The sequence below is a fragment of the Podarcis vaucheri genome (assembly GCF_965113315.1).
Source record: "Podarcis vaucheri genome assembly, chromosome: 6".
In the NCBI taxonomy this organism is placed as follows: Eukaryota; Metazoa; Chordata; class Lepidosauria; order Squamata; family Lacertidae; genus Podarcis; species Podarcis vaucheri.
The window spans coordinates 60439446-60675376 of NC_138764.1; the positions used below are offsets into that span (position 1 = coordinate 60439446).

Below are 235931 nucleotides of genomic sequence, written 5' to 3' on the forward strand. Positions count from 1 at the left end.
TAAGGTACTGTTTTGTTCTCTTCTTTTTGTTTATTTTTTTCATAATTCTTACTGGACTGTTCTTTTAACTTCATAATAAAGTATTGAGATAATCATTCACAAATTACACCTTGGTCATATGAACTTTCAGTGACATGTGAAGATGCTCCACTTCAGGGCTGTTGAGCTACAACTCTAAGGTTGCTACCAACCTGTCTGGAGCCAAATCAGGACCTTTAACAAAGGGAACCACGCATCTCCCCCCCCCCATATATCAATATTTAACATGGCAGGGCATTGCTAAGCAACATTGTTAGCCACCTGCTTCAAAAGCCTTAGCTGTCTGCTTAGTAGGTTGCCACCTTTTGGAGCTAGGCCTCTTTACCTTTATCAGCTGTGTAACAGGCAGAAATCTACCAGGCATAGCTTTCCTCGCTGCTACTATGCACTGGTAGAAAAGACACTTGTTGAAAATCTGCATGCCGTGCATCTAAGCCCTCACCTCACTGAGAAAACCCAGTCATGGTTAATTGTATCATTTCCAGAGTGGCCATAAAAGAAAAAAACGGGTTGGGGGGGACAGAGGTTTGCATAAAGTGTATATACTAATTTCTATGAAGAGATGCAATTTTAGAAAGAATTACTGTAATTTAAACAGAAACGCATCTCACCATAGTGTTGACCTGTGTGACTGCTCAGTCTGCTGTCCAGCTGCTAACAAACATCATCGTTGCTGACCCTTATTAACTGCTCTTTATCTTTAAAATAGACTTAGCCAGGCAACCCTTCAAACAGAGGATGCCTTCAAACAGAAGACAGCCTTCTGCAAAGTATGGCACAAGGTCACAGTAAATACTTTTTGTTTAGCAGCCTCTGCGTTATTATTTTTTTTAAAGACAGCATTGGAGTGGGGGCAGAATTTCTAACTGCGTAGGACTCTATTCTCCACTGTGGATTGGGATGAGGTAAGCAGCAGAACTATTATCTAGACTGCTTTTTCCATATCTAATGCAATAGTGGTTCGTGGCTAAAGAACCCCATTATCTTCTATTTCAGAATACGAGGAAAATCAATTAAATCAGCTGGTAGCCAGATTTTGAAAATTGGCTTCCAGGGATAAAAAGTGAGCCTTCATAGTAAAAGTGCCTGGATAAGCAACTTTCAGAGCGAAGTACTCTAACAAGGAACATGTTTGGGCATGTTATACTAAGGAGGCTGCATGCTGATGAAGTGGCCTTCTTCTGAGTTAATAATAGTCCTTGTTTCAAAAGTAGAATATGCTGCTATGATCACAGCATCCAGATAAGATGCTAGACTGGAGTTGCATTGATTGTGGCACCTTTGTGCTCATCAGCTGAAATTAGGGCTGCACATTAAGGGTTCAATTTACCATACCTGAGCCTGTCTGTGCTTATTTGTGGGTTGATGGGACAGCTACTGCTGTTCTCACATTTGTTGGCGGCACAGCCCCTGTGTGTTTAACAGCTTGATGACAGGTAGAAATCCGACAGATGCAGTATCCTCTATCATTGCAATTCCATTAAGATGTGGCATTTCTGCCTGCTGTGCAGTTTTTCTTGAGGCACAAGGGCTTGGCCAGGTGCTAATTCTATTAATGTCCAGGCTGTGCAGATGAAGAGAGACTTGTGGTCAGATTGAAGTTGGCTATTACCATCTTATAACAATTACGGCAGGATGCAGCTAACAAGACCCATCAGTGGAAGTCCTGGGCAAGCACTTCCACTTGGACAGCAATGCTTTCCCCCCTTTCTTCCCCCTTCATGTCTAACCCCCCCCCAAATTGGGATGGATGTGTTAGGTGAATCCCCAGAACAGGATGTGGTGGGTGGGATGTGGGGGTGGAGGGGAGGGGAGGGGGATTTTCCATCTGGCAAGTTGAAATGCTCATGCAGTCAAAACGTTTGTCATAGTACGAGATTGAACCCCGCCCATAGATACTACATGCTGTAAAACCTAGCAGGAACTATTCTCCTTAGAACATTTCATGCCTGTGAAGTGTCCCCATTATTTCTCCCTTGCATTTAAGTTTTTGATTTGACTCAGTTTTTAATGGGCAAGTTAAAATTCCAAACCCAGCATCGTAACATGCATAGATTGCACGGGTACAAAGAAAGAGGCTTTGAGACCAATTAAATCTCTGCATCCTTTGCATTTAATAACTGCTCAAACCCCACTCCGTGACTGGCTCCTTTTTGGTGCTGCTGCTGCTGTAGGACCTCCCCTTGGCACAGGGCCCTGTGGAATAGAGTTCCCTTATTGTGCCCAGTCAGTGCCCTCTCACTCTGCTAAACAGAGCAGAGAAATTACGCCTTAAAATAAATTAGAGTAGAGGGCATGGGAAAGTGTTAATTTCATGCCAGAAACTCTTGCTACTACAAGCTAGCAACAAGGGATATTGTTGGTATTATCATTATTATTTCACACCATTTGAATGCTACCAACAAAGTCAAAACTCTTATGTGTAGAACAATAGCAGCTGCTGTCCTGTTTTAACTTTTAAGAAAATAATATTATCACATGCCTAGGACACATTGTGTACTAGAATGTGGGAGATGTGCTGCTTTGAAAAACTAGGCCATCTGAGCCAGATCTACCTACTGCTCACATATCCTCTTACTCCCAGCTGCTCCATGGTGACTTTATCTCTAGAGCTGTGGTTCTTAAACTGAGAGGCAGCCCCCCACCCCTCTTGTCTGTGAGTCCTGGAAGACCTGCTCCCTGCCCTGCAAGCCTTTCTCCACCCGGCCTTGAAGGACAGGACCCTGACTGACTCCAGCTGCAGAAGCTGAGGTTGCTGAAGACTTTATGACTGGGTCTTTTGTTGTTGCTCTTTTTAAATTTTTCTTCCCCTTTGTTTCTTTATTTTAAATATTGTGATTTATGTGGAAATATTTCAGTCTGCTTGTGTACTTTTAAATGTTTATGACTCATTTTGTTATGTTGCTATTATGTGATGCTTGGTTTTTCAGGTCGTAATCTGCCTTGGCATGGCATACAAATAAAATTATGTGTGCATGTATGGTAACACAAGGCATTTGAAGGCAGGCAAATAATTCAAGAAGGGAGAAGCTCTCACGGTGTGCCCAGCCAGATACCTCTTTCTATCCAGCAACAGAGTTATGCCTGACAGTTACTCAAATAAGGCCGGCCAAAGTACAAGATGTCGTGTGTCTCCCCCCCCCATTCCACATATAGATGCCAACCAGCCTAGCTGTTGAATCTCCACCCAAGGGGAACGACTGCCCTCCAGTGTCTGCTGCCTGAGGCAGTTGCCTTGTGCCACCTGATGGTAGGGCTGGCCCTGCACAGCAATTCATCCCATTTGTGATTCCAGGCAACCAATGTCTAGAGGCATGTTGCCTCCAACACTGGAGGCAGAATGTAGCATTTGTGGCTTGTGGGCCATGGATAGATTTATTATCTTCCATCAATTTGTCTGCTCCTTCTTTAATGCTGTCCAGATTGGTGGCCCTCACTACATCTTGTGGGAGCAAATTCCATCCTTTAATTATGGGCTGTGTGAATAAGTACTTTCTTTTGTCTGTCCTGAATCTTCCAGCATTCAGCTTCCTTGAATGTCTGCAAGCTCTTTTGTTATGGGAGAGGGAGGAAAACTCCTCTCTACCCATTTTCTCCACACCTTGAGCAATCTTAAACACCTCTGGAGGTTCAGCGTTTGAAAGCAGATATATCGCCCTGTGGTGAAAAGAAGCCCTTGTCTGCTGTGTGTATTGTCTACTTGTCCCTGTTAAAGCAATCTTAAAATGTACATTCAGAGGTAGAAAAGGCCGGTTGCTCACAGATAAGGAATCAAGGCATATTTCCTCTAGCTTAGTGCCCAGGGCCATTTCCTAGTCAATTACTTGTTGGGCTATAAATGAGCTGGGGTTTGGGGGGGGGGAGACACTTGTGTATTCCCAGTCACTTTCTCCTCCCTGCTGAGAATTTAATCTGAATACAAAAGAGGCATTGTTACATGCAAGAGGCATGCTAAGCCTATCTACTAGACAGCAAAAAAAGTCACTACAAATTGCAGGATGGGTTTATTGTTATAAGGTGTTGAGAAGTTATCCTTTCCTCATCCTGGAGTTCTTTGCCTATTTAGGGCAGCACCAAGGCCTTCTTTTTGTCTTCGCTTTCACATGTTGTGGGCAGCATGGATTGTTTGTAGCTCTGCCAGGTCACAAGCAGCTGCATAACTAAGTGTCTGGTAGTTTGGGAGCCTTTCATACTATTCAAACAGTTCACTTCCATGTTTTTAGACCCTGTTTGCCATGTCCCTGTCATAAAGGTCTCACTGCGAGCATTTTTGTATTTTTCTTGTTGCACTGTTATGAGTTATCTGGTGACTGATTAATTTGATTGGCTATTAATATGCAGTGTTTCCATTCACCTGCTTTTCTATGACTAGACTATTTAAACTCTGTTATAATTGGTGAATTATAAGAATGAAATTTTGGAAGTTGTAAACTGCTTTGAGCAATGTTGCCATGGAAAAATGGTATACAAATAATCTACCATGATGACAATTCAAAAGAGTGTGTTTATATCTATTTCCCCAAGACAGGGAAGTCCTAGGATAGCATTGCATAAACCTCTGAGCCTCTTGGGTCAGCGGTTCAAATCCCCAGGATGGGGTGAACTCCCATTGCTCTGTCCCAGCTCCTGCCAACATAGCAGTTCAAAAGCACGCCAGTGCAACTAGAGAAATAGTTATGGTAGTGCTGCGGCGGAAAGGTAAACAGTGTTTCCTTGCACTCTGGTTTCCATCACAGGGTCATTAAACTTTTTTTTTTAAAAAAAAAAACCTTCCCTATACAGGACTGCCTTCAGACGGCTCAGGGGTCAGATAACTCCATACCCTCCAACATTTCTCCAATAGGGGCATCCTAAGGAAAAGCGGGGCATTCCGGGATCAAATCAGAAACTGGGACAGCTTCTCTAAATCAAGGATGTCCCTGGAAAATAGGGACACTTGGAGGGTTTGTGGGCAGGGTTGGGTAAGTAGTTGTGGAACTATGCCTTGCAGGTGCCAAAATAAGTTTAACAGTACTATGACTTTACCTCTTAATTTGGCAAGGGAGGACATTTGCTACTCTACCATAGGCAGTAAAATGTCTCAGCTGGTCCCCTGCCTTAGATAACCAAATATTAAACTCCTAATACTGTATTAGTAAGGAGGAAAAGAAAAGAAAAATCCTAAATGTCATATTTTAGTCCTGGCCACCACAGAAGCCAGTAACAGCACTTGTGTGACGACAGTCCATAAAGTTTCAGTCCATAAAGTTTGGTTCTTCTCGACTTCAGATTATTTGTTTGATTGGGCTTGTGTAAATTTACTCACTGGAGAGATTAGCATGGGATTTAAAAGGCAGCCTTCTGCAAGAACAGATCGGATGTGGAGATCTGCAGTCAAGCCCTTATGCAAGGTTAGATTAAACGGACATTCCAACATCTCAGAGGGAACATAGCAATCTCAAAGAGACAGAGGCAGAAAAAGGCTTTGTGGATTCATTCTGCCAGATACTTTGCAAATCTTTTTTAGCGATCGGAAGTAGACCTTACACAACAGCTCTCCACCCTTGCCCAGGTTGTTAAAAAGGCTTGGCCTGCCTCATGCATAGAGCAGGGAAAGGGAAACTGTAGCCTCCAGGTTGCTAGACTACAGCTGCCATTATCTGTGTCTATTGGCCATGCTGGTTGGGGCTGATGGGAGTTGGAGTTCAACAACATCTGGGAGGGTCATGGATTTGCTCTCCCTGGCCTAGAGAGATCTCTGGCTCATGAACTTTCAGGACCACACTGACAGCTCAGTCTTGGGCTTCAGTTTCAGTTCAATCCTATGCTTCGGTTTCAGCTAATGCCAGGAGCCTTGGAGATCTTAAAGATGAAGGACTTCATGCTGGCATACTACAGGGTTACACCAGTGCATTTATTATGGCGGTGTAGCCCTACTTGCTGACGCAATTCTGCTGAGGCTAAAAGCCAAGGGACTTAAGATCTTAAGCTCTCTTTGACCTTCAAGATGATGTCACATTACGCTTTTGGCACTGTAAGTATATATGTCACAAAATGTGTCTACAATATATGATAATACAATGCATACCTGAATGGAAGCAACTGAGCCAAAACTGATTTTGGCTCTGTGTCTTGTTTTCATTTCATTACACTTTGAGTTGTTTAAAATGACCAGACTGTGCCATTGTCAATACTGTGCTCACTCTGAACGCTATCAGTCAAAAAACCATGTAACTGATACCTGACTTAAACAACTGATTTTTCCCCACTCAACTGTGGGTTAGGTTTACTGTCTATCTTTCCATCCTAATGCACGCTCAGAGTAGAGTGGCGATATGGTGATGGGAAAGAAGCCTCAGCAGCTTGCACTGTTGTGTAGAAGAGGCATAGTTTAGCTGCTGAAATTCCCTCTTCTACACAACCATTAAAACTGCAGGAGCCTTGTCCTCCCCCATCAGGGCAGCCTAGCTCAAAGTGGGATGCAAAGTCCAAGAAAAGCAACAACACCACAAAGTGAACCATTTGGAGAAGCCAATAAACCACAATCCAAGGAAACAAGTGAGTAGCAGCAAATGTCAAATGCCTGCCTGAATATGAAGGCCAATTCTGGGTACTAATTGCTCATCTTTCATGCAGACACTCCTCCTGAGATGAAGGTGGAGATCAGCTGGCAAACCAGTCAACCTGGAACCCCACTTGCCATGCCTGTTTTTTTTGTTTTTCATTACAGTGACTGTGTAGAAGATGAGTAATCCTCAGCTCAGCAAGAAGACAGTCCTGGAGGGTGGTTCTGCACCAGAGGAAAAGAAGATTCATTGGGAGAGGAGGATTCAGTCAAACATGTCTGAACATATTCCTTTTGCCCCTTGGATTCTTCTAAAGTTTTGGGTCATTTTTAAAATAAAACAACAAAGCTGCAAGTTTTTAGACCAAACAGGATGTGTTGGGACTGAAGGAAGCTTTGGTGAATTTTTAGTAAGAGTCCTGCTGGATCCACTGAGTCCAGCATCCTGTTTTTCAATCAGCTAGGTGCCTCTGCGAAGCATCAATACTAAGAATTGTTGTCAGTCCAAGGTGAAATCCGGCTGCCCACCGTGTTCTATGTGGCACTTGGTCGTGTGTGATTTCAGTACCTGCACAGCCTTCATAGGCAAGATCCCCTTCAACAAGGCAAGCAAGTACAGTGGTACCTCGGGTTACAGACCCCTCAGGTTGCAGACTCCGCTAACCCAGAAATAGTACCTCAGGTTAAGAACTTTGCTTCAGGATGAGAACAGAAATCACACGGCGGTGCAGCAGCAGCAGTGGGAGACCCCATTACCTAAAGTGGTACCTCAGGTTAAGAATGGACCTCCAGAATGAATTAAGTTATCAACCTGAGGTACCACTGTATTAACAGCCACAGATGGAAGAGACAATATATCAGGATGGTTCAGGGCCCATGAGGTCGGGTGAAGTAGCCACCTCAGGTGGTGAAAGCTCAAGAGGTGGCACCCACATGGGAGGCCCACCTGCTCCACCACTTTCATCACTGGCAGAGAAGCAGCACCAGCAGTGGTTTCAGGCAAGATTTTACAACATTGCTCGAAACCACTGCTGCTGCTGCTGCTGCTGCTGCTGCCTTGCAGGTGCTGCCGCACAACCTAGGTAAAGGAGGTATTGGCAGTAGAGTGGCACGGCTAAACAGGACATTCCACCCCTGGAATGGCTGCGCTTTCCAAAGCTGCCGTGACTTGCAGTGGTGTAGTGGAGCAGAAATTGGAGGTGTGGGAAGTGCAACTTCGGGACTCGCCCTGTTCAGGGCAGGGGTTATGATATTATTTTGCTTTTGTGGTGGCAAAAGTGAATGAGATGATAATGAGGTTTTCAGGTGTGTTTGTGATAGATTAGCATAGATTGTGTGACATAAAGGAATTCAAGAGAATGAAGAAAGCAATCAAGCGGAGACCAAATGCTTCTTTTCTGAAACAGGAGGGGGACCATCTTGTCCTTCATATCAGGCAGCAAAAACTCATGGCCTTGCCCTGCAATATGTGCAGTCAAAACACCTGCCTTCGTGTTTGGATTTCCCTTCGCAGGAGTGGCTGTGGCCTTTCCTTTAAATTCAGAACTTGCCACTAAGCCACTGCTGACTTGCATCTACTTAATAACTATGTGGTAAAGGAAAGACTGGGGGAAAATCTGTACCCACCGCCTTGCAGGACATCTTTGGGAGCAGAAAAGGCTCAGGAGTAAACTCTACACATACGGTATCCAGAGTACAGTTCTTAAGACAGTTGGATGGTGCCTTGTATGCCGCCAGTGTAGTGTAGTGGTTAAGAGCAGTGGACTCGTAATCTGGGGAACCAGGTTCGCGTCTCCGCTCCTCCACATTTGGGCTAGTCACACTTCTTTGAAGTCTCTCAGCCCCACTCACCTCACAGAGTGTTTGTTGTGGGGGAGGAAGGGAAAGGAGAATGTTAGCCACTTTTATCCTTTGGGTAGTGATAAAGCGGGATATCAAATCCAAACTCCTCCTCCTCCTCCTCCTCTTCTTCTTCTTCTTCTTCTTCTTCTTCTTCTGGAAACTCATGCAGCCCAGCTGGTGCCAAATGTATTGCTCTGCTTTCCTTTGGACCAAACTGACAAATCCCAGGACCACCATACACACTGCCCAGGCTTGCGACCCAGAGAGGTCCCTTCGGTGCTGCCAAGACAGTAAAAACAACGCAGGATGCAGCAGTTACGAGTTACCGGTCTCTGCAGCCACAGCAGACACTGTGAGTCTTCATTGGTTTGACTTCACACACACACACACACACACAGAGAGAGAGAGAGAGAGAGAGAGAGAGAGCCCAAAGGCACATTCCATTGTCTCTTGAGACAGATGGATGCCAACAAAAACAAAAAGGAAAAAATCAAGTAGAACTTCCTCAAGTAGAACTTCCTCAGGTTCTTTTATCCCAGGGCAAAAATGTGTGGCGTCAGCCAAGAATCAAAAGCTTAAGTGGATGGTGCTCTACAAGGCCTTCTTCATACGTAAAGCAGTGGTCCCAGCACTACTGTGTGTACAGAGTTTGCAAGCATGTCAGCATTCAGTCCTCCTGGGCTATGGATCACTAGTATTCCAATCCTGCCCATGTAGGCAAAGGAAGCCAGTTTAAACCAGAAATAAGCACCATAAGAAACTGCATGGGTATGTTTTTCTCACAAGTCAAGCATCACATTAAAATCAGACTCCAGTTCTGATTTAACATGTGACTGTGTGTGTGATATATATAAACATAGTTATAGTTAAAAATGCTTCTGTCAACAATTCTGTAACCACAGAGAGTACCGTAACTACAGCTTACTGGGAATCGAGAATGGAGTTACGAGGTCAGAAGGAGTTGCTTGTAAACAGGCAGAAACTTCTCCTTTTCCACATTTACCACTGGGGAATAAGAGTACACTTGATTTTATTCAGTACTGCCTGCATTTAAAGAGCAAACCTAAAAGAAAACCAAGTCATTCCTAGAACCACCTGATGAATGGGGCCAGGCTGTACTGTAGCAACTGATTGAAGAGGCATATAAAATACATTTTTAAAAAAGATTTTGAAACTATAGTTCACAATTCCTACAGGCTGCTATGCAAAGGAACTATAGCCCTGGAAGTGTGTAATTGTGCAATACATTGAAATAATCAGTTCAGTTAGAAAACAGATTATTAACAGAGTGGGGCCTTTTACACTTAGGGTCTATTTTACAGTCCTCTATCTGCAGTTAAGAACCATAAAAAAGGAGAACGGGGGACGTGGAGGTGCCTGCCAATAATTTGATAACACCTTGATAGCTGCGATGATGAAATGGATTGTATTTCTATTTTTAAAATAGTAATTATTTCTAAATTTGTATCAAAGTATACACAGTAGCCTTCACAAAGTATTTGTAAGTCTTTGTCCTCTTATTTTGCAATTCTTTAAGTAGCCACCCTGTTTACATTCAGAAATTGGTGTTCCATGGCGCTCTGTGAGACTTTAAAATCCTATTCTTGAAGAATGACCCATCTACACCCAAGAAGAGGTCATGCACCGACAGGCTTGGGGAAATTCCCAAGGTTTGTAGAAGTATGACCAACGTGTGGGGGTGGGAGTTAAAAACCCACAAATTTGTAGGAAAAAGAATCCTAAGAAAGAGGACATAAAAAAACCACACAGTCCAGTGAGAACTGGGTGTGCTTAGTGGCCACGGAATGCATACAGGTGTGTGTTTGTGTTGAAAACTAGGAGAGAATGGAACGAAGTAGCCTGGGACAGGATATGGCTGGCTGAAACCCTGCACAGGAGCACTTATTCACTCGGATTCTGTGACTCTCAAAAATAAATCCAACTATATGTGAGATGCCTACTGCCTTCCTTCTGTAAAAGATATTGAAAGATGACATTTCCATGTACCCAAGCAAGAAAACAGCATAACAAGGTTCCAGACAGGACTGCCCCTGCCCCCTGCTTTTCCTCAACTTCTGGCAGGGCAAGGATCAGAATGACTTGCTGGGGGAAAATTGTCTGTTTAGCTATGGCAGTACAAACTCCTGTATGCCCCCAACCACTAAAGCACCTCCCCTTTGAAACTCCCTGCATGTTGGTATTAGGCAAGCACCTTCACTGTGTTTTCGGTGTCTACTAAAATCTTTTTTGCTTAAGCAAGCCTATCCAGACATGTAAAATTTGACCTGTGTTTTAATATGTGGTTTTATTTTACAATGTATATATTTCAAAACAGGTGATTTTATCTTTTAGAAAAATAGGCTAACCTGTTTTTTAATTGTCAACCTTTAACGCCTATTTTAATTAAACCACTTAAGAGTTTTTTGAATTCGGTCAAGTAAGATAATGGAATTGTAGAAATGTAGTGTGGGAACTGTCTCCTGAGAAATCTGTATGTGGGACAAGAAGCTAAAGTTAGAACTGGATATGGAACAACTGATTGGTTCAAAATTGAGAAAGGAGTACGGCAAGGCTGTATATTGTCTCCCTGCTTATTTAACTTATATGCAGAATTCATCATGCGAAAGCAGGGGCGCCGACTTATAAAAAATATGGGGGGGGGGCATACCGGGGTCCTGCCCCGGGAAGTTTTCTAAATTTTAGATGAAAGTTAGTGAGTTTTAAAGTATTTCGGCGGAGCCGGAGCGATTGGGGAGGAGGGGGCTTGTTGCCGGATTCTTCAGCTGGGCCGGAGATCCGCTGCTGGGGGGTCCCTGGGCCGAGTTGTGAGCACGGCCTGCTGAAGGGAGATCCAGCCGATTGCGCGACGGGGACGGCCGGGGCTCTCCGGCTAGGGCGCGTGGCTGGCTGGCTGGCTGGCTGGCTGGCGAAGGAGCAGGTGGGGAGGAGGCGGGGGACGGCGGCGGCGCTCTGCTGGAGGGGCACCCTAGATTATTGGGGGGCGGAGCCCCCAAAACGAATTTTTGAGGGGGCTCGGGCCCCCTTAGGCCCCATGGAGTCGGCGCCTATGTGCGAAAGGCTGGGCTGGATGAATCCCTAGCCGGAAATGGAGGCAGTGAGAGATTTTACTTTCTTGGGCTCCATGATCACTGCAGATGGGGACAGCAGCCACGAAATTAAAAGACGCCTGCTCCTTGGGAGAAAGGCGATGACAAACCTAGACAGCATCTTAAAAAGCAGAGACATCACCTTGCCAACAAAGGACCGTATAGTAAAAGCTATGGTTTTCCCAGTAGTGATGTATGGAGTGAATGATGGACCATAAAGAAGGCTAATAATAAATATAATTAGGACAGGGGTGGGGAACCAGCAGCTTTTCAGCTCCTACTCCCCATCAGTCCCAGCCAGCATGGCTGATAGTCAGAGTTGAAAGCAGTTGCTGACCTGGGGGGGGGGCACCTGTCCCCACCCCACTTTAGGACAAAGCTGACAGAATGTGATCCCAGCACATGTATGTGAAGAGACTCACTGAAGTCACCAAGACGCAGAGATGAGATAAATGTGTACTTCCTGCTCGCGAAACTGGTCTCAAGAAAATTACCACTCCTTACGAAACGGTATTGACTTGGGAAAGTAGCAGTAAAACTGTGTCTTTAGACAGGATTTACCAGCTGGTTCCAGATTTGATCTGGATATCATTCAAACAGTTAAAATAATGTGTCAATTGCCAGCAGTGTGATCCATCCACAGGAAGCCAGCAACTATTTTGTGGGTCTTAACCTGCCATATATGAGTTTCACTAGCTGAAAACCCTCTTTATTTTGAAGGTTTCACTACCCCGACCTGAAATGCCCAAGAGAGTATCCTGTATCTTTTTTTCCGAAGAGGGAGAGAAAGGCTTCCTGCTAGCGAATCTAATGTTTCACACCTAGTCTGCCAAATCCATGCATAATGTGATACTGTCAACAGTGGAGCTTGGGCTCTTAAGGCTGCAATCCTAGGCACATTTATCTGTGTTCCAGCCCCATTGTGCTCTGTGGGGCTTACCTCCAAGTAAACACGCAGAGGATTGTGGCACAATTCTCTGGTGGAATTTGTTATCTCTACTGACAAGCATCTTTTCTGAAAGCAAGGAAACGTGAACACCCTTAAGGGAACTCATGCTTCAGCAAGAGCCTAAATGAATCCAGTGTTCGGCTGAATGGTGCTTACATCCGAGGGAAAAATGTTTCCCAGTCAGCCCTTTGAAGTGCCTCTATTAAGTGATTTTATACTAATAGGATTTTCCCATGAAAGAAAGACAAGAATGACAAAGCACTGAATGCTTGATTAACTCTGCCCCTCTAACTAATTTGGATCATGTTAATTGACTCCCTCCCTGCTTGGCCATATTCAGCCATTGTCTGCTCCATTTATGAAGGCAGCTTGATGAGACCCAAAATGCACCAGTGTGTAAACAGAGTTCTGCCAAACACAGGGTGGATGAGACATTCTCCAAAGCAAGTTTTCTTGGCTCCTGGTGACATTGCTGGACCCAGGCAGTCTGCTTTATGCATCCGCTGAATTGCTCATTTCATTCTTACCTCCCCCCCTTCTCCCCATTCATTTTCACCCAAACTTGTTTCTGGGCTCATTCACAGTCATTAACGTAATTGCTCCGGGAACTTTTTCTTCTTCTTCTCCCTGTTTGTGGCTGGCGGAGATTTTTGGCTCGCAGAAAAGAAATGTCATTGTTCCTGCATTCAAAAGACAGCAGGGACTACCTGGGCTTTTCTTTCAACATTTTTTTTTTCTTTTCTGCTGACTCACTCCAATTGCTGAAGTTTAATTACAGCTAAGCATATTGGCTGCACCTGTCCCATTCACAGCTGAATGCTGGGCGCCAGAGGCTGCGGCCACGTGGCTGGGGGTTCCCTTTTGCCCTCCGCATCACCAGCTTGTGAAAACTGAGGGGCTTACGCACCAATAGGTGACCACAAAATTGCAGCCACAGTTGCTGAATGACTCCTAGGCTGCAATCCTATCCTCACCTGGGAGTAAGTCCCCTTGCACTCAGTAGTGCTTACTTCTGATTAGACATGTATGGGCTTGTAGATTGCTGCTTGTTTCAGCTGCCACGTCAAGCCAGAAAATCCCATGAGAACTGCCATAAATCACACAACGAACACTTTTATGGTGCACAAATTACTGTTTTAATATTGTGTATGTAAAAAAAAATGTAGAAACAGGTCCCTGAAAAATTAAAATGAAAGGCAACCTGTCTCATGAAGAATCTGAGAACAAAAAGCACCAAAACCAGCAATTTTAAAATTAATGTAATTGTAATAATAACAAACTATTATTTATAGTTTGTCATATATTCACCAATTCCAGAAGATGTTGCTTCCCAATCAGGGTTACAGTCTTTCAACCATTGCAAATGGAGTTGGACTTTCAGGTTTTCACTTTCACTTAGCCTTAGCCAAGGGGCAGTTTTATATTTGCACATCAGGCTAGATTCAAGTAATGAATCCTGCTAGAAGAAGCCTGTGGAGGACTTCCAGTAGTGCAATGAATCCCGCTTCCCCTGTCCCCGCCCCCGTCCCCTAGATCAGCATTTGGAAGTAGAAGAGGGGGAATTGTTCCTTCTGGGAAGTTTAAAAGCTCACACTGACAAAACTACTACCATAGCAAAGGTAAGGTAAAAGGTAATGGACCCCTGGATGATTAAGTCCAGTCAGAGGTGACCATGGCGTGTGGTACGGTGCTCATCTTGCTTCAGGCCAAGGGAGTCGCCCTTTATCTTCCCACCACAGTGGTACCTATTTATTTACTTGCACTGGTGTGCTTTCAAACTGCTAGGTTGGCAGAAGCTGGGACAGAGCAACGGGAGCTCATCCCATCACATGGATTCGAACCGCCAACCTTCCAATCAGCAAGCTCAAGATGCTCAGTGGTTTAGACCACGGTGCTACCCACGTCCCTACCATAGCACTATGTTGACAGGGTCTCTATGCCTTAATACAGGGATGGCCCTCCAGATGTTGGGTTCCCAACTCCTATAAATCCTAACCAACATGGCCAATAGTTAGGGATGCTGGGAGTTGTAGGAGGGCTATGCTCAGTCATACAGATATTAAAAGGCGCAGAGAAAAAGCTGACCATCCTTGAAGCCCAATTTAAATAAGTGTGTGTGTCCAGCTGGCCAAGTGCATAAGAAAAGTGTGATCCAATGGGCTATGGTACCTTCAGTGGGTGAATAGTTCTACCAGAAAACTGTTGAAGAAGTTTGTTGTAAGATTGTTGAAAGGGCCCTGTCTGATTGAATTCACCATACTGGATAATTTCTGGCCAGTCACCAATTTATCTTGGGGGCAAGCATGCAATGGTGTCTCCCTGCCAAAGGCTTGTGGAGGATGAATATAAATTTCAATCTGATTTCTGGCCTGACTTTGGTACTGAAATGGATTTGGTGGTTCCCAACTCTTTTTTTGCCCTCGAACCACTTGAATATTGCTTGACAGGCTACTTAATGATTATAATGTTGTAGCAATTATAATGTGCTATGCTAGATGCTGTATGATTTTTTAATTTTAATTTTACCAACACTGCGTTGACCACCTGAATGAAGCTCACAGGCCACAGTTCGGTTACTGCTCTAGACAATCTACACTAGGAGCTAGACCCAGGGAGTCTTGTCTCTGGTGGTCTGCTGGACCTGTCAACAGCTTTCAGTACTATCCACCACAATATGGTTCTCATGGACCTGCCTGGGATAGACTCCGCTTGCTAGCAGTTCCAGTCCTTAATGGAAACACACAGTTCTGAAAGATGGTGCTGAGGACGACTGCTCATCTTGTCTCCCATGCTGTTTAACATCTATATGAAACGTATCAAGATCTGAAGATTTGGAGTTCACTGCCATCAGTATGCAGCTGTTGCTCAGCTCTCGTTTCTTCTTTCCATCTTAATCAAGGAAAGCCATGGAGATTCTGAATCACTGCCTGGAATCAGCAATGTTGAGCAAAGGTTAACAAAGCAAACGGGGGTTAACAAACTGAAGATTAATCCAGACAAGTCAGAAGTGTTCCTGTTGATAAAATAACCAATCTTGGATGAAGGAGCACTCTCCTTAAAGTTCGCAGATTCAGCGTGCTCCTAGATGCTTTGGTGGCAGATGTATCCTTGATCAATTTTGCCTAGCTGAATCTGGTGCTCCAGCTACATGGGGCTACCATTGCAAAATGTTCAGAAACTTGTACATAACATTGCTGTGAGACTTCTGACTGGAGCCAGTTATCAGGAGCATGCCGTGCCTTTATTTTTACCTTCATTGTAGTTTGATTCCAGGTCCAGTTCTAAACACTGATCATCTACAGCAGTGTTTTCCAACCGGAGGCCATATTGCCCTCTGCCCCCCCCCCAGATATTTCAAGGGGGGCCGCAGGTGAAAATCACATAAATGGGGGGGGGGGCACAGCACAAGGCTAGGAGACCACAGAAGGAAGTGGGAAGTGATGGGGGGAATATTTTTTTAAAAATAAAAATTCCTGATTGATTGGCTATCCACTTGGCCAATCACAAGCGGGTAAGGGGGTGGCCCTGGCACTCCTTTTTGCCATGTGTGTTTTCCTGGAGCAGTCCTGGTTTCTTTCTGATGGGAGAGGGCAATTGCTGAGGCTCCCGTTTTGACCAGTAGAGCCAGCAATCCAGAACCCCCAGGTCAGGTAAGTGCGGTGGTGGGGTGGTAATGGGTAGGACTGGGAGAGCCACTGCTGCTTGTTGCTGCTGCCAGTGCTGGGCCCAGTGGCAGCCTGGGCCTGACTCTGCAAGGTGCAGGGTGCAATCTACCCAGCGCCTAGCAGAGAGGGTTGTCTGTTGCTGCTGACTTGCGTCTAGTAAATAACTAAGAAAGCTGCACTAAGTTCAGTGGTTCTCACTCCCAGGGCTCCTCCAGATGGCAAGATCTTTTTGCACCAGTTCAGTGAAGACCACTTGCTTTTTAAAATTCTCCCATATATACGGAACTCCCTGTGTACCTTTTGGACTGTATCCATAGGTTTCCCCCTCTGTGTCAAATAACTGGGGTCAAATAAGTGTTCTTTCTTTTTTTATAATACATTGAAGATTGATCTCCCTTGGGAGATTCTGGACTCTCCTTCCTTGGAGGTTTCTGAGCAGAGGTTGGATATTTCATGGATATTTTAGCTGAGTTTCCTACATTGCTGACCCTTGGGGTCCCTTCCAGCTCCATGAATCTATGTTTTTATGCTTATTTCATTATGTTCCTGTCATTTTATGTAATTGTATAAATAATAAATATAAATAAAGCATGCTCTATTTACAAACAAAATATTTACCTAAATAGCTACCTTTCTACCGGTAGGAAGGGGGGTGGGTGGGCGTAGCCAGGATTTTTGTGGGGGGGGGGCAGAACTTCAGATTTGTATTGATGTTTTCTTATGGGGGGATCTGCCCCCCTTGCCTACGTCAATTGGGGGGCACAGGGTTGGAAGGGGGCCACGGTCAGAAAAAGTTTGGGAAACACAGATATACAGAGACCTGCACAGCTTATGATCAGGATATGTGCCGGGCTGCCCCCTGCCATACAAACGTGTTCAACTAACTGAGCTCCATGTTTTGCTGATAGCAATGGGCTCAGCCAAAGAGGACAGAAGAGAGAGGGACATCTATTTGTTGCACAGTCATGTGCATAGTAAGTTGCCAACCTTGCCATCCCTCTGCTTGGCTTCCAAAGTCAGAGAAAAGGAACAGATTAAGGTATGGTTACCAGATTTTTTTCAATGAATCCGGGGGGCACTTTTTTCCTTTTTGAAGCTGAGTAGCAACAGGGAGTCAGTAGTGGGGATGGTGAGTCAAAAGACCCTGGGCCCAAGCACACACGCATATTGTATAAAGCAGTGTTTCCCAACCAGTGTTCCGCGGCACACTAGTGTGCCGCGAGATGTTGCCTGGTGTGCCGCGAGATGTTGCTTGGAGGGAGGCGGGCGAGTCCAAAAAAGGTTGGGAAACACTGCTCTAACACACGCCAGCCGGGGTCTGCCTCCGCGTTGCATCAGCTTCCTCGCTCTCGGCGCTCTGCTTGCCAGCCTGGTGGCCTCTGCCCTGCCCCGAGACTGGAAGGGAGGGGCGGGGCTTCCACTGCGGCTGCGTCTCTGGCTCTTTCGACTCATTCCTCCTCCGAGTGGGCTTGAAAGAGCGGCCGATGGATGAATCGGCCGGCGACCCTGAAGCCTTGTGCAAAGTAGAGGAGGCGGAGAAGCGACGGCAGGGAGCTTAGGCGCCGCATCCGGCTCATTGCGGGAAGTCAAGATGGCGGCGGGTAAGTGTGGGAAGCAGCTTTTTTCCTCCGCCGCCCCCCTCTCACCGGGAATAAAGGGGGCCCCGCTGGGGGGTGACGTTGTAGAACGCAGAGTTCCTATTTTGGGAAGGTTTGAGGGGTCGGACTAAGCGGGTTGGGGGCTGGTCTGGGCTTCCGCTCCCTCCCCTCCCCACGGAGTGTACCTGCGGTGCAAGGAGGCGCTCTGAGCCACTGCTCTGGGAAAGGAAGGAGGGCGAGGCGGCCTGGCCAAGTGCAGGGGAGACCCGTAGTGGGGAGCAGGGGGAGGAGGAGGCACCAAGGAATGGAGGCGGGGGAGACTCCCTCGCTTTGCAGAAACTGCAAAAAACGAGGCAGGAATTGGGTTTGTTTTTGTAGCTCAGGACGTGCTTCGCTTCTGGTGTGCCTAAGGCGGCCGCCCCAATTCTCCCCTAGCCCGTCTTTCCAGGTGCTGCCCCCCCTCCGCAAAGGGCCATAGAACTGTAGAGTTGGCAGGGGTCCCAAGGGTCATCTAGTCTTAAGTTTCTCTTTCAAAAAGGAAACGTGGGTTAAAGCGGCGGCGACGCCCCCCACTCACTTTCCTGCTCTGGCTTCCCTAACAGTTTTCCAAGTTGCGTCACTGGATCCAGCCCCCTTTTCCACAGGTGACACGGGGCTGGAGGGAGGGAAAGAGGGCTTTACGTCGCGCACAAAGGCAGCCTCCTAGAAGCGCTCTGGGCCAGCGCCGTTTCGCCGAAGGCGCCGGAGGACCCCCACCCTCAGCTCCTTCAGAAAGGACTGGAGCGGAATAGCCCTTTCTCTTCTTCCCCAACCCTTGTCGTTGGAGGAGTCCCTCAGTCCCTCGCTTTGCTGCCTCCTCCCCCCCCCCAAAGCTTGGAGGTTCCCCGGCAAGGGGGAGGGGAAAAAATTGAAACTTACACTTTCGTGCGTCCCTCCCGGCGTGACGCTGCGCGCTGACGTCACGGGGCTGTAATGGTGGTGTGCCTCAAGATTTTTTTCATCAAACAAGTGTGCCTTTGCCCAAAAAAGGTTGGGAAACACTGGTATAAAGGTGCAAAGCACTTCTTTCGTACCCTGTGACAGCCACCTGCCCATGACTCCCGAGCCTCCCCTAATCTGTCAAAACAAAGGGGAAAGGAGATCTGTACTGCCAGACACCCCTGGTGGCGGCGGCAGAGAGCAACTCCAGAAGCCAGCCAGAGCCAACTGCACTACCAGGCTGGCTCTGGGCTGCTGAGGAGACGGAATTTGTCTGGGGACAGATTTGCAAATCTGGGGACTGTCCCAGGGAACCAGGGACATCTGGTAATCCTAGATTAAGGCCTTCCAATTTAAAGTTCCAAAAGGATAGACACTAAAATTAGGATAGAAAAATCTCATTCTGCAGTTTGTAGGTCTTAAGTTGGGAGTGCAGGAAGGGTTTTGCAGACTTAATTAAATTGCCCTGGGTACAAAACGTGTTCCTGCAAGGACTAATCTTCCCCATTCTCTCCATTTTCCATCCAAGCTGGAGAACTTGAAAGCCTGCTCAGTGAGGAAAATGACTTAAGGAAAAAGCCACGTCTCTTTCTTTAAAGAAAAAATCCCTGGACCACTGGCCTAGTTTAACCAATCCAGAACAGCTGTTCTGTGATGTTTCAAGCACCTCTCAAATACACAGGACGGAATTTCCCCCTTTGATGGGTGTATCAAATGTAAATAAGAAATCTCTCCTAGTTCACATCTCTTATTTTTGTACCTTCTTGGGTTGTTGTAAAGTATTAATGGCTCAGCTTCCTTGGTGGGGAACCTGTCTCTCTCCAGATGTTGACAGACTCCAGCTTCCACCAGTCCCAGTGAGCATGACGATGGGAGATACAGTTCAACATCTGGAGGGCCCAAGGTTCCCTGCCCATGTGGAACGCCATGCCCCACAGCGTTCAAAGATGGCCCATCATAACTACAATGGGTACATCAAATTAAAAGATACTCTTGCCTCTCCTCTGAGTATTTGGATAAAAATTGAGATGATGTCATCCTTTCTGTCTATTCAGGTATCTGCTATTGAATATCAAAGGTGATCCTTCCCCTTTAAGAGTTTCTGTCTAGAGCCGGCTACTTAGGGAGCAATGTGTTTTGGTTTTTTAAATAACACGGGTGGCGCTGTGGGTTAACCCAGAGCCTTGCTGATCAGAAGGTCGGTGGTTTGAATCCCTGCGACGGGATGAGCTCCCATTGCTCTGTCCCAGCTCCTGCCCACCTAGCAGTTTGAAAGCACGTCAAAGTGCAAGTAGATAAATAGGTACCGCTCCGGCGGGAAAGTAAACGGCGTTTCCATGCGCTGCTCTGGTTTCACCAGAAGCGGCTTAGTCATGCTGGCCACATGACCCGGAAGCTGTACACCGATTCCCTCGGCCAGTAAAGTGAGATAAGTGCCACAACCCCAGAGTCGCCCGCGACTGGACCTAATGGTCAGGGGTCCCTTTACCTTTACCCAAATTCTTCAGTTTGTTTTTTTTAAAACCTAATGTATATTCCAAGGAATTATCCCATGTGTGCTATACCTCTTTGCAGTACATGCTTTAACTAAGTGCAGGAAAACAGGAAAACAGGCTGAATTTGCCCAGTGATAATTGGGGATTTAACAGGTAATTGCACCATCTCTAAAGGAAAAATAACACCTAGTTATTGGGAATTCCTCTCTCACTTAAGAATGAAGAATTTAGAGGTGTTAAAATTAGCAGGCTGGAGTACTGCAGCTGACTATGCCTAGGGGATGCTGGACATTTTCTGTAAACGGACCAACATGACTACCTATCAGAGGTATATTTATTTTATAAATATGTGTCTGCATTGGTTAGTTGCAGTTGTTCCTAGGAGACCAGGTTACATAGATGCGTTTAATCCCAGCTGTTGTTTGCTGATCACCACAAACACGAAGAAACTACCACAGATGTGTCTTACGTGACCAGAACAAGCCTGCAATTTTCCTTCTCTGTTACTCTAACTTCCAGGATCATGTTATGCCTAAGGCTGTGTCAACAGCCAAGCTTATATGTAAGAATGCAGCTGACTGTTTTAAATTGTCTTTAGTCTGAAGTTAATGGAAAAACTATGCTGTCTGCTTTCTATGATGCACCCAGACTCCCCAGGTGGCAGAAAGGAAATTTCGTTTCTAAATTAGGAACTGTGGCACATTAATAGATCTGTAAGCGAGTGAACTGTAACTGCATGGCTGTCCGAGACACGCAACATCCTTCAGCACCTATGAGGGATGCAATAGGGTACACTACTGTATTGATGCCTGGTTGAAGTGGACACTATTCCAGACAGCTGTTTCTGGGAGCCAATCATCATTATAAATCCCCACAGTAATTAAAAAAGCCATCTTCAGTGCCATTTTAATTTGCCACAAAGCCTTGCACCAATGCTATGTGCTAGGTAGAACTGCCATTCAGGTTCATAATCTTGCATCCCACCCCCACCAAATATAAACAGGCATGTCAGCCTCCCTCCCATGATTTCATGCCACGTTAAGGCTTTCAAGGAGCAGGTAGTATGAATAGAGCACACAGACTTGATGCCTTTTGAAGGTGTTTTAATTGTAGTGAATTAAACAAAAAATTACCACTATCCATATCCCATATACCTATTTAAATGAAACAAGGTGCTCACCAAGATTTTGTCTTTTTAAGTCAGCGACTGCAGTTTTAATGCTGCTAGGAGCGCTCCTAGCTGCTTTGAAATAGGTGAAAATCAAGATATGCATTTCTTAAATAACTCAACAGGGAGCTGTGAAGATGTGGGTGGAGTATCACTTCCAATTTGGTCCAGGCACCTGCGATGCTCCTCAGACAGCTTCTCCCATCTCCAGTGACAGCCAGGTGCTCCAGTTCAGTATGCCAAGCACTAGGACTCTATTACTTTCTTTTGCAGTCACAAATATGACCATTACCTTGCTAGAATATGTGCAGGAAGTGTTTAAGCCCAACTGATTTTAGAGTAGCAACACCACCATAGAGTTATTTTGTCAAAATTATGAAGAACGTGTTAATATTTGAGGTTAGTGAAAACTAGCAGCTGTTAGCATTACAACTGGATGCCTCAAGGAACTACTCCTAACAATGGTCTTTTACAGTATCTAAGATGGTGGCAGCTACTATATTATATTGCATTAGAAGAAGAGTTTAGTCCCAACAGCAAAGCTGCAGTAACTAGGCAGCCATGCAATTTCATTTGCCTAGTGCCTCCAGCAGTGCCTGGGTAAGGAGATAAAAATTCTTAAAGGACATCACTAGATGGCCTTAAAAGAGGTTTCTCAACATATTTGACTCACCTCTGATATAGATGAATCATTTTTTCTTGTCACAAGGGGCTTAATCTTGGGAGATTTCTGGTCTGTGACCATAATAAATCCATTCATTCAATCTTGGGAGTATTCCTTCTCTATTCAGCACTAAAACACAGCTAGTTAAAAAAAAAAAAAAGAAGTATCCTGCTAACAACTGTCCACTGCAGACTGAATTCAGCATGGAATCCTCCTGTTTGTAACAGGAGACTGTTTTTCACGCTGTCGGTAAAATCCACTGTGCCACTCCACCCCTACATATGAGCTGACTGGGTTCCACAAATTAACACTTTGGCTTGCTAGCCAAATCTCAATTTTTCCTTGATTCCTACAAAGTATCTATTCTAGAGGAAAAGGAGTTGTTATCTTGTTTCACTAGTGCTGGAGACATGGATAAGCCAGAAGAAATGCCTGTTTTTTCATATTCAAACTACAAGCACATGCAAGCAACTCCTAAATTTCTTGGGATTCTTCTTGGCAGAAGGCAAGGGACACTTACATAGGTTTCCCATATCCAATGCCAAGTGTATCCCACACAACTATAAACAAGCTTATACTGTATCTTTATATTACCAAAATATTAACACTGAAAGCAAATACACTAAGTCATGCTTTTATTTAAGAGATTTTAATATAGCAGGTAGTTCACATGTGCTTATAATGTGTCTTTCCTGGCAATCTGATTAGAGTATGGTATTCAAAGTGTGTACACACATACCCAACAGAAGCTGATCTAATTAAATATCTTAGTGTTATGGTACTGATTTATTGATACTAGAAGACCACAAAGAATTGACTAGTTTCAATTAGCATGTAGCATATAAAAGAATGTAACCCCACTGCAGTTTATCGTAGAAGCCAGAGGAAGCAGAATTGTTCCATGCAAGGTCCAGGAACTTCTTAGGTACTAGTCTTGGAAACTCAAAAGCCTTTTTCTCAAGGCCCATCTATCTGCCCTCTGGGATTTCTTATCTTCAAAGATTTGCAACCCACTAGTATTTCCTTCCAAGTCAGCTTTCCAGCCCTGATTCTTCCTTCCCCCAGGATGACATTTTAATCCCATTCTCACAAAAACTGATATTGTTGACACTTTGTTCTGTGACCATTTGGAATGTTTGCCACCAGAATCTCAACCTCCATTGGAGGCTTCGGCGTTCTAAAGTGCAGTACAGATGAAGTAAAATGCAGATGGTCGTTCGTTCAGTCAATATTCATCCAGTCACATGGTTTATGGGTCTTCTTGCTCTTGATTGTACTGAATCAATGATTATTCAAGCATGAAGGGAACCAAGAAAAACAGCACTGGAAGCTCTGGTGAGTGTCCAGACAGCTTGTCGGTTCCTACTTGTGTACCATGACTCTTACCTGCAACCACATATCCTCCCCAAATCCACACACACACACACCCGGTGTTGGAAGAACCTCAGTACAGACTCATGGGGTACTGGTGGGGGAAGAGTTCCATTGCTCAAGTGTATATCCCTAGTTCTGCACTGGATACAAGCCTCCATATTCACACACCAAGGACATTTCTCTGAATTAGTGAACTCAGATTTTGCCATTTAAACTTGCCTACCTTGTTCCCTCTAACAAAAACAATTAACTGTTCTGGAAAGCTATCTACAAAGAAAATGTAATTTGACCAATGTCAAGAGAAACAGGCAACCTAATTATGCAGATTATGCCTGCATTCTGTCAAGATGACCAGAAATTGGTCCCCTTACTGGTTAAAGGTTTTAGTGCATTTGTGGATGAATTCAATAACCAATTCAACCTGAAGCTAGAACTTCAGAAAGCAATATTAAAGTTGTGCCTACACGTCTGTCAGTTGTTAAAATATGCATACATTACTTTGCAACCACAGCTAAGGTTTTTATATAATAACCTAAAAAGCCATGTCATTAGCTTCCTACTCACAGTATTAATTCAGTATCAAAACTCACCACTTTCAGATGTCCGATATAGCAAGCAATTTAATTTTCAAAAAATTTAATCGCATTAAATGTATTCCACCTCACGTTACACCTAAAAGGAGATTTAAGGTTCCAGCCTATGTACCTAATCACCAGTTAAGAGCTTTTTATAATGGGTTTTGTTTTAAGCACACTGCTTGTAATAAATCACATGGTTATGAAGTTAACATTGTTGTCTCCTCCACATATCTAAGAGTAAGGCAAGCCAGAAAGGTATGGATAGGTTACCACTTCAGGAATTCTTCTGTGGCAACATTCTTTGGGTTATAGCGTCAGGGCATACCTACAGCTATATAGCACAAAGGCTTGTCATTACAATTACTTTGCATGTTCTACAGTGGTACCTCGCAAGACGAATGCCTCGCAAGACAAAAAACTCACTAGACGAAAGGGTTTTTTGTTTTTTGAGCTGCTTCGCAAGACGATTTTCCCTATGGGCTTGCTTCGCAAGACGGAAACGTCTTGCAAGTTTGTTTCCTTTTTCTTAACACCGTTAATACAGTTGCGACTTGACTTCGAGGAGCAACTCATAGAACGTGGTGTGGTAGCCTTTTTTGAAGTTTTTAAAGACTTTGGTGATTTTTGAAGCTTTTCCAAAACTTTCCCGACACCGTGCTTCACAAGACGAAAAAAATTCCAAGATGACAAAACTTGCGGAACGAATTAATTTCGTCTTGCGAGGCACCACTGTACTAGCAAACATTACTGCTGTAGGCTGTCAGTAACCATTTTTCAGCCAGAGAGTATCTCTTAGCTACTCAGTAGGAGCCCACAATAGCAATTTTAGTTTATTACAACTTTATGATGCATATCCAAAGAAACCAACTGCTGCCATGTGCCTAGGGCAAGAGAAAGCAAACATCACTTGATGGTACAATTTCTTCTAAAAGTAGAATAAGCTGTTTGTATACTATTGCCATTTTGTGAAGAACGATGCACTTCTCTGTGGACTTAAATTGCCTTGACAATGAGATGTTGACAGCTACATTGAAGAGTACATGTGCACCTCTCATTATACCCCAAACTCCCTTAAATTTCAATACCAATTTGAGAATGTGACTTCTTCCCCCTTTGTATGCTTACACCAGTTGTTTTGGACACAGTGGGAGTGGGAATGCACAATTCACATCCATCATAGGTACCTGCACATATGAGCATCACCAGACCCAGATGCAAGCTTGCCAGGCAAAGGAAACATTTGTACTGCACGAAGAATAAAAAGGGGATCAGGAAGCCACCAGAGGTAAATCATTTTTTAACCAATAAATTTACCAGGAGGATTTAACGTGCAACTCTTTGGGGCTGATACTCTGCAGTCCCTCATGCTCCTCACACAGGTTTCAGAACCTCTATGGTACAGGGAGCTTACACACTAAAACTACTGAGCTGGATGTTTACTACATGGCATAGTGCAGGCACTTCTAACTCTGCAATTTGACATGCTTTAACTATATCCCTTCCTTCTCATTTTTCAGCAAGGCTTCTGATACCTGGGTTACATGTGATATGACCCATGTGCAAAGGTTCAAGGTAGTACATAAAAGTGACTCATGTGGAGTCTTGAGTGTTGTTTTCATAGGGTTTAGTTCGCAATTGCCCCCTCCAAGCCTGTCTCCCCAAAAAGACACCTACTTCAACAGCTCATTCTGCTGTGAGTTTTTTTGTTTTTTTACAAATGCTTTAGCCACATAGGTTGACAAGGCACAATGGAACTCTGCAAGACAAGTCTTTAATGAAGCATGCATTTCCCCTTTTTGAAGCCGTTTAAGATAGAATATTAAACATTAACAATCTTTGGATGACCATGTAATTTTCCTTAAAAGGCTAGATAATGAAATTAAACCAAATGTTTTCAAGTAGTATGGATTTAATCTAAAATTCACAAGACCAATTATTTTCTGGGCACAAGACCAATGGATAAACGTTGCATGCAACATTTGTTTTAATGCAGAGCATTTAAAGCTTTGTCAGCATTACAAAGCTTAATTTTTATGCTTAACTTGAATCCCTGCATAGCAAGTTCACTTTTGGTATACAAGTTTGAGTGCTTCATTACTAAAATGAATGCTCATTGGAGTGCAGCATGCTAAGCCAATCATTATTGTAACTTGTTGTGAATGTGTTGTAGTAAGTAACCATGTATTACCATAGATGATGACTGAGGCAATTGCCTCTAGGTATTTGAAGAGGTATTTTAAAAGGAACTATGTGTGGTCTGTTACTTACATATGAACGTTCTCTGAATAGCTCTTTATCCAAACATTAACACAGTGAAATTTGATTATGGCTTCAAATTGTTCACAATAACAGATTTGAATTAAACTGTACACAAGTCCATCTGAATGTTATATTTGCACTAAAGTATGTCAAAATACGAAAGTTAAATACTTAGAACGATTTGTAACCAAAATTTTAATCCAAAGATCTCAAAGAGTTTACAGTGACATGACAACTTATGCACAATAAGAAAATTTCGCATCTACAATGTACCCTTATGCACCCAAATCCTTTAAGCTAATCATCTGTTCTTTTGGTCTGCTCTATAATGAACAGATTAGGCAGTTCACATTTCAGCAGTAAGTACTGATCCACACAAAGATACAAAACTTAATCTACACTTTTACATGGTAGAAGGTAGTTCTGACTAAACTGGTATAAATCAGAACTTGTAAAACAGTATCAAAAACATATAGCTCCTACAAGGCTTTCATAACCCCTTTGCTTACTATTGGTTTTATCCTGTCCATTAATCCTGCTCTCACCTTGCATAGATTGCCCATTTGTGATTGTAGCAAATGCTCAGGATTAAAAGGTCATGTGTGTTGTGTACTTCCTTTCAAGTTTAGATCCTGCAGATTCCAGAACACAATATTTATATGAAGAACATTTGCCACTTGCATGGCTTTTGAGGTTTTATTTGGTAAGTCTATGCAAGGTTATTAGCTAAACATTAATACAAATCAAAGTTATGCTTAAGGGTACATTGTAAAGCAACAAGTTATTACACTTCATATGACCTGCTCAGAACCATATACAGATTCACAACTGTTACATTTGTCACCTGTTACAAGAGACAAGAAAAACAAAATTTGACAGCTAAAACATTTTAAAAATGCACCAAGCTTATGAAGTCTTAAAAGAAAACAATGTTCTGTACATACTCCTTTCACATACTCCTTTCTTCAGATCTAATATGACTTCCTGTACACTGCTGTTCCTGAAGTTCTATTTCCTGTCATTTGACCTGGAACGGCTAGAAAGAATATACATTGAGATTCTCAAACAATGGAAGTAGTTCAGTATCATTATTTAAACATACACCTGAAATTTCAACTAGACAAATTGACCTATTATAAGGCTTTTAATTAGTGCACTAATGAAAATGACATTTCTCTAGTAAATATGCTAAAGAATTAAACTCTGTATTCAGACATTAAGGTTATGGAAGTGTTCTTACCTACGAGATCTGGAAAATGAACGGGAAGGCTTATGATTTCTCTCCCTTGACAGTGATCTCTCTCTCCTTCTATCTCTAGAAAGGGACCTATAAAAGGAATAATCAGGATTTCAAGAGAATATATTTTTCACGCAATTCTTGAAAAACAGCATACTCAAATCTCACTCCTTGAATAACCTTTTTCTTGTAGCTTAAATTCATATTTTTAAATATGTTGCAAATTAATGGCTATAACATACTAACGTATGTGCACAGGTTTTACTTTCTATTTGAGCAACACATGGTATCAATGCATTAACTAGTACAGTGCTTGTAAACATGCTTGAAAATCTTAATTTATGAGGCACATTTTAGAAGAATATGTAATTCATCATTGATACTGGATTCAAAACAAAAGGTAGTTTAGTTTATCACAGCATTTGATGGCAGAAAAAAACACTTTTAAATTTTTTAAAGCTGAATTCAGATTAGACTATACTTTAATAAACACATTTGGCATGCATTTTACACAGCATACTGACAACTGTGCTGGCCAAGTACACTTTCAAAGGAGTCAGAGATTTATGGCACTTCAAGTGTAGAATTCAACTATCCTTTGGGCTATGAAATGTCACACCTGTGCCATCTGCACCACAGTGCCATCTGTTTAAGGGGGTGGGGAGTCCCTTATTCTATAAGCACCATCTAGGCCAGGGGTCAGCAAACGCTTTCACCAGGGGGCCAGTCCACTTTCCCTCAGACTTTGGGGGGCGGACGGGTGGACTATATTTTGGGGGGGAAATAAAAAATGAACGAATTCCTATGCCCCACAAATAACCCAGAGGTGCATTTTAAATAAAAGGACACATTCTACTCATGTAATAACATGCGGATTCCCGGACCATCCATGGGCCGGATTTAGAAGGCGATTGGGCCAGATCCGGCCCCTGGGTCTTAGTTTGCCTACACATTATCTAGACAACCCAAATGCTGCACCAATAGTTTACCTGCTGCGGCTACGGGAGAAGCTTCTCCTTCGTGGAGATCTACAATCAAAAATAGAAAAGTGAGTATTTTCATCAATTCAACATTACTGGGGCGAGGCAATTCCCAACTTGTCAAGTCACTGTTGGGCCCAGTGAATGTGCCAAATAACATGGCACTCATCGTCCAGCAAAATGGAAAGATTCAGGCATTAAAAACTCAGTGTGATCAGCACGCTTCCAACCATGAGTTTGCTTTAACTAACACCATGTCATAAGCAAACCTGTCCAATGCAGCACTTCCATCTCAACTAAATCCACTGCCTAGAACACTATACTAATGTCCCACAAGTAGTCCCAAAATTGGTATAAACCAGTATTTTGGAACCCATGCAAGGTAAAGTCCGCAACAGGACACAAGGTACCAAGTGAAAGACTAACGCACACCGTGACAAAGCCATTAAACACCATTAGAACTGCATATTTGTGAATGTAAAAAATTAAAATGTCATAGTGTGTTTAGTCTAAAGAACCTTAGTTTGCCCAGTTTATCCCAAAAGTAATTGTTCCGAAAACTGTTAGTAAAACAGTTTAAAGGTGAAAGGAGTTGGCAGATTTTTGCAAGGAAGAACTAAGTTAGCAATTAAATGTAGTTTGCCATCTCGCATGCAAATATACTGCAGTTTAGTTTCTTATATTAAGTTTCCTTAACACCCTTAAAAGTTTTATTCAAGCAACATATGTATGTTACCACGAAATTATGCACAGCCAGCCTTTGATTGAGAAAAAGTAATTACTTATAAGCCGCTTACTCCTTATTTTTACCAGCAGTAAACTGTATAAGCAGGAAAAACTTACTAGTTTTTGGTTTCAACAAGCTAGAAATGGTGAGGTGAGGCTGCCGGACTGACTGCCAAGAAGAATTTGCTGAAAAGGTTTTGCCAGATGTTGCGTTGTATTTAGTTGGTTGGCGAAGGGGGTGTTGTGGATTTTTCCTGCTTTTTTGTTAGCCGAAGGCTGCTGCTGTAGTTGTTGTGAAGACATTTGGTAAATAAACAGCTGAGCTGATTGGCCGGGAATGTGTGGGCGGTCGAGGTGGCTGCTGCCGATTTGGTTAAGGTTGGAGAGAAGGCTGAGAGAAAACAGCATGCTCGGGAACCAAAGGGCGGTGCAACCTGACGACTGGCCATGCCTGGGTCATGTGAAACGACACCAGCCAAGCTGAATGGGGCGCGCTGGTCACATGACGCTGAAAGGGCTAGTTGACTGGCTAATGCAGACTCAGAGGGTGGTGAGAAGAGACATGATGGTGACTCTGTAACGGGTTCATTTTTATTAATAGATGGACCAAAAAAAGCATAAAAAAATGAAAAACAAGCCATCAGTACAACCATCTATTAGCTAACAAATACTCCTATTGTGTTCTACAGTGAAAGGGAACAGATTTCATTCTCTTATCTTGTATGGACTTCATTTACCTGAAACAGGCTAAAATCAGCCCTTGCAGATATAATGACCTTAAGTACGACTAAAACACCCAACCAATCTGTCAGGGTCAGAGAATGCATTACTTGTAAAAACCTGCTTTATTTTGAAATTTATTCCTGCATAACTCAAAAGTTGGTCATATTTCAACAGATTTACTATTTTCAGATTTAGCTAAGCAACTGTTCATTGCTTCAGCATTTTTAAAACAGTTGCCTGCCTGGCATCATTGTGCTAAAGTGGAAAAATCTCAAGTGGGTGAAAAAGCCAAGCTGTTGTATGCAATGTTTACAACAATGGTGTAAAGAAAAGCAAAAAAAAAAAACAAAAAAAAAAACCCCAAGTTGGAGTACTGGGAAGAAAAAGAAAGTGACTAGAAGATGAACAGACTTCAGAAGGAAAGATGATAATCCATGTTAGAGGGCACTATCAACTGGTATAGACACCTAAGGATAAAAGTCAGTGTTCAACACAATGTATCCCTCTAACACATATTCAATGCTTTAAAATTCTGTGTCTGGGTAGGTATAGACAAGCATATATATTTTAAAAAAAAGTCTATTATGCCAAATGGTAATACTGCCAAACATTACTATACAAGTTCTTTGCTCCTAAATACCTGCGGCGAGGTGGAGGACTTCTCCTGCGATAGTCATCTCGAGGACGTCTACCCCATGAGGGAGGTGGACCACGGTTCCGACTACGTTTTTCACCATTGGAGAGTTCCACCCTGACACGACACCCACAAAGTGTTCTAAGAGAAAAAGGGAAGGGTTGTTAGTTCTAACAGCCTAATAAAACTAAGCCAGACACTTCAACTAGTGCCCCTGTATTTCCCTAGTTATTTAAACTTCAACACAAAACCATACCAAGTCAGTCTAATTTTGTTTTCTTTAACTGAAAATTAGACTGGGGACCAGTATTTCACTAAGAAGCAGCCATCACTTAAGATTGTTTTGATCATATAGAACGCATATTCAGCTTCAGCTATTATAGATGTCAAAGTAAAAATGTTTTTAAATCAACATGAGTGAAATTTAGCTACAGTCTGAGCCATTAAGAGCCTGCAATGTTAAGCATATTTCCATTTTAAAAAAATATTACATGTTTGAAACAGGGCACTCAGAATCACAAGAGCTCACAACCAGTGTTTCCAAAACTTGGTAGCTGTGCAAAATCTAGAAGCTCAGGAATAATATGCAACATGTTTTAACTGTACTCAAAATAAACTCTTCTAACACAAGCAAAAGATTACATTTCACACAAATTTAATAGACTGTTAGTAAGAATTACTTCCCAGCCCCACTAGCCCCACAGAAAATCAGTTCTATTTCTTTTGGATCTCCAAATACAGAAGCCAGGCTATTTGTGACCAATTTTCTTTTCAATCAAAGCAGCATATCACATTAATAGAGTATACACACAAGCTCAACCCAAATGTAAGTGAATTTTTACCTCCCATCTAGTTCTCTGACTGCATCAGCAGCATCACGTGGGTCTTCAAATTCAACGAAAGCAAAACCAGGGGGATTCCTAGCAACCCACACACTACGTAGTGGTCCATAGTAGCCAAAAGCTCGCTCCAATTCAGTTTTGTTGCCATTGTTCCCAAGGTTACCTACATAAACCTTGCAGTCCAGTGGACACGAATCACGATGCATCTCTGGAAGACATGCAAGGAAGAACTGGTTTGCCTTCTGTTCATATTTATTAGTTAGGGAACCTTTTGGGTTATAAGGTATTTGAAACAGGCTCATGATTTTGAAAATACAGTGCAGATGATTTGACTTACAACGCATAACTATTCATACATTTAAGTCCATCTTATAATCTACTTTAGAAATATAATTCATTGTTCCAAGGTACTAATCATCTTATATTGAAGACCCATACTCCGGGCCCTTGAAACACAAAAGCGAAGTCAAAATTAAGAGACCTCGATATAAGTTGTCGATCCTTCCCCCATTTCAGGGCATCCAGGGGTTGACAACTGGTCTTGGAAGGGCGTGTTGTGTTTAGATCCCCAAAGCAGGTCTCCTTCAAGGCAGCCTGTGGTGATTTGAGCTGGGCCTCAGGCTCCTCGCTCACGAGGAGGCGAAAAGGGCTTCTTACGCCTTGGTAACTGGCGCGCCTACTACTGAGAGGTTTCCCGCCCATCGCGGCGGCCTCCGGCCCTCACAATTCTCCGTCGGTTCGACTCGAGCTTGCGCATATAATACCCACCACGCCGCCCTTCACGCTCAAGCAGTCCGCCTCCCCTTTCATCTCCTCCCCGGGACCAACATCCCGGCGGGAGACCTGACGTTACTTCAACCACACAAAATGGCGGCGGCTCTTTGTCCGCTGCCGCAACCGCGAGGCCTTCCATCCCGACCAAGCCCCTCCCTCACCGGCTGCCGGGCCAGGAGTGTGACCGACTCTCACGAGTAACCGCTACACGGTTTTATGATTATTAATTTTCGGTCGGCTCCGCAGTCTCCCTCGCTTCTCGCCCCTCAGCCACCGAGCTCGATCGCTGCGTCGCCCGTTTTCCCGCCAAGACTCGATTCCGCCGCCTCTCCCACTTCGTCGCACTGGACAAAATGGCGGAAGGCGCCTACACACCCCGAGTTTATATACGTCCTGCCCATCTAGCACGTGACCAGGATTCTCACCAATTGCACGTCGCTTCTCCGGTGATCGACGGTTCCTTGCGCCCTACCCCCTTTCTCAGAGAGATGGCTCCGCCTCAAGGAGCGATCCTTCCTGACGCTTCTTGTTCGCTTAGTAGTGCCTGCTCCTATTGCCCAGTAGGCCGGGCCACTGTCACCGTGGCAACCAGAGAATAGGTGGGACGGGGAGGGGGGGAAGAATGGGCGGGGCGGGGCCGACAGTGCCTCACGGAGGCTCAGGGCTTATGGTGGAAACGTGTGGGGCGGGAGGTGTCCCAGTATTTACTAAAGGCCGGTGGGGTTTCGCTCAACTGCTCCATTTCCACTTCGACGCAACCGCTTTTCAAATTTCCCGGATGAGCTCTTTGTATTAAAGGGCGTCCCTATTTTAGAAGCGCGGCAAATCTCGCTTCAGCTTTAACCTGAACCCGCACTGGATTGTGGAGGGAACCCACCTCGCCATTAATCCTTAAACGGGAATTTAAGGGTGCCTCAGTTCCGATTCTTTTCTCCTAACGATTTACAAAGTGGGGCTTGTTTCCGAAGAGCTATGTTTTCCCTTTGCATAGGTGTTGCCCATCCTAGGTGCTGTACGAAAAAGGCTATAATTTCCCCAACTGTGCTGTGACTTTGTTCCTAGAGGGGTTGCTAGATAGGAACCCCGTTCCCACACCTGATCTGGCTTCAGCTGGATTCAGAATAAGAAGGACAAGGAATCGGATGCTGTCGGAGCGAGTGGTACCTCCATTCTGTGTTCGGTTAGGTGGGATGCAGGCCCTAAAGGCAAGTGTGGGGTGGTTATTGCCCCTCCTGTGACAGATGAGGCAGTCCGTTGGCTGGCAAGTTGTGCGGAGAGGTGATGAGGGCAAAGTGTTTTGGGATGCTACCTGCCAACTCCTAGGGGCCGAGGTCCCTTTGCCCCCCCCCCGAGAATATTTCGGGGGGCACCACCCCCGCAGAATGTTGATGGGCATTGCCCTTCAAATAGTGTGGGTGTGTCCCATGTGATTAATTATGTGGGGAAGGGCTTACCTAGGTCTCCAAATATTTCATTCAAGTTGGCACCCCAGTAATCTGACAGTTTTTGGCCAGGTATGCAAAAGATGAGTGAAGCAATTTCCCCTCAGTGGGGCTCAAAATCCCACCTATTTCCCAACCCTGAGTCCTGTGTAGGGCACCACTATGGGATAGTCCTAGCAGTGTGTGATAGTGTGTAGCTGTGGTTCCCCTTTTCGCGTGTCCTCCTAATCTCTCTGGATTGCTTGACAAAAAAATAATAATATTCCCTGAGCGTCTTAAACAGGGTCCTTTCTGCAGGCTTATTGCCATGTGGTGAAAGAAATATCCTATTTCCATGTGAGTGTTCTGTTGTGTGACCTCTTCTTCCTCCTCTTTGGGACTTATACTGTACTTCTAAAAGTACACTTTTGTGAATGCTTACATTTGGAAGATCGCATTGTAGTATGTGTGACCCTGTCGGTCTGCCACCTAGTGGCAAGCAAAGAAACCTGTTTGCTTTTCTGGAGATAAAAGCCTAACTGTCTTAACTATTTCCCCTCACTTTTCTATCCGAATAATCCATAGCTCCTCTGCTATTTTGTCACCCACACAGGAGTGCTTTCTGTTGTAGAGTAGTCTGAAGTTATTCTAGGTTAAAACCCCAGAAGGCCACAAGGCCTATAAAGATATTAGACATATGGAGGCAACTAGTTTTGTGTTTTGCATGAATGCTATGTAAAAAGCTGGACATGTCACATGCTCTTAATATAATTTTACGAGTTAGGTGGGGTAGGTTGTATACCTGAACTTCCTTCTAATTCCTGGATCGAGCATTGTTTCAATTTATGGAATAGCCAGGTTAGGTTCCTGGTGAGGTAATGGCTCTCTAAGTATGGGCCATTAGGTAACAAAGGAAGTGGTTCTGTGCCAGATAACATCCCTTTGTCGGAAAGACAAAAGCGAGAATTGAGAGTTGAGTGATGTAAGCTAGAAGCTGGAAGACAGAGCTATGCCTGATTTCTTTCTCAGGCACAGGTTGTTGCTTTGTTATTGTTTAGTTGTTTAGTCGTGTCCGACTCTTCGTGACCCCATGGACCAGAGCACGCCAGGCACGCCACGTTGTATATATGTAAATAAACCATTGATCCTTAAGACACCATAGTCTCTGCTGTCCCTCATTTCAAGGAAACTGAAACTTGGGTAAGCACCTGGTCATTGAAATGTACATCAAATGCAAAACATTTGGTAGAGAAAGGGAGGCATTTTATTTATTTGAAAGAAAAGCATCAACAATTTAGAGAAATATACATACCATTTCAAAAATAAGAAAACACTGATTACGTAAAAGCTCATATCTAGAAAGCTTATACTTAGTTGGTCTTTAAGGTGCTACTGGAACATCTTTCAATATTTTTTTTTTAATCTTTCATCATTGTTATTTATTACGACAGACCAACATGGCTACATTACCTGAATCATTGATTACGTACGTTATATCAAACCATAATATCTTGCTACAAGTTCCCTTACATTGCCAGAGGCCAAAGCTCATGTTCTTTGGTAACTATTTAATAAAGTCGATGTGCATAGCATAGAAATTGTCTAATTATTTTGATATGCCGACACATAATGGGCCAGTCTCTCGTTCAAAGCCACAGAAGTTCCAGAGCTGCTGCTGCCAGTCCAACTTAAAGTTTGCTTTCAAAAATCCTCTACAGCTTTTCTGTGGTGGATTTAGCCACAGTTCATATAATCACATCTTTATGGAGTCTTCAAAGATAAAAATGGAGGGCAAGTTTAGGATTTAGCATGGATTTTTTTGTCCTGCAATATGCTCCACATCTTTAGACACTTTTATCCAATCCTGGGATACTCTTGAACCCAGTACTGGAAGCCAGCTTGTAACCATCTGGTAACTGTATTATTCAGTGAAGGCCAGCAGTTTGAAGCTTCCATAACTACTACTGCGGGAGTTAAAAATGCTGCTGGATGCAACACCCATTCTCTAAAAGTAGAGCTGCTGAGCTGCTGAGATATTTCCTATAATGCAACTTCCCAAGGGTAGTGGAATTGAGTAGCCATGGCAGCACACTTTGTCTATGATAGAATGCTTTAAGTTGTCATTCAATGAGCATCTTTCAATTTATCTGGCTGACATTCACTTGCTCAGACAAATGGAATCATAGTTCTTATGATAATGGTAGTTGCCCCTCAATTACATAAAGGTGGCTATAAAGATCAGATGTTTTAGACTTGGCTATGGCTAGTGCTTATTAGCCTGGAAACACGTAACTCGAAAGCTCTGCTGTGGCAGACACATCATTTACGTTAACTTTTTGGGTGTCCTGGAAACTAAAAAGAGATCACAAGAGTTTAGCAACCAATTTAGCAACCTCAATTTAAATCTTTAATTGGTTACAAGTTTTGACCTTTTCAATAAATGGCTCTTACGCCAGGAACCGAGTTGTTACAAGGCTAGAAGCCTGTAGTGATTAGCTGATGAACACAATGGCTCAAAATAAACAATTCTAGCCCCAGATGGTACAAGGCAGAACCAGTTAGGTCTGTACATTGGTATTTGGCTACTACTTTTTATGTTATTAACATCATGAAAACAATCCTACATTTAACTGTAGCTGCAATGAGGCACAAACAGCTATACCAATATGACAGCATAGAAAATATATGACATTCAATGGTGTCCATATGCTATCAAACTGGGCTTTCACCCATGCTTTCCTGTCCTCTCACCCTCACCTTTCAGCTCCTGCAAACTCCCAGAATCTGTGTTGAACACTTTGGGAATCATTGAGTAGATGGGCAGTGGGCACGCACAGAGGAAATCCTGTTGTGTCAGCAGAAGTCCAGGTTGTGAGGTACTGGCTCTGTTCAGGCTCGCTTAGCTGCTGGTATTATATTATTTGCTCTGCATTTCTATTGTCTTATTTTATTTGTGCCGTAATTCTTGAAAGGTGCCTTGGAAATCCAAATCTGAGAGGCAATGCTGCAAGTGGCTGCTGGTAGTCCCAAAACATCTGGAGGGCCAAATTTGGGGATGCCTGCACTAGACAAACAACTATAAAGAAGGAAAACTGAGAACGTCAAATAAACAATAGATGAAGGCAGCAGAATTCTTTTTCTGTGCAAGACTGAGAGGCACATATGTAAGATCAGTTCTGATGTTCAGAATAGCAGGTTGCTGCCTTATATCAAAGCTCAAAGAAGAGCAGGCCTGCCAAGATAGCACCGCTGGGAAAGTATTTAGGTGAGCCCTCACAGCCCTGCATCTTCTGACTCTAGCTATGCCCCATCTCCACACATTTCTGCAGCATCTGGGGAAAGTGTTGCATGTATAATAGCAAAGCCCCATCCCGTTACGCCAGAGAGATATTATGGGTCAGTTTGCAAGTTACTGTTGGTGACACTGGGTGGATGCAGGAGACTTCACTGGGATTATCCTGAATATTTGTTTGCCATTGAGGCTGCCATAGTTCAACCAAGACTGATAAACATCAACCCAAAATTTTGGGTGGGCTGTGTGAAGTATGTCTTTAATTTCTACTGAGCAAGAAGTTTTATTTCTGCTTCTCCATTTTTAGTTGAATATATTAATATCCCACTTCATATTTCCAGGCTGAGCCCTGGCACTGAAGGCATATTGTGACCATGAAACCATTGTAAATCCTGGTCCAATTCAAAATCTGACAATAACATGTCAAGAAGAGGAAGATTCCTCCTTGCCTTGTTCATATGCTCAGTTCTCCACTTCTCCAGCTGCCTTCTATAAAAATCAAGCTGATTCTTTCCTCAAAAATGTGGTGCTGATCCAGAAATTATATCAAAAGTTATCCAGCAAGTAATGGCTGGAATAAGTTCCCCAGTGATAAAAAGTCTCCAATTCTTCAGCCTTGCTATTGATCCCAACCTCCATAGCATGATTTTACGATCCTATGAAAATGACAGGATGAGAGATATTTCAAAAACAGGAGGTCCCAGTGTCTTAATCACTAGCCAAATAGTAAACTTTATTGTCCAAGGGTGATTGTCTCTGGGAGAAGCACATCTTTCATTTATACAAGGAGGGAAAGATCTTAGTCATAGAATATGATGCGCAGCTCATCCTATTGTTAAGTGCAGCTACAGAACTATAAAAGAAGCTAGGAAGGCGCACACTGTCATTGCAGGAGGCGGCTCACTAGAGATCTGCTAGCAACAAGTAAGACTCCACAAATCAACTTTACCATACTCCAATACAAGAAGAAATAGTAAGTACTCTACATTACACTGCTATTTTTAACCTGTTGGGCTTAAAACTCTATATACCCTTACCAGGACATAAGCCCCATTGAACTTATTTCTGAGTAGACATGTATAGGGTTGCACTGTTAAATATTTTCTTTCAACTAATATTTAATTAAGATATTGTCGGTTATATGTAGCTATACAAATATATCTCAAATATATTATTGACAAAATCTGTCAATAAGTGATTACAGTACTGGAAAAATTGAACCAATGGCTTGTGCCATTCAGGATGTATTTTGTGTATTCACATATTTCTAGAAAACCAGTTCTGGTTCAGATCAGAATATTTGTTTTGTTCCCTCCAAAAGCAAACAATTTTATATACCTGTACATATTATGCTATTGATTTTCATAGGCTATACTAACCTGAGTGAAGATTGCAGTAATATATTTATGACAGGAATATTTGGAATATATATTTAAAAGATGGTTTTCTACTGTTTCAAATTAAAACCTTTTGTGTCCTAATATACAAATAAAATACACTACGAAATTATTTGGCTTTTGTCGTCACAGTAAATATGAAAAGGCAAATAATAAATTTTTTAAAAAATTATATATTTCAGGCCAATACTTACTATCTGTCACTATGGTTTAATTTTACTATCCATTATTTAAGTGGAATATGTTATAGCTGCAAGTTGCATTTCAATGTCCATCTTATTTCATCTTGTTTAATAGTTTACAAGACAGAAGATGCTTTTGTCCCAAAGATATCTACAGATGGTAACATTTTTGTCCATTTTTTTCCTTGTTTGGTTTGCAACATGTCAAGAAACAAAAACGTAAGAATATTTTTTAGTTAAATTTTTGATAAGCTTTATTTTACTATGATGGGGTTTGGGGTTTTGTTTTTTTACTGTGTTGACTTTTGGATGCAAAATGATAACATTGCAGTAAATCTTTACAATACAATGTATTTTTCTGAAGATCACTGTGCAAACATATGTTTAGCATCGTTTGTAATTTTTAAAATGATTTTTCTTTAAAATGTGATACATTTGGAAGGTGCTTTTAAAAACAAGATTATCCTGTACTGAAAGTCATAAGATAGCAAAGGGAAAGGGCAAAGTCTTCTTGTTGTTAGAGCTTTCCAAGATGGTTCCGAAAACTATAAAGTGATCTTCTGTTCATTCCTAGATAGTGGTGATAAGGGCGAGAGAGCTACCTCTTTTAACACATCAAAGCACAAATCCATAGCTAAATCAGAAACAATGAAGGCAGCTACATGTTTTATTCACATGTCTGTCCTGTTCACATATATTAGCCTGGTTTAGACATAATGGGAAACCAGTTGCTCACCACATGAGTGAGCCCACATGAACCTCAGGCTCACATGGTCTGCTGGTCATAAGGTTAGTACCTCTTGCTACAATCTCTCCAGTCTGGGCATAAAGAGGAACTGCGGCTTATTTAAAAATGGAAGCTTCCAATCTCCTTGTGGCCACGGGAGACAGATGCATAGAAACTTGAGACTCATACAGGCTCTTTCATGGAGTTTCCCATTATGGAATCATGGTTTCCCATGTGGTAGTCGTGACATGAAAATGGGTGCATGGAGCAGGAAATATGACCCCCCCTTTTTTTTACCCCCTGCACTCCATCAGTCCAGTTTATGGAGCAAGGAGTACACCACCACTTTATTACAAAGATGGAGCACACACACAAATACAGTGGTACCTCTGGTTATGAATTTAATGAATTTAATTCGTTCCACAGGTCCATTCTTAACCTGAAACCGTTCTTAAACCGAGCTACCACTTTAGCTAATGGGGCCTCCCGCTGCCACCGGCATGCAATTTCTGTTCTCATCCTGAGGTAAAGTTCTTAACCTGAGGTGCTACTTCTGGGTTAGTCGAGGCTGTAACCTGAAGCGTCTGTAACCTGAAGCGTCTGTAACCCAAGATACCACTGTAATAAAGAAATGTGACTGCCACCATCATGTCTAACAAAGGACACAGGAACATATTTATAATGAATCAGACCATTGGTCCATCCAGCGAAGCCCTAACCACTCTCCAAGGTTTCAGGCAGGAGAGAGGTGAGGCAGTGGGGAGGTCGGCGTGGTTCAAATGCACTGGCAGAGCCAATCCGATGCATTTGGTGGTGTGTTTGCACTGCACTGACCTCTATGCCACTCTACCCCTCAAACACAGATGTTGGGAGGTCAGGCACCATCCCCACCCATGCTGTCCACAACTGGATAGGAGTCTTTCCCAAGTATGGCCCTCAGTGGGCTCTCTTTGATCAATGGTACTATAATGAACAGACAGGTTTTGTGAATAATAGCTAGCTATGCCACCTTCACTTTACACAGCAAAAAAGTCACTGGATAGAAACTATAATGCAAGAACCTGAAAAGGCCATGTGAACAGTGACAATGCTAATATGCTTGTACAGTAATCTGTCTTTTCATATATTAGGCTAAAGTTGGTTGTGCATCTATCAGTAACTAACCTTTACTGAATTTTAGGTTTCCCAGTTTGAAACAAAACTCCAAGTTCAACACTGAACACTCATCTAATATTTGCTAAAGGGTAGCCATGAAAAGGTTTCTTAGCAAGAGATAGGGAAATAAGAAACATCTGTACAAATTCAGACATGAAAAAAATCAATTCCATTGAATTCAGTGGAACATATTCCAAAACAAGCATGCATAGAACTGTAGCCTTACAGTCCAATCCTATACGCCTACTTAGAAGTAAGCCCTACTGAGTTCAATGGAACTTATTCTGAGGTAGTGTTTATAGGATTCCAGCCTTAAAGAATTACAAATAAAGGCAGATGAGGAGCTGTGGGACAATGACTTGCATAGCTTTGGGGACTGTCAACTTTGCATTGATCAGTCCAATTCTACAAAGAAAATAATGAATGCAGATGTCAAACGTCTGAAGTGGTCGGCACTGGTTCAGACCCCAGGAATACCACACACTACTTTTGCAAGCACTTAGATGGCACCAGATAGTTCAACAAGATTGGACACAATCCCTTAGTGATCTTGGTTTCCTCATCTTTAACTAATATACTTGAAATGTTTTCTTGCTTTATTGTGAATGTGTTTCTGCTTCTCAAGCACAGTACTGGCTTTTTCACATTTCAGTAAGAGAGGAGTGGCAGAATTCCAGTTCTTGCATAACAAAGGAAATCTCCGTGAAGAGTTAAACCGACTGATTTGGCTCCACCAAGCTATGGGAGGAGTGCACACAGCCGTGGGCAGGGACATCCCACAGGCACACATTGTGTGGACCTCACCAAAGAACGAAGACCTCTCCGATCTCTCTGATGGAACTGGCAGAGAAGAGTCTCTAGAAATGATGAAGCAACTGCTGCTGGGATTGCTGGAGAAGGAAGAGCCTGTTGCTGTCCTCAGGAAAACAAATGTGTTGCAGTATCTAAAGAATGTAAAGGGTAATCAGGACCGGCAAGACCTTTCTGACATATTTCAAGGTGGAGATCAAGATGGCAAAAGAAATCTCAGCACCCAGACATAGATTTCCTGACCGAACCTATTGCAGTCCATCTGCTACTTGAGATATATACACTGAGGGAGATCAAAAGAAAAGTTGATTAACAAAGAAAATGTGCGTTTGTGCCATTTACTACTCCTTCGCATTGTTGAAAGGCCAGAACATTTCCCCCTTATTCCGATTATTAAACAGGAATGTGCAGGGCTTAAAATTTTCCCTTCTAGATAGCACAAATATTTTATAACTGTTAGCAATATTGCCAGGGGCTATATATTATTATTGCTACTTCACTCCTTTGCATTTGTTGAACAATATTATTGAGGTATTTGTGCATGCAGGTTCTGCTGGGGTACATGGAAAGTATTCACTCTTTGTCCCTTATACTCATTTCCTGCTTCCACCACCTATATAATTACTTGAGGTCTTTTGTGCCTGTTCCCCTTTAGCAATGTGGGTTTAAGTTATAATAAAGCACATGGCTGAGAAAACACCTAGGCTGGAAAGCAAATTCAAATGTTCTATAATACATTTTTTTCATGTAAAAATGCATACTTCTAAATATGCACCCCTGGTTCTTTGAGCATATTAATGTTGTCTCCTTACTGCAGAAAGAATACGTCTTACAGTAAGATTGGAATCTTAGGCAAACAAGAATAAGACCCATTGAACACCATGGGACTTACTTTTGAGTAAACATGCATTGGATCAGGCTGCAACAATTATGACCTACTTAAGGTTTTCATCCAGAATAATGCCTCAGCCTATCACCCACATCTAGCTGATTAGAACACTTAGTAGAAAAGCCCAAATATACATATTTTCAAATGTAAAAACATTCTGCTGCAACTCTGAAGATGTGGAATTGAAGCAACCATTGCAAGTAACTGGTTAGCTGCTTGAACAACATATTTCAGATACTACATACCTCTGGAAGAAGTATGCTGAGGGTTCCCACTTTCCAGAGGGATGAAAAGGTTTTGTTAGAAGAGTTCCAAAGTCTATTGGGCTCAGTCAGGAGGGCATCAGACTCTTAATCTCAGGGTCGTGGGTTCAAGCCCCACATTGGGCAAAATATTCCTGCATTGCAGGGGGTTAGACTAGATGACCCTCATGGTCTCTTTCAACTCTACAATTCAATGATAGATAAGAGGTGCAGATTGCGTACCTTAAACCTAAAACACTGTGATGTGTGAGAACTAAATGTTGATTGTTCTGTTAGGTTCCACACAAGTGTTGGTAATGCAATTGGCATTAAAAGCGGGTTAAATACAGCTTCCCGGGAAGTCTTTTAACAGCCCTGCATCCAGGTTTCTCCTAATCCTGGGAAAGTAGGTAATTATAGGGGTCAACTTTCAGAGACAATGCTGTTAATTTACTCTACCAGAATACAACACAGAAACTATATTACACAGATGGTGAATGTAACAATTTAAAATGGGCTCTTACTGATGCACAACATGAAGTTCTGTTGTACACCACTGACATTCAGTGTATAATCAACGTTTGGCCATGAGCAAATCGCAGACTGGTTAGATTTTGGTTGTCCAGGCACCAGATACTAAACCACCTTGCAGATTTTGTTTTGGGGGACTCTGCCTGAGCGTCTTATTACTTAATGTGGGACAAGTTTGTTTTTTCTTTCTTGCTTGTTTTTTTCTTTTGCAAATACATTTGTATTTTATATCTCAATTTCCCCCTGGAAAATCTCTGAAGGCTATCATAAGTAGAGGATGGATCTGGCCTTCACATACCATTTTTGTCATGAGCAAGGAGACTGGTTTCTTAGTTTCTAATGCCATATTTCAGATCTAAACTAGTTTGGGGAAAACACATACAAAATTCTGAATGCAGAATTCTAAATACAATTATTAGCAAATAAGTCCCATTGAATATTCCCAAGCCAACAAGTGCAGGGCTGAGATGTTATACAAAGCCACCTTTGTGCATTTCAAAGGAGTAATAAATGGCAAGAACACATTTTGTCCTTCATATTTAATAATAATATGTTAAACAATATGTACAAATGCTAAAATACATATGTAGTATTGCTATAGCTTTGTTATTCGGGTCACCGAAAATATTCAAGGTCTCAGTTACTTTAAATATAATGCTTAAGCTGTCTTAAAATAATCTTTTGATAATAATACAATGTTGATAGATCATATTTTACAGTGATCCATTTTAAACAAACTGTCCATCCTCAGTGTTATGGAACGCATTAAGATACATGTTTTTTGCATGAAATTTATCAAAATGTTGCACATCATTATTGCTGGAAATCTAAATAAAATAAAGCAAGATTATATTTTGCTTATAGCTATGCATTTTTGAAGAAAATGGAAAAGATATTAAATGCCATTAAAATGAAAAAAACACTGGATAGCTATGTTGGCAACAACAGGGACTTCCATAGCTATGTACAATTTGCTGTCACTGTTCATCTGAGTTATAATATTATCCTGTAAGTGGATTTAAAAGTAGAATTGGAATTTTCATTTGAGGCTATATACAGATTAGCAGCTTAAAACACAGCAAACGTGTTCTCCCCGCTCCCCTTCAAGTCACTTTTACACATTTACATCCGAGAAGGGGCAGGGGTGTCTTCACTCTATGCATATTACAGTACCTGTTTGGTTTCCCATGCCTGCAGCTTCCCGCAACTCCTATTCATGCAGCTGTCAACTGTGCATGTGCAACAGCAGTCTCAAATATACACACCTCACTTAACCACAAAGTGATGGTTGCTTATTTTAAAATTCAGTCTTTAGGGCATCAGTTCATGGATATTAATGAGTAGGGACCAGAGGTTCTTCATAGGGTTAGTAGACACAGAGTACAGTTTATGGTATTTATCCAGTCTTCTATTAGTTGCATAAATCCTTCCATTGTCTATAGTCCTTACCTCAAGTGTCTGTCTCAGAAGATAGATCATCAGGACAAAGAGAGAGCTGAAGTAAAATACTGCTCTTTGCTTTTTAAAGAACTTCATGTTTTTTAAAAAAATTCAACAGAGGTGGCCAGACTAGCCTCTTGCAGGAAAAACAAGTCCCTTGGCACTTTATGTACAGATTTATTTTGGCATAGGCGTCTGACAAAGTGGGTATGCCGAATAAACCTGGCATATGGTGTTTTTACAGTGCCACAATACAAGCAATAAAAGCAAACGTTTTTGGTGTGATCTGATAAAACTAGTGAGCATCACTATTTCCCTAATTGTGCAGTTCCAATGTCTGGAAAAGCAGGGAAAAGCCAAATGCAAGAACTGTACAATGATCAGGAACAAGGCATGTTCCTGTCTCTTGAAAAGACAGCATAAGAACTCGGATCTTTTGAAATTAATACAATCTTTATGTGGATTTGGGATTGTGGAAAAACACCCTGAGGAACCAACGAACCTTCCTGACCTGCTTTCCACATATGAAAGCGTCGATTCATCCCTAACTGTGAGCTCTGTGGGTGGAGTGTCCTTAAAACAGAGATTTTTTTCCCTTCTGAATAAACGTGCGTAAGCCCAGGCTCGACGGTGACCGTCCAAAACACCCGCGCAGTGCGATCCTAAGCGAGGAAGCCAACATACTTCCCAGCAAAGCCGTTAAAACCCCGCAATCCTCCCCTCCCCCTCCCCTAACTTGGGGAGCAAACGCCCGTCGTGCCGCGTTTACTTCCGCGTAAGCAAGCGGAGGGCGAGGCGGAGGAGGAGGCCGCCGCCGCCGCCGCCGCCGCCCGGGAAACAGTTGCCGACTTCCTCATACGCCGAAGGAGCGGCGCGCAGCAGCCACGAACTTCCCGGCCCGCTCGCCGAGGCGCTAGAGCGGCAGCCGGCGCATGCGCAGCGCCGGAGGCTAGGCAAAAGTGCGGCGGCCCCGCCTCCTGGGGCTGCGGGCGGGGAACGGGCCATCAGGCGAGCCTCGCCCCTTGAAGAGGGCGGCGCCGCGGCTGGGAGAGAGAGAAAGAGCTCTTCTGCGCATGCGGGCTGTGCCAGAGTTTCCAGTCGGCGCTTGTCCGGTCGCGGGCTCCAGCTTTCCTTTGGGGTGGGGGCGGCTGAGCGGGGAGCAAGGGGCGGGGCTCGGCCTCTGGGAACTGCTGCTCCCCGTCTCTCTCCCGTGTTGGTCGGCTGGGAAGGCATTGGACGGCGGGGGCTCCTCGGCGCTGCTCCCAGAAGGGGGTCTGGTAAGCGTCTTTTCCTCCGGTGTTTGCTCTTAACCCCCCCAAAAAAAGTTATTCCTCCCCCCTCAGGCTGAGCTGCCTCCCGGGGCGCCATCCTGTCCCGTCCCCTCTTGCCTGGTAGGTACTTTTGTAGCATCCACAGAGGGGAGGGGAGACGCCTCAAGTTGCCCCGTCCTCTTCTTCCTCCTCTTGAGTCTCCTGCCTCCCCCCTCTTAAAAAAAACAACCCCATTTTCTTCTTCTTGACCACATAGATTCCTGCTAGGTTTTTAGCGTGACGCCTGGCTCTGCCTTTCCTTCCTCTGTTTACACCTGCTGGCCTCTTCCCCCTCGCAAACTTCTTCTGTGGAAAATGGACCTCGTGCTCATTTTCCCTTCTTCACCTTCTCCTTGTCGTTTCTGCTGGCGAGTGAGGCTGACTTGAGGAGAGGGAATTGCTCCCGAGTAAATGTGCCTAGGAGTGGAGCAGCTCCTTTATAGTTGTCTCCTGGGATTCTAAGACATTGTATAAGCCCTACATGTAAAAAGCACAATTCTTGCCCCTTCCCGCCCCCAAAGCTCTGGGAACTGTATTTTGTTAAGGGTGCTGGGAATTTGCAGTTTTGAGAGGGGTAAGTTGCAGTTGCCAGGATTCTTTGGGGGGAAATGTGCTTTGAATGCATAGGGGAAGGCTTTGCTTTGAATTCTAGTAGGCCCCACCTGTGCTATACATTTAAAGCTGTACCATGCCACTTTAAAACATCTGTGGTTTCCCCCCAAAAGCATCCTGGCAATTGTGGTTTGTTAAGCATGGTCAGAGTTGTTAGGATACCCCTATTCCCTGCACAGAGCTACAATTCCCAGAGATCCTGAGACCTGTAGCTCCTTGAGAGAAACAGGGGTCTTCCTAACAACCCTTAATACCTATAACAAACTTTGTGGGACGCCATGGCTGTATCATGCGGCATGATCCTGTAACTGGCATGATAGGCTAGGTACACTGCAGATGAGCCATAGTGACACTCTGGTCCTTGGGGATGATGATAATTTTTTTAATGGGAAATTTCAACTGGCAAAAAGGAGCTGCAGTTGCCTAGTATCACAAAGAGATAATTTATATTTCGTACAGCTTTTCTTGGAAGGGAGTGCACCATAAAACGACTGCATTCAAAGAGCCATGCGAGCAAAATACTTTAATTAGTTCAAAGAATTATTTTATATAACCTTTGTTTGGTTAGAAGTTCTGATGAAATTGGGAAGATTTTAAAAGCAGTTACAATTGTTAACTAAAGCAAACGTGTAAGAGCTAATTGGTTCTAGGTCGGCTAGTTACACTGTGAAGAAAATAGGAACAGAAACTTTTGTTTCTGCTGTCACACAAAGGAAAAATACGGCTTGGGCTGTAGTCTATGAACACTTGCTTGGAGGTAAGCTCCACTGTAGTCACTGGGACTTATCTCCAAGTAAATTTGAACTGAAAATTACTGATTAGAATCTTAGTTGGAAGGATTAAAAACCATCTAGTCCACTTCTACTTAGGTATATTATCTGCTACTCTAGTTATCTGTGATAACTAGGCCATCCATCTTGTGCTTAGAAACCTCCAACAGTTCTTTACCTTGTGTGGTAGCCTGTTCCACTGTCTAGCAGTTCATATGGTCAGGACATTCTTTCTTTCCAAAGTGTAATCAATATTCCCTTTCCCTAGGCTCTAGAGCAACAGAAACAAATTTGCTCAGTCTTTGTTGACAGCCCTGCAGATATTGTCTGTTACTCAATAGAAGCAAGTTCCAATGAAATAAATGTGGCTTGTGCTGTGTTTGTAAATACTTTTACATGGAAATACGTACTATGATTGGTTTAAAACATGTTGGTAGAATTTTAATTGACTGGAGATGAAAGTACTAAGAGACTTATCATTTGTAATGTAACCTGAAAATGTTATTCAGAGACTTAATAGTTATCACATTTCTTTCCTCCTTGTTCATAACTTATGTAGAAAAACAGGAAGTTTTGCAACATTGTGGCCTTTTACACTTGTAGCTTCCAGTTTGGGCATATTGCATTTTGCAAAGCTTTTGTTTATTTTTAAACTGGCTGCTTTATTTAAATTTAAGCCATCATGTAGTGTAGATTTCTTGCTTCAAGGTTTAGGATCACAGATATTTTCTAATTTCTCTCTTCCAGGAACCATGGCGATGACTGGTCCAGCACCTTGTTCATCTATGAGCAACCACACCAAGGAGCGAGTTACAATGACAAAGGTGACATTAGAAAACTTCTACAGTAATCTGATTGCGCAGCATGAGGAACGAGAAATGAGGTAAATATCCCAGCTTCATGAAAATGGAAGTAATGTTATTTTCCTTATATCAAGATTTAAGAAACAATGGATGCCACAAATATGCTGATCATCTTATCCTGCTAAAAGTTTTTATAGCACTTTTAAGTCCTCAAAAAGCCTTTAAATATTTTAGTATGATGATTTTTTCAGTGCCCATGCTATCCTCTTGTTGTGCATTTCAAGAAAGGCATATGTTGCAGATGCTTGATGAAAACTAGTAGCAGCATTTTCCTGGAATGAAAGTTGTTTTTCTCTCTCTAGTGTTATGTTTTATTTTTATTTCAGTGTGTCCAGTATAAACAGTTTTTATTGCGAAATGCACTTGGCTCTACTGTGTACTATAATCAAAAGCAGCCTCTCTAAACACATTTTACTCCTTCCTGGATTTCATTCCCTTCTAAGTATTGTATTTTATATTTATCTGTAAAATATATTAACTACTTCCTGCTACAAATAGTGGTCAAATGTGCTCCATTAAAAAAAATGGATGCATAAAACCGTTGTTCCAGTTTAGCTTTCCCTTATTTGAAATATTTAACAAACACCTCTCTCTTCATTCTGTTGAATGCCAATTGGAACATAGGTCCTTGAAAGTGAAGCCACTGCTGAAAAACACCTCTCTGGTAGTTACACATTTCCCTTCCCTTGGTGGGGAAACTCCACCAACGTCTCTATAGATGTTGTAGTTGAAAGCTTATTAGGCTTATCAATGAGAAGATCAGTTATAGAAATAGCTTGTCACTGCTGCCAGTCTTTTACTATTACATCCAGCCTTGTGAAATCTTTGTTAGGACATGCTGTCAGTTCACATGGAATAACATTCCTGCATTGCAGTGGGTTGTACTAGATGACCTTTGGGGTCCCTTCCAACTCTACAATTCTATGGTTCAAACCGTGAGGTACATTTTATTGTATGTGCTTGACTGGTACCCTAGAACAGTGGTTGCTTTCCCCCACCCCGGATGATATTGGGGGGCCACTTCAGGTTAGCTGATGATCTTGAGGGGGGGCGCTTCATATTTCCCCCCTGTGTGTTGTATAATTTGTAATGTACTGTGCTAGATGCTGTTTTTAATTATTATTTCTTATTTTTTTGTATTACAATTTGCATTTTATGGAATTCAAATTATAATACAGTAAAATATAATAAAAGAAGCAGCAGCAATACAATACAGTTTAAAATCAACATAATAATTTAATGTGGACATTCTGAAGACCACCTCAATGAAGCTCCCAGGAACCCTTGCCTCAGAATTCTATCGTAGGGAGTTTCAGTTCTTTTGAAATACATTGCCTTTGAGCAATTTTCTTGAAAGGCCTTGCTAAAATCCATCAGATCTACTCCCTTCTATATTCTCCCTAAATTTATCCAGCTTTTTGTTTGCATATACAGAATAACTAAAGGTTTATTAAGCTGACAGATTGGTTAGAATTGAAGAGACTGATCATTTTCATAGAAATGGAAGTAGTTTATAGTCTAAGAAGCTCTCTATAGTGTTTCAAAGGTCATGTTGAAATGAAGTCCTTTCCACTTTTTACATTCTACTGTTCCACCCAGTGACAAATGCAGTTGTGTTGTGCATTATGGATTGGGTGTTAGATTGGCTGCGATGATGTGGCCTCTGTTTTTGCCAGCTATCTCCTGTGAGCCCTTTCCCACCACAGTCACACCTTGACCTGGCAGTAAGATATTTGATGGTTGATCTAAATCAGGTCTTGATACCTTCCAGAAGTCGCTCATTCTGCAATCAGTTTGTTTGTACGTCCTTTTTATTATAAATGATTAAACTCTGCTCTTGTTTCGTGCCCCTTTTCTTTACAAAAGACTTAATTTGTATGATGCAGATGCATGATAAGAGCAAATTTCCTGTTCATTTTGCAGAAGTTCAAGCAGAAGCAGGGTGTTTATCTTGATTGCTGTGTGCATTGAGAAATGAAGCCTTGGAATTCAGTGTTCCAATTCCTGGCAGCTCTATTATGTCCTGAAGTTGTATGCATGAACTTGTGGAGACCTTATTCAAAAACCTTATTCTTTTTTCCCCCAGACAGAAGAAGCTAGAAAAAGTTATGGAAGAAGAAGGCTTAAAAGATGAAGAGGTATTGCATATGCTGAAACATGCTTTCTTGGTCTTGTTTCTCATCACCCCTGTATTATTATTATTAATTATTATTATTATTATTATTATTATTATTATTATTATTATTATTATTATCATCGTCGTCGTCGTCAATAATTTAAAGTTATTACCTGCCCTTCACCCTAAGGTCACAGGATGGATTACAACAATTTAAAATACAACACTAAAAATAGTTTTAAAACATACAATTATGGAATGCAGCCACAAAAAGAAGGGAGGGTCCTAAGAATACTCCTGAGGTGTCAAAGACCAGAGTAAAGATAACAAGCTTTTGCTGTGAATGATTCTGGCCTAGCTGTTGATTTGAAAAAATAATAATAGAAAATGACATTAACCTTTCCCCCCCTTTTTTTGAACAACAACTAGAAAAGAATGAGGAGATCAGCACATGCCCGAAAGGAAACAGAGTTTCTGCGCCTAAAAAGAACAAGGCTTGGGTTGGAAGACTTTGAATCTTTAAAAGTAATAGGCCGAGGAGCATTTGGAGAGGTAAGAGTTCAAAATGAAAAAGACTTCTAAAAAGTATAGACAGCCAACTTCTGACCCTCCAACACCATCAAAAGCCTCTTATCACCTTGTTATTAAATGCAAATACATAGAGTTTGCTTTCAGGGCAAGTATCCCATCAATAAAGGTAGTTTCTACACTTTTGAAAAATATATTAGTAATTTGAAAATCCTCTTAAAGTAATGGACAATTGGTTGATTTGTTAACACAGTTGGCTAAATGTAGTTTTATGCTGAGCTCCACACCTGTTTCCTACATGTAGTTATTTACAGAATTCAGGTAATGCTCTAAGCAGCAGCAGTATCTTACTGGCTTTTCTGAAAATTGTCTAATGGATAACGGTATAATGTTGTTTTCCAAACTTAACTATCTTAATATACTGTGTCTACACCTTTTCTAAGTTGCTCTGTTCCATTGTAGTGCTATAGTAATAATATTCTGCTTTATTTATACCCATTATCCAAATATTTTGGGTGTACCCTAGGCCTGTCTCAGTTATATGTGTTCACCATATCTCTTATTGTAATTTATTATGAAGGGTAGCATTGTCATGAATGTTAGCCAGGAAGGAAAAATAATAATTGACTCAATGCCAGATAGTGTTATGCTCCATAGCAGCTGAAAACTAGATATACTACACTAGTAGGTACAGCAGGCTCTATATATTGTTCAATCATCTCCAAAACAGATCACTTTCCTCCCCTAATTCTCCTTTCTGTAACTGTTTGTCTTAAACAAAATGGCTAAAGGGGTTTTAATATGTGCATTGTTTTTGCACAACTTCTAGGTGCGGCTTGTTCAGAAGAAAGATACAGGGCATGTGTATGCAATGAAAATACTACGGAAAGCAGATATGCTTGAAAAAGAGCAGGTAAATACTGATTCCTAATGAGAGTATGCACATGTCAAAAGTAAGAATGTGCAAGCAATGCGGAGTTATTCTTTTCTGCTAGAATCATTACACTCATGATGAGATATCTTAAATTATCATTGTGGGGAACTTTGGAATGCATGGAAGGCAGAAGAGAACCTTCTAGGAAAAAGAAACTCTGTAATCACCAAATGGAATGTGGTAACTTTCATTTTAAGTTTTTCCAGCTTGTTGATGAGATGTTTTTGAACCTGCATCTCCAACTCACCATCTTTATCTAAATTTAATTGAACATTTAGTATTTATTATGCAAAAACTGCAGTTGTATGCATAGTTATTAAAGAGTAAGTCTTAATGGGACTTGTTCATAGAAAGCCTTCATGGGATCATGCTGTGAGTCTTGTCTAAAGAGTTTTGAGCATCAAAAGTTGAATACGTGTGTGCTGATCAATTTTCATGCGTCTTCAGGTATGAATATGATGCTATAGAGGAAAAAATGAAATTCAGAATTCTTCCCTTAACCGTTTAAGCCTTTGACTTAAATTCCACTTGCATGTGTCTCGGTGACTAAGTGCACTTTTGTATTCCATGCCTGATTTAATTTTGATGCAGGCAACATGGAGCTTGTCAGAAGGCACTTACCTATTTAGAGACTTCAGCTGCAAATTAAGAAACCCTTGGCTCGCGCTGGTGGATACAGTGTTTTCACACTAGCAATATTTAATTATTTTAGGATTTATAATCATTTTCTCCTTCTAAAATGGAGATATGAGGACAATTTATAAAATATAAAAACCAATGACTCATCAATCCATGGCTAAGCATGAACAAGAAAGTAGGTGGGAACTTGGATGAAAAATCGTAGCCGCTCTGCTCTTCCCTTGTCCTGCTGCCGCCACATAATTTGAATTAGCATTGCTCAGGGTTTGTCTCTCTCCACAAACCACGAGTGGTAAGCCAAGAACAAACATGGGCTGCAGCTCATTTGTCTGGAAACTGTGGGCCTGGGTTTGGACATAGCCCTAAGCCAAACTATGGCTTAGCTCTGAATAGCACAGCATCAGGACCAGGAGAGGAGCAAAGGGGTCATGATCTTTCCTCTAAATACTCACACACTCCCTCATTCACACTTAGCCATAATTTTACATACTGTAACTTACAAACCAGGCCAATGCCAGTATCAGTAAAATAGCAGCAACAAACGCCAAAAAACACATAAGCTTTAAAAACAAGGGCTTGCTAGAAAGGTTTTCAAACAACAGGAAACCAGCAGAACAGGATATAAATCTAATCTTTCTGGGCAGGGAGTTAATATACCGGGTGCCATGACACAAAAAGCAGTCTTGTATAGTGGGTGGTAACACACTTCTTAAGGCAACAGAATGCATAAAAGGGCTTTGCTAGATATCGGAGGGCAGAGAGACTCAATGGGAAGAAAAAGTGCTTTTAGACAACTTGTCCTAAGCTATTGTGGGCTTTAACCTAGAATTACACTCAGAAACAGACCAACCACCAGTGCAGCTGATAATAGCAAAGGGGTAACATGCTTCTTAAATGTAGTGATGGTCAAATCTTTAGCAGCAGCATCCTGCATTAACTGAAAGTTCTGAACATTTTTCAAGGGCAGCCCCAACTGAGCCCTCTTAACTAAGTGGCTGCTGCTGGTAAGGGGAGAGATTTGCTCATTTTAAAATTTTATTTCCTGTTCACAGTTGGGGGGGTGGGTTTACAGCCCATTGCCTGTACCTTGACTCACTTGACTGGGCAGCACCTGTGCTTCTGGCATGCACCATTCTGCAATTTGAAATGTAGCTAATATTAAAAATAAGTTGCCGTTTGGGGACCTATTGGGTTATGAACAACATTTGCAAATATTGTGTAAATATTTCTTTAATTACAACTTTTTTTTTAATGTATTCATCTCCAGGTTGGCCACATTCGAGCAGAACGTGACATTCTAGTGGAGGCAGACAGTTTGTGGGTTGTAAAAATGTTCTATAGTTTCCAGGATAAGCTGAACCTCTACTTAATTATGGAGTTTCTGCCTGGAGGTAATTATTTTGAACTTCTGTGTCATCTAATATTGCTTGATATAATTGTGAATGCTGACTACATGGCAAGTTATATGCCCCATTTTGAAATGCACTAGTCACTGATTAGCATGTATTGAACAAGTCACAATCTAAAGTGATGTACCCATAGACTATACTCAAACTATAGGAAAGGCAGTTTTGAGCATATCAAATCCACTGATAGTGAAGGAGTCCCACTCCAGGTTGACTTTTGCTCTTTATTGTTTATTGGTCAGGGTGTTCATGTGAGTTTTTGAGGGAGAATATTACTGTTTTGACCAAATGACCTATCCACTTTACTGCTCAATAACTTTTCAGAGCTATCTCCAGACTTTCATTTTTACTTGTTATTGACAGAAATAAGTTGAGGTTGGCTCATGTAGGAATTTGATAAAATTGTATTTATTTATGCTGAAATTAGAAACATGAACTTGTTAGAAGGGAACTTGGTGAAAATGAGGGCATATTCAAAAGGCCATTCTGCTATTTTAGGCTGCTATCTTTATGATGGAATGGGCATCTACTTTTGGCCATTTCAGAATCCTTTACCAGCAGTTGTAAGGAGTAACGCATGCAGATTTTCCGGAACATAATGTAATTCTGTCTATGATGCTATTTTCTTGCCTGTGTAGGAAAGAAAATAGACTAAGTAGCTATTTAAGAAGTAAATGAAATAGCTCTGAGGAAAAAGAGACTTGGAACAGAAGATGGTGTATCTTGGAATTTAGGCCAAGCTAAAAGAACAACCAGATATGGCATTACAAAGAAACTGAATACAACTTATCTTCACTTCCTGTTCTCTGTACATACAGGTGATATGATGACATTATTGATGAAAAAAGATACCCTAACAGAAGAAGAAACTCAGTTTTATATAGCAGAGACTGTGCTGGCTATAGATTCAATTCATCAGCTGGGTTTTATTCATCGTGATATCAAGCCAGATAATCTCCTGTTAGACAGTAAGGTACGAGTATTATTTACTGTAAGCTGTTTCAGGGACTGTTAAAAATATTTATTATTAATTTATGAATCCTCTTTTTCAGACATCACAAGGCGATTTCCAATCATACAATTAAAAATGGGGTTGAACTAGATGATCCTTTGGTTCTCTTCCAACTCTGCAGTTTTATGATTCTGTAATAAAGATAGGTTTGAAAACAATATAAACACACAAGGCACAGATCTAATATTATTTTATTACTACTGTGTTAATTTACTTTGGAAACCCCAGGGATGGAAATGGGAGACTAGTGCTAAATAGCTTAGATGCATAAAAATGACCTGCTCAGAGACCTTGTTGCCACAGTAATGTGTGCTATGTCATGCATGAGCCAGAAGAAGGTACCTCCATCTAATCCAAAACCCAGGAGGCCTCAATAGCATGTGTTTCCCATACCACCACCCAGACTAGGGAGAGAAATTATGGAGTTCTAGTTAGGATTCCTGGCATTCATGCTTTGGGTGCTGAAGAAGGGTCATGACATTTTATTTTGGTTGTGAGTTTTTGTTGTTGTTCTCCTGCTTTCTGTACATGTTCTCAAAATTTCTTAAGTGAATCGTTCCATTCATGCACAGTATGGATCACCAAGCTCTCTCAGCCACAATTACTAAAGGTTCCGAATGAGTTGGTCAGATAGAGTCATTTTATCTTGCTAGAAACCTAAGATCAAGGCCAGTTCAGGCTTTTAAGACCATGGTCAAACATTCAGTACCTGAACTCCTTAGAGGTTTTGATACAATCAAATGTTATATAAAATTTGTTAAATAAAGAAAATTTTAAAATGAGGTTGCCTTGTATCTCTTTATTTTGTGCTTGTTTCTTGACATGTAGGGCCATGTGAAACTATCCGACTTTGGTCTCTGCACTGGACTTAAGAAAGCACACAGAACGGAGTTCTATAGAAATTTGAGCCACAATCTTCCTAGTGACTTCAGTAAGTTGTGCTGTATCTAAAACTTCTTTTGAGCTTGTTGCTTGGCAGAAATATTGATAGGCTTGCAGTCTTAAAGACAGGAATCAAAATGATAAATGGGACGAGGAGGGAGGGGAGAAGAAAACAAGCAACCTTGATAATCAGTTCTTAAAATTACACAGAGTTCTTATAATGACCAGCTTGAATATAAACAGTTGAGGGGGAGCCAAATGGCACTGGCAATCTCAACGGACTTGATGAAGTGACTCTGTAGGCTCATCTCTCCCTCTGCTGCAGCTTGATGGAATGACTGCTGCTAAATGATATCTGAGGGAGGCCTCAAAATACTGCTTTTGCAAAAATGCAAAGCAAGATAGATACCTACTGAAGATTTTAAGTGTAGCCACCAAAGAATAAATTGTAACTAGAAGGAATTCTAGCTCTCTTTCACATACTCACCCTCTCATGTACACATGCACATTTCTGGGTTGTATGGGGTGGGGAGAGGGAGCATACTGGGATTCAGGGGAATATGTTAAAAGTAGGGAACTATTGTACAAAAATGTAAACTTCATTGAAACAAGAGCCATTAAACGCAAAGGTAATAATATACTACCTGTCTTCTATCTTTAGCTTTTCAAAATATGAACTCCAAAAGGAAAGCAGAAACTTGGAAAAGAAACAGGCGGCAGCTGGTAGGTATTGCTCTGTCTAGAGATTCTTCCCTCTGTGTAGCGATCATGTCATACTTTGTGTTTAAGACCTTGAAGATCCAGCTGAGAAATCAGTATGTAATGCATACTTGTTTTGTCTCTGCCACTTGTTCTCATCTAGGGAAATAGAACCATAGAGTTGGAAGGGATCTCAAATGTAATTGAAGGCTTAGATCAGGGGTAGGGAAACTTTTTGGCTCCACAAGCCTGATCTTTATCAGGATTTATTTTGCAGGCCAAATTTAGCAGGTGGGATCGCCCAACTGTCAGTCACATGTCGTCACTATGGCACACGATTGATAGACAAGTTGTGTCTCCCTCCTGTAAAATTACTTGTGCAGGGTTCCCAAATGATGTTGGATGGTTTTTTACGGGAGGCTTAAAAGCCACACGACTGTTTTATACTCCAGGTGTCAGGGGTTAAAAGGGGGAGTATGGGGAGGCTTGCAAAGAGTAGCACTGCTTCCTCCAACCTGAGCAAGGAGCAAGGTGCACTTGGTTGGGAGCACTTCTTGCATCATAAAAAGAACAATTGAGAGCTCACTTTAAGCTCCTTTGAAGGCCCACCCTTACTCGCCTCACAGCTGACATTTTATATAATTTTGACTTTCCCAAAACAGCCTGACAGGCCAAATGGGGAGACCTGGGTGGGGGGAGGGACACGTTTGGCCTGCAGGCTAGAGCATAGCTGTCAACTTTTCCCTTTTCTTGCGAGGAATCCTATTCGGAATAAGGGACTTTCCCTTAAAAAAAGGGAAACATTGACAGCTATGGGTTAGAGGTTCCCCATTCTTGCTTTAGATTGCTCAAATAATAATTTCATGTCAGCAAAACAGGCATAGTAGGACTTTGTTTATGGCCAGAGTATCGCATTGCCCTCCAGCATCCTGAAGTTGAGACACAAACAAATTTGTTTGTAGACTTGTTCATTGACTGCAGAAGTCATTGTTCCACATATTTTTTCTGGATATTCCCTATGCTCATTGATAAGATACAACAGAAAATGTGTAACAGATGATGTTTGATTACAGGCCTTCTCTACAGTGGGAACTCCAGATTATATTGCTCCAGAGGTCTTTATGCAGACAGGCTACAATAAGCTTTGTGACTGGTGGTCACTTGGGGTCATCATGTATGAGATGCTAATTGGTAAGAAACAACCATTCATGTATCTAATAATAAAAAATCTGATATTTTGGATCATTGCCCCTCACCTAGCTTCTAAATAATATGTTATACATAATACTGCTTTTCTTCTGCTTGGCTACTTTTAGCTGGATTTTTATATGCAATTGTGGTTCTTGACCTTAAAATACTGTATTTTTCGCCCTACAGGACGCACTTTTTCCCCTCCAAAAATGAAGGGGAAATGTTTGTGCGTCCTATGGGGCGAATGCAGGCTTTCGTTGAAGCCTGAAGAGTGAGAGGGGTCGGTGCGCACCGACCCCTCTCGCTCTCCAGGCTTCAGGAAGCTATCCGCTAGCCATGGGAGACGCAGCTCTCCCACGGCTAGCGGAGAGCTTGCCGGCACCCAGAAGCTTGGAGTGCACTGAGCTCAGCACGCCCCAAGCTTCGGGCTTCGCACAGCGCTCCGCTAGCTATGGGAGAGCTGCGCGACTTCGCACAGCTCTCCCACGGCTTGCGGATAGCAGCCTGTTCTGGGGGCTGGGGTCGGGGGAAGCTCGGGCTTCCCCAGCCCCGCACCTGGGGGGGGGAAAATAAATTGTTTTTTCTTTATTCCCCCCCCCCAAAAAAAACTAGGTGCGTCCTATGGGCCGGTACGTCCTATGGGGCGAAAAATACGGTAAAACTAAGAAGGTAGAAGATGATAGCTGCACTTGGACTTCATTAATCACTAATCAGAACTTTCATAACTTTCTTAGGTTACCCTCCTTTCTGTTCAGAGACTCCTCAAGAAACTTACAAAAAGGTGATGAATTGGAAAGAGACCCTAATATTCCCTCCAGAAGTTCCAATCTCAGAGAGAGCCAAGGATCTTATTCTAAGGTACCAGATCATTATCTGCTGTCATCAGATACAAGATTTCTCAACATTCAGTCTGCAACTTTGGGCTACCGCTTTGTGATGTGATCTTACAAAAATAAGAGTTAGGCTTCCATATTTTAAAAATTGTGTAGGTAGTTTTAAAAGTTGCTTGGGCAAAGCATCCCTGTTCTCTCCTTATTTCATATTGCTTCTTACTTTATTCCTTTTTGTAAGCACTTGCAACAGTTGTCTGCCCCAGAGAGCACATAACTTGGGCAAATGCTTTAGCCTAGGTACCCACAAGGAACCCCTCATCATCCACAGCACCATTGCTACTTCATGGTGGGTTTTCAGGAATGTGGGAACCTCTCCTGTGCTGCCTCCAGCTTCCTTGGCCAGCTGCATAAAGCAAGAAATTTATTCCCTTATGTACTGTGTATGTTGCATTCTCCCTTATGTTGAACCTCCAGCAAAAGTCAGGATAGAGCGAGAGAGACTTGTGCGGCTTCTAAATTTCCTTGAATCCCAGTTTTAGAGGCAACTTTCCCCTAGCTCCTAATGTTCTGTGCGCTGGAAAATATTCAGTGAGTGTCTGAACTCTTGTGTTGCACAGAAATTCAAAAGAGTATTCTGCTTGATATGCCTGGAAGCAGTAGCACGTTAAACAGAACAGGAAAAAAAAAGAAACAAAGCATTGAAATTCTTGCAATTTATTACATTGCCAGATAATGAAACATTGGGGAAACATATATCATAACAAGTGGTATTAAGCAGTCCATATCTCACTGGAAGAGACACAGAATTGTAGTGGTTTGATTAATATGGCATAAAAATGTTCTGGACCCTCACAACTTCTCAGTAATGCACAGAGGGCTTAGGAAGGGGAACATGATGCCTTATGATCAGATGCCTGGAGGAAAATCAGAGTAATGCAGCTATTGCACTGCTCCCAGTGTTTTGGAGGATGGGGAAATAATGTGAAATGGCTTTAAAAACAACGCTCATTAACCCCACACAGATACTAAGGTATTTTTCTTCCAGCATATAGAGACCTGTTCTAGAGGCTTCCATTGAAAAAAAATTGCATTTACTTTGAATTGTATTTCTTTTACTTTCAGTTGTTCCCTTTCCCACTTAGTAGTTCGTTTCCCCACTTTTTGAATATTCTATGCTGCCTTTTTTGTCTGTGCAGATTTTGCTGTGAATGGGAGCACCGAATTGGTGCCCCAGGTGTTGAAGAAATCAAAACAAACCCCTTTTTTGAAGCCGTTGACTGGGAGCATATCAGGTACAATGTTTTATTTCTTCTAGGACACTGTTCTTTAAGTTTTTCTAATTCAGTTGCTTAGTGTGCAGTAATTCCCTATGAGCAAGGTAAAGTTTGAACTCTAGAAGCACCTCTGACATAGATTTTGATTTTTGGTACTTACTTGCATTATAAACTCTAATTGAGAACAATTCTTAATAGGGAGAGACCAGCGGCAATATCCATAGAAATCAAAAGTATTGACGATACTTCAAACTTCGATGAATTTCCGGAATCTGATATCCTTAAACCAGCAGGTAGATATTTCCACTTTGGATTTTATTTCTTTTTTATGTAGAGTTTTAGCTTTAATCTCTCTCCCAGAAGTAGGTATTTCATATAAAATAGTTCATAGTCTACTACAGGCTCAGTTTTGCAAATCCTCATGCTCTCACTTCCATTATGTTTGAGCTTGACCTGCTGAAAGGGTTTTGTCTAATGTAAGAAGCACAGTCCAAAATCCAATATAGCCAGGTAAGACATCACAGTTAACTGCATGTACTCATGGTTAACTCTGTGTTACATTGTGGCCAAAAATGTCTAGTCACCTAATTTTGGGTTTTTTTCTGCTTCTGGTATTGTTAAATCATTTTTCCTCTCTTTATTGATACTTTTGGAGCATTCTTTGGTAATACAAATCTGGAAAAACTTACAAAAGTGACATGAAAGTGTCACAGGTTTGGTTTAACCCAGAGCAAAATATTTTAATGAATAAAATTTTGAGAGGAAGCTTCTCAAAGTAGGTTTTTCCCTAACTTTCTCAGCCACTTTAGCATATGCTAGACATGATGTTCAGGGCTTTCAGTAGCATGGAGAATGATGGCTTGGCAGAACAGATTTGTAGAGGCTACTCTGAGGTGTCTTTACATTTGGCTGTCTGTAATTCTAACGGAAACATTTGCACTTTTGAAATAAACTGAAGGAGTCCAGGGTTTTCCTAAAATGTTCTTAATGCAAAGTTGTGTTCTGTTAAACTCCTTAGTTATTATTAATAACCTAGTACCTCTATATTCTTTTTTAAAATCAGTGACCACAAGCAACCATCCAGAGACAGACTACAAGAACAAAGACTGGGTCTTTATAAATTATACCTACAAGCGATTTGAAGGCCTGACAGCTCGAGGAGCAATACCTTCATACATGAAAGCAGGAAAGTAGTGACTCACAACAAAACTATTCCTGAACCTTCATTCTTTCCTGTCAGCACAAGTTTTTTCTCCTATGCTTCATAAACTTTATCTGAGGCCTGTGAAATCTTGAGAAGAGTGCAAAATAACATCATTATGCACAGTGTTTACATTTAAATGGATTTATGCATTGAAAACTTCCACAAATGGCACTTATGAGCCTGCCTTTGCAGATTTTATTGCAGAAATAGGTTATTCTGGCTTTAGTTAAAATTCCTAAGACTGTTACTTCAAGAAGGAGAGTGCAAGCTTTTATTTACATTGTAGAGTATAACATAATTGTGGTTTGGTTTTTTTTGTATCTTCTGTTTTACAAGTGCTGTGCAAAGGTACAGCACAATTCTAAGGGCTAAGGTATTGTACAGGAAACAGAGCAATAACTAGTATGAGGTAGACCAAATTCTCAGAAGCTTATCCTATAGGAGGGCAAAACCTGTATTGCCTTAATTGTCACTAGTGTGTTGTATACTTAGTTCAAAAGCCTTTTGGATAGCAATTTTTTCAACCCAACAATGGCCTCAAAAGCTGCTGCACTTTACTGTTGGTACTAAAATAGTAATCCTAAAGTATTGAGCTTTTTCCCCCTTCTAAACTTCAGATTTGGGGAACGTTACGCTTTTTTACAAGCATTGTCAAGAGAGCTAAAGATGATTCCTTGTGAGATTTATGTAACTGCATTCTACTTGGTAGTAAGAGAGAAATCACTGTTAATAGCATTATTAGGATACCATAGTTAATACTGTGAAAGGAGCCCTGCTTTTTCAGATTCTTTCCCTACTTCTCACCCTCAAGACTTTGATTAATGAAAGCTTAGGAAGTTGCTGCAAGCAGAGAATTGTAAAATAAGTGTTTAGCTAGTGGCATAATATACTTTGGAGCTTTATCTTTCTGAAGCTTGGACGCAGAGAGCCCTGAAGTGCCTTTTGGGATAACCTAGGAGTGCTCTACAGGAAGTAATGGGATCATAGTGACTGGTTGTTCAAAGGATCTACATGGTGCAGTTCTACTTCTTGGGCTGTTGCCATTAGGTGGCACTGACCCTCTGAGTGTTCTTCAGATTCTTAAGGTGGACCCCTGCCCTCTCAGGCTCTGCATGATACATGAGACTGCCATCATTTGGTGTATCTCATGTAGTTCACTATATTGTTCAGATAACTATCTTTGAAATCATTTGTTCAAGACAATGTTAAGCTCCAGACTGAGGATGGGGGCAGGTAACAGTACAGGAGGAGCCCTAGTGCATCTGGAGTCAAAATGAAGACAGGAAAGCCAGAGGAGGAGACCTAAACATGATAGCTTGGGATGGTCCTTGTACATCAGGCTATGTTACCGGGCGATTCAGTAAAAACCTTAAGCTTTCCTTTAGTAAGGTGCTCTGATGCCCAAATAGGCTGAAAGAAGTTGAAGTCCTTTGTTCTTGTACAAAGGTCAGGATTCAGTTGTAATTTAGGAGATAGTCGTCAAATATTATTGTTGTCTCTGCCTTTAGGAGATCTGATGAACCCTGCAATATTTCAATAACAGATGTCTTAGTCATTTTCACTGAATGTGCATAATTATGCAGTAGTTCACTTGTCCTCTGATGGTTCATCTGTCCTTATCAGATCGGAGTTTTAGCAAATTAATTGGAGGGATTAATGTGCTAAAACATTAAAAATGGTTTTAATAGTGGTTGTTCTCCAATCTGCACTGTTACACATACCCCTCACTGGTAGGCAGTCTTATGTACTGGTTTGGAAACACCCCCCCAAAAAAAAAAATCATTATACCATGAGTGTTTCCTATCTTTCTTAGTACTCCTATAAATCCAGATAGATCCTGGTCCTTAATTAGTTTTCTAGATGTGGCAATGCACAGAAGCTTCAGTAAGAAGGTCACTAATGAAATATTTTGCATTTAGGCTTTGTCCACAAAATGTATCTAGAGAAGAGGCTATAGGGAGGTAACTCTTATTCCTGCTTTAATATATCCTCTGTGCCTAGTTTGTAATTATTACTGTGCTCCAATGACGTGTCCTACACATGGTGGGGCTAGAGTTTTGCTTACTGGTTAGATAATGATGGGTTTAAAGTTAAATTTCTGGTGCTTGCTGAATGTTGAAAATATGTAGCATACATAACTGGTGCTTTAAAAGCTTTTTTTTAAAAAAAGCTGTAGAAGGTCTCAGGATAACCTGATTGCCTAGAGAGCTGCCCAGCCAATAACTTGCACAAAAGGGAAGAAAACAAGATTCTTGCATGCCTCTTTGATGTTTCCTTTTGCATTATGACCATTTAACAAAGCATCTCTGTGCCACAGTGTGACAGATGAGTGCAAGCATTGTGTGTACGTGAGTAAATTGAATTGCAGTACAAGGTGTAATTTTCTGTCTTCTACTGTTGGGAATTTTTGAAAGATTTACTTTGTGTATTGTAGTGAGAATGAATATAGCATATTGTTGTAACTGAGGTCGAATCCTTGTTCCTGTAGTCTCTGCAGCAGCCAAGAGCATAGTTGAGTTGCCAGAGGTCACCCAGTGTGCTTAATTAACACTGCCAGTGCAGTGAATGAAGGCTCCCCACAAATAAGGACATTATGCATCAACAAGCTTATGGAAATGAGAATTAAGCATTTGGGAACTTAGAACATCAGTCTGTGAACCATTTTCTTTTGGGGGGGTTAAAATCAATGCTGCCCTCTCATAGCAACATTACAACTTGGATTCCTATGGTATTGCTTTTTAAAAAAAAAACCACAACACTAAAACAGGAGTATTAACTGAAAAGATCATATATTGGCTGTTGCAAATAATGCTGGCTTCCTTTTAACAAATTTTTTAGAGAGCTTCCGCATGAACTCTGTCACTGCAGTAAATGTCCTCTTTAATCAGTTAAGTAGTCTGTTGGCACTAATTTAGAGAATTAAGGTTCTCATTTAACCAAGATCTGAAACCTGTATTTAAATCCTGGTTAAACAGGAATCCCAATAAGCCTTAATGACCATTGTAAGTGTCAATGCTTAATGCCAATGCTTAACCACAATTAATGTGGCAGGGAGTGCACAATCCACAGGTGGCTGCCAATCTCATGTTCCTAGCTCTTGTCACCCTGCATCAGCCCATAGTAAATTATAGAGAAACTGTTGCCTTTCCAGGGTGGCACATTTCTTCTTCGAAAGCAGTTGTAGATCTAGAAGCCAAACAATTACACAGCTTACTCATAATGCAAGTTCGTATCATTTTTCTGTTTCCTGTTCTACTGAGGTATTTAGTAGCGCTGATGTCTCTCTGGCACAACAAAAAGCTACAAAATACTACATTTTTGGTGTGTCTGGGTACAGGAGAAAATTCCTGGCTGAGACTTAAGATGAGCAATGCTGCCAGTTGTGTGTGATTATTAGCAAAGTATTGCACTTAGGTACTGCTTAACCAATGTGCCTGGGTTCCGCCTTATGGCCGATTAAAATTGATTTTGTATCTGCATATAGCTGTAACTACTTGCAGTGTAAAATTTCATATACTTTGTACATGATTCTGGGGTTTTGTGTGAAGACCAATTTTTATGGAAGTGTCTTTGCATTCTGAGCTGTTTAAAATACTTCCTCAATAAATGTAGTTTTCCTAATGTTTTGTGAGTTATTTGAATTGAAAAGCTTGTTGTTCGCAACAGATGACACTGAGGTAATCAAAGGGGGTGCCTGGATGTATTTGCTAAGTGTGTTGATTAGGTGCAATAAGAGTGAATAATAAGTAATAGATATGTTCACTTATTCCAGTCGCTGAATTCCTCCCCCCCCCCCCCGACATCTTCATTGAAAGTTGAAAAAGTACATAAAAAGAAAGTGTCTTAAAAACCCTTTTTGTTATGCTTGAGAGCACTTATGAGCATACTCCTTCTCAGGCATGCGTTTTGCAAACTTTTGTTCTAACATGAAATATCTTCAGGGTTGCTTCACATGTGTTAAAGAGTTAGTGGTGGCACCAGGTGTTTCCTGTTACACGGGATGTGGCTATATACATTCTTTATACCATGTGTACACACAGGTGGGGGCTGGGGCCAGTGTGGCTCCCTCTGGAGAGTACAGGTAGGGGCACACTGTTCTTGAGCATCAAGGTAATGCAAAGAAAATGATTTTCCAGACCAATATTCAAGTTGACTAGAAAAACGACAACCAAAGAGACAACACAGGATTAGAAGCATAACACAGCAGATAAAAGGCAAATCTTTGAAAACTAAGACGCAGGACGTAAACAACTACCAGAAAAGTATTTAAAAGTTTTTTATTTAAAGGTATGATAATGTAAACACTGAATATTGAACAAAATAAAAAAGGAGAAACTTGTTTTTGTGCCTTTTTAATTACAGATAACGGAAGAGAAAGTAAATCACCCCAGAATAGAAACATCCCATTAGTCCAATATTCCTAGTTGGACAATGCTATATAATACTTATTTTTTTTATTTTGCATCAGATATAAATACATTGTTTCTTTGGGAAAGCAACCTATTATTTGTGAAAAGCTTTTAGTGGCTTATATTGGCTCTATGAATGTTTAGTTATAATTTGGAGTAAGTGTAATCTTTCAAGTCAGGTCTGACTTCGTTTGCAATGGGCATTCTTCAAGTTCATTGGGGTTGCCTCACTTTTGAATTTCTTTGTTTTTGGAATCCTAAGAGTTACCTCTCATTTTCTGTGGCAGTTGTCTTTGTTTTTGCCTATACTAGTATGTCTGCTGCAGCAAATGTAAAATGTGAAGGGCAGCTATATGTTCCATGAACATGCAGCAGACATGATCATGTTGTTATAGCCATTGTGGGCTCAGCATGCATCCCTGAATGTCTAGAAAGGTGTATCTGACTTTGAGCACTTTCTTTTGGAAACACCAATGTAGCTGCAGCAAGCATGGCTACTGTATGAAATTGTAATCTTCCAAGCAGCTGCTCTGAAAATTCCTAGGTTAGAGATTTTATCAAAAATTCTCACCACCCTCACAGGTAAGTAGTTTCTGCAAAGGACAAGCACATCAAACCAGCTGTTAAAGTGGTTCAATTTTCTAGCAACATTCAGTGCATTCGTGGGAATGGCTCTTACACAGATGTGAGAATGGCAAACTTAGCTTACCCAAATTTTTGAATTTAATACTGGAAGTATTCTCCAATAATTTTCATGCTGGAGCTTCTTTCAATGTTGACACCTGTCTATAAATCACCCTATATTTTTCTAATTAAATATTTCTAAAAAGACCACCTTGCCTTGTGGACAGCACAAGTAGTGCAGCTTTTGAAAAACGTTGCTGTAGGCACTTTCGTGAGAGGTTGAATGGCTGTTTAAATAAAATAACTGCATCAGAAATGATAAAAGCTTCCTTGATGCAGTTCTAAGGCTGCAAAACTATGCACACTTTCCAGAAAGCCCCATTGAATATAATGGGGCTTACTTTTGAGTAAGCATGTGTAAGATTGTGCTACAAGTCTGTTTTAACATCTTCAACAGTGTAACAATAGCATAGTCCATTAATCTTGCTTGGAAATAAAACCAAAAAGTTTTAATTGAAAATTAAAAAGACAATTTGTTACATAAATTAGTGACCTTGGGCGATTCTCCCTTCACTGGAAGTATTAACTCGATTTATTCTGACTCTGGAAAGCTATCTCCACTATCTGGCAATATCTATTCACTTAATTCCTCTAAGCAGATCCCAAGTAGATGACAATCAGCTACACATTTGTTCTTTTGAGGCTCTTAAGATAGAGATATTTGGTGCATTGATTTTTTTTAAAAAAGTATATAATTGCAGGTGCTGATAGTTGCAAAGTCCTCTACATGTTAATTCAGACCAGCATTATACACAACCTGTTCTAAAATCACACTTAGGTTGCTGAAAATTCAGGACTTCAGGTGTGTATTTGCTTTCTTCTGCAGTAAGATTCTTCATTTGAATGTGTCAAAAGTTTTTTCTCTACCTTGCAGAGGATGGGCTAAGCTTTTGAAGCACTTTAATGTAATGGGCAGGTATACTGTAACTACAATGCATAACTCATATAACAGCCAATTCCCATTCAAACTACCAGCATGTTTCCCTGAGCTTAACCCATCAAAATCTCCCGGTACACCAGGGGTCAGCAAACTTTTTCAGCAGGGGGCTGGTCCACTGTCCCTGAGACCTTGTGGGGGGCCAGACTATATTGGGGGGGGATGAACGAATTCCTACGCCCCACAAATAACCCAGAGATGCATTTTAAATAAAAGGACACATTCTACACATGTAAAAACACACTGATTCCCAGATCCTTGCCGAATTTAGAAGGCGACTGGGCCGGATCCGGCCCCCAGGCCTTAGTTTGCCTACCCATCCTGTACACTGAAAGCTAACATACTGGTGAGAAGTGCTAGCTTTCTTCATGTTAGGAACTTTTAATCTTAGGGCATATTCTATTATAAAATCTTAAATCCCACCAAACTTTTAAAAAAACATTGCAAGGTTGGTAATGATCCGAACATCCTAGCACCGAAGAGCAGCATCCCCTCCCATCAACAATCCTAAATCATAATTTCTATTGCAGCCATTAAAGCTAAACATCATCCAGAATCAAGACAGGCATTTCTGCTACACACACTGTGAAGTCGTACAGCCCCTGCAGCACTAATACCATGTGCTGTTGAACATTTGAAGAGGTTCAATATTATATTTCACGAAAGTGGCAGCAAGATGAGAATCCTGGAATGGAACCAAGGAAGTAACACAAAATAGAGAAGATTGGCAGGGCTATGCTGAGAAAACATTGTAATGTTTATGCAATACTGTACATCTGTACTGCGCCTGCCAAGCACTCTGCACTTGGCTTTGTTGCTGAATCCAGTAGGATTCAGCACTCACTGTAACCTTAAAAGATATTCCTACTAATTTACAAGAGTCATAATAGAGAGCAAGTTACAGATACAAGATGTAGAGAGAGACGCTTCTTCATCTGCATGGCTGAATATAAAGAACTTTAACCCTTTTCCAGAAGACTTGCAGCACAATCCTATGCAAGTTTAGTTGAAAGAAAAGTCCCACAGTTTTCAATAGGATTTACTCCTAGGTAAACTTGCCTAAAATCACAACTTTTATGGGTTTCACTAATGCAATAACTTGTGTCCGGTTCTGTTAGGTTTTTTTCTTTTTTAAGGTATTGGGATGGCAGAGCAACTGTGCCTTGAGTTGAAAACGCAGCATTTTGGAGTGCAGACTGGTATTTGGTTTCTTGAAAACTGATGACTCAGAGTGAACTTGTTTGGTATGCCTCTGAAATCAGAGTTTTCAATCTCTTCCCAGCAGGTGCTGGAGATTAAGAAGCAATTTAAGGAGTTGGTGGGACAGCTACTGAAAAGGAAACTTAAAAAGCAACAACACTGGACTGCATAGGCTATCCGTTGTGTAGCTGCACCCAACTGATGGGAAGCATAGTTTTTTTTATTCTTACTGGTAATTGTCCCATGACGGTGAAGTCATTATTGCTATAGAGCTTGGCCTATTTGTAACTAAGCGATGGCTGCTAAGCATTAACACAGAACTGTATGTATATTTACACTGTATTTCAATTCAATGAGAACATTTTATTTCTGTTCTTTGACAGGGTGAGATGTAAACTTAATTCCCAGAGTCCACGTTCTCATTGGAGAATACTTGGGAGGCCTCAGCAAATGATGTAATAACGCTAGTCCTTTCTACTTATGTAGACTGTATTTAGAGAATAGAGCAATTATGGTAATGCAATAGCTTTTAAGAGATCCACTTGTATGAAAACTAGCAGCAGGCCGATCTGGATATTCAGTCCTGAGCCAGTCAATCAACCAAATCCATTTGAGGAAACACTGCACTTTAGCTACATTATTCTGGAAGCTCATTAGGATCCATTTGAGAAAATGGTGCATTCAGTCTGTCAAGTTCATCCACCTGGGGCGGGTGATGCAGCATAACTTCCTGGTCTTCCGCCACATCTTCCCCCACCGCCACGAGGTTTGTTAGAGATTTGCTTCTAACGCACTGGAAGTCAACATGGCGACTCTTTCCCTCTTCCTTTTCCCACGACATCTGGATGAATGGGCGTTGCACATAATTATAGATAACTTCTGAGCGTCCTCCAGGCCGCCTCTTCACTTTCTCTTTACAGGTGGGGTAACCTGAAACAAATATTTTGGCACTGTTAACCATCTCGGCCCAGGCCCAGGCCCTGTGAGCAGCCCAAAGGAAGAGAATCCTCAGAGTTCAGACTAGGACTGTGCTGATGAAACTGTACAGGCTGTATACACAACGCTGTTTAAAGTGGATTCAAGGTATCCCATGGGTGCATGTTTTCCATGCCATCCACATGGCATTGTCCTCATCCAAATGACAGCCTGTGCTCCCTGTCTCTCCAACATTTAATTTCAATTGTCCTGGTCTGTGGACAATGCAGTAAGCAAGGGGGCGGGGTAGGAATACAGTATAAAACTGACTGTTACCCAACTGCAGACGAACTGAAGCACATTGTGTCAGTGTTGTTCTTGTTGTGTGTGTGGCAATGTTTTGCTGGGTGTCTTCTATCAACATCCCCCCTGGGTGCAACACATACAGTTTTTTTAAAAAAGTAATCTGCCTTGCGCAAGTCCAGTATACCTGAAAACGCGTATCTCAGAAATACAATAAAAATTGGCAGTGCACACAAATGAACAAATACTGTGTGCGCTATCTGTGCAGTATGGACTTCAGGTTTCCGGAACTCAAGAAGGGTGAAGAAGTACTAACTGTGAAGAGGGGACAACAAAACATTGTACATCTGCCTCCTAGAATGGATGGAAAACACTGAGGCAGAGTTCAATTGAAAGCACTCATGTGGGTGAACGAACTTCCCCAAAGCACACATGGAAAAACAAAATCTGAACAACCCACGTGTGCATTAACACTGGTGTGTACACAGCCTTCAGCCCAGGGGTGACTGCCAAATAGCATCTCCAAATGAAACACAGCTAATCCCAGGGCTCTTGCCAGCAGTGTCAGATACAGGCAACGTTTAGGGCTCCCTCTGCAAAAAAAGGTTAGTCGTGAAATTGGTGACCCAAAATCGAAGGGCTGCAGAGCAGCAAAGTTAGTACATGGGTGACTGAGCTATCTGTTAGTAGACCCAGTAAATGCAGAGTTGCTACAGGAAATTTCTGGCTTCTTTTGAAAAGCTTTTGCTATTCAGAAAACACTGTTACTTGCCTTCAATGCCAATTCGGATGTTTTTCAGGCCACGTTCTTTCAAAACCGTCTTTGCTACATCCCGATTCTCAATGTACTTGAAGAATCTGTAGAGCTTAGAACTATACAGAACTACAACAAAGAAAATAATATTTTAAAAATCTGGCAACGGTAGCAGTGGCTAGTTTGACAGGTTAGCGGTTTTTTTAAAAATGAGGGAGGATGGTTAAAACCTTTGACACTAGCAATTTCACATGTTCACGGACGTTCACTGGTTCTAAAATCTGTTTTTTGCCATTTTTTAATTAATATTTTGTGTAAAACCACTTAGAGGTTGATTTAATTTTTAACGGTATAAGAATCTTGTTAATTAAAAAAAATCGCAATAATACATAATAATAATGCCAAATAATAAATAAACAAACAAATAATCATCTGTGATATTGAGCACCATTTGCTAGAAAGGCAGGATACACATTTCTTAAATAATATTGGGTTGCATCCTGACTTCACCTTCCACACATGGAACATATCCTTTTGCCCATGGAGGGAAGATGACAGGTCCACCTCCCACACCAAGCGGACGTTTGAAAGGCACAAGGGGAATTGGTAAGTCGCCTGTCCCACCTCAATCCAATTTAATACATAATAATAATTAAATATTCTGCAAACCATTAATAATAGCAATGCAAAAATTTGCTTCAGAAAGAACTGCTTTCCCTCCATGGCAAATTTGCTGTTAAGAGGGAAGGTGTGATGAATTAAGATGCTTGGATCCTGTGCAACATATCAACCAAAATTACAGATTTACTACATGTTTAGATTACGGGGTTGGTAGGCATTCAGCCTACAATCTTACATCTAGCCATAGTTCTTAAACACTGTAATCAAATGGACTTTTATGTATATAACCAGACACTGAAATGCAAGGATTTTTGGCAATGAGCACAAGGCAAAAAAGAAATTCCTATCCATTTCTTATTCATTTAACAATTTTATATTATCCTTATAACACTTTTAAAAAGTGAAATAATAAGTATACAGTTCGGAATTTTTTTGGTTGGTATAAATCACCCCCATTGTAACAGTATTTTCTTTCTTTTTTCAGCCTTTGCTAAGACGACATGCACCATGTATACCATGCGGTGGCATAAGTTGGTTTTTAAAATAACTTGCTAGAAATTGTATTATTTATATTTTTTAAAAAATTAAATGCAGATCCCTTACTTTGTGAGTATTCTTCTCCCATTGGAGGCGGGTAGTCTTCATCCCAGTCCACTATGTCTTCATCCGTTAGAACCACAATGTGACACTCGCGTTCTCCCTTCTTGGCATTGCCCACCATTATAGGCAGGATCAGCTCTTCCAGATAGCAGTCAAACTGCTTGTGAGCCCCATCGTTGGACAGCTCATGCAGTAATGCACCTAACAGGAAATAAGTCACATGTGAGCCCTTTGCATCCAGCTGGAAGGATATTAAGAGGAGCACTGCTGCATCAGGCAAATGGTCAATTGAGCCCAGGATCCTGTTCTCAGAGTGGCCAACCAGGGGCCTCTTCTGGAAAACCCGCAAGCACAAGATCACTCTCCCCGCCTGCGGCTTCCAGCAACTGGTATTCGGAAGCATTAATGCCTCTGACTGCGGAGGCATAACATAGCCATCATGGCTAGTGGCCATAGATACCTTCTTTCAAAGCCGGCTAAGAGAAAGTCAGAGACCCAACTCCCTACGTCTCAAATGCCACCCTGACTAGCAGGGTCTGGAGCGGAATGGCCCCGACATGCGCAGCATTTACCCGCCGCTCCTTCGAGTTTGGCCACACTTACTTAAGTCTTGACATTTGATTGTGTTGAAATCAAAGTTGATGCAAAGGTAGTCACACGTGTCTCTGAGATCCGGAATAGAAATCCCATCGGGACAGTTAATGATTCCAGTTTTGTAATAATCCTGAAAGGAAAGCGCAGCTGTGTTTATTATTGCTCTTGTTTATTTCACTTGTATCCTGTTCTTCCTTCCAAAAGTATGGAGGGATGCACCCAGGGCACCAGGCAGCCTCCCATCTGGTTATTGACTAGGGAGTTCGGCTCATAGAACCGTAGAGTTGGAAGGGATTGTGAGGGTCATCTCTGCAATGCAGGAATCTTTTTGCCCAACTTGGGACTTGAACCCACAGCCCTAAGATTCTTGTTCTCTACCAACTGAGCTATCTCATTATTCTGATCTAACACTGAAAATAGATTAATGCGTCTTTTAAATCATTGTGTTTGTTTTTTAAAGCCCAACCTTATGAATTAGCACCATATTCTACCATGGCACCAGAGCTGGCACCAAGGATTGGCATAGTTGCCCCATATTCCATCAGAGCATCCACTGATGAGTCCCCTGGATTCGCTCCTTCCCTTCACCATTGCAACCTGCTTATTTACCTGCCTCTCACTCTGGCCTTCGGGGGGATCATCAAGCAAACACAAATGGTGGAGAGGAGGAGCCGCTGCCTCTTTGCTCATTGGCTGCCTGGCAAGCGAGCAGGTGGGAGCAATGACAATGAGGTGGCAGAGGAGCAGCAACAGCTGCCCATAAGGGCCATGAGGCGGTAGACTCACTGAGGGAGGGGGCCACCACTGGGGGTGTCTTGTGTAAGGACCTCCCCAAACCTGGAGCCAGCACTGCGTACATAACACCATGACCGAAAAACATTACTAGTTATATGGGACAACGCAGAAAGTGTTATTCCCAACAATACACAATATAAGCGATAGGCGCTGTCTTAGAAGTAAGAAATAGGAAGGAAACGAGAAAGAAACAGATCTATAAATAAAGCAGAAGATACATGTGTCTTTGAATGTGAAGGCAGGGGTAGGAACTTTACAAACTGGAAGAAGAACCCTGCTTCTCCAACTTTGGGGGCTTCCTCACCAGCACAGTCCGGAACACCGTGGAGCTAATTCCATCCGCAATCTCATATTCACCCTTCTCGTTCGGCCGAGTGAAGTTATATTCTCGTCCTGGTCCAAACATTCTGAAATGATAATCCATACATGGGTTTAAGATGGCTGTCTCCAAATGCCAGCTGGTGTGTTGAAGTAAACAGAGCACATTGAAACTATCTAAATAAAGAACTATGTCAATCATGGCAAGTGTTTCTTTGAGAATGCAGTAATTATTAAGCCCTTTATTAAGGAGATGGATGGCATTTTACACAGCTGAGAAAATGGCATGCAGTTCTCAAAAGTTCAGATGTCATAATCTGAGAATGAACTGTGTGCCCACATAATTCCATCTTGCTCCTGCCTTCATGCATCCAACTTTGGATATCCTTAATTTATATCCTTAATTCCTAAACCAGGAAATGAGGGTTTACATGCTGCCTTCAAACCTGGATACAATCAGGATCTGACCGCTGGACATGAATTAAAATAATCTAAAAATGTGTTGAGACTGGCTATGTCTCTTCATTCACACAAAAAACAGCCACAGGGAGGCTGCAGGTGAGTGGGAAGGAATCTAGATCAGGATGTTGTTACGGGGGTGGGGGTGGGAGAGCTAATGTCCCACACCAGTGTCTTGCTGAAAATTGCCCCCATAAGCTGCTATTTGCTCTATTAAAAATAAAACTCAGTTGGGACAGGCACCAGTAACTGGGGGCAGAGGAGAATTAGAAAAGGGTTAAACCACTATTCCTCTCTTTGTGGCTGCTTTTTGTAAATAAAATGAAAATGTATAAAAGCCTCTTGTGGTTTGATCGTAAGACAAGGATAGGGAATCTGTGGTTTTCCAGATATTGCTGGACTACAACTCCCATGGTCCTTTAGCATTTGCCAGGCTGGCTGGGACAGGCAGAAGTTGTAGTTCAACAACTTCTGGAGAGCTAAAGGTTCCTTATCCTTGCCTTAAGATTGCTCATATCTAGACCAGTGAGTGGCATTCATCACATAATCTTTGAGATGTCTCATAAGGTCAACGTACCATGAACATCTCCAGCGGAACCTTCATTCTGGTCCCTCACGCTAAACCCGTTTACTTGGGAGTTATCTGATTTCACTGGAATGCATTAACAAGTTAAATGCAAATAATCTCATGAAGTGGAACACCTTCAAATTCCAATGGGAATGATGAGGACAGAATTCTAAAGCTAGGTGGCCTTCCAAAATTACAAAGCATCCTCCTAACCCTATTCAGACTGCAAAGCACACCCTATCAGCAGCAGTAGCGATACACTTTGTTTCCATTTAAGTAGTCTGCAAGGTTTAAAAAGGTAATGAAGACACTTACCTTCCTAACATAGTATCAGGATGAGCTGTGAAAATCTGGGGATTTACGACAAATCTAGTGCCATCAACGACAAGAGTCACTTTCTCTGGCGCTTGGACTTGCGTACTGTTGTTCAAGCTGCTACAACCACTCCCAAACTGCTCTTGGCTAGTAGTGTAATATTCGAGGTTTCTTTTACTCCCCACTTGGAAGAAAATGCCTTTGGTGTCTTCAAGAACGTTAGAACACTGAGGACTTGCTGGGTGGGAAGCGTATCTGAACTCTGCATGATCTAAACACAGCAGATGAAAGCCGCAATTGAGTTAAATGCATTAGACAGATTACCAAAAAAAAAAGGTGATCTATAACAAAAGTTTAATAACCAAATAGGTGACAATACAATGCTAAGAGAATATGCACCACTGACTTAGATGATTACTAAAACACCCTGACACATCTGTAAACAGCACACAAATCAGCCATGTAAGCACAATCTGATCATACACATACAGGTATTGGTATCAGTTACAGAGAGGTAGCCGTGTTGGTCTGCCATAGTCAAAATAAAAAAAATCCTTCCTGTAGCACCTTAAAGACCAACTAAGTTAGTTCTTGGTATAAGCTTTCGTGTGCATGCACACTTCTTCAGATAATTTAGGTATTGGTATGTTCAAGTCAGCACACTCACATTCATTTTAGCAACCATGCTCTCCTTGATGATATTTTAATCTATTCTTCCTTCCACCTGATTTCTGTCCCATTCCCCCTTAGTCAGCATCCATGGTCAGTAAGCATAGTCTTTATAGGACTTGAACTTACTGTTTTATTTTTTTATGTGTAGGGTGGGAAAGTCCCCCCTCAGCTTCTGCAAACCTTAATGTTCCCCCAAACCTTGGCGTCCCTCTAAGCCTGCTGATACCTCCCCCTTGGGCATGGGTGGTGCTGTTTTGGCTACACATGCAACAGACATTCACAGCCCAGTTCTTTTTAACATTTCAAACACCATCTATGTAGGAAGGAGGAGGCTGATCATGGCGAGGGAAGAGGTTAGGGTTAGCTTAAAAATAAAAATTCCCGCCATCCCATGCAGTGATCCCTATGAAAATTCCATTTCCTCCCTGTGATATTTGGCATAGGAGGGAGGCAGCTTCCTCCCCTACAAAATAACAGCTTGGTGGTGGTGATTTTAATTAGGGCTGTGGCATGGGAGGAAAAAGCGTCACCCTTTTATGTGTCATGGCCCCGATCCTAATTTGGTCTCCTCCCCAAAGCTGCTGTTTAAAACAAATAAACAATAACAGCAACAATATAATGATGCAATGCTCAAAAGATTCATTTAGTATCATGTGTAGTTGATCTGAAAAGGATCGAGAGGGCTGTGCTGTGCGTTGCACATTCTACAGCAAACACTCCTGACTTTACCATGATTTCTGCATAGTGGAGACATGGTAATGGTCTGCCCACACTGTTTCTGGCTGCTTTCTCCTAGATCATGGATTGTAGAAGTCATGTTTTCGGTCAGCTGACAAGATTCTTGATTGCTTGATCGTTCCATTCCAGTGGCACGATTAATACTCATTTGAGGCATCCGTAATTCAAAGTGACTGCCCATCTGGAGAAAAGTCCTGTAAGGAAGAAATGGTAATGAGGGTTACATCTGGAAGAAAGTTCTCTACCTGATGTGGCCTAGGGGGAGTGGCCCACACCTATGTCCCATCAGCCCCAGCCAGCAGGGCCAATATTCAGGAATGACGGGAGTTGCGGTTCAATAACATCTTAAGAGAACCAGATTCCCCATCCCTGCTATAAAGTTTACTGAGCTTGCAATCCCTAGCACACATGTGGGAGTAAGCCCACTAAGTTCAGTAGGACTTACTTTTCAGTATAGATTTGTAGAATAGGGCTGGTTTGTTAAGGAAAGCTAGGAATTCCATGAGGGGGTAAACTAAAGTGCCCAGACCTCTGTGAGAAAGATTGCGCTTCGAGTGTGCTTTAAAGTTATAATGTGTACAGAAAAACCAACAACAGTGTTCCTCTGTCCAATTTTAATATAGGAAACAGCCGTTACCACATTGCTTGGTGCTGGGGGGGGATATCCTAAGGCTTCCTGTGTTAACTGCCAACATGGACCACAATATTACATGAACAATATTTAACACCACTCTGGAAGTCTAATGAAATGTCCAATGGCTTTTCCTATTCTGCATCTAGCGGTCTAATGTTAGCAAGACTTAATCACACTGTTGACATAGTATCCAGTTTCTGTATACATAACCTTAAAACTGTGCCCTAGAAACATAATTTGCACCAAGAGGCGGAGGGGGACTTGAGGTCACCCTCTGAATGCCACTGTGTTTTTTCCCCCTTTAAACACAGAGTTACTCACTACGTGGCATATAAAAAGTGTGTGGGCTGCAATGGTTTTTCTTCTAGAGATCCGCCTCTTTATCCCTGCATCTCTCACTCCTACACTCTCACTCCCCTTATCCTTATTTGACATCTGCAGCATCACAGCCAGGCCGGGCTGAAACCAGCAGCAAGAGGAGCTATTTTCGGTCAATGAGCACCAAGCCTTCAGTAGTCAGTGGTGTGTGTGTGTGTAAGGAGGACTCAGCTGAGCATAAGAAATTGTGCCTCTGGAGATGGGGATTGTGAGTGAGGGAAATAGATCAGTGGAGAATGGGTCATTCATTGTAAGCACACAGAGTTATGCAAAACAGCATGTTTGCATTAAACAAGACCTCCTTTGACTTCTTCTTATTTTCACAGGAAGGTTTGTAGTAACTGAGGCTGTGAGCACCCCCCCCCCAATTAACTTGGCATCCAGTGAGCTCTGGGAAGCAAGAGTAGGTATGTCACAATCCCTTATCTACTTGGTTGTTTCTTGAGAAACACTGTGTTTCCCCTCAAACCAGCTTTGATCCAAATTGAGAGAGAGAACAATGTAGCTGTCATTGGCAGTATTCCCCAAAGCCTTTCCTCCCATATTTCTTAACGGGGCGAAAGAACACAAACATATGTTGTTCAATTCAAAAAGATTAAGATCCTTTAGAAACGACGACAACAACAATGCTAATTATGTATATATTTCATTTTTTATCTCACTTTTCCTCCAGGGAACACAGGGCAGCAATAGATGCCCTCCCCTTTTATTCACACAACAACCCTGTGAGGCCAGTTCGACAAGAGGCTGCAGACACATCACTGGCTTAAAATGGACCTAAGTTGTTCTTTTTCTCAATTCAGAATGAAGCTGGCTTAGGGGAAAACACATCAAAATGATAGGATAGATACAGAATAGATGTGGGTTGTGCCTAACAACATGTTGACACTGCTTCCCAAATCAGCAATGGGAGCACACTGGATGCAGAGCAAACAGGAGTGTGTACACAGCCTGAGAGAGCATGATATGCCCAAGGTCATGCACAGTGCGGGTGAATGGCGAGATCTGAACCTCGCTCCAGGATTCTGCACTGACATGTGCAGGAATTTCTGATCAAGACCCAAGATTCCTTCCCATCACAGCATCACAGTCCCTTGTACCCCATTCCTCCAAAAACACAGGAAGCAACAGCTGGGAAGGAGAATTCTGCAGCTTGAGCAGGCCTGCACACTGCTCTTGATCCTTGCTAGTCTAAGCCGAGATAGCCGATCCTTGCTATCTAATATTCCTTTTGCACTTACATCTCAAAGTGTTTCTAGTCATCTCCTGTCATTTCTTTCCCCCTTTCACAATTACCTTGCATGCCTTAACTCCACTTTTCTATGTCCAGGCTTATTATTATTAAAAAACATTTAACTTTTGTCCCCTTTCTTAATTTACATAGTTTATCCTTCACAGAGCTATAATCCCCAGCCTCTTTAACAAACTGCGGTCCCCAGGATCCTCTGTGCGCTGGATGCGATTTAAATGTATCATGTAGATCAGTCTATCTACCATCCATTTCCTCTCTTCCCTTCTCTTTCTGTACTCTTCTCTCGCCTCCATCTTCATTCTCTATCCAGTTCTGGCTGCTAAGCATGGAAGAGCCAGTGTGTAGCATGGTGGCTTGAGTGTCGGACAGGAACCTAGGAGAACAGGGTTCAAATCCCCACTTGACCATGAAGTTCACTGGGTGACCTTGGGCCAGTCACTGCCTCTCAGCCTAACCTTCCATACAGGGTTGTTGTGAGGACTAAAAATGAGGAAGGGGAGAACTTTGTACGTCACTTTGAGCTCCTTTAGAGAAGATGGTGGAATATACATGCAATAAAACCATAAGTATGCACTTGAAACTGTGCATGTGGGGAACAGCCACTGTTCCAACCAAAAGGCTATGGTGTCGTGAGAGAAACTTTGTACAGATAGCAGACTCTTCTTTTATATCTGCATATGCTCGATTGATTTAGTATGTGTTTGTAGTCTACGTGGGCTTGGATCCAATTCCAGAGATTGTGTGAACAGTCCCACCCTCTTTCACTCACTGCAGCTCCCTATCCCACCACCTCCAGCAATTATTTCAAATGCAATTATTTCAAAAGATAATATGAAAGGGTATCCGGCCCTAAAAATGCCATAATAAACCTAGAAATAAACTTCAGTACTGAAAATGTCACCAATTCAGTTGCTGTGCAGTGCAAAGCTCATAAACAGCTCAATGCAAAGCAACCCAGAAAGATAGATAGAAAGATAAAGAATAAAATTATGTTTATTATTAAGATAACAATCAACACAAATTTTAGATGAAATCCTAACAAAATCCTAACAAAACCAGGCAATTCCACCCTAGAACCAGCAGAAGCCAAGAGAAGAACTAGACACAACTGACTGAAATGACTCCATTTGTTTATTTGATGCATACACCCTCTTTTCTCCATGGAGTTCAGGACAGAAAATACATGGTCATGTTTTCAATGTGACTCATGCCCTGTTTCCCCATGTTTTTCCTTGCAACAATCCTGAGAAGGTCGTTTACACCAAAAGCTAGGCCCAAGGTCACCCTTGACAGAATTGGAGATTTGAACCTCGGTTTTCTGCAACCTGGTTCAACACCTCAATCACTTTCCACAATAAAATCAAAATTTCCATAAGTATAGCTAATGTGGGGCGGGGGTAAAAAAGGAAGATAATCTGTTGTTAAAAAGACATTCTAGATTACACTAGAAAGAAAATAAAGTTCACATCTTCATCTTGCCATGTGAGGTGACTGTGCAAGCAATTGCTCCCAGGCTCCAGAATTCCTCTCTGAGGAAACTGTTTGGCTTTCTGGCTGCTTCCAGATGACATGTTTATTGTGCTTTATTTGCACAAATTTTGTGGCGAGGTTAGACTATTTATTGAGTGTTTGTTACACCAGCTATTTATTGAGTGTTTGTTCCGTTTGTTTCTGCGGAAGTTATCATTATCACACACTTTGTCACTGTATTTCCCTACGACTTTCCTTATCGCAAGAAAGTATCAATTTTGGGGAAGTGGTTTGCTGCACAGTAACAAGCCAAATATTCCAGCCTGAATTTGTTGTTATGTGATTGAATCCCACCTGAAAAAAGCACCCCATAATGTCATGAAAACCCTACTGTTTCAGAAGTCATTTGGGGAAACGGTATACGTACTGATGATGCCCTGATATTGCAAATTGTTACGTCTGTACTAGCGATTTTTTATTTTAAAGTATTTTATTTATTTTTATGATGTTTTAGGACAGTGTGACATTTAAGTGATCAGTTTGTGTTTTATTTTTTATTTGGTTGCGTGTGACTATGAGCATGCATTTTATTAGCAGCCTTATGTTCAAGTGACAAGAAAAGCAGAAAAGAGAAGTTCTCCTGGCACCTTTAGGCACTGGGCAAAAATGTTCCTTTTTAAGCAGGCCTCTGGTGGATTTGATTGACACCCTATGCCCTTTTTTAAAAAATGGGGGGGCTATTGGGTTGTTTTTATTTTGATTATATATTTTGTGGTTTCATGTTTTGATTTTGTTCTGAAACCTCTGGGTGTAGGGCAGTATATAAATTCAATAAATAACAAAAATAAATAAGCAGGATATAAATATTTTAAAATCAATTAACAGTGGGAGAGAGCTTTCCTAGGAGCAGCATCATGTCAATTATGACATCCATTTTTACATCTATTAAATTTGCTCAATGTTGGGGGAAATAGCTTCTTTTCCTTCAAGGAAGGAGTGGTTATAAAAACTGTTGGGAACTGCAAACAGGTGTGGTGGAGAGACAGGTGTCCTTATGGTGTCCTTTTATGGTATATTGGAATCAACATGATGCAATGGCAGGAATCCCTGGGATTCCTCGTACGTACCTCAAAAACACATTTAAAAATAAAATAGAATTAAAATAGAAATGTAATTGAAATTAGTAAGATTTTAGAACACAGAAATAAAGAAAATCATTCAACCATCAATTCTAGCACGTGGGGTGCCACCTAAATTATATAATTCAGTATTTGAACAATTGGCATTAGTAACTGTATTATAAATTGGTATTGTTATAATGAGGCTATTACTGGAATGTAATTGAAAACTAATAAAAAATATTATATATTAAAAATTAGAAATAAATAATTAAAGGTGCAGCACACAAAACAAGTGGAACAGCTATCCTATTTTTTTTTTCATGGGACAGAACAATGTCCCATGAACCTACGGGGACTGCAAAAAAACAAACCACCACACTGTAAACTGTTTATGGATTGTAGAATACCTATTAACCGATTTTGATAACATTTTAACAAAGGATTGTGAGAAACTGTACACAATGCTTGCTGCCGGGCTTTACGCTGCTCTCTGGCAGCTATCCAGAGGCCTGCACTAAACATGGAGTAGGGACTTCGTTCCAGCACAAAATAAAACAGGATGTTTTCTATATGCCAAAGCAAACAATTTTGCCTTTACCTTTTATAACTACACACACTGAACTCTTCCAGTTCTTAAAAATGCCAGTTTTTGGACTTCATCCCAATTCTTATTTTCACATATCTTAATTATATAATCTGCATTTAAGACACCAGAAACCTCACACATTTGCGTCTTTTTGCTTTCTATTTTTTTTTTAAATGTTCTAAGTTTCGGCTATAATCAAAAAAGCTCTGAACAATTGAAACACTGATCTAAACAATATCAATTTCTATTACCCAAATCAGGTTTCCTTAGGGACAGATACATTTTGAGAGCAAATTAAATATCGTCTACTTACCTAGATGTCAGAAAACGGTCCCAGCTGATCGAAATCAGGTCAAAATCTTGAAATCTACATTTAATAAAGAACGTGAACAAAACCAAGAAGAATAGCTGACAGTTAAAATTGTTTGTGCTCTTGCAATCGAATTCTCCACCCCCTATCTAAGCCCAGATGGTGAGTCATGTACATACTTCAAATTAAGAGTCCCTGCCCAGAACATACAGAAAACAAGAGATGGCATGCCTATAGCCAGAACCTGGAGTTTGCTCAGATACAAGGAAATAAATAATATGGACATTCCCGGAACGTCTTAAAAACATTAATCTGAGCAAGTCAGTTTTGCTCTCTACCCGAGAACCTATTCGTTGCTGTATTAACCCCTTCTTGACTCAAGATTGTTAAGGTTTAAATATCTTAATTAACCAAGAGAAAAATATTATTACTAAATAAATAAATAAATTCATATGCCACCCTCTCTACCTGTAGGTCTCACGGCAGTTCACAGCATAAAATTACAATATAGAAAATACAAAATGCACATTAGAAATAAAAACAGAAAGAAACCAATAACCCACAACACATTTAAAAGGGCATTGGATGTCAATCAGCCAAAGGCCTGGTTAAAGAGGAATGTTTTTGCCTGGCGCCTAAAGGTGCCCAGAGAGCTTCCCTGGGGAGAGCATTCCACAAACAGGGAGCCACTGCAGAAAAGGCCCATTCTCATGTTGCCACTCTCTCATGGAGGAGGCACATGAAGAAGGGCCTCAGAGGGTGGTCTCATGGTCCAGGTAGCTTCATATGGAAAGAGGCGGTCCTTGAGGTATTGCATCCAAATGGAATCAACTCACATTCTCAAAAGGGAAGAATCACAGGAATAATCAACACACACATGTAAAGATGTATATAGACCATTATATGTCATGAGCCCTTTCACATTCTGTTCTTATTTGGAGAGAAACTTCTAGACATGCCTGCAAATGGCCACAGCTGCAAACCCACCCACACAATCAGATCCACCCCTTTAATTTTCACATAAATGAACTAGGAATAATGATCACTCTTGTGATTTAGATGCAATTGCAAATACAGCTTGGACCATACACGCCACAGTACACATTGAAAAAGTGGGCAAAAAATGATGCTACTGTTCACCAACTTGAGGGTCATTTCCCATAATAATTACGTATCTTGAAATACTTTCCATGCAGGAGATCACAAGAATCCCAATCTAATTATCTAATAATATGGGACAAATTCCCATGCCTCAATTTCACTGGGCTGGTTCAGACATAACACAAAATTTAGCACTGCATAAATAAGCCTAGGTAAGTCTTAGGCCTCAAATGCACCCCCTTCTCTTCTGGTGTCTTTCCTCTCCTGCTCTGGCTATGAAGAGATGAAAAGCTTTCCCTTGCATTTTAGAAGAACCGTAACTTGCCATGTCATCTAAACCTAGACAAACAGTGGTTAATTACAACCATTGTCGGTGGAACAAGCAGTTTCCAACCATTGTTCATGAAGTCAGTTTCATAAGCTAATATAGTACATTAATCTTGTTGGTTTAGGGTTTGGATGACATGCTATATTCCAGTTAATCTACACCGTGGGTTGAAGCTGGCACTCACCTGCCCATAGGTACTTTGGAGATGCTGGCAAATGACAACTAAGCCAATGTGTGTACAGGCAGAAGGGATAAACCATCAATAAGGGCTTCCTACTACACATTCATGTGGGGAAACAGATACGGTATATGCATTCATTATTTCTAATGAAAATGTGTGAAATTCATGCCATTTGTGTTACAAATTGGGTTACATGTGCTTTTAGGGTGCTTAAATCAATTAAAAGGGTAACTAATCCACCAGTTGATGGAAACTGCAGGAGGGGAGAGCGCTCTCGCACTCGGATCCTGCTTGTGGGCTTTCCAAGGGTACCTGGCTGGGCATGGCGAGAACTAGATGGACCCCCCCCCCGGCCTGATCCAGCACTCTTATGTTTGCTCATAATCAAGCCATATTAAGCTAAATGGGGCTCACTCCCAGGTAAATAGGCAAAGACTGCTGCCTACATATTTACCTCAGAGTAAGCCCCTTTGAACTCAATATATTTAACTTCTTAAGGTAACTCTGAGGAGTTGGAAACAGCTGACTTCTAAGCCATGGTCACAACCATGGATTAAGAGTTACACAAATCTGGCTGTTAAAGATTGCCTTGTGTGCTTACCAGAGTTTTAAAATTAACATTTTAAATCTTCCCTAGTAGGTACAGCGCTCTCCTTTAGGTTTCATAGAATCAAAGAACCGTAGACTTGGATATTCCCCCCCCCATAACATTCATGACAGTTTTGAGGTATATGTTGTGAAAACCTGGGCACCATCTTCATAGAATCGTAGAGTTGGAACGTACAGTCCAGGGCTGGATTTACATACAGTGGTACCTCGGGTTACAGACTCCACTAACCCAGAAATAGTACCTCAGGTTAAGAACTTTGCTTCAGGATGAGAACAGAAATTGTGCTCCAGCGGTGCGGCAGCAATGGGAGGCCCTATTAGCTAAAGTGGTACCTCAGGTTAAGAACAGTTTCAGGTTAAGAATGGACCTCCAGAATGAGTTAAGTTCTTAACCCGAGGTACCACTGTATAAGCTAAACAAGCTATAGCTTAGAGCCCCACTCTCTTGGGGGGCCCAAAAAAAATTTAAAGGGGAAAAAACTGGATGTACATTTCCAAAATATAAGATAAAAAACAAATAAAATTAAACCTACATAATGTAACAGAGTTTTGTGTTGTGTAGGCTCCTATGATGTAAATAATGGGCCCCGCCTGCTCCCTAAAACATCACTGGTTTGCTCATTTCTATATACTATAGGGTGCCTACATTCTGCATGGACTGGTTGCATGGCAGCATGTGCCAATGGCTTTAGATACCTGATAGGTCCATAAATTACCATATATATAGCATATGTTCAACAACAAAAACAGCAGCATAGGACAGCTGGACATATAAAGGGCCCCATTACCTTCAGTAGATTAGGGCCTCATCAAACCTAAATCCGGCCCTGAAGGTACCCCAAGAGTTATCTAGTCCAACCCCCTGCAATGCAGGAATCTCAACTAAGACATCCAAGACCGATGGCCACCCAACTTCTAGTTCTACAGATTTCGTCCATTGCACAGTGAAACTGATGGATCTGCCTTCTCCAACTAACGACTGCATCGTGGCAGAATCTCTGCTGAGTGTTTTGTTGGTTTTTTTTTTTTTTGGGGGGGGTGCATAAGCGTTAATCCGTCCCTCGAAACGCTATGCTATGCTAGCCTTGAAGCCGCCGCGGGACTTTTCCTTCCAGGAAAGCAACGCTCCTAACTGTTTGTCCTTTCAGCGCACTTCTTTCAGAAACCTTCTTCCTTGCCACTGGCTGTGCACAACGAGGCGGGACCAGCCGGCGCACAAGCGGCTGGGGGTGCTCTGCGGACTGAACTCCAGCAACCTTCGGATCCGGCTTCTTTCGTTTTCGTTTCCCGGAAGGGTAATGCAGTAATCGGAGACCGCGATCTCCTGCCTTTGCTTGCCAAGCAGGGAGGGAGAGAGGGAGAGGGAGGGAGAGGGCGGCGAGGATCAGGGGGCCGAAGACTTGCTTTGCACCCCGAGCGCCCCAGCCCCCGGAGCAGCGGCTCCACCTTCCACTTCCCACCTGTAATGCAGGTAAGTAAGAGATGCTGGCAGCCCGTGGGACACCCGCTCTGCACTCACCGGACCCCCTGTACCTCCCCCCCCCTTTCAGTCCTCTGCGTCCAGTCTCCCGCGCCAACTCCGTTTTCTTTCTCTCCTCTCTCTCTTAACGCGCATCCCAAGTTCATCGCACACGTGGTCCCCATCTCTCTTCGCGTCCCGAGCGTCAGGTTGTATGTACCTGAGACCCTCCCACTTCCCACGTTCCTCGTGGACAGTTTCAGCTCCCCAAGTCCTCAGATAAAGTTTTCTGACTTGTTTCTGTTAATTGGCTTATTTCAGGCTGGAGAAACTCTGGAATTCCCCCCCCTCCCTCCCCTTCCCAGTTTATTTCACAAGAGGGAAGGAAAATAAGCTAATGTTCTAGAAGGAGAAGCATTTTGGAGGAGAAAACTGGAGGGCCAGGGGGGGTATAATCAACTTTTTAAAAAACCAAAAATGTGTGTTGAAACTTAAAACACCCTCTTTTCTTTTTTCCTTGGCTGACAGGCTAAAGCTTTTCGATTGTTTTCACCAAGTGACAAGACAATTTTGGGCTGGAATATGTCATTTGTGAATGTTGCGACTAGGATGGAAGAGGAGGAGGCCAATTTTTAAACCCAGGATTTATTCTTAGGCAGTGAAGATTGTACATTTAAGTTTCATATATGGGGAAAGCAAAGAGCAACTCGAGCTTGTTCTTGAGGATGTATTGCCACAAATGGAGAAATAAAGTGTTAGTTGGACAGTCTGATTAATATTCTGTAGCGGGGGGGGGGGAGTGTTTGTTTTTGGTTAATCATTGCTGTTGCCATCCCTGAACAATGATTAATTTGGATCATTATTTAATTTCCTCCTCTACATTTCTCTATTTTATTCAGCTTTTTAAAAATAGTTTAGAAGTGAAGTGTAAAAATGGGTGGGTATCTTTCAGTTTTATTTTCACTGGGTGTTTGAATCTGAAACACTTTTCAAACTGTTGTGTAAAGAGTGCCTTAAGTGTGGTTAAGGCTAACTATAACAGCAAATTGTCTTGTGGCACCTTCAAGACTTATCAAATGTATTGTGCTTTTTAAACACTTAATTAGATGGATGATAGACTTCAGTTCACAAAAGCTTGTTCAATAATCAATGTATAAACAATACACAATAAGGTGCTGCTGATTTTTTTTTGAGGGGGGGGGAGGAAGATAACAACCAAATAATACAACTACCGCTTTGCTAATTAAAACAGCTAACAAGCCAGTCTACGCGTGTTCAGGCCATTTTTAAAGACACATAGACTTCAGTCTATTCAGAACAGACTTCTTAGTGGCAGTGAGAATACACAAGTATTTGGGGATTTGAGACTTAAGTTTCAAATACTGATATAGTAAAGACTTCATAAATCCATAGAGACATAGGTTAATTAGCATGAAATATGGTTAAAAATAGCTATAGCATCTGACATATCAGCCTCAAGTTAGCTTTTTTTAAAAAAAAGGTAAAGGACCCCTGACAGTTAAGTCGAGTCACGAACGACTCTGGGGTTGCGGCGCTCATCTCGCTTTACTGGCTGAGGGAGCCAACGTTTGTCGCAGACAGTTTTTCCAGGTAATGTGGCCAGCATGACTAAGCCACCTCTGGCAAAACCAGAGCATAGATCCTGTTTATTTCAAAGATGGAGTCACTCATAAGCTTCACTCTCTTCCATCAAAATCAATGAGACCTAAACTTCCTTAATTTTGTCTGAATCATTGCCTTAAGTTACAAAGTGCTTTGCATTTATTTATATTGCATTTCCCTCTACAACCACTCTGGTATCTATTATTCCCATTTCACAAAAGGTGAAAACTGAATCTGTGTGTATACACCATATATTTAAAACACGCACACCTGAATCCTGGGAACTGTAGTTCACCCCTAGTAGAAGCAGCACCCCATAAAGTACTTAGTATTCTCTGGGTTTTTTTGGGGGGTGGACTTTAAATGTATGGTTTATACATAGCCTAAAAGAAATTGCTTTGGTCAAAGCAACAGATGTATCCTATGCATGGAGACTATTATTGATGAGGGCTATGGTTTCAATGTCTGGATTAATAGACATAAAGCAATTGTGACAGCAGTGTAGTCTCTTTTTTTTTTTAGTTGAGAAGAGGATAACTCAACTCAAAAATGAAACAAATTTCTTCAGATCTAAGTCTTGCCTAGAAATTACACATACAGAAACATCCCTTCTGTGCTTGAAATTTGGTGAATTACTGCCAAAGATGGCTGTGTATACACCAGAGTGTTAATACATATGTGGGTTCCCCAGATCTGATCTGCCCCCATGGGGTTTTGTGCACTTTCAGCCACATATGAACTCTTTAAGTTGATTTCTGTCGAAGGGTTCCCATCTACATCAGTAGATAGTGCTTGATGAGATGTATTTGCATGGTGTGCTGTTGTCCTCTCCCCCCAGTCACTATTTCCCCACCCTCCTTGAGTTCTGGAAATCCGAGGTTTGTTGTGGGCAGGTACTATATTTGTTTACCTGTGTGTGTCTCCTTTTGAGATTCAAGTCTTCTGATATATCAGACTTGCACAAAACAGTACAGTGGTGCCCCACAAGACGAATGCCTCACAAGACGAAAAACTCGCTAGACGAAAGAGTTTTGCGTTTTTTTGAGTCGCTTCGCAAGACGAATTTCCCTATGGGCTTGCTTCGCAAGACGAAATGTCTTGTGAGTTCTTGCGAGTTTGTTTCCTTTTTCTTAAAGCCACTAAGCCGTTAATAGCCGCTAAGCCGCTAATAGCCGCTAATAGCCGCTAAGCCGCTAATAGCCGTGCTTCGCAAGACAAAAAAACCACAAGACGAAGAGACTCGCAGAATGGATTAATTTCGTCTTGCGAGGCACCACTGTAGTTTTCTTTAAAAAGTGTGTGTCCTTCCCAGCCATGCCAGTAGCTTGCCCTTCCAGAGTTCTTCAAACTTGAAGTCCATTATGAGCATGCCTGCAGGTATTGGTTTGCCTGTGCACTCACCATTTTATTATTTTTATTTTTAGATGCAAGTTTTTTGACATATAGCAGATTTGCACAAAACAGTGGGTTAAAAAATAATAGTATGTGTGCCATGTGAAATGAGTTGCTCCTCACCAGCCTTTCCTGCACTGTATCATGATCGAATGGCAGTAGATTATAATACAATCACCATTGCTATTCATAAAATTCTGCTATCCATTTTTATCTCACCCTCCCTCTGAGGGGATCAAGGTAGTATTTGTGGGGTTATCTCATTTTATCTGCTCAACAAATCAAGGATGTGGAGTTGGCTTGGATACAGTAAGCAGCCCAAGATCACCCAGTGAGCTGCATGGCTTAAGTCAGAGGTCGGCAACGTGTGGCCCATGGGCCAGATGTGGCCCAAGAAGACCGTTTTACTGGCCTACAAGCTGCCCCTGAACTGAGCCGCCCGCTTGGTCAGTCCCCCACCCGCTGCGCTAAACCAGCGCGGCGTAGAGACTTTCCAAGCAGTGTCGGAAATCATATCTGCACATGCACAGATACCGAAAATCGCATCTATGCATGCCCAGACACTGGAAATTGCTTCTGCGCAGGCACGGTTTCCGGCGATTTCTGGTGCCGCAAACATGCACAGGCGCGATTTCTGGTATCGCACTGCACCAGCCCGGCCCACGGATGATCTCTGTGGGAGTGATCTGGCCTGTGGCAGGTAAGCCTTGCCGACCCCTGGCTCAAGTGCATGGCCCTGTCCATCATCCAACAAACGTCCTTCTACACTGCTCTCATCATCAAGCTGCCATCGGAACAGGTTCAACTTGCTTCTGTATAGCACAGAGTGATATAAATGTTGCAGCGGGGCATGATTCAAACATAGGGAATCCAGTTTGTTCTCCACATCTTCGGTATGTTTCTCCTTTCTAAAGGGTGAAGTGGCAACTAGTTCTTCAGGTCCTGTGGCAACATCTGCTTTGCCCCTGCAATTCCAGCCCACATCTGTTCCATCCTTACTCTACGAGGGACAAATCTGCACATTACCAGGCTGCCTCAGTGAGTAGAAGGGTCATGATGTAAGGGACTAGTGACCAATACATTTTTTTTAAAAGCAAGACCTGCAACAAAATGTTGCAGTGTGAAGTGCTCCTGTTTGGATATTCCATTTCATTACTTCTCTCGTCCACTCTTCTGTCCCCCCATAACAAACAGACCACACTCATTGGCCAGTGAGCATGATCTTCTTTTGGGGGGAAGGGCACCCCACACAGGATTTCCCCTGTGACGTTTGTACTTCTGCAAATCTTGAGTTCCCTCCAAGCCTCCTGATATCTCCCTTTTGCAGATGGATAGTTTCATTTTTGGCTGCATAAGCAATGACACTCGCTTCTGATCATCACTTCTCATATGTACAAATATTTTTATGGAGCAGACACTGGTCAAACACACCTACTGCCTGCCACATTATTAAAGCACTCCTAGTGTAAATGAAAACAGACGTAACATTTTAAGAGTGGAGGGGTTGGTCTGAAAGCACTCTCAACATTTTCTGTGCAAAGGCAACTTTTCTTCTGCTGGGGTGGGGAAAATAACTTTTCTGGAATTTTGCAGCTTTTCAGTTTGAAGCAGGAAAAAGTTTGGGAGGCAGGGAGTGAGGAGTGGCTGGACAAGAATGATGGCCGAACCAGCATTCAGTGGCTTGCAACCCACCTTTTCTTTATAGACAACATCTGTATACTTCGCCTATTAAGGCAAAGTGATCGTAAGAATATCTTCTGATGTGAATGAGAGAGAAAGCAGAAGGGGAACTATTGTTAAATGAGATTACACTCTAATGAACTTTTCATTCAGTTTTAGAGATGCAGGAAATAGAAAGCCTATGTAAGTGCATGTCTGAAGCCAGCCTGGCTCAGGGTTGTGTATTTTGATATGATACTTTATACTATGAGGATGCAGAATTGATGCACAATTCAGCATTCTAAGGACCTTACCCTTCGTTTTCTAAAAAGCAATTTCCTGGTCCACATGGCTGTGAATATAAACTTGAAAATGTATAAGAAATACATGGGGAAATCTCAGAAGCTGGTTGGCAGGGGGGAGGGGATCATTGTCTTGTTCTTTTAATTTAAATATCAGTCTCCTTTGGTTGCAGGAATCCAGCCCTCTCTGTGGAGCAAAGATGATGTGAGTCACTGGCTGAGATGGGCTGAGAAAGAATATTCACTCAGGGAAACAGACGAAAGCAAGTTTGAAATGAACGGGAAAGCCCTGTGTATTCTCACCAAGGAAGATTTCAGATTGCGGGCTCCTAACTCAGGTTAGAAATGTTTCCCCTTAATAACGCAAGGGAAATGAAGGACTTCTTACAGGCAAAGAGAATTAGAAAGGCTTGGATGTAGCTACAACACAAAAGGGAACGCGCGGAAATAATGTGCAAAGCCTCTGCACTCAAAAGGTGACAACACCCAAGGGTAGGAGTAAAATCATTTTGAGTAGGTCAAATACTTGGTTGAGTTTAACAGTGGATCTCAGTTTCTCAGGTACCCAGTAAACTGGGCTTCTGGCTCACAAAGCAAGATGGAAATTCCTGACTGACTAGGATGTCTTTTGAGTCACCAAATGCGGACTCTTCTTCCTTGGAGGATTTTAGTTGGATGGTCATCTGTCAGGGATGCTTTAGTTGAGATTCCTGCATTGCGGGGGGTTGGACTAGATGACCCTCAGGGTCCCTTCCATCTCTACGATTCTATGAAAATGGTGCTTAGGTTTTCACAACATATACCCCGAAACTGCCATTAATGTTTTTTGGGGGACATGCATAACGTGGGATTGGTCTTTCTCTATTTCTTTTCTCACAGGAGATGTTTTGTATGAGTTGCTCCAATATATTAAGACCAAGAGGCGAGCCCTAATTTCCAGCCCTTTCTTTAACTCTGCCCTTCAGGATGCAGAACACACACAGACCCAGAGCGCTCCAGAAGGTGAGTGCTATGGAGTTGTGGATTCATCTTGGTCAGTTACCCTTGGCTGGTACTCCAGCAGCCGTGGATTCAAATCTTGGAGTCTCACATGCTAGCAGGCAGAATCTAGACCTTAAAGGTGGGAGGGGGCAAGGCTTAGAGAACCTGATCAGCAAAGTGAAGATTCAAGTACAACCCCTGATAGCTCCAGTTAAAAAGGTCTCAAGCCAGTGGGACACAGCACGAAAGGAAAAAGAGATGGGGAGGAAGGAGGAAAACCAGAAAACTTAAACACCAGTTCTTAAGAGTTCAAAAGCTTAGCTCTCTAACCACAGGACTGATAGCCTGGTGCAACGATGCCAGGATATTGGATCCAAATAAAATAAACTGCTTCCTTCAGTTTTCTTCTCTTCTGAGATAATCTTTGGGATTCTTCCCATAGGTGCCAAAGTCCATGCTAGATGCACAGTGCTAGGAAAGAACTTTAGCCAGTTAGTCTGTCATAGTTGCTTTGGGTCCTGGGCTTACTTCTTGTTATAAGTTCATTTCATAGTATTCAAGTGACTGGGAATATACTGAATGAAGCCCTGATCTCCTCACAGGTGTGAGATGTAAGTTAGATGGTCTCTCAGCTGATGGCCATTCACACCCGACAGAAAGGTTGATCATCCCTACAAGTCTTCCAAGCCATACAGACACGACTAGATCTCAAGCCAAGATCTTCTACAGCCCTGGCTCCATCAGTCTCTCTGATCATAATTTGGGGATCAATTACAGGGGAGATATTATTTGCTCGTTTCCTGGGACACCAGCTCCAGTCAGTGGTAAAATTGCTGGTAAGCATGAATTTTCTGTGATCCTTAGCTCCATTGTCATAAATCAGATTATATTTGTAATTTCTGTGGCACCTTTTCTACAAACTCAAAGTGTTTTATTTGATTTTTTAAAAAAAATTGTAGACTGTGTTTCAAACAAAATGTTTCCCAAAGAGGTTTACAAAAATATACGCAAATAAAACACAAGACAATTCCGAAATATGGGGAGTAGGCAGCGCTTTCAAAGGGAAATATGGGAGGGGTGTGTGGCTAGGCGGCACTTTCAAGGAAGAATAGGCTGGTGGAAGGGAAGGCTTCATCCTCTTCCCTTGCCCTGTTTTCAAGCTCACTGTGAATATCTCCTCAGGGCCAGGCTCTCAAACTGGAAGACTAAGCAAAGGGAAACACAGCCAGGGGACATTTTCAGAGGATAATTGGTGGGAGAGGTCAAGCACACATCCTACCGGCTTGCTGTTTGTCTCCTATAAAAGCTTTCTTTGCTCCTGGATTACCTCAGCAAACACTGCTATGGGAACCTGTGTTTTGCTGAGGTAACATTTAGTTCCTTTCTTAGCTGCAGGCCACACAGGGCCAAATGCTGAACTTTTCACCCACTGAGAGTAAGAGAGGTCTGCTATCAGGCACAAAATTGCAGCGTGGTAGCCCTGCTCTTCCTCACATCATTGGCCACTTATTTGTGGTAGCTTGGAAATGCACCCTCACCTAAAGGATGATACAGAATTGCCCAGTAAAGATGCTAATTGATGTCATCCTAGCTGATTGAACCACAGCCCTTCTTTTTTCTGCTATACTACAGACTGCAGGTTACTTTGGGATTACGTCTACCAGCTCCTCTGTGACAGCCGATACGAAGCATTTATAAAATGGGAAGATAAAGAGGCCAAGATATTTCGTGTTGTTGACCCCAATGGACTAGCCAGGCTCTGGGGTAATCACAAGGTACCCAGTAAGCTTCTCATGTGGAATTACGTAGATGCAGATTTTATTTTTTAAAAAGTTGTTTGGACCGTCCCTAATTCTGGTGAAACAACTGAACAGAAGGGATACTTGCAGGTTTAAAAACCTAAATAATAAAAATAATGTATAGTATAAATGTTATTATTGAAGCTGCCTTTAGGGTGCATTGTTTGAGCAGGCATATGGGGATATCAGATCTGCTGGTTGGTAAGAGCTCCTAGCTGACAGATCCATACCCAAGTAAGTACCCCTAGAATACTTATTCATGTGGGGATCCCTTGATTTAGATACAATGATTAGGCCAATTTTTTTATTGGTAAAGTTGGAAGATTGTCTTAATTTAAAAAGTGGGTAAATTTATTTTACCCTGCCTTGGAGTTTCCACATTGCCATCAACAACTACCGTATTTTTTGCCTCCAAAAATGAAGGGGAAATGTGTGTGCATCCTATGGGGCGAATGCAGGCTTTCGCTGAAGCCTGGAGAGCGAGAGGGGTCGGTGCGCACCGAGCCCTCTCGCTCTCCAGGCTTCAGGAAGCTATCCGCAAGCCTTGCGGGCAGCAGCCTGCAGCCTGAAGCACGGGGCGCACTCCGGAGCGCGCCCCGTGCTTTGCGCAGATGTCTGCAAGCCTTGCGAGCAACAGCCTGTTCTGGGGGCTGGGGTCGGGGGAAGCTCGGGCTTCCCCTTGCTCCCCGCCCCCAGCCCCGCAAGCAAGCTCCGGGAGCTTCCCCGCAGCTCCGGGAGCGATGGCGAGGTTGAGCGCAACCTTGCCTTCGCTCCTGGACCCCCAGCCCCGAGGCTAAAAACAAAGCCAGGACAGCTAGCAGGATCCATCCCGCTCGTTGTCATGGCTTCTTTGCTCTTTGGGGCTTGGGGGGGGGAAATATATATTTTTTCTTTATTCCCCCCCCCCCAAAATAAGTGCATCCTATGGGCCGGTGCGCCGTATAGGACGAAAAATACAGTATTCTTCTTGAAATAAAGTCCACTGTCTAAAGATCTCAGCAGGTGTCCTGTTCAAGCAGTAAACATGGTTTACCAGGTTATTTTATTCTAAATTCTTATCTACAATCTAAGAGGGATTGGAAGAGGGGGCTTGGTGGCAAAGCACTAAAATTCTAAGTGCAGTCTGTTTTAACTCTTGCTAAAAGGACTCAGGTTGCAGGAATGGGAAAGAGCTGCTCCTGATACAATGATGAGCCACAGCCAATTGGAATAGACATCACTGGGCTAAATGTACTACTGATGTACACTAAGGCAGCTGTTTTTTTAAAAAATCTTCTTAACTCACACTTTCAAATGAAGCTGCTCGAACCATTCGTTGCTCAACTCTGTTTAAAACAGCATCTGTTGCAATTTATTACGTTTGGAAATGAGTGTTCAAGCATCTAGTCCAGTGACCACCAAACTACGATTCTGCAGGAAGATCCTATGGTGCTTTTTAGCTAACCGAGCTTAAACCATTCCTATTGCAGTCAAAGGAAATCAACTGTCGGTTGAACAAAACCCATAATCTTTTGAATTTACAGAATCGCAGGAACATGACATATGAGAAAATGTCAAGAGCTTTGAGACATTACTATAAACTCAACATCATCAAAAAGGAACCTGGGCAGAAACTCTTATTCCGGTAAGAAAATAAGAGTTCAACCTGTAAAGTGAGGTCAGTGGGGAATTACTGCAAGAGAACTGCACGTTAGCAGGGTGGGTATTGTTTGCTGCATAGAAAGTGCTCTGCTCTCTAGTGGAGGAGGAGGATGGGGGCAATTTGGTTGTGTCCCACCTGCATCGGGAAGATGTTGTGCACTACAGTGCAGATCTACTCAGCTAACAGGTATGAAATCTTTTGAAAATTTGTTTTGCTCAGTTATGGGACTTTTCCTTGGTGGCAAGGAACTCTGAGACAGCAGGGTTTGAGTCAAGGACCTTCACCCAAAGGATGAGCCCCTTAGTCAGCATGGAATCCTGTATGTGATGCTGAGATGCAGACCAAGTTGCATGTGACTTCAGGCATGCTTACTCTGGCCATTTTTATTTTACAGAAAAATCAGCTATGGGGCCCAGACCTACAGTGTGCTTCCAATCCAAACTGGGTATCCATACCAGTTTTGTGCAGTTTTCAGAAGACTGCTGGTGTTGGTCCTTAAACTGGATTGGAAGCATGTTCTGGATCTGGTCCCTAACCACTGATTTTTCTACAAAATGGCTAAGTTAATCTCGTTTCCTGGGACACTTTAATGTGTTGTTTGGCCCAATGACTGTACCTTAAAGAGTGGGGTTGGAAGTGGGCTTGAGAAACACATGGGAATATGGATTAGCTCAAAGTGTGCATGTTTGTTTCTTTAAAATTCCAGATTCCTGAAAACTCCTGGAGAGAGAAAACCTGACAAGTCTAGCGAATTTGAGCAGCTGGACAATGAAGAGCAGGAAGGAGAGGACTGGAAAGAAGATGTGCTGGAAATCTCACCATAGCACATTTGCCAAGCCACAGAAGCACTTAGGGGCTGCGTTGTGCAACGGAAAAGCTTTAAATGACTGGACGATGTGAAATAATGTTTCGGGGCTTGTGTATTCTGTTGCTTCCTACAGCTCATATTAATCCACTGGACCTCTGCTGCCTTAGAATCAGACCATCAGCTTTTAATCTACTGCTGAACTGTAAGCAAACTCTGTCAGCATTTCTGTTTGAAAATGGCAGTGCTCAGAATCACATATCTATAGCCACTGCCCATCTTGTTGCTGGGTGATTTGTAAGCCACTCTTTCACAGACCAGCGTCTTAAGATCTATAGATCCATAACCCCATAATTCTGTTATTTTTTTTATTTGTGTGTGTGTGTGAATGCTCTTTCTACACTTTATAAAAGTGTGGTGTTGTGGCCCATCTATTACAGCATCTCAGATGCTCATGGGAAGCCCAAAACAGGACCTGAGTTTCTAGAGTGGCCCTTAGAGTGGCCCTTAGATGTTTTCAGTGTAGACCAGGGGCCGGTCCACTTTCCCTCAGACCTTGTGGGGGGCCGCACTATATTTTGAAAAAGATAAATAAAAAATGAACGAATTCCTATGCCCCACAAATAACCCAGAGGTGCATTTTAAATAAAAGGATGCATTCTACTCATGTAAAAACACGCTGATTCCTGGACTATCCGCGGGCCGGATTTAGAAGGCGATTGGGCTGGATCCAGCCCCTGGGCCTTAGTTTGCCTACCCATGGAGGAGACAGCCAATTTAATAATGACCCTGACAACTGCTAATGTAGATTGAAATCCAGATAATGGTGACTTTGACAATATATTATTTCACAAATTGTTTTCTTCTTTAGCTTTGACATTGCTATTCTAATTTTGTTTGCTTTTTTACAAATGGGAAGTGGAGTCCGAGAGATAAAATAAAGGTACTCTTTTAGCATAAGCACAACTTTCCTCCCAGCTGCACAAATATAGAACACCATCCTTCCATTACTGTGCTATGGTAGGAAGAATCAAGTCAGTCTTCCAGAAACATTAATAGCAAACTCTGAGCCTTTTGCTTGCAATTTTTTTTTGTGAAGAGCTTTCTTTTTGAAAGAAAGAACGAGACAAAGAAAACTGCTTTTTTCTTATCACTATCAAATATTTAATTTCCAAACTAGGTGGTTTTCATTTCACAGTTGCTGATAATAACTGTACTGAACTCTGATCTGGCTTAGGTTGCATGCTTCTATTCCTGCAAAACAATTAGTGGCCCTGGATGAGAATGCACATTCATGGCTGCATTGAAAGATGCATGCAGCCAGTTCAGTAAGGTCTAGATGAGCTCTGCAGTGTGGATGCAGAGGCTCATCTGAAGCAGTGATGGCATTAGTTAATTTTGGACTCTGGACCAATTGGTCATGCAGCCCCTCCTCCTCTTGGATGGTAGTGTATGTTACTTCATTTTATTCAAATTCTGGTAAAGCACCCTCCCTTGGTTTGCCTTTGGGTGGCTTTCCTGCTCATTCTGCCCAGCTGGGTCCTGAACATACACCCCAAAGGAACTGATCTGAATGTACATTACTTTCACACATGTAATCTTGCTCCTCTCTTTGATTTATTCAGGTGAAGGGAGTGGCACCCCAAACTGCAGTGCAAGCCACACTGGGCGGAGGGGAGGATGGAACCAAAGTCTATGTGAAGTTCTAGGGAGCAGTAGGATCCTGATAAGGCTAACTACTCCACGCTGGTTATGTGGTGGTGACTGTACCCTTGTTAGTTACATTAGTGGCTTGTGTCCAGTGCAAAATAAATGAAATGTGACACAGTGGTTGGGGCAACCTAGTCAGATGGGCAGTGTACAAATAATAAGTTGTTATTATTGCTGGGGAAGAAGGGAGCCCAGAAAGAGCTGCTGATTTCTTATGATGTTACTGCCCTGTGTATGACTTTAGGAAGATGCCACAGATCCAGTGCTACTATTCTTCTAATGTTTGTTTTGGGATTAATACCTCAGACCACTGAACCTCACATGCTGCAGCAGGATCTCTGTATACCTATTAAGCAGAATTGCATGGTATGTTAAATAGAGGGTGGAGGAGAATGTGGGAATGAAACTTAAAAGGGAACCAGATTCTGGATGGATTTGAAAAGTGCAGGGCTGGGTTTAGGGATGAAAGCTCATTTTGCATTTGAATTCTAGTGATTCTTATCTGAATTAAATACAGCCTTGCTCTGTTGCAGCAGAAAGAAGATTGTTGCACTGATACCTAATGAGGATATGGACTTTGTTTTTCAAAATAGATGGCACTATAAAATAAAACGAACAGGAAGCATGAAACAAAGGATTTGTTGAGTTTGTGAATAACACATTTTAGGCATGCAAGCTGATTCACCATTCAAAAATAAGGGAATTTTGTTGTCGCAACATTCCCGTTTTACAGATGGGAATCTGAAAGGCAAGGACTTATGAGAGCTAATGAACAAAAACTCCAGAGTCCCAAGATTGGCTCACTATTCAGTGGACTACACTAGCTTGCTCAACAATGAAGTAGAGTTAACCGCAAATAAAAAAATACATTGCTTTATACACTTTCATAATCAGTGTTGTACAAACACCATACCAAACTGCACTTGGTGCTATAGAAGTACTATTATTTACTAATATTATGCAGCAAAGCACCTTGAAGCTGCTGCTAAGTAGTGAAACCTTCTGTCCACATGACAATGATGGGGAACACACAGGAAACCAGAGGGGTAAACCTTGTCAACATTGAATGCTTCTGCATGTGCCAACTTGCACATCACATTTTCCTTAAAACAGATGACCTGTTTTCCTTAAAACGGATGACCTGTTTCCACAGCTTAGAGGCATTCTACACAGCTACACACGCTATAATACAGGAATGTGTGTGGACTCTTCAGAAACATAAGTTGATCCAATTAAAAGATATTACGTTGCATTTTCATTTTAACTGACGTAATCATGACTTCTCAGACATTTATTTCTTCTGCCAATTATTCCCTCAGGAACAGTTAACGGGGATGGAAGATAAGGAAATAGAAGTCCAACAGAGCAAAGCCACAAAGTTTGTGTGGCACCAAGTTGTGAGAGAGGCAAGCTCTTGGACACAATCTTTCAAACTCCGAATTCCAAAAATGTCTCTTGTAAACCTTTTTTATTACATAATCTATATTCCATTATAGTTTGTGAAATTGCAAACCCCATGAACGAGAGATCATGCAGCGATATTTTATAAAATGGATTTACGCCCATATATCAGACCCTAAGTTGTTATACTTCACGGTGGTTTAAGTACATGATTAGATGACAAATTCATCTACTAGGCTCTTGTAGGTATTAGTTATCCATACCTGTTTTATATATCCTATCCATCAATGCTAGGCTTTAATATATTTGTGTGTTATAAACTTGGAAGGATAGGTATCAGAATAGCTACTGATGGGTCAGAAAATAAAACGAGAGCAGCAGGAATTCGTCACCCTGATTCAACTTGTGCCTCAAGCTGACACCTCATGTCTGTGACTGATGTGATGCAGCTCTTTCTGAATTGTTCCACTCCAGGCTACGGGTGTGGGCTTTATAATTTGAATGCTTCCTTTCTCTACACCCCAAATCCCCTTGCTCATGTGGAAACAAACTTCAGTTTCCCAGCACGCTATTTTGAAAAAAATGGGGCAGCAATTAGATGGCGCACGCCCACAATGCAATCCAGCTGCTCCTATACCTTCGCTGGAATCTTTTAGCTGCAGTCAAAGTCTTATGCTCAATGCAAACTATAGCATATTAAAAACAATGCATGTCCAAATTCTTACTATACCCCTAGATTGCAGGAGGAATTCAACATCATGCTAAGGCAATTGTTTCATCATCAGGGCAAGCATTTCACCTTCTCAGGAGGAATGATACCCCACCCGCTGGCTCTGGTATTTAGTTATTTATTTCTTCTCAATTGCTGAGCAGGAGTGCAGTTCCAAATGATGCATGAGTGATTATACTGTAAGTGATTACAAATAATGATAAATAGTAATCAGACTCGAAGTCAACAGCATATTTTATAAACATTTTATTGGCTGAATAGTGTACACAGTACTTACAGTTGTATCTATTAAAGACAAAATACACTTCAAAATGCAGCATAAAAAATTATAAACTTTTGAACTATGTACAAACTTTGCCTTACGGTTTCACAAATATCAATACTCCAATCCCCATTCACAACCCAAGAAACTGATTTTTTTTTTACATGCAAAATATTTGTAGAAGTTTAGCCTTGGAGGTTTCTACGCCAACCCTTAAGTATCAAACCGCTTTAAATGGGCTCAATGTTCCAGTGTTTTATAGATCAATAGAAGAATTTACATTTTCTTCAAACCCACTCCAGCTTTATTCCTTAAGTCTATCCCCAATTAAATATTTCATAGCCTGATTTTTAATTTCCAATTAAGAGCTTGCACTTGGCATTACTTCTGCTTTTAGTTTTTTATCCAGGAACAGAACATTTTGCAACACGTTGCAGTTTGAGACTCCTAATATTAACAAATATTTTGAAATAAGTTTGACCTACACACATTAAGTCTAAGACATTGGTATAATAGATCCTATCAGGACATTTTACACCATTACAGAAAAACCTAACTATAGACCAAAAATTAAAAAGGTGTCTGCACCATCTACATATAGGTATCAAAGAGCGTTTTTTGTTTTTGTTTTTAGGTTGAAAAAGGTAGCGATGGCTTGGTCTTTTTAAAGATGCAAATGTCATATTATGATTTTACAAACACAAAGAATTAGGAGAACCTTGATTCCCTTACCATCCCAGTCTGCAGTGATAAAACTGATACTGAAAAGGGAAACACATGGAGAAACATCTTTAATTTAGACTATACAGTATTTCCTCCTCACCATGTCTATCAGTATCTCAGAACGTACCAATGGTTTAGATATTTACAACTGAAAAACAGTATTTAAAAAAGTATTCACTGTTCCTTCACTAAGACTGGATATTTTATTGTAAAACCAGTGAAAAGAAACACTAGATGACATGGAAATAGCCTGCTGAAGAAACCTACAATGGTAATCAAAGGCACCCAGGATGCTGGCAAATGCAAAGAAGCAAACAGAAAGGCTAGTGGGGATTAAAAACAAAAAGGTTTAGAAACATGCAACCTGCACAAAGGCTTAAAAGGATAAGTGCAGTTGATACAAAAAAAGTGCACACCTTTGCTTACAATAACTTATGTTAGAGCACTGGAACACCATGTACAGCATGGTGATAAATAGCTTAAACTCTGCTCCACATCCCACTTTACGTTGTTTTCTCCAAACGCATTCTAGAGTTTGACATCACACTTGCATATTGGTTGTCTTAACATTTCATTGGTTGGAATTAAGTTAGCCAATCTGAAAGCTGCACTGTTCTAGTCCACTGGATAAGCAATCTCTGCTGATATACTAGTACCAATTATTTTCTCTCAAACCCACTCTCCTGAATTATTATCTTTTTATGTCATGAAAAGGGGGCCTTGTGAAGGTGCCCATATACAAGCTATTTCAAATCAAGTGACGAATGAGTTCTACTTTTTTTAACTAGGAAGGGCCACCTCATGACACCTGTTCTGATGCCATGAGATCCCTCTTAAAAACTTAACAGTCAACTTCCAGGCACCTTCTTTTTTATGCAGCCCCTCAGTCTTGCTACTGTAGTTCGTCTCCCATCTTTCAGAGACGAGCCTCCTCCAATCCTCCTTCACTCTCAATCTCGGTAAGCAATGCAGGCTTAAACATAAGCCTGTGAATATAAAAGAACATAAAATAGTGCTAGCTGGACCTCATGGCATTGCCCAAGCAAGTAGCAATAAGGGAAGAAAGAAAATCTTGGGAGAAGTGGAAAAGGTAGCAAGTGATGCTTGGCAGAAAGAAACTCCATTTCTTTTTTTGTCACTTCTCGTAATGATTAACAATCCAATAATGATAAACATAATGATAAACAATCAAAATGAGGAAAAAGTCCCTCAGAACAGAAAACAAAGGTTACAGAATTAAGTGCCATTTTACAGAGATGATTAAATAAAAAGCTTGAGAGGACTGTTCACGTTAATTCTCGTGGACAATGCAATCTGAGCTACAGGAGGATGTTAACAACATAGGGTTTGGTTAGGGCAAAGTATGTGTCACATCCTGACTAATGCTCACAACACCGTATCTAATGCTCTGATATTGGAGAAACAACTGCACCAAAGACAGCGGCAAGTATGTGCATTTCAGAAGATGTGCATTTCTCAGCCTGCAGGAACAGCATGTCAGTGAACTTTAACTGACACACATTACTAGCTCTGACACCAAGATCTATCCCCACCCCCTTCCCCCAACGACCCATGACTGTCCCCTGGGCCACTATACAATTTCTCTGCTATCCATTGGAACATGCATGCATTACCCATTAACTGTCTTCTAACTTCCCAATACTTTGTGATAATGGATTAATTCTGTCACAAATAGTTGGAGACAGTTTATGTAGGTCAGTACGCTGAGAAAAACTTTCTGTGTCGTGTCAAGAGTTCTATTACAGAAGATGCTTCTGCAGTGGAAAGATGCATTACCAGAAAATATAAAATCTGAGGTTGTGGGGAGCAGCGGGGACCAAGGCAGCTACATTGAGCTCTGGCTGCTTCAAATATTAGCATTCCTGTGTGGTTCAAGAGCCTTGGCTTCCAAATGGTGTAACTAGCCCTATTTCAACCTGCTAGTTATTGCTGAGGCAGTGGCAGTTTCAAGCTGTGCCACACTTATTGTCAAGGATGTTAAAGCTCTGTTGAGTCTGACTTTTCAACTCCCTGGTCTGAACTGGGTGGGTTCATAGGTGTTTCCATGTGCTGAGTCCACTGCAGTTAAAAGTCTAAGACAAACCACTCACTGAGAGTGTGGCATTTGTTCTTAAAACGAGAACAGGCTGTGCATATGGCAAATTTTCCCATTCAGAAGTTTGATAGGTAGGATAGGGAACAGTTCCAGAGACACAAGATATTAGTCCAGACGCTCTGTTCTTTAGCTGGCTGTTAGGATACTCTAATCATCTGTGTCATTGCTTCTTCGTTTGCCTGGCTAGGATCCTATACAGATGAGGAGGGGGGAAAGAACAGTTTTGTAACCTGCAGCCTCTTCATAATAGCATTTAAATACAAACAACAACAGCCTGCCCTTTAAGGTAGACACCCAACTGTTTAGTGCTGTGGCTATAGCACTGAACTAGATGTGGAGGAAAGTGTGGGTTTGTTTGTATTATTTTTAACCCGCTCTTCACCATAAGGACTGAAGGTAGGTTTAATCATACAATTCAAACAAGTAAAACAGTTCTAGACAAACGCAGCACAGGTTAGGTTAAAAGCTCTCTCTCGAGTCATCATTCTCTGCATTTCTGAGGGTGTCAGAACTACCAAAGGAGTCTCTCTGAAAGAAGAAGTACCTAGTAAGAGTTTTGTGCTACAGTTTACATTTTGAAACATGTCAGTCATACAGCTCCTAATAGGTTTTGGCCTATCCGGAGCAAAGGGAATCAGAATATTTCAGATCAACCATGATGCAGCCCATGTAGCTAATAAGCAGTAGTCAGATTGCTTCCCCACCTACCGTGAAAAGTAAAAGCAATTCTATAAAACAAACCAGATTAGTTTGTAATCTTTAAAACTGGCGTTGAATCTTATCAGCGACAGCTTCAAACCAATGTTTTGTTGGTCACAAGCTTGTCTGTATAATGATGCAACTAGTATTGTACAAGAGCATTATTATGTTATTTTTTAAAAGAGTATATTAGAAATTAAGAGTATTTTGTGTGTGCCAGATTATTAAGTGGTATTGTACCAGTGCCCACAGCTATATGTCCCAGAAAGTATAGCCCCTAAAACTTGAAATGCTGAACCATCCCAGATCAATTCTAGTCTTTACCATAAGAGGAGTATTTTCTAAAGTGGATCACATCTCCACAGAGGGCAAAATCCAACACTGCATGAACTGATTTCCACTTGTTCAGCAGGCCTTCACTACCCTCTCTTCTCCTTACAAAATCTGTTTGATGGTCCCACAGATCTCCAGAGCAGACTGTGAAGGTGTGCAGAGGGGATGAGAGAGTAGCGAAGCCCTGCTTACTGCAGGAACAGAAGTCTGTTCTGCTTTTGCATGGACAGCATTGAATACCAACCAAAGTTACTTGTAACTTAACAGGGTTGGGAGATCTCTCTGAAAGCCTCAGTGGGAACCAGGAAGAATCACAAGTACTTTGAAACTAGGTCTGCAATCTTAGCAAAGTTATTAGAGATGTTGCAAAGAGGGTTTCTTGGAACTGGCTGCAAATAAATTGGAAGCATATGTATGCAAACTGTGATTAAAACAAAGAGGAAAGTTTTGCTCACCTGCATGTGGGGGCTATCCTTTTCTTTCGGTGAAAAAAACCGTCCACCTTCCCCCCGCTTCCTTGCCATGGCATGACGGTGTCGGGACTCATGCAGGTATTTCTGCACAGAAAACCACAAAGTTGTAAGGATGTAAGTGATCCCATATACAAGTGTGTGACTAGATCATCCACTTTGTACTACAAGCAGAAAGCAGGCGCAAAATGCAAAAGAACTCTTCCAAATCTACAACATGGAAATGCAGCGAGACACAAAAGCCCCACTCCAGCTCGTTGAAAGCAATGGAACTTTAGTTGTAGCTAACCTGTTCTGTTAGTTTCAGCAGGACTTTGCCACAACAAAGATTTGATGACTTGAGGTCAAAGAGCAAACACCCCCGCCTATTCTTTGCCTCCAAATGAAACCAAGAGGGGAAAGAACACTCCAGTCCCCTGCTCAAACTTCTAAGAACATGTATTAAAACTTTCAATCTAATTGAAATTATGGTAAATATAAATAAAATAATTTATCTCAGTTTTAAAATAGTCATGGCTGTGGCAGCCTGTGCCATGTCCCCATGCCTCAAGTTGATGGGGCTATCAGGGAACCATCAGCTGCAGCAAGTGTAAAGTTGTTCTCCACATTGACTAGATGTAGTTCTCCTTAATTTTTAGGAGAATAGCCCTTTAAACAGTGAGCTGCCAACCAACATTTTCCAAATCAATAATTTATACTATGTCTAAATGAACCCAGGACTAATTCTGCTTCAGTGATATAAGGAAGAAAGCTTCTGGTGGCCAAGTCCAGAAAGCATGTTCTTTGAACCCAGTATGGTTAAAATATTTGAAGTCTACTGTAACTAAGCAGAGGAAAATGAGAGGAATTTCTATAATAGGAACATAATAATAATAATAATAATAAATTTTATTTATATCCCGCCCTCCCCAGCCGAAGCCGGGCTCAGGGCGGCTAACAACAACAAAACAGTACAAAGGTACAACATAAACAACATTCTAAAATCATTCATTATAAAAATTAATTAATTCAAGCCACTAGCAACCATTGGGCCAGAGCTCTGCGAAGATTGCCGAGGGAGGGAGTCAGGCTGTGCCCTGGCCAAAGGCCTGGTGGAACAGCTCTGTCTTGCAGGCCCTGCGGAAGGATGTCAAGTCCCGCAGGGCCCTGGTCTCTTGTGACAGAGTGTTCCACCAGATCGGAGCCACAGCCGAAAAAGCCCTGGCTCTAGTTGAGGCCAGCCTAACTTCTCTGTGGCCTGGGACCTTCAAGATGTTTTTATTTGAAGACCGTAGGTTTCTCTGTGGGGCATACCAAGAGAGGCGGTCCCGTAGGTACGAGGGTCCTAGGCCATATAGGGCTTTAAAGGTAACATAGGCAATTTTAAGGACACACAGTAAATGTTACTGTTTCTCTGCCTCTTATGAACGTTAGATCATAGCCTTACCCTCCTCTCTTTTGGAATTTTCCCTTCGGCTTCCAGCTTAGCTCTTGCTTGCCTCCTCTTCAAAATCCTATGGTACTGTTTCGCATTCACATACAATGGCTCCTCTTCAAGCATCTCAGCTCCAGGCAAAGGTATTCTCTGGATGGCTGGCACTGATCCAGCACCAGGTACCATCTGCATCAAGGGAAGGAAAGAGATTAGTTAAAATGAATACATCTCTCCACACCATATTCAATTCAATGTAGTCCTGAATATACCTTACAGAAAGCCAAAGATCAAATATAACTTCCTAAAATCTATAAACCCCTGCTCCCATTATGAGCAAAGCAAAAGGCTGCCAAGTGGAATAAATCATTTATTCTACAGATTCAGTGCATTAGATTCAGCAAAGAAATGGGATAATTAGAAAAAGGCAATACGCACCATGACCATTCCACCTGAATTAACCACATTTCCAGCAACAGGCAGCGTCACAGTTACAGTTCCTTGTCCACTGCTGGTTGTGTTGGTGTTGGCGCCAGTCTGAACTATTTGTGCTCCAGCCAAACTGGCTGCTGGGATGGTGATCATGCCTGTAACAGGGACTGTAACTTTAAGGAACAAAAACAAAAACATACACAAACACAAACACAAAGATGAAGGGAACATAATTAGTCCCACTTCGGATTTTATTCACTCTGCCCTGAAATTTGCCTGTGGACTTGAAAAAATGAGATTTCCCCCCAGATATATTAATAGATTAATCCACATCCATGTGCTCCTCATACAACACAAAAATAAAGACTTCTGCCTTCCCACCCCCAGATAAGAATGCAAGAGATGGAGTATGAAGATTTTAACTTCCCCTTGGTAAATAACTGAACTAACACCATCACCGCAAGAGGCAGCAGCGTCTAGATTGGATGGCTTTAAAAGGGAATTGCATGTTCATTCATGAAGGATGGGTATCTGAAGGACTATCAGCCATAACTGAGAAATGGGACTTATCTAAAAGGTAAAGGACCCCTGACAGTTAAGTCCAATCGCAGACGGGGTTTCGCTTTACAGGCCGAGGGAGCCAGCGTTTGTCCACAGACAGTTTTTCCGGGTCATGTGGCCAGCATGACTAAGCCGCTTCTGACGAAACCAGAGCAGCGCATGGAAACGCTGTTTACCTTCCTGTGGGAGCGGTACTACTTGCACTTTGGGGCGTACTTTCAAACTGCTAAGTTGGCAGGAGCTGGGACCGGGCAATGGGAGCTCACCCTGTGGCGGGTATTTGAACCTTCTGATCGGCAAGCCCTAGCCCAGGGGTAGGGAACCTAAGGCCCGGATGCGGCCCAATCGCCTTCTCAATCCGGCTTACGGACGGTCCAGGAATCAGCATGTTTTTACATGAGTAGAATGTGTCCTTTTATTTAAAATGCATTCAGGGGGGAAAAAAACCTATTTTGGTATTTCAGGAGACTGGGACTTTTGAGTTTCACTTCAGAAACCACACAACAGACACCATGGGATAAACATCCCACACTCTTTCATAATTGCACATTCCTTCCTGAGTATACAAATGTTGTAACTATGAACATAGAATTGTAGGTTATTGGTACAATGATCCTTACAAAACAGAGTTAAAAACGTTCATCAGTTTTAATGGCATCACTTTGGTGCCTAAAGGCTATTAAAAAAGCAAACAGTATGTATCTTGCTCTGGTAACCGTCAATTTTTTTTAAAAAAAGAAAGTGAAATAGTATACTGTGGCATGTAGAATTCCTACCTTGTTGAAGAATTGTTCCATCAGCATTAACGGGTTGATAGACAATTGTCTGTCCCTCTGCCGTCTGGGCTACTTGTTGTCCCTGAACTGCAATTTGTGGCTGTGTCTGCAAATTAAAAACATCCCATGAGATGAAACACTAAGCAATGCAAAACTACAATGCCTTGGGACTTCCTAACTTCACATTGCAATTCAGATGTGCCAAGATCAGCATTCTTGTTTGTTTCATTTCCCTCAGTGCCCCCTGCAATCTTCCTCTTTTATGTTACCTGTGTCTGGCCAGCAGTAACTGCTGTCTGTGGCTGCTGGATGATGATTTGCTGAGTCTGGCCCTGCTGACCCTGAACTTGCACTGCTTGACCACCCTGAATCTGAATCTGACCAGGCTGGACCAACTGAATCTGTGAAAGGAAGAATCAGCAGGACAGAATAATCAGATAAATCTAATGAAGCTAAACTTAATATTGACAGTATATATTAGGCTAAGACAATCAAAACATGTAAAATCAAATCCGGTACTAATACCTTTAAAATGGAGGCAGAAATTACTTCCGTTCAATGATAAAGCAAAGATGGGAGATTCGTCTGTGCCACTTACTATATCCCATCAGGACTGTAACAATAGGACTATTAAATAGCAGGGCTAGAACAATACTTTAAAATCCTAGGAGCCAGTTATCACATTTCAGCAACAAAATCTCTCCCTTTCAGTCCTAAGCAAACACAACCATGCATATGATACAAGACAGTATTGTAGATAAAGCAACCAGCTTGAAAGAAAAGTGGCAACTTCTTTGTCTTCCTCTAATATAGAACTGAAAAACTGGGACCCTAGTGGTGGGAGCAACCCAGAGAAAATCTACAGCTGGATCAGAGGAAGGCCTAAAAAACAAAACAAAAAACTTTTCATTCTCCCAGGAGTGAAACACTACAAGGGCAAGTGGCAGCGGTTCTCTCTACTAATACTTTCTTAAGCTATTGCTGTCTTTGCTGTTAGACCATAAACTGGGTTATTTAGTTTCCAGGCAGGTGGAAAATCTTTTACGTATACTTGAAAAGTTTTTCTTCTCTATAATTCAGTTTTCACATTCATTTTTAACATAGGAAGCTTCTACCAGTAAAGGCCCTTCCTATCATTTCAGCACAGCAAGACAAATATTTCTTCTGAATGCACCTCTATATGGCAAGAAACTAAAATTTATGAAATCCATTAATTTCTGCAAAGCAAGGCACATTGGAGATGTTACTATGAAGAGGTGCAATTCAGGAGCAATGTTCACAATGCAAAACCTGGTAAAAATTGCTGTGACTTTACACAAATACTACTGTATGAAACACAGCTAAAATTATGTTAAGAAGTGAAGGTCTCTTCTAAAGCCAATTTCCTGTAATTTCTATTATATATCATATTTCACACATAATTCCTATATTGTATTTGCCCCCAGCAGCTCAGATGGTTCTTAAAAGGAATTAAACTAATACACCAAGAATACCAATAGCTGCTAGCTAAGACAATGAAAAATAGGCCTGTGTGAGAAGCAGCATCATATATCTGATCACCAGATGATGAGGTCAAACAGCAAGTGATGGCTGCCTTTGTTAATGCGCTTAGTGAGCTTCCTTGTGGTATCCAGCAAGCCACTGCTGGCTTTTATTACAGCTCATAGATTTGGGCATACTAACCTGCTGAAGTCCTTGTGATCCTGAAACTGGAACTTGCATAATGGTCTGACCTTGACTCCCAGGTACAGCCTGTACCATGATTGGCTGACCAGTTGATGTGATCAGCTGGCCTCCACTCACTTGTACCATCAGTGGCTGGCCCTGGACCTAAAGAAATGGACAAAAGGGAGAACCACAATGAAATAAAAGTCCAATAAGCCTCTTGCATTATGATCTACCGTTCAAGCATTGTGCAGAAGGCCCCAAATACAGCAGTAATGAAGTTTTGTTCATGCATCACCTCAGGCTCAAACTTCCAGCACTGATGACTTTAAAATGTTTGGTTCAGGGAATTTCTTAAATGCACAATTACATCAAATCTAAGAGAAAGAAATAATTCACCACCAATGCCTATGCTGATAAAAGATAAAGCAAATGGCCTATATAGCCAGAGACCTGAAACTCTGTAAGGAACTCAAGTTTGCATATCTCACTAACTCATTAAACAATATATCCCTCAGCACATCAAATGTAGCACAAGGCAGCCTTTGTCAACCTAGTGTTCAACGGATGCTGTAGACTACAACTCCCACCAGCCCAATGATGCGAGTTGTAGATGAAAACAACTTGAAGGCACCACATTTATGAAAGCTGACATTAGCTTTCACAGGCCAGATCTCACTTCACTGTTTTTGGCAGTAGCTCCACATGGTCTGTAACATGTAGCTCTGCCCTCAGCCATGTTGGGAAAAAGGAAGACCAAGAGTGTTTTCACCTCTGCCCATCTTATGTAGCAGTTTGCAACATGAAGCAACCGAAGCTCAGGGGAGAGACAAACACTACCTAATCACTGAGGTCTCCAGGCAACTCACATAGTAAATAAGTTAATAAACTAGATATATGATTTCTAAGATATATTTTATATCATTTAATATAAATGAACCCCAAGAGGTTTAAATAAAATATCCAGAGCAAAATATTACTACTTACCATAAAAATAAATAACTAGATCGCTTAATACCCCTATCAACAGAACAGGGCAGTAAACTTTAGAATCCAGGGGAAGCCTGCATAAAAGTGTGTTTTCAATAAGTATTTAAATATAACTACTTTCCAGCTCATGGACTGCAGGTGGGAAGATGTCTCAACCTGAAGGCCAGCCTTTTAGATGTCAAAAGGTGGCATTCCACTGATTGTGTTATAATCAGGAAACTCTTAACAAACTGATCATGGGTATGTACAGTGGTGCCTCGCAAGACGAAAAGAATCTGTTCTGTGATTCTCTTCGTCTAGCGGTTTTTTCGTCTTGCGAAGCAAGCCCATTGACGGATTAGCGCTATTAGCGGCTTTTAGCGGCTTATCGGATCAGCTGATAAGCGGCTTAGAAAAGGGGGGGGGAGGGGAAAAAACCCGCAGGAACTCGCAAGACATTTTCGTCTTGCGAAGCAAGCCCATAGGAGATTCGTTTTGCGAAGCACATCCAAAACGGAAAACTCTTTCGTCTAGCGAGTTTTCCGTCTTGCGAGGCATTCGTCTTGCGGGGCACCACTGTATAGGGGGAGGAGATCTGCTAGGCATCCGAGTCCAAGGTTGTTTGAGGTTGTATATGCCAACAGCAATACATGAACTCAGTAGTGAATAGGCAAACAGTTCCAAGTAGTCCCTTGAAATTATGAGAATGGAGTATGACACATATAGTACTCTAATTTGCCTTTAGGAGCTTTGATTACTATGTGAGCTACCTTGAAACCTAAATTGTTAGCTTGTGCTGTGAGGGAAAAGCCAGAGTTTTATGGACCATTATCCTGACACAAGAAATGTTCTTATGAATGAATGGGCTTTGGACTAGTTCATGTAGAGTTACATTTCATTTAGGAAATGAAAGAGTAGTCGAAAACAGAAGAAAATAAAGCTAAAGTGAGATGTGTATTGACAAATATATCTGCTGTAGAAATCAACAAAAGTCAACTCTACCTTTCTCAAATTCTACAATAAAGTTTTCCACAGTCTTAGAATGACAGATTGGAGAGCAGAAGAGGAACAAAATATATAATCCAGGCGAAGTCAAGCAAATGCAAGCAAGCCGTTTTAATTAGTTCACCACTCAGAATAATAAATTACTGAATACTAATTCAAATGCTCCAACAAGCAAAAAAACAACAACCCCAAGTCAATTCAAGCCAAATTAGAAACAAACAACACCATTCAAGAAAAGAAATAAAAACATCCACAGCAATCCTGCCATATTTAACCAAATGAGATGATGTTCACAATGACATTAATAGTTTCACAGAGCACAAACCAGGGTTTGAAATAATACCTCCAATGGATGTCATTTGTTTCATTTTTTTTAAAAAATCTAGTTTACAGATTTTCTGATTAGAACAGAAACAATCCATTATCTATACTGGTCAGGCAAGATTTTTTTTTAATTTTCTTTAAAAAAGTGTGTCTTCTTCAAACAACGGACTGGGTGAGGGGAATCTGTCACTCTCTCAACCTGCATACCGTATTTTTCGTCCTATTGGACGCACTGGCCCATAGGACGCACCTAGGTTTTTTTTGGGGGGGGAATAAAGGGGGAAAAAATTATTCACCCCTCCTAGCCGCGGATATCTGCCCGAAGTGCGAGGCGCTCTGCTTCGGCATGCCCCACGCTCCGTGCAGCAGGCTGCTATCCGCAGGCTCCCCAGGCTTGCTGATAGCTTCCTGAAGCCTGGAGAGCAAGAGGGGTCGGTGCGCACCGACCCCTCTCGCTCTCCACGCTTCAGCGAAAGCCTGCATTCGCCCCATAGGACGCACACAGATTTCCCCTTCATTTTTGGAGGGGGAAAAGTGTGTCCTATAGGGTGAAAAATACGGTAATTTCATCTAGATTTTCCTTCCCAAAGAGAGGCTATAAGAAAGGGTTACTCATCTTTGTATTTGCGAAGTAGAAGTTTCATGGATCTGGACTTGCTGCATGCATTTTTATCTGCAAGGTCAGTTCCAACCATGTTAACTCTAATGTTCTCTACTGTTAGCATAAGCCATAACCGGTTACAGAGCAAGTAAACTGCCACTATTTTTCTGTTCCTATTTCAAGCCCCAGTGCAAACACAGCATCAAACATGAGGTGATGGGGTGATTCATGCAGTGCTCACATAAACACAACAGATAGGACACCACTACCTGGAGGGTCTGGACTTGCTGGCCTGAGGCAGATGCCACCTGGGCCTCAGTCTGCAACTGGACAGCAGTGACACCGCCCTGCTGCTGGGAACAGGAACAGGAAGAGCTTAAAACTTTGCAGGAGGAAAGGAAGAGTTCAAGACAAGAAATAGCCTTACTGCAGGGAGAAGGACAAGGAGTCCTGTGAAGGGGAGCTATCTGGTTCACCTCCGGTGTTTGGACCGAGACACAGGCTGAAAAAAGAACAAGACTGTACTGCTGTTGCCCCCAGGAAAAATATAAAAGCTCTTCAAAGTTCCTTATAATGAGCTGCAGGTTTCATGAGGAGCACAAAATCAATAAATAGCCCACTGAAGGTCTTTATACTCTCAAGAATAATTCTGAATACTTTCTCACTGCATGGAGCCTAAATTAGTGCAGCCTTAGCATTGTGATGTCAGGACTTTTCTCAGAAAAAAAGCACATACACATAAGAAAATGGTAGCAAGGTAAGACAAAGGGAAGTAAAAGTCTATTATATTTTCCACTTCATACTAAAACAGCACCTATTCCCTTACCTACATATTGCTACATTGTGTTTTAAAGCTTAGAGTTGGGTTGAAGGACATCTTAATACAGCACTACACAAATAACACCTTTACAAAAATGACCAAAACACCTACCTAATACAAAAAAAGTCAACAAAGATTTCATTGAGTGATGCTGATGTCACTTAAGACTGCATAAGTCACTAACTATTCATTTTTCCGTAGACTATAATAAAATTTCATAAAAGTAACAGCTTACACACTGTTGGAGAAAACTAGAACCACTTCGGGTACTGGGTGGGAACAATCTGGAAAAATACAAGTTTGAAAGACAAAACGTCCTGCAATTATTTATTGTGCTGCATATTCTTAATATTTAAAACAGGTATGGAGTTTTTGAAAACACACACATATCTCTGAATAAAGTAATAATTAGCAATGAAGAATCTATTATTGTTGGCCTCTAAAGCAGAATTTAAGAACCAAATGCTACATACCTGTTGCTGAATTTGTCCAGCCTGCACCACAATCTGTTCTGTTGAACTATTGCTGTTTGCTGTGTACTGCTCCATTGTTTTTGTAGTGTCAATCCTCTATTCAGTCCTCAACTGGAAACCTAAAAAGCAGAGAAGATTTCAACAATGATCAAGATCTGAATTCACTTATGATAACTACAAATGTGTTAGGATACCTGAGCAGAGTCCTCCTTTCCTTCAAATAATCCCAGTGTTAAATAAACTTTAGCACGATACATTTGAGGTAACTCTTGTGCAGCCAATACAAATAGTGAATGTGGCTATCGAAGGGCATTTCAGAAAGACAAGCTGTCATCTTTCTTAAATGGTTAAGTTTCATTTTTGTTTTCTATACAGTTTGGCTGTAAAAGATTTTGGCATAAAAGATTTTGGATTCTGCATACCCAGGTTGTTGCCTGGACATTTCATATAATCTGCATACTACAAGAGCCTGTCATTATATATTTTTGTGCTGTTTTTGTATATTAGATACTCTGTTCTTCTTTTATGCTGCTGTTGAGATAATCTGTATTTACAGTGGTATCTCGGGATGCGAATGCGATCTGTTCCGGAGCCCCGTTCGCATCCCGAATAGAACGCAAGACGCGATGGCACGGGTTGTGTTTTGCCGCTTCCGCGCATGCGCACGACGTCATTTTGAGCGTCTGCGCATGCGGTGAAACCCGAAAGTAACGTGCTCTGTTACTTCCAGGTTGCCACGGAGCGCAACCCGAAGGCGCTCAACCTGAAGCACATTCAACTCGAAGTATGACTGTACTGTGTATCTCTAATTATTAGGATTGTATTTATATAATTAATTTGATGCTTATGCTCTGCAGATATTATGCTACATTTGTGTTGTATGCTGCAAACTATCCTGTGGTCTTCTGATGAAGTGTGGCATAATTAAACAAACAAACAAACAAATTTTATTTATTTACAAGGCTCTTTACAACTTGGAACAAGGATACCTTAAGAACCCCAATATGTTATATTCCTGACCAGTCACGGAGGTCTTTGAGAGATTCACTGTTAATGCCTTTCCCACTAATGATTCAGATACACATCTTATCCACCAGGAGCTGTAACCAATTCTGTGGTGCTTCCTCCCGGATGAGATCAGGCAGGACCCCTCCCTATATAACATCTGGTGTTTGGTTAATACGTTTTCCGTAGGCAATTTGAGTTTTCTGATCTTATGGTACACTGTGTAGAAACTGCAGTATTAAGCAACATTTACAGTTTAAGACACAAAACTCTATTTCCATGGCCTTAACCCAACAACCTCCTATCCAACAATTTCCTATCTGAAAATTCAGATACAGCCGCCACCACACCAGGTGACAGACTGCATTCTAAAGTAGTTCAAAGTAATAAAGTTTATAACAAGCTCTGTAATTTTCTCTCCAAAATGCCCTGTTGCAATTATTTATAATGCTTTCAACAAGAATTGCACCCAAGATAATACGACAGAGAATTTGAAGCAAGGATTGCCAGAAGCGATGTTTCAGGCAATAGGGATTGGGGTGGGAATGGAATGTATGCTCTCCTAGCCGTGTTCCAGTGATACTCAACTGTGGAAGCTGCACCACCAGCAGGGCTTTTCTGTCCTACAGGTAACACAAGCACAAGACTACATAGCAGAAATCTATGCTGCAGCTCTTCCCAAAACTGGGGCAATACTGATCTGGGAAGGAGTCCACTGTATATTCTGCTTATGTGTTGTGGGTCTTCTGATGATACATTAGCAGTGGGTAAAGAGTCACCTTTCAGGGGGTTCCATACTGCACAACTAATGTCAGAATGGACTTACTGCTTCTGCTTCTATGGTAACCTGGAAGCAACTCCAACTATGGAGTCTCCTGAACCTTCTTCCCTGACTACCTACTTGCTGATCTACCTACTACTTCTTTCTCCCTCAGCATTACTGCTGTCTGGAACCCAAGCAGGGCTAGCAGAAACCCACTGTCAAAGGCAGGCAATCAAACCCAGCTGTTAACCTACTGGAAACTGAAAGCTGGAGATAAGAAGACATAAATTTACTCTAAGCTTAAACTCACACTCACCAATTGACAGCAGATACTAGAGCAACCTCCAGCAGAGCCAAGCTGCAAAGTAAACTGTGAACAAGCAACAGCAGGATCAGAAAGGTGTGATAATATTATTTGGGTGGCACTTCAGTTTTTCTGAAGTGTTCACATCACCTCAGGATTAATCTTGGAGTTGGCTAAGGAAGCAATCCAAACACCTGCATAGCAGGCTTAAGGCAGCAGCCTAGCCTCTGCTGCATCCACAACCCTACTGTTCATGCTTGTAAGGGAGAGAAGGTTGTTGAGCCACCTGCTAGACTGAGTTAATCCAATGAATCCTATGTTAGTTCAGCCCTGCCCCTGCTTGTATGTCCACTATTTCCAGCAGCAGCTTTGGCCTGTCAACTGTTTGGGTGGGTGCACTGAGGTATTCCCTCGCTGGTAACTAAGCTCCCTGGAGGGACACTTCTGCCTCATCCAGATGATCTCCAGAATAGCTGATGATGAGCAAGGGTGCCCTGCACATGCATTCATTTGGACAAAATTTGGAGAGCAGGACCCCAAAAGATGGCAGGTGCAGAAAGCGCAAATATTGTATTAAACCATATAACTAAGTTGATACAAAATATATGCCAACATCAGCTGAGATGTCAGATGAATGTGACGCTTCCTATTACTGCCAAGTCTTCACCTCTTTCTTTGTTTCCCGCAGAATAATGTTGCAGATTTCTCACCTTATGAAGATAGATCGGGTACCTGGCAACCACCTAGTGCCACAATTTAGGGTGGATTACATTTTAAATTTCAATTCTTACATTCTCTAAGATCAACACAAAGATCAATAAACATGGCCACCAAGAAACGCTTGATAACATTACTGCACTACATCTAGAAGGCAAAAAAGCAAGAAAAACATTGCCTGAATATCACGTTGGCAATGTCTATCAATTGCCTACAGCTATGGTTAATAGCTTTCCTCATGAGCAGCTTTTTAAAAGAAGTCTTCTCCAAGTTTAACTAGAATTCTGAAATTATATACATATCAGAGAATACATATAGCTCCCATCACTTACAGTTCAACCCTAAATCATATAATGCATTTTGTTCCCTGTAGGTATAGGAAACTCCATTGATTTCTACTAGATTTCATTCTTACATCATTCATAGGATAATGAGATCATTATCACAAAACCCAATGGAAAAATAATTGAACTGCAAACATGTAATTCAGGCAGATGACAGATCACTCCTTTGTAATGCAAACATGTCAGCTAAAATGAAGTTTAATGCTGAAGTTTTGTTTTTTGCTGTAGGAAGGACATCACAAAGCCACCTCACCTCATCAAATTCACACAAAAAAATGAGGCCAAATTTCTAATATGAGAGAAGAAAACATGCTATTAACAGATACTGAAATCTAGCATGACAAATAAGGGAGAGATGCCTGCCTTTGTGTAGCGAAAGGCCCTATCACTTGCAGTACTGGGTCTCAGCGAAGAGTACTTTTTTATGACAAAGGCCAGAGCTGGGCCCAGAAACAGGCAGGAAGGGGTCACAGGGGACCCTGAGGAGCCCTTTGGTTGCCGTGATCAGCGTCCGAGCAAAACTGACCTCGTTGGGCAGTGGTAGGCAGCCACACGCAGGGTGACGAGTCCCGCACTGGGCACAGCCGTGTCAGCTTGGAGGGAGAACCGGAGGCCGCTTTCCCCCTTCCAGGAAAGCCACCCCCCATAACGCGACTTCCCCTGGGCTCCCCACACTTTCCTCCTCAGCAACTTCACCCCCGACCCAGCGAGGGCCACAAAAGGGCATCCCAGAGGTTTCTCCGGCGGCTCCGGGAGCACCGCGCCAAGGACGGAACGGCACCGACTATCCCTCCTCGTCCTCTCCCCATTGGGGTGACCCTCCCGGCTACCCCATCCCGCCTCAGCGCACGATCCGGGCGCCCAACGGGCCACGTCCACTCGCTGCCCCAGCGCTCGCCCAGCCCTAGCCCGCGCGCGGCCTTCTGACTGGCCACTCGGCCCCGCCAATCCCGGCTCTTGGGCCGGCGCTCGGGGGCTCCATATTGGCTGCTCGCACTCACCGTGCCTTGCTCCCCCGGTTCGGGTCCCGCTCTGATTGGCTCCGCCACCGGTCCCCGAAACCCAATCAGCGCCTCCACTCAGCCGCCGCGCAAAATGGCGCCCAACCCCCGACGCCCAACAAAGAGAAGACGAGGGTGGCCTCCGCGCAGGCGCCGCAAGAAGAGCTCCTCCCGCCGAAGCTTGCGCTGGTTTGAAACTCTGCGCGCACGCGCTGTTGGAACAGTCGTGCGCTCCCTCGTTAAGTCGCCTCGTTGCCTTCTGCTTTTAGATAGCTTCTCTACGCATGTGCAGGGCAGGATAATTGCTGTGTCTGTTTCCTATGGTAATTTGTGCTCTGAGGCGACACCATAGAGTTTTCTGCCTAGAAAGGCATACGTGTGGGTAGCTGCCATTTTGTATCTTGCGTTTACAGGAAACTGGAGGGCCTCCCCTCCGCCGGCCAAAACAAGGCTGGAGAGCGACGTTACACGTTTGCCTTTGCACGTTCTCGGTGGCGGACAGCGCCGCTTTTCCCCGGAGGGTGTTAGTAGCTACCGCTTTTGAAACAGGGGAAGGCGCCTTCCGTTGTGGAGACGTCTAATAGCTCAGCAGCCGTTAGGGCAGGGTAGTGGGAACGGGTCAGGGGGACACTTCCCGCTTTTATTTCGCATTTACCTCAGAAGGCGGTAGGCAGAATAATTATACCGAAACTCTTGGGAGGCTATCTGTGTTTAAAAAAGCACGCTAAAGTAAAGCCGGGGGGAGAGCCCTTATTTGATAACACCCCCCAGGGTCTCCGGTACCTCGATTCGTATTTATTGTTTTGGGGCTGCTGTTGCCTGTCATTCCAGTTCGTTTTTCCCATAGGAATTTTCCATTTATTTCCAGTCTTTACACCTGAAGAAATCCTGGAAAGCCCTCGATGCTTATGGCTGCAAAAGGAGAGCGAGTGCGTAGTGGAGTCTTTTTCCCTCCATTTGTTATAATTCAGCAATTCTGTTTTGCTGGTGTTGGTGCCTGCTGTTTTAGTTCTCGTAGCAGGAAAGCGGGGTATCTTTATTGTAATTATGTGCAATCCTATAGTTGTGATGTAAGGAGGCGAAAGTTTAGGTATTTGGTTTTGATGGTATATTAAGCAAATGTATTCTCAAGACTTACAATTTGCTTGGTACGCTACACCTGATAATGAATACAGTACTGGACTTGGTTGTTTCCCTTAACACAGCTTTGCCTCGAAAGCGCCGAGAAAAGGTTCTCCAGTTCACTGGTGCAATTTTGGAGCCGTACCGTTTTGGGTCCTGCCTGACTGTGACTGCCACCTAATGGGCTCGTCAGGAAACTGTTCACTCAATTGGCAGTCTTAAATCTAATATAAATAGGCACTTCCCCATGTGTTGAACAAATCCTCTCGTAGTCATTACAGCTGTCTTTCATAGGTGGTGATCAAAAGTATTCTATTCATTTTCTTGTAAGCTTTAGGTTACAGTACAGTAAATGACAGAATAAGTTCAGATCGACACACACAACTATTCACAATCTGACCATTGATTATTATTTTGGAAATAGTTCTCTGTCCATCATGTTCACCTGTTCTATCCTTGTTGATCCTACACCAACGGTCTTTAATAGAACAAAACACCAAGTATAAAATGGCTGGCATTTTTGCAAGTTAGATTAAAAATGCTATTAATTCTCATGATGTTTCCCTCTAGCTCACTCCTCTTAAAAAACAAAGCAAAACAAAAAACCTGCCTGATAGCCATGTTTGTTTTCAGCCATTTGGCTGAAATTTTTCATTTGGCCTTGCTGCAAATATATCTGTCAGGTTTTCATAATCCACATTTTATAATGTAAATTTAGAAGATTCAGACTCCTTGGAATAGGTATTTGAGTTTTGAATCAGTGTGATCCTAGCTTCCAACTGTGCTTTGGGCGTTTTCCATTTTGGCCCTTATAAGAAATTAATTCTCCCCGATTGTCAAGGACTCAAAAGAAAGCTGTCCAATTCATGTTATTTTCTGCAGATTGAGGCTGCAATTTGAAGCAAATCCCATTGAGAACAGAGTGGCTTCTGTGTAAACATAATGAGGGTCCGGCTGATAGACATGCATCTTAGTATGAACAGAAGCTCATACTTCTTTTGTTGTGAGTTTAGCTTTGTCATTCTTGTAGCTCCCTGTGTGCAGTAGGTCATTAGTTGGAAATTGTCTGCGACTCCCAGCAGGAAATACTGTGTGGTAGTTTTGGAGAGCTTTCATACTGTTGACATTGGCTATATTGCTGACATCAGGCAGCCAGACGAAGGCTGGCTATTGCTAGTCTTGAAGTTCTTGTACTGTACTGATTTTATGTTAGGTAGTACTGTTTCTAAATGAAATCACATAGTTAAAACTTAATTAGTGGCTACTGCATTTATTGTGTAGCTGTATAAAGACTTCCGGGTTTCAGATGAATCAGGGAATGCCCTCCCCATTAAAATGAAGGTTTGCAATTTTATGACTGGAATGTGTTCTAACTTTAAATACCAAGTACTGTACTATTAACTGGTAAATGATATGAGAATACTCCAAGTAAGTTAAATCTATAGAAAGAGATGGATAAATTAATTAGCTATCTCCACAGTATTTATGTGTAACATTTATATGGCTCACAAATAACTTAGAACTCAACAGTAATAGAACTTAATTATGAAGACAAAGTCCTAAGCAGTTATTCTAGTTCTAACCAAGGTTTCTTGTAAGCAACTCCCATTTGTTTCAATGAAGCCTTCAGGTAAGTATAAGTAAATAATACTGAACTCATTGAGAGTTACTTCGGAGTAAATATAGTAGATGTTATTAGATTTCTTATCAACACTTTACCATAAAGTTCCAAGATATGGAAAAGATTGTGCTGCAAACAGATTTCAGAATTCTTTAGTCTTAGCACAAACCTAACTATAAATGGGACAGGAATGCATTGATGTGGATACTGGCAGCACAACGCAGTGCATGTTTACTTGGAAGTAAGTTCCACTGCCTTAAGGGGGATTTACTCCTAGGTGAGTGTGCATAGTTCTGAGTCTGTAATATTTTGCACTGATAAGAACAAGCCTTAATTATTGTGTTGGGATTTACTTGGAGTAAAAATGCACAGGATCAAAGGAAGGTGTCTGACTTAGATGGTGGCACTCTTTGTGATACTGAATTTTGCCTGGTGTTCTGACTCAAATGCTTCTTTCTTTCTTTCTTTCTTTCTTTCTTTCTTTCGATCCTCAGATCATGTACATAAAAGGGGACCTTTTTACGTGTCCTGGAACAGACTCCCTTGCTCACTGCATCAGTGAGGATTGTCACATGAGTGCTGGCATAGCTGCCATTTTCAAGAAGAAGTTTGGTGGTGTTCAGGAGCTCTTGAACCAGAGTAAGTAGTTAAGGAAAAATAATGCCTAATGTATAAAAAAAAGAACCTAGGTTCTTAATACAGTTGTACCTTGGAAGTCGAATGGAATCCATTCTGGAAGTCCTTTCAACCTCCAAAATGTTCGGAAACCAAAGTGCAGCTTCTGATTGGCTGTGGGAAGCCAACTTTTTATGCCCTTTATGAATAAATGTGTTGAGATCTGTTTTTGTTTGTATGTATATGTACGCACGGGACGCGGGTGGCGCTGTGGGTAAAAGCCTCAGCGCCTAGGGCTTGCCGATCGAAAGGTCGGCGGTTCGAATCCCCGCGGCGGGGTGCGCTCCCGCTGCTCGGTCCCAGCGCCTGCCAACCTAGCAGTTCGAAAGCACCCCCGGGTGCAAGTAGATAAATAGGTACCGCTTACCAGCGGGAAGGTAAACGGCGTTCCGTGTGCTGTGCTGGCTCGCCAGATGCAGCTTTGTCACGCTGGCCACGTGACCCGGAAGTGTCTCCGGACAGCGCTGGCCCCCGGCCTATAGATGTGAGATGGGCGCACAAACCCCAGAGTCTGTCAAGACTGGCCCGCTTGGGCAGGGGTACCTTTACCTTTACCTTTATATGTACGCAAGCACACATTGGGGAGTAGGGTGTCAAACTGGGTCTTTGACCCAGGTGACAAAAAACCTAGTTTTGGCTCTGTTAAAGATGTTCTAATTTGTTTTAGAAAAGAAGACTGGAGATGTGGCTGTTCTGCAGAGAGACAATCGATATGTGTACTATCTGGTAAGAGCAGGGCACATGATAAAGGTTTGGGTACATGAACTGATTTTAGCAGGGAGATATCTGTCTGTATTAGTATTTCTGCTTCTTCATTTGTCAGTGAAAGATAAAAACACCCTTATCTTAATGACCTAATCTCGCTGCAATGCAACTTCATCAACAGCTTTCACTTACATAGGCCTTTCATTAAGAGTTCAAGTGCAAACTGTTGCAGAAATTGAAGTTGCTGTTTGAGTGGTGTGTTATTTAGTAAATTTCAGAGTAGTCTGTACCATCCAGTATTCAGATGATCACAAACAATACCTTTGCTTGAAATCTTATTTGAAAACACACAGTGATTCAAGAAGTGGATGTATTCACATTTGTGTTATATCTGTCTGGAGCTAAGTTGGCAACTGTGTTAAATGCAATTTAGCATGATATATTTCTTCCCTTTTAAAATATCTCTTTATATATTTACATAGACAATTAGCTGTCTTCTCTTTTTGCTGTTATACTATGCTTCATTAAGAGGTTCCTGGTGGTGTGAAATTTGTTTGTTTATTCAGTTGAATCATATTCTCCAAAAACACTCAGGACTTGAAATATTTGCTTCCTTGTTTGTAAATTGCGTTTGTAATACGAAGTATGGCTGGATTATTCTGTCACATTCTTTCAAAACAGCTATTTACAAATAGGTATCAGCAGCAGTGATTAAAATTTTGTAACAAAAAAAGTCTTTTCAAAATATAACTTTGCAGGAGCCTTTAAAAATAAATAAAACAAACATAAATCATAATATTTACCTGCAGAATCTCAGTGTTTTTAACATCGCAGGGACCAGGTTTTAATGTGTGTGTGGCAGCTATCATGCCATTTACACGTCCCACTGACACTGATGCAAATTGCAAGTACTTAATTTTGAGACTGCAACCCAAAGGCCCAGATTTTAGCAAATTTTAACATGTCTCAGTTTGCTAGTCCAAGCAGCCAAATTAATGATCTAGATTCATGTGATCTATGGTTAGTATCAACAGTATTGGTTAGTATCAACAGTATTGGTTAAAAGTACCTAATAAATGAATGAGGCAACACAATCCTTTAAGTGTCTACTCAGAATTATATCCCACTGAGATCACTAGTCTCAGGTAATTTTGTACAAGATTTCAGCCTAAGACTGCAATCCTAAATAAGCTTACTAGACAGTGGGTCCTATTGAATTCAGTGCAACTTATTCTGAGAAGGCACGTGTCACATGGGATGTAAAGATGCCTAATCAAAAGTATGGCTAATCTGCACTTAACCTTGCACTTGCTTTCAGATTACAAAGAACAAATACTTTCATAAACCTACCTATGGCAATTTACAGAAGAGTCTGGAAGCTATGAAACTCCACTGCATGGATAATGGCGTAACTTGCATTTCTATGCCCAAGTAAGCAAATTTGATACTGGAAAATTTCAAATGCTTTAAAATGTACAGTGGTACCTCAGGTTACAGACGCTTCAGGTTACAGACTCCATTAACCCAGAAATAGTACCTCAGGTTAAGAACTTTGCTTCAGGATGAGAACAGAAATTGCATGGCGGTGTGGTGGCAGAGGGAGGCCCCATTAGCTAAAGTGGTACCTCAGGTTAAGAACAGTTTCAGGTTAAGAACGGATCTCCAGAACAAATTAAGTACGTAACCAGAGGTATCACTGTATTCTATATATATTTACTGATGACATAGGTGTGAAAGAAATGACTTTTTCTACTTCGTTTAAGTTTACAATCTAGAAATTATGGAGGAGAAAATGAATATATTTGAGGCCAACGGATAACACTGTGTTTTGGAGCAGATTTATGCTTTTTGAGAAAACTCTGCTCTGACCACCTCTGAGTTGATAAAAATATTGTGGAAAACAATAGCAATTGTCAGAACCAAAGCCCGAAGTATTATATAGATGATATGCTGAGAAATCTAGACATTAGTAATATTTAGATGATCCAATAATATGTCTGTTTTAGCTTGCTAACTTTCTTGCATTTGAGTACATACTCTGCTGCAGTTTTGAGGGCAACTAGTTATTGATTTTATTTTTTGTTGCATGTGTAAATGGATGTACATCTTGTTCTGATGTTTCATTCAAATCTTGATTTGGTTATTGTTCAGCGGACTTTGTGTTCTCTTTGCATGCCTGTTCCCTCCCTCTCTTTTTAGTTTATGGTGACCTCTAAACTGGGTGTAAGTACTTCCAGTTCAGATTTGGAGACATAATATGGTTTGCAGTAATCATAGTTTGCCTGATATGGATGTTATGGCATACTATGGTTACTGTAAAGCAGGAAGCAAGAGGAAGTCAAAGCATGCAGAAAGAGGAGGAAATGCAGCTGCACATAGCATAGCCCATTCATGATGTCCTGACCATGATTTCTCCATGACCTCAGAACTGGGCACCAATTCATGACTGACAGATCTGGTGTATTCATTTTGTGATGCTATTTGTATGTGAGACTAGTAATAATTCTAACTGGCTTTGCTTGGGAGCAATTACGAGTATTTTGATTAAACGTTATGATGATTCTACAGAATAGCAATTTTTAGGATATTTCTCAAGGGTGAATTGGCAAGAATGAATGTGTGGGAATACTTGGGCATTCTTTATCTTCCAGGATTGGGTGTGGACTTGACCGCCTGGATTGGAATAAAGTTTCAACAGTGCTTGAAGAAGTATTTGAGGACACAGATGTTAGCATTACAGTTTATTCCCTGTAATTATTAGGGCAGTTGCTCTGTTATACTGTTGTAATCTGTGTTTGTGACTGATTTGGAAGAAGATGATGGTATGATCTTGTTTCAGTTTTCTTTACTCTTCCAGACATTTCTCACCATTATTAGTGTCCAAGTATGGACAATGTTTTGTAGAGATTTACAATTGGATCTTTCAGGGATGTTTATCTAGCCAGCAGATGAGTGTGCTTTACTCAGCAGACAAACTTACAAATTAAAAACAAACAGACATAAAGGCTTTGCATAGATGTGTTTGGGTTAGTGTAGCACTTTCTACTATACAATCCTGTGTTTCAGAATAATGTGAAAACTATGGGACCTCAGTGGTTAACTGTTGCAGGTCTTATATGCTCTGTTTAAAGTACTGTTCTGTAATTAGATTTTCCTATTCTGTGTAAATAAAATACCATTTCCAAGAATGAGTGAACTGTTTAATTTTGAACTAGAGTTGTATCTCTTTGTGCACATACAAGGTCTGATATGTACATCTACTTCAGGGCCGGATTTAGGTTTGATGAGGCCCTAAGCTACTGAAGGTAATGGGGCCCTTTATATGTCCAGCTGTTCTTTGTCAACAACAAATTGTCGCTGTTTTTGTGTGTTGAATATATACTATATGGTAATTTATGGACCTAATAGGCATCTAAAGCCATTTGCACATAACAAAATATGAATTTTATCAAAGTAATTGTTGAACTGAAATACAATTAAGAAGAAGTTTATCTTATGGTTTGAAAATGTACACCCATGGGTTTTGTTTTTTCTTTAAATTTTTTTGGATGGCCCAAGAGAGTTGGGCCCTAAGCTATAGTTTGTTTAGCTTATATGTAAATCCAGCACTGATCTACTTTATTGAAATTATTGGGGTATCCTGCATATGTAAGAGCTCTGTGCATATTGGCATACATGTGGAATTCTGGATCAGGTCCATTTAGTCCATTTGTTTCATAAACCAGATATTGCTGAGCAGCAAAGGAACATATCAATATTAAATAACATGATTAAGCAACTATAAAAAAATACCTCTTAGATATCTGACATGGGATTTTTCTAAGTCTTGCCCAAAACTCTACTTCTGCAGCTCTTGTTCTTGCCATATATGGTCAGAGCTTCAAGGTTGCTTCTTGCAGAAAAATAAAAGCTCCTATATAGCATATATTAAAATAAATGCTGTTTCCCTTAGATCTGTATGTGCAATAAATATAAGAAGATAGGTATTATCCAATTAGCATATTTCATTAAATTAACTGAATAGTGTGTCTCTGAAAGGATATACTGTATTTTTCGCCCTATAGGATGCACATTTTCCCTTCCAAAAATGAAGGGGAAATGTATGTGCGTCCTATGGGGCGAATGCAGGCTTTCGCTGAAGCCTGAAGAGCGAGAGGGGTCAGTGCGCACCGACCCCTCTCACTCTCCAGGCTTCAGGAAGCTCTCCGCAATCCTTGGGAGCCCGCGGGAGTTCCCGTTGGGCTCCCTAGGCTTGCGGATATCAGCCTGCATCTTGAAGCCTGGGGCGCGCTGCACAGCGCGCCCCGGGCTTTGGTTCCCCGACCTGGTTTGGAGGCTGGCGGTGGGGAGAAGCGCGCTTCTCCCCACCGCCATCCCACCAAGCTCGGGGGACAACGGGGAGGCGGAACGCTGCCATCCCACTGTCCCCCGACCCGGTTTGGAGGCTGGCAGTGGGGAGAAGCGCGCTTCCCCCGCCGCCAGCTCACCAAGCTTGGGGGACAGCGGGGAGGCGGAACGCTGCCATCCCACTGTCCCCCGACCTGGTTTGGTGGCTGGCAGGGGGACAGTGGGATGGCGGCGCTGCGCCTTCCCGCTGTTCCCCGACCTGGTTTGGGCTTCAGGCAGATATCCGCAAGGCGTGGGAGCCCGGCGGGAAGTCGCGCCGGTCTCCCAAGGCTTGCAGAGAGCTGCCTGTTCTGGGGTCGGGGGAAGCTCGGGCTTCCCCCGCCCCAGCCCCGCGCCAGGGGGGGATAATTTTTTTTCTTTATCCCCCCCCCAACTAGGTGCGTCCTATGGGGCGAAAAATACAATAGGTACAGAAGACAGAAATTGTGCACAAATAAAGAAACGCTCTGGGAGCAAATTTTTCATTTCCCCATATGTTTAATGTGGAGAATCTGTCACTACTGTGGTCCTTTTGTTGAAATCATCAATATCCCTTTTATGTGATCTTCACATATTTGTATCACAGAGCATTTTCAGTACAGTGATCTTGGAAGGGAACTTGTAAATCTTTATTAATTGCTTTATTAACTAAGAGGTCTATGTCAGTGGTTCCCGAACTATTTTTCTCATGGACCACGTGAAAATCTCAGAGGGTCTTGGTGAACCACTTAATATTTTTTTTGCCTGTTGTAGCACACTGTGCTAGATGCAGTATGCATTTTAATCGTATTTTTACAGATACATCATGGGCCATCTGAATGAAGCTTGCAGAACACTGGTTCCACAGTTTGAGAACCCCTGGTTTATGCTATTACACATTTCTCATCATATTGTAATACATTCTGTGATCTAGCGAACCCCTTTATGCAGATGCAAAGGTTTATGTAGGTCTTCCAGAATTTTGGCACCCCTCTCTCCTATGAGCTGTTCCTTGCTTTGCTTCAGAGGTACATCAGATGTTTCCCCAAATTGGAGCTGGTATGGAAGAATGGCCATGCTGAAAAGAAGGACTCAAGCTGCCACATGTTTCTGGATTAGGACCATTGTTTTTTACCTTTGGGGCAGCAATCCTATACCACTTTACTTGAAAGTAAATTCCATTGAATGTAATGGGATTTCCTGCTGGGTAGACATGTAAGGAAGCCGACTGTTCAAACAAGTGAATCTGCAGAGTGTATAGCAAGATTTGGGCATAATTCTAAGTGAATTCTAAGTGAATTGTCAGATAGCAAGTGGCTGAATAGCAGGACTTATTTTATGCTCTCTTAAAGGAGATCTGAAATGATAAAAGAGTACCACATTTGCTAAACTTATTTAATTTGCATTAATGTTTTGGTAAGGAGCTCTTTGGTGTGGTTTGACTTCTTTGCTTAAAGTTTTCAGTGATGAAAAGCTTTGCACTGCGGATTGTTAACTTCATTTCATATCATAATGCTTTTTCCTCCCATGTGACCAGCAGCACTGCAGGTTTATATATTTCAAACAACCAAATGCCTACATGCAGCATAATAAATGTATTTTTAGTCAGCAAGGCGACATGTCAGCCAGAGACTTGTGGTGTTGTTTTTCTTTTTCAAAGCAGCTCTGGAGGACTGAAGGGGGAGTCCCAGATGTCAAAGTATATCATGTTTGTCTCTCCATAGGGTTGGCAAACTTCACACACGCTGGCCCTGGGGAGAGAAAGGGAGACTTGAGTTGCTTTTCTCAAATGTACGGGGCTTTATTGCTCAAAATAACCAATGCCTCACCAGTTTGTTCCTCTTGCATAATGGACAAAATAGCTCTCCTTTAGCTTGGGGTGGGGTGTTTGCCGGATGTTTTTCTTCACCCCTTGCCAAGTTCCTAGCATAAATTCCATGTGGCACATATTGCGTTTTATAATAAGGTTTTGTCTTAGAATGGGGTGCCTAAGATTCCTGTTGACATTTTATATGGAAGCTGGTATAGGACTTCGATTGTATACTGATGAGGTTCCAGATGAGGTTTGCTGTAATGTCATGTGCCTGCTTTATTAGCATTTGTTTTCCATAATATTTTAATCTGTTTTCTTCAATGCCTGTTTTAAATAGATGGGATTCAAAGTAATGAATCTGAACTGCAGGAAAAAATAATGTCTTTTGAAGTATGCCTCTAGAACTTGTTTGTTGTATATTGTGATGTATAATATAATAAGATTACCTGTTCCGTCAGAGCAGCAGATACAGCCCAGGGGATGGGGCCATAGCTTATTGGTAGAGCACATGTTTTGCATGCAGCAGGTCCCAGGGCTCCTCTAGAAAACCTATTTATTGAGCATTCATTCTGATTTGATGGCACAAAGCTAACATGGAGCTTAGGCTATGTTTGTTCTCTTTTGAACATTAGTTCTGCTTTGCTTCTGGGGTTGTTATACGATTGTGAGTATTCATCCTGAACTGCTTATAGGTGTTTATATATCTTCCTGTTTCTCATTCATTCATCCAAGATTTTTCAGTGCGTTTCCAACTGCAAAAAGTGTTTTTTGTGTGGATTTGTCACATTTGGGTGACACAGTGTATTAATCCACTTTAATTGCACAAGCCTAAATTTTCAGTATGTGCTTGAATCCCTTCTGCAAAATAGTGATGGTCTGGAGGCATGCCCAGTTATAATCCCTGGCATCTCTAGGTAGAGCTGGGAAAGGCTCTTATTTGAAATCTTGGAGAGCCACTGCAAGTCATTGTAGGCCAAGGTCCTCTGGCCCACCATATGTTGTTAGATTCCAGTTCCCATAATCTCTGGCTGTTGGCTATGCTGGCTGGTGTTGTTGGGAGTGCAACAACATCTGAAGAGTCACAGGTTGAGATGTTTTGAAGCCAACTTTCTGTTCAGATGCTACACTCAGGGCACCTGCAAAAGCTTCTGCCATGTGGCAAGGCAGTTGGTCTTCCACCTATGCACAGGAGCTGTGTAGGGTATCTGCCACACAGAAATAGTTTTGATAGGCATCTAGACCTCTCATGGAGCTTATGAAATAGACTTCAGTATGGCTCTTCTGAAAAGGGGAAAATTAAAAAAATGTCTCCAGCTCTTTGCTTTATCTTATTAACATTGGATAGAACAAAATGTATCTTTTTCATGAGTTAGATGGTCGGAGAAACTACTCTAAAAAGGAGAAAGCTTTTTGAAATTAGTTTTCAGAATTCATTACGGTACTGTACTTACTTGAACCTCAGTGCAAAACTTCAGCAAGCTTTTCTTCATAATATAGGAAGTTTTCTTGAATGTCCTCCCAGGGTGTAAATGCCTTAGGTTCCTCACCTTCCTCCTGCTCTACAAAATTCTTCCATACATACTCAAAGTCTTGAGGCTTCATGATTCTCATTTTACAGCCAGCTGCCTTCAATTTCTTCAGAGCAGCTTGGATGTCAGGCTCTTCCCACATGAAGAGACGGCCCACTGCAATGGAGAGCTTCAGGTTCTTGTTCTTCTTCAGTGCCTTAGTTATCTGCTCAGCGCAGCCGACGCAGGGGCTAGAAGAGACATACCAGGTAACATTGTAGCGTAGGCCAGATTCACACGTAGGCAAGATGGTATTGAAGAAGGCATCTTCTGCATGGGCTGCTGCATGTTCATCCTCCAGATAGCCCCGTAAGGTTTTTGACTCCTTGCCTTGAATCTCTATGATGTAGCACAGGAAGGTCTTGTTCCGGCCTGAACTGTATTCTACATTCTTGAACTGGAACTTGAAAAAGAAGGCTGGAAGCCGTTCCCTGTATAAAAGAGTGAAAGAAAGCCTCAGTGTTACACACCCAATAACACACAACCTCCTTCATCCATTAATTTCAGTTATTGGTGGTGTTAAGGTAATTTTGTAACCATGCTATTCCCTTTAAGGCCTGAGACATAGAAGAATTGGGCAATGACTAAATTTCCTGAAGATACAGTATTTAATTCCATGTTCAAGTAATTTGGAGGTTTATGGTAGAAGTTGGTGAAAAAACTTTGGTATAACAACAAGGGAGTTGCTATTGGAATTGGGGAAAAGTTGGAGGAAATAAGTCGTCAGATGCTTCCAGCTTAGAGGGCAGGTTGTGTTTGCATCAGCTGTTTTTCAAGTAATCTGTTGCTGATATACACAAGCTAATTTTCCCTTTTGTGGTTTTAAAATGATTTGAAAGTAAGTATCTACAAACTATTAGTGAGCTATTCACTTGCCTGCTCCATTTTTCTATATTCATTTAAATCTACTAGTTATTAAGATTTTTCGCTTCTTCCTTTACTTTTCTAGCTCCTTTCTTGTATCCAAGATGCCTCATCTTGAATTACTCTTGGTGTAATGCACACAAGTTAGCACTTAATCCCAGTACATATTTTCTTCTCTCCCTCCACCCCATAGTGAGATTTGTACCTCTAAGAAAGAACCTTCTCTGACCTTTTTCTGCAGCAAGCTTAAGTTCAGACTCTGATTGACTCATAGATGGGTCAAGATTTGGAATCTTCCATGATAGTTGCCTTGTAGAAGCTTGTTATTCTGTTGTGTGGGATTCAGCTAGCAAGTCCCGCTAGCAGAAGCCAGCACGGGCTCCTGCTAGCACAACAGGGCTTCCTCCCCAATCTCCTCCTTCATTCCCCCTTTGAGTGTGTGAGAGAACTTCCTGAACAGCACATGGGAAGCGGAGAGGAGGATGTTCTGTCTGGCAAGCTGGAAAGCTTGCACTGACAGAACTATTGCCATAGCACTACATTGAATTTCTCCCACTGAAGTAGGAGAAGCATATCAAACCAGCTCTATGTATGTCCATTCTTCTGTGTGGGGCTTCAACATTTCACTTTGCTCTTTCAACAGAGTATTAAGTTATATGATCTAAGTAAGTGCATCCATTTATCTCTCTCAAAGTCCCATCTTGTAAAACTGGGCTTTGCTCCACTGTATTTCCTGCCAGGTGAACTCATCTTCATATTTCTGTCTATGTACCAGATGTAAGAGGCTCTTGGCCTTCAGAGGCTCAAAATGTAAATCAATTTCTCTTTAAGGTGCCATTGTTTGGTTTGTTAGTTTACCACAGGAAAGACAGTACAGCATCTTTTATGGAATTGCTCAGGTTCACTGGCTTCAAAGCAAGGATAATTTAACATGCAAAATGAATGGCAATTTTTTAGGTAGCATTAGGGTATACTAGGGGTTGCAGGCTGATATGGTGGGCTTCAACTCCTATCATCTCTGATCACTACTCAAGGTGGCTGGAAGTGATTAAAATTGTAGTCCACAGGATTTGGAGAGCGCTAGATTGGCTACCACCTAGACTTTCTTGGATTTTAAGTGCCCGGTACACCCATGAAAACTGTTTGCTCATTGTGGATGCCAATATAGCTGCACTGTTTGATGTAGTGCTTATCTCTATAGTGTCTGCTATGTTCTGCCTAATTGCACATAAGTGCAGAGTGCATATTCCAGTGTGTGTGGATTCTAAACTCGGTGCTGGAAAATATCTTATACAGATCTTGCCTCAAGGCTTTGAAGCCTCTGTCCTTAGCAATCAAAAATTGTAGCAGATTGCTCGTGCCCCCTGCAGCTCTGAAACGCTTAGTTATTCATCACTGAAAGGGCAAGGGGAAAAGAAACCACACGTCCCATAAATCAGCACATACGCGCACGTCTGTGACATAGTTGCCTTTCAAGCTATCTTGTGTGCTGTTCAATTTGCCCCTAACAATAGCTGTTCTCTTCTAACCTAATAGTGATTCAGAATGCTCAAGGGACTTCTACAACACATTAAAATTCATAGTTCATTGCAGTTCTGAGGCTAGAAGGGACATAATAGCTGGCTGACTGACTTACTCCCCCAATTTGCTATGTGAGGTTAATTATTTCTTTCTTTATTGCACATTTCTGTTCATTTAAAGAGGACTGAGCATATTATATATGTGAGTGTTGGGAAATACATATATCCACGTTTTACCAGTGAAGAAAATGAGCTATATAAATCTTACTGCATTGGATGACTCCTTGAAACTAGAAACTAGACATTTGGATATTTAAAGCTCTGTTGTAAATCCTCTCTGTGTTACCTTGTCCCCTTACAGAAGTACTTTTTAAGTTATTCCCATGCAAGGAATACTTGTGGAAAACATTGGAATTGAAATTCCAAGTTGATTTATGAGGTAGTGCTGGTGAATTTATTGTCCTTAAGATATCTCCTTAAAAAAAATCTCATTGATCTGCGGTTCTAATATTTAAATGCTGTGTATTACTTCTACAAGATGAGTCTGGAAGCACTCTCTTAGATTATGGTGATGTGCAGCAACCCACTGTAATAGGCCCTATTATTTTGTTTATATAATTTTCTAGCTTAACTCCATTTGTGAAATTGTCTGAGAAACTAGTAATGTAAGAGCCAGTATGATGTAAGAGTGTCAGATTATGACTTGGGGAGATCTAGGTTCAAATCACTATTCAGCTGTGAAGCGCACAATTTCTTAGCTTAACCTATTTCACTGGCTTGTTGTAAGGACAAAGCTCTGTGTGTATGGAACTGATTGAACACTGTGAAGAGCCAAACAACGTGCCGCTTGCTGTCTTGAGGGACTTTGAAGCCACAGTATCAGGTATCCTCATGATCATGACAGCAGTCTGCCACTGCCAAAGAGAAGAGAGCAGGATTTGCACTTTGTGTTATTCCATCCTTTGGGCTGAAGCTATTTGTCTGATGGTTTAATTTCCATTGCAGAAGGATGCAGTGCAAATTAATGTATCTGTAGGAGTCTCATGAAATGTACATGGGAGCTTTAGGAAGAATTAGAACACTATAGAAAGGGATAGGAGGATATTCTTAATTATAAAGATTGGTCAGATTCTCAGTGCAGGTTCCACAGCTGCTGCACCTGTTAAGGAACAGCATCAAAAAAACTTGGCAAGACACTGTGAAGCTTTTCTAATCTACAAATGGCAATTGAAATGCTTGAACTGCCATGGGATAATTAGGCAGAAATGCTGGTATGTTTGGTGTTTTTAATCCCCTCATTAGCTAGATGACTGGCTTCATCAGACTGAAGCTTATAAATAAATAGGAAATTTGATCTGAGATTTCTCTTTGCAGCTGCAGGGGTTATGTTGTCTTAGAGCGCAAGATATTTAAAGAATAAAAATTCTGAAGGAAAATGCCCTGCTTGTTTGGCTGCAGATATTCAAAGCTTTGATGAGACCACTGAATTCATAGTGTATCCTCTTATACTGTATTTGGTGCATGCAGACTAAGCATGTGCTTGGGTACCATCAAAGAAGGGGCACAAAAACAGATTTTTTTAAAATAAAGAATTTGACATATGACTTTTTTTTTAAAAAAGGTAGACATCAGGGGAAAATCAGGCATTTATTAGACTTTCTTGCATCCACTCCACATTCTTTCCCCATTTTTCTGTTTTATTTTTTATTCCTTATCACCACCTAAACCAGGGGGCATAACAAAGATCAAAATAATGCAAGGAAATAAGATCCCATCATATGTTGCAATAAATCTATGTTTTATTTTTGATGTTTTTTGAGTTCTATGTACCGGTACTTGATTATATTTTTTCCTTACAGACACACACATGTGGGTGGGGGGATATGGTTTAGTATCCTTATGTTGAAATACATATGGGGGCACTAATTTTTTCAGTGCATAGGGTCTCTAACGGTTTTAATCCAGCCCTGCTTGTATTGCCTAACCTTACCCATGGAAAGCAGTTAATTGAACTTAGAACTGGTTTCAAATTTCAGCTCACTATGAACTCCCTTGATCTTAGGCAAATAATACTTTTTTACCTTCTGCTTCTCATTTGACAGAGATGAGAAGAACTTTGGAGGTACCAATTGCAGTTCATATGAATACAGTGGTGCCTCGCAAGACGAAAAGAATTCGTTCCGCGAGTCTTTTTGTCTTGCGATGTTTTTTGTCTTGCAAAGCACGGTCCGTTGCAACTGCGCCTCTTCAAGCGGCTTTTTTTAAAAAAGCGCAAGACGTTTTCGTCTTGCAAAGCAAGCCCATAGGGAAATTCGTCTAGCGAAGCAACGCAAAACCGAAAAACCCTTTCGTCTAGCGAGTTTTTCGTCTTGCGAGGCATTCGTCTTCTGGGGCACCACTGTATGTCACCGGTGTATATTTTCTCTGCAAGCCTGTTTTGTTTCAAACCTATATTCATTTTCTTAAAAAAAGTTGAAATTGAGCCTACTAAAGCCTAAAAATCAGCAACAATAAATTCTTTGGAAAGAATGCTTAAATATTGTAATACTAAGTGGCAGTATCGCTATCTGAGCCTGTGAACACGGATGTCTCTCTGAAAGACTGGGCATGCTACAAGATAGTAGTTTAAATTATACTGGCAGAATGCCTCACCTCATGCAAAGGCATGATTCTACCTAGCAAAAGCATTACAATAAGTTACAAACAATGAGCATCTTCAGAACAGAATATGAAGGTTTTAGTATTCGGCTTTATAGCTTTGGATACATGACCTTGCTCCAGTGAATTTCTATTGCTAGTGTATGAAGTCGTGTATATGTGATGTTGGCACAATCCACATCCAACCTGTAGCTTCCTGAGGAATGCTGCTGTTTGATGTCTTCATTCAAACCAGCTTCCATCTGTCCAGTTTGGAAATGTAAGCCACATTCCCTTGGTTAAACTGAAATCTTTACATTTTAGACAGCCATTATGCATGTGCCGATGACAGCACACGAGCAGCTTCATGAATAGGAGTTCCAGGGTTGGGTGGGTTGCAGGCATGGGGAAGCCAAGCAGGCAGTGGGCACCAGGTGAAGACATCCCTGCCCATCTCTGGTATGTACATCAATGAGCAAGTGCAACTTGAAACACAGCAGGGCAAAGCAGCCTTGCTACATTTTAAGCTGCTAATGTGTAAATTGCCAGAGTTCCTCGTTGTTTAGTCAAGACCTACTACCTGATCCTTTTAATTGAAGATGCCAGGAATTGAAGCTAAGACATTATGGATGCAAATGCCCTCTAGACCAGTGTTTCCCAACCTTTTTTGGGCAAAGGCACACTTGTTTCATGAAAAAAATCTCGAGGCACACCACCATGCCAGATGGGGAAAGGTCACTTTTTACTTATGTAAAAAAAAATAAAAAAATAGTAACAGCATAGAAGGTAATGGTTAGGCTAGCATCCCTCTTCCAAATATGCTAGGTTTTTATTTGCAGGGACTGTTCTACATGGGAAAGCATTCAGCACTGTCATTCTCCCATCTGCCATCTGAATTGGTACTATTCTGGGTCAACTTACTCTGCTGCATGTGTAGATGAGGCCTTATTAACATTTAAGCTGAGAAAAGTATGACGTTTCAGTAGACAGTCTGCAAAATGGCACCAAGTGTGGAGGAGGGGGCAGAACAGGTTTCAGATACAGGATATTAAGCATACACGTACCTCAGATTGAACTGGTTGCTTGCTTTGCAAGTTTTCATTTCCCAAATGACTGGCTTGGCAAGCGCAATACCTGCCAGGCTCAACGCCGGTCTCGCGCTGCCGCTTCCCGCGCTCTCAAGGCCCCGGGAGGAGGAAGGCGTGAAGGGAATCCCGAAGGCGCGAAAACCTTGCGCATGCGCAGGCCTTCCGCCTGCGACAGCCCAGTAGGCCGGCCTAGCCTAGCTGTGCGGCAAGAGCGGCAAGAGCAGTCAAGAGCTAGCGTGCGGCAGAGCGGCGATGGGATGTGGGAGGGAGCTCGCTCCTCGCCGCCGCCGCCCCGCCTCTCGCCGCCCGACTTGCCCGCCTCCCTCCCACGGCACACCAGGTAACGTCTAGTGTGCCGCGGAACACCGGTTGGGAAACACTGCACTAGTGTGCCGCAGAACACCGGTTGGGAAACACTGCTCTAGACTGCCACTGAATTACACACTATCCCTTCTCTGCACTGGAGTGGGATTACTGTGCAGATCTGTTAGAACATCTTTGGTTTGGACTAGATAGAATTGTTGGTGTTCATTCTTACAAAACTGAGGTTATAGCTAGAGCTGAAATAGTGTATCCTGGTTTTTGTAGTACAGCAGTAGTAGTAGTAACAATAATAATGTCCATCTCAACAGCATTATTATTTTTAATAATCCAGTATTTGCACACAGCTATAGTGCTGTGGTGCAGTGTCATACTAGGAGTGTCAAGATCCAGATCTAAATCCCCACTTTGCCATGAAGCTTACTGTGTGTGAGCCTGAGCTAGTCATTGTAAACCTAACCTACCTCATGGAATTGATGGGAAGATAAAATGAGCAGTCATGTACACCGCCTTGAGCTCCTTTGAAGAAAGACTGTGTATAAATGTCAGAAATACAATAACACTGCCCGTTCCCAACTTCCCAGAGGTCCATGGTTCAATTGCCGTTTTAGTAAAGCTATCAGAACTATTTGCTTTGTGTCAATTGGAATAATAGAATTGTAGAGTTGGAAGGGGTGTGCAGCTGTCCCATACAGGGATCAAACCTGCAACCTTGGCGGTATCAGCACCAAGCTCTAACCAGCTGAGCTACCCATGCTGAGAGACATGAGACACACCTGGTAGCATGAAGCTGCTGTTGTTATTGATAAGTAAATTTATATACCATTTAATGCCAAATAGGCTTCTAAGTAGTTTGCATAAAAATCAGTTGTTCAAGTATTAAAATATGTATAAGCATTCAAAATTAAAATACACAATAAAACGATATAATTGAAACATTAAAATAAAAACATCCATAACTGAAAGATCAAAGACATGCCTCTGTAAACAGTTGTGTCTTTAATATATGCACCATGATCCTTTATGGCACAATCCAGTGCATGTCTGCTCAGAAGTTAGCTCCAATGGGACTGCCAGGTAAGAGTGTAAAGTAGGATTACTGCCTTGGGCACCTAATCCCAAATAATTCAGCAATTAGTGGTGTCAAAAGTTTATATTTACAGTTTCTCTTGCTGCTATTTCTGGTAGAGACCAAGGAATGAATAACATTTAGTCCTTAAACCATAGCTCCACCCAGAAGTGGCTTAACTCCATATAATAGAATGAGATGGTAATACTCATCAAAAGAGCATAAGTGTATGAAACTTGAAACCAGGAGCCACCTAGACTCTGGATGGTAACAAAGCATTGTCTTGGGGATTAGCACCTTGCCCTATTCATCTGCATTTAGTTGGGTGGGCCTCATTCTTTTCCTCTGCAACACCAGCACAGAGCATAGCGTAAAACAGTGTTTCAAACTCAAATTGCTAGCTAAGCTATTATTACTGCAAATTCAGATCCTTGTTTTACAGTTTATGACCACTTTTGATTTGTTTTGGGAACTGACTATCATGGCATAGATATCCTCATGGTAAGAGGATAAAGGTGTATAATATTGATGAATTCCTCACTACATATTGTAGTTGAAGTCTTAAGTATCACACTTATATGGTACTGTGATAAATATTATTAATGCTTAAAGACAGTGGCTCAAAAGGTTTTCCTAGATGAATCAATCTCTATGATTAAAGATTTTCTGATTGCATTATATGCCTGCTGTATTGTATAAAAACCCGTTAGATCTCTCAGATGACTTAGCGTTCACCTCTGCTATTGGTCTTTTTAAACAATTTGATTTTATCTGCCTAGATACGAGCCAAAAATTGCAGCTATAACTCTCCGTTTCAGAGTTGGAATAGATGCAAAGTCCCTCTAGTCCTACTCAGAAAGTTTCCTCTTTTTTCATTTTAATGAGGCTGCATATGTGGAAAAGGTTAACCAAATGCATGACATTCTTGCTGGCTCGTGGGAGGGCACACAGCCAGCAACCTCTTGCAATATGATTAAGCCCACAGGTGAGCATTTCCCCCACTGAGGGACAATAACAGTTTCAGTGCCATAAATGATAATCGTAAAATAAATACTTGCTGTGAGTTCATCCTGCTTGAATAACATTTAAATCTCTGTATTAGAAGCTTAGAAATAATATGGGTCGTTCAGAGCAGTAAAACCTTGAACCTGGGGCAGACCCCTTTTTTAAAAAAACAAAACCCTGCAAACATTGCGGCGGCCAACTTCTGCAAAAATATTTTTGTCTTCTGTGTTTTTTGCTGCCGTTGAGTATGGGATAAAACAGACCTCTTACCCTGTTACAATTTCGAAGGGTGGCAGTTCCTCCAGCTCCTGTGGCTTTTCGGCCTCCTCTGCATTCTCTGCGTTTTCTGCGTTCTCTGCATTTTCAGCCTTTTCGCCATTCTGGGAGGCTTGCGGCTGCTCCTGCTTCTCAGCCATCCTGTTGCAGTGGATGTCCAAAGGCTACAGCGGGGCCAAGAGCTGTTCTTAGGCTTCAGATGCAGAAATGTGACAGGAGGTGGTGGTGGGGAGAGCTGGAAGTTCCAGCCCTAGACACAGTTGTCAGGAGCTATATATGGAATGGCAGCAACGACAGGGTTGGGTGCAGGCTAGGATGACTCCAGCACTCTCGGATGTCACCTCTTCACTTTCACTCTGGCTGTGGCCTCTCCCTTGCCTCCCTTTTATATTTTAAGTATGAAGTGACGAGTTCAGTGTGGGCGGATGATGGATGGAAAATCCTGAATGCAGAAGTAACCTATTTATCCACAGCCATGACGGAAAACTGGCTTCAAGCAAGGCTGGTCACTGACCAGTGTCCCTGGACAGTACGCCCTCCTCCTGCCCTTGAGGGACCACCGTTCCAGACTAGACAGGAGGAGGAAGGCACAATGCCATTGTTAGCTTTTTTAAAAAATGGACTGGTTGTTGAGCCAAAGATCAATGGGGCCTTTTGTTGAAACCTTTACATACATATGAAAATTGTATCTCTTAAAATGCCTGTTTTCATAGGGCAGGGATGTGGCCTTCCATACATTATTGGACTGCATTAGCCCAAGGCAGCATGGCCAGTAGCGAGGAATGAAGGGAGACGTGATCCTACAGATGCTGTTAAAGTTAGCTACCTTTGCCCTAGGGAATATACTGAAAAACAGACTGAAAGTTGTTTGGAATCAGTACCACATACCAAAAGTATGTTGGGGGAGATGTTCTGCTAGCGCAAAATAATCTGAATGACTGAAGTTGTTCTCAAACCTGAGAGTAAACCCATTGTACAGGGTCTGCCTTTCGTTGAGGAGCTATGAAGTTTCCAATACACTGGAATATGATAGCATTAGTTAATAAGGAATATATAGGAGAAGTATTATGTCTTTTAGGTGGCTGCTTTTTCTTCTTCACAGTCAATCTATCTGGAGATGTTTTGCTCAGGTGGAATTGCAGTGAGGGGACTAGGACCAATACTGCCTTGGTGCAATTTGATATTTAAAAAATGAATGTAGATTGGGGCAAAGGGAAATGATACTGATGATGATGAGTTGAGAATAGGAGCCTGCTTGAGGCAGGGAATACGCAGCTGGTTTTGAACAAGTATAAAAATGGCTAATTTTTTTGAACCCAGTGGTTTTGGGTCCAGATCAGGAGGAAGTGATGTGAAATGTGCAGATTTTGCCTATTGGAGTTTAGTAAGCTGGAAGTGAGAGCTGGACCATAAAGAAGGCTGATCGCCGAAGAATTGATGCTTTTGAATTATGATGCTGGAGGAGACTCTTGAGAGTCCCATGGACTGCAAGAAGATCAAACCTCTCCATTCTGAAGGAAATCAGCCCTGAGCGCTCACTGGAAGGACAGATCGTGAAGCTGAGGCTCCAATACTTTGGCCACCTCATGAGAAGAGAAGACTCCCTGGAAAAGACCCTGATGTTGGGAAAGATGGAGGGCACAAGGAGAAGGGGACGACAGAGAATGAGATGGTTGGATGGTGTTCTTGAAGCTACCAGCATGAGTTTGATCAAACTGCGGGAGGCAGTGGAGGACAGAAGTGCCTGGCGTGCTCTGGTCCATGGGGTCACGAAGAGTCGGACACGACTAAACGACTAAACAACAACAACAACAAGCTGTACATGCATTCTGAAAAAACATATAGCTTGCCTACAAGCTAGTTTGACCTGCAAAAGTTTGGGATGTCTGCATTGCTCTGACCTGAGCTATCTAAAACTTCCTGAGGATGGAGATTGCCTTGAATACCTTTCATGTAGAATTTAGACTATAAAGATTGAAAAATTCCAACATACATTTTTATAATAACACATTAATAATGCAAGACAATATTTGAAATAAGTTCATGCTGGATTTTATTTAACAGTTAACTATACGTTTCGCTCTATTACATTTTTATTTCTCCCTACCCCCCAGTATGTTTTGTTGGGAACCCCACAGGAGCTCCCCAGTGTCCAAAACCCTTTTCAACTCTCCAGTGTTTGACAAATGTGCTTCAACAAATCAAGTTTTCCTGCACAGTATAAGTATTTGAGAATATGTATTCCTCACATTCACACTTCACAATTTATGAACATAGTATGAAAAGTGGAGCTATCAACAGGGAGCAGCTTTGCACTAGCAGAAAGCATTTCTGCTCTTGCAAGGCTAGGCATTCTGTTTTCACTGACCTGTCCCTATCTACTGCAGCCACTTCTCTCCCTGCTCCAAGCTGCTCCTGAGAGGTGGGGGGGCCCTCCAGAACAATATGTATCATGATGCAGAGTGTTGCAGAAGATCGGAGGATTCGTGAAAATTGGGTGGATGCACAGAAGTGCTTTCTACTTGCACAAAGCAGTCAAAGGCATTATTGGACATATGATATAAAACCCAGCATTTTTAGAGATTTTTGCTGCTTTAAAAAGTTGAGCTGCTGCTTTAAGAACAACAAAATTCCATTCATACCTATATGAGATTTCCGCCCATTCCTTTTAACTGTTTTTAAAAAGACCACTTACATAGAAGCTTACACACCAATTGGTCTGTGGCATAAGCAGCAGTGATTTCATTGGGCCTCTGTAGCAAGCAGACGTTGTGCACCTGACAACTGCCTCTTGGACTGGGTTTTATTATAAAAATGAGACAGAGACAACAGGGGCTATAATGCAATCTATGATCAGCTTTTTCAATGGTATGGAATACTTTCCATAGGAAGTGTATTGTTTTTCTCCCCTCCCTGGTTACTATGCACCCCAGACCAATCACTGTCACCTTTGACATTTTAGGGAGGAATTGTGGGGATGGGAATCCTGAGCTGATGAGTGATAACTCTTCCATACCCCTTCTCGTGTCCCTCTGACCCACTTTATTTTTGGAAGCTCTTGACTGCTGGATTAATCAGGGTCCCATCATTCTTGCCGCTTTAACTTTCACTGGAGCCAGCCAAGCTGCACGAATCAATGCTGAGCTTTAATCTAATCTTTGGAATGTGGTGCTGGGATTGTGGCTCCATCTCTTTCCCAGCTGCTGCTGAACTCCTTCTAGGGCAGTACTCTACCTCTGTGCAGGCAGACACTGCACAGGAAGACAACCGAAATTGTGCAGTGCGCAGAGCACACAGTGGTGGTATGCTTTGGATTTGGTGTAGAAATCCTCGTTGTGTTTGGTTCATTTATTTGAGTATGCATCAGTGATGAACTGAAAAAACAACAACTGCAAAACAGAAGGATGCCTTTGCAGAACCTTTATCATTCCATGAAGGCAGTCCAGGCGATGGGCATATGACATGTAGTTAACAGGAGGCTATGCTATGGACATGTTTCAAACTAGAATCTTCCTCGTGGAGATTTTACGTCATAAACACGAACAACACTATAGATCAGAGCATTGGAGGAATCTCAAAAGTTATCTAGTTCAACCCCCTACGAATGCAGGGAATCCACTACTACAGCATCCCTGAAATGTTGCCCTGCAACCTCTGCTCAGGAACCTCTAATGAATGAGGCATTGCATTGTGAATCCAACTAATTTACATTTCAGTAAGCTGTTATAGAAAACAAACGAACAGATTTAATTTTTTAAAAAAAGTTATCCATTTCTGAAACAATTTTCAAAATAATTTAAGCCTTATGTTTTTATGTTGCAATATTGCTTATCCTGACAAAATACCGCTTTACTTTACCATATTATATAAAGGTTGTGTTCGCACTCCCATTTGCTGTGCACTCGCTGTGTTTCCAGTGCTGTGTTTGTAATCCATGTTCACATGAAGTTCTCCAAATGCACATGTATCCTGTACTTCCCTATAAACATACCCCTAAACATTTTATGAGTCTAAGTTTGGCCTTATTGAGGGGCAGATTGTCAATATGAGTAGGAAAATGAGAGTACCCCTAAACATTTTTTTTTTTAGAAAAAAAGCCCTGAATCTGACACTACTGAAGTAGAGCTGGTGTAGCAATTGTAATGCACTGTGCTCGATGCTGTATGTTTTAAAATTGTGTTTGTACTGTATTGCTTCTTTAATTTATTTTATTGTATTGCAATTTGCATTCCACAGGATTCAGATTGTAACAGAGTAAAATGCAACTTTAGAAATAAAAAGCAATACACATACAGTTGGAGGTTGATATGAATATTGAATGCAGACATGCCGCAGACCACCTGAATGAAGCTCAATTTGGGAACCCCTGCTGTACAACTTCATGGCTTGTTGGTCACAGTTTGCAATTAATCTTAACTGTGTCTGCTGTAGATAAGGCTACTTTAAAAATCACTGTCTTATTAGTGTCTTGCAGCAGTCCAAACTCTCCCCAGCTCTGCCTGCTGGCAGAGTGTCTAAAAACCACAAGTACAAGTCTAATATTCTCCGATGGTCTGTTTATAAGAGTTGCCCTTTTGTCAATGTGTGTGTTTATATCCTCTGCTCATCTGGGTCTACCCCCTAGGATATTTTCTAATTATAAAGGTGCCTACAGAGGACAGCGCCTTGCAATCCAGGCTCAGGAAATATTTATTTGGCCAGAAGCAAAGATGAAATAAGACACTGTCTGTATTGGACAGGGTTGGGATGTGCTCTTTAGAATAAAAAGGACAGCTTGTTATCAAAACAAAACGGATCCCTGGATACGTTGTTGGGCAGTGATTCCTCTGCTTCCCTCCTGTAACTACTGCAAGACAAATAAACAATAAACAAGCACACTTAGTAGCAGTAGCAACCAGAGGGTATCTTCCTTTGCAGCAGCCCACCCACCCAGTCTGCTTATTTTCCAGTGATTTCAGGGACAGATTGGCATGCTTTTATACCTCTGTACAGATTTGCTACATGCTATAGAACCATACCCAGGACTACAACAATACGGAGAAGCAATCAGGAGAGCAATGCTGGCACTCTTGTCTCAGGCTGACTTGGATTGTCTTAATTAGTAGGTATCAGTTAATTTTTCTGTGGCACATCAAAGCTACTGCTTATGAGCACCCTTGTTAAATACTTAGAAGGCAAACAAAAGTGTTAATCTAGTGGAATCTACCACTATGTATATTCTTCAACAACCTGATGACTAGGTATTATTTTACAGAGAGGGAAAAGCACACACAACCTGTTAGCCCTTCAAAGAGCTTAGAGAGCTGTGACATTGACACTCGCTTATGCTAGTCCATGAAAAATAAGACTGGGAAATAGCAGTTTAAGGAATGCTGGCATTCATCATTCTTTCCATTTCTGCTTGTCCTTAGACCACTGTAGCCAAAGGACATTGAATATTGCAAATAAAAGGAGCCCCATGGGGTGTTGTATATCTAAGATGTAACCACCCTGGGATCTATGGGTACAGAGTGATATATAAATTTAATAAACAACAACAATAATTTTAAACCATTTATATATAAAACTGTATTGGGTAAGTGCACAAATGTGATTTCAACTGTGTATGAGCATCAGGGCTTTGAGATAAGCTACGACTCCAAGCAAATTCTATTCCAGATGTAAGAGCCATGCTCCTCACCCTCCTAGTTCTATATAACAATTTTTTTGGGCCATGTGACAGGTGAGGAAGCATTGGAGCTTAATGGCAGAGCATATACTTTACATTCTAAATATTCCACCAGGTACAATCCCTGACATTTCCAAGTAGGACTGAGAAAGGTCCTTCTTGGAAAAGCTTGGAGAGCTACTGAAAGTGTAGACAGTATCAAGCTTGATGAACCAATGGCTTAGCATAAGACATTCTCTCTCTAAATAATAATTAAAATAATAATAATAATAATAATAATAAGAAGGTGCAGTGGAATTTCCCTTTTTGCATAGTTTTACAGAAATTTATAAATAAGTATATCTGCTATCTAACCACCTCATAAGCTCTGTGGAAGCCTTCTTGATTAAAAGGAGGGGTGTAGAGTGATTAAAAATAAGTAAATGAAACAATTTATTTTACATATATGGCTTAATGATTTGATTCAGTGCAAGACTCCATGGTTCTTAAGCAGGAAACCCAAGTGAAGAACTGAGAAAGCTTGAAATAGCATGAAACTGCCTTTAATTTTGGAACAGAGCCAGTTGGTTTGTTCAGTCACAAAGTCATGTATGCTTGATAGCTTATTAGAACTCTTCAGATTTCAGCAAATAAAATGCAGGTCATTAACATAAGGAAAGCATGCAGTTTCATATACATTTGAAACATTGATTGGATCGGGAATTGCATGGGTTGACACTGGTGTTGAGACTGTTTACATGTAAAAGTATCTTGGCAGGTAGTAAATGTGGATGTGGTCTTTCAATAAGATCAGCCAAAGCATTAACTTGGCATGGAGTACATTATCTCCCTGAAGGCTGGGGGAATTGGAAAGGTGTCTTTGTTTGTGGTGGCGCCAGTGGTGTATGAATATCTCAGTTGTATGCCAGCATCAGATGACTTGTCTAGCTTCGGGGCTCGACAGAAACAAAATAAATACAGTGCTCATAAGCTTGCATGTAACACAATGTTAAATGATACAGATATTTTACCTGTTTCGAAATGCCTCTGAATACCAATTGCCGAGGAACCACAACAGGAGATGGTGTGCACATCTCCTGATTTTAGGCTTCCCAGAGGCACCACCTGGTTGACCACTCTGGAAAAGAGGATGCTGGACTAGATGAGACTTTGGTCTGATCCAGCAGGACTCTTCTTAATGTTGTTTATTTTAAAATGTCTCCCCTGTTCCCCACTCCAACTATGGTGGTAACTCAGAACAGCTAACAACATAGAAAATCATCAAGACAATATTAAAAGCAACAAGAGATTCTTGTTTCAGCCTCCTAAAAAGACCTGAAGTAGACATGAAGCCACAGGCAACCATGCTGTAACCAAAAATACTCTGATCTTTGTGCCTGTAGTATTGAATGACAGTCATTGGAGTTACCTGAAGCAGAATTTTGGAAATCGAGTGGAGTATGTAGCAGGGCAGGTGCTTAGGATCTACAGGACTCAAGTGGTTTAGGGCAGGCATAGGCAAACTTGGCCCTCCAGATGTTTTGAGACAACTCCCATCATCCCTGACCACTGGTCCTGTTAGGGATGATGGGAGTTGTAGTCCCAAAACATCTGGAGGGCTGTTTGCCTATGCCTGGTTTAGGGCTATAAAGGTGAGAACTAGCAAGGTGAGTTAAGGCCAGAACAGGTGATCAAGGCAGATCAAATGGGACTGCAGTTATAGGCTCTGTCCATCCCATTCCCAGGCATTAGCTTGGCCAGCAGCATTTTGAACCAATTTACATTTCTGAACACTTTTCATAGGCAGCCCTGTGTAAAGTTCATTGCAGTAGTTCAGTTTGGATGTTCTTGGTGCATGAATAACCATGGCCAAGTCCATCTAGAAATAGTGTTGGATCAAGAAACCCTCTGAAGCTGTGAACTTCCAGCATAAGGGAGCGTTCAACTCCATCCAGCACAGTCTGTACCTCAAGCCCTGGACTAACTGATCTACCAGTAAATAGTACTTCTGTGATCTGGATTAAATTTCACTTTATTCCCTATATCCATTACCTTACTGCCGTTCAGCATTGCTTCAAGATTACCATTCCCTCCCTAGAATCTGTAAAAATGAGAGAGATACTTGATTATGGTTATAGCTATCTGTTCATGATACAGGTCAGAGTGGTGTTTGAATGCTGATGTTGCAAACTAAATTTGTTTCGTATAATTTACCCCTTAAACACTTACCAACAGATAAGAAAAACTCCAAAATCTGTATTAGGGCAGTACCTTATTACATAGGTCAACAGAAACATAAATAGTTGTGCAAGCATGCATGTTCTCCAGAACTCTTTTGTAGGCTAAATGGTAAGCAGAGCAAGGGGGTGGGGTGGGCAGAGAGGGAAACACATCTTGTCTGGCACCAAACCCATGGAGTTTGCATCTGGTCAGAGACTTCTGATATAGGGGCAGCCCACTCATGAGGCAAGGTGAGATGACTGCCTCAGGCGGCAGGATCCACAGGGGCAGCAGATCCAGCCTCCAAGGAATGCATTGCCTGCTGCTGCTGCTGCTGGAGGAACAGCTGCAGCACATGTCTTGGAGGCTTGATCTGCTGACAGCCACCACTACATGCACCCCTACCTCTACAGTGGCCTCTTGGCAAATAGGAGGCACTGGTCAGCTCCTCTCACCCTTGTTCCCGATGAAGATCATTATTCCTCACTTGATCCTTCCCTGGTGGTGGGGTTGGATGCCATTTTGTGGCAAAATGTCTTGGGCCAGCACTTAAGATGGAATTGGAGAGGGTGGAGCAGGGAGTTGAATGAGGCTTCTTTTAGGTGTCATGTTCCAAACTGGTCTTGGTACAACCCGATAGCTATATAGCACCTAAAAAGTCACATTTGACCTCCCCTACATTCTGCTTTAAAACTCTGACCAGAGGCAGACCCCAGGCCTTAACATCAGCCAAAATAGTTTTCCTCCCCTTCCCCTGCTGCTCTGCTTACCATCCAGTCTGATGAAAGGTTATGGAGAACTTAAAAACTTTTACTGTTTTGTGATACTTTGGCTAACCTAATAAAGGTATTGCCCTGATAAGGATTCTGTAACAGAACCAACATAGCATTTGTGTGCCTTATCTTGTATCAGAACAGTAATCACTAGGTGGCGCTCTGGCTCTCTAAATAATCATTGTGCACCAGGACTGGGCAGATTACATGAAGTAAGTTCTTTGGATAAGACCAGCTGATCTTTTAAGGGACAGTTTCAGTGTAACATCAGTCACTCTTTCTTATTTTCCCCTTCCCAAGTAAAATGTAAATTCACATATTTGTGTCACCTTTGCCAAACTATAATTGTAAGCACTGTGTTGTCGGTCATTCTTGGGAAAGATTTCAAACCCAGATATTTTATTTAATTTACAATATTTATGACCTGCACAAGGCAGTATACAGACTAAATTCAAATTATCAAGTGTTTAGAACAGATGGGGTGGTTCAGCTTGTGAATTTGTCTGAGTTACCTGGGTGGCCACTCTTGAAGATGGACCTTTGTTGGATCTTTTAGTCTGACCCAATAGTGGCAACGCTTTTATTCTTATGGTAGAGTGTGTTGCAATGTGAGTTTCTGAGATACGATGCATGGAAGGTGAGATATTACTATTTCGGCAGATCTTCTTTAGCAATGTGTTTCTATCATTTTTACAAAGTTAAATCACGTACACCTTTGCCAATTGTTTAATTCTGTTAAAGAATGAGTGCAAAGTTCACAATGCTCTACCATTCTCTGAGCCATCGTGCTCTCTAGTTGACTCACACCTTTGTTTAAAAACAAACTTGGATGGATGGCCATGAGTCACCACTGAAAAGCTAAAGAAAACAGGCTCACTTCACCAAGCACGTATCCTGCTGCACAAAACTGTTTACATAATTTGCATCCAGTTCAAACTGGGCTGGAAATGTTCCCAGTCAGAGACATACCTAGTGTCCCTTGAACCCCTGGCAAGGAACTGTATTGCTGCCCCCCCCCCCAAATCTGAGAAGCAGTAGAGGTTGCCTGGACATCAGGAGGGATGTGCCTCCTTGGGGCTGGATGAGACACCCACACTGCTCTCTACCAGGAAGCTGCTCTGAGGACGCCTTTCTGTTCCCTCCTCCATCAGCAGCAGCAGCAGCAGCTTTTCCTGCTAGAGATCTCAGCAGATTCCTCCTGTGGGCAAAGCAGGGGCTGGAGAGTGTGTGCTCTCGAGGTATCATGGGAGGACTCGTGCCCAATAAGTGATTGGGGGCAGGCCAGCACCCCTGGCGGGGTCCTGTTTCACCAACCCCCCTATTCCCTCTGTTCTTGAGTGTCAAGAAGGGAAACACAGAGTTGGCCTTTGACCATCAGTCATGACTTCACAGCAATATTAATAGTAGTATAAAATACAAATCATTGCACTGATTATGAAAACCTACTTACTTCTAGATTCTGGAATAAGGCAGGTTTTTAAAATTAGGACTCCAGAATCCTGTCTCTCCCAGAAGCTTTCCAGAGCACCATTCAAGATCCCATGGAGGAGTCTCACTTCCGGGGTTGACGCGATCTGGGAATGGCGGATTCCCTCCGAGCTCCGGAGGGAATCGGCTCAGCAGGGGACGGGTCTTTGCCGTGCCGGCGACACGGGGACCCTTAAAACCGCAGGCGCGGAATGCCTGCGGACTGAAGACTCGGCGGGTGCCTTAAGCGCCCCCCCTGATTCGCGAAGAGCCTTTTTAAAGGCTGCGGAGGGGATACGGGGGGTGGCGCGGCACTGAGAGTCCATCGCTACCTCTGCTGAGCGAAGCCGCGAGCCATGACCGGAGAGCGCTGACTTCCTTCCTTGAAATTCGGCTGAAAAAACAACCCGTGAGTAATTTGGACTTGGCTTTTAAGAAATTTATCCACTGAATTTGAGACGATCGGGGGATGTGCTAAAAGGAAGTCCGCACCCCCTACCTTGCAGACGATCTAGAGCAACGAAAAAAGAACTAAGCTGGAGTGCCTACCCTGTAAAGGGTGAGTTTTAAAAAAGACAGTAACTTCCAAGATTTGGAAATTTTGAGCAGGAGAGAGAAGTGTTGGATGTTTTATGTTCTGATGTAAACAACCCCCCCTCCCGGGCCCGGGAGCGTCCTGCTTTGGAGCTGGTTTAAGAAGTGCAGAGTTTGACAGCTGTCAAAGCTGTCAAACGGACTGTTAATAGTGGAAAATTGCTACCTAAGTTACCTCTGGATTAAAAAGAGTTACAATTGATCTAAAATTGTTGGAAATAAAGAAATAATAACAAGACAGAGGACTGTTGGGGAAAAGAATATTAAGTAACCAGATTCCCTCTAGAGGGAATTCTGTGGAATTACAATGGCTGTGGATGGAAAGATACTGGGAGAAATCGAAAGGATGTTTTATTTGGTTGGAATCTTACAAGAGCAGACTACGGCTATGAGTGAACAATTGATGACCTTGACTTCTGAAACAAGTAGTCCTGCTGAATGTAAAGAGGACCCCAATGAGAAAGAATCCACAGCTGAACCAGAAATGATAATAAAAGCAGAGGAGAAGACAAAACAAGAAAGAGAAGAAGTGATGTGGGAAAATACTGAGCAGAAGCTGACGCCTGTGGAATACAAACAAGGAGACTATTGGAGTAAATCTACTATAAATCCACGAAAGATCCAGAAGACGAAAGTGGAGGCCCTGGGAGTCTATGAAATTAAGGAATTTAAAATAAAGAAATATAATTGGGGCCTCCACATAGACTCTGACTTTGATTACCTTCAAGATTCATGCCTTGTGGAAACTCTTCAGCAGCTGTTTGCAAATATGGGAAGAGACTTTGGATTGATGGTGAAAGAACTCTTTCGAGATGTGACGACTGGCATAAAGGGTTACCAACAAGACCGGCGGAGAGGGACTGAAAGAGACTGGAGGGCCTCGGACGTGAGGAACCCGGGCTAAGAACTGTTATTTTGGACATGCTTTGGGAAGGGACGCAAACCGGGGATGGGAGGGAGGGAAAAATTAAGTTCTAACAACACTCATGATTATGGGATTTGGTTAAAAAGATCATTATTCAAGACAAAATGGGAAATCGATGGAAGGGAATTGAGGTCCAACTTAGAAAAAATTAATTTTGTTTGCTTTTATAAAACGACTAATATTAGGATAGGGAAATGCCAATTTGCTGACATAAATTTGGAAATGGGGATGCAAGGGAGGGGATAGGGGGAAGTCAATGACCAGGGTTAGGAAATAATATTTGCGGGAAAGTATATATGTTTGTTGTTGTTTTCTTTTTTTTCTTTGTTTATGTGTTTATCTGTTTTTTGTGTTTTTGTTTTTGTCTATATAAAATGTGAAAACCCAATAAAAATTTTATAAAAAAAAAAAAAACAAGATCCCATGGAGGAGTCTCCATCACAGAGCAGATGCATTGGACTTGCCAGTCAATGTAATTCCTGTGATCACTTGTGAACAGTGTCAGAGAAGAGCTGTTGCTCTGTGGTTGTGCACATGAGAAGGTCCATAGTTCAATCCACAGAATCTCCAGGTAGGTCTGAAACTGTGGAGAGCTGCTAAATCAACATCTATGAGTACTGATCTAGATTGATCAATGGTCTGACTAGGTATGAGACAGATTCATATGTTCCTACCCACATCGTGGCCCTCAAAAGGCATTTCAAGGCAGTTTCCAGTTTGTGTTTTAAACTGTATATGTGGGCGGGTGAAGGAGTTGATGTTTATGCATTGACCTCCAGATGTCCTGAAAACCAGCCTGCCTGCTCTGCTTAAAGACTGTGTTGCCCATTAGGAAAAAAATCCAAAAGCCACAGTAGGACAATACCTTTATTAGGACAAAGCAAAATTCACAAAGTCATGAGCAAACTTAAGTTCCCCAGAAACGTTTTTTTTCAGGCGGAACTTGCCGGAACTCAGTTCCAGCACCTCTCAGGTGGGCGTCATTGCCATTATAAGGGAACAAAGGAGGCATTCATAGTGAGTTCTGGCGCCTCTTCTAGAAAAATACACTGCCTGAAACACTTGGTCAGGCTGGATGTTCAACAAAACAATGCAAAGGGGAGAAAAAGCAGAATATGATGTCAAAGCTCCAAAGTCTGCAGTTTGTAGCAGTGTTAAGAGGGCATTGGGCAAACTTCATTAAGTAAGCCTCTGCTGGATGCTAAACAGATTTCAGGTTGCACCAAGGGCTACTGGGAGAAAGAAGCAATAATAGCAGTTCCCCCACTTTTTTAAAAAACCCCACAACTTATTAAATCTATTTCCATGTTAATCTCAAGCAGCAAAAGCAAATATACTATAACTTTTGGGGACTCAAACCCATTTCCAGCAGTTGCTCGGTTCTGTCGCCAGCACTAAAACGGAATTCCTTTACTTTAAACAAATGAAAACAAGGCTTGTGAAATTCCTCATGGTGCATTCATGTGTAACCATCTGCCCATGTAATAACTGACTTGTAAAAACAGAGCAAACCCTCCTGTCGGGTGAAAATAATTCCTGTTCCAATCTCAGCATCTGAGCCTTTTCATACATTCACCCAGCTATGCCACTGAGTATCCACCTAGCAGAGTGCCTGAGGCTATTCCCAACTCCACAAAAAACCCCAAAACCAGTGCTTAAACACCCACACTTTACATGTTTAGGTGTATAAAGACTTGCACCTCAGTCCTATACACGCTTTCCTGGGAGTAGGCCCTACTGAACTCAATATAGCTTACTTGCAAATAGACATATGTAGGATTGCACTGCTTATATGCCTTTGGAATGAAGCCAACAAAAAAATATAGGTCCTTGCCCCAATGTGTTACAATCTAAATTATGGCACTAGGGGAAACGAATGAAGAGGGGAGGAAATGGGAGAGGAAAAGTTAATGTATGCACCTAAAAAGCATGAATGTGTGAAGCAACCCTCATTAGTACAACACATATATGGGTGTTCAACTCTTAATGAGTCTAAGTGCACCTCCAGATTTTTCTAAAGTAGTCTTCTAACTACAATCCAGTGAAACAAAACAAAGCTAATCCAAAGTTGTAAGAAGGGCTTATCTATATGTTACCTGACAACATCGTCTCATTAGGCTTCAATCAATTCAGTGAGACTTTTCTGAGTAAACATGTATAAAATAGTGCTTTGAATGAGGATGGGAACTGTGGTTTTCAAACTCAGAATGTATAACAGCCTTCTTAATATGTGCCATTGCATTTTGTAAAGGATTCCCCATCTCCCAACCCTTAAATGCTAAATGCTTTTGTGCCAGTTAAATTAACTTCCTTCCATAGTACTGGATCTCAGGGTCAAAGGGTTTCGCCAAATATGTCCATTTCCCCAGTTCCTTCCTTATTCTTTCTTCTTTCCCTTTTCAGGATTTTCTTTCCAGATACGGTAGGTAAGAGAAGAAGCTAAGGTCAGCCAGGCAAGGTAAGGCAGCATCAGCAGTGTTGCTGTTTTGTTAATAGGGTACCAGGAATACATTGTGCCCAGCACTAACCCATAAAGAGCCACAATGTCGATCAGGGCCTGGAAAAGAGAAATAGCAATGTCTAAATGATTGACACACTGGACAGAATGCAAAAGACGCAGTCTCTTCTTTTACCACAAGGCTGAGAATGATCCTACACAAAGCAAGTGGCTGAGCACTCCAGGACTGCCCCATCTGCTCCCATATACCTCTCAGGCTTTTCACGCCAGAGCTTTTTGTCAGTGGAAGCATTGCTCCATTGGCAACTGGAACAAGAAGTTGCTGGTCCCCTCATTTCCCTGCCTCCCTTGCAAAGATCTTTGCACAATGCAGGAATCGGGACAGCAGCTTTTAGTTAGCAGGCACTAGTGGTAGTGATGACGGCTAGCTCAGTGCACAGGGTGGATCCAGCTCATAGTGTTAGAGCAAGGTTTTCCCAGGTGTCAACTATAGAATCCTTTCACCAGATATTATGCTATTGTGCCAGTAGACAGCAGAGCATAGGTTGGGGCTGGGTGGGCCATATTCCCTTTACCAGAGCAGGATAAGAGTTATTACCCTTATTACCAAATTTTCCAAGTTGTATTGTCACTTCCATCTGTGCTTAGAAATGTTGGCATTCTTCCTCAGTTCCCTAGAGGCTGGAATTTAGCCATCTGAACACTCCAGGCTCTCCTTTTCTTCATCTCTAATGCAGCGCTAAGTGTCTAAATGTGCTAATCCAAACAACTCCTATCATACATATTCTCTTATTAACACTTTGGCATTTTACAGTTTAATAAGGCACATATGAATAATGAGCGCACTGAAGCTCTGGCCTTTGCTTGCTGATTAGGTCAAGGTGTGGTGCTCAGAGCTGCTTATCTCAAGACACACCATTCTCAACTGAAAAATATGGATCACCCCGATCATAACGGTGCTAGCTTCACACCCTTCTCGAGGCAGCCAGCTGCTTTAATTTTGAAGGCAGTAAAGAGAACTGCAAGGGGCTGATATCACTGGCAGGAGCCAGCTGCAAAGCCATGCAAGCCTTTTGCCCCAGTTCATCAAATTCTCCTTGCTCTTGTAACTAAATGCCAGCTACAAACATTATGGAAGACCTCACTTGAAGACTCGTGTATTGTGTTCCCAGGGAACTTTAATCGCCACTAAAACACATTAACATATCTGCCTGCTTTGTTCTGTAGCAGGTTGTGCTGCCCTCTTTTTCTGCTTTACCCTTTGGGAAAATGGTCAGAAAATCAAGGGCTTGGGGCCAGAGAGAGCAAAGAACAAAGCCATAAAGGAAGTAGTTCTAGTTTGTTTGTTACATTTATATCCTGTTTTTCTTACAGGGAACTTTGCCCCTCTTTTCTCTCCACAACAACCCTGTGAGGTAGCTTAAGATGAGAGCTTATGACTGGCCCTAGTGAGCTTCATGGCAGAGTGGGTTTCTCCACAGTTCTGGTCTAACATATGAAGCACTGTGTCCCACTGGCTCAACAACTGAAAGCCTCACTCTGGACTAGTTTTGACATTTCTAGCAGAAACTCAGTATATTTTGAGGCCCAGAAATAGTGTGTGTGTTTACATAAACATGCCTGCTAGAGGATTTTTTTTAAAGAGTCTGCACATTCCACTGAACAATTTTAGCCCAGCAGTTTCCTAGCCAGCCTCACTGGAGGTCCCCAAAAGGTAACTGCAATACAGGCAACATAATGGTACAGCAAATGTTTGGGATACATTACCAGCTTTAGGTTGTGAGCTCCAAAGAATATAGGAGTCCATGCCCAGTTCAGTGCAAGCTGAGCTCCATAGAGCCCCAGTGGGACAACGGCTTGACTGTTGAAGCCATCAAGGTCCTTCCACACCAAATATGAAGCATACCTGCAGAAAATAAAACCAGACAATGCTTTGCTTTTGAATGCCCCATTATCAGCTTTGCTTCAGTAGGATTACTACTCTGAGCAACCCTTCCCGTGTAAGCCTTAACACCAGTGAAATGCAGCTTAGATGATAGCTTAGTACCTTTGAAGCTTTTTCAGTAGAAATCCCAAAGATAAGACATAACAAATCTATGGTGCCGCTGCACAAGCACTTAGTTTATCAATATAGCTAGAATTTCACTACAGAAAGCCTGCAACTTACATAGGGGTTACATTCTGGGGATCACACCTAAAGCCAAAATTCTGTACAGTGGTACCTTGGGTTACATACGCTTCAGGTTACAGACTCCGCTAACCCAGAAATAGTGTTTCAGGTTAAGAACTTTGCTTCAGGATAAGAACAGAAATCGGGCTCCGGCAGCGTGGCAGCAGCAGGAGGTCCTATTAGCTAAAGTAGTGCTTCAGGTTAAGAACAGTTTCAGGTTAAGAACGGACCTCCGGAACGAATTAAGTACTTAACCCAAGGTACCACTGTATAGCCAAAACCCATTGGGTTCAATGGTGGGTCGGATTGCCAACGTCATTTCCCCAGGAACCCAGCCCCATTTCCACCCCTTTTAAATTTTTTGCTACACGTGTAAAGCTAAATGTGCACAATATAAATGTGTCTAAGTTGTGGCTTACTCTATTTCCCAGAGCTAGTTTAATGTTGCATCATTTTCGGTTATCACTACCAATCTAGCAGGAGTTCTGAGCCCCCAAGGAATCTGCATTAAAGAAGTAGTGCAGAAGGGTCTAAGATATTAAGTGCAATTCTACACCTGTCTACTCAGAAGGAAGGCCCACTTTCAATGGTACTTTGGACTTAACTCTTAAGAAAGTGTGTTTAGGATTGCAACCTAAGAGTCACAACTTCTGTCCTCCTGGATGGAGACAGTAGACTGGAACATCCTCATTAAAGGCAGCATCCTGACACTACTTAATCCATTGCAGGGGACTCTAGGATAGCCATTACCAACATGAAATGCAAGAAGTGAGACGGAAGCAAGGAGCCACTGGGTCAGGATTACAGTGGTGCCTCGCAAGACAAAATTAATCCGTTCCGCAAGTCTCTTCGTCTTGCGGTTTTTTCGTCTTGTGAAGCACGGCTATTAGCAGCTATTAGCGGCTTAGCAGCTATTAACGGCTTGGCGGCTTTAAGAAAAAGGAAATAAACTCGCAAGAACTCGCAAGACGTTTCGCCTTGCGAAGCAAGCCCATAGGGAAATTTGTCTTGCGGAACGACTCAAAAAACAGAAAACTCTTCCGTCTAGCGAGGCATTCGTCTTGCGGGGCACCACTGTAATTGCAACAGGTAGCACCCAACTAAAACCCACTGAAATGAAGGTACCTGAGTGAGTTGTGTCTATTCCATGGATCTATGTTGAGTGTGACTAACTGGAAAAACCCATTGCGAAGAGGAAATCAGCCAACTAGTTGCTACAAAGGCTACAATAGAAGCAGCAGAGGCAAATGGAATTGCTGTCAGTCTGATCCCATGTATTTTTTCTTGGACCTAAGTTCCACTGAATTCAGTTGGGCTTGCTTTCTAGCATGTGCTTAGGACTGGAGCCTTGCCCAGGAAGCCTTACCCCATGCTTGTATACAGTGTCGTCCAAGCAACTGGGAACATTTTATTGGGTGGACGCCATGACGGTTTCTTCAGATCTTCAAACCACGTGGGCACTTCCTTCCGAGTGAAGAACCAGCCCAGGAATCCACCAAGATGGGGCAAGGCTGTGAAGCCAAGAGCGTGGACCCACATCCTCAGCCAGACAGTTCTAGCAAATACGGATTGCGCCTGTGCCTTTGAAACGGAAAATTGGTAATTGTACACCATTAGTTATTTTCACATTGGGAGGTACTTACTCTCAACTTGAGATGTGTTTCCTTCTGTAGGTTAAAGGAAATAAAGCAAAGATATTTTTTCTTGTGTTGGTTAAAATGAGGGACAGATGCAGATGCTCCTTTTCCAGTGATCTTTCCTTCGAGGATGCTGTTATTAGCATTTTAAAGTTAGAGTAAACCATTTTACTGTATCAAGAATGCTGTTAAGACCATGGCAATCTAATTTGGCAAATTTATCTCCCCTTAGCAGTCTGCTGCTGTTCTTCAGGTAGGCCACTTATCACCCATTAGAAGCTTCATGTTCAGAACTAGCATATATGTCTTGCGTATGGGATGTTGGAGACAAAGAATAGGGGATGCTCATCATCTGCTGTAGGAGACAAGATGCTGTAGTAGATAGGCCTTGATCATAGAATTGGAAGGGACCTTAGAGGCCATCAAGTCTCAACTCACTGTTCAATGCAGGATGTGCAATGCAGATTGTGACTACAGCATCCTTGCCAGACAGCCACTCAAGCTTTATTTAAGGCAAAGCAATTCTCATGCTTTATTTTTTCATTTGGCAAACCCTTACCTACATAATTACACTTAACAACTGTGTACCAGACAGCAGATTCTCTAGTAAGCAGTCAGGGATAATGATCAGAAAACAGATTTAGTGTGCTTCCCCACCCCCTGAAGTATGTCCCATTCATTTCAAGTAGTTATAGGATTATAGCTAAAGACTTTTTAGTCCCATTGAGAGCCTGGTGTTAAACTAGAGTTTGCTGAGGATCAGATTTCTTATCAAACAGAAAATTCTGATACTGTTTGCCTTTATTGGAGATCAGGAAACAATTATTTCACACGCCCTGCAGCCTGAATGCTCTGTTAAAGATAGGTGGAATAAACAAGTTATTTTGGATCGCTTCATTTAATTCCATTGGGAATTCCCCATAGGTAAGATGTTTTTTCTTGACTGAAGTATTTCCTGTTTTCAGTTTTGTTTTGTAAAAAAATTACTTCCAGCTCCACAGACAACAGGAATCTTGATTCCCATTATGAAGTTCTAATACGTATTCATAGTCTCAATTTGTTACACTATGATGAACAGATGAGGAGAATAGGTAACACTGTAGGGAGGATCATTGTACATTTCTATAATTACAGTAATATTTTTTTTAAAAAACCCAGCAACAGCAAGAGAGCCCTGCTGCTGCAGCCTGCGAAAACGCTTTGCACAGACGGCATATGATACAAGCTTTCGCGGACTAGAGTCGCGCAGGAAAGCTCTCCCGGCACAATCCAAGGGCCGTTCGGTTGGTCACGCTTTAGGCTGACACAGGGGTCTTTGCTGTTAACGTTTCTAGAAAGACGGAGAGGTGGCTTGGCTTGACCTTCCGCCTCGACGCAGCCCAGCGTGGCTTAATTGGCTGCATGCTGTGTGTGATGGGGGGGGGGAGAGCCATTGCGCCCGTGTTGCTTCTTTGAGAGGCATTCCGTTGTCCGAGCGGATGGAACGTCCCGCTTTGCAACAGAACGCGACCACCCTGGCAAAGTTGCGCGGCTCGGGCGCCCCCCACGCGCCGCCTTTTGTTTCCCTTACCTTCCCGGAGCGGAACTTCGCCGTCTTGCCAGGGCGGACGCGAGGAGCGAGCCAATGGGCTTCAGCCTCTCTCGAGCTCTCGCTGTGCCCAAGCAGCGGGAGGGAGAGAGCCGGGGCGAGGCGTCGCCTTTGCGAAGAGCCTCTGTGGGTCGGGTTACACAACAGGGACTGCAGCGTGCAAGTAGGATAAGGAGAGAGGAGGAGATCGCTCTCGCTCTCTCCCCGGCGGCGCACCGTTTGTGTAACAGGCTGCAGAGGGCGGGGTACAGCAGCGACCCTTCTCCGAGCCCAGTCACCCGTCAGAGTTGGGCTGAACGGCTTGCGGAGCCAGGCCGGGCTGACGAGCTGGTGCAGTTCCTAGAAGAGATTCAGAGCTGAACCAGGAAGCTTCTCCTTAAAAAAAAATCCCATCTGCCAAAATCAACTCGTCGAAGGGCCTTGGGCAGGCCATTGCTCAGTCCTTACCCACCAAACCTTGGTGAAGGAGATTCTTAAGAAGAGGATGAGGTGGTGAGTCAGCTCCCAGGCTGCACACCAGGAAGAGTGAACCTCAGGCCCCATTATAACCTGTCCCCAGGCCATCTTCTGCACCACACTCCTTACCAGCCCTTCTTTGCACCCCCGGTTTTTGACTGGCTGGAATATGTCCTTGAACTCTGATAATGCTTATTGCTCATCTAGATGGAGGATAGAACCTAGCGTCCTGTACAATGGTAACATTTACATTGTTGCTCTGCTCACATTTGCCTCTGGCCCTTCCCGCCAATGGCGTGTGGAAGGTTTCACTGGAGGAAATGCGACCCTCGGGTTCCCCACCCTCCTGCTGTACACCAAAGAGAGCTGCTAGCCTAACCTTGTACCACTGTCAATTCCCTCCACTCATCTCTCATCCCTCTGGGTTAGCTGCTGGGCATCCGGTGGTCCTCAAAGGGCCAAATTCGTATTGCAAAGCTTACCAGCCAAGATAATGTCTACAAATCTCTTTGAATGCTCTGGTCTTCCCCAGTTCCCTTCAAACTCCATGCACCCCTTCCCATGCATTTGAAACAGGCCTTTTGAGTATTGAAACCCTTGGTGCATAAGCATCTGAGCTTTTGTGTTTGCTGTTTAATTACTGATGCTCTTTGCTGTGCAACCTTCATTAACCATATGCACTTGGGAGCACCTCTCTGCCAAAGTTAGCATAAGCCACTTGAATAAATAACAGCAACATTACAGATGCATGCTAAATGCAAATAAAAGCTAGACATCCATTTCCATTAGCGGCTTGCCTGCAACACAGAGAGCATTAAAGACTCATTCGCTTTGGCTATAGATAGTTATCTAATTTTTTATGCCTTGAAACAAGGCTGATGTGTCCAGATGGAATTTAATATTATTGCTGTTGCACATAATTAGTGTTATGTTTTATTGCACTCGAATGGTGCTAAAGAAAATTATTTGGCGGGAGGCATTTGTGCTATGGAGCAGATGTGAGCTGGTGTGATTGTGCAGAGCTTTCTGTAAGTGCCGTTAACTTTCTGCATGCAGCTGTCCCTTCAAAGTAGCAAGTGAAATGCATTAATCCAAGAATGGGCATCTGGATGTCAGTACAATGCCTGTTGCGGCAAAGAGCTTGAGCAAGCAAACTATAACTAAGAGGTATTACTACAGTCTGTGAGATCAGCTTTGGGCAGGACACCTTCAGCAAGCCACCTCCTTGAGTCTTATCTTCTTGCTGTCTTGCAACCTGCTGTAAGAGATAGTGTGCCGTTCTGCTGAGTGTTTTAGGTATGGGAAGCTGGAATTAGATGTGAACGAGCATTTGCTTCAACAACACAGGGAGCAGAGATACTTTATGTTCTTCAGCATAGATAGTCACTGACTAAGGACTATTTATCCCAAAGCAATTTTCTTCATAGGGCCTTTGGGAATAGCTCACTTGTGTTTTCAACTTCTTCTTGAGACAGAAGAGCAAAGGCTCTTGAGATCTTTGCAACGGAGTACTTAATATTCTTCCTTGTTTGACAATAAGCAAGGAAGAACTGATGTGAAGATTGGATGACAAATAACAGTTCTGCTACATCCAAACTTTGTCTGCGGTGTTGGCCTAGGAGAAATCTGGAGCCCCAAGTACTGCTTAGACCAGCTATTGACCCAGACATTAATTACATGCGTTTTTATCGAATGTATTTACTCTAAGAGATCAGGGAGGGTGAAAAGAAAAGGCATATAGAACCAACACAGAAGGAATTTAGGACAACATTGCTGGTTCAGTCCTGATTCTCCTTGCCAGGTGCAGTGTCCCAAGTGTGTTGGTGGGAATCTGCACTTGTTATGGCTATTCTCATGTCGTACGAAGGAGCACATGTGATCCATTGTTTGGTATAGATGATTCTCCAAGTATTGAGGATGAATATGAAAAAACATAACAGAGAGACCTGGTATTTGCACATTCTTCTGTGAACCCACCTGAAGTTATCTGCTTGGCTAGACCAGACTCAACCAGATCCCAATGCTCCAGTCGCACAAATTTGCTCCAGAGCCAAGATTGCAGTGTCCACAGCAGACACTTTCATAGTGGAATTGCTTTGGTAATGGAAATCACACTGTAGGGCTGTAATCTTAATGCTTCTTTCTGCCTGACTGTTAAGACAGTGTGCACCTGGGTATCTAGGGAAGCAGCTGCTACTGTATTAAATGCAAACTGGAAAGGGCAAACTGTGAAGTTAATGAGAAACCCAGTTTATTTACTAAGGCCATAGGAGAATGTTGTGATGAAGGAAGGATGCACTCCTTTTTGTTAGCTCCCGTCTCGGTTGTCAGATAAGTGTTTGCAATATACGTGCATCATTGGTGTTATTTGGATATATAATGGCAACCTGGTCCCCATGCCATTAGATAAATCTGATTCTCAGTATGCAAACTGGACCAGACCCAAAGGGAACAGGCTGCATCTACAATAGTACAAGATGTGCTGATCTCCAGTTCTAAAGTGTGGGGCACTCATTTCCAGGATCTGAGTTTGGCTTTGCAAGACAAAGGTTTCAAAGACCTCCAGAACAAAATGATCTCCTTGTGCCATGGGTCATGTAGCAAGCACAGCAGGAGTTGGACTTTCAGCCTGTCATAAAATATATCCGTATCTCAGGGGTAACTGCTTAGAGCTGATTTAAGTATGATGCTGGGCATGTATTAAAAACAGCAGTAAACTTACTTGTGCAAAATCGCATGCACCCAGAGCACTGTGTCCCCTTCCTTGAATATACAACAAGGATGGAGACCCTGTGGCCCTCCAGACATTGTTGAACTCCATCTCCCTTCAAGCCAGCATCGACAGTGGTCAGGGACAATGGAAGAAGGAGTGCAACAACATTGGGAGGACCACACCTTCCCAATTCCTTCTGTGCAGGTGTCATGAGTCCCAAAGCGTCACTATGCTGAAGAGTGGGGTGGGCAGGCTGGGGCAGATGAGGAAGGGGAAACAAAAAGATGACATAGGGGTGCTGAGACCAGGAAACAGGCTGGTTGAGGCAGGTAATTCCGCTTCCCAGGATGTGACTACTTTGGATGGGGAAGCAGGGTCTCCCTTAGTTACTATGTCATCTTAGGGCAAAAACATACTATATACTAAGACCAGAGGCTGCCACTGTGTAGCAATACCCTCAGACACATTGATGCAGAGACACTGGGCTATATAGGATTAGAAGAAGAGTTTGGATTTGATATCCCGCTTTATCACTACCCGAAGGAGTCTCAAAGCGGCTAACAATCTCCTTTTCTCTTCCTCCCCCACAACAAACACTCTGTGAGGTGAGTGGGGCTGAGAGACTTCAGAGAAGTGTGACTGGCCCAAGGTCACCCAGCAGCTGCAGGTGGAGGAGCAGGGAATCAAACCCGGTTCACTAGATTACGAGTCTACCGCTCTTAACCACTACACCACACTGGCTCTCAAGTCTGAGACACATTTTTTCTGTCCTGAGCTCACTGGCTGCCCCCAACCTGTTTTATTTTTGTTTTGGTTATGAATGTATTGGTCATTTCGGTACCAATTTCTATTTTTAAAAAAATCTCAAAGCAGCCAATAGAACATTACAAAATATCAAAATATAACATGGCTATGAGAGTCAATTACATGCCTTCCCCTTGGGTCTCTTTCTCCCCCAGGACAGCTGCTTTTAAAAAAATGTCCTGTGAGATTAGATGAAGGAGGCTCAGATTAATTTGGTGTTAGGCCCATTATGGAGCTATTAGGCAGCAGTGAAGTCTGCTTCAGGACTTACATTCCTTCACTCCAATGCTACCTTAGGTGAAAATTTAATTAGGTCTTAACCTTGGCTGTTGTGGCGTTAATAACTACAACTGAGAAGTTTGGTTAACTACCATTATAAGGCTCTCTCTTTTTGTGGGAGGGGGATTCTTAGACAGCAGCTGCCCTTTTTATGAGGGCCATTTATCTTTTGTTATGTTTAACCTTCCACTAAACAAAGAGGGAGAGAGAATCCTGCAGGAGCAAATGCAGCTGGTGGCATTCTTGGTGTGTATCTTTTTATGGGTCTCTGCTGAACCTGCTATGAGACAGGAAGGTTAAGAATAGACTATGATCCCGCTTATGTTACAGTAGCACATTGCTCCCCATCTGCTAATGTAATGCATACTCAGTAGAGTTGGACCTGGGGGTTACCAGTGCACAGCGTTAGAATTGTTGAAATAACCATTATTGTCCCATTTCTCTGGGATGCTTGTGAGAGCCTCTTGCAGACTCCACCTTATCAGGAGGTTCATTCCACCCAGTGTAGGAATCAGGCCTTTGGTGTTGCAGCATCTACCCTTTGGCATTCCCTTCCCTTGAATGTTAGACTGGCTCCCTTGCCAGCACCTGCGAAAGACGTTCCTCTTTTAACAAGCCTTATAAGTTGAGCTCTTTCCTAGTCTGCTTCTGTACTGGAATTGTTTTGAAAGGAGGGGTATAAATAAATAAAATAAACTCTGTAGACAGAATGAAAGGGCTTTCATGCGATGAAAAGGCCGGGACACGAGTGACAGCTGTTCCTCTGGCACTGCTTGGCTGCAGTTGCATCTCATTGGCATACCAGGGTGCCAGGAACACTTAGAAGGGAGAGATAGTCAAGGGCAATATCCAATGTGATGTGAGCAGACTCCTGCGCATGCAGCAGCACTTCCTTACCCCACCAAAACTGCACAGAACCTGCTCCACAGGGCCGGGTGACCCTCTGGAGCAGAATGGGGGGGGGGGCACAGGTGATTCAAGGCAAAGCCAGCTAAAACAACAAATGCATCAGAATAAGGGAGGCAACAGTGCCAGGACTGTTTGGCCAGCACTTGGTAACCACGATGACTAGATATGGGGTTAAATGAATGTACAATTTTCTGTTTGGATGCATTTTGTTACATTTGACCCCTCAGAAGCAACATGATATGAGACCTAGTGGGCCTACAGAAACCAGTAGGCCAACAGTCAGTTTCACATGCTCCTATATGTTTCTCTGTTCAGATTCCAGCTCTGCCCTGGACTGCCGTGTTTGGACCTCTTTCATTCAGCCTCAGTTCTTCCTTCATGGAATCGGGAAAGCGACAACCTGCTTTGTATGGTCAGTGAGATATGACCACGCCATCTAGCTATCCTCAGCCATTCCGGATAAGGCAGGTGGTATATTAAAATACAGTATTGCGCTGCGGTCTAAACCACTGAGCCTCTTGGGCTTGCTGATCAGAAGGTCAGCGGTTCAAATCCTGCAACAGGGTGATTGTCCATTGCTCTGTCCCAGCTTCTGCCAACCTAGCAGTTCGAAGGACACTAGTGCAAGTGGTAAATGGCGTTTCTGTGAGCTCTGGTTTCTGATATGGTGTTCCGTTGCACCAGAAGCGGTTCAGTCATGCTGGCCATGAGCCGGAAAGCTGTCTGTGGACAAACGCTGGCTCCCTCAGCCTGAAAGCGAGATGAACACCACACCCTATAGTCGCCTTTGACGGGACTTAACTGTCCAGGGGCCCTTTACCCTTTACCTTATATTAAGATAAGGAGCATTAACAGTAATGACAATTCTATAAATGCATAAATGGAAACCTTATTTGGGAATTTTAAACTCAGGGCCTAGTTCTTAAGTCATGTAGGAACATAGAAATTTGCCTTACACTGAGTCAAACTCAATATTTGCATCTAGCTCAGTGTTGTCTACAGTAATTGGCAATCCAGCGTTTCAGACTAATTCTCTCCTAGCCGTCCTTAGAGATGCTGGGGATTGAATCTGCATGCAAAGCAGATGCTCAACCCAGAGTGGTGGCCCTTCCACAAAGCTCTACTTCCCTTTCATTTTATAGCAAGGGTGGTGAATTTGTGCCCCCCTCCATATTTCTGGATTACAATACTCCATCACCATTGACCATTGATCCTGCTGGCTGGGGTTGATGTAAGCTGAATCTCAATATCTGGAGGGCCACACATTCCCCATCCTTACATTAAAGAGTATGCCTAAATTTTCTCCATTGCCTGATTGAAAATGGTCAAAACGTATGCATTTGGGGAAATGATTTCCTGTGGAAGATTAGCGGTGAAATCAAGTGGAAACTACTGGTGAGGATGGAGCAGGCAGGAAAAAGTGTCAAGGGTGCAGAACAACAGATGCCTACAACTCCAGAGGGAGAGGCAGTGAAGGTCTTTACATCCAGTTGGATGGCTAGTTGATGTCTGGAATGACATGGAGATGCATTTTGGGGGGTTCCAGAATCCTCCATGAGCTCTTTGAGCAGCTGCAGCTGCTGTTAGAGGCAAAGAGCATTAGTGGGAATGACTGGCACAAGCTGGCATCCAGCCTTGGCATCTGTCGCATGAAAATCAGGTGACTTAGTTTTAGGACCGATTTCGGTGATGTTATTTGATATTGTTGTGCTTGTTATTATTATAGCTTGTGTATATTTATCCAGACTATAAGCCACCTTGGATATTTTACTGGAAGGTGGGATATAATTTGTGTCAATAACTTACCTACCTTGGAATGGCAGTAGATTCCACACGCACACAAAAATAGTTGGGTAAGGCAGAACAATAGTGTCTTGCCAGGACCTTTTGGTCCAGTGTGCAACAAAAACATACAAATATTAGTTTGAAATTGACCAGCCCTTGTGTTTTTATCACATTTGGGTTGACTGTTCACAAGGATGGCCATGGCAGCTTCCAGTCAAAACTCCTCCAAATGCAATCCTATGCATATCTACTCAGAAGTATGTCCTATTAATTTCAATGAAGCTTACTCCCAGGCAAATGTGCTTAGAATTAATCATAACCTAAACCTACCCTTTTTGCCTGGGATTTTGTCAGCAAGTAGGCAATGCTGCTTTTATGGCTATTTAAGACGGTTGCCTTTTCCAGTCTTCATTAATTGCTTTTAGCTTCCACTTTCCTTTTACTGTCTTTGTTTATTAGTTTGCCAGCGTGGGAAATGCAGGAGGTGAGATGAATCTCCGTGCTTCCGTCTTTCATCCTACACTGCAGGTAATTTTCTTAATATCCAGGCTGTTTCCTGACAGCCTATTTATTTTGCATTCATCCTGATTTGTTTGCAGAGAGGTCATATGATATCACATCAAACAATTGTTACCTTACTTATTCCAGTGCACTTTCCCGTCACTTTATATACTCTAAGGAGCCTGATTTTTTTTTGGGGGGGGTGAGGAGCTGTGCAGAGTGCAGAACCCACTTCCACTGCATAAGCCAAGCCATAACCTGGTGTGAACGGCAGGGTCTCGGAAAAAAGATTGCACTCCTTTTGCTGCTGTGCCACACGGAGCGAAGACATACTTGACTTAGAATTTTGTCCAAACCCTCTCCCAGACAAACCATAAGCTGTAAGCTATAGGGAAAACCAAGATGGCTTCTATAAACTGTACAACTTCATGCGGTAAGTGGGATGACACAGCTTTGGAAGCATAAATCCACTTTTAAAAAAACGTAAAATATCAAAACAAAGCCACTTCCTAAACAGCTCTCCACAGCAACAAACAAAAACAAACACATTAAGGAAACACCTTGTATTTCGAGCTCATGTTCATACACTTAAATAACATAAACTTAAAACCATCTGTATTTGCATATAACTTTTATTTTGACATATATATTACAGAAACTACCATTTAACATTTACTTAGTGCCAGTAGTGTGCCAGGCACTTCACAATTCAGAAGTACATAGAAGGCATAGCTTTCCAGGAAAACAACCCAGTGCATTCCCCATGAATACCCCACACAACGAATGCTGGAGTGCTCATTTGGGGAGTGTGATAAGACGCACCTTCGCTGTATCTCCAAAGGTAGTAGCACCACCATGCCCCCATGGAGGGGTCAGATCTTGATGGAGGTAGAAAGGCACAATTGTTTTTTGCTTGGTGCATGATGTGATACACGCAAGAAACCTTATAGACCCAGATCCAATAGAAGGTCTTTCTTGGCCTTTTGAGACCAGAACAATCCATCCCTGGAAGATGTCTGTCTTGTATTAAATAGAGGGGCATCTTTCCAAATCCCAAAGCAGTCTGTGTATACAGCAGGAGAGCTGTAGACTCTTTTCCTCCAATAAACACTCAATTCAGGATCTGCATTTAGAACTGGAATTATCCAAACTCCTTGCCATTAAGCAATGTGATTTGAAGAGGACAGCCCCTTTCCCTGTTTGTATTTATTTCCCCGGAAGACGTTCTTTCTTCTTCCTCCAGCGATTCACACGTCCAGCACTGATTCACTTTTTGAGCGATTGCCTTGCAGGTAAGGAGGCAAGATAATGAAAAGCAATTCTGCTGGATGCACTGATATCCTGGGTACCTCTGGATTATTAGCTTCATTCCCTTTGAATCCCTGAGGGCAAGGGGGCTGTTAAAGCTGGGTGTGATGCACGGAAAATAATAAGCAGCTTCTTAAATAGAATACAGAACAAAGGGAGCAGATTCATAGCTACATTATGGCTTCAAGTATGTATGTAAAAACTTAACTGTCATCCCCAAAGATTTCCTCAATGGCTCATGTAGTTTAGACTGCTGAGCAGTCTACTTGGAGAAGCATTGCCTCTACCTATTTCATGGCTATAAACCCAGAGCTGCCACAAGTGTCACCAGGAGTGTTTCCTATGCTCTAGAGGGGCAACCAATTCTATGGCACAGATGGAGACTATAAGATGGAAACCCTTGAAGAAATGAGTTGGACAGAATATTAGCTAAAGCCTTTAATATATGGGGGTGGGGAGGGGAGGAAATTCATTGCTAGGTAGGAGACAGTCAAATGCTACTGACCAGCCCCCAGAAACGGTGTTCATTTGGAACCTAAGAGGCACCTGCTGCATCAGAGCAGTGGCCCATTTAGTCAGTGGTCCAGCCAGATGCCTATGGGAAGCTACAACAGCACGCATCCCTCCTGTGGTTCCCTGGGTGTGTACTGTCTCCGAAACTGGAGGTAGAACTTCTCCATTGATAGCCTTATTCTTCATGAATTTGTCTAATCCTCTTTTGAAGCCACACATTCTTCAAAAGTTTAAGCAGCATTTCTCAAACAAAGATGCTGGTGAAGCCCGACCTCTGCCTCTACCCAGAACTCCGTGCTCTGAAATTTAAAATGCTTTATCCAGCATAAATTAGGCAAAGTTGCACAAATGCTGATTTTGCAGAATTTAGACCGCACTCCTAATCCCATTTGCTGGGGAGTGAGACCCACTGAATTCAATAGGATTTACTTCAAAGTAGGCATGATTAAGATTGTCTTGTTAGTCTGGTTTTCCTAATCATGGGGTGAAAAAGCTATGGAGGTCACTGGTGCCCCACTGCTAGTCATTAGATATTTTGGTTAGCCACCTCTGAGATTTCAGCAGCATTGCCCATCATTTCAGATGTATCTTCACAGTCAAAAGAGCTTAGATTCTTGCTTATTTTGTAGAAGAATCAATGCTGAGATTCTCAAGAAATTAAATTCTGCATCCAGTACCCTAGCCCGTGTTTCTGCAGCTTTGTCGTTTACATACGCCATACCTGCATTCACTGTATTCATATATAATATTTGAGTCACTTATACAGCAGTTGCTAGCCTGGTCCGAAATGACAGAAGATATGACATGACATGTTTAAATTTGAAGCAACTCAGAATGGTGCAACCTTTTGATCTACACATAATTTCTCCATCAGTAGAAACAAAAATTCCTAAAGCGATACAAAGATTTATTGGAGCAATTCCCGTTCCCAACAGATTCCTTTTCTCCCACAATTTTACTTGGCTCTTCTTTGGCAGAAATGGCTATTTGTTGAAAATACATTGCTGCCACAAATCTCTGTACGTGAGTTCTCATTGCTAGAACTTTTACCATCTCTGTATCTCCATGGACACTCTGGCTGGTGAAATCCACAGTGGTTGACAGCCACTGTGTGGATCAGCTAGTACCAGGGCCTCCCTGCCTCCTGGATTTGCTTTTTTACTCAAATTGTTTGCCACCCAGCCCTTGAGCTGAGTGGCAGGATGTGTACCTATGCAGCAGGGATGAGCAACCTTCTTCTTTCTTCCCTGCCAAGGGCCACATTTCCTTGGGAGAAATCTCCCAGGGCCTATATACTGGCAGTGGGCAGAATCTGAGCCAATGGCGGGTGGTGCCAAAGATCAAAATGTTTGGCATAAACTAAACAAATAACCCCCCCCCTGTTTCAATTTTCACCATGAGTAGTACCTTAGATTTGCAATCTTTTGTAGATCTACTTAGAAGTAAGCTACCATAGGCTTGATAGATTAGATCCACATAAGTGTACAATGGATTTTTTTTGTACAACTGCTGTTCTGAAAAAGATTCTTTTCCTACTTTAGTATGATACACAAACACACACAGCAGAAGCCTACTGATCTGTTCTCAGACAAATCCCAGTTTTAGCATAGCCAGCGGTAAGGAATGATGAGATGTGCAGCTCGTCGTCAGACTATAGGTTCACTGGAAACAAAATGGGACTTCAGAAAAGTAAGATTGCATTGGGCAGGGATGAAGTTCAGCATGCATCAAGACATAACCATTACAAACCTTAAGGCCATGGCAAAGTTAAATTATTGTTAGCCAAATCAAACATTTTAAACAAAACAAATATTGCTGGCATGCACATTCAGAAGAAATCTAGGCGGTGTGACTTTTTTAAAAAAGCAAACAAACAATGTACAGAAAATGCATACATTGCTTCTAAATATTTGTCTTAAGAGCTCTTGGAAACCAAGAAGGAGATGAAAGAAGCTACAAAGTAAGCTTTTGCCTTATAAGCTTTGTAAAGGGAGGAACTGCAAAGCAAGGAAAAGGAACCCTTTGTGCTCAAAATCTTGGCTTCACTGCAGTCAATGCAGTTTTATCCTAGTTTAAAAGCTATAAAACAAGAGTTAAGTAAGCAATGTGGACAGGTTGGTGGAGTGTTGTAATTTTTTTGTAGCTAAGCAGGACTCTGCAGCTAAGGACTTTGAAAACTAGAACTCCTTCAAATGGCAAGTTCCAGCTCTGCACATTTGCTTGGAGTCAAGGACAGCTCCAATCGTGCACCTCCAAATCCCATCAATTTCAGTGGGAGACATAAGCACATGCTCAACTTTCACACTAAAACCTGTAGGAAATGCAGCCTGATCTTCTGCATGTTTACTCTGATCGGATTGCATTTATTAGGGCAAAATTAGAGAACCTGTGGCCCTCCTTACAGCTCCCATCATCCCTGACTACTGCCCATGCTGTATGGGGCTGATGGGAGTTTGTGTCCAATAACATCTGGAGGTCTACAGGTCCCCCATCCCTATCTTACATTAGGGATACCAATTCATGTGCTGACTTTTTGACGCCATTTGCATCAAAGGGAATTGAAGCTTTGGGCTAGTGATTGTCAAAGGGGTAAATAATTATAATGGCATCAAACAAAAAAAAAAGGCCTTCCCCAATTCCTTCAACAACTTTTTGCCTCCCTCCCAAACTGCATACACAGACTACCTGGTCAAGGTGGACAGCAATAATGCTGGCACGCAAGGAACCAAGAGATCTCTGCTGCATGAAAAGAAGTGTATTCATAACTTCTGCAATGGCTGGCGCTCTCCACTGACAGAGAAGAATCACTGCAACTAAGTTAAAAGAGAGTGATCAACTAATGAGCACTATGCTTGATCAAGGAAATAATCTGGTGGATGACAAATAGGTCTGCATATACAGTGGAACCTCGGCATCTTGGAAGCCGAACGCTTTGGTTTTCGAACGCCGAAAACCCGGAAGTAATTGCTTCCATTTTCAAATGCACCTCAGAAGTTGAACGGCTTCCACTGCGTGTTTTTCAATTTTCTCAGTAGATTTTGCTGACTGCCCATTGCTCCTCAGTTTTTGAACGTTTCAGAAGTCAAACAGTCTTCTGGAATGGATTATGTTCGAAAACCGAGGTTCCACTGTAATGAAATATTTTAGACATTGTCTCACTCGGCCGCTCCTTCTGGGATAGGCTTTGTCTAGGTGTACATCTACAGATCTTTGAAGGTGCTACTCATGCTGATAACCCAGGAGCAAATCTACATGATCTCCCAATCAGCCACATGATTCTTTCAGCACTAGAAAAGCATAAGGCAGTGGAAGAATTGACAGCTGTACTGAGCAAACAACAGTGCTGTGCATGCTGCTTGACCTTCTGCTTTCTTTAGGAATGGAATTGCAAAAGCTGAGATTATGCTGGCCCTGAGAACGTTCTGGAAAATGACTTGTCCTCCTTAAGAGATTTCAGGGAGGCTTTTCCACTGGCAACACTGTGAATGTAACCAACCTGTTGTTTTCTCAACCCCCCCAGTGGTCTCTTGAAGTAATAAATCCTCTCCCATACTCAGTTCCACCTTTTTAAATACTATGCTGTGGATTTCTTGTGTTTGAAATCCCCATGTGGATGGTTAATAAGCTGGTGTCATATTGGAAGGTGATAAAGAACCATCTGGCTTCCTTTGGTTGTTTCCTGAATCCTCCTTGACAAGTGTCACCTCCCAGGAGCGAGTCAGTGGCTGGGATGCAAACGGCCAGTGACGCTCTCCTTCCCAGTCACTGGTTGTTGAAGAAGCGTCGCACCACAAAATGGCCCAGCAAAATCACGGCGGCCACTGTCACCACGTACTTCCAGTAAACGTTGCTTAAGTCCAGTGCTGCCGCCTAGAGGAGGAGGAAAAAAATACTGTTACCTGCAGAAATGTTGGGAGGACCCATTCCAGGGTAACCACAGCAATTTCTTGGCATGTATTTCCCCACTCCCTGAAAGAAAAGTTAGATGCCAGGAAGGTGCACCAGCAGCTTACGGAGGTAAGCCTGAGGTTGCACAGGTGCACCAACAGTATCGATCTGGCACATACCCCCAAGGCCCTGCACAGCCCTGATCTCTCCCCCAACACCTTCTCAGTAGACAGCAATGACTCCACTGTTGGGAGGGAAGCAGCCTGGCACTGCCCTACTGCGCCCACTCCTGCCCACCCCAGATCAGTCCCAGCATACTTTCATAGTAAAAGAAATGTGTGTGTGTCTTTTTAAAAAACCAACCCACTCATCTTTGACAGCTCTCTGGTTCACTTACCCATCCTCCCTGCTGGGCAATCCACTGGGCAATGCGGTTTCTAAGCACAAAGTCAGCCATGTAGCGGGCGATCCTGCTTAGGAAGCCGGTCAACCCCTGCTGGTACACATGGATTGCCATCCTGTAGCCGAAGCCCAGCAGTGCTATCACACGACCCCAGTTGATGCCGCTCTCAAACAAACTGCGGAAGAGACCATATTATTATTCTTAGAAAATTCAGGCTACGTTTTATGGCCAGCCCTTTGCTACCCTCTACTGAGGCACAGCTTGTTCGCAGTCTGCTGCTGTAGCATTAAAAGCAACTTTCTGACCTGCCCCCTCACCATTCAACAGCATGCTAGCGTCTTCCCCTGAGCAGTGCTAAGGCACAAGGCATATTTAACAAGACTTTTATATCGTCGAGGGGGGAAAAGGCTATGTACATGCCTTCAGTCACTCGGATCTTGTTCAAGCTGTTCCTCCCAAGAATCCAAATGTACACAGATTACTAAAATGTAGATACTTTCTATTCAGGTACTTTTCTACAGCTGAGAAGTGTGCGTCCCGGAAGGCCAGCCACATGGGCTTCTCAAGGGCTGCAACTCCTCTGGAAGTGAGGCTGCAATCATTCATTCTGTTTCTAATCTACCTTTCATCATAAAGGGATCCCCGGGCTGTGTACAGCAAACGATAAATACAGCAACACAGCAAATATATATTTGGGGGGGGGGACGACCAGAGACCATGAAAACATCTATCTTACAGTTAAGAATCACGATGAAGAACAATTCTCAGCTCACTCCTCCCCAAACGCCTAACAGAACAAAAAAGTTGTTTACTTGACTACGAAAATGTGTGGCCAATCCACAGCTGGGAGGCCACAGTAGAGAAGGCCCTACCCCAAGTCACCATGTTAGGTGGGACCAGGAGTAGGGCCTCCTCCACAGATTGTAAGACTTGAGGTGGGAGATATTGGGAGAGGTGCTCCTTCTATAAGGTAAAGGTAAAGGTACCCCTGCCCGTACGGGCCAGTCGTGACCGACTCTGGGGTTGCGTGCTCATCTCGCTTAAGAGGCCGGGAGCCAGCGCTGTCCGAAGACACTTCCGGGTCACGTGGCCAGCGTGACAAAGCTGCATCTGGCGAGCCAGCACAGCGCACGGAAACGCCGTTTACCTTCCCGCTATAAAGCGGTACCTATTTATCTACTTGCACTTAGGGATGCTTTCGAACTGCTAGGTGGGCAGGAGCTGGGACCGAACAACGGGAGCTCACCCCGCCGCGGGGATTTGAACCGCCGACCATACGATCGGCAAGTCCTAGGCACTGAGGTTTTACCCACAGCGCCACCTGCGTCCCTGCTCCTTCTATAACATGCAATAAAAAGAGGTAGAAGCATCCCAAGACGGCAGAATGGACTGTCATTTCAGACTGCAGGTGATGATGACTTTTTAAATATATATAATATTCATACAAATATACTAATATTCATACAAATAAAAATGAAGAAACAACTTTGTAATAAATTTACACTTAAAAGCACACACACGCAAATATAGTACTCCCCACCCGTGGCTTCAAATGGTACCTCTCTCCCCTAAATTCTGCTTGAATGCACAGGCCAAGCCTGTACTGCCTTAGCTGTTTTAATTCCGAATTTTAGATTGTTGTAACCTGCCTTGGGACCTGCTGGCAAAGGGTAAGTAATAAATATTATAAAAATAAGAATATAATGAGATCTGCTTCCAAAAGGCATATTGGAACAGGGTTAAGGCTCAGTCACATAATTTCATCTAAACAGAAAACAAATTTTCTTCTGTTTGTACAGCTGCAACACCACATTATGTTCATACTGCGAAGTATAAGCACTGATCTGTGGCAATGAAAAGCACAAAAAGTGATGGGTTGTGGCAAATCCTATCCTCAGTTGCAACCCATGGCGCCATTTACACTGGAGATGTCCATAATCTACAGTTGAATAACCCAGCAAATAAATCTGACCCTGTGTTCAAGTGCCAGCAACATGGTCGAAGGAAAACAGAAGCAAAGCAGCACATACTTGGATGCCTTTGGCATCCAAGAAGAAAAGGGGAAAAATAAGACTTGTGAAAGCTGAGAATTGCTATCCACATAAACAGCAAGACACATCCCATATGATGCCTGCTCTGGCACTTAAATCTTCTGGATAGCTCTGCTCTAGGTACCACAGTCTTTAGGGGGAAGAAGTAGGGCCTTTTCTGAGGTGGCACCATCTATAGAACTATGCCACCTCTTTTTGCAGGATGCTCAGAGACGTTTGCCAGTCAACTTGGCTAATATTTAACTGAATTTTACATGCATTTCAACTTGATTGTTAGCTGCTCAGAGAACCCCTTTGGCTGACTGGCAGAATAATAAAAAAATCACAACAGGATTATCATTATTTTTGTGATGGTTGTTGTTGTGGTTGTTTTTTTTTATAAAAAAAACAGAATTATAAGACAAAATGAGACTTAAACATGGAAGCATGTCTCATTAGGTTGCATAACCTTGAAGATTTGTGTGCCATTGTAAAAATCTCAGCAGGCATAGTATGGAATGGAGAGAGTTCACACACACATCATCACTGAAAGAGAGGGAAGAGAAAGCACTGTAGGTTAATTTACCTGGTTGCAGTACACTGACCACCTCAAGGTGGCAAAGGGGTGAGAGCAACGCTGCTTGGCTTCCCAAGGAGGGGAGAGCAGGAAGAGAGGACACAAGAGACAGTTAAACAACATTCACAGGGAACGAGTATGGGTGCACCCGTCTATAGGCATGTATGTGCTGTGGGTCAGGGAGCAGAAAGAGAATTATGAGGGAGACCTCTGACCCAAATCCTTCTTTTGGCAACTGACCACCATGGACAAGCTCTGGGCTGCAACAAAGCTGCTTGTCGCCAGACCACCTATGGTAATTTCCCTACCTGCCTGCTGCTTTAGAAAGAACTTGGCAAGAGGGAATGGGTTGATCCCTTCACTTTGCAACATGGCATGGGGAGGGTCCAGGTGTTTGGCTCACTACTTTGAGCAGAGTTTCTGCAAAACCTCCTACCTTGATCACACAAGTGGCGTGAACATGCAATTAAAGCTGTGTGGGTCAGAAAATGACAGTCAAGATGGAATCCTTGTAGTGGCAGCATTTTTTCCTTAATAAGGACCAAAAATGGGTACAAAGTCCCTTCCTAAAAACTGCAGTTACATATTGAGTCCACACTTACTCCCCTGTTTTAATCACCCACTTTTCTGTAGTGACTTTTGTGAAATATGCTACTATTTGCAATTCTTAGTAACTTTTCAGCTCCAAGAACATCGTAAGACCCGGAGGACAATAGCCTGATATTTATAAATGAAACAAGTACGTTTTTAAAGTTGCTGTCCTCCAGCACCAATTGTTGTCATCATTATCATCATTCTTTTTCCAGAGAATGTGAATGCAATGACCCAAATCTCTCTCTATACGTCTTGTGTATGTTTAATTTTTGTTCAGTTATACTGTTGTCCTTTATTTCTTTATTGTTGTAGGTTATTGATGTATATGTTTTTATTTAACTAAATAGATTTTTTTAAAAAAACCAATCTCAATTAAAACCAAAACAACATCAATAAAATCAAAGCAAACTACATTAAAGCAACAAGCCCAAAATTTGTCTCAATCTTCTCCCTCTTCTTATGAGGGAACCTAACAGAGCAACATCTGAGAACTCTTCATATCAGAAAACTGAGCCAGTTTTTGGGGAGGGAGAAGTAGAGTCTGGGAGACCTACCTGGAGGCTATTTTGATGAAGTACTCATAGGCATTGTCCCTGGAGGGCTTCAGTGACTTCAGCATCTCAGAGAACTCGCTGTCATACCGTGCATTGATGTCATCCCCTATGGTGGCCAGGCGCCTGCCCACTTGGTTGTTGATGCTGCCCAAGAGACGAATGACTGTGTTAGACATGCCTGTGGAGGCAGACTGGCATACGGCTTGTATTTTGGGTATAGGTTTCAAATATGTGCTCTTACTTGTCATGCTCCGGCTGCATCACAGCTATTTCTGGATCTATTGGCGCTTCCTGCCCAGTCTGCTCCTGCTCCTGTTGGTATCGATAGAAAACATAGCTCTGGAAGACCTCTTCTGTCTGCTGTGCCACCTGGTCTTCTGCAAAAGGGCAACAAGAAGGATAAGAAAACAGGCACCTCCATCTAGAGCAGAACATGTGGTATTCCAGATGCTCCAGCTCCCAGGAAATGCAGCCTGATCTTCTGCATATTTACTCTGATCGGATTGCATTTATTAGGGCAAAGTTAGAGAACCTGTGGCCATCCTACTTGACCACTGGCCACACTGGCTGGGGCTGATGGGAGATGGAGTCCAACAATGTCTGGAGGGTCACGGAGTCCCCATCCTTGCTATATATGGGAGCTGAACTCAACTGCCTTCTCCCACATGAACCTGGCCACCAACTGAGATCTGCTTTCGAGACCCTTCCCGGGGTTTCCCCCTTTGAAGGCTAAGCAAGTAGCTGTGGGAGACAGGGCCTTTTCTGTGGTGGCATCCATCCAAGCTCCTTCCCTAAAATTCACCAACACTTCATTTTCTATCTTTTAGGTACCAGCCCCAGCCCATCCTGTTCTCTTGTGCTTTTAATGACTTTAATAAACAGTATTTAAGGTCCTTAAAAAAATTATTTCTGCAATTTAATAATTGCTTCATCTGCGTTGTAATATGCTAGTCTTCATGTTTGTCCATTCTGTGAAGGACTGAACTAGACATGACATTCAATTGCCCCAATGAGAATTTCCCTTGGAATGCAAATAGCAGGTTTGGAGAAGTGATTTTTGCAGCGCTGGTAGGAAGGTGTGGCTGTACAGACTTGGAAAAATCCAACTTTTCTAAGGTCTACTGCCTGAATTGTCACAGTTGTGAAGAGGGTCGAAGCTGAAAACGCAGTGGCTGAGGACTGAACAACTAAGTACAGTGGTACCTCGGGTTACATACACTTCAGGTTACATACGCTTCAGGTTACAGACTCCGCTAACCCAGAAATAGTACCTCGGGTTAAGAACTTTGCTTCAGGATGAGAACAGAAATCGTGTTCCGGTGGCACGGCAGCAGTGGGAGGCCCCATTAGCTAAAGTGGTGCTTCAGGTTAAGAACAGTTTCAGGTTAAGAACGGACCTCTGGAATGAATTAAGTACGTAACCAGAGGTACCACTGTAATAGAAACACAGAGAATGCCAATTTACTGATGGTGCATCCATGAAGCTCTATAAGGAATGAGGAACCTGTAGCTCTTCAGATGTTGGTGAACTACAACTCCCATCAACCCTGCCCATTGGCCATGCTGGCTGAGTTTGATGTGAGTTGTGAGTCCATCAACATTTATAGGAAGATCCCTGCGACAGCTCCCTCTTTGCTGTGCATCAGAGCCCAAGCTAGACATTCAGCAGAGAGGCAAGTCTGGAAAGCTCTGTCTTTACTCAATTCTCTGTTTCTTTAAAGCTGCAAAAATCCTGTGAAAGGCCCTAGGGACATGTCATACCGGAAATCAGGGTTTAATGCAGGCCTCTGATGCCTCAAAGTAGAAGGGAAAGGAAGACCACAATTTGACAGAGAGAAGGTGGGGGTGGGAGGAAGGAGTCAACTCTTTCCCCTGCACTCACCCTCATCCTCCAGCTCCTATTAGCAGGCAAGCAGGAGCCTTGGAATCCCAGCTTATGGGGCGCAAACAGCTGGCAGGGGAGTGAAACCAAGTGGGAAGGCAGGGAGAGAGATGCTTAACCCTTCCCCACTGCTGGAAATTCAGTCTTCTGCCAGCTATTTTTTTTCAGATGTTCAATGGAGATCTGGGTCTACTGCCAAATGATTAGGTTAGGCTATGCACCCAGACTGCAGACACAACCAGCGAGATTAGACAAGGCACATTCCATGGATTTTGGACAAGTACAGTCAAGTGCAGAGTCTTCTCAGCAAGGATTTTACCATCTCCACTCAGTTTGACTTTCCGTATCAGGAAACACGAGGGTGCACACCTCTGTTCATTTAGCCAAATGGACAGCTTTTAGATTACTCACATTAGCATTCCCAGCTTTAACTAGGAAGTTCAGAAAGGAAAAAGGTTCCATCCCATCTTTCAGCAAGAGCAAGCATTTCCTTTTACACTGGGGCAAGGGAGGGAGCTACCCTCTTTGTGCCTGGGCTGTGGTGAACGGGGGAGGGGACACCGTTGGTCCTGTTTGCTTGCCTGATGTCCTGAGAGGGAAAGGGAATACAGGGCTGAAAGCTAAGGTTAAAGATGGTGACTGAGTTGAGTGAGATGGTCTTAGGCCAGTCAACTCCCAAATATTATATATTTAGTGACTTTGCTCCCTTTTGTAGTCTTGATGATTGATTTATTGAACCTATAATAATAATTAATAATAAATTATTATTTATACCCCACCCATCTGGCTGAGTTTCCCCAGCCACTCTGGGTGGCTCCCAATCGAGTGTTAAAAACAATACAGCATTAAATATTAAAAACATCCCTAAACAGGGTTGCCTTCTAGTATATTCTATATTAGGTAGTATTAATATGCAGGGATTTTTGGGTCCCAAAGCAAAATATAAATAAGCAACAACAAACCACTTTTTTGTACTTTGTGAAGACGTTTTTAAAGATTATCAGTTCCAACAGTAGGATAGGTATCACACCATGAAGTTAGAACCAGCATGTAGCATAGTACAGGCATGTCCAACTGCTTGATTGTGATCCTGGTTGATTGTGTGATACTTACCGATCTCACAATTAAAAAAATATATATTTAAAAAGCTCAACAACTTAGGTCAGGGGTAGGCAACCTAGCGCCCATGGGCCACAAGCAGCCCACAGGGGTCCTTTATTTTTTTATATATATATTTTTTATTGGTTTTACAACATTTTTTAAACAATACAAACAAATAAAAAGACATACAAACACGTATAATTTCATAACCTTTTTTTCATAACCCTCACTTCTCGGACTCCCCCATACCTCCCCTTTCTGCATCCCAATTTCCAAAGTTTTCTCAGCAACTTCTAATTAATTTTATCCAACATGTGTCCTCTTAATCTTTTCTTCAGCTTACTCTTATGTCGCTGTAATCCCCTTTTCTTTCTCAAAACCTCGACATTTTAACATTCCTCAATCTTATAATAGTTCTTAAGATAAATTTTAAATTTCTTCCAATCTTCTTCCGCCGTCTCTTTCCCCTGGTCACGGATTCTGCCAGTCATCTCAGCCAGTGTCATATAGTCCATCACTTTCATCTGCCATTCTTCCAAGGTGGGTAGATCTTGTGTCTTCCAATACTTTGCGATGAGTATTCTTGCTGCTGTCGTAGCGTACATAAAGAAAGTTCTATCTTTCTTTGGCACCAATTGGCCGACTATGCCCAGGAGAAAGGCCTCTGGTTTCTTAGGGAAGGTACATTTAAGTACTTTTTTCATTTCATTATATATCATCTCCCAGAAAGCCTTAATCTTTGGCGGCCCACAGGGGTCCTTTAACCGGCCCACGAACTGCCCCATGAACCACCCACTTGGGGAGTCCCTGTGCACTGCGCTAAACTGGTGCAGCGTGGGGACTAGCTTCCGCGGTGCCAGAAATCGCGTCTGTGCATGCTCAGACTCCAGAAATCACGTCTACGCCGATGCCGGAAATCGTGTCTGTGCAGATGCAGGAAATTGCGGCCCGGGTGTGAACCGGCCCAGGCGAGGTAAACCTTGCTGACCCCTGACTTAGGTGAAGCCTCCCCCAGGCAATCCAATGGGTAGATCACTGTCAGATTTTTTTAATAGTGGGAGTAGATCGTAGTCTCTTGGGAGTTGGACACGCCTGGCACAGTAGATACAGCACTGACCTGAGGAAACCCCAGTTGAAATCTCAGCTCAACCATGGAGTTCACTAGATGACCTTATGCCAGCCACTCTCAGCCTCACCTACCACACAAGGCTGTTGTGAGGATGTGGGGAGAGGGGACCATGTGCTCCATCTTGAGGACATCACAGGAAGGGCACCATAAAAATGTAGCATCCTTACTGAAGTGTGTGAACCTCATAGGCCACTTAGCCCATGCACATCGAAGGCAGCAATCCTAGGCATGTTTCCTTGGGAGTAAGCTTTGGTGAATATGGGACTTACTTCCTAGTAAGCATGCATCAGATCTTGCTAAAAGACTTCTTAATACAGAAGAGCTGTGCCTTCCAGAGAGCCAGTGTGGTGTAGTGGTTAAGAGCGGTAGACTCGTAATCTGGGGAACCGGGTTCACATCTCCGCTCTTCCACATGCAGCTGCTGTGTGACCTTGGGCTAGTCACACTTCTCTGAAGTCTCTCAGCCTCACTCACCTCACAGAGTGTTTGTTGTGGGGGAGGAAGGGAAAGGAGAATGTTAGCCGCTTTGAGACTCCTGAAGGGGAGTGAAAGGTGGGATATCAAATCCAAACTCTTCTTCTCTTCTTCTTTGCCTTCCTCTCATCACCCTCTGATGGGGCAAGAGCCATTTGGGTCCAGAAGCAAGTTTCCTGCACAGATTGCCCTTCTAAATCCGCCATCTATTAAATGGAGGTAAAACTATACAGTGCTCCTGAAATCTTACACACATTGCTGAAAACTTTGGCGCTGTTGGCTCCAGCGTGGCCAAGTGGAAGTTTATATTAGGCTGCAAATCAGGTGAAAAGTTAACTCCTTGCTGTATGCAGTGTTATCAAATCTTTCCCTGGCACAACTTAAAACATGACCACAACAAGCTCTTTAGGTGGCTGCAAATGATTTTATTTACCACTTGGAAACTTTACAGAGGTGCACATGCTACCACAAAAGGAAACCTGGTCATTTGTAACAAGGAGTGAGAAATGTATTTTTTACCACCAAATCTCCAAACTTCAGGAAAGCAACTATGAAGTAGAAACTGAAACGTCATGTGACTGGATGCTACATTTCCCGAACGGTTATCTGCAAACCACGTTCAAGTTTCCAAGAAGTTAAACAGTCATTTGCATCAGTTAATCAATAACTGCATTATAGTATGAAGATGCAAAGTGCCATGGAATTCTTAAGCATAACTTTCATTGAAAGAGCCCTTTCCCCTCCCCCTGGCCTTTTTGGGGTCTAACTCTTTCATGAGATGGAGGGAGCAGGGTGGGGTGGAAGATGCTTCAGTAGGTTAGGCTGTTTAAAGTGAACATCTAAGCAACTGTCTGTTCAGTAAGATATTAGCCGTGTTTGCCCATCATAATAAGCCACAAACCATGACTTACTGTGCATGCAATGTATCCAATTTATTCATTGCCGCTAGCATTGTGAGGAAACAACCCCTGATCCCTGGCTTAGCATTATACTGGAACTAAGAACTGTGGTTAACAATGATCTGTGGCCCAGGTTTGCTCTTGGCTTACCAACAGTGGTTTGTGGGGAATGAAACAAAGCAAGACCCATTTTCGACTTAACGCTAAGCCAAGGATTGTGGCTTGATTCATTCCAACATTAATGGGGAGGAGGGAAGTTGAGTGAAATTTATTCCTTTATGGTGTGCCACAGCTTATGGTTTACAGTAACATGCGAAGGCAGCCATAGTATAAACTGCTCTACACTTTCCATGATGTTGATGACCCAAGGCACAGATTTCACCAGATTATCTATGTGAATTAGGGTTGGGCGACATCTGGTTTTCAACAACATGCTATATCACCAGCTAAACTTTGTGATATACTGATAAATCACAATGTCTGAAATAAGGATGGAGCTATGTAGAGGCAATGGCTGGCTCCAAGGTTTTCCCCACATTGTGATTTTTCTGTAGTACACACAAATCATGATTCACAATATATTGCAAGGTCAAAAATATGATATGAACTTGAAACTGGTTTTGGATGATGTATTGATATATTGCCCAGCCCTGACGCGGGTGGCACTGTGGGTTAAACCACAGAGCCTAGGACTTGCCAATCAGAAGGTCAGTGGTTCGAATCCCTGCGATGGAGTGAGCTCCCGTTGTTTGGTCCCTGCTCCTGCCAACCTAGCAATTCGAAAGCATGTCAAAGTGCAAGTAGATAGATACGTACCGCTCCCGCGGGAAGGTAAACGGCGTTTCCGTACGCTGCTCTGGTTCGCCAGAAGCGGCTTAGTCATGCTGGCCACATGACCCGGAAGCTGCATGCCGGCTCCCTCGGCCAATAAAGCGAGATGAGCACTGCAACCCCAGAGTCAGTCACGACTGGACCTAATGGTCAGGGGTCCCTTTACCTTTTACTGTGAATAAGATAAGATTGCCCATGGCTGGCAAACCATTATGGGTGTCACCTCACTCCCATCAAGACAATGGTCAAGCAGCTCACCAGGCCAGACTAGATAAGGCAATGCTGATCCTTGCAGAGGGCAATGCCAACACTTAAAACAGCCAGGTCCCTTTTAAGGAATAGTGATACTGTGGCGTCCTAAGAGAGACATCTGCTTATACAAATGTTAAAGCTGCATTTGAAAGCAGAAACGGGCACTGTCAATAAATCAAACAATAAAAGCCTTGCACCAGACCAGTCCTGGGTGGGGTCTTGTGAAAATGAAACCATACAGCTGACTCATCTCAGGGTACAATTTGGTTGCAAATATTCTAACTACCCACAAGTTGCAGACAATGAGAACGAAAAACACTCATGTCTTCAAATATTGTTCTTTTTTTTTAAAAAAAAGGATTCCTGTGTCTCCATCCTCTTCTGGAAAAAGAAGCATCCAGTACATCATGACAAACACAGCCAAAAGGAAAGCAACAGCTGAGTGCAGGGGGTATGTGTGGGAGGAAGAAGCACTCGGACCACAGAGTTTAACCCTTTCACCCCTTGCCACAGTCCTGATAATAATTCTGCTCCCCGGGCATATTCCGGGCAGCTGCTGGGGCTGGTGCACACACTGCTCTCAGGGTAAGGCTGAACCACACATTAAGCTGCTTACAAATGTTACACAACTCCAACATGGAGCTGGTGATCAACAAAAGAGGTTTAAAGACTCTCAAGGCAAATCTTTAAAAATGTAGTATAAACACCAACAACTGGGAAACACTGGCCTGCAAGCGCTCCAATTGGAGAACAGCCTTTACCAAAGATGTCATGGGCTTTGAAGACACTCAAACTCAGGACGCAAGGGAGAAACGTGCTAAGAGGAAGGCATGTTTGGCAAACCCTCACCGTGATCAACTCCCGCATGGAAACCTATGTCCCCACTGTGGAATGATGTGGGGATCCAGAATTGGCCTCCACAGTCACAGACCCACTGTTAAAACTGTGTTTATGGAAAACAATCTTATTTGGCTATGAGTGATTGCCAAAGAAGAAGAAGAAGGATGCAACTCTTATGCATGAAGGACGGGGAACCTCTGTTCTACTGGCCAAACGTGGCCCACCACATTTCCTGTAAACCACACCCACCGTGTGATGTCAGGCAGAGTCACGGCTACAGAAAGCAGGACTGAACTCCCCTTTCAATATGATGTCAGATAAAATTAGCTTGCCAAGAAGGGAGAGATAAAGATCTGGCCAAGCAGTTCAAAAAGGTTCATCACCCATGCTATGAATGGTAGATAAAGAGGAGAGAAAACACAGGTGTGCTTTGTAGATGCCTGAAACACCTCTCTTTTTTTTTGCTATACACAATAACACTCCTGTAAGGAGTTAGGAGCTGGGTTTATGTTAAGAAATACACTCTCTTCTTCTGCTCCATGCATCTGCTAGAAGCTTTTTCATTTAATCTACTGGTGTATTTCAGTTGAAACCAGGCTGTTTCCCTTTGCACAAATCTAGCTGAATTGTAACTGTTGACTCACTAACACTGATGAGTCAACTGAGCACCGAACAACAACAAATTTCATACACGGGGAAAGCAAACATCAGAGGACATAACCTGAAAAACGCCTAGGAACAAAGGATTTCAAGGAAGAGGTGGCAGCCTTCGAGTGACCAGAAGCGACCAAATGTGCTTTGGGCTCGGCTGAGTAGATGAAATCATGCCTGGTTCACACAAGAAGGCAGAAATCTTGCTTTGTAAACACCAGCTTTATAAACAGGACGTGGTCAAAATATAAAAGGTTTGGGGCAACCCATTATGCGAAGTTAGCAAAACCTTTGAAACGGAAAATATTTCTATTTTCAAATCATCACGAACTTTTCCTGTTTTGCTGCTCCATTTTCATTTTGTTTAAAATAAGATTTAAATAGAAAGGCACAATGCCTCAGGATGTTTTCCTGCTCACATGCTATGTTGAAATGAATGAAAGCAGCCCATGAGCACACTTGTTATGCAATGTCACTGTTTTCCTGTTAGACTGCACTCTTTCAGAACACAATCCAGTACTGAAGTTCCATATACTGTAACAAACAGCCTTTTCCAACCTGGTGCCCACCAAATCTTGCTGCTTCCAGCATCTCAGCTATTGGCCATGCTGGCTGAGGCTGATGGGAGAGTTAGTCCAGAATATCTAGTAGGCACCAGAATGGGAAAGGTTGGGCTACAGGATTCGGCAGAGCACCACCACCATGCCAACAGAACTTCAGACATGCTACTGCCAAGACAGATATACCCATGAAAGGGCTGAAAAGGGGCAGAGTCATGGGGAGAACATGTGCGGCACAGGGAAATAGTGTCATGATTAAAATGCATTTTGCACCTCTAAACATTACTCGAGTAAGTTGGCAACCTTAATAAGCAGGAGCATTAAGGCCAACTTGTGTATTTGTCAACCTTGTTTACGCTTTTGATATATTCATATAGAATGCTTTTTAAAACATGCATCAAATCTGCATATTCTGTTCTATCCTTTTACTTTTAAACGGTACAAGTAACTTGTGCTTTTGTGGGGTACTTTTTATTTCTACAAATTGGATTTGTGCACTGCCTCCACTGGAACCTCTAGGCTGCTTACAAACATAATCTCAAATACAAAATTAAAAGTGCATCATTGCATTTCTTCTAGTTCACAATTCTCAGCCATGCCCCGGTCAGTGGTGTGACTTCATACCAGCCCTGAACATGGCACATGTATGACATGGAGGCCACAGAGAGAAAAAATAATTATAGCCATTCCCATACTGAGGACCACTCCTCCCACATCACCACAACACATCAGAAGATATGATGCAATTCGAGCAGTCAATCACAACAGCATCACTCTATAAACACTGGATCGGGAAGCAAAGTACCTGTCCTGAGGCTACATCTCTCTCTAGACCCACATTGCACACACTTAAAGCTCACTCCAGTGTTGAGACACAAGGAGAAATGGCATTTTGCACACACTAAAAGAGGAATTTGCAGATAATAGTCCGTGCACAAACACATCCCAAAGAGCAGCAGTATATAATACAAGAGCTATAGAAAAGAGAGCCTGTCAAGGGTGGTGAAGTGGTTAGCATGCTGCAATTTGGCTTATGCACAGTTGCCTAGGAGTAGACTCTTGAACTCAGCCACGATGCAACTTGTAGAAAAACAAACCACTGAGCTTAACACAAACCAGCTTTCATTTTTAATTAGACGTGCCAACTATCTTGCAAAGAAATATTGACATCTGAACTGCTAGCGGGAAGCAGGAGCCCCATCCAAGGAAATAATTGCCTGGCTTCCACCTGATTGTTTCTTTCATTCTCTCTAACTTCCACTATACTAAATCTGTCACAAACTCTCTTACAATATTAGAACTCAGGGACATTCAACAATGCTGAATGTTGGAAGATCCGGGGCAGACAAAAAATGTGGATACTGCTGTGATACAAATTATACAATGTAATCCTGTCTAAAAAGGTAAAAAAACCAAAGCAAAGCAACATAGAATTACACATAGGATATTATTGACAAAGCTACAATGACTCATTTGCAAGTCCGCAAGTAGAACAGGTTAAAATGTGCATGAAGGCTCACCACTGAGGAAAGTCTTTGCAATTGAACATTCCTTCCCCTGCCTGCCCCACAGCTTTGGGAGGTTCCAAGCGCTGATCTTGTGTAAAGTATTTTGCTCATCAGGAGTGTGCCCAACTCAAATGCAGTTATACCTTGGATTCCGAACGCCTTGCAAGTCAAAAGTTTTGGTTCCCGGAACACCACAAACCCAGAAGTGAGTTTTCCAGGTTTGCAAACGTTCTTTGGAACCCGAACGTCTGACGCGGGTTCCGTGGCTTCCAATTGACTGCAGGATAACTATGGGATGATGAAACAATGTGCTGTTGACCCGTATCTTAGACACATTTACTAGGCAGTAAGCCCCACTGAATGCACTGGCGCTTACTTCTAAGTAAACATAGGAAAGGGCCGTAGCTCAGTGACAGAGGATCCGCTTTGCACACAGAAGGCACCAGGTTCATTCCCAACATCTCCAGCTAGGGATGAGATAGTCTCCACCCTGAAATCCTGGAAAGAACCTTCCAGTCAGAGTAGACAAGACTGAGCACGCTCCTGTGCACAAGTTTCCCAAATTCATAGGAAGCAGTAACTTTCCTGGGCCAACCCAAATATTACCAAGTAGTGAGCAAGCTTTCTGGTTCTCCAGCACTCTTAATTAGGACAGAGACCATAAACAACATTTTAAAGGGTAGGGGAGAGAAGCTGGCTGATGTTGAACAACAGAATCTGTATTTACATTGCAGTCTATGGACAGAATGTGGGAGAAGGTAGGAGATGCTTACTCACTATTTTGTAACAGTTTGGCTTTCTTTTTTAATGAGTCTACCAGGCTACCTTCATATGCTGTGAACAAAATTGTACTATACCACAATTACTGCTCTGGAAATTATTCTAAGGAAAAGACTGTTGTTGCAGAGAAGGATCACACTTCTGAATGAGGAGATAAGGATTATCTCCTAGTCTTAACTGTGTGGGTTAATTATCCTGGTGTAATAGTGAGTATTGGACTAGGAACTGGGAGACCAGGACTTGAATCCCCACTCAGCTGTGAAGCTCACTGGGTAATTTTGGACCAGTCGCTGTCTCTTAGCCTAACCTAAGAGGGTTGTTGTGAGAACAAAATATGGGAGAACCGTGAAAACCACCACTTTGAAACTCCTTGGAGGAAAAGTTAGTATATAAATGTAATAAACAAACAAGCAATGGTAATATTTACATCATGAACTGGGAGGGACACTTTTTCAGTTATGTACTTTCCATTTTTCAATCTCTCTCTTTCGTTTTATTTTTATTTAATAATGATTATTTCCCAACACAGTGACTATGTAATGATTTTTAGAACGGCCACTAAGAAAGACTGCTCAAAACACATTCAGCATTTTGAATTAAGTTCAGTCTTGGCACTTTTAATTATATTGCACTGATTCCTTTATAACAGGCACATTGGAAATTTTGGAGAGGAAATAGATGACAGCTGCAGCCTGCACCTTCCACTGAATGTACTGAATCAGGGATGGGGAACCTGCGCCCCTCTAGACATAGTTGGACTCCAACTCCCATCAGTTACTACCAGCATAGCTATTGGTCAGAGGTGATGGGAGTTGTAGTCCAGAAATATCCAGAGGACCACATGTTCCCACGCCTGTATTACACACCTTCACCCAGTCCATTCAAATAATGTAGGGAATCTAGCCCTCTGTTTTTAAAATCTGCAGCAAGTTCTGTTTTGTTGTACTTAATGCTAGGATTATTTTTATTTTTAATAGCTTTATGTTTTACTTTGCATCTCAGTTGTGTTTACTTAACTATATGTTACGGGATGGCATACAAATGTCATAAATAAACAGTCGCATACTGACTTGAGTGTAGCATTAAGTATTTAGATAATTGTTATAAATCAGTGGTTTCCTGTGCACTGTTGTTACATAGTTAAAACGAAACAGGCCTCTCTTGTAAGTATCTAAGGAAAGGTTACCTGTGAACTCCACACACATACCAAAGGGAAATAAAATCTTTTATCCCCCATAATATTAGAATCTGGAGACATCCAATGAAGCTGAATTATGGGGGATTCAAGACAGACAAAAACCAGAAGTACAGAGCTAAAGTACAGTGGTATCTCTGGTTACGAACCGAATTCGTTCCGGAGGTCTGTTCTTAACCTGAAACCGTTCTTAACCTGAAGTACTACTTTAGCTAATGGGGCCTCCTGCTGTCACCGAAATAATTTCTGTTCTCATCCTGAGGTAAAGTTCTTAACCTGAGGTACTACTTCTGGGTTAGTGGAGTCTGTAACCTGAAGTGTTTGTAACATGAGATACCACTGTATAGACCAGGGGTCTGCAACCCGCGGCTCCGGAGCCGCATGTGGCTCTTTTACACCTTTGCTGCGGCTCCGGGGTGGATACTAGTGAGGGGAGGAGGCGCATTGAGCGCCCCGACACTCCCCACTGTGGCGGGCGCTGTACTGGCTGTGGCGTCGCATGGGGCGGTGCGTGCGTTAGTCACGCACCGTCCCGACGTCACCTTCCTGCCCGCCTGCTACATTGTAAGGGGCGTGTACGCTGGTCACTGCATTGAAAGGGGGCGTATACGCTGGTCACTGTTTTGAAGGGGAGTGAAGAACACACACACACACACACACACACACACACACACACACACAGGTAACTTGTTAATTTAACATTTATTTCTATGAGGAGGAGTAATTCTGAGGGGTCAAACGAAGAAATAATAAAAAGTGACAAAAAAGTTATTTTTATAATGACGAGTTTTGCGGCTCCCAGTTTTTTTTTCCTTCGGAAACGGGTCCAAGTGGCTCTTTTTGTCTTAAAGATTGCAGACCCCTGGTATAGACTTTGCTGCTACAAGACGTGCTGATGGCCAACATCTTAGGTGGTTTTGAAATCGAATTAGACAAATCTAAGGAAAGCTAGTCAGGATGGCCATAAAGCTACCTTTCATGATGAGAGGTAACCGGTTGCCTGGGAACAACAGCAGGAGAGGGCTCTCATTTCATGTACTGCTTTTGGGCTTTCCAGAGGCATCTGATTGGCTGTTGTGGGAAGCAGAAAGCTGGACTTCAGATAACTCTTTGGGCTAATCCAGCAAGACTAGTTTTATGTTCTTATAAGGTCAAAACAGATCTTAAGATCAGCAAAGGAAAGCAATGGTTGAGGATATAGTTCCACTCATCCTTTTACAGTAATCAAAGCAAAAGATCCAGATAGTCACATCTCTTACCTGAGGCAACTTCCAGGGATGATCTGCGTCTCTCTGTCCTCCTCCTATTTGCTGGGTCACTGCTATTCCTCCTCGAAGCCATACTGGAGGGGAGCTTTGGGAGAACAGCGTTAATCTGCAAAAATTCAGGGTCAGAGAAACCGATTTGTTAGTGTTGAGAGTCAAAAGTTTGGACCTGGATGCTAGAAAGAATCCTTGGGTAATGTGACTCACTGTGTGATTGCAGCAGCTTCCTCTTCCCCGAAGAGCCTTTTAGCTCCACCTCTCAGTAATTTGACTCTCTGCTTTTCTTACTCACCTCCAACTCCCCTCAGTCCTGCGAGTCTCCTCTCCCACTCCTTAGAAAACATTCTGTCTCTCTCTGTGTCACTATCCAAGCCTTGTTCCTTAACCTTAACTGTCTGGCAATACTCCCTTATCAGTGGAAAGTCTGTTGTCAATTAAAACTTGAGGTCCCACTAACGTACTTGTAAAACATTTCATAGACACTCAGGATGATTTTACACATGCCAGAAATAGCATCTTTATAAGACTCTAACTGCTAAACACCTGGCTGCTGATGGGAGAATTTGCTGGGACAATAGTGAATAGATTGAGGATGTTGGGCTTATTTCAATCATAGCTGTTTGCCTTCAAGTAAGCTATTAGAATCCTCCACTTACTATTCAAAAATTCTGAGACAGGCACTCAAAGTGTGCCTCAACAAGGCTTTTGAAAAGCAGATCAGGAACCCAAGATGCCTATGGACACCTGCAACAAAAAAATGGAGCTGGATTTCGTTTTAATGCAGGTGTCCAAAGGAGAATAACAAAATAGTTCTATGTTGAAATAGCATGAAGAAAATATGCTTTAACCGAAGATCTAAATGGATGTAATGAAGCCAAAAACTACAGTTGCAATACATGAATTTAAAAACAGATGGCTAACTGCCGACATTTTGGAACAAGCATTCATGCAGAGAAAACTACCATAAAGTCCACAAGTATCGTGGCTAGATAGCTCAGTTGGTTAGGGCGTGGTGCTGATAACATCAAGGTTGCAGGTTTGATTACCATATGGGACAGCTGTGTATTCCTTCATTGCAGGGGGTTGGACTAGATGATCCTTGAGATCCCTTCCAACTCTACAATTCTATGATTGCGGATTAAAATTTCAAACTGTCAGATGCATTTCAGCCACACTGGTATTTTTCAGTGACTTGAAAACAATCAGGAACCTCAGTATCCTCAACTCCAGGAGCTAAAGTATCAGATGCAGGATTCTAGTCAAGTAATAACAGAGCTACTGGAGAATGCTGCTGAAATCTATGCCTTGCTCATCATGCCCATAGTCTCATTTAAGTCAATGCCATTTTAACCAAACAAGGATTTGAAGCCATTTGAGCAAACCAGAAGTGGCTGAATGTTATTTCATGCCCGCTATTCAAAATTGCATTATATTACCTTAAAAAAAAAAAAAACAGTACAGGATGGTGTAGTAAAGGTAAAGGACCCCAGTCAAAGGCGGCTATGGGGTTGCGGCGCTCATCTCGCTTTCAGGCCAAGGGAGCTGATGTTTGTCCACAGACACCTTTCCAGGTCATGTGGCCAGCATGACTAAACCGCTTCTGGCACAACGGAACACCGTGACAGAAACCAGAGGGCACAGAAACACCGTTTACCTTCTTGCCACAGCAGTACCTATTTATCTACTTGCACTGGCATGCTTTTGAACTGTTAGGTTGGCAGGAGCTGGGACAGAGCAACGGGCGCTCACTCCGTTGTGGGGATTTGAACTACCAACCTTCTGATTGGCAAGCCCAAGAGGCTCAGTGGTTTAGACCACAGCGCCACCTGTGTCCCTAGGATGGTGTAGTATCAAGGAAAGAGTACATAACAACCAACATAGCTAATTGTCATCATTAGTTTGATAGTACAACATGCTTTACACATATACCGTATTTTTAGGTTTATAAGATGTCCCCTATTTTTGGGGTCTCAGATTTAAGAAAATGGGGGAGATGTATCTGTGTATAAGATGCCCCCTAATTTTTGACATTATTTTTTAGGGGGGAAACCTAGTCTTATACATGGAAAAATACGGTACTTTAAATGAAATAAAAACCCAAGACATGTGTCCCCGTATCATGAAGGGGTCACAGACAAACCTGTGCATTTTCACCAACATTTTGAAAACCTTCTACTCTCACACCCCCAGTTCAAAGCAGAAAAGCCACTGTTTCTTTGCTATCCACAAGTATCAATGTGTGTGGAACAGCTTCCATTGTCTGAGTGTCCAGATAGAAAGAACCCAGAGAAATGGGAACCAACAATGCAGAAACCAAGAGTGTGTACACTGAATACTATATGCATATGCTTCAAGGAGAAGTAAAAAATATTTAAGTCCAGAAGTATTCATAGTGGGAAAACAAGCAGTACTAAGGAGCTTGACAAGTGCTGCATTTATAAAGGGAGTGTAGCTGCCTCCCACCTCTTTTGCTAACTTACAGCACAATCTCATACATATCTAGGTAAAGCTAAAGGTACCCCTGACCATTAGGTCCAGTCGTGACCGACTCTGGGGTTGCTGCGCTCATCTCACTTTATTGGCCGAGGGAGCTGGCGTACAGCTTCCGGGTCATGTGGCCAGCATGACTAAGCCGCTTCTGGCGAACCAGAGCAGCACACGGAAACGCCATTTACCTTCCCGCCGGAGCGGTACCTATTTATCTACTTGCACTTTTGATGTGCTTTCGAACTGCTAGGTTGGCAGGAGCAGGGACCAAGCAACGGGAGCTCACCCCGTCGCGGGGATTCGAACTGCCGACCTTCTGATCCATACATATCTAGTCAGAAGTAAATCCCACTGAATTCAATGCCTAGGTGTACTCCAAGGCAACTGTATATGAGACTATATATGCGTATGCAAAAAGTCCACCCCCAAGATATGTAAGGAAAATGCATCAGCTAATGCAATGTTACATGTTTAGCTCTAAGACTATCCTTTGAATACATCAGAAAACAAAGTGACACTGAAGACTGCCTATTCCTTTCTGCGATGCTAGTGTCCTGAATAAATCCTCTAAAATGCTTGAAATTGCACTCAGGGATAATTTCAAAATTCAGTTACCTGCAGCAGAGATAGAAGCAGAACATATCTCATAACTAATGCTTCTCATATGGCTGGCTCATTGATGATGGTGCCCAAATACTCAAAATGAGTTCGTTTTGTCTGACTCAAAGTAAGTTCATTTTTGGAATGCAAACAGCATCTTCAAAATGAGTTCACTTTGTCTGATTCAAAATAAGTTCATTGTGGGGACCCAAAGAGCATCAGTGAGCCAAATTCAGAAAAGGAGAAATCTAACCCGCTTGGGAGCAAAACAGAGAAATATTGCCATATCCAGGAGCTTTCAGGACCTCAAATACAGCAGCTCATGTTGCAGGGAGAAGATATGAGAATTTCTTCCATTAGCTCCTATGCAGCAAGAACCTTAGAACATAGATAGAAGTTGTCAATATCAATGAAAGGCAAAGGGCCCACATTTCTGCATTATATTTAGCATTAAAGAGGCCATCCCATTCCTCAGTTACCAAGAGTAAACCTCTCTAATGAATAGTATGGTTAAACTGTAGCTACCTACTCTTGGCAAGGCATTTTATGGTTGCCAGAAAACAAACAAACTGCAGGCTCCCTGCTAATTTTACATAAATTTAATACATATGACTCAGCAAGGGCAGCCCTTCAAGGCACTGGAGAGAAACATTGTCACCTGCTGACATTTGCGGCTCAGATTGCTTTTAAAGACACAAAGGCTGGAGCAGGGGTGAGGAAAAATGTAACCCTCCAGATTTTGCTCGAGTCCAATTGCCATCTGCCCAGTTAGCATGACCAATGGGCAGGGGTGATGGGAGTTGTAGTTCAACAACATCAGGAGGGCCAAAGGTTCATTGTTGCTGGTTTCTTGTTGAACTAGGACTGGGGAAAATCTAACAGTTGGCTGTAAACAGGTCCACTTCTCACGAGATGCGCTCCCCTCATGGAAGCCATTTTGGTTGAGGAAACTGCGTCCATCTTGTTTGAATGCTACAGTTGACAACTGAATCTTGTCATGTGCACAGGCAGCAAAATAGACACATGATGAATATGCAACTTCCACATAGGAAATGTCAGTTTGTGTGAAGCAGCCATAAACCAAATGAAAGTGGTGATGTTCATCAATGTCTGGTTGTCTTCAGTTTGGTTTGACAAACTGAGATCAACCTTTGACCAGCCTACCGGTAAGTCTGGGATCAAGTAGCTCCACAGTGAATCATCTTTCCTGTGGAGGCATCAAGCAGCAGTACTAAAACCCACTTTGTGGGTGGGGGTGGAGAAACACACTTAATGGCTAATTGTGCCTATCTACATGATAAAGGGGAAAGAGTTAACTTCCACTGTATGTTTTGAAAAGCTCACAATGGCCAGTAGTGGTGGTGGGAGCCATAAAATAAGGGAAATGATCTCTTGTATAAGAAGAGTTAATGTTCAGATTGCCAGAAGGATGAACATTTTTTTCAGGGATAGGCACTGTGGGCAAAATTATTGCAAAATGTGTTTGTGCTGAAAGGTCATGCTATATCTGCCTGGTACATGAGGCTGCTACCTTCTCTTTCTGGCAGAGTTTTCATGGATGGCAGGCAGAAATCAACAGAGGAGAGGAGAAATGATGGGTAATGCCTGACCTGTTGAATTTCATGCAATTGGAAAGTACTAATTCCGCTTCTAACAAATAATACCGAAGCACAGAATCAGTATTTGGCTATGATGGAGTTAAGACTGCTGTGTCTTTAAGAGCTCTGCAGCAGGGAGAAATTAAAGGAGATGTGCAGATTTCCCTATGATTGCAACTCCATGCAAAAACTTTTTGGCCGCCCACTGAATTTCCTTGTCATTAAGTTTTTAATGAAGGGGTGGAGAAGCAGTAACCCTCCAAGCATTGCTGGCCTACAACTCCCTTCATCCCTGACTACTGGTCACTCTGGCTGGGGCTGATGGGAGCTGAATTCCAACAACTTCTAGAGAGCTTCAGCTTCCCCAGTTGTAACAACAGAGAGAAATGAACAAGGAATTGCTGAGTGGATATTTCCTGGAAAATCTCTCTCTTCCTCTTTCACCCATTCCCGCAGCTTAAATAAATAAACCAGATGATTAAGAGAGAGACGGGGAAACACTGGAGGTAATGAAAGAAGCAGGTCAAAGAATAGAGTGTGATACCTTATTTTCACTCAACAATCTAACGCCGTTACTTTCATTCTGACAGGATCTCTGTGTAACTATATTTTAAGCTGGAAAGAGAACAACCTGGTGGATTATAGACCTCTTAGCTTGATTTTAAAACATGAGAAGCTGTAAAACGAATCACCAAGCAAACAGTCTGCAGAGGAAAATGGACTTGGATGTGATTAAATGATGGCACACCAAACTCCTGCTGCAACGCGCAAAAGACATAACGAACTTCTGAAAGGTTTGTTGTTTTTGTTATTATTATTCCCACCTGCCCTTCACCAGCAGGTCCCAGGACATGATACAGTATTTTTTTGAAATCAGTGTTTAAAAGTTAAAACTAATAACAGTCACAGGAGAAGGACAGGTCCTGAAAATACATAATTCAGGGGTCAAAGGCTGGAGCAAACAGGTATGTTTTCAGCATACATCAGAAACTATAATGAAGGTGTAAAATGCATCTCTGTGCTGACGGAATTCCACAAGCTAGGAACTGCCACAGAGAATGTCCTAGCCTAGGCCACCACCTTCAAACTTCTGTAGGCAGGGGAACTATCAAGAGGACCAAGAAAGAGGGCAAGCAGTCTTTCAGATATGGAGGGGAGGGGGATGACAAAAAGGACAATGGGCTCCACCTGTTGATGGCATTTTACCATTGCACTGTGGAGAGCGTATTAACCTATGGTCTGCGTGTGTGGTTTGGGAGCTGCACGGCCAGGGAAAAAACAATGCTATCCAGGGTTGTAAAGACTGCAAAGAGAATAATTGGGTGCACTCTTCCCACCTTAGATCAAATCTATGCTGCCAGGTGCCATAAGAAAGCAGCAGAGATAGCGCAGGATAGTACGCACCCCGGAAATGATCTCTTTCAGCTTCGGCCTTCTGGAAGAAGGTATAGGGTTATAAAGGCCAGGACTAGCCGCCTGAGAAACAGTTTCTATGCAAATGCAATTCTGGTTCTAAATGCAGCATAAGGGGTCTCTATAGTATAGTGTATTTTAAAATGGGGTTTCAGAGTTTTTAGGGGGTTTTGAATGTTTTATGTAGTTTTATGTAGTTTTTCAATTTCATTGTTCTGCATGGGACAATGACAATAAAGATATCGTATATTGTATAACTGGTTCAGACCCACCTCTGACTCCCAACATGCTTAATAATGCAAATAATGCACATTATTAATGCTAAAAATGTCAATTCAGAGTAATATACATTATGTTACTGTAGTATTATGACTAAATGAAAAGCAGTGATTTTCACACTTGATGTTAGGCAAAAGGCTGAGAAGCTATTGAAAACCATCAACATTTTCCATTTAAAGACTTGCAATTTCAATGAAACACCTGGGGTATGTTTGAATTTTCAGATTTCATTCTAGTGAGGGATGTTATCAGAAAGGCTACCTCATAAGGTAGATGATCCTGAGGTTTATCTAGTCCAACCTGTGCCAACTTTAGTTGAGGAATCTCAACTAAAGTATCCACGACAGATGGCCAGCCAACCTCTGCTTAAATAACTCCAGTGAAGGAGAGAGTTCATAACCTCCCTAGGGAGACCGTTCCACTTTCTAACAGTTCTTACAGTCAGAAAGTTCTTCCTGGCGTTTAGTCAGAATCACTTTCCTTTTAAGTTGAAGCCATTGATTTGAGTCCTACTTTCTGGAGCAGGAGAAAACAAGATTGCTCCACCCTCCATGTGACACCCCTTTAGATATTTGAAGGTGGCCATTATATCTCCTCTGCCTCCTCTTTTGCAGGCTAAACATACCTAGCTGCCTCAGCCATTCCTCATAAGACTTGGTTTCCAGACCCTTGGTTATCTTTGTTGCCCTCCTAATACTTCTACAACTGTGTCACAACAGTATTCAAGGAATAGTGTCTGCAATGAATCATTCTACATGTTGCATAACACCTCCTTTGACAGACATAAAATGTACTGTTTGATCTTCCTAAAAAAAATAAATACCAAAAAAACCATGCAACACTTGAAAACATGTCCGTGGAATTTTCTTATTAATGTTTTGACCATTTCAGCATTTTTTTAATGCCTTTAATATTTAATATAGTAAAAAATGTTGTAACCCGTCCTGGGACTTAAGAGTGAAATACAGGGGAAAAAACAAAGGGAATAATAATAATAATACCCTCTACATGAGTTTTGTGCTACAGATTTTCTGTAACTTGTGTCTTCCCTTCCCCTGGCACTCCAAAACACTGTCAGTTAAAATACATTCATCACTATTCTAGTTATAACTTGTGCTGTTAATCAGAATCTTAATCACTGGAAGTTAATTCAAGTTTTAACTTGGTGTTGCAATTTTTGTTAGCAAATGGATCTTTCATATGCCAAATACAGTATTCTGTGCTGCTGAATTAGCTCTCATCGGCTGACTATATCTTTTCCGGTACAGGAACTGGTCATACACAGATTTTCTTTATTAGTAAACTCATAACTGTTGGCATCTCAATTGTGACTGATGATTATTTGCCTAACGTTATCACCATTCATTGTACTTTAGACAGTATACAAGGACAGGGCCCTGCCCCCTCTGTAAATAATTTTGAATAATGCTAATTATAATAAGCACCTGTATATCACATTTCAAGGACTCAGAAACTTATTCACAGACATAAAATAAGGGGCACACAGAAATGAAAATAATAGGAAGAGAGAATGTTCCCACCAAGAACTCTTCAGGTTTGTGTAATTAAGATAAGACCCTTATTTGCATAATACTTCAGATCACTTTGCATGGATTTAACATGCTGTCAAACACAGAGAGGGATTTCCCCACTCTTTTCAGAATTCTAACATGTCTCAGCGACTGTATGTTGGAAAGCAAGACCTTGTAGTTATTTTAGATTAATTAAAATGGACCACAAGGTTGTAACTATATGTATGGAATCAGAAGGCGGCCAGTCATAAGAGCAAATAGAGGACTGAGGGCATTCTCATTTTATGTATATTCATTTAAAATATTTTCTATTCTGCCCCTCCCTCATAAAGCCACACTCTGGGCAGCTGGTATCAAATTGAAACAACCCAAAGAACACATTACATATGATCAAGAACCCACAATCAAACTGGACTCAAGCACTCAAACAGCACAAGTTCTAATGTTAACCAGCTGGGAATGGGTTAATCTCGGGAACACCAGTGATATTTGTTTCCACAGAGGAAATGAAACAAGTCAATTGCCAGAAACTAGAATCTGGCAGAATGGATGTGGATGCAGCAGCAATGCCAGGAGATTGTAGACATTCTGATCTTATCAGAAAGTGCGTGCCATGTAGGCACTCTGCCTACTCGGTCCCAACTATAAAACAGACCTTTGCCCTATCTATGTTTCCATTTCCCACAGTGTGTATTTATCACATACACACACATATACAGGGGCACGACTTTGCAAACTCTTCCTTCTGCATCCAAACCCCTTGGGCAAAATTTTCTTTTGTCAAAATATGTAAGCTCTCTCTTTACATAAGTGATCCATAAAAAAAGCAATATGGAAACAAGAAGCAAATTTGGAGCACATTTGGAATCTAACAAACCTTGTAATAACCAGTATTTTTAAAATAAGAGAATAGATTTCTAAAATAATTTAACACAGATCAATCAGCGTTAGCACTTTAAACTGGACCTGGAAACAAACTGGCAACCTGTGCAGCTGTTTTAAAATGAGGCGCAAAGCATACACAACTGAAAAAAGCTGCATATTGCTTCTCTGTTTACCCTTGCCCGCACTTCTCTTCCAGTCCTGTTATTTCATCTGTGTCAAATTTTAGCTTGTAAGCTGCTCAGGGCAGGGACCTAACCTTCTGTGCTCTGAGAAGCAACATGCATGACAATAGCGTCATAGTGGTAATATATGAAGCTGCTAAGTGATGTTGATAATAACCCTGAGCAGATGTGAGTTCCAGCAGCTCAGGGTGATTCATTTTTCCAATATGCAGAAGGTTCACAATTGTCAGATTACTGACCTGACAAGAGACAGCCACTGAGACATCCCATCAATACCTCAAGTTAGCCACATTCAATTTCATTTCCTGCAAGCATAAGTTCAGTCTGTGGGGTCTGTGTTTGCAGAGAATGACAAATCACCTCTGGTGCGTAATCCTTTTCTAAGAAATGCATATATGCTTCCTTAAAACAAGCAAGCAGGCCATTGGGCCACCCTCAATCAATTAAAATACATAGCTAACTGAGGCTCTGCCCCCCCAACAAAAGGCCTGGTACCCCAACAAAAATCCTGGTTATGCCTCTGTATTATCCTGCCCCCCACCTCTACTTTATCACAGTATATCACAGGTTCTATCAATGGTTTGCTACAAATTGCAAGGAAATTATATGGAGAAGACAAGCAAGTCAAATAGGATTCTCAAAAGAGCTTGGAATTCAAATTTAATGCTGCTTTTTTTAAAAAAGGATTCCAGTTTTCTCAGGCCATACAGCTAGCCAGACAATCTCAGAAGTTAAGTGTGTGTTTGGAATGTCCCAAGTCTTGGCTACGCACATAAAGTGATTTATTGCATGGAAGGGCCTGAACTGTCAATTCCAAACAGTCCTTTATAAAGGAGCAATATTTCTCGTGGATGAAATGTAGTAAGGCAGATAACCAGAAAATTATCTCTTCAAGGGAAAGGTTAAATGTGACTGCGTGGTGGGTCCCAACTTGTGCCATGTTGAACTACTTGCCATATGCATTATCAGATCACCGCAAACCTAACAAAATGTGAGTTTGGGAAAGTGGCACATCAGACAGTCTAGTTTTGCAAAGTGGTGGCTCATGCTGGGAGCTGCTGTGCAGTCAAAAGTTTCGCCACCATTGGGGCATTGGGTTTACTGTACTTTTTTATCTGTTTCCTTTTCTTGTGTGTTCATCTGCAGGAGGAACACATCTCATGGTCCTTCCCCTCTGCTCTGTTAGGGCTTTTAGTCTGTAGTGTTAACATGCAACAAAACAACAGCACCGCAAACTGGCTTATAAGTATAAAACCAAATTTACTAGAATAATAGCTAGACTAGAGATAGACTTGTAACCATTCAAGCAACAAACATACTAAGGTGCCATGTGCAAAACAAAGCCTGGAGATACTGTAAACATGGAGTGGATAAATGTACAACTGTATCTTAACAAGTTACACTTGCAATAAACGTTATACAGACTGGATAAATGAACCGTTCAACAAGTCTTGAGTTGGAAACACAAAGCTGTATGCATGGATCAATCACAGGAAGGCAAATCAAAGCCACCACCCTGGTGAGAATAACGCAAGTGGGCAAAAGGAGACCTGTTCTCCAGATATATTACAGGTTTCGCTACATACTTCATTAGTCCGAAAAACCAGTCATACAAAACGGTTTGCTCAGGATAAAGAAAGTATTCACAGGCCAACTCAAGACCTATTGAAGAACATCTCATCCAGTTCAATCTTTGAAAAACAGCTTTGAAAAACGTTTTCATATTCTCTAGTGTGCTACCCTTGCCATTGTGGCAGCAGGGGGTTGCCATTCTGTGATTGGACTTGTTGAACTACTTGTTGAATGGTCTACTGTATGAGGGCAAGAATCTCACCTCTTGCTCCAGCCCTGCCCATCACTGCTATGTGGCCCCTAGGAGGTTGGCCATGAGAGACTGCAGGACTAGGGAATAGACCCTACTGAATTCAGCAAAGCTTACTTCTGAGTGAGCTTGGTTTACCTTGGGCTACAAGCCTTGGTAACTGTACACAGAGGACATTTACATTCACAGAGTCTTGGAAGGGGTGCACAGCTTTCACCCGTTTAGCCCTGCCTTCACTTCCATTTCCTTTCTCTGTTATTTCACCCGCCTTGGATGAGCCCCTTGGGACAGAAAATTGTCTTCATACACCATACACACAGATGAAACGACGTCAATAAGGTCATGTCACAATATGCCAAAGACCACCTCCTTCCCTCTTGGGTGTTAAGATCAGCAGGACTCCTCTTGACAGTTCCACCACCCTCAGAAGCTGAAAGAGGGCATTCTCTGTGGGAGCTCATAGGCTGTGGAATTCCTTCCCAAAAAGGTGTATCTAGCACAGAGGTAGGGAACTTAGGGCCCGGGGGCCAGATGCGGCCCAATTGCCTTCTCAATCTGGCCTGCGGATGGTCCGGGAATCAGCGTGTTTTTACATGAGTAGAATGTGTGCTTTTATTTAAAATGCATCTCTATTTGCGGGGCATAGGAATTTGTTTGTGTTTTTTTCCAAAATATAGTCCAGCCCACCACGTGGTCTGAGGGACAGTGGACTGGCCCATGGCTGAAAACGGTTGCTGATCCCTTCTAGCACCCTCACTGTACAGCTTTGATGATATACTAAAGATGTACCTCTTTGCCCTGGCCTTTGATACCCCAAATATGTATTTTGGGGAATCATTCTATTCCTGTGACTTGCTTCAACTGCTTTCAATACTGAATTTTAGATTGCTGCAATCTGCCCTGAAGCCTGCTGTTGAACACCAAGTAATACATTTAGTAATAATAATGTATTTCAATTACAGTGATATGTAGAGATACACACAGAAGAGAACATGAACCCTCTCACTGATTTTCATGGCCACTTCTGCTAGGTGCTCTTAAAAGGTAAAGGGACCCCTGACCATTAGGTCCAGTCATGGCCGACTCTGGGGTTCTGGCGCTCATCTCGCTTTATTGGCTGAGGGAGCTGGCGTACAGCTGGGTCATGTGGCCAGCATGAACAAGCCACTTCTGGTGAACCAGAGCAGAGCATGGAAACGCCATTTACCTTCCCGCCAGAGCAGTACCTATTTATCTACTTGCACTTTGATGTGCTTTCAAACTGCTAGGTTGGCAGGAGCAGGGACCGAGCAATGGGAGCTCACCCCGTCGCGGGGATTTGAACCGCTGACCTTCTGATCGGCAAGTCCTAGGCTCTGTGGTTTAACCCACAGCGCCACCCGCGTCCCTGCTAGGTGCTCTTACCTTTGACTAAATTATGAAAAACCATTCACCACTAAAAAGAGGGCTGGGAAACTGTTAAAACATGTCAACTTCAGAGTTATGAAGAAACATTACACTGGCATCCTAGAAGGTGATGTAACAGTGGGCGCCTTCTGTGCCAATTTTTAAACACCTGCTGAAAACCTTTCTATTCCACCAGGCCTATGCAGGCAATGAAGACTACATCCCTCACAATCGTGTTTTTTTAATTTCTTTTTGTTTTTAACTTTTTATGGCTTAGTTTTCTGTTTCTATATTGTTGGAAATGGCTGTGATATATTTTTATGATACATTGGCATATAAATATTTTCATAAATAAATCGATTAACTATTTCAGAACCTTGCAATAACCTGCCCACCCCAACCCAGTCCTGATAGCAAAATGCATTATTTCATTGTAACAGTTTCCAGTGAGGTAGACATGTCAGTCTGTTGTAGCAAACATAACAATGAGGCCTTCTTGCTTCATCAGATGCATAAAGTTGTTATTTTCAGTTGGCAGGTACTTGGGTATACAAAGAAGAAAGTAAACAGTGAGATTAAGTGGTAATGAAATGCAAAAAAAGAAGAAGCATGTGACAATTATATTAAAGCTTAAATGCAAGTTACATGAAAGGCACACATCAAGGATTCATTGACCACACTCATCTTCCAACTTGATATATGCTACAATGTCATCCCCACCCTTCGGCATTCTACATGGACAACTGGGCCAGTCTCTACAAATAAGAGTACCCTGGCACAAATCTTACATTCAGCAAGAAGTAGAATACAATGGTACCTCGGTTTAAGAAGAGTCCTGTTTAAGAACAATGCGGTTTACAAACTCCGCAAAACCAGAAATAGTGTCCTGGTTTGAGAACTTTACCTTGGTCTAAAAAAGGAATCCCAACAGTAGAAGGGCACCAGCGGTTGTAGGCCTCATTAGGGAAAGCACGCCTCGGTTTAAGAACGGACTTTCAGAACAGATTAAGTTTGTAAACCAAGACACCACTGTATTTCAACTGCTCAGGGCATTCTGCTGCTGTCCTGAAAAGTTGTTTTTAAACAAAGAGAGACTCCGGCATGAAACTGACTACAAGTTATCAAGAATTTCCATTCGATTATATTTTGCTTTAATAGGGACTGGGGCTTTCTGTCCCACTATGAATATCAATGATTGCATTATTACTGCTGATGTGAATTATCACTACTCTTATTTGACGTACATTTACTCTGAAGTGGAATTGTCATAGATAGTACTGTTTACATTTCATTGCCATTTGATCTCACTGTTTACATTCTTTTCACAACATCATCTAGCCCATGAAAGTTTTTGCCATAATACACTGTAGTACCGTGAGATCTTGTCTCTGTTTTATGCAAATACACGTGACTGAGATTCTTGCAAAATCAAAACAGAAACTGCAGAGATGAGGCCTATAATGGTTCAGTCCTATATAGGTCTACTCAGAAGTGAACCCCATTGAGTTCCTGGGAAATTCCTCCCAATATTTCACTATAAATAACATTACCAAGGAAAACAAAAAACATCAGACGTGATCACTATCAAATGACAATACAGTGGTACCTCGGGTTAAGTACTTAATTCGTTCCAGAGGTCCATTCTTAACCTGAAACTGTTCTTAACCTGAGGTACCACTTTAGCTAATGGGGCCTCCTGCTGCCGCCACGCCGCCGGAGCACGATTTCTGTTCTCATCCTGAAGCAAAGTTCTTAACCCGAGGTACTATTTCTGGGTTAGCGGAGTCTGTAATCTGAAGCGTCTGTAACCTGAAGCGTATGTAACCCGAGGTACCACTGTATGTGTTATTTTTCCATCAAAAATGACTGGCTTGGTATCTATACACACTGTGAGAGATACATGCTGAAGTTTAGGGAACAAATGTAATTTACCAAAATTCATTAAGGAACATTTGAGGAATGTCAATCCTCTCCATCCCACCAGTGCACTAACTCCTAGAGGACACCGCAGTTACCACATGGGAAGATTAAGATTGCATAAATACCATACATTTAAAACACATTACCCCACACAAGAATCCTGGGAACTGCAATTTACCCCTTCACAGACCCACAATATCCAGCACCTTTAATAAACTACAGTTCCCAGGATTCCTGGGGAGTGTGTGCATGCTTTAAATGGATGGTGTGTATGCAGCCTAAGGCATTGGTAAAGTCGTGTGTGGGTGGGTGTGGGTGTTATTTGCCACTATGCAATTACAATGTATCTATAAACATAAAAAACCCTTTAGAAAAATGAAAGCCTCTATATACAATTAAGAGTCATATAAAAGCACCCTTAAGGCACTATGTCAAAAATTGCATTTTTGTTTTGAACTAATATTATATTTTGAATATATATATAGCCCACTTTCCTATATCCCAACTTCTCTTGGAATTTCTGCTCATTTGAATAGTCAATTTCTTCTTTGGTTTTTCCAACAACTTCAATGTTCCCCCAATTCAAATAGGATTTCCCCCACTACCTTTTTCTGTACAGAAAGTTAGGACAACTTTATACCATAGTTAGTTAACACAGAATATTTATCTGACATTATCACTCAAAATGCCTACCAGAACAGAACGCCCTTCTCAAGTGCAAACTGTGTGTTAAACTGGAAGAAGAAGAAGAAGAAGAAGAAGAAGAAGAAGAAGAAGAAGGAGGTTATCATTTGTACCCCACCCATGTGACTGGGTTGCCCCAGCCACTCTGGGAGGCTGTGTTTTGCTGTTCCTAAAAAATCCAGTAGCAGCTATGCACATTCCAAAGAAGTCACCTTGTTACCTTCTAGGCAGCAAGTACCACTGAAACCAAAAGGGCCAATTATAAACATTATTACCTATTGAACCACTTCATGAACTGTTCCGTAACCAGTGCTTTTTTTTCTTAAAAAAATATTTAGGGGTACTCTCATTTTGACTCAAGAAAATCACCATTTTATAGTTCAAATCGGGGAAAATAAATACAGTAAATGGAAAAAAGTACAAAGATTCACAAAATGTTTAGGGGTATGCGTACCCCTGTGTCCCCCCAGAAAAAAGCACTGTCCGTAATCAATATGCATAGGAGCCAGTTGCAGAAGGGGCTGAATGTGTAACTTTTTCAAGTTCTTGGTCAAGTGAGTCAGCCATTTAAAACATGAAAAGAACAACCTTGGGGACCTTTCCCCCCACTTTATTATTACATATCCACACAATAAAAGTGCCACTGTTAAGACAAGCGTTAGGGTCAGACTGAGCTGTGGGTCCTGCCCCACCAGCTGCAGATCAATGGGGGGCGGGCGGCGAAACACAAGAGAAAGCTTAATCCACCTCACAATTCAAACTGTGGAGCAAGAGAAGCATTTGTTCCTCTTGCACGTTGACAGTGCTACACAAAGCAATCATGTAGCTGCCACGGGGGCACATTAATATAATGGCATTAGAAAAATGGGGAGGATGCACCCTCTCCTAGATCCTGCATCCTCAGGATCACACCCAGGCACTTAGTGGTTACAAGTGTCAGACCTGGAAGGCCAGGGCTCAAATCCCCACTTGATCATTACTCTGGAATAACTTGAGGTGCTGTGGTTTGCCAGCAGGGCCAGATTTAGGTTTGATGAGGCCCTATACTACTGAAGGTAATGGGGCCCTTTATATGTTCAGCTGTCCTTTGTCAACTACAAAATGTCACTGTTTTTTGTGTTGAATATATGCTATATCATAATTTATGGATCTAATAGGTATCTAAAGTAAGGTTACCAGACGTCCCCATTTCCCAGGGACAGTCCCTGGATTTACAAATCAGTACCCTGACAAAAAAAGGGATGCGGGTGGCGCTGTGGGTTAAACCCCAGAGCCTAGGACTTGCCGATCAGAAAGTCAGCGGTTTGAATCCCCACGGCGGGGTGAGCTCCCGTTGCTCGGTCCCGGCTCCGGCCAACCTAGCAGTTCGAAAGCACGTCAAAGTGCTTCTGGCGGGAAGGTAAACGGCGTTTCCGTGCGCTGCTCTGGTTCGCCAGAAGTGGCTTTGTCATGCTGGCCACATCACCTGGAAGCTGTACGCTGGCTCCCTCGGCCAATAAAGCGAGATGAGCGCTGCAACCCCAGAGTCAGTCACGACTGGACCTAAAGGTCAGGGGTCCCTTTACCTTTACCTTACCCTGACAAAATCCTATCATTCCTACTGAAGTTGAAAAGTGTCCCCGGATTCATTGGAAAAAAATCTGGTAACCTTAATCTAAAGCCATTTGAACATCACAAAATATGTATTTTATCAAAGTAATTGTTGAAGTATATTAATAGTGAAATAATTATGAAGCTCTTAACTTAAAATGATTGGGGGGCCCCCATTACTTACATCACAGGAGCCTACACAACACGAAACACTGTTGCTGTATGTAGGTTTTATTTTATTTGTTTTTTATCTTATAAAATGTACATCCAGGTTTTTTTTCCCCTTTAAATTTTTTGGGGGCCCTCAAGAGAGTGGGGCCCTAAGCTACAGCTTGTTTAACTGCAAATAGTACTAGTAATAATGATAGCCCACATGCATGCGGTGGATGAACACCCACACCCACACCCGCGCGCGCGCGAGAGAGATCGTATTCCGGATGTTTAAACCTTGCCAGATCTCAAGTAGCCGCGTCTAGGGGAAAGGGGGGGGGGGGAATCCAGGCGGAGAAGCCAGCTCCATTTCCCTGCAGTTGCAGCAGCAGCTCCCCGAGGCGCTGCTGACTCCGCATTTTTCGCTCAGCTCTATGCGCGCACGCGCGCCCCGCTAGCCGGCCGCAGCCGAGACCGCCGGTCGCTTCCTCGCGTCGGCGTGGCGCGCCCAGCAGTGCGGCTCCCGAGAAGCGACCTGGCCCGGGAGCGCGGGGTCCCTTTCCCCTCGCGGCCCCTCTCCACCGCCAAGCCAGGGGACCCGGCGGCGGCCGCCTCATCCCTCGCTCTCCCGCCTCTCGGGGACCTTTGGAGAATTATGTCCTTCCGCTGGGCTGAGGCGAGGCGAAGAAACGCCTCCGGCTCCGAGGAGCAGGCGCCAGCGGCACCCGCCGGACCCTTTTGCCGCCCCGTCCATCCTGCAGCCCCTGATATGTCCCCCGCCGCCCCGGACTTGCTTCCACTCACCCGCCTTCCCGCCGCGCCCCTTCCCTCCGGCGAGCTGTTCCTGGGGTTGCGCGGCGAGCTCGGGATGCGGCGCCGCTGCTAGCGCATCCTTCTCTGGCCGCCTTCCTGCTGCTTCTCGGCCGCTTCCTCCGCTGCGAGGAGGGGCGAGGCGAGAGGAGAGAAGGCGAAAGGAAGGCGGCAGGCAGCTGGCAAAGCGGCCGATACGCAGCTCCCTCTAGGGTTGCATCCTGGTAGCCGCGACATATCATATGTACTGTACAGTATTATTAAAAGACACAGAGAGAGAAGTAGAAAGGTCCGGAAAGAGTTTATTCCCACCCACCCCCTCCGCCAGATTTCCTGCAAAACCACCTCTGCGAAGGTTGATGTGAAATATTTGTTATAGGTGCGTCAGATGTTACTCAACGGGAGTTGCAACGTGATCTGACACAGGATTCCAACATTTGGTACTTGACATCCTCATCCTCATCATGCCGTTTAGCATTCATTCGTTCATTTCATTTATAGTCCACTTTTCCTTCAAAAAGGGATGCAGGTGGCGCTGTGGGTTAAACCACAGAACCTATGTCTTGCCGATCAGAAGGTCGGCGGTTCGAATCCCTGTGACGGGGTGAGCTCCCATTGCTCGGTCCCTGCTCCTGCCAACCTAGCAGTTCGAAAGCATGTCAAAGTGCAAGTAGATAAATAGGTACCGCTCCAGCGGGAAGGTAAACGGTGTTTCCGTGCGCTGCTCTGGTTCGCCAGAAGCGGCTTAGTCATGCTGGCCACATGACCTGGAAGCTGTACACCGGCTCCCTCGGCCAATAAAGCGAGATGAGCGCCGCAACCCCAGAGTCGGCCATGACTGGACTTAATGGTCAGGGGTCCCTTTACCTTTCCTTCAGAGAGCTGAAGCTTGCACACGTGAGTCTCCCCCTCCTCACAAGCTTGTGAGGCAGGTTAGGCTAAGAGGGAGTGACTGGTCCAAGGTCACCCAGTGAGCTAAATGGATGCCCTGTGATTTGGACCCTATGCACACTCACCACCTGAAACCCCAAAAACAGCAATTTAACATGAATTTTACTACCTAATGAGACCACTGACCGATAAAACGAAAGCAATAATCAATGTACAGTGGTACCTTGGGTTACATACGCTTCAGGTTACAGACTCCGCTAACCCAGAAATATTACCTTGGGTTAAGAACTTTGCTTCAGGATAAGAACAGAAATTGTATTCTGGTGGCGCGGCGGCAGCAGGAGGCCCCATTAGCTAAAGTGGTGCTTCAGGTTAAGAACAGTTTCAGGTTAAGAACGGACCTCCAGAACGAATTAAGTACGTAACCAGAGGTACCACTGTACTGTACCATAAAATAAAACAGTAGGCTGCTTCCCCCGAGGGGGCAGTGATGGGGGCAGGGTGGGCGGGTGCACAGTTCTCTTTCCTCCCCCCCCCAAGCCAGACCTTTCTCTCCGCCCCCCCCCAAAGCAGCTATCTCTCTTTCCTCAAACCAGCTAGGCTGCGGAGCTCTTCTCAGAACACTGCAATCACAATAAAGGTAAAGGTAAAGGTACCCCTGCCCGAACGGGCCAGTCTTGACAGACTCTGGGGTTTGTGCGCCCATCTCACATCTATTGGCCGGGGGCCAGCGCTGTCCGGAGACACTTCCGGGTCACGTGGCCAGCGTGACAACGCTGCTCTGGCGAGCCAGAGCCGCACACGGAACGCCGTTTACCTTCCCGCTGGTAAGCGGTACCTATTTATCTACTTGCCCCCGGGGGTGCTTTCGAACTGCTAGGTTGGCAGGCGCTGGGACCGAGCAGCGGGAGCGCACCCCGCCGCGGGGATTCGAACCGCCGACCTTTCGATCGGCAAGCCCTAGGCGCTGAGGCTTTAGCCCACAGCGCCACCCGTGTCCCATTACAATTACAATGGGGGGACGCAAATTAGCAGCACAACAGTAAAAACGGGAGCTCAGGACACAAAACAGAGCATATTCGACTTCCGAGGCAAAGTTCACAAACCGGAACACCTACTTGCGGGTTTGCAGCGTTTAAATTCCATGTTGTTTGTGAACTAAGCTGTTCAAAAACTGAGGTACCACTGTATAGGTGAATCTAAAAAGCCCGGGACACAAATTTTCACAGCCCTCTAGCAGCTATGATGGCTAATTTAACAGTAGTAATGTATTTAGCATAGCATTAACTCTGGAAGTGTATACTCAGTTCTGACCAAACTAAGCCTCCTAGAGCAAAATATACAGGTTAAAAAGAACTGCCATTTTTCATCTGCAGGATGTAAGCAGAAGGTCCTGGGTTCAATCCCTGACATTTCCTGGCATTGGGAGACACTCCTCTCTGAAATTCTGGAGAACTGCTGTCAGTCAGTGTAGACAATACTGATCCAGGTGGACCAAGAGTCTGACTTTTTATAGGGCAGTTTTCTATGTTCTAATGCACGTTTTCCAGAAAACACAATTATAAATTATTCCTGTCCTAGTTGAAAGTGTGAGTCGTGTTACTGTTTTGCATAGGAGACAAAATATTTTGTACCCAGCACTGTTTGGTCTTGGCTACAAAATGAAATTCTGTTTTAACCATGTTTGAATGCTGGAAATGGATCGAAGCACATTGATCTTTGCAAAACACGCACACGCTCAGCATAATTTAACATGCTCTGTACTCGCACTTAGTGCGAGCCACTGCCAGTAAGAACAGACACTATTAGGCTAGATGGACAAATAGCCTCATCTGGTATAAGGCAGGTTCCTCTGTTTCAATTGAACCACCTTTCCCTGATTGTAGCGTTGTTCAAATGTTACTGGTTTGCTCTGAGAGTTATAACTTGGGCCCAGTGCCCTGAGACTTTTTACAGATAATAAAAATGTTTGGAGCTGTAGACCTGCACAGAGATCCCCAAAGAGCTCTTATTCCATTCCTGGCCATCTTTTAATCTGTTAATTTGTTGTTGTTAGCTGAGCCAGGAGAGCAAAAGGTGAACTCTGGATTGCAAAACCACTGGGTGATCTCTCTTGTGTCTCCGCCCCTTCCAAGAATTCTAGAATCCTCAGAAGATTCTGAGCAGTTGGCTTTTCAATTTGAAGCTCTGATTCCAATCTGTTGAGACGAGCAGCCACCTTTGGGTGCCAGAGCAGAGTTAGCCTGCAGAAGACCAAAAACCGATGGATACTCTCACAGCTTCCTCTGTTTCCAGCAGGCCCTGGGTGCTCCAGTTCTTCAGAAACCTCTTTGGGAGCGGCAGGCATGTCACACAAGAGGGGCAGAGACCCAAGGCAAAAGACGAAGATAATGCCAAGAGTGAACTCCTGGACTCTCCTCTGCCCGAAAATGGGCATGAAGCAACCTTGCCAGGCCAAGAGCCTGATGCCACCAAGACTTCTCCCAGTGAGATCTGTGGGGGGTTGATGGGCAGCTGCCCTGAAGAGCTATCGTTGCTGAAGGAATTAAGTCTGGGAGACACTACCCCTACGAATGAGAACAAACTGCCCGCTTCATTTCACTCGGCTAGGATGGAGATGGGAGACTCAGATGGCTTTGCTAACCCCATGATAAGTGGCTTGGACAAGGACCCATGTGAGAAAGTTCCTGTCACGGGAGAGAAGGAAGAAGAATCTGATGACAGGGAGACGGTGGGAAAGTGAGTGTCACCAACGTTGAGGCCAAGTCTCAGCACACAGAACAGTGTTTAAAACTTTCAGGGTGGTATTCAGCTAAGTTTTTCTCGGAGTAGACCCATTGAAATTAATGATCATGACTAAAATCCTCTTCGAGTAAAACTCAGTTATTTCTAATAGGATTTAACATCCGTTCAGATTGCTTCCCATACAGGAATGTGTGAAAATATATGGGCAAATATTGCAAAGCCCTTCACAAAAACCACTTGTGTTAATTGGCTTCTGGCTGTATTACATGGGTACTAATTAGGAATGGAATTGCTCATTGACTGTTCCGGCTGTTCTTGGCTTCAAAAGGCCGAACACTTAATTTTGTGCTAAACTTTCCATGAGGTTGATTATCACACACTGAGTTGAGATACGTGGGGCTTTGCCTTGCTAACTGAAGTTCACTGTATGAGATGTTAACCATAAAAACGCATGTGGAAGGAAGGGTTACAACAGTTGGCAGCCAACCAGAATTTCACAAGCCTGACTTGTTATCATTTAGACTGGCTGCCAACAGCAGAGGATGCAAAGTCAGAAAAAATGCAGCAGAGCTTGATTTAGCACATCTGTGTGTCTGCAGGCACAATAATATGAATCCATGTGAACTCTGTTGTTAGATGGAGATCTGCTTTTGCTGCCTTGCAGATGAACTCAATACTCTTCCCCTCAGCTGAGCGATTGTCTGCTACCTTCTTCCAGGTTGTTCAAATCCTATGGAGACAGGCTGAAAGTAAGGCCTTTGGACAGAAAAAGGAACATCTCCGTTACAAAAAAACAAACCACTTTGCACATGCTCCACCTCCAACACATTTTACTCTGAAGTTGTTTTTCGAGGGGAAAGCCCTTTCATCATCTTAAGAGGAAAATGGAGATCTGGACATGCTCAGAAGCGCTTGGCTGGAGGTGTCTGGATTTTTGAGAACAAAATTTGCAATCCTAGAGTTGCACTTAAAACCTCCCATCTGTGTATAATGAATAATCATTAACGGTTAATAATTCAATTTTAAGTAGAGGTATTTGCATAAGCAGTGCTGCCATGAATAATTCTTAATGTAAGATTTCCATGTGAAGAGGTTTCCATAATCTGTTATTACGAACCACAGATTATCATGGAGACTAACTACCTGGGTCTTTTAGATACAGACTGAAGGCTTTGTTCATGCAGTCAACTAAAGGGCTTGACTTAGAGACAGGCCTCATTCCAGGAAATTCTCTCTTAAAATTTTAATCCCCTCAACATCATTGCTTTTATTCACTACAGTAAATCCACCTGTCTGTGGCAATGTAGCAATTATCATTGCTGATAAAGATATGGCGTTTGGGTGTAGATATTAGGGTGGGAAGAAAAAAAATGATGAATGAAGCACCGATGTGGATGTCCCCTTCTTCTATGCAATAATTGTGTGTTTGACTTTAGGGATGAATTTCCCCAGGTCCTATGTGCAGATGATGGAGTTGCCATGTCTGCTGGATCCATGACTGATGTTAAAGGCTGTAGCGCTGAAGAGGAAAGAGAGCATCTACTGAAAGGTGAGGGCTGGAAGAAGATTCCCACTCACCCATATGGCAGCTGCTGTCCAACAGTACCTTTACCCCACCCCCCAAGCTGTCATGACTTGATTGCTTTCATACTATTCAATACCAGATGTCTGAGGTTTGAGACATGTATTTCAAGCAAGCAGGAGGCAAACCTTACAATCAGGAACACCCAGTATTATGTCAGATGGCCCATTAAAGATGGGTAAGAACTACAGCTGCAGTTCTTATTAGTTGATTCCATTGAATTATATTGCGCACAGGCTGTAGTCACACCAGTAGATGCTGGTCCAGTGGGTCAAACATTGCAGGTGTCCAGATAGCTCTGAGAGAGAAGATTTCACTGACAAAGGTTGAGAGCAGGCTGAAGCCTTTTATGCAGGCATAGGCAAACTCGGCCCTCCAGATGGTTTGGGACTACGACTCCCATGAACCCTAGCTAACAGGACCAGTGGTCAGGGATGATGGGAAGTGTAGTCCCAAAATATCTGGCGGGCCGAGTTTGCCTATGCCTGGTTTTATGTTTCCAGACTACCTCCTCCAGGCTCTCCTCACTTGTGGGGAAATTCAATCAATCAATCATTCTATATGTATGCCGCCTTTCCTAAGTTAAAACAATGCCCAAGGTGGCTTACAACATATTAAAAGTTAAATAACTACAAGCATAACAAAACCCCACCCCAGTGTAATGTATCTTATCTTACACCACTGATCTGGAGAGGTACTATGGGAGGCATTTGTTTTCTCAGACTGTGAGGATTTGGGCCCTGGCTCTACAGGCTTTAGTAGACTAAGAGATTCTTCTGGAGACTCCTGTCTCACAGCCTCAAGCCTAGTGGTCTCCTGATCTGCAGCAGCCAGTTCAGAGCCCTGCTTCTTGACCCGATTCCTTAGCTGGTGCCTGTGCAGCCTCAAGGTCTGTGGCTGAATTGCTGCTGGATTTAGAGGGCATCACAACCCACCCTGGTTATATGGAGAGACTTCATGAGTTGGTGACGTGGCTTTTCTTTTAAACAGAAGATGTACAAGAAGGGGAACCTCCAAAAGCAGACCTCTCTCCATGGAACAGACTCCTCAATATGTACAAGCAGCGCCGGTGGCTTCCTGCTTCTAAAGGGGTAAATATGCGACAGGGAGTTGTTTTGGGGTTTTTTCCCTCCCTCTCTGCAAGTGGCATTTTTATATCGTAAGCAAGGATAAATATGTGATTTCCATCAGAAGAGTGAAGGTAACAAAATTGCATTGTGAGCTGGCCTCTAGAATCCCCTCTAGAAAGCAATGTGAATTTGCTTTGCTTAAAAATCAAAAGATAGGTGGGATTTGAGAGTATCTATGCTAGCTGCCAGTGCCACATATTTATTTTTATTATTTGTTTAAATATAACACCCCACCTTTTCATCTATCAGCCCACAAGCTAGCTCACAATAGCTATTATCATCCGGTGAAAATGTTAAGAATGAAAAAGGAACAATACAGCAGTAGGAATCAGTAGATCTAGTAGCAATCAAGACAATAACCAGCAAAATGGCAAGCAACAATACTTGACTTGCAAATGGAAAATATCAAGGATATATCTTGATATTGCAAGTGGTAGCTCCTCCATCAAGAAACTGTGTCCAGACAGGGACAGTTGTCATGCCTGTGATCTTGTGGTGCTCAATAAATGTTAAATTATAACAGCAGACATCTTAGAGATACTTAAGAAACCCTTGAAATAGGGTATGGCAAAATAATTCAGGGCCAGCAGTCATAGCCCTTCAGCAATAGCCCACTTCATCAGCTGCATTAAGTGCTATTATTTGTTGGCAGATATATACCCGGGTGTGGGGGGATGACAACCGATTAACAGTGGAATAAAAGACCATGAAATGCAAGAGATGTACAGCATGTGACATTTCTATGCAGAGTTCAAATGTATGGATGTAATCCCAGCGACCTCATTTTAGCAGTGCTAATTTAACACCCATATTGGAAGGGAGACCTTGATTCAGACTGAGTCCTAAACAAATGCAATCAAATACACTGATTAGCTCCGCATTAATTTAAATTCTAGTTTCACACTGGAGACTCGTTTTAAAGTTGTTGTTGTTGTTGACATATCAGGAGCTGAGTGTCCTAAAACTAAGATAGAGACTTAACATCAGCATCTGACTTCCTTGGGTAGCTGCGTGCTAAAGTCTGTCTTCCTTAGGCCCCCTCAAGAGCATTGCTCTGGTAACTGCAATTTGGTTGCCATCAGTGGCGGGTTTAGGAGCACAACTGGTTTGCCCACACTGGGCACTGAACTGAGAGGGCACTGGAGGCGGCACCACAACCATGACTTAGAACAGAAGGTGAGAGGCAATGAGGTGCATGTGCCAAATTTTGGTGTTGCACTGGGCGGCACTGAAATTTGAAAGCCCAAAGTCTGTCACTGGTGACATCCCTTATATTACTTTTCCCACAATGCCCTGGACATGTTTCAGTCCAAGCAAGCAAAAATCAAGAGTGGAAACTATTTCTCATTGCTACCATCACCATGCTTGGAAAATCTGTTCTGTCAGTTTCTGCCTGTGAGTCAGCTGTTACATGCCAGCATCACATGACAATAAACCTAAACAGCATTTTTAAGCATTCAAATAGCTTTGTATACATTATCTCAGTAAGCTTACAATAACGCTGAAAAGTAGGGCAACCTTTATGCCCTCATATTGTGGGTGTGGAGGGCAAGATCTGAAAGACAGTAGCATGCCTAAGGCCACCTCAGAGCTGAGGTGAAGACGGGGGATTTCCCAGCTGCCTGTTTTCTTAACCACTGTACCAACACAACGCCTCTGCCCATAAAAACAGCAAGTAGCTCCAGCCAAAGCAATGGCTTTTGCACATGTTTCTCTTTCAATCCTTACCACACAGATAAGCAAGCGCTTGTGCAAAGGGCTTAATCATGCCTATTTTTAGTAACATGTTTTGCAGCCACATGGAAATGGCTTCATAAGCATCTTTTTGCACCATATACATTGCCCTCAACACCGTTAGTGCCTAATGATTGGGAGTGCTTACATAGCTGGGTATTGCAGCAGAATTACAGTAGGTAGTAGTCAGTTACCATAATTATTCGTAATTTTAGCTCTTCTGTTCCTTGGCGCATTGGCTTTCCAACCAGAGGGAAAGGGGAAGTTTCATATAACAGCCCACAAGACTTAGCACAAGCCTAACCAGGTCTACTCAGAGGAACTGGGCATGGAGGAAAGGGTTAATTTCCTTCATGGGCACAAATCACCTTGTGTATGAGATAAGCAAGCAGGTGCAGGTCAGCAAAGCTGGTTGTTATGGCTGTGACCCAGTGCTGTCTATATAAGTGAGCAAGGCACGTCAGCTCATTAGTCAGTCAGTGAGCCTTTCTGTGAGTTGGAGTCTGTGTTATGTCTTAAAGTTGGAGCAACAGAGATACTTTGTCCTTATCTGTATCTGTATCTGTTTCTGTATCTGTACAGCGGTACCTCAGGTTAAGAACTTACCGTAATTTGTTCTGGAGGTCTGTTCTTAACCTGAAACTGTTCTTAACCTGAAGCACCACTTTAGCTAATGGGGCCTCCTGCTGCAGTTGCGTCACCACTGCGCGGTTTCTGTTCTCATCCTGAAGCAAAGTTCACTGTATCTGTATCTGTAACTCTGTATCGCCACCAAGGACTGTATTACTGAAGTCTAATCTTCTACAGCAGTAAACTATTTTTGCATCTTAACCTGGCCCTGTGGGGTGAATGGAACTGAGGACAACTTCCAGTACATGGGTATCTCGCCTCAGATTCCCACCACAAACCTGGCCTTCTGGTAGTGAAGTTGTTGAAACTTACTGGAAGTGGGAGGGGCAAGGTGAAGGGGGGGGGGCTGTGTTATGCCAGCACATTGGTGGAGCCAATCTGGTACTCCCACCGGTGCACCCACACAGGGTGTCTGTCTGCTCTTTTTATCCTGTTTTATATTTTCCGGCTGTTTACTTCCCCCTCCCCTTCTGGGTTGAACACATGTAGGATATATTGGTGGCCATTCTTCTGGCAGAGCAGTGGCACATCATCTTCCTTAGCATACAGTGGTACCTTAGGTTACAGATACTTCAGGTTACAGACGCTTCAGGTTACAGACTCCGCTAACCCAGAAATAGTACCTTGGGTTAAGAACTTTGCTTTAAGATAAGAACAGAAATCGTGCGGCAGCGGGAGGCCCCATTAGCTAAAGTGGTACCTCAGGTTAAGAACAGTTTCAGGTTGAGAACGGACCTCCAGATTAAGTTCTTAACCTCAGGTACCATTGTAATAGGTGCATAGGGTTGCTGTGTTAGGCTGCAATCCTAAACATACATGCTAACATACATACTAAACACAGTGGTCTTCCGCAGAAATGTGCAGAACAGTCCTAAGCATGTTTATTCAGAAATAATTCTCACCAATTTCGATGGAGCTTCTTCCCACAAGAAGGATTTCCTTCTTATGCAGGCATGTCTTTCTGTCAGATGCTTGTTTCTTTCCATTTTAATCTTGTAAGTTTTTGGTCATTTCATTTTTGCAACAGTCCATGACTAATATCAATAAAATTGAACTGCACTCATGCAGTCCCAATAGAATCAGATTTCAAACATCCATAATTGTTCAAAATCAAAATTACATTCTTGGTCCACTTGTGAAATAATATAATACAGGTATTTATGCAATTTCAGAAACCTTTCTATAATTGGATATTAAAACTAAATTCCACTTCATCTGGCCACATCTTCTGAATATGTTTTTTAATATATATATATATATATATGCACCATCTTCAGGATATTCCAGTACAACCAGTTGTTGAAGATGATCTAATGGTATATGGAATTGCAACACCCAGACCTCATGTCACCCTATCAAATTCCTCTGCAGTTTGCAGTGCTTGTGGGTAAGTTTTTTGTGGTGCTCTTCATCCCCCAAATTCTGAAACATTGAGTGGTCATACTCATTGAGTGGTCAGACATTGATGGTCCCCAAATACCAAACTTTGTGCAATGTGATGTTGAAATGTAGAATGTAACAAATGAGAATGAGCAACAAAAGATTGTGGGGTGCCTCTGGCCCCTAAGCAGAGGTTCCAGCTAGGACAATGATGGACCACCAGATTTGTATTCTAAAGAGGGTTCTTCAGCTCTTCACTAAGCCAACTGGAGTTGATAAATGAAAATGAATTGTCAGGTGGAGTGCTGGGAACAACTTTGGATAGTACCACATGTGACCACTAGATGTCACTGTCCAATTTAGAACAAATTTACCGGGCTAAAGTGTGTACTGTATCCAATAGTGGCTGTAAAGGCATTAAAATGCATTACAGTACTTGGATTAAAAGAAAACACCCTGGTTTAAGGGGCAATAATTTGGAATGGAGAATTTATAGTGAGTCACCCTGATACAGAGTCCTTAATTTACGGAGTATTTAAAAATACTTTCTCTTTCTTAATCTGCTGTAAGGATTATAATTAGATATATACGATTGTACATTTTAAATCTGCAATTTGTTGGTGTTGAATATATAAATGTAAATGTGTATGAACGTGAAAGAAATCTTAGTAAAAACCAACCGTGGTGGTGGCAAATCTTTTTGACAAATATGCCATAGGTGAAGTCCAAAGTCTTAGAGAGTGCCACCCTAGTATGTACACATTCCATATTCCTCATCCTGTGCCTTTGTGTGAGTCTGCTGAGCTGGGGAACAAGGAGCAGTTGACTGTGTAGCAGGGGGCAGGGAGGGAAAATGTGGCTCATAATTAATATGCTATAGCCCCAAGCCTCTCTTATTTGTGCTGCCTGTAACACTTGTGTCAAAGGCTGGCTATCCATGATATATTATAGAACTACAGAAAAAGTGAAGGACTTAATAGGACATCCTCAGGCCTTCCTAAATTTATTTTCTTACACAGAATATGCACAGTTATTGCTGAGGATCCAGTTGACCTATTCAAAAGCACTGCTGTGGGAATTCAGCCCCCCCCCCAATAATATAAATTAAAACTATCCCACCTGTATTGAAATTAAAGGCATCACCACTCTCCTCTTACCCATAGCAATGACTTGTTGTTGTTGTTGTTTAGTCGTTTAGTCGTGTCCGACTCTTCGTGACCCCATGGACCAGAGCACGCCAGGCACTTCTGTCCTCCACTGCCTCCCGCAGTTTGATCAAACTCATGCTGGTAGCTTCAAGAACACCATCCAACCATCTCATTCTCTGTCGTCCCCTTCTCCTTGTGCCCTCCATCTTTCCCAACATCAGGGTCTTTTCCAGGGAGTCTGGAAAAGTATTGGAGCCTCAGCTTCACGATCTGTCCTTCCAGTGAGCGCTCAGGGCTGATTTCCTTCAGAATGGAGAGGTTTGATCTTCTTGCAGTCCATGGGACTCTCAAGAGTCTCCTCCAGCACCATAATTCAAAAGCATCAATTCTTCGGCAATCAGCCTTCTTTATGGTCCAGCTCTCACTTCCATACATCACTACTGGGAAAACCATGGCTTTTACTATACGGACCTTTGTTGGCAAGGTGATGTCTCTGCTTTTTAAGATGTTGTCTAGGTTTGCCATCGCCTTTCTCCCAAGGAGCAGGCGTCTTTTAATTTCGTGACTGCTGTCACCATCTGCACTGATCATGGAGCCCAAGAAAGTAAAATCTCTCACTGCCTCCATTTCTTCCCCTTCTATTTGCCAGGAGGTGATGGGCCCAGTGGCCATGATCTTCGTTTTTTTGATGTTGAGCTTCAGACCATATTTTGCGCTCTCCTCTTTCACACTCATTAAAAGGTTCTTTAATTCCTCTCCACTTTCTGCCATCAAGGTTGTGTCATCTGCATATCTGAGGTTGTTGATATTTCTTCCGGCAATCTTAATTCCGGCTTGGGATTCATCCAGCCCAGCCTTTCGCATGATGAATTCTGCATATAAGTTAAATAAGCAGGGAGACAATATACAGCCTTGCCGTACTCCTTTCCCAATTTGGAACCAATCAGTTGTTCCATATCCAGTTCTAACTGTAGCTTCTTGTCCCACATAGAGATTTCTCAGGAGACAGATGAGGTGATCAGGCACTCCCATTTCTTTAAGGACTTGCCATAGTTTGCTGTGGTCAACACAGTCAAAGGCTTTTGCATAGTCAATGAAGCAGAAGTAGATGTCTTTCTGGAACTCTCTAGCTTTCTCCATAATCCAGCGCATGTTTGCAATTTGGTCTCTGGTTCCTCTGCTTCTTCTAAATCCAGCGGTCCACATACTGCTTGAGCCTTCCTTGTAGAATTTTAAGCATAACCTTGCTAGCGTGTGAAATGAGTGCAATTGTGCGGTAGTTGGAGCATTCTTTGGCACTGCCTTTCTTTGGGATTGGGATGTAGACTGATCTTCTCCAATCCTCTGGCCACTGCTGAGTTTTCCAAACTTGCTGGCATATTGAGTGTAGCACCTTAACAGCATCATCTTTTAAAATGTTAAACAGTTCAGCTGGAATACCATCACTTCCACTGGCCTTGTTATTTGCAGTGCTTTCTAAGGCCCATTTGACTTCACTCTCCAGGATGTCTGGCTCAAGGTCAGCAACCACACTACCTGGGGTGTACGAGACATCCATATCTTTCTGGTATAATTCCTCTGTGTATTCTTGCCACCTCTTCTTGATGTCTTCTGCTTCAGTTAGGTCTTTACCACTTTTGTCCTTTATTATGGTAATCTTTGTGCGAAATGTTCCTTTCATATTTCCGATTTTCTTGAACAGATCTCTGGTTCTTCCCATTCTGTTGCTTTCCTCTATTTCTTTGCATTGCTCGTTTAAGAAGGCCTTCTTGTCTCTCCTTGCTATTCTTTGGAAATCTGCATTCAATTTCTTGTATCTTTCATTATCTCCCTCGCATTTTGCTTGCCTTCTCTCCCCCGCTATTTGTAAGGCCTCGTTGGACAGCCACTTTGCTTTCTTGCATTTCTTTTTCATTGGGATGGTTTTAGTTGCTGCCTCCTGTATAATGTTGCGAGCCTCCACCCATAGTTCTTCAGGCACTCTGTCCAGCAAATCTAAATCCTTAAACCTGTTCCTCACTTCCACTGTGTATTCATAAGGGATTTGGTTTAGATTGTATCTTACCTGTCCAGTGGTTTTTCCTACTTTCTTCAGTTTAAGCTTGAATTTTGCTATAAGAAGCTGATGATCTGAGCCACAGTCAGCTCCAGGTCTTGTTTTTGCAGACTGTATAGAGCTTCTCCATCTTTGGCTGCAGAGAATATAATCAATCTGATTTCGATGTTGCCCATCTGGGGATGTCCATGTGTAGAGTCGTCTCTTGTGTTGTTGGAAAAGCGTGTTTGTGATGACCAGCTTGTTCTCTTGGCAGAATTCTATTAGCCTTTGCCCTGCTTCGTTTTGATCTCCAAGGCCAAACTTGCCAGTTGTTCCTTTTATCTCTTGACTCCCTACTTTAGCATTCCAATCCCCTATAATGAGCAGAACATCCTTCTTTGGTGTCACTTCTATAAGGTCTTGTAAGTCTTCATAGAATTGGTCAATTTCAGTTTCTTCAGCACCAGTAGTTGGTGCATAAACTTGGATTACTGTGATGTTAAAAGGTCTGCCTTGGATTCGTATCGAGATCATTCTATCATTTTTGAGACTGCATCCCAGTACAGCTTTTGCCACTCTTTTGTTGACTATGAGGGCCACTCCATTTCTTTTACGGGTTTCTTGCCCACAGTAGTAGATATGATAGTCATCCGAACTGAATTCGCCCATTCCCGTCCATTTTAGCTCACTGATGCCCAGGATGTCAATATTTATTCTCGCCATCTCATTTTTGACCACATCCAACTTACCCAGGTTCATTGTTCTTACATTCCAGGTTCCTATGCAATATTTTTCTTTACAGCATTGGACTTTCCTTTCGCTTCCATGCATATCCGCAACTGAGCGTCCTTTCGGCTTTGGCCCAGCCGCTTCATCAGCTCTGGATCTACTTGTACTTGTCCTCCGCTCTTCCCCAGTAGCATGTTGGACACCTTCCGACCTGAGGGGCTCATCTTCCAGCGTCATAACTTTTATATGCCTGTTGTCTTTGTCCATGGAGTTTTCTTGGCAGGGATACTGGAGTGGCTTGCCGGTTCCTACTCCAGGTGGATCACGTTTGGTCAAAACTCTCCACTATGACCTGTTCATCTTGGGTGCCCTGCTCGGCGTAGTTCATAGCTTCTCTGAGTTCTTCAAGCCCCTTCGCCACACAGCAAGGCAGTGATCCATGAAGGGGATAGCAATGACTCACCATTTTGTAAATCTTTAAAAACTATTTCCTTTTAAGTATAACATTGATCTACACCAACAGTAGCATTCATAAATGCTCTGTTTCTGTTAAAAAGCAAACAGATGATCCTCTCACAAACTTGGAGTCCACCTTTTGTGCAATTAAAAAAATACGGTTGGATCACTATGATCGTTGGATAAATAGTGGTACAGAACTTTAAGAACAGGAACAACAACTGATCACTGATCACCCGGATAAACTTTAATCTGCCTTTAATTGGCCTCTAGAAGTGCTACAGATGTGATGAACAGATGATTACCTTGAACTCTCATTACATCTCTGTTTTAATGAGCATTGAAGTACCTACTGATAAGGTACTGTGCTGGATCCTTTTGAGGGCAATTCATAATAGTATAACAGTTGTCCTTTAGAGAGCAGTGCAGTAAATTAATTTGAAAGCTGCACATGAAGTTTAATCTGTTATAAACTTCTTGTTGTTTTTAAAATAAAGCCAGTGATACTTGGAGCCCTGAGACTGACTTTTGCTTGGTATACTTTGTAGAAGCTATTTTATTTATAGCATTCAGATTTTAGAGAAAGGAATGAGAATGGCTATTCAGATTCTGACATTGACCCAAGCTATGACCTTAGGGCAGTCACATTTGTTTATTTAAATAAGAGCATTTATAAACAACTTAATATTTTTTAAAAAAATCCCTAAGTGGTGTACAACATAAAAACAATAAACAATATCATGAAAACAAAAATACAACACAAACCCAATAAAACAGATATACAAAATGTGTAAAAGCAGGAATTTTGGAGATTCTACAAATAGAAACATGATCCAATCTTAAGGGTCCAGGAAAACCTAGGCAGGAAGATGCAGTGGCGTAGCGTGGGGGGTGCAGGGGGGGGCCCGGCCGCACCGGGCGCAACATCTGGGGGTTAGGGTTAGGGGGCGCAAATCCACGGGTTAGGGGGCGCAAATTACTTGCCTTGCCCCGGGTGCTGACAACCCACGCTACGCCACTGGGAAGATGTCTTTATGAGACATTTAAAGCAACTGATGGTTGCAATATCAATTTTGGGGTCACTGCCATTGGCTATTCTGTAGCTTGTAGAGTTTCCCCAGCTCTCTCTACTTAAGGCCTAACTGGTAAAATGAGAACAGTCAAGATTTTACTAGGTTCCATCAGTGCTAGCAATGCTTCTAATCTAACTTTGTCTCTCCCTGCTCCAATGCAATCTAGGCTTCCTGAGAATGAAGATGGAGAAGGGGCTGGTGACTGTGAGACAGCACTCAGAGGTCCAGGAAGAAATGATGCTGGTAGTCTGGAGCAGCCTAAGGTGTTGTAGATGCTAATATAGTCTGGGAGGGAATGGAGGCTCATAGCACTTTCCAACATTTCTAACTTTTTGTCTTTAAAGTGCTATAGGATTGTCTTTTTTGCTGAACCAGCAAAAGAGAGGGCTCCCCTCTTCTAGTTCTCTAGTGAGAATGACAGGATCATGGTACTCACAGGCGAACCAGGAATCACCTCCATTTCCCTCCTGACAGAGGCTCTGAGCTTTTAACTGCTACATGATGGGCAGAAATTCAACAGCTGCGGCTTCTGAGCACTACTTCATTGCCATGCCATCAAGGATGGCACCTGTTGAATTTCTGCATGCGATACAGCTGTTGCAGACAAATAACCTTTATTGGGGAGGGGGAAAGTCCACAACCCCAACCTCATCAACTGTAACTGTGAATGTAGACAACAACTTTACTTGCAGATGGTAAATTGAATCTCTGAAAGGGTCATGCCTTGATCTTCATGGATGCTGAATTCACTGGGGTTTTCTTTCAATCAGCAGTCAGGACAATGGACTGAGCTCCTTGAGTTTTTTCTTGGTTATTAATTAATGGAGCATCATCTTACATGTCTGCATTAGCAGGGAGAAGAGGGTAGGGTAAGATAAAGGACCAGTGTGGAGCAGTGGCTAGTGTGTAAAAAACCCAAGTTTAAATTACTGCTAGGCTATAAAACTGTCTGGGTGAACATGGACTGGCATTAGCACATGGCATCCTCAGGCATCTGGCCAGCTACTGATGCCCACCCTCTTTTTGTCTGGTGCTCTGATCAACACCAGGTGGCTGGGATTGAGAGCCACCATTTAAATTTCCCACAATGCCCCACAACAATTGGGTATATTTTGGAAATCAAAATGGCAGCTTCCAACCTCACAGCACTGATTGAAGCTGTTACTGCTATCCACCATGGCTGTTGTTTCCAGAGCTCACCAACATTGAAGGAGACCTACCACTGACAGAGGAAGGGACCACCAAGGAACCCTTTACCAAGGGGTCTTTCAAGCTTAGAGCTGGCTCTGCTTTTGATAAGTATTCTCAAATATTCTTCAGGATGACTGTGAGCTCACAAGGAGAATGCAGGATTCAAATGTAGGATATCAGTGGCAATGGAACTTCAGAGTGATCACTGGTATGCCTTTGTAACATTTTTCTTTCTTTCCACCCTTGTTAGAATGTGAACTGAGGAAACACTGTTGGAGTCGCTTTGCGTCTGCCAACTTCACCCTTCTCCACTTTGCTTGCTGGGAGGAAGAAGGTCTACTAAGGATTGTTATTTGTAACCCACCAGGACTGTTTAAAATTTCTTTCTTTCTTTCTTTCTTTCTTTCTTTCTTTCTTTCTTTCTTTCTTTCTTTCTTTCTTTCTTGTGTATAGCTGTTGCCCACTTTCCCCTGTGCTCCCCTTACAAATCCACCAGATGTGTTCGTAGTATATATTTCAGGTTGATGAACTGCTCTTCCACCTCATTAAAGTTTTCCTGTGAATTCATATCTTTTTTGTGTGCTTTTAATGTCACACATGACAAAGCAAGACATCTCTTGAGGCTTCATGAAACACAGAAGGCTCATTCAGACTTCTGCTTGTCTCGCCACTTTCCCCTTGGAAAACCAAATACTAACTGCTGAATCAGAACAAATGTCAATCGGGTTGTCCGTGGACTGATGTTTACTCTGATACAGTGTTAAAGAGCTGGTTTTCCCAGGGAAATCAGTGGGGCAAACAGAAAACCACTTGGATCTGTGCTTTCTAGGCACAGGACAAGCTGAAGGGTGAACTATGTATGGGAAATCAACATAAATATTGACCTCAATACCCAACAAAATCTGAGTTTTTAGACCTATGCATTCTCTTGCTCACTGTTTCTTCGAGGTGTAAAGCATCAAATGCCATAAGCCATTGTTGACTATCAGTGATAGATGCTGACAAACATAAAGCATTCAAATAAATGATTGGAAACAAATATTAAGATCAAATATTGGAATATATAAAGTACTGATGCTAAGCTGAATATCTACCAAATATTTGGCACACACATGTGCAGAGAAAAACTTTTGAGGATCATTAGGGAAAGGGCAAATTCTCTTCAGCTCCACTTATTCCATCATTTCTAGTATTTTAACTTTTTGGGTCAGGCAACTGAGGTCTTGTACTTCAATGTACTCTGGGTCCCTCCAGACCTTTTCATTATGCATTCATGATGATTCCTACTCATGAGGATATCAAGGTGGTCATACACAATCCCAAATTCAATACTGTTTGTGTGTGCAAAAATGTTGGATGGTCACATGCATATCCCATAACTTCCTGGTGAAATCCCGTAATTATATATACCACAAATGTTCTGGTTTATCTTTTTCCCATTTTTGTTTGACGATAGCCCCTCCAGAAAGCAATAACGTGGCAGCATCAGAGATGCAACATGGAACAAACTAAGAACAAATTCACCATAAATGCACTATTATTGAGTCAAGAACAGATTGCAGAAAAAACAATAAAACACTAGTCTGGAGGGGCTTTCTATTATTCAACTCTTGATTGGCAGCTACGCTCCAGAGTCACAGAAAGAGATCTTTCCTAGTTCTAAAACCTGAAAACCTTTGTTCCTGCCTCTGTTTCAGAGTGTGGATTTGGACTAGGAAATGGATCTTGCTGTTCTCTTTATACCTTCAGCCTCTTGTAAGAGGTGAACTGTAGGCTAGCCCTTGGCATTTTTAACCACAGACTGTGAGAATTGAGCCGGAATAGTTCTGGCAGCCCAAGGCCCCTGCTAATCTGGGAATTCTATGAGAGGAAACCCACACCCTGCAAACCTGCCAGACGACAAAGCCTTCTTCATACATGTTGACTCCCAGGGGATTGCAAAATAGAGCAGTTACTATTTTTGTACAGGTTTTATTGATTACTTTTCAGGATCTGCAGTTGCTTTGCCCTTAGCTTTGCAGCGTAAGTATGGCTGGCACCCAGAATACGGCTAATGTGTCTATTTCACAAAAGCACATAGTTTGTGGGCTAATCATCTTAAGTGCCATCACTTGTCTCCAAGATATATGCAAAAGCATCTGACTACTGCTGCTACCTATTTTGATTCTTGTGTCTCAGAAGACTCTCCTCAATATTGTACATGGTTTCTTTAGTTAGACACCAGGCTCAATAATAAGAATTTAAGGAATTATGGAATATTCTTTTCTATATTTGTTATATATGGGGTGTATGGGGTGTTAGGAGAGGTAAGGTAAAGATAAAGGACCCCTAGATGGTTAAGTCCAGTCAAATTTGACTATGGGGTGCTGTGCTCATCTCCCCTTTCAGGCTGAGGGAGCTGGTGTTTGTCCGCAGACAAGTTTACGGATCATGACTAAACTGAGTAGTACCTCTGCTGAGGTACCTGTTGTGCACCTTCTTGTGTACTTTGTCTACCTTTGGTCTCCACCATATGTGATGAGCGCAAAGACACTTTTTCCTCTCTCGCCATTGGGCCCACTCTCACTTAGAGAATTTGCCCCCACCTCACTGAAGAACCCTTAACCCGAAGGTTTCTTTTCCTTTCCTCTTAAAATTCTAACCCAGAGTATCCTGCAGGGGAGCTTTGTGAGGGGATATTTAGTAAGTTGGAGTCTCAGACAGGTTTTCGTTAAATAAACAATAAAGATTTATTTAAGGCAAGATAGCATGTAACACAAATGGATTAAACTTAGGTTACTTCAGGCATACAGTACAATTACACTTTAATTCTTCCTCAGTTGTTTTTGCGTTATAGGTTTGGTTCCTTTATACGGTGATACTTTCTTTCAATTATCCTCTCCCTTTAACAATCCTGCTCCTGAGGTTCCTTAAGCAATAGACCCAAGGGCTCTCCACACCCCCTCCCTTCACTGGGTTTGGGAGTTTCTTCTTTTCCTTAGAAGAATCTCCCCTCCATACTAGATTTGAGTACCAAGTAGGCTGTTCCTTTCTAGCTCCTACTTCTCCTGGCTCAACCTCTGCCTCCCAGTAAAATTCCGGTCTATTCCTCCTACAGGACAGCACACGCCGTCCTTCACAGTACACTCAGAATGGAAGTTGTTTTTCCCCAGAACCAACTCTCGAATTCACTCTTTCTACCTCAACCTGTCTCCCTACCTATCTCTCGACCTCTCCAACCTCTATTCCAACCCACTCACCCAACCTTACCTAACCTAACCATCTCTCAAATCCTCTCCCTTTAAACTCTCCCTCCTGGAACAATGGCCAGTCGGAGGCTGCTGTTCATTAACCATTTGCTGGCAGGGAAAAACAAAACAAAAGAAACACTTTTTGATCCAACCGGTCCAGCAAAACCAACTTTTTCATCACACCCTGCACTCAGCTCTCTGCTATGCCTCCTAGAAGCCATCAGCATACAACAGCAGCCACACCCTGGGAACAGTTTCGACTGGCCAGCTAAACCAGGTGAGGGTAGCGGATGAGTCTCAAACAGTTAGGGACTTCCCCTACATGCAAAGACAGGCTCTGGCAGATGGTGCAGATGAGACCAATAATGGGTCTAACATAGGGTTGCCATATGTCCAGAATTTCCCAGACATAGCCAGGATTTGGCCGTTGAAAACAGTGTCCGGGCGGAAATTGCTTAAATGACAGAAGTGTAGAAAAAAAGCTCAAAAAACTTTGCCAAAATGTCTGGATTTTCACTTTTTGAAATAAGGCAACCCTAGAGTCAAGAAGGTGGTTTCTGCACAAGCTGTAGAGGGAAGTGAGGGGCAGATGGGGCTTGTCAACCTGGGAAAGTAGCCCATCTAGGAGAAGGAAAACTCTGATCCTACACCTCTGCTGCCTTGTGGGACATCCTGCATAAATCTGAAGTGGGGTCCCTAAGATGGATGGAGTCTTGTATGCCTGGTATGCCTCCTTCTGGCAACTAATGCAGCCAAGCTGGTGCCAAATATATTGCTCTGCTTTCCTTTGAACTACAGTGGTACCTCAGGTTACATGCGCTTCAGGTTACACACGCTTCAGGCTACATACTCCACTAACCCAGAAATATTACCTTGGGTTAAGAACTTTGCTTCAGGATGGGAACAGAAATCATGCCCTGGCGGCGCGGCGGCTGCAGGAGGCCCCATTAGCTAAAGTAGTGCTTCAGGTTAAGAACAGTTTCAGGTTAAGGACAGACCTCCAGAACAAATTAAGTTCTTAACCCGAGGTACCATCCGGGCAGCCCAGGACCTCCATACATGCTGCCCAGGCTTGTGCCCCAAGGAAGTACCTTCAGTGCTGCTAACACAGTGGTTGGACTTTACCCCCAGAAGCACACTCCATTTTCTCTTGAGACAGACGGATGCTACCAAAATTTCTCAGCCTGAAATATTCTATTTCTGTTTCTATTTAAGCTATAGGTGAGTCAGTGTCTACTATTTTGAGTGGAGCAGGAACCCTATGATTATCAACAAATATGTTGAAACCAAGGAGACGCCTTACAATACTTCATAGTTAAAAAATTATGTATTGTAATGAGTTTACTTGGTTTCAGCATAGGTGGTTCCCGCTCCACTCAGGATAGTGGAGAATTGGCTCTCATCGTCATCAACCTCCCAATATTCTGGCAATAATTAGACTTTAGTCACTGAAACCACTGGTGTTTCTTCTTGGCATTGCACAAAATGACTGTACTCAGGTCAAGAAAGTTCATCACACAGAGGTCCGTATTACTTTTGTGAAGAGATGCAATTCTTGTACACCTTATTCCCCAAGTACTAAAACCTTGTGAGATCCAGATGGGGCTGAATTTAGGTTTGATGAGGCCCTAAGCTACTGGAGGTAATGGGGCCCTTTATATGTTCAGCTGTCCTTTGTCAACAACAAATTGTCACTGTTTTTTGTGTTGAATATATGCTATATGGTAATTTATGGACCTAATAGGTATCTAAAGCCATTTGCACATAACAAATAGGAGCCTACACAACACAAAACACTTGCTGTATGCAGGTTTTATTTGTTTTTTTATTTTATGCTTTGGAAATGTACATCCAGGGTTTTTTCCCTTTAATTTTTTGGGGGCCCCCAAGAGAATGGTGCCCTAAACTATAGCTTGTTTAGCTTATACGTAAATCCGGCAGTAGACCCAGGTATGGAATCAGGAGCAATTCATTCAGCACTTCTGCCTTGTTCAAAACTACATTTGCGGCGCTTGAGATATTTCCCAAATTTGTGGTGAAGCAGTTGCCTGCCTGATTCACCACAAGTATGGCTCACCATGCTGATTCACCATGTCCGTACCGTGTCATTGCAAGTCTTTAGAAAGTGAACTGAGCAAAGGAATGTTGCAAGCCCTAATTTGTGGTTATGTTGAAGCAAGCAGATGAATGCTTCATCATGGCTTTGGTGATCACTTGTGAGCACAGTACTCTAGCTGGTAGTGGGGTGGAATGGTCCTAGGAAGCCATATATTTACTGGCCAAATATATTTATGGGCAACCACAATGCCAGTCTCAAACACATTTCCTTGGGAGTGAGACTGGATTACCAAGTTCTTTTTAGATATGATAGAACCATTGACAGGTGACTCGTACCCATCATTTTTGCAGAGTGGGAATTTCTTCTGATCCTGTCCCTAACATGAGGAGATGTTAATGAAATTATTGGAAATTCTCATAAGATGGTTTTAACTGGCTGAGAACACATTTCTGTTCATAATGGACATTTTTAAAAAATCCTTCCTTTGCTCTAGGACTTTGTGATCATGATATAGCTTTCAGCCTTGCTTTTCATATCTCTGTCCTTGACTGGTACATCATAAACTGATGGAAGCACTAACTATCATTTAACATGATCCAGAGAAAAGGCTTAAAATTTAATCTGAGGAAAAGGTGCCAGGTTATTTGGTGATTCATGGGCACATTTCTCATATTGTGTTTGGAACAAACCATAAAACAGATTTAAGAAATGAGCTACAAAATGGATTAGCTGCTCTTCAGGAACAGCTTAGCTGAACTACCGTATAATGTAAATAGGCAAGCTGTCTGTTTTGTTCTAGTAGCTGAAAGGTGATAATAACCTTTTTGTGCTGCTTGTTGCTGTTGGAGCAACCACTTTATCAGAAGCAGTACACAATTTAACTTTCACTTCCCCTCAAAGAACCCTGAGAATGGTATTTCTCCCAGAGGTGGACTAGGGATCTGTGCTAGAGAAATCACACTGATACAACCATAATTCCCAGAGTTCCTTGGGAGAAGCCATGACACTTGCCATTTTCCAGACTGCTTTAACTTTGTAGTACAGATGTGACTGTAGACACAATCAACAGAATTCAAGTAAAGGAGTTGCCAGTTCTTGATTTTCTCTAAGCATCTGTTATGTACTAAGCTTGGATCCTAGAAGAGTAGGCAGGTAGGATCCTAGAATGCAACAACTGATTGGCCTGCAGTAGCAGCCCAATCAGGCTCCAGGAGGGAAGCAGAATCAACCAATCAGACGGGACTCATTGTGTAAATGTATATAAAGCCTGAGGTTTGGGGGGAAATTCACTCACTGTTTTACGAGCTGCAATAAAGAGCATGAAATCACTACACGACTCCATATTTCAGCATCCATTCATACCTAAGGCTGCATCCAAAGAACATCATTCCCCAGCAACTATAGTCTTTAAAATGTAGGGTTTTAGAGTTGATATTCTGCACCAGGCATAGGCAAACTCGGCCCTTCAGATGTTTTGGGACTACATCTCCCATCACCCCTAGCTAACAGGACCATTGGTAAGGGATGATGGGAGTTGTCGTCCTAACACATCTGGAGGGCTGAGTTTGTCTATGCCTGGTTTGCACAGTGCCAGTTGTACTGATCCTGCTGGTTTATCTGGACTTAACCAGTCAACCAGGATGGGGGAGGGTTCATCCTTGCCACATGTGGCTAGTGGGATTCAGGTGCACTGATTCAGTATTCAGTGTGCCTGATTCAGCCAAATGAAGTACTGTCTGGAAGCACCTTAAAGTCTCAGTGACACTTTCTGATGCTTAGATTTAAGGAACCTTCAGAGCTGTTTCACACATTCTGATAAGCAACAAAAAGCACTATTTCACAGAATTGTGTGCAAAAGGGAACTTGCATGTCTCTCCCTTGGTAAGTTTCAAATACATGTGGGAATCATGCACTTTGCCATGCCTCCTCCCTTTCCATGTGTCTTAGAGATCTATGGAAATTTTGCAAATACCGAGGTGCTTCAAATCCAGAATTAGATTTTAAACAGTGTGCAGTCTCCCTTCTAAGAGTTACAAGAAAAAAATGGATTACTTACTATCTGTGGGTACTGTAATCTGTTTCCTAGATCTGCACTGAGTGCATCTTACAGAAGTGGCTCCAAAAAACTTAGCATGGTCACAACTCATTCTGATGTATCCTTTCCATACATGTGTGTTTGTTTTGTGGGTTTACTTCAAGTTGTGATCCTGAGAGTACCAAACATGTTGGAATCAGAAATGTTTAGGTGGTTCAGTGTTGTCCATCGGCAACTGATGTCAGGCTTCCAAGGAGTTCAGCCCCAAGTAATATACTAAACAATGGTTTACATGTCCGAAGAAGCTTCGTACCTGGAAGCAGCTGCAATTGCCGTAATGAATTGAATCCCACAGCAGGTTATTCGTTGAATGCTTTCAGGATTCATGCTTGTGGCTTTTTTGCAGTGTGATGTTAGCCTTCCCAGGGTCTTCATAGTCCCATTTGACATATATATATGGAAATCTCTTTGAACATTCTAATCAAATTGCATTTCAGTGACGATTGAATAATGATACCAAGTACTTTTAAATCCTCTGGGATTAAAGGTGCCGTATGAAATATATGTTACCTTCAAGGCATTTTGTTAAAAGGAAGTGTCATGATCCTGTAAACAAAATTCACTAAATGCTCATTTTTATAGGCGATAAACTGAGAAGTGCTACTCATTCTTCAGTTCTCTCTTATAGTTTACAGCTTTGTCAGAACTTTCTGATTGATTTACTGACAAGCAAGCAAGCAGAGTTTGAAGGCTTCATCATAATGCATAATTCCACCCAGGCAATTATGGAGGCTGAATGAGTCAGCGGATGTTTAGGAGCGGCATTGTCCAGTTACTCAAATGGGCTTTGTCAACAACAGGCTTTTATAGTAGGGTCAAATTTCAGATGAAACCTAGTTGACTCACCTGGAGGAAGTATTTCTCATAGTCAGAAAAATAGGTGGGTTTGCAATCTCAGCTGCTCAGGTACATATAATTCGAATCCAAAGGCAGACTGCTGTCTTGGTCAATATATATATCATTCATATCATTTCATGCTTTCACTTTCAGAGAAATGGGCAATTCTAGGTATCCCCTCTTCCTTTGGAGAGTGCTGGAAATGTAAAGGGTCTTCGTAAGTACAGATGTATCACTTGAGTTGGTTTTAGAAGTATGCAGATGCAAGGAAACAGACAACACCTGATTCATAGTAACACCAGCATTGTGGCATTCTAAAGCTAACCTCTCCCATTTAACTCTATTAGCAAAGTTGCAAATTAACCTCAAACTACTGCTATTCAGCCCACCCTACCCCTTTCATATATAAACTAGTTTTCCATCCCCAACCTGAATAGGTGGAGGTTGCACACAGTCAAATATTTGGAATAGCAAATGCCCATCACTGTTGACTAAGCATTGGATGGGATCTCAAAGGTCTTTTGGTCCAGCAGTGGCGAGGGAAGCCTCTCCGGCACCTGGGGCGGTGCAAATCGCCCATAGGGAGGAATGGGATGGGGCAGGCGGCACCCATTCCTGCCCCCTCCGTTTTTGCTCACCTGCCTCCTTCCCGTCCTCTCCCCAATCTGCCTGCCTCCTCCAGGCGGGAGTGCAGGGTAAGGACACGCTGCTCCCATGACTCCCGACCCAGGGGGCAGGGTGATCACGTCCGGCCAGGGGGTGTGCTCTGGCCTGGCGGCCAGGCCGGGGTGTGTGCAATCCAGTATAGCTGTGATCGCGCCCAGCCAGGATTTTGTCACCCCCCTCAGGGAAGGCACCCAGTGTGGCACCCACCACCCCCACCACACTCCACCTCTGTGGTCCAGCCCCTTGCTAATGTAGGAAGTTCACTACTGCAGCATCCTTGATATTTGGCCACCCAGTCTCTGCTTTAAGACCTCCAGTGAAGGAGGACCCAACATCTTCTGAGGCTGTTTCATTGCTGAACAGCTCATACTATCATGAACTTCTTGATGTAGGGGAAACCTAGAAAGGTAGCCTTTTTGTGTCACAGAATAGTATGGCTGTCTTGCACTAAATTATGCCAAGCAGTTGTCCGGATTCATAAAACTACACCAAGTAGCGCAATTACAACTTCCTAGAGCATGCACATGGATAAATACGGCCAAAACGAGCATTTATTATGTGTGCATAAGTTTCATAGTAAATTGTACATCACATTTTCCAGGCCAGAAATTCATAACAGATGAAGCAGCCCCCAATCCACATTACGGACATTCTCTGTTTCCTTATATTTAAATAACCTCTTTTGATCTAGCCATTTTCTAAAGAGCGGAATGTGATGCTGCCGTGATTCAGCAGAGCAAGTGATGAAGGAAAAGCGTCCCCCAAATCTAAAGCTTTTAAAACCAGTCTGTCTGTTGTTTTGCCCGGAGGGAAGGAAATTGATTTCCTGTGGGAGCCAAGTGGAGATACGGTTCCCTGATTACTTAGCAGCTAGGGAGGTTGCATTTTCCAGACCCTTGTCCAGTTAGTAGTAACACCAGCAGAAAAAAACAAACCCTTAATCTCCAAGGTCCCTCTTCTTTTGAAGTATATGTAGTGGATGAATGAAGCTTACTAGGGCTTCCGGCTGGTTTTATTCACATCTTGGTTTTATTCACATCTTCTAGTAGAGGTTATAAGGGACGCAGGTGGCGCTGTGGGTTAAACCACAGAGCCTAGGGCTTGCCAATCAGAAGGTTGGTGGTTCAAATCCCCGCAACGAGGTGAGCTCCCGTTGCTCGGTCCCTGCTCCTGCCAACCTAGCAGTTCAAAAGCACATCAAGTGCAAGTAGATCAATAGGTACCACCCAAGCGGGAAGGTAAACGGCGTTTCCGTGCCCTGCTCTGGTTCGCCAGAAGCGGCTTAGTCATGCTGGCCACATGACCTGGAAGCTGTACGCCGGCTCCCTCAGCCAATAAAGCGAGATGAGCACTGCAACCCTGGAGTCGTCTGCGACTGGACCTAACGGTCAGGGGTCCCTTTACCTTTAGTAGAGGTTATAATAGGGGTGCGAAATCTTTTTCAGGGCCACATTCCCTTCTGATCAGCTTTCTGAGGGCCAAGAGGCAAAAGTGGATGCATGCAGATTTTCGTACCAATGTCAAAATTGGGATGCTCATTTTTTGGTCCGGTGCTCTGTTGTGAGCCAGCTGATTCATGTCAGAGTGTGTGGCCCAAAACCAGCGTCTTTTGGTCCTGAGCTCATGTGGGAACCAGCTGATTCATGCAAGAGTGAGACCCAAAAACAAGCACCTTTTGGTCCTGCGCTCTGCTGCAAGCCAACTGACTCAAATGCCATTGTGCTGGACCAAAAACTGGGACATACCAGGATGCAATCGGAAGCTGAGATGGCTTCTGTAATTCTGGGATGTCCTGCTTGAATCAGGACAGTTGAACGGTATGAATTTTATCTTTGTACAGTAGGCTAGTTTCTATACACACCCAACTCTGTCCTCCATCCAGACAAGCAACAGGTATTGTCAGAGGTCCAGGGCGCCTTCCAGGCAGGCAAAAGACTTCAGATGTGAAACAGTGGCAGGGAGTGGTATGGCCTGAGGAGAATTTCAAGGGCAAGAGAAAGAAGCTTGGAGGGTCACGGCCTGGAGTTATATCGCTGGGAAAGAGATTGGTAATAATATAAATACTGAACATGGGGTGCTTAGCGATCCCATTACATTTCACACAGGAACTTCCTTCCCTCTTTCTTTTCTACCACTGTTACTTTTCCTTTTATCCCTCCACTCCTCTTACGAGAGGCCAGGACAACTACCAACAGAACTGCAGCATTAGTTCTAGAACTAAAAGCAAAAGTAGAACCACCTTACAGAATCAAATGTCAATAATCACCAACTTTCACTGTACAAATGGCATCACTCCTGCTATGCCCCCAAAGCCGGCAGGAACAAAGTGGTCTTAAGCTGCTGCCTGAATGATTGTGCTGTGGGGGACAATCCAGTATATATGAGAGGGGTATGGGGGCTGAACAACAGCAGTTTGAGGTTATTTTGCAAAGTCGCTAACAGAGTTTCAGGGCGGAGGTTGGCATTATACCACCTCTGTAAGGGTGCCTGTATTGAAAGTTGCAATCCTATAATTGCATATTAGGAGATGGAGTTATAATTTATTTTGGAAATGCATATGAAACCAGTGAAGCGTGCCACATAATACCCATTCTGCATTTCTAAGAACTCAATCACTGAGTGTGGCAGCACCTGCACTTTGCAATTCTCTGCCTACTGAGATCAATAGTACTGTTTTTGGCCCCTGCTGAAAACATTCTTGTTTAGACAAGTCTACCCAGATGTTGAGAAAGTTGAGGTCATTTTAATCTGCTTTAGTATTTTAAATTTTGTAAAAGTCAGGTTGTGATTCTTTTCTCGGTTTTATTGTTTTATCTTTTTGCAAACCGCTTTGAGGTTGTTTTTCTTTTTTCTTTTTTCCAATCAAGAACAGGGGTGTCTTACCCATAGAGGGTAGTGGTGCGGGGCACCAGGGCGCCAAGTTCTGGAGGGCGCCAGGAAAGAGGCGGAGGCTGGATGTGGTGCCTCCCGGCATCAGCTTGCCACCCTCGCGCACCTCCGCCATGCCATGCCGAAGCAGCGCCATGCCTGGAGCCTCCATCTGCCATGGCCACTGCGGCATGAAACAGCCAGCTGAGCCGGGAGGCGCTGCGTCCAGCCTCTCCCGCTGCCCTCCAGCCGCTGCCCGCCTCCTCCAGCCCCTCCAGCAGTGCTGCCCTCCCTAAAAAAGGATTGACAACTCTGGGAAACGGGGGGGGGGGGGGCTGTGGGGCTGGAGGGAGCTTTGCACCACGGCGCCCGATATGCTTAAGACAGCTCTGATCAAGAGGCGTATAAGTTTTATGAAATAAAGAAATAAAACCACAACACCCTGCTACTTAACATTATTCCCCCGATAATGATGGTGTTTGGCCATGTATATGGAGCTGGTGTGACCTTTGCCCTACAATCAATTCATCTTTCAAGGAAGTAGGAAGCACAAAGAAACTATTAAGGGTGTATGTTTACTTCTGATTAAATGAAGGCAGGAGACTTGCGTGCTTAGTGTGGTCCTGACCACGCTGCCAATGGAGTCTCTAGGCATTCAGATTCTAGTTGCTGAAACTTCTGTGCCAGACGAAGCTGGTTAGGATTTCCAATCACTACTGGATAATGCCTGTCTGCTTCCCCGGCCAGCCTCCCTTTCCATCCGGCTGCAGCCTCCATCCCACTGCTGGTTGGTCCAGTGGCTGCTAATGGCAGCTGTTAATTGTTCTTCTGTTCCGTGCTATATTTAATTCCTCACTAATTTTTACCCCCCTTAATCGTATTAAAAAGACAGAATTTCCCGAGGGAAGGTTATTGCCTCAACTATGGAAATTTACCTGCAAGTCACACAGAGCTATGCCAAGAGGGGATTGAATGTATTTTAAAACCAGAACTCAAAGTGACTTCATTTCTGAATTTGTTTAACTCTTTATCAAAAAAGAAAAGGAAGATTTGGTACCATATCCACCCTGCCCACCGCCTGCCACTGACAATCATTGTCTAATTTCTAAAAAGCCACTCTAAAAAGCCATTCTAAAAAGGATTAATTTTATCCAGAAGACAGACTCTAATCCTAAATGTGTTTGCATATGGCTATTTGCTCAATGACATGAGAAATGCACTCCTTACATGCTCAGAGTTTCTTTTGCCTTATTTCTTCACAGTGTCTGGGATTATTGTGCCTGGGGCTCACAACTAATTTTCTGAGGGCCAAACTATATGAGGTACGCCTCTTTCCCCCCTTTAATTAATTACTGGTGGGATGTGTACACCGACACATGTTATCAAGATTGTGGCATGTGGAGTGGGAGGTTTATCCCTTTCTTACCCACCCACAATCAGAATGAAAACCAGAGCCCTGCACCCACCAAGCAGCCTTGAGGTTAAAAAACAGTTTATGAATTTACGATATATCAGTTATGAATTTAACAAGTCCTTCTGAAAATTCAGCAGCATTTGAGTGTGAATTTCTCGCAATAGACAGATATTTGTAAGCAATTTGTCCTAATATATACATTTTGGGAGAGCAATACTTCCTACAGCATTTGTGTCTGCTATTTTAAACAACAGATGCTTTTTATGCACACTTTAGCATGTTCATTTTTGTACGCATTACTTGCCTAGAAAACTGCGTTGCAGATTTCGATGGAAGGCTGTGTTTTAGTATGCATCTTGTTTTGGAAGAGTGAATTGGGTAAATTTGCCTTTAAATGTGGAATGAACTGAATTTCTCTCCCCTCCCTGCTCTCTACCCACCATTTACTGGACTTGTGGCTGTCAATAGCAGTCTGGTTCCCTTGCATGTGCCCTGCATTCGTAGCAACATGCACATTTTATAATGTCCGTGGGAGACAATGCACTGCTATTGCTGCCTCCCAATGGAATCAAGTTGCCAACGGCTATGCTACGCTTGCAAGTGGGCTAGGCTGCCAACCCCTGATAAGGATTGTTCTCCATTGAAGAGTGAGCAGATATAAATTCAGACCAGCCAGCGTGGAAGACTGGGGCAGGAAAACCTCTGGGGAATGGGAGGTTCCTGCACAACATCCTTTTGTCTGGTAACCTCCTCAATAGCTGCCCTGTTTCCTAAAGATTAGCGAGTGGTTGCAATGAAAGTTAGGTCAAGTGCAGCCGTCTGTTGGCCTTGCTGAAAAGAAAGGACTTCAGTGAAAAATTCCAGGCCTTGAAAGTGGCATAGCAAGGTCAGGTGGTACCCGGTGCGGAAAATTTCTTCTCACCTCCCACCCCTCGCTCGAGTACAAACTGCAGAGACAGACTTCGGCGGAAAGAAACACACACACCGTTCCTTATCCATACACTCTCCACTACTTAGCATCGAGTTCAGCCATGTTTCGTTGCGTTTGCTGGCTGAACTAAAAAGTTTCAATACATATTATGTTGACTTGTTGAGATTAATTAATTGTCAGATGATATTATTAAACTCATTTTTAATAATAATAAAAAAGTGTTGTGAGCCCCACCCAATTTTTTTATTTTAAAAACACATATTTTTGCTATTTTGTCACCCCCCTCAGAGAT

At 42.6% G+C, this 235931-nt stretch overlaps 11 protein-coding genes and 1 long non-coding RNA gene across 37 annotated transcripts; 6 read left to right on the plus strand and 6 right to left on the minus strand.

Annotated features, from left to right (window-relative positions):
- Positions 1-26436: 26436 nt before the first annotated feature.
- Positions 26437-32517, minus strand: SRSF3 (serine and arginine rich splicing factor 3). The gene is made up of 6 exons (XM_082228486.1): positions 32339-32517; positions 31404-31611; positions 30568-30702; positions 28488-28526; positions 27502-27588; positions 26437-27297 (listed from the first exon to the last, which is right to left on the minus strand). The coding sequence occupies exons 2-6, from the start codon at positions 31607-31609 to the stop codon at positions 27270-27272; spliced, it is 495 nt and encodes a 164-aa protein (XP_082084612.1). The 5' UTR covers positions 31610-31611; positions 32339-32517; the 3' UTR covers positions 26437-27269.
- A 69-nt stretch (positions 32518-32586) lies between these two features.
- Positions 32587-42298, plus strand: LOC309535432 (parathyroid hormone 4-like). 4 transcript variants are annotated; one of them, XM_082228491.1, is made up of 5 exons: positions 32587-32776; positions 36363-36474; positions 37783-37863; positions 38585-38688; positions 41004-42298. In XM_082228491.1, the coding sequence occupies exons 4-5, from the start codon at positions 38600-38602 to the stop codon at positions 41392-41394; spliced, it is 480 nt and encodes a 159-aa protein (XP_082084617.1). In that variant the 5' UTR covers positions 32587-32776; positions 36363-36474; positions 37783-37863; positions 38585-38599; the 3' UTR covers positions 41395-42298. The 4 variants fall into 4 exon arrangements, with proteins under 4 accessions (XP_082084617.1, XP_082084615.1, XP_082084616.1 ...); XM_082228489.1 differs by lacking the exon at positions 32587-32776 and adding an exon at positions 32803-33382; XM_082228490.1 differs by lacking the exon at positions 32587-32776 and adding an exon at positions 34542-34798.
- Positions 42299-45406: 3108 nt separating this feature from the next.
- STK38 (serine/threonine kinase 38) lies at positions 45407-64157 on the plus strand. The gene is made up of 14 exons (XM_082228227.1): positions 45407-45540; positions 47703-47838; positions 49905-49956; positions 50364-50486; positions 51292-51375; positions 53303-53426; positions 54260-54414; positions 55282-55384; positions 55997-56058; positions 57108-57225; positions 57960-58083; positions 59255-59350; positions 59531-59625; positions 60396-64157. Exons 2-14 carry the CDS (start codon positions 47708-47710, stop codon positions 60524-60526), a joined length of 1398 nt encoding a protein of 465 aa, XP_082084353.1. The 5' UTR covers positions 45407-45540; positions 47703-47707; the 3' UTR covers positions 60527-64157.
- A 2565-nt stretch (positions 64158-66722) lies between these two features.
- Positions 66723-81343, minus strand: KCTD20 (potassium channel tetramerization domain containing 20). Its single transcript, XM_082228240.1, has 8 exons — positions 81173-81343; positions 75410-75612; positions 74009-74279; positions 72653-72755; positions 71563-71683; positions 70963-71160; positions 69757-69867; positions 66723-68696 (listed from the first exon to the last, which is right to left on the minus strand). Exons 2-8 carry the CDS (start codon positions 75597-75599, stop codon positions 68404-68406), a joined length of 1287 nt encoding a protein of 428 aa, XP_082084366.1. The 5' UTR covers positions 75600-75612; positions 81173-81343; the 3' UTR covers positions 66723-68403.
- Positions 81344-84580: 3237 nt separating this feature from the next.
- Positions 84581-95526, plus strand: ETV7 (ETS variant transcription factor 7). 2 transcript variants are annotated; one of them, XM_082227120.1, is made up of 8 exons: positions 84601-84859; positions 88777-88900; positions 89997-90161; positions 90703-90825; positions 91407-91640; positions 92437-92579; positions 94127-94227; positions 94952-95526. In XM_082227120.1, the coding sequence occupies exons 1-8, from the start codon at positions 84854-84856 to the stop codon at positions 95067-95069; spliced, it is 1014 nt and encodes a 337-aa protein (XP_082083246.1). In that variant the 5' UTR covers positions 84601-84853; the 3' UTR covers positions 95070-95526. The 2 variants fall into 2 exon arrangements, with proteins under 2 accessions (XP_082083245.1, XP_082083246.1); XM_082227119.1 differs by lacking the exon at positions 90703-90825 and having other exon boundaries at positions 84581-84859.
- Positions 95527-99122: 3596 nt separating this feature from the next.
- NFYA (nuclear transcription factor Y subunit alpha) lies at positions 99123-116799 on the minus strand. 12 transcript variants are annotated; one of them, XM_082227131.1, is made up of 10 exons: positions 116666-116799; positions 112532-112650; positions 111508-111588; positions 108358-108504; positions 106944-107075; positions 106675-106780; positions 105344-105510; positions 104921-105094; positions 103480-103581; positions 99123-102183 (listed from the first exon to the last, which is right to left on the minus strand). In XM_082227131.1, exons 2-10 carry the CDS (start codon positions 112604-112606, stop codon positions 102130-102132), a joined length of 1038 nt encoding a protein of 345 aa, XP_082083257.1. In that variant the 5' UTR covers positions 112607-112650; positions 116666-116799; the 3' UTR covers positions 99123-102129. The 12 variants fall into 12 exon arrangements, with proteins under 12 accessions (XP_082083257.1, XP_082083254.1, XP_082083255.1 ...); XM_082227128.1 differs by having other exon boundaries at positions 111505-111588; XM_082227129.1 differs by having other exon boundaries at positions 111508-111591.
- On the plus strand, positions 116760-172777 carry OARD1 (O-acyl-ADP-ribose deacylase 1; the record flags this gene model as incomplete). 9 transcript variants are annotated; one of them, XR_014220851.1, is made up of 11 exons in its annotated part: positions 117054-117594; positions 119903-120047; positions 120751-120809; positions 122107-122219; positions 142307-142415; positions 147470-147486; positions 149355-149511; positions 151344-151398; positions 162270-162366; positions 164199-164267; positions 171543-172777. XR_014220851.1 is itself a non-coding variant. In XM_082227138.1 (6 exons), 5 exons carry the CDS (start codon positions 117568-117570, stop codon positions 123540-123542), a joined length of 447 nt encoding a protein of 148 aa, XP_082083264.1. In that variant the 3' UTR covers positions 123543-123976. The 9 variants fall into 9 exon arrangements, 6 of the variants coding, with proteins under 6 accessions (XP_082083268.1, XP_082083264.1, XP_082083266.1 ...); XR_014220852.1 differs by lacking the exon at positions 171543-172777 and adding an exon at positions 165484-166008; XR_014220853.1 differs by lacking the exons at positions 142307-142415; positions 147470-147486; positions 149355-149511; positions 171543-172777 and adding an exon at positions 165484-166008.
- On the minus strand, positions 126535-137674 carry APOBEC2 (apolipoprotein B mRNA editing enzyme catalytic subunit 2). The gene is made up of 3 exons (XM_082227133.1): positions 137309-137674; positions 128418-128965; positions 126535-126904 (listed from the first exon to the last, which is right to left on the minus strand). The coding sequence occupies exons 1-2, from the start codon at positions 137452-137454 to the stop codon at positions 128425-128427; spliced, it is 687 nt and encodes a 228-aa protein (XP_082083259.1). The 5' UTR covers positions 137455-137674; the 3' UTR covers positions 126535-126904; positions 128418-128424.
- Positions 149790-156978, minus strand: TSPO2 (translocator protein 2). The gene is made up of 4 exons (XM_082227136.1): positions 156776-156978; positions 154935-155157; positions 153166-153304; positions 149790-151497 (listed from the first exon to the last, which is right to left on the minus strand). Exons 2-4 carry the CDS (start codon positions 155105-155107, stop codon positions 151318-151320), a joined length of 492 nt encoding a protein of 163 aa, XP_082083262.1. The 5' UTR covers positions 155108-155157; positions 156776-156978; the 3' UTR covers positions 149790-151317.
- Positions 164855-205004, minus strand: BAK1 (BCL2 antagonist/killer 1). Of its 3 annotated transcripts, XR_014220850.1 has the most exons (7): positions 204807-204980; positions 187469-187583; positions 174349-174484; positions 174108-174251; positions 170347-170527; positions 166918-169931; positions 164855-166752 (listed from the first exon to the last, which is right to left on the minus strand). XR_014220850.1 is itself a non-coding variant. In XM_082227134.1 (6 exons), the coding sequence occupies exons 2-6, from the start codon at positions 187548-187550 to the stop codon at positions 169824-169826; spliced, it is 651 nt and encodes a 216-aa protein (XP_082083260.1). In that variant the 5' UTR covers positions 187551-187583; positions 204807-204980; the 3' UTR covers positions 164855-169823. The 3 variants fall into 3 exon arrangements, 2 of the variants coding, with proteins under 2 accessions (XP_082083260.1, XP_082083261.1); XM_082227134.1 differs by having other exon boundaries at positions 164855-169931; XM_082227135.1 differs by lacking the exons at positions 164855-166752; positions 166918-169931; positions 170347-170527 and adding an exon at positions 172787-173027 and having other exon boundaries at positions 204807-205004.
- LOC309534776 lies at positions 184347-194673 on the plus strand. Its single transcript, XR_014220854.1, has 3 exons — positions 184347-184992; positions 192750-192953; positions 194466-194673. It is a non-coding gene; the product is annotated as an uncharacterized lncRNA (long non-coding RNA).
- Positions 205005-207872: 2868 nt separating the features above from the next.
- On the plus strand, positions 207873-222106 carry LOC309535493 (uncharacterized protein). The gene is made up of 6 exons (XM_082228596.1): positions 207873-208442; positions 209885-209997; positions 211021-211121; positions 214802-214911; positions 220515-220611; positions 221790-222106. Exons 1-6 carry the CDS (start codon positions 207967-207969, stop codon positions 221799-221801), a joined length of 909 nt encoding a protein of 302 aa, XP_082084722.1. The 5' UTR covers positions 207873-207966; the 3' UTR covers positions 221802-222106.
- The last annotated feature ends 13825 nt before the right edge of the window (positions 222107-235931 follow it).

Bases quoted from the DNA above. Each gene is read 5' to 3' on its own strand.
- KCTD20 (XM_082228240.1), bottom strand. From the start codon at position 75,599: ATGGGCAGTCACTTTGAATTACGGATGCCTCAAATGAGTATTAATCGT. The intron at 74,280-75,409 runs GTAAAGTCAGGA...TGCTGTGTTTAG, and splicing joins TCCACTATGCAGAAATCATG to ATCATGCAGAGTTCAGATAC. The intron at 68,697-69,756 runs GCAAGTAACAGT...TATTTGTTTCAG, and splicing joins CATCCGAATTGGCATTGAAG to GTTACCCCACCTGTAAAGAG.
- NFYA (XM_082227121.1), bottom strand. From the start codon at position 112,606: ATGGAGCAGTACACAGCAAACAGCAATAGTTCAACAGAACAGATTGTG. The intron at 105,511-106,674 runs GTAGGAATTCTA...TGTTCCTTAAAG, and splicing joins TGGAACAATTCTTCAACAAG to TTACAGTCCCTGTTACAGGC. The intron at 102,184-103,479 runs GTGAGCAAAACT...TCATCTGTATAG, and splicing joins AGGATAGCCCCCACATGCAG to GATCCTAGCCAGGCAAACGA.
- LOC309535432 (XM_082228491.1), top strand. From the start codon at position 38,600: ATGCTTTTGTCCCAAAGATATCTACAGATGGTAACATTTTTGTCCATT. The intron at 38,689-41,003 runs GTAAGAATATTT...TTCACATTTCAG, and splicing joins ACATGTCAAGAAACAAAAAC to TAAGAGAGGAGTGGCAGAAT.
- BAK1 (XM_082227134.1), bottom strand. From the start codon at position 187,550: ATGGCTTCGAGGAGGAATAGCAGTGACCCAGCAAATAGGAGGAGGACA. The intron at 174,252-174,348 runs GTAAGAGCACAT...TCTCTTGGGCAG, and splicing joins ATGCAGCCGGAGCATGACAA to CATCAACAACCAAGTGGGCA. The intron at 170,528-174,107 runs GTAGGTCTCCCA...TCTCTTCCGCAG, and splicing joins TTCATCAAAATAGCCTCCAG to TTTGTTTGAGAGCGGCATCA.
- LOC309535493 (XM_082228596.1), top strand. From the start codon at position 207,967: ATGGATACTCTCACAGCTTCCTCTGTTTCCAGCAGGCCCTGGGTGCTC. The intron at 209,998-211,020 runs GTGAGGGCTGGA...TCTTTTAAACAG, and splicing joins AAGAGAGCATCTACTGAAAG to AAGATGTACAAGAAGGGGAA. The intron at 211,122-214,801 runs GTAAATATGCGA...CACCATCTTCAG, and splicing joins GGCTTCCTGCTTCTAAAGGG to GATATTCCAGTACAACCAGT.
- STK38 (XM_082228227.1), top strand. From the start codon at position 47,708: ATGGCGATGACTGGTCCAGCACCTTGTTCATCTATGAGCAACCACACC. The intron at 59,351-59,530 runs GTACAATGTTTT...AATTCTTAATAG, and splicing joins GTTGACTGGGAGCATATCAG to GGAGAGACCAGCGGCAATAT. The intron at 59,626-60,395 runs GTAGATATTTCC...TTTTAAAATCAG, and splicing joins TGATATCCTTAAACCAGCAG to TGACCACAAGCAACCATCCA.
- ETV7 (XM_082227120.1), top strand. The intron at 90,162-90,702 runs GTTAGAAATGTT...CTTTTCTCACAG, and splicing joins ATTGCGGGCTCCTAACTCAG to GAGATGTTTTGTATGAGTTG. The intron at 92,580-94,126 runs GTACCCAGTAAG...TTGAATTTACAG, and splicing joins GGCTCTGGGGTAATCACAAG to AATCGCAGGAACATGACATA.
- APOBEC2 (XM_082227133.1), bottom strand. From the start codon at position 137,454: ATGGCTGAGAAGCAGGAGCAGCCGCAAGCCTCCCAGAATGGCGAAAAG. The intron at 128,966-137,308 runs GTAAGAGGTCTG...TCTTTTATACAG, and splicing joins CCCTTCGAAATTGTAACAGG to GGAACGGCTTCCAGCCTTCT.
- TSPO2 (XM_082227136.1), bottom strand. From the start codon at position 155,107: ATGTGGGTCCACGCTCTTGGCTTCACAGCCTTGCCCCATCTTGGTGGA. The intron at 153,305-154,934 runs GTAAGGCTTCCT...TATTTTCTGCAG, and splicing joins ACACTGTATACAAGCATGGG to GTATGCTTCATATTTGGTGT. The intron at 151,498-153,165 runs GTAATGTATCCC...TCTCTTTTCCAG, and splicing joins GAGCTCACAACCTAAAGCTG to GCCCTGATCGACATTGTGGC.
- SRSF3 (XM_082228486.1), bottom strand. From the start codon at position 31,609: ATGCATCGTGATTCGTGTCCACTGGACTGCAAGGTTTATGTAGGTAAC. The intron at 30,703-31,403 runs GTAAAAATTCAC...TTTTTCTCTTAG, and splicing joins GTCAGAGAACTAGATGGGAG to AACACTTTGTGGGTGTCGTG. The intron at 27,589-28,487 runs GTAAACTATTGG...TTCCTTTTATAG, and splicing joins TTCTCCCGTAGCCGCAGCAG to GTCCCTTTCTAGAGATAGAA.